This window comes from Oncorhynchus mykiss, chromosome 16 (genome assembly GCF_057628025.1).
Source record: "Oncorhynchus mykiss isolate SJ-2025 chromosome 16, ASM5762802v1, whole genome shotgun sequence".
Classification (NCBI taxonomy): domain Eukaryota; kingdom Metazoa; phylum Chordata; class Actinopteri; order Salmoniformes; family Salmonidae; genus Oncorhynchus; species Oncorhynchus mykiss.
In genome coordinates, this window is record NC_143037.1 from 61,644,922 (window position 1) to 61,912,884 (window position 267,963).

A 267,963-nucleotide genomic window follows, 5' to 3' on the forward strand; every position below is an offset into this window, starting at 1 on the left:
ATTTTACCTGAAATGCACAAGGTCCTCTACTCCGACAATTAATCCACACACAAAACGGTCAACAGAATAATTTCTAGTCATCTCTCTAGTCATCTCTCCTCCTTTTTTCATCTTTGAACTTATATGGTGATTGGCATGTAAACTTTCTTAGTATTACTACGACAACCGGCAACACAATTCGTCTTCCAATCACCCATGTGGGTATAACCAATGAAGAGATGGCAAGTCCTGGGAGAAGCAGGACTTGCAGCGCGATCTGCGTCAGAAAAAGGAATGACTTTTATTTGAGCCCTTGGCAACGAAGACGCTCGTTGACGCATGCGAGCAGTGTGGGTGCAATAATTGAATAACATAGATTCCTAAATTTATGTTGCAATGTTTGCGCCCACGATGCGAGCGGTGTGGTGGGTAGAATGTATTGATAATCTTAAAGAAGATCTCCTTTACTTTATTGGTCACCATAAATTTGTGTGGAGTGAGCCAAGCATGGCGTCAGTTTAAATCAAACGATTGAAATCCAACAAAAAAAATATATCCCCTATTAAACTATTGTTGAATTTCTTATCTAGTAAACCTATGCCATTCACCTGGATATTGCTTAGATTAGATGTTCCAAAATAGGCATTATTCTGAAGATTTAATCCCACTAGGTATAGCTTTTATAACAGTGTCATATTCCATATTCCATATTCCTTGTATCTTTCCATAAATCTCTGCTTAAATAGATTCCCACGACTACTAACTAATTGGCTGACAAGGACAATGTTTTTCGAGAACCAATTACGGTAAAATAACATTTTGTTTCTATGTAATATCTACCCATTATTCCATATAAAACATTTATGAGGTGAAAAGTTATGTTTATACAGCAAAGGCCAGCACATTATAGCCTGTTTGTGAAAAGCCACCAATTTCACAGGAAGTTTACCCTCGTGAGTGATTTGTCTGTGGTACTACATTTCCCATCAACCACCATTCTTATCTTGTACTCTCAGCTGAGTGATCTGACAGCGACCGACCGCTTCTTCCCCAATCGCTCAGCAGCCGGGGAGAGGCGAAGGGCAAAGGAACAGCAATCATGGAGCAGTTGTAGGGGATAATGGACAAGCCTCTCCTTCCGGAAGAAAGCAAAGAAACTAAAGCTACTTGACCGAAAACGTAATTCCCAAAGCGGCAACGAGAAACACAAGAGTATCAATCATGCAGTTCAAATACAGAATAATCGAATAATCTATTCCAACGAAAGGGTTCTCTGTGATCCTTCAAGGTTGGAACCGCTTCAAGCCGTCCCGTCCCCACATTGTACGTCGCTGGCGCATCGGCCGCGGTTGATCGATCACCATCGTCCATAGTATGTCCGTGGAGGACCAGCGCTATTCCGACGCGATGCGGGTGCTAGAGGCCGGACCGGAGTGGCTACGAGCCGAGATCGAGCGCCTTTCCCGGGAGCTGAGTGAGACTACCCATGAGAAGATCCAGGCGGCAGAGTACGGGCTGGCGGTGCTGGAGGAGAAGCAGCAGCTGAAACAGCAGTATGACGACCTGGAGATCGAATACGAGACCGTGCGCCAGGAACTGGACATGCTCAAAGAGGTAGGCATATACCTAGTAGTCTTTTACTGGTGTCCATTTACTGCATTAAATGTACAGTGCTATAAAATAACATATCATTCATGCAAACATAAAATCTATAGGCCCTGTGCTTATTTATTATTGGCAGCTGTAGGCCTAGCCTATGATATGTCCTGAAATGCCATTATTGTTTTTTACATTCTATTCTGACAAGTGCTCCCCACCCCACAAGGTCAACTGTAAGGGGGTGAGGAGATGATGTATTTGTAACCTTGCCTCATGCTCTATCAGTGATTCCCCTGGCGTCTGTGGGTGCATTGATATTCTTGCCGTACTGCCTCTTCTCTCTAGCTCCATGCTTAGTAATATTTGCATGCCCATACAGTGTTTGCTGTGTATAGTCATTTTCTGTGGGATTTGAAATGTGAACTCTAATACATTGCAACACTGAAATAGTACTCTGATGAAGATGAAGGTGAAGATGAGTTATCTGACCAATGCTGAAAGTTCTATCATCACAAATGTATTTGAGTAATGGTTATCCACTGACACCCTGCTTATTAAAGCGTTTTGATAGTTTATGAAAAGCGCTGTAGAAATGTAATAAATTATTATTATTCATGTGTAACTAATTAAAAAGTGGACATTCACTCCATTGCTTTTGATTGATATGGTTTCATTTCTAATTTACACACACATGAAAGCTTTCAAATGCTCATTAAGACAGTACTCTTACTAAAGCGGTCTCTCAAACCAGAGGACCTGAATGATCTGGTATTTCCAGTACGGTTTGAAAGGGGCGGGCATGTGGTTTTTGAATTTTGAAAGTTCCCGCCTGAAAAAGAGGAAGGATGAGTAACTTATTAATGGAGGAAACTAAAGGAGTTCTGACCATTCAGGAATGGGAGGAATGCTGACTGTTAGTCAGGGCAGGGAGACAGGATAAAGGACTGTCCTGTGTTTCCAAACTGTGAAAACCTCTTTCCCACTTAAATTTCACATGCCAGTCCTAGATCTCTCTTCCCTTTCCTGGCAGAGGTTTCAGCAGCCTTGTGATTTTGATTAGGAGAGAGAGAGAGCAGGGTAAGAACTGGGTTAGGGAGTAAGCGAGTCAGAGTGAACTGCTGCAGCAGCTGAACAGCTCACGTGTCCCAGGGCAGTTTGGTAGAAAAAGGGGATGCCCTCTTTAGCAGTGAGGAGATTTCTGCCCAGAGCGTCACTTCATGGCCTGGATGAGTTGCTTCCTGCCATGTGGAACCCATTTCTGAGGGGTTCCACTAGTTAGCACAGCCACAAAGTCAGATTCCACAGCCACAAAGTCCAAATTGGCTACAAACATGATATTTTTGGTTTAAGGTTAGGGTTACATTTGATTTACGTTTTAGTAATTTATCACGACTTACAGTAATGATTACATACATTTTGATACTTATTTTAAGGTTTAGAAATACAGTTGTAAGAAGATAAATTCTGGAAATGGTTGGGGTTTATGACTTTGTGGGTATAGAAGCTAGTGACGACTCTGAGATCTTTACATCCCTCTTTCTTCCCACATGACTAGAATAGACCAATCATTAGTGCACAGTGGGCCGGGTACCCCATGATGCTTCACTCCTCCTTGTCTTGCTTAACATGTGCACAGCTCCCTTGGGTGTGTGAATATGTGAGCGGGTTGAGGAATGAGACCGAAAGAGAGATGCAGGAGGGAGGCAGAGGGAGAGAGGTACCCTTGGCCGAACAGATATGACGCAGTAAAATCTGAAGGAAATTAGCTCATTGTTTCTCTCTAACCCCCCTCTCCTCGGTCTTCTCTCCCTTTTTCTTCCCTTCCCTATTGCATGTCTCGCTTTCTTTCCCCCTCTCCCCTTCTTCCTCTGTGCATAGTGGCTGGGTTTCAGAGAGGTTTTCTTGGGGCTGTCTCAGCAGCCTCTCTTCTGCGTTCCCATGCATTCCCCTGGCCAGAATCTCAGAATAACAACATGGAACCTCTGAATAGAGGAAACAGACTGGAAGCAAGCAAGAATGGTAACCATGGCAGTAAAAGAGAGAGAATAGGATAAACTGGTTGCTCCTAGATACAGATGGAGTGCTTTTGTTTTTCTTCTGCTTTTTTGATTATTTTCCAGGCCAACAATTGTTTCAAAAAGCAGTCTGAATCATTGCATTTTTGTCTGATTTATGAAGTTAATGACTCGTTGACTTCTGGTTTGATGATCAGTCAAACGTTGTCTATTTGGAAATCAGTTCATTGTTTGTCTGGCTGCCATTTGTGGGCCTATTGTAGATATTGCTATATTTTTTAACCTTTTATTTAAGTAGTCAAGTCAGTTAAGAACAAATTCTTATTTACAATGGCGTCCTAGGAAAAGTGGGTTAACTGCCTTGTTCAGGGGCAGAACAACAGATTTTTACCTAGTCACCTCGGGGATTTGATCAACCTTTCGGTTACTGGCCCAACGCTCTAACCACTAGGCTACCTGCCGCCCCATTTGCATTGAGTCATGCCTGGATCCGAATGGTGTCGAAATCGAATTTATATTTTGCCATTTTAGTGACTACCCTCGATGTAGCCTAGCTGAGGAGATGACATCATTGCCATGATAAATGTGTTTCTTCCTCTCCGCTTGATAGATGAAACAATGGTTTCATTACTGCCAGTGTTAGATGTATGGTCAAGTCCTGGCTGATACTAGCCTTCTGTCCAACACTACTTTTTAGTATTAGAAATCCCAGAGTGCAAAGATCCTTGGTGTGACCTTGGACAACACCCTGTCATTCTCTGCGAACATCAAAGCAGTGACTCGCTCCTGCAGGTTCATGCTCTACAACGTCTGTAGATTACGACCTTTCCTCACAGGAAGCAGCGCAGATCCTGATCCAGGCACTTGTCAACTCCCGTCTAGAGTAACACAACTCTCTGTTGGCTGGGCTCCCCGCTTGTGCCATCAAACCCCTGCACCTTATCTAGAAAGCCGCAGCCCACCGGATGTTCAACCTTCCTAAATTCTCCCATGTCACCCTGCTCCTCTGCCCACTCCACTGTCTTCCAGTCGAAGCTCGCATCATCTTCCAGACCATGGTGCTTACCTACGGAGCAGCAAGAGGAACTGCACCTCCTTACCTTCAGGCTGTACTCAAACCCTACATCCCAATCCGAGCACTCTGTTCCACCACCTCCGGTCTCTTGGCCCTCCCACCCATACGAGAGGTCAGCTCCCACTCAGCCCAGTCAAAGCTCCTCTCAGTCCTGATGGAACAAGCTTCCCCCTAAAGTCAGGACAGCAGAGTCTCTACCATCTTTGGAAAACGTCTGAAACCCTACCTCTTTGAAGAGCCCAGCTCGACGCCCCCCTCCTTACTTCTCTTTTTCCACTAGCACTGACTTTGCTGATAAATACTTTGCTGAGGGAAACTGGACATGATACAATTGCAATTTGTTGTTGTCTCACCTAGCTATCTTAAGATAAATCCATGAATTGTAAGCCACTCTGGATAAGTGTAAAAATGTTTAATGTAAGAAATATCCCATCTGTGTAGCCATTAACCACAATAATAACCAGAGGGCAGTGATATCCGGGGATTGTTGTGCTGTCTGGTATTGTGCCTTTAGAGTTAAACGTTGGCCGTAGGTCATTGGTCAAGGTTCATTGTAAAATGTGACTCTAAAAGGAAAAACATTCCCCTCCTCCTCTTCCATCTTCCCCCTCCCCCGTCCGCCCTACGCTTTCTCTCCCAGCCCTCCTCTCTCTCTGCGGTGGTGTGTGGAGGCAGGAAGCTCTGTTATCAGGAAAGAGGACGGGGGAAAAACAGATCCCTTTCAACTCTGACTTCCTCTAGTTCACTGTGGGATAGCAGCTGGGTACCTGGTTAACATGGTCAGAGACAAGAGAGGCCTGTCTAAAAATACACCTTATCTATATCTGTGGGAAATATAATAATCATTCAAAATGTCTTCATATTTCCTGTTATACAGGATGCCTGAATATAATTATCTGTTACAGAAGAGACGAGTTGTTCTGTTATATCAAACTCTTAGCTCAGATGGCCTCTTGAAGTACAGTGCACTCATGCCATTATAGGTCTTCAGTCACAATGGGTTGTCTGAATTCAAATAACTCATTTAATTTTGCCTGCCACTGTGTGTTGAGTTAGGGCAGTGCTATTAGGAGCAATTCTGGTTTACTGCTATTCGTTTTCTTTAGCAACTGCAAACAGTCTAGTTGACCTCTACAAACAGAATGTTGGCTGTCCTTTGTCTCTAGGGGTATTTAAGACTGTTGGACTACTGTCTAGTCAGGTAAATGTCATGTTGAATGACCATTGTCTCTGGAGATGGTTGTACCTGGTTACTATTTACCCTGCTGAATACCATGTTTGGTTTTCCTTTCTCTTTGGCGGTCCTCTTTGAGGACTTAGACAGGTCGGAATAAAAGACCTGGAAGATTTACACCGTACTGTCTGTCCAACACTGAACCCTGTCCAGATGATACACACACTCAGCCTGTGTGTATGTAATTAAAATTTGTTGCGTGTTTAAAATGACTGTTTTTTTTTACTCTTTTGTTCCAATCTGGGTGGAACAAGCAGGTCAGAAGTCATCTTTGGCAGTGAGCAAAGTCCAGCTGCAATGGTATACAGTAGGTCTAACCCCGGGGGCAGTCAACGACAGACCTGAAGAAGAGGACACACACACTAGTCAACACCACTTGGGAGGCAGTGTGCCTGTGAATAAGTGTGACTGAGTCTGCTGTTCTGCAGACTATGGCTTTACAGCAGCTACCTGCTGCTGCAGAATGGCATATAATGGAACATGAGAGACCATCCATGAGGCTATAACTATGGATGGATTTGATATAGTATATTTTGAGGATATTTTCTGTTTTTCTATAGGTACATCCACTTAATACTCACATGTTTTCCCCCACATGTTGTTTTCACGTTGTCTAGTAGAAAGTGTTCAAGGAATCATACTGCCCTCCTAATTGCTAGTCGCCTTGAATTACTGCTCCCATATTGCTCAGGCTTTAGATTCATACTACTGGTATATTGTCATTCAATCTCTTTATATTCCATAGGACTCATAGCTGTAACGTAAGGTTGCGATCTCTCTGTTTGGCTTTGCTTTTGACTCTTGTTTGTGAGTGAGTGGACTGGTGGCAAGCTAACGTTCCCTCCCTAATCTTACACCCACCTCACAGGGGTAGAGGGTGCTTACTGCTTGGTGACTGTTGCTAGCTACCCATTGATAGCCCATAGCGAGGGGAAGTGGGTGGCAGTCTGAGCTAGCTGCTACGGCTACGCTGGATTAGTGTCCATCTGTTGTCCAGTGAGACCTACATCTTGGGTCACTTGGCTCCCAGCCCCTGTGAGGTGTTTTGGGGTGTTTCTCAATAGTTTAAAGTGGATTCCTCTCCTCGTCTCCTTTCCGTCATCTCCTTCATCTTCAATGATCAGATCGTATCTAAGTGTAGGTTTATAAGAGGAGGTTTAGTACGTCCTTTAGTTCTATAAAGTAATAAAGGTACTCACCACCCTGTGATGTGAAGACTGTGGACTTTCACCTCTTACATGAACCATTTACGCTCGTGGGAATTGGCCTATATGGATAGAAATGTTTCTAAGAAATATGAAAAGCATATGCACAACAATGGTAGCCATTGAAAGGGAACAGTTTGGATATTATGGGAAAATGATTAGACCAAAGGTGAGGACACAACAGTTCACTGGACACAAGACTGAATCCACACATTACACTATTGATTTTATGTGCATTGTACATTTCATTTTTTGATATCGAAATCTGAAAATACTCTGGAGATATTCAGTAACATGATAAGACTATTCTGCGGGGTAGGTGCAACATAGGACAAAAACACTACAAGGCTTTGAGTGAGAGGACTAGCTGGTGTCTCCAAGTGGACACAAACCTCCAAAGTGTGCACAACTCCTAAGCAATTTCAATTTACTTTTATGACGTAAAGAAGAGTCAACTATAAGGTACTTTTTTGAGCTCCTAGCTGTGCCGTTGAGGAACTAGAGCAAGCACTCTTGTAGTTGTTTAATTTGGAACACAACCCTGCATCCCCGCCATGACACAATTATTGTTGTTGTTTATGGAATCCAAGAACGGTCCATTAGAAATCGCAATCTGGGTCAGGTGGGAAAGATTTAAAAGCTTCTTCTGTTGCCAACATGATTAGCTAAGTTATAAAATACGATCTTACAGTGTTAGACTTTCACAAGGCAATTCAGAGAAACAGATCGTCGTTTTGGTGCACATAGAAAATAGTAATGAGTGCATTCAGGTGCGTGTGCCTCGATAAATTTTCTGCACAATGAACAAACAGGCTCATTCTGTTCAGACCAATCCAGGGTATGACGCCATGTCATTTTGTAGCTGTACATCAAACATAGTGATCATAAGCGTTGACATTGGATATGACATGAGTTTTATGGTTTGAAAATGTAAAGTACACATTTGGACTCGCAGGTGTTTGACTTGGTTGTGTGACGTCAAAGCACTATTTAATATAATCTTCAATGTCTTACTTTCAAAATACATCAAGTCATCTTAATTTACAGCATATCCCTCTCAGACAACAAACAATTTGCAAATGTTACCCAATTAGCCCAAAACTGAAATGGAGAGTTCCTCAACCCCAATCTTAATCATGACTCTTACAGGGATGAGTGGTCAGGGGAAACTTCACTGATTGTGGCATATTTGTCTTGTGGTGAAGTTGAGGCATGATGTGACATTATCTCAAGCAACTGTTGCTGTTACATGTGACATTCTGGGTGCTTTAGAGTTGCTACAAGGTTGACCAAGTGGCCATAAAGATGTCAGCATTCTCTAATTATTAGGGGACCAGACAGCAGACCCATAGAACATATAGCCAGATGGCCCATAGAAAGAGAAGGCTATCTTTTTCCTTCTCTTTCTGGCTGTTTCTCTCCAATGCCAGACCTCTCTGTAAGTCAACACACAGTTGTCATAACAAAGGCCAGTGTTCTCTGGGTTCTTGTGGCGTTGTGGGGGGTGTCATTCAGCCATTCACTCACTCACTCACTCACTCACTCACTCACTCACTCACTCACTCACTCACTCACTCACTCACAGCTGTGGGAGTCCAAGACACTGTTCAGTTTAATAAAAACTGCCAGCTCTGTCCTTGACTCGCTGGTCTTTGTGTGCCTGAGCCCGATGGGGTTAACAGGTCTTGGGTGTCACAGACGAAGGGAGAGTTAAATGCTCACAGAGGAGAACAAAAGACAGATTGAGAGAGGTGTCCCATTGTGGCCATATTTGAAACGACAGGTCACTTTTAAATGCAAATTCACTAACGTACATATGTCCTTCAACAAATATGTTTGGTGTGACTTTAAACTCTTCCACTGTGTAGGAAGGAGGAAGGAGGATAGGAGGAGGATAACACAGTCCCATCTGCTGCCTTATAAGGGAAGAAATGTCGGAAAGTTTGATTGTAGTCCAACAGTTGGATTGGACTCTGGTAGTAGGGAGTGTTTGTCTGGTGGGTTTGCCCCAGTATGGAGCCCTGATGGTGGGGTTGGTCAGAGATGGACAGGGCCTCCCTCCCTGGAGCCATCAAACCGTGTGTGTTTGATGGGGACTCTTCTCTAAACTATGTCCCTCCTGCCCTCTCCCCGTATTGTAGAGGGTATTTTAACAAGTCCTTTCATCTGTGGCGGCCCTGCGCCGGACATCCACTCCGCAATTAAGGGGTAATCTTTTCTAAACGGCACTAAATAAAGTCCCAAATCCCCTCCCTTCTGGGCCTAAGAGGATGAATCCCAGCCACTGTGCTCAGGGCTTACGGAGGTCTGGGAGCCAGGCCAGAGCCCAGCAACACTCCACGCTCAGCCCAGGGAAGGGAGGGCCTGTCTGGGTGCTGCTGCCTGACCCTCCCCTTCCTGGTGCTCTGTCGTGCTTCTCTGGTGTCCTATAGATTAGGCCAAACTGAAATGAAGTCAGATAGAGAGATGGAGGATGTGCGGGTCCAGTGGGCAGTAGAGCAGAAAGCAATGTCAGCAATGACTCAAAAACACAACCTTCAGAAAAGAGTTCCACTCTAGATTTGTCAAGTGAAGCCAACAATCTGAATCTGGTGTAACTACAATCACTTGGACCGAGCTACCATATATGGTGCCTTGGACTGTACAAAGACTCGACTGCTGTTAGCCTGGATGAATAAAGGGCTTTTGTTTCTACCATCAGTGATGGATAAAGGACCAGCAGGCTGTATTAATCGCAGATCAAATGTATGTTGGTTGCTGGGTGTTTAAGTCTGAGGTACTGTACAGTGAAGCACTGAGTTGTTTGGTGGCTCTACTGAAACAGGAGCTGAGTGAAGCAGAGCACAGGGCCAGGGTGGCTCTACTGAAACAGGAGCTGAGTGAAGCAGAGCACAGGGCCAGGGTGGCTCTACTGAAACAGGAGCTGAGTGAAGCAGAGCACAGGGCCAGGGTGGCTCTACTGAAACAGGAGCTGAGTGAAGCAGAGCACAGGGCCAGGGTGGCTCTACTGAAACAGGAGCTGAGTGAAGCAGAACACAGGGCCAGGGTGGCTGTATTGAAACAGGAACTGAGTGAAGCAGAGCACAGGGCCAGGATGGCTCTACTGAAACAGGAGCTGAGTGAAGCAGAGCACAGGGCCAGGGTGGCTCTACTGAAACAGGAGCTGAGTGAAGCAGAGCACAGGGCCAGGATGGCTGTATTGAAACAGGAGCTGAGTGAAGCAGTATTGAAACATTCAATCATTCATTCAATCAATCAAATGTATTCAGAAAGCCCTTTTTACATCAGCAGTTGTCACCAAGTGCTATACAGAAACCCAACCTAAAATCCCAAACAGCAAGCAATGCAGATGTAGAAGCACGGTGGCTAGGAAAAACTCCATAGAGAGACAGGAATTTAACAAGAAACCTAGAGAGGAACCAGGCTCTGAGGGGTGGCCAGTCCTCTTCAGGCTGTGCCGGGTGGAGATTATGAGAATACATGGCCATTAAGGCCAGATTAAGGTCAGGAGCTGAGTGTTTGTGAAGCAGGGTAGTGGCTGGGTGGTGTGGCAGGGGGAGGAGCTGTGTTTGTTTCTTCTTCAGTTATGAGGTTTGGTGTAGGTGCGTCTCTGGTGGGAGGGTTAGTCAGGTGAACTGTTGCTGTTTGCTTTGGGAGACAGCAGCCATGACATCAGCAAGAGTAAAGGTTTAGAATTTCAGGTGCCTGCTATTATGTTTCAGGTGCCTGGTATTTCCAGGGTAGAACTGTCTGTTATATAACTTCTCTGGGTTTTACTGTAGTGCAACACATATGATGGACAGCATGTGGAGACTGACTGCTCCCTTGCCTAGTTAAGTATATAGTATGCAGGATGGTGTTATTACTGACTGCTCCCTTGCCTAGTTAAGTATATAGTACGCAGGATGGTGTTATTACTGACTGCTCCCTTGCCTAGTTAAGTATATAGTATGCAGGATGGTGTTATTACTGACTGCTCCCTTGCCTAGTTAAGTATATAGTATGCAGGATGGTGTTATTACTGACTGCTCCCTTGCCTAGTTAAGTATATAGTATGCAGGATGGTGTTATTACTGACTGCTCCCTTGCCTAGTTAAGTATATAGTACGCAGGATGGTGTCATTACTGACTGCCCCCTTGCCTAGTTAAGTATATAGTATGCAGGATGGTGTTATTACTGACTGCTCCCTTGCCTAGTTAAGTATATAGTATGCAGGATGGTGTTATTACTGACTGCTCCCTTGCCTAGTTAAGTATATAGTACGCAGGATGGTGTCATTACTGACTGCCCCCTTGCCTAGTTAAGTATATAGTATGCAGGATGGTATCATTACTGACTGCCCCCTTGCCTAGTTAAGTATATAGTATGCAGGATGGTGTTATTACTGACTGCTCCCTTGCCTAGTTAAGTATATAGTACGCAGGATGGTGTCATTACTGACTGCTCCCTTGCCTAGTTAAGTATATAGTACGCAGGATGGTGTCATTACTGACTGCTCCCTTGCCTAGTTAAGTATATAGTACGCAGGATGGTGTCATTACTGACTGCTCCCTTGCCTAGTTAAGTATATAGTACGCAGGATGGTGTCATTACTGACTGCTCCCTTGCCTAGTTAAGTATATAGTACGCAGGATGGTGTCATTACTGACTGCCCCCTTGCCTAGTTAAGTATATAGTACGCAGGATGGTGTCATTACTGACTGCCTCCTTGCCTGGTTAAGTATATAGTACGCAGGATGGTGTCATTACTGACTGCAGTGGAAGCTCTCTCGCCACGATCTGATATCAAGCAGCTTACCTGTGTCTCGTCAAAATCCCTCTCACTGGCCAACTCTCATTGACCGTGTTTCTCAGTCTTATCAGACTTGGTGTGGTAGAAGTTCATGTTCATGGGGATTTTGACTCACTTCAGCCACCGTTTCTAAACACATGCCCTGTTGAGTCCGCCACCTCTCTGTTATGGTGGGGCCATGCCCCCCGCCCCCAGGATGCCAACCTAGAGCGGGTTAAATCCCAGACCCCAATCTGCCCTCTCTAGTGCAGTATGGACCCCAGATTACAGCACCGGGCCATATTAGCTGTATTTAGCAGTATTAGACTGAGGATAACGGCAATTTGGGGTTTTCCTCAATCACCCGGAGTACCCCTGGAATTCAGAAGGGCATAAAGAGACAAAGTGTGTGTGTGTGTGGAATAGTGATTGTTTCTTTGGACATTAGATCGAGGCAGCTCTGAATTTATGAATCCAGTCACAGTGCATTGAGAGTAGCAATACAGTGGCCCAGCAGGGTCATTCTTCCACTAGTGTAATCCTGTTAGTGGAGCACTATGGCCAGATCAGGCTATAAGTAGAGGGTGAGGTCATCATGGCGGGCCTGAGATCCTCTGTCACGATGTTAGGGTTTAAACAGAAGAGCTCTGGTCTCTGTGTACGGCTGACATTCTCCTGCCTCCTCCACTCATCGCCTTCATAAATCCCTCAACACAAAGAATCCAATGTGTTTGAATGGGCCATCTGAGACCATGTGTGCATGCCTGTGTGCGTGTATGTTACAGAGTTGGTGCTGTGAACTGACGGAGGGGAGCTTCTCCTTCCCCACTTCTCCCCCTCTTTCTGTTGTTTTTTATCTCTCCGTCATCACATTCTGTCCGTTCCTCAACTAGCTGATTAGGCTAGACGTTTTGTCTTCACCACAGAATGTACTCTTCAGCACATTTTTTATCTAACTTGTGTCTCTTAATTGTCTCTCTCAAATATGTCCTATATCAATGACTGTGCTGATGATTATTATTACACATATTCTGAGAGTGAAAGGCTTGTTAGTCCCATGATTTTCACTGGTGTTCGGCTAGACACTGGGTACTGTCACTGGTGTTCAGCTAGACACTGGGTACTGTCACTGGTGTTCGGCTAGACACTGGGTACTGTCACTGGTGTTCAGCTAGACACTGGGTACTGTCACTGGTGTTCAGCTAGACACTGGGTACTGTCACTGGTGTTCAGCTAGACACTGGGTACTGTCACTGGTGTTCAGCTAGACACTGGGTACTGTCACTGGTGTTCAGCTAGACACTGGGTACTGTCACTGGTGTTCAGCTAGACACTGGGTACTGTCACTGGTGTTCAGCTAGACACTGGGTACTGTCACTGGTGTTCAGCTAGACACTGGGTACTGTCACTGGTGTTCAGCTAGACACTGGGTACTGTCACTGGTGTTCAGCTAGACCCTGGGTACTGTCACTGGTGTTCAGCTAGACACTGGGTACTGTCACTGGTGTTCAGCTAGACCCTGGGTACTGTCACTGGTGTTCAGCTAGACACTGGGTACTGTCACTGGTGTTCAGCTAGACACTGGGTACTGTCACTGGTGTTCAGCTAGACACTGGGTACTGTCACTGGTGTTCAGCTAGACCCTGGGTACTGTCACTGGTGTTCAGCTAGACACTGGGTACTGTCACTGGTGTTCAGCTAGACACTGGGTACTGTCACTGGTGTTCAGCTAGACACTGGGTACTGTCACTGGTGTTCAGCTAGACACTGGGTACTGTCACTGGTGTTCGGCTAGACACTGGGTACCATCACTGGTGTTCAGCTAGACACTGGGTACTGTCACTGGTGTTCAGCTAGACACTGGGTACTGTCACTGGTGTTCAGCTAGACACTGGGTACTGTCACTGGTGTTCAGCTAGACCCTGGGTACTGTCACTGGTGTTCAGCTAGTCACTGGGTACTGTCACTGGTGTTCAGCTAGACACTGGGTACTGTCACTGGTGTTCAGCTAGACCCTGGGTACTGTCACTGGTGTTCAGCTAGACACTGGGTACTGTCACTGGTGTTCGGCTAGACACTGGGTACTGTCACTGGTGTTCGGCTAGACACTGGGTACTGTCACTGGTGTTCGGCTAGACACTGGGTACTGTCACTGGTGTTCGGCTAGACCCTGGGTACTGTCACTGGTGTTCGGCTAGACACTGGGTACTGTCACTGGTGTTCGGCTAGACACTGGGTACTGTCACTGGTGTTTGGCTAGACCCTGGGTACTGTCACTGGTGTTCAGCTAGACACTGGGTACTGTCACTGGTGTTCGGCTAGACACTGGGTACTGTCACTGGTGTTCAGCTAGACACTGGGTACTGTCACTGGTGTTCAGCTAGCCACTTAGATTCACTTACCCATACATACTATTTGTACTTGCACTGACCCTCACCTGGTTATGTAGTGTTTCTGGAGATAGGCTCTCTATTCTCTGCCTGGTCAAGAGTAAATGCCTGTCAGTGTCAGGGTGGTTATGTGATGCTGTTTCTGCAAGTAAACTGTATGTTATATAAATGGATCAGATGTGTGTGTGTGTGTGTGTGTGTTTACTTGACTCCCGCCTGCATAGTTCCTTTTATGAAAGTGTGTGGACTCTATTATCGGATCGCCATCAAACCCTGTTAATGCTCTCTGCCTTGCCAAGCGCTCCAGGCGACCTGAGATACAGTAGTTTAGTTTACACCCACACACCCCTAACGGATCCAGGGAAACAGATAGCCTTACCACCCTACCCTGCTCCTCTCTGCTTGTTGTGAGCAACACTACCTTCCCTCTCCCCATTTTGTGATTTAAGACCTACAGTGCATTCAGAAAGTATTCAGACTCCTTGACTTTTTCATTACGTTACAGCCTTATTCTAAAATTGATTAAATACAAAAGAATCCTCATCAATCTAAACACAATAACCCATAACGACAAAGTGAAAACAGGTTTTTAGGAATGTTTGTAAATGTATTAAAAATAAAAAACAGAAATACCTTATTCAGACCCTTTGCTATGATACATGAAATTGAGCTCAGCTGCATCCTGTTTCCATTGATCATCTTTGATATGTTACTACAACTTGATTGGAGTCCACCTGTGGTAAATTCAATTGATTTGACATGATTTGGTAGGCCCAGACCTGTCTATATAAGGTCCCACAGTTGACAGTGCACGTCAGAGCAAAAAACGAGCCATGAGGTCGAATGAATTGTCCGTAGGGCTCCAAGACAGGATTGTGTCAAGGCACAAATCTGGGGAAGGGTACCAAAAGATTTCTGCAGCATTGAAGGTCCCCAAGAACACAGTGGCCTCCATCATCCTTAAATGGAAGAAGTTTGGAACCACCAAGACCCTTCCTAGAGCTGGCCGCTCGGCCAAACATTGAACTCGTTGGCCTAAATGTCAAGCGTCAAGTCTGGAGGAAACCTGGCACAATCCCTACGGTGAAGCATGGTGGTGGCAGCATCATGCTGTGGGGATGTTTTTCAGCGGCAGGGACTGAGAGACTAGTCAGGTTCAAGGGAAAGATGAACGGAGAAAAGTACAGAGAGATCCTTGATGAAAACCTGCTCCAGAGCGCTCAGGACCTCAGACTGGGGCGAAGGTTCACCTTCCAACAGAACAATGACCCTAAGCACACAGCCAAGATAATGCAGGAGTGGCTTCAGGACGAGTGGCTCAGCCAGAGCCCAGACTTGAAACCGATCGAACATCTCTGGAGAGACCTGAAAATAGCTGTGTAGCGACGCTCTCCATCCAACCTGACAGCGCTTCAGAGGATCTGCAGAGAACAATGGAAGAAATTCCCCAAATACAGGTTTTCCAAGCTTGTAGCATCATACCCAAGAAGACTTGACGTTGTAATCGCTGCCAAAGGTGCTTCAACAAAGTGCTGAGTAAAGGGTCTGAATACTTATGTAAATGTGATATTTCTGTTTTTCATATGTAATAAATGTGCAAACATTTATAAAAAAACTATTTTAGCTTTCTCATTATGGGGTATTGTGTGTAGATTGATGAGGGAAAAAACTACTTAATCCATTTTAGAATAAGGCTGTAATGTAACAAAATGTGGAAAAAGTCTTTAACAAATGTCATGTCTCTGCTTCACAAGCCCGACAACAAGACATCTTTCTTGCCCCCGGCCCTCCTCAGAGGTTAAGAGAAGAGAGATAAGGCCATACTTCAAGGGCATCTCTGGAGGCGTCAAGTCTCAAACCCTGCTTGGCCTCCTCACTCCTAACCCATGGCATCTTGACTCCCTCCGTTTGCTCTCCCTCAGCTACCTCCCTGTTGCTCCTCACAGCTCCTTCCCTCTATTGAATTACAGTCCAGCCATGCATCCTGTTTACCTCAATACAGCCCTAGCTGGTTAATTATAGGAGCACGGCAGCAGATGAAATATGGCTCTATGGACCAGACCGGACATCTTTGAGAGAATAGGAGGTACAGAGCAGAGGCATAGAGTTCATTATAATCCCTGTCCACCCCCCTTTATGTTTTGAATACTGAAGATGGTAGCCTGGCTACCCATTCACATTGCTCCGTCCAAACGCCACACCCACAAACGTTTCATCCCCAAGATGAATGTATTGTGATAGACAGAGCAGGGGAATTCAATACTGTATGAGTTGTCAGGCAATGAAGATGGGTGTTTGTGGAAGCAATGTGTTGGTTTCCTCTCAGTGGGGTGTTTAAATGCACTGTTTCCTGTTCTGACTATCGCCAAGGAAACGGAGGACACCTACCCCTCTGAGCTGATGCTGGGATGTGGTCCTTAACCAGCATCTACTAATGTGTTCTAATCTAACACACACATACTCACGCTCTAGTATGTGGGTGAATGTGCTAATGACCTGGCCATTACACACGTGCTCAGTGCTGTATGGGAGATTGGATCCACCTCCCCTCCTGAGCCTCTCCCACAGGAGAACACCCTCAGGGCATATAGGGGGAGAATTGTCCCTGATGGTGTATAAGAGGTCCCCTTGGGGTACGGGAGCATGCCCAAAAACAAAAGAGGGGCAGGGGGAGGGGGTATTATTAGCATAATACAGAGCACAGGAATAATGATGTTTATGGCATTAGTTGACACACACACACACACACACAGGTGTGACCAGCCCCACCCCTATCTTAATTCGAGGGGCTTAGACATGGAAAGTAGAGCTATTATTGTGATGAGGTGTCAGACTCGGTGATGAAATACCTCCGTTAATTTATGCATCCATCCATCCATCTTACACTGCAGTCTGCGGCTCACTGTTTGAATGACCATGTTGAAGAGCTTGGGGGCACTGTGTGTATAGTGTATCTGGGTGTGTCCATGGTTTGCCTCCTGAGTCCCACCACACTACCAGACCCAGCTCCACCGGGCCACCTTCTCATTCCAGGCTATGGCCCCAGGCCTTCTGTTAACCCCCCCCCCCCCCCCCCCCCCCCCCCCCCCCCCCCCTCCATCCCTCTCCCCTGTCTTCCACCAGGCCCTCAGTGCAAGTAGGCCAGTCAATTTGCGTCCCTTCTCACTTCCCGAATATCTCCCCCAGTATCCCCATTTCTCTCCCCCTTTCTCTCCAAGTATCCCCCAATATCCCCTTTTCTTCCCCAGTATTCCCCTTTCTCCCCCAGTATCCCCTTTCTTTTCTCCCCCAGTATTCCTCCTTTCTCCCGCAGTATCCTCTTTTCTCACCCAATATTTCAATTTCTCCCCCAGTATTCCCCTTTCTCCCCCGCATCCTCCTTTTTCTTCGCCTTTCTCCCCCAGTATCCTCATTTCTCCCCCAGTATCCTCATTTCTCCCCCAGTATCCTCATTTCTCCCCCAGTATCCTCCTTTCTCCGCCTAGGGTGGGTGTGGAGCCTGGGTGGGTGTGGAGCCTGGGTGGGTGTGGAGCCTGGGTGGTGTGGAGCCTGGGTGGGTGTGAAGCCTGGGTGGGTGTGGAGCCTGGGTGGGTGTGGAGCCTGGGTGGGTGTGGAGCCTGGGTGGGTGTGGAGCCTAGGTGGGTGTGGAGCCTAGGTGGGTGTGGAGCCTGGGTGGATGTGGAGCCTGGGTGGATGTGGAGCCTGGGTGGGTGTGGAGCCTAGGTGGGTGTGGAGCCTGGGTGGGTGTGGAGTCTGGGTGGGTGTGGAGGAAAGTGGACCATAGTCAGGGAAACGTAACTGGAACACTGCTGTATGTGCTATTGTATGTCAGACATGTAGGAGGGGAGGCAGGGAGGGATGGCGATAGAAAATGGGTGAAGCAGGAGGGGTGGATCAAGACTGATCACAAGGGACTTGTAGGCCTAGGAAGGGGTAGGGGGATTGTGTGTGTTTTGGAAAGGAGGGTAGGTATGGGGAGATTGTAATTGGATGTGTGCCAGTCTCTCAGGGGTCCTTGAGAACTGGGACTAAGAGATGGAGAGTGGGAGAGGGGGTGGGGTGGCAAGGCCCAGTGCCAGGCTTTCCTGTGGGAACCAGCCTGCTCTCTTTTAGGTGTGAATAGAGGAGAGCAAAACCCTGCTCGGTTACACCAGAAGTCTTCCTAATGAGTTTAAAGAGCCACGACTCAAAGGGAAGTGCTTAACCATTGTTCGGCTGTGTTAGGAGGAATATGTGGCCTGCATTTGCACTATTTCTCTCCCAAGTATTTTACTGCATTGTGTATGTTAGAGTTAAAGTATATTAAGGTAGACTAATGATGATGAGATATCCATCATTTGACAGAAAGTCAATGCAGTTCTTGGAAGTGAACATCCATACATTTCGCTTGGACTAATTTCTCACTTAAAGGATAGTGTGCATATGAAACCCAGCAAATTGTCATTGTAATGCAGAATGGTTAATGCATGTGACATTGTGTGTCTCTCTGTATGATTGAGTGGGTCTCATATGGCAGGGCTGTACCTACCTGACCTGAGAATTAACCCCACTGGGAGAGAGGGCAGGAGTGACTAGCCCCCCACACCCAGAGACCAATTACTGCTAGTAGGAAAGGGGTCATTATTCTCTGTCTGTGTTGTGTTGTGTTGGGAGGGGGGGGGCTAGCCAAGAGACTGGGTTGGTTGGGTGGGTGGGTTAGCAGATAGGAATTGGGGTTGATCGGTGTGGAATAGAGGTTGAGGGGTTGATGGGTGTGGAATCGAGGGTGAGGGGTTGGTGGGTGTGGAATAGAGGGTGAGGGGTTGATGGGTGTGGAATAGAGGGTGAGGGGTTGATGGGTGTGGAATCGAGGATGAGGGGTGGATGGGTGTGGAATAGAGGGTGAGGGGTTGATGGGTGTGGAATCGAGGATGAGGGGTGGATGGGTGTGGAAAAGATGATGAGGGGTTTATGGGTGTGGAATATAGGATGAGGGGTGGATGGGTGTGGGATAGATGGTGAGGGGTTGATGGGTGTGGAATAGAGGATGAGGGGTTGATGGGTGTGGAATAGAGGGTGAGGGGTTTATGGATGTGGAATAGAGGATGAGGGGTGGATGGGTGTGGAATGGATGATGAGGGGTTTATGGGTGTGAAATAGATGATGAGGGGTTTATGGGTGTGGAATAGAGGGTGAGGGGTTGATGGGTGTGGAATAGAGGATGAGGGGTTGATGGGTGTGGAATAGATGATGAGGGGTTTATGGGTGTGGAATAGAGGGTGAGGGGTTGATGGGTGTGGAATAGATGATGAGGGGTTTATGGGTGTGGAATAGAGGATGAGGGGTGGATGAGTGTGGAATGGAGGGTGAGGGGTGGATGGGTGTGGAATAGAGGGTGAGGTGTGGAATAGAGGGTGAGGGGTGGATGGGTGTGAAATAGATGATGAGGGGTTTATGGGTGTGGAATAGAGGGTGAGGGGTTTATGGGTGTGAAATAGATGATGAGGGGTTTATGGGTGTGGAATAGAGGATGAGGGGTGGATGAGTGTGGAATGGAGGGTGAGGGGTGGATGGGTGTGGAATAGAGGGTGAGGTGTGGAATAGAGGGTGAGGGGTGGATGGGTGTGGAATAGATGATGAGGGGTTTATGGGTGTGAAATAGATGATGAGGGGTTTATGGGTGTGGAATAGAGGATGAGGGGTGGATGGGTGTGGAATGGAGGATGAGGGGTGGATGGGTGTGGAATGGAGGGTGAGGGGTGGATGAGTGTGGAATAGAGGGTGAGGGTTTTGGGCCGTAAGGGGGCAGAGAGAGGGAAGGAAGGGATTTGGAATGAGGGATACATTAGGTGAGTGAATAAATGAGTTAGGAGGTGGGGATGCACAGGAAGGAGGCAAATCTGGTATATTGTTTACCCCCCCCCCCCCTCCCTTCCTTCCTTCCTCCCTAACCCTCACCATACTCCCTTCCTCACCTCCTAATTGATTAGACATGTCTGAGTAGTGATATATGGGGCTGTGATGATGGAGAGGTCTCGTATACAGTATTCATCTAATGTAAGATAATGAAGATTAAATGACAGCTGGCTTTATGAACTCTGGATTGATTTTAAAATGCGATCTGTTAAGTACCAGCTCAGCCCCCCCCCTTCCCCTCCCCTTCCTGAGTCTGTCCCCAGTGACATTACGAAGAATGAGTCTGAGGGGAATGGAGAGGTTATACACAGTTAATTCGCTTCATTGGTGTAGAACTGTAAATCATGTCAGAATATGGGTTCAGCCTGTCAGAGAAACATATCTCACTCTGTTTAGTGGCAGGGGACCAACTGACACACAGCCTGGCACCAGATAGGGCTGTCTTTGTATTGCAAATCATAGAGAGACTAAATCATGAATGAGCCTGTGCTGCACTGATACTGTCTCTAATATGAGTAATGATATCAACACCAGAGACAGGCTCTGGATATGAGTAATGATATCAACACCAGAGACAGGCTCTGATATGAGTAATGATATCAACACCAGAGACAGGCTCTGGATATGAGTAATGATATCAACACCAGAGACAGGCTCTGATATGAGTAATGATATCAACACCAGAGAGGCTCTGATATGAGTAATGATATCAACACCAGAGACAGGCTCTGATATGAGTAATGATATCAACACCAGAGACAGGCTCTGATATGAGTAATGATATCAACACCAGAGACAGGCTCTGGATATGAGTAATGATATCAACACCAGAGACAGGCTCTGATATGAGTAATGATATCAACACCAGAGACAGGCTCTGATATGAGTAATGATATCAACACCAGAGACAGGCTCTGATATGAGTAATGATATCAACACCAGAGACAGGCTCTGATATGAGTAATGATATCAACACCAGAGACAGGCTCTGATATGAGTAATGATATCAACACCAGAGACAGGCTCTGATATGAGTAATGATATCAACACCAGAGACAGGCTCTGATATGAGTAATGATATCAACACCAGAGACAGGCTCTGGATATGAGTAATGATATCAACACCAGAGACAGGCTCTGATATGAGTAATGATATCAACACCAGAGACAGGCTCTGATATGAGTAATGATATCAACACCAGAGACAGGCTCTGATATGAGTAATGATATCAACACCAGAGACAGGCTCTGATATGAGTAATGATATCAACACCAGAGACAGGCTCTGATATGAGTAATGATATCAACACCAGAGACAGGCTCTGATATGAGTAATGATATCAACACCAGAGACAGGCTCTGATATGAGTAATGATATCAACACCAGAGACAGGCTCTGGATATGAGTAATGATATCAACACCAGAGACAGGCTCTGATATGAGTAATGATATCAACACCAGAGACAGGCTCTGATATGAGTAATGATATCAACACCAGAGACAGGCTCTGGATATGAGTAATGATATCAACACCAGAGACAGGCTCTGATAGGCGCGCCTGATGTATGGAGCTTTAGAATCAGTGCCCTCCCGTGAGAGAGTTTCCTTTCCTCATGGTCAATTGTAGATTTAGCAGCCAGACAATAGACTGCATAAATAACCTCTAGAGGACAGGCTTGCCTAACCCCTACAGCTCCTTGCCTTATTTTCTATAGACTGCTACATATAAATATCCTCTCATATATTATACAGATGGTTCCTTACTATTCAATTGACTGGATTAAAACCAGTACCAGAAAAAACCATGCCCCTCCCTTACTATTCAGTAGACTGAATGTATTACTAGTTTATTACTAGTTTATTACTAGTTTATTACTAGTTTATTACTAGTTTATTACTAGTTTAACCCGTCCGTTACACACATTTTCTGTTGAGACCGGAGGCAAATAAGCAGAAAATTGCTTGGAGTTATTTGGCTTCCCTCCTTTGCATTGCGAAACAGCACCCTGGCAGAATAACTACTTTTTCTCTGGTATGGAGAAATAACACAGACTTTTAACTTCCAGTGTTTTTTCTATGTAAATAAACCACTAACTCAATTCAGGTCGAACCCGCTCAGAAAACGACCCTACCCTACCCTACCTCCTCACCTCATGTACAGTGCATCAATCTATACACAATACTCCATAATGACAAAGCAAAAACTGTTAGAATAAAAAGATTCACTGAAATATCACATTTACATAAGTATTCAGACCCTTTACTCAGTACTTTGTAGAAGCACCTTTGACTGCGATTACAGCCTTGAGTCTTCTTGGGTATGACTCGACAAGCTTGGCACACCTGTATTGGGAGTTTGGGAGTTTCTCCCATTCTTCTCTGCAGATCCTCTCAAGCTCTGTCAGGTTGGATGGGGAGCGTCCCTGCACAGCTATTTTCAGGTCTCTCCAGAGATGTTGGAGAGAGGCTGGGCCACTCAAGGACATACAGAGACTTGTCCCGAAGCCACTCCTGCATTGTCTTGTCTGTGTGCTATGGGTCGTTGAACCTACGCCCCATTCTGAGGTCCTGAGTGCTCTGGAGCAATTTTTAAAATCAAGGATCTCTCTGTACTTTGCTCCGTTCATCTTTCCCTTGATTCTGACTCGTCTCCCAGTCTGTGTCGCTGAAAAACATACCCACATCATGATGCTGCCACCATCATGCTTCACCGTAGGGATGGTGCCAGGTTTCCTGCCGTTTGGCAGGAGGGCTGTTATGTGCCTTTTACTGAGTAGTGGCTTCCATCTGGCCACACTACCATAAAGGCAAGAAGTTGTTTGTGCTGATGTTAAAGTGAGGGCCGTTGTACAAAACATGTCATCAGCAATTGGATCATCTGTAATGAATCCGAGTATCAAAGCCAATTAGTATTTCCTAAAAGCTGCTTTGCACACGTGTTCAGGTTCTGGCCCAGCCCATCAGTTTCTGGTACCAATCAGAAATCTTTGATTGGGTTTGCATTCGAGAAGTCATCGGGAATGAGATTAAATCCAGACTCATCGTGGAGAAGAAACGTTAGTGGGCGTGACATTTGGCTGGAGCAGTGTAAATGGGTAGACAGGCAGGGTTAATAGGCCTGAACTGCTAAGATCCACCCACAGATAATGTATTAAAAAAATAAAAATGTGTTTTAATGCTGAGCTCTGTTGGTTAGTGCCACGGCAAAGTCCATAATGAGTGCTTTTACCCTGTAATAACACAGTAATACTGACCCACTGAGGCCCGGACCGATACACATGCAGACACTGTCTCTCTCTCTCTCTATCATCTAGTCCAATAACAGTGCAAGGTTCTAGGTCCTTCCATTGCAGGTGTTTCACTAAACTTCCAATTGACACATTTAACCTTTCTCCTCTTCCCTTCGTTGTTGCTGTAAAATAGAATGTGTTCTCAGGTTCCTATCCTGGCAATATAAGGGTTAAACATGAAGATAGCACACTGACAGAATCGCTAACACAGCTACTAGGAGTACTTTCATTGAATAAGAAATTAGGCCTAGGTGATTCTCTCCAATGACATCTGATTATAGCACTAATCAGACTTAAGTGGATAGCTTGAGAGCCACAGTAGTCTATTCCGTTTGTTGAGAGGAGACACATAGATATACACTGTAGGCTTAATTGATTGTACTGATATTGTTTTGTAGCGGAGCAGAAGTATTCTGTCAGCCGTGTAAAGGGCCTCCTGAGTCTGATTCTAGTACAGAGACACTGCAGTGTGTGTGTAGTGTGTGTGAGTGAGGGGGTTTCATTCCTCCAGCCTCTCTCTCTGTGTCTGGCATTCTCCATCTAACGTGACCCTCCAGCCCTTCTATTATAGAGAAATTATGGTGGGGGGGGGGGGTATTACGTATCGCAATGTTATATTGATATTTGACTCCAAGTATCGATTTGTAAAAATAAAAACATTTAAAAAATATATATATACATGTTCTACTGGAGGTAGTGCTAGTTGGCTGTACCTGCGCCAATACTCCTGTATTTTTCATCCTATAGCTTGTTCTTCATCTTCTTTTTAAATAGTGAGCCAACATGTTTTCAGCACTTCTATTTCCCTGTCTGATCAAAACTTCTCTCATGGCTCTCTCTTTTCTTTCCGTGAGCAATATGTTTGGAACATCAAATCGCAATACAATTGCAGTATCGTATCTATAAGAATCGCACCTTACTATCGTGATAATATTGTATCCTGAGGTCCGTGGCAATTCCCAGCACTACTCTGGAGGTGTGCACACTCCCGGGCCTGCAGTAGTAGGTTTTAAGGGATGAAGTTCAGATGTCTCAGCCCCCTCATCTTCTGTCAGTTTAATCTCATGATGAGGAGAGGAAAACACAAAAACACTTTGATCCCTATCCAGATAAAACCCAATTCTGCTATTTGTCTGTGCGTTTCAATGCTTTAGTGTGCGTTTGCCTGTTGTGTCTAACCTCTCACACACTGCTCCATAGGCTCTTTGGTATGGTTTTCCTTCCCATCCCTGTGTGTTTCGAAACCCCAGCAGTACTGAGATCTCTGAACACTGTCTGGAGGAAGAGCGAGCCCCGACATGGAGCACCAGGTGCTGGAGTACACCTCACTGCAGGGCAAATAGGACAAATGAAAATACGCAATAGCAAGTGTGTAAAATATGTGTGCGCGTGTGTGCGCGCATGTGCATGAATAATAGCCCAATGGCTCTTTTCAGTGCAGAGAATCAATGGGGCTTTCTGCCAGACAATAGCTAATGTCTTTGCCTCCGTTTATCTCGTTTTCTCTCTCTCCCTTCCCCCTCTCTCCTTTTCTCTCTCTCTCTATTTTCTCTCTCTCTCCCTTCACTCTCTCTACTTTTCCTGTCTCTCCTCTCTCCTCTCTCGCTCCCTTCCCTCTCTACTTTTCCTGTCTCTCCCTTACCTCTCTCCTTCTCTCCTCTCTCTCTCCCTTCCCTCTCTCTCTCCTTTTCCTGTCTCTCCCTTCCCTCTCTCTCCTTCTCTCTCACTCTTGGAAATTATGATTCTCTCATTCTGAAACAGGTCCGTACAATGAAGAAGCTCGTCGTTAATCATATCATCATCGTTTTATCTCCTGATAGGTGACTCATGTCTGGATCTGCTGAGAGTTGGAGGGAAAATATGTTACTTGATTTCTATCTGTCGAATTGTATGTACTGTAGAACAGGCCCAGTTGTCACGGTAACATAGCCCAGATCACATGTTTTCCATGTGACATGATGAAAGCCTACTGAAGGTGTTCCATGATGAAGGAGATGAGGTTTGAACTATAGGGAATGAACAGCGTTAACCATGTTGTGATGTGAGGAATATACTTTCCTCATCTCTCTCTCTCTCTCTCTCTCTCTCTCTCTCTCTCTCTCTCTCTCTCTCTCTCTCTCTCTCTCTCTCTCTCTCTCTCTCTCTCTCTCTCTCTCTGTCTCTGTCTCTGTCTCTCTCTCTCTGTCTCTCTCTCTCTGTCTCTCTCTCTCTGTCTCTCTCTCTCTGTCTGTCTCTCTCTCTCTGTCTCTCTCTCTCTGTCTGTCTCTCTCTCTCTGTCTCTCTCTCTCTCTGTCTCTCTGTCTCTCTGTCTCTCTCTCTCTCTGTCTCTCTCTCTCTCTCTCTCTGTCTCTCTCTCTCTCTGTCTCTCTCTCTCTCTCTCTCTCTCTGTCTCTCTGTCTCTCTCTCTCTGTCTCTATCTCTCTCTCTCTCTCTCTCTCTCTCTGTCTATCTGTCTCTCTGTCTCTCTGTCTCTCTGTCTCTCTGTCTCTCTCTCTCTCTCTCTCTCTCTCTCGCTCTCTCTCTCTCGAGCTGGTGAGGAGGCTCGTTCAGACAGTAGTGATAATTAGCTCTCTGTCACTCATTAACACGTTGCCATTGGCTTTGAGATCACTGTAGCACATCAACCACCAGTGCCACTGCTCTCTGGGTAAATGAGTAGCAGAACCACACATATCCATGTGAAAGGCTTAACATTCCTCACCAAGGCTTTATAGGAGTAGCATGCAGATGAGGGAAAAACAGGGTCAGCTCTTTTGTTGTTTAGCAATAGAAATGACCTCAGATGCTGTCAGAGTGAGTGAGGGAATGTGAGAGAACCTCAAGTGCCAGGGTCAGTGTTTGTATGTCCATTATGAAGAACACACTTGTAGAAATCCATAATTGTAAGCATTTGGCGAAGGGCACTAAATATAGAAACTGCGGACACACCTCGAAGCTGTGAAAGGTAGAGAAAAAACTCTGTGCAGTGCTCTGGGAATGACAGAGAGAGACAGCGGGGCAGAGAGGGAGGAAGAGGAAGAGAGAGAGAGGGAGGATGTTTCTGTTTGTGAGGTGTGATTCACGAAGCAGGAAGAACGACTGAGTTGGACTGTTTTTCTCTCTAACCGGCTTTAACCTAGTCTCGTATGAATCGTCCTGAACCATCCGCTAGTGAAACGGAATGTAAGCTTGCGACATCAGGATGGTTTGTACGAGGCTAGCTATAACCTCCCCTCTCCACTGCTCTGTTCTGAAGACACTCATAACCCTGAAAAAATTTTGCCTTTAACCAATGTGTGATTTGGTTTTGTCTATTGGAGGGCCCACTATATATTGGCCACGCATGCGTATCAGGGGCCCCTTCTGTGAATAAGCAGATTACTGCTAACATACGCTAATTGAGTGACTGTCAGTGACTGACATAACAAGTGGAAAACTGCTGATGCGCTACCAAATGCTGAGGGCCCTAGTGGGTGTGGGGCCCTACGCACAACGCATAGTCTGCGTATAGGTGCACTGAAACACTGAGCAGTCTTCAGGGAGCTGAGACACTGCAGAGGCATGCAGGGTCAAGTCACTGATTATTATCAACTGCTATGTGACTGACTGCCTGTCTGAGTAACCAGTACAGGCCCTCTCTCTCTCTCTCTCTCATTATATAACACTACCACCTGTGTGTGTGTGTGTGTGTTACTGTATAAACTGGTTTGTGTGTGTGTGTGTGTGTGTGTTAAATACAGTATTTAACTGGTTTAAACCTGGTTGTCAGTATTTGTTTCCACAATCAATCTAGACCTAGTTGAAGCTATGTTTATCTTCAAATCTCTCTGTCTCACTCTGTTGCTGGTCCAAAGGTCTTGGTGCCTACTGTACCTTCTCTCTCACGTTTCTGGGCTGTACTGCGGGTGGTGGTGGCCTTTTAGGTGTGATATGCCCTGCCAGCGTGGTATTGCCCTGTGAGCGTACCCAAAGGTGTCTTATCGGATACAGCCAGGGTGTGTACCATTCGTTTAGCTATCAGAATCTGGCTTAGAGATGCTGTCATAGTGAACAGTCCTGGGTTTGTTGTTAAAATCATTTGGCAATTTCTGTGTTATTTTTCTGCAGTACAGCAGTGTGTTTGTGTTGTGTGCTGACTGACCAGTCTCTAGGTCTGTGTGCTACTCACATCCATCCAGCCCCTGTGGAGACTGCAATGTAGAGGCCAGAAAACACTTAGATCGTCCTTCCTTCTCTCTCTCTTTCTCTGTCTCTCTATCATAACATTTTAATCTATTTCCCCTTGCTAGCTTCCTTTGATATCAATATTATATTTTATTTGATTAATTAACTTTTTCCAGATCTGTCTGTCTGTCCGTCCGTCCGTCCGTCCGTCCGCCCGCTCTCTTCTTTTCTTTTCTTTCTTCAGGGTCAGTACAATCACCATGGGTCAGTGATTTCCAAAGGCTTACAGCATAGCCAAGGTTAGCGGTCTGACCTTTCAGGCACCATGAGAGTTATTTAAGATACTCCTCAAATGGGCAGGGTTTAAGACGTTTTCGGAAGATGGGCAGGGAATCTACTGTCCTAACTTTAGGGGGAAGATGGGCAGGGAATCTACTGTCCTTACTTTAGGGGGAAGATGGGCAGGGAATCTACTGTCCTGACTTAATCGGGAAGATGGGCAGGGAATCTACTGTCCTGACTTAAGGGGGAAGATGGGCAGGGAATCTACTGTCCCGACTTTAGGGGGAAGATGGTTCCATCATTGGGGTGCCAGGACTGAGGGGAGCTTTGACTGGGCTGAGTGGGAGCTGACCTCTCGTATGGGTGGGAGGGCCAAGAGACCGGAGGTGGTGGAACAGAGTGCTCGGATTGGGATGTAGGGTTTGAGTACAGCCTGAAGGTAAGGAGGTGCAGTTCCTCTTGCTGCTCCGTAGGTAAGCACCATGGTCTGGAAGATGATGCAAGCTTCGACTGGAAGACAGTGGAGTGGGCAGAGGAGCAGGGTGACATGGGAGAATTTAGGAAGGTTGAACATCCGGTGGGCTGCGGCTTTCTAGATAAGGTGCAGGGGTTTGATGGCACAAGCGGGGAGCCCAGCCAACAGAGAGTTGCGGTATTCTAGACGAGAGATGACAAGTGCCTGGATCAGGATCTGCGCTGCTTCCTGTGTGAGGAAAGGTCGTACTATACAGACGTTGTAGAGCAGTGTTTCTCAAACTTGGTCCTCAAATAATCCAATCAGCTGTGTAGTGCTAGGGCAAAAAACTGAATGTGAACCCCTTGGGATCCAGAGGACCGAGTTTGAGAAACAGTTTTAGAGCGCGAACCTGCAGGAGCAAGTCACTGCCTTGGTGTTTACAGAGAACGACAGGGGTTGTCATTCAGGGCCATTTTGTTGTTGTATGTTTGTTTGTGATGGAATATGGAGGGGATAGCAGTGTGGGGTTAAACAGGAGTTTAAGGATCATCACAAGGTCAGAGATTGGAGAAGCTGATCCAAACCTGAATAGCATTTATCCGGATAGTGTGGGCTCCAACAGGGTTTGGCCCTGAGGCAATGTTTGTTTAAAAAAACTGGAATCGATTAGTTCACCACAGGCCTTTCTCAGTGGACTGCAGCATACACATGTAGATAGAGAACAGATAAGAGGCTTAACTTAGACTTCTGCTAGTTTGATCTTCTGCTTCTGAAGGTCTTGCTGTATCTCTGGAGGATCTCTCCCTTCTTCCACCCGCAGTGTTGGCCCTGATCAACCCCCTCTAACAAGAAGCCTGCTTCTCTCCCATTGGAACATGAGGGAAAAAATAGAATATCTCAGACAGCTGGAGTTTAGTTTGACACCACAGGCTCTGCTTCTTAAAGGTTTAAAACATTGATTTGTTTAAACCTGTTAGAGAGCATGAATAGAAACCCATTCCCTTTCTCCTCTGCTGTATAGTTACAGGTTTAGAGGAAGGTGGTGTGTTTGTGAGTGGGAGGGATGAGGGATGAGGGATGAGGGATGAGGGGATGATGGTTGTTGGAGTAGAAGAACAAGGTTGAACTATTTGACCCTACCCTCTCTTGTAACCTACTTTAACCTGCCCTCCCTAGTTCCCTACTCTAATCAACCCTCCCTAGTAACCTACTCTAACCTGCCCTCCCTAGTACCCTACTCTAACCTGCCCTCCCTAGTTCCCTACTCTAATCAACCCTCCCTAGTAACCTACTCTAACCTGCCCTCCCTAGTACCCTACTCTAACCTGCCCTCCCTAGTACCCTACTCTAATCAACCCTCCCTAGTAACCTACTCTAACCTGCCCTCCCTAGTACCCTACTCTAACCTGCCCTCCCTAGTACCCTACTCTAACCTGCCCTCCCTAGTACCCTACTCTAACCTGCCCTCCCTAGTACCCTACTCTAACCTGCCCTCCCTTGTAACCTACTCTAACCTGCCCCCCCTAGTACCCTAGTCTAACCTGCCCTCCCTAGTACCCTACTCTAACCTACCCTCCCTAGTACCCTACTCTAACCTGCCCTCCCTTGTAACCTACTCTAACCTGCCCTCCCTTGTAACCTACTCTAACCTGCCCCCCCTAGTACCCTGGTCTAACCTGCCCTCCCTAGTACCCTACTCTAACCTACCCTCCCTAGTACCCTGCTCTAACCTACCCTCTCTTGTAACCTACTCTAACCTGCCCCCCCTAGTACCCTGGTCTAACCTGCCCTCCCTAGTACCCTACTCTAACCTACCCTCCCTAGTACCCTACTCTAACCTGCCCTCCCTAGTACCCTACTCTAACCTGCCCTCCCTAGTACCCTACTCTAACCTGCCCTCCCTAGTAACCTACTCTAACCTGTCCTCCCTAGTACCCTACTCTAACCTGCCCTCCCTAGTACCCTACTCTAACCTACCCTCCCTAGTACCCTACTCTAACCTGCCCTCCCTAGTACCCTACTCTAACTTGCCCTCCCTAGTAACCTACTCTAACCTGCCCTCCCTAGTACCCTGGTCTAACCTGCCCTCCCTAGTAACCTACTCTAACCTGCCCCCCAGTACCCTGCTCTAACCTCGCCCTCCCTAGTACCCTGCTCTAACCTACCCTCTCTAGTACCCTGCTCTAACCTGCCCTCCCTAGTACCCTACTCTAACCTGCCCTCCCTAGTACCCTACTCTAACCTGCCCCCCCAGTACCCTGCTCTAACCTGCCCTCCCTAGTACCCTGCTCTAACCTGCCCTCCCTAGTACCCTGGTCTAACCTGCCCTCCCTAGTAACCTACTCTAACCTGCCCCCCCAGTACCCTGTCTCTAACCTGCCCTCAATAGTACCCTACTCTAACCTGCCCTCCCTAGTACCCTACTCTAACCTGCCCTCCCTAGTACCCTACTCTAACCTGCCCTCCCTAGTACCCTGGTCTAACCTGCCCTCCCTAGTAACCTACTCTAACCTGCCCCCCCAGTACCCTGCTCTAACCTGCCCTCCCTAGTAACCTACTCTAACCTGCCCTCCCTAGTACCCTACTCTAACCTGCCCCCCCAGTACCCTGCTCTAACCTGCCCTCCCTAGTACCCTACTCTAACCTGCCCTCTCTAGTACCCTACTCTAACCTGCCCTCCCTAGTACCCTGGTCTAACCTGCCTTCTCTAGTACCCTACTCTAACCTGCCCTCCCTAGTAACCTACTCTAACCTGACCTCTCTAGTACCCTACTCTAACCTGCCCTCCCTAGTACCCTACTCTAACCTGCCCTCCCTAGTACCCTACTTTAACCTGCCCTCCCTAGTACCCTACTCTAACCTGCCCTCCCTAGTACCCGGTCTAACCTGCCCTCCCTAGTACCCTGGTATAACCTGCCCTCCCTAGTAACCTACTCTAACCTGCCCTCCCTAGTAACCTACTCTAACCTGCCCTCCCTAGTACCCGGTCTAACCTGCCCTCCCTAGTACCCTGGTCTAATCTGCCCTCCCTAGTAACCTACTCTAACCTGCCCTCCCTAGTACCCTACTCTAACCTGCCCTCCCTAGTACCCGGTCTAACCTGCCCTCCCTAGTAACCTACTCTAACCTGCCCCCCCAGTACCCTGCTCTAACCTGCCCTCCCTAGTACCCTGCTCTAACCGACCCTCTCTAGTTCCCTGCTCTAACCTGCCCTCCCTAGTACCCTACTCTAACCTGCCCTCTCTAGTACCCTACTCTAACCTGCCCCCCCAGTACCCTGCTCTAACCTGCCCTCCCTAGTAACCTACTCTAACCTGCCCTCCCTAGTACCCTGGTCTAACCTGCCCTCCCTAGTAACCTACTCTAACCTGCCCTCCCTAGTATCCTGCTCTAACCTGCCCTCCCTAGTACCCTGCTCTAACCTGCCCTCCCTAGTACCTTGCTGTAACCTGCCCTCCCTAGTACCCTGCTCTAACCTGCTCTCCCTAGTACCCTGCTCTAACCTTCCCTCCCTAGTACCCTACTCTAACCTGCCCTCCCTAGTACCCTACTCTAACCTGCCCTCCCTAGTACCCTGCTCTAACCTGCCCTCCCTAGTACCCTGCTGTAACCTGCCCTCCCTAGTACCCTGCTCTAACCTGCTCTCCCTAGTACCCTGCTCTAACCTTCCCTCCCTAGTACCCTACTCTAACCTGCCCTCCCTAGTACCCTACTCTAACCTGCCCTCCCTAGTACCCTGCTCTAACCTGCCCTCCCTAGTACCCTAATCTATCCTGCCCTCCCTAGTAACCTACTCTAACCTTCCCTCCCTAGTACCCTACTCTAACCTGCCCTCCCTAGTACCCTACTCTAACCTGCCCTCCCTAGTACCCTACTCTAACCTGCCCCCCCAGTACCCTGCTCTAACCTGCCCTCCCTAGTACCCTGCTCTAACCTGCCCTCCCTAGTACCCTGGTCTAACCTTCCCTCCCTAGTAACCTACTCTAACCTGCCCCCCCAGTACCCTGCTCTAACCTGCCCTCCCTAGTACCCTACTCTAACCTGCCCTCCCTAGTACCCTACTCTAACCTGCTCTCCCTAGTACCCTGCTCTAACCTTCCCTCCCTAGTACCCTACTCTAACCTGCCCTCCCTAGTACCCTACTCTAACCTGCCCTCCCTAGTACCCTGCTCTAACCTGCCCTCCCTAGTACCCTACTCTATCCTGCCCTCCCTAGTACCCTGGTCTAACCTGCCCTCCCTAGTACCCTACTCTAACCTGCCCTTCCTAGTACCCTGCTCTAACCTGCCCCCACTAGTACCCTACCTCTAACCTGATGTATAGCTTTAAATCAAGTGGTCTTTGGGCTTAAATAGTTAGTCAGTCATCCTGACCAGGAACTGTGTCTTGGATCATACATGATCTGACTAACAAAATAGTCCGTCTTAACTATTTGTTTGCTGATCTGTTGGCCAATCATATTCTCCAATTTCCTGGTTGTCATACGCAGTCCACATTTTTAGGAACCTGGTAGTTGATACCAAACACAACTCTGCCCTCACCAGATCTTTATTTCCAGTAACTAGAGTTTCAAGTTTGTGTGATTAATTAATTAGAAATCTTACTCATGAGAGTCCAAACAGAAATCATTAGCCGTACGAATCTCCTACCCTTTGAAGATTAGTCACAAGTTTCTCTCTCATATGACTAGTAATCACATCCCCTGTGATTCTGTCTGTTATAGAAAGGGATGGAACGAAAGAGGGAACAAGAGATGGTGAGAAAGAGAAGCAGACAGATGGAGAGGAAGGTTAGAGATGACGCCACATCATCTGCCTCCTCAGAACATCACATGATGATGAAGCTAACTGTGATGATGTGCCTTGCGGCCTCCCTTTGTTCCTATAGGGATCAGAACCCAGCAAGAAGTCTGGTTAGATCCATCCCATAATATATGGGTTAATGTGAAGTCAGACCCTGTACACTGCAGAGGGCCAAACCTCCTGAGGCTTCTGTCTTCTCCCATTCAACATGCTGGAGCTTGTATCTTGTTTTCACATGGTACCACATCAATTTGACTGATTCTTTCTCTTAAGTGTCAGTTGTCACCTACCAAACAGATCTTTGTGTGGTATCATGTATGCCCATTTTATTGGCCATATCACAATGTGCTAATTCCCACTCACATCCTCTCACAGTTAACTAAAACATATGGTGCTGTATTGATGCATTTTTAGGCTGGGTGTCTGGGATTCCGCATTAAGATTGCCTGCCTGCCTGCCTGCCTGCCTGCCTGCCTGCCTGCCCCCCCCCCACCCCACCCCACCCACCCCAAAGTAACCAAACACGTAGGGGTTGAGATTAAGGGGCTTGGGTCAGTAGAATTTGGCTGGGTGCCCCCTGTTTGAAGCCTGCCTGCCTGCCTGCCTGCCCCCCAGTCAGTGTCCCCCCCAATCAGTGTCCCCCCCAATCCCCACCACAAACACCCAGATTATAGTGATAGGATTCCCCTACTTTCTGATTTGGTTAATCCCTACTTTTAATGACAATCTAATCAAAGAGGGTTGATGAGGTTTGGGTGGAGAGGGGGACTAGATTTGGGGGTGTGTGTGGTAGAACTCATAACGTGTGGATACAGTATATATTTATCATCTATTAAGGTATCCCAAGTTCTATGAGCTCAGTGTTTACTCTGTGTGGACACCTAACGCAGTGCTGTCCTTCAGAGGGGCATGTAGGGACATGTTCAGAAGAGACCTCCAGTTCCATGAGTCCTGTGTTTACATTCTCCTAAACCATAAGCCTCTCCAGGCCTGTGGGTATGTGTTCTAGCTAAGGTGTAGGTGGCCTGAGGTCCTTGACTTCTTGTTCCATGCTACAGCCAGAACCATTCCACCATTCTAGAGCCATTCCAGGCTTCCACTGAAAGCATACCGTTGATCTCAACCAAAATGTTTATCTGATCAACGATGCCATCTACTTTCCTGCACCCTCTATCTCTCCCCAACACAGAAATGTCAACACGTGAGATGTCCATCATGCACTAGACATGATGTCATTGTCATGTCTGGCTGTAACCGCTGAACTAGTTCTACACAGGGGTTCTTCGGCTGTAACTAGGTCAATTTCATAATTGTAATTTTAAAGTGCAGATTTCCTTTTTTCTCTATATGAAGGAATTACTGGGATTATTATAGAACGCAGTAAAACTAGGAAATCCATCCACAGTCACGTGCCCGTGTGTACTGTAGAGTGAATGTGTACTGTAGAGTGAATGTGTACTGTAGAGTGAATGTGTACTGTAGAGTGAATGTGTACTGTAGAGTGAATGTGTAGTGTAGAGTGTGTGTAGTGTAGAGTGTGTGTAGTGTAGAGTGTGTGTAGTGTGTAGTGTAGAGTGTGTGTAGTGTAGTGTAGAGGGAATGTGTAGAGTGGGTGTACCGTAGAGTGACTGTGTAGAGTGTGTGTGTAGTGTAGAGTGTGTGTAGTGTAGAGTGAATGTGTACTGTAGAGTGAATGTGTAGAGTGTGTGTACCGTAGAGTGTGTGTACCGTAGAGTGAATGTGCAGTGTGTAGAGTGTGTGTACTGTAGAGTGAATGTGTAGTGTGCGTAGTGTAGAGTGTGCGTAGTGTAGAGTGTGCGTAGTGTAGAGTGTGCGTAGTGTGCATAGTGTAGAGTATGTGTAGTGTAGTGTGAATGTGTAGAGTGTGTGTAGTGTAGAGTGAATGTGTAGAGTGTGTGTACCGTAGAGTGAATGTGTAGTGTAGAGTGAATGTGTAGTGTAGAGTGAATGTGTAGTGTAGAGTGAATGTGTAGAGTGTGTGTACTGTAGAGTGAATGTGTAGAGTGTGTGTACTGTAGAGTGAATGTGTAGAGTGTGTGTACTGTAGAGTGAATGTGTAGAGTGTGTGTAGTGTAGAGTGAATGTGTAGAGTGTGTGTAGTGTAGAGTGTGTGTAGTGTAGAGTAGTGTGTGTAGTGTGTACTGTAGAGTGAATGTGTAGAGTGTGTGTAGTGTAGAGTGAATGTGTAGAGTGTGTGTACTGTAGAGTGAATGTGTAGAGTGTGTGTAGCGTAGAGTGAATGTGTAGTGTAGAGTGTGTGCAGTGTAGTGTGTGTGTAGAGTGTGTGTAGTGTAGAGTGTGTGTAGTGTAGAGTGTGTGTACTGTAGTGTGAATGTGTAGAGTGAATATGTACTGTAGAGTGAATGTGTAGAGTGAATGTGTAGAGTGTGTGTAGTGTAGAGTGAATGTGTAGAGTGTGTGTAGTGTAGAGTGAATGTATAGAGTGTGTGTACCGTAGAGTGAATGTGTAGAGTGTGTGTACCGTAGAGTGTGTGTAGTGTAGAGTGTGTGTACCGTAGAGTGAATGTGTAGAGTGAATGTGTAGTGTAGAGTGAATGTGTAGAGTGTGTGTAGTGTAGAGTGAATGTGTAGAGTGTGTGTACTGTAGAGTGAATGTGTAGAGTGTGTGTACTGTAGAGTGAATGTGTAGAGTGTGTGTACTGTAGAGTGAATGTGTAGAGTGTGTGTAGTGTAGAGTGAATGTGTAGAGTGTGTGTACTGTAGAGTGAATGTGTAGAGTGTGTGTAGTGTAGAGTGTGTGTAGTGTAGTATAGTGTGTGTGTGTAGAGTGTGTGTAGTGTAGAGTGTGTGTACTGTAGAGTGAATGTGTAGAGTGTGTGTAGTGTAGAGTGTGTGTAGTGTAGAGAATAGTGTGTGTACTGTAGAGTGTGTGTAGTATAGAGTGAATGTGTAGAGTGTGTGTAGTGTAGAGTGAATGTGTAGAGTGTGTGTACTGTAGAGTGAATGTGTAGCGTGTGTGTAGTGTAGAGTGAATGTGTAGCGTGTGTGTAGTGTAGAGTGAATGTGTAGAGTGTGTGTAGTGTAGAGTGTGTGTATTGTAGAGTGAATGTGTAGAGTGTGTGTACTGTAGAGTGAATGTGTAGAGTGTGTGTATTGTAGAGTGAATGTGTAGAGTGAATGTGTAGAGTGTGTGTACTGTAGAGTGAATGTGTAGAGTGAATGTGTAGAGTGAATGTGTAGAGTGAATGTGTAGAGTGAATGTGTAGAGTGTGTGTACTGTAGAGTGAATGTGTAGAGTGTGTGTACTGTAGAGTGAATGTGTAGAGTGTGTGTAGTGTAGAGTGAATGTGTAGAGTGAATGTGTAGAGTGTGTGTACTGTAGAGTGAATGTGTAGAGTGAATGTGTAGAGTGTGTGTACTGTAGAGTGAATGTGTAGAGTGTGTGTACTGTAGAGTGAATGTGTAGAGTGTGGGTCGGGGGCAGAGAGAGAGTAAAGGGAAAGGGGGATACCTAGGCAGTTGTACAACTGAATGCCTTCAACTGAAATGTGGGAGGCTGCCATAATCGACATCCACATCTTTGGCGCCCGGGGAACAGGCTTAAAGCAATGTCAAATGTCTGATTGACTCCGGTGAATCCAGACATGGGGATTGTAGTCCAGCTGAGAAATGTTAATCTCTGTCGGATAAATCACTGCAGTTGTGCATTGGAAATTAAATATGTAATGGAAGGATGAGTATTATTTTTAGAGCGAGAGACACAGGGAGCGAGAGAGAGAGAGACACAGGGAGCGAGAGAGAGAGAGACACAGGGAGCGAGAGAGAGAGAGACACAGGGAGCGAGAGAGAGAGAGACACAGGGAGCGAGAGAGAGAGAGACACAGGGAGCGAGAGAGAGAGAGACACAGGGAGCGAGAGAGAGAGAGACACAGGGAGCGAGAGAGAGAGAGCGAGACACAGGGAGCGAGAGAGAGAGAGCGAGACACAGGGAGCGAGAGAGAGAGCGAGAGACACAGGGAGCGAGAGAGAGAGCGAGAGACACAGGGAGCGCGAGAGAGACAGGGAGCGCGAGAGAGACACAGGGAGCGAGAGAGAGAGAGAGACACAGGGAGAGAGAGAGAGAGAGAGACGCAGGGAGCGAGAGAGAGAGAGAGAGAGACGCAGGGAGCGAGAGAGAGAGAGACGCAGGGAGCGAGAGAGAGAGAGACGCAGGGAGCGAGAGAGAGAGAGAGACGCAGGGAGCGAGAGAGAGAGAGACGCAGGGAGCGAGAGAGAGAGAGACACAGAGAGTGAGAGAGAGAGAGAGACGCAGGGAGCGAGAGAGAGAGAGACGCAGGGAGCGAGAGAGAGAGAGAGACACAGGAAGTGAGAGAGAGAGAGACACAGGGAGCGGGAGGGAGAGACTCCTAACCTAGAGTCTCTCTGTGTGGCTGGACATTTCTGAACAGAAATGGTCTGGTCCATTAAGAAATTAAGGCCAAAGTCCAGAGAGCGGCAACCATTAATAGTGAATAAACACTCCGTCACCCACCCCAAGCCACTAAAAACCAATAAATACAAGCCGTCTCACACTGTCACACTCTACACTCCGCAGGTTGACGTTTATTGAGATTAATCTTGTCCTGGAGGCAGAGCTGAAGGAGTTCCACTAGATGGCCCATGTACAAAGTCAAAATTATATATCGTAAAAAATCATGAAAACAAAAATGTAAGGTTAGCAGTGTGGTTAGGGTTAAGGTTAGTTTTAGGTTTAAAATCAGATTTTTGGACTTTGTGGCTATGCCAGCTAGTGACTACCCTGAAGAGCTACCTCCAGTACATGAGTCATCCCAATAATGGCCAACCTGCTAACACTCCAGCCTTGTGCCCCTGAGGTAGTAGTCATCTTCCCTTTCTAAACTCCATCTGCTACTTTCAATCTGGGGAATTTGGATGATTTCCTCATTTGATCTGCCTGTACTCCTAAATGACCTTAAGAGCATTAGACTAAATTTTATAATCAGAGAGGGATGGTGATATTTGTCCAGGAGGTTTCCTACAGCCTAAGTCTTCTGTTTTATTAGAACTTCCTTCTTCTAAGTCTCTGGTGAGCATGTGCAGTGGGGAGGAAGGGGGAGGGAGAGCAGTGAGGTCGGTAGGGGCAGGAGGGGTGAATGATGGAGGGATAGAGGCGGGGGCAGGGGGATGACAGCATCCAGATGGAAACTGCTGTGACTGAGTGGTTCTCTATCCAGGGTAGACTATTTTAGGAGGCAGGGTTATTGGTGCAACACTTCTCTGTTCTGTCCCCAGCTGAACCTCAGCTGTAAAAGTAGGCTCATTTCAAAATGGCAGAAATTCCAAATGGGAAAAATAGCTCATTCACCAAACCCTAACCTCTCTCTCTCTCTTTCTCTCCAGGCGTTTGGACAAGTCTACTCCAACCATAAGAAGGTGGCTGCAGACGGGGAGAGCAGGGAGGAGTCTCTGATCCAGGAGGCGGTGTGTAAGGAGGCCTATTACGAGCAGCGGGTCCTGGAGCTGCAGACGGAGCTCCGCCAGGCCCGTAATGTCCTCACCAACACCCAGTCAGAGAACGAACGCCTGGCCTCCATCACCCAGGAGATGAGAGAGGTGAGACGAGAAGAAGAGGGAGAAAGAATAGATTCAGTTGCCACATTCTACTGTAGATACAAGTTTGCATACAGACTAATATACCCCATCTGCACCTGGTATTAAAATGCGTCCTGATATCTGGACGGGTGTAGCCTAGATGCACAAAAGACACATTGGCTGCGTTCACACTGGCAGCCCAATTCTTATCTTTTTCCACTTATTGGTCTTTTGACCAATCACGTGCCAGCTGGGGCATAATCCCAACTCATACTACTACCAATACAAACATTGTCATAGCTGTAGTATGAGGACTGTCAACACATACTGAACCGCTCATGTTATAGACAGAAGCGTGCTACATGGCAGACCAATCCAAACTCATCTCCCGGCATTTCTGCCGATCCATCTCAGCCAATCATGGCTAGTGGGAAGGTTCCTGTCTTTTTACATGGATAAACCAACAAGGCTTGTAATTGAACAATGGTATACAAGTTCATTATTAAGGCACATGAAATTTCACATGTTCCAGAAGGTATTTCTGCCAAAAACTAAATGTTTACGTTGAAATGCCTGTCCTGTGAAGTGGCGACGTATGACATACGCCTAGTTTCCTGAAACGAGTCACATGTATAGTAAATTAAATACTGCTGTAGCTGTTTTCAAAGTATTTTCATAGCTGGTGAAATAATCGCACAAAGTTCAAGGGAATCCTATATAGCCTATCCCACCTTGCGCTGCAACACTGCCTGGTTGGGGGCTGTACGCACCTGAAGAGCTGAGTGAAAGATTTATTCTTAGAAACGCTGTGCACAAGCATAAAAGTTGGTTTAATTTACATACATTGTTAGTAGGTTACATTGTTAGTAGGTTGATTTTAGAAAACACTGTGCACAGGCATAAAAGTTGGTCTAATTTACTTATTGTTAGTAGGTTACATTGTTTTGTTCACAAGCTAGGTTATTTGTCAATGTTTGAGATTCAACTGCTACGGAAGAGAAGACAACGCTTCTACTAGTCAGACTCAATCTCACAGGCACAAACATGAGTGGAGCCGCGTTACCACAGGAAAATAGATTTTGGCTGGTACATTTTTAAATCTACCTGCCACAGTGGCTGGAGTACCAAAAATGTCATTTGAGGCCCTGATCATTATCAGTAGTGATAAATTAGAGGGAGACTGGTGGCAGTTATGTAATCAGGGTTAGTGAGTGAGCAGCAGGATAAGTATAAAACATTGTAGCAGCAGATACACATACCCATACTAGCATTGAAGTGTTCCCGATTAATCAAACCTGCCCTCACTTGCACAATGTACACACCCATATATATTTGCTATACATTCAGATACTGTTTACTGTGGCTACTACACCACAGTTTCAGACTTGCGTGACTGCATTGCTACCGATAGAACTCCGCTTGGCGTGTCCAGGCAGGACTAATCACACCCTGATGGTTTCAGCCCCTGTGGTGAACTGGCACAGATCAGGCTGATTTAACTAGCGCCATCATGGCTGTCGTATTGATGTGGTCCTGAGACTGCAACCCTAGGGATCTGGGCAGGCCTGAAATGACACAGGGAGAGAGCAGGGAGTGTCTGCTGGCGAGTGCTCTGCTGGCGAGTGCTCTGCTGGCGAGTGCTCTGCTGTGGTGTGATGGAGGGAAAGGTTAACAACTGCTGCTGGTGAAAGGAGATCATACTTGAGTATAACTTTATATATCAGACATTGGCTATAGTACATCTACTGTGGTTACAGGTTACTTGTTGCTTTAGTAATGGGTGAAACTTAAGGCATTTATGCTGCTGCACTGGGACTCATTACGCAGGGTACAGGCACTAGGTCCTGAGACTGGCAGCACGTACCCATCATCCAGCCCTGGCGTCAGTGACGTCACTCTCCTCTCACATCAGATCTGGCATTCCTCCCTTGCTTGAGAGCGCCAGCCGTGCCATCCGCCTGCCCTCTTGTCTGCGGAGGGACAGATAAGAGCCAATTATCGAGGAATGTGTATACAGTGAGTGTGTGTGCGCACATGCGTGGATTTGCCTGCGTGTCATGTGGGTGTGTCAAGGTTGAGCCAGCGGCGAAGAGATTGATGTCAACTGTGTATAGGAATTTTTCAAAGTTTGATTTGTTTTCGAATTCTGTGTGGGTCTGTGTAATCTGAGGAAAATATGTTTCTCTATTATGGTCATACATTTGGCAGAGGTTCAGGAAGTGCAGCTCAGTTTTCACCTAATTTTGTGGGCATTGTGCACATAGCCTGTTGACTCTTGAGAGCTAGGTCTGCCTTTCTCAATAGCAAGGCTAACCTCACGGAGTCTGTACACAGTCAAAGCTTTTCTTCATTTTGGGTCAGTCACAGTGGTCAGGTATTCTGCCACTGTTTACTCTCTGTTTAGGGCCAAATAGCATTCTAGTTTGCTCAGTTTTTTGGTTAATTCTTTCCATGTTTTCTCATGATTTGGTTGGGTCTAATTGTGTTGCTGTCCTGGGGCTATATGGGGTCTGTTTGTGTTTGTGAACAGAGTCCCAGGGCCACTTGCTTAGGGGAGTCTTCTCCAGGTTCATCTCTCTATAGTTGATGGCTTTGTTATGGAAGGTTTGGAAGTCGCTTTCTTTTAGGTGGTTGTAGAATTTAATGTCTTTCTGGATTTTGATAATTAGCGGGTATTGTCCTAATTCTGCTCTGCATAAATTACTTGGTGTTTTACGTTGTACATGGAGGATGTTTTTGCAGAATTCTGCATGCAGTCTCTCAATTTGGTGTCCCATTTTGTCGCTCTCTCTTTCATTCTTTCTCTCTCCCTTTGTCTCCCCCTCTCTCTCTCTCACCCTTCCTTGTTTAACCCCTCTCCTCAAATCCCTCCATGTTGGGATTCAGCAGGTTTGGTTAAACTCTACGACAGCGTTTTGCTGCTCAAGTTTAGCGATTACTCCAGTACTCGGAGGGGGGGTCTGAAGACCTCCCTCTCTGAATGAGTTTGACACCCCGTCTGTTTGACCCCCCCGTCTGTTTGGAAAAACGTCTGTTGAGAGCTTAATGAATCCCCACACTTTGCTTTGAGCCAGCTAAAGACTAGTGTTTATTACGGAGATTTGGGCAAAGAAGTTCTTAAGACGACATTTACTTCACATGGACTTACGATTTTCGACAGATCCGGGATTCCTCCGTTATATAGGCCAGTTGCTACTTGGCTCTGGGACTGAAATGAGTCTTAAGATTGGCTTTCTGGAAACCAGATGTCCTTTTCCAAAATGTAGCTCACATGTTTTTATACTTAGGCTGTGTGATTGAGGTCTAAAATAGGAGGCCTTTCTGAGTAAACACATGAAAAGCTGAACACAAGAATCAGCCCCCACTTAATGAACACATGAATCCACGTATTCCTATGTACTTACCCCACTTACATCGCTCTTTCTCTGTGAATACAGAGAAGCTGATTTTAATGCTGGGAGTAAGTATTCAGTAACAGTGCTGTTACTGGTGCTCGACTGGTGTCTTTGTGTGTGGCTCTGTCTGCCTGAAGGAGCCAACTCCATTGTGAATGCACACACACACACACACACACACACACACACACACACACACACACACACACACACACACACACACACACACACACACACGCGGACTGGTGCAGTGGCATGGTGGGTGGCCAGGGCTAATTGGCTAGATGGAGGGGGTTGGAGTGTAAATCTCACTATTTGCAGGAGATAGTGACACCCCTCCACTGGCACTTTATGGGCACCGGGAGGTGAGGTAGCGGGCGGAAGGCGGACAGCGGGTGGATCGAGGGCACTGAGGCTGGCATTGTGATGGGGACTGAGGACACTGAAAGGACCCTTTGTCAGCTAGCTTTAAAATTAGGCAGCTAGGGAAGGAGGGAGAAAGGGAGAGGGTGGCAAGAGGACCTGGAGAGTGTGAAATAGAGGAGAATAGGAGAGAAAAATCAGAGAGGTTTAATGAGAATTAACAGAGCCCCTAATCGTGATGTGTTTCTTTATTTTTCTGGAAAATGCTTGGCAAACCTGCTTTAGTCAGGGGGATGATTTTATCCAAACCTCTGTCACTTGATCTGTCATGAGACTGGTCACTGTTTGCTTTGCCCCGTGACTGTTGACCTTCTTTATCTATGAGAGGTTTAAAATAGAAAAATAGGCAGTCTCTAGACAGCCTAAACAACCCTTGATACAGTACCTGTCAGCTATATTGGATGCAGACATTTTTATGATACTTAAATTGTGTCAGAAAGGTTCAGGCACCATGTGAGAGATCATTTTCATGATGTCCCATAGACATTAATGACCAGTGCTGTCAAAAATCTGTTTTTCCTGTGTTTTATATAATATTGTTACAGATGATGAAACTAACATTGTAAAAGTGTGACAAGATGTTATCCATGTTATTTCCTGATAGTTCCTGGTTGAAAATACAATCTACACAGGCCCTTCTAATCAACAGGTTTGCATGGGCAGGAGTAACTGCTTTCCATGGGGACGTCACCATGCGGTAAATTGGTTATTCTACAAAGGGTTGGTCAAAACAAACATTGGGATTGGTTGAGACGCATTCTAAGCCATACTAAAAAACCTGTTTAGCACGGGTCAGCGTATGACTTAAAATGTGAATCTTGTTTTCTGTTACTTCTGAGAAATCCCTGCACATCCACTGTCCCATCAGCCCAGCCAGCCAATTCATTAACTTGATCTCCACTGTAAAAAGCATCTAGACATTATTCCCCAAATGCTTCTAGCCTAACATTTGCTCTCTGTATCTGCACATTTGCAACATTGTTTCAATATTGAAATTTGATCTCCACTGTCCTATTGGGAATGAACCTGCCAGTCAAAATTATGAATAAGTATCATTTTTATGGATATAAACAAATAAATGAAATACAGCTACTTTGCTGTTATTCTTGCTGCACAGTTTGACGTGACTGTGTTAGCCGTAGTTGGCTAGCTAGCAAGCAAGGGAGGAGAGCGTTGCCAGCCAGCATGGCAACGGAACATTTAGAACAAACGACTGGGTCACGTTCATAGATACGGAACAAAAAGACTTAACATCCGGGTCGGGTCTCTGGCAACCTAACCAATAGAATGAACGGCCAGCTGGCTTGGCTAGCAACCGTAGATGTGTCGGGACTAGGCCTATATTTTTGTTGAGGGATGAAATAGTAGCCTATGAATACATTGATCAAAATAACGTTTTTTATTTAATTGGTAACCTGAAGGTTAGCAACAAACCGCACAGCAGCACGTAGTGTCAAGATACTTTGCTTATAACAGGGTTTGTACCATAATATTTTATGTCACCGCCCTGGGATCTAAAGGTCCTGAGTTCACCTCTCGGAGGATACGTTTTGACCATTCTCTGTCGTGTATAGTTTGGACTCCCCCGCCCATACCAGTCACAACACACACACATGCCCGGTGTGTACTTATTATCAATTATTAGATAGCTCTTAAAAGTGCATCATTGAGTGGCAATGAACAGGGTGTGTGATGTGTGTACTACTTTGCACGTCTTGCTTCTACGGAGGAGAGAACGATGGAGACTGGAGAGACCAACTCCCAACTCTCAAGGAATACATCATTGCCCTCATCCGTCAGATGCACTCCACCCCGCTCCACTCCACTGCTTAATGGCAGGGTGACGGATTGTGTTCCCTGAAACACGTACACCAGGAGATTGACAGAGCCCCGGGCCCTCTCTATGCGCTGGTCTCACTGGAACATCTAGCTCCTCTGCTGGGCGATATCAGAGAAGACCACCATTGTCCCGGGAAACATTCGTATGACCACCTCGAAATCAGCACGTCTGTGTACCCTTGGTGTATCCTAGGTTGTTTCCACCAAGGTGGATGACAAGGATGTCAGGGGGAGAAGTATGTAGCATAGCCCTCTGTTGTTGCAGAATACAGAGCACCTAATATAACAGTCAGTAATGTATGTAAATAGTTCATGGATAGGCTGCATGTTGATTATTTGTGTATTTTCCAGGAGCTTGCGTGATTGTCTTGTTAAAAGAGATCAGGGAAAGGTTTTGCAGCTTACTCCATATTGGCTTAAATACGCTTCTGGTTTTTCTCTTCCCTCTGGAAAATCAGCTGTTAATATAAATGAAATACGAATAACTACATTATTTCTGTTGACATTTGTCATTGTGTATTTTTACTTTACAGTATTGCTGTGTTATGCTGAATCATGTTGTATAATAATGTTACATAATCACCTTCCGGTGTAAAAAATAAACACGTTATAAGTGAGACGCAGGCATTGGTCTGAATCCGAAAAATAATTGAAATTCACATGAGCATCACAATGCATACTTCACCCATGCTCTACCAAGGTTTTCTAGCACACAGCTTTGACCTACTACAGTATCTATGTTGGTCTATTGTACTTCCAACAATAGATTGCTTAGGATTCAAACCTTCTCAAACAGTCAAATCCATACTCCTCAGCGGGATAATGGACTTTACATCGTCCTGCTATTTAAATCATGTGTATATCATTAGACTATTGTGAGTTTGTGTTATTGTAGCATCATCATCTTTATTGCAAAAAGAAATATAAATACACACAAATTTAAGCTACATAGTAGTTTGACTGCGGTAATGAACTGTCCATTGTTCAGCACAGCAATTGATAAAACAGGACCATGTTTGAAAAACAAGCTTATGAGCTCAAGTCAGTATTACACAGCTTACAGGTACAGGAATCAGGAATGCAGACAGGCTCTGTAGACCTCTATATCTAGATGAGTGACTGTGTCCAACACACCACCGCTTGCTGTTATGTAGAGTACCTACTGACCTGATGGTGTTGTCAGTATAAAAGCAAAGGTTGCTTTCAGATAATAAAAAAAGCTTGAAAAGGTCATGGAATGGGGTAATGTCTTCGTGTGGGGTGGGAAGAACACAATACGTTACCTTGTATGCAGTACAAATCCCATTATTGTGAGCCAGACAGTGCTGTCATATCAGTAATCCCTCTTCGTGCCATCTGGGAATCTTGTACCTTCTTTCCAGGGAAGGGAAATGGGAAAAGGTAGTAAATGTGGGATTTTCAGGGAAAAACACACTAGATATCCCATCCTATTAAGACCAAGCCAGAGTCTAACCACAGTTTCAAAACCCACCTAATCTACAGCGGTATTGAGCTGTAACCTCTAACATAGTGATTTACCGAGTTATAGAGCTATTTTCAATAGCGGTGATTGTGAAAAGCTCAAACACTTTAGGCACTAACTCTAAGCTTTGCTGAGACATGAGCTGGTTAAGACTCAGTATGCTGTCGAAGGCGGTTTTAGTTGTGAAATTGGAGCTATAGGTTTGAAAGTGTTCAGTAGAGTTCCAGTATGACTGAATGAGCTCAGAGGAGGGAGCTCTGACCTCTAGAATCTACTGAGCCAGTGCTTTCATATCCTTTACAGCAGCACCCACTGCATCCCATATAGAGAGAGGATTCGACCACAGTCAAGGACTTATCAGAGGACACAGAGATATGCACACATACTGTATACTGCACATTAGGCTTAATTTATCACTACAGCTATGCTTGTGTACTTGTGCACAATTTGCACACATTAACATTAATACTCTTAAGTATTATCCAAACACACACACTCCCCAGTCAGGTGGGTTTGAGTGTGTGTGTCTGAGTGAGGCAGTTGGTGTGTGCCTGTAGTGACAGCAGGCAGGGAGTCTTCATAAACCACACATCTCTTTATGTTAATCAGACACCTCACATTGACAGGGTCCTTAATGTCAAATGTCAACAAAACCAGAAACCCCAGGGGAGGGCTCTGTCATTCGCCTGAGTAAATGTTATTCACGTTTTATGACAGCCACACACTCAGCCACCATAACCCCCGCTGTGTAACTACGACCCACCTTTTCTGTCCGGCAGAATTGCAGACACCCCTTCACGCAGTCCCCGAGGACCTCTGCATGGTCAGTGATGGCGGGAGCAGAGTGGGCTCTTACAGACAGCAGGGTGTAAGGTCAAAACCCTCGTTTGCATCCTAATCGGTTTGAGGAGCCTCTTAATCAGTTTGTGCGGTGGTCTGAATTCATTAAGGCCAGACAGCACTGACCCTCCAGCTGAGGCAACTGACCCTGGACTGGAAGAGACCGTTCCATATTACTTAGACTGGACCACCTGGCTATCTTTGTCAATCCTGCACATGACAAATCACTGTAGAGAAAAGGGAAACAGACTTGCACTGTAGATTGCGCTAACATAGAATTAGCCTGCTCCTGGACTTAAGTAGTTCACTATTTTACAACATGATGTTAGATGGTTCCTCACCTTGATAGTAGTCTATGGGCCAGGAGAAATTGTAATCCAAAAATGTGGGTTCACTACAATGTTCAGCTAACCTTAGCCACCGCTAGCTAAAAATATATGGAAGTGATGGGGGCATGACCAAAAGCACCTGAAATCTACTCAAATAAACTCCATATTTGGTTTGAGGTTACTTCAAGGTGATATGGACATTAAAAAAAAGTTATGTTCACGTGCCCCTATCATTACCATTGATTTTTAGCTAGCGGTGTCTAAAGTTAGCTGAAGTTTGTAGTGGCTGTTTAAAGAAAACCGAACCATGGATTACAATTTCTCCTGGCCCATAGACTACTATCAGGTTGAGGAACCATCTAACATCATATTGTAAAATAGTTAACTGCTCCTTTAAGTCTCTACTCTGGAACTCTCTCCATTGATCATGCTCTTAAGTCCAGAAGTAGTATCATTGAGATGGCCTTATTTTGACCCTGTGTGCAGAAACTCTGTCCTGCAGCTGTGCTCTGTTCATTTTAGCTTTCTGAGAAATGTCAGTGGTGTCACTGCTAAATGTAGTCTATAGGTGAAGGAATTACACTGCTGAGTGTTGTTGATAGGGGCCAACCAAATGAGTCAGAATGTCTCGTATGGGGCTTTAGGTCTTTACTTCAGCACAGCCGTCATGCCATTTACATTTTACAGATAAGCAGGCAAGAGCCCCTTCTACATTCCAACTTTTCTCATTATAGTCAGTGTATTTCAGTTAGCCTAACCCTTCACTTACTGTGCAGCCTTAACCTGGCTATTTAAGCATAGCCTACCATTCAAGTGTGTTTTTAAGTACTAAAAGACTGTTAGCGGAATGTACACCTGAGCCGTGAAATACACAGACATTTAAGTATACTGTAAAGTCCCAAGACTGTAGGTAATGATTTAGCCACTGTAGTTGTATGGCGATTGTATCGATTCCTTCCTGCCTTCCCAGCTGGAGATTCCGAAGTGTAATTACAGTGTAGTATTATCGTGATTGGTGTGATCTGTATGGTAGATCATGCATTATTCATCAATGCACCAATACCAGGATTTTCACACAGGCAGGATAGACTATGCCCACGCTCATTATACATGCACGCGACCTCATGAATATTCATGAGTCTTCATCCAACCATCAACATCAATCGGGTGATGCTCTTAATGATGAATTATTACAGAGAGATAATGAGGAGCATGTACTTCCTCCAACGGGGATTTAGCATCGCTCTGAAAACATGCTAACGGTGGAAACACATTCTACAGATATAATGGTATCTGCAAGCTAAGATAGTAATTGCATATTAAGTCCTATTAGATGGGTAATGGACAGTAATAAAGACAAATGGGTGGATTCAATTGGTTAAATTGATTAAATTGATTAAACTGATGAGTCAAATTACTGAGATGTTTTTGTAGAATGCATTTCAAACTTTCCACATACTCAATCAGCACCTGTTCTTAAAGATAGTGACCCCTCTGATTTGTGACTGGAGTGACGTGTGTGTTGAGGGACACTCCTTTTTCACCTTAACTCGGTCACATGAAAGGATTAGAGGTTGTGTGTCACGCTACACACATGCACGCATAATCAAAGAGACCCCACTGCATGGCTGAACTCACTCTCAAAATTAATGGATTCATACACTGATAACTGCAGAAAACAGGTTGCATATGCTCGCTCTCAAAGTCACACACACATACATTCAGAGCAAGCACCACACACGCCTTTACTGAGTATCTCCTTACTGCAGAGCTTTTATGTAGTCTAACCTTCAGACTTAGGCATTTGTAAGCGAAGGGGCGACTGGCTGGGATGGGTAGGGATGGGGGATGACAGGGGAAGGTTTAAGGGGTGGTAGGGGAGGTATTCGAGGCCAACGGAGGGGAAGGAAGGGGTATGAAGGAGGACAGACAGGGGGACAGAGCGAGACGGTGAGGACACAGGCTGGCTGCTCTGCAGGGCTTACAGTATCTGATCCTATTGGCTTTGAGCCTGTCAGTCTGTCATCGTAGGAGGGGAACAGGGAGTTATCTCTGAGTTCTCTCTCTCCTCTCTTCCCTCGCTACATTCTTACATTCAAGTGATTCATGGAGACGAGGCCAAGCTCACTGCAAGGTGGGAGATGCTGCATTCAGCTGTATCTGTATTACAGTAAGCATGTTAATCTGTCAGGTATTGATAACACATGCTAGCGTCTGTACTACATCGAGCTGCTCCGACATCTTTATGCATCAATATGTAGGCTACTGTACTCAAGTCTAACATACAGTGCCTTCGGAAACTATTCAGACCCCTTGACTTTTTCCACATTTTGTTACGTTACAGCCTTATTCTAATTTATTGCGATCCCTTTCTCTCCATCCCTCCCTCCTCTTCTCCCTCTGTCCCTGTCGTTCACCCCTACAGAACATCCAAGTGGTGGAGCTGCAGCGGACCCGTCTGCGTGATGACATCAAAGAGTATAAGTTCCGGGAGGCACGTCTGCTGCAGGACTACACAGAGCTGGAGGAGGAGAACATCTCCTTTCAGAAACAGGTTTCCGGGCTCAAACAGACCCAGGTGAAGAGCAACACCACTACACCGGGGATAGGAGGGGGGGGGGGGGGGGGGGGTCGCTAGGTTGGCAAATGGGGACGTGGGATAGTAAGGAGAATAGGTAAGGGAACATCATCCTGAAGAAACGGGTCTCTTTGCTCAACAGAGGGTTGGGGTGTGGCTAGATGGGATGGGGGAAGGGAAATGAGATGAGATCAACCCATCAAGCATTTCACTTTTGTATTCGTCGCATGTGACAAATAAAATTGTATGTGATCTTTACATCACAGGAGGTTGGTGGCACCGTAATTGGGGAGGATGGGCTTGTGGTAATGGCTGGCGCGGAATAGGTGGAATGTTATCAAATACATTAAACATGGTTTCCTTGTGTTTTGATGCCATTCCATTCGCTCCGTTCCAGCCATTATTATGTGCCGTTCTCCCCTCAGCAGCCTCCACAACTTTACATGCACTCTCTTGCTTCTGTAGGCTTCTCCTCCACTCACACTTCATTATGAACCCCTCACTGCGTATAGCTGAATCTGCTCGAGGCCCAGTTAACCCAGGCTCTCTGAACCTAGGCTTTGCACTACTGTCTACCAGACACCCCAGTCTATGCGACTCACAGTTGTCCATGTATTCACACCATAGACCTCTGTCTGTCTGCACTCTCCAGTGTCTGCTGCTCACATCGACCTGGAATACACTGATTTAATTCAGATTATAGAAACCTCGCTCAGATTTAATAAAGCGATACGCCTTTATGTGGAGGCCTATTTGCACCTAGAGAGAGAAGAAGCGTGTCTGAATGTGACACAATTGAATGTAGTGTTTCTGGTAATCCCCACTTCTAGCCAGTTTTCCCTCTCCGTATGCCACAGAGACGGAGAGAGATGCGGTGTTGCAAAGCAAATACTCTGAGTTTAATTCACACCAATGGCAAAAAAAATGGGGGATTTCCTTTCAAAATTATTTTTTAAATGTGGGAACTGCTAACACTTCACATGCCGCATATCCAGGGATTATGTTTGTTAAATTTAAAGGCATGATTTTAAAACAGAAGGCTGTAGGCTAGAGTATTAATTGGCAAATGTAAGATTACAGTACCAAATCCTATTTAAATGAAAAGGCAATTTTGCACTTTTAAAAGCCCCCTTTTTATGGTGACAAAACGAGTTGATTAAACCAGTATGGGGTCCTATTTCCATTTCCCCTATATAAGCCCACCTTTATGCTTTTATTAACACCTACCTGTCTGTCCCGCCCCTACAGGTGGAGTTTGAGGGTCTGAAGCACGAGATTCGTCGTCTGGAGGAAGACACCCAGTTCCTGAACAGCCAATTGGAGGACGCCATCCGCCTGAAGGAGATTGCCGAGCGACAGCTAGGGGAAGCCCTGGAGACCATCAAGACTGAGTGCGAGCAGAAGGCCGCCCTAAGGAAAGAGCTCTCCCACTACATGAGCATAGGCGACTCTATGTACCACAGGTACATACACAATCAAAGGCACCCATTTCATCTGTAACACCTCATCCATCAAAACCCTGTACAATATAATAAAAAGCATTATGAGAATAACTGTCAAATTCATGTTATCATGTTCTGGTCCTCTCCCTCTTCCCAGCCCCCTCAGCATCTCTCTGGATGGGCTCAAGTTCAGTGATGACGCAGGCACGGAACCCAACAACGACGAGGCTCTCCAGGGTTACGAGAATGGCTTCAGCAAGCTTGCCAACGCCATCACTGAGGACAACCGTGCGTCCACGCCCAAGAAGGGTGACCTGTTCCGCCCCGTCCCCAGCCTGGTAGACGACCTGCTGAGTGAACTCAACATCTCTGAGATCCAGAAACTCAAACAGCAGCTTCTGCAGGTACATAGACAGTTCATTTGAGTATGTCTGTGTATGGACTGTGCATGCGAGGGATAACAGTCAGGAATATCCAGCTGCTGCAGCTATAACCATAATGTTGCATTCAGTGAATCTGTTGCACTGTGTATGGACTGTGCATGAGAGGGATAACAGTCAGGAATATCCAGCTGCTGCAGCTATAACCATAATGTTGCATTCAGTGAATCTGTTACACTGTGTATGACTGTGCATGAGAGGGATAACAGTCAGGAATATCCAGCTGCTGCAGCTATAACCATAATGTTGCATTCAGTGAATCTGTTGCACTGTGTATGGACTGTGCATGCGAGGGATAACAGTCAGGAATATCCAGCTGCTGCAGCTATAACCATAATGTTGCATTCAGTGAATCTGTTGCACAGTGTATGATATGAATGACGTCAAGGTTTGAATTACTCATTGATATTAAAATGTCCAAAACAAACTTTGATATCTTCAAAGCCTATGGGAACGTTGTCGTGCCCAGGATCCTCAGTCACCCTCGTAATTCAAACGTTTGTTGGGAGTGGGGAATAGAAGAATGGACTATTGACTGCACACTGTGTGTAGACTCACTTAATATACACTTTCACAGTGTATTTGAAGGCCCAGTCTACACACACTAACATACATGTAAATTAGTTATGGCGATCCTGTCAATATTTTCTTCTGAGATCCAATAACGATGTACATCAGAGGGACCTGACCAATGCACTTAGCTCCTATTTCTAGCCTAGTGGTCAAATAATAAGTGCAATGGTCCGGTCACTCTGAGGAAGACGTTAGTCACCTGTTCTCATTCTCTTCTCATCCACGACAATGGTCACTCTGAGGAAGACGTTGGTCACCTGTTCTCATTCTGTTCTCATCCACGACAATGGTCACTCTGAGGAAGACGTTAGTCACCTGTTCTCATTCTGTTCTCATCCACGACAATGGTCACTCTGAGGAAGACGTTAGTCACCTGTTCTCATTCTGTTCTCATCCACGACAATGGTCACTCTGAGGAAGACGTTAGTCACCTGTTCTCATTCTGTTCTCATCCACGACAATGGTCACTCTGAGGAAGACGTTAGTCACCTGTTCTCATTCTGTTCTCATCCACGACAATGGTCACTCTGAGGAAGACGTTAGTCACCTGTTCTCATTCTGTTCTCATCCACGACAATGGTCACTCTGAGGAAGACGTTAGTCACCTGTTCTCATTCTGTTCTCATCCACGACAATGGTCACTCTGAGGAAGACGTTAGTCACCTGTTCTCATTCTGTTCTCATCCACGACAATGGTCACTCTGAGGAAGACGTTAGTCACCTGTTCTCATTCTGTTCTCATCCACGACAATGCATTAGTGTGAGCTAAAAACAATGATCTGCCTTTTATGTTGAGTGCTCCAACTGCTTTCTGCCATGAATGAGTCCTTTTAGAAGTGTTTAGAAGCTCTTCTCATGATTTTTGTCATTGTTGTTAACCCCCTTTCCTTTCCTGTTTGCTGAAGCGTAGGCCCACCCGAACGCTGTACATCAATCTTCCCCCGCAAGGGTCCAGAAGGATATTTATTCAATAGTAGAGCTCTTGAGAAGGCTCAATCTATCACTTGTTGATTTATTAAGTGTCATTGGTCCAGAGAAGCCAAAGGGAGATCAAAGTCAATTACAGCATAGAGTCAAAAGCAATAAAACACCATAGAACTCCAATACTTTAAGTGTACACATAGCGAATACTGATGAGGGCTTTTTTACCTCAGGCTGTCATGTACTGTAGATCTCTGTATAGCCTCATCAGCTCTTAGAGCCTACATACAGTACCATTCATTGGAATCAGAATGATTTCCTTGACTACCCTAGAAGCCAACCCTCTTGTTGGAATGTGAAGTCGGCCGGTCGACTCGGTCAGACAAGTGTGTCCAGTGGCTGCCCCCCCACCACACCCCCGGAGGCCACACACATGAGGCGCCACCACCGGTCGATCTGCCATCTGTCAGAACATCAGAACACCACAGCTGTCTCCATGGTTACCAGTGTACCTGTGGGTGAAAAGACTCAATTCCCCCCCCAACACATCACAATGAGGTTGTTACCAGGTTTCCTCTAGGTTACCATAGCATTTCCTTGGTATGAGTACCATGACATTTAACCCGATCCGGTCCTTTGATACTGAATTTCTGAGGCAGCAGCAGGCCTTAGTGTTCAGCATTAAGCCAACATAGTGTCAACCAGCCCTGTGGGTCCCCTCCTCTGGCCGGAATTGCAACATGGAAACCCAAACCTCTACTCAATAATTCAACTGCTCTGATGCCATTCTCTCTCTCCTCGCCCTATCAATCACAGACCGATTAATCAATCCCAGACATCCGCTCGCAGCAGGTCACCCAACTCTTCAGTTACAGCAGAATCAATACTCCCACTGTGCAATCAGATCCAAAATGGCTACCGTGGGAGTATGATTCTCACTCATGCGAACCAGTTGCCCTTTTACACAGTAGGCCCAGTGGCCCATATGCCTTTTACATATTTAGGTCACGTCCATCTGCATTAGAGGATGGAAGATGAGTCCTAGCTGTAAGCAGCAGGCATCTTTAATATGCCAAACGTCTACTCTGAGGAAATCATTTGATTAAGACACTCCTCAAGCTTGGCATTACCAAGATGCTTGTCAAGGTCATCAACAAGAATTAGGGAGGGGGACAGATTGAGGGCGGGGTATGGTAAGGGGGGCGGGGTATGGAAAGCTGTATCCTTAGTCTAAGTATCATCACATAATTAAGTTTGTATATACTTTACTTAAAAATACAGAATGCTGAGAGCTAAAAGTTCCTTTCCTTTCTGACTGTTCATGTCTAAATATTCTAGATAGATATTTATTAAACCATTTCCTCCTTTTGAGTCCTCTCATCAAGACATATTCATCCCAGCTGAATAACAGAGTAAGATTTAACAGTGATACTCATCTATTATTGACACACCATCAGCCCCTGAAAATAGCTGGGTGCCTCTGAGGCCTGCACTACTCTGTGTGAGTGCTAGTGTGTGTAAATGGACCCAGCTCTGGTCCCTCTGCCAACACAGAGTTGAACCCATTCCAGACTTCTCCAAGGTCATACAGGCTCTGAATTGGCACAGAGACACACTGTCTTTGGTTACATACTGTAGTCCTTCAAACCACCAGAGAGATGTTATCTGTTATATTGAAAAACCGCCACCATCATCCTTCAGGACATTCATTTGCATTAGGTAGTCTGAGACAGAGAGGGATAGAGCAACACAGGGAAATGGGAAGATTATGTCTGCATAATTATGTCTGAATTCTAATGTTTATCAATTGTCTCAGTCACTTTTCTGTCCAGACACTTACCTTACCAACTTAATAAATCTGTCTTATGTTCTGTCTCCTCCGTCTCTAGATGGAGCGTGAGAAGGTGTCTCTGGTGTCCACGCTGCAGGACTCCCAGAAGCAGTTGGAGCAGGCCCACGGGGCCCTGGAGGAGCACCAGGACAAGGTCAGCCGTCTCACCGAGAACCTCAACGCCATCCGGAGGCTACAGGCCAGCAAGGAGCGCCAGTCAGCACTGGACAATGAGAAGGAGCGCGACAGCAACGAGGACGGGGACTACTACGAGGTGGACATCAACGGACCCGAGATCCTGGAATGCAAGTACAAGGTAATTGAACATGTATACAAACACATATACTGTAAGCACACACAAACGTTTGTTTAACTATCCTTGTGGGGACCAAACAATTGATTCCCATTCAAAATCCTATTTTCCTTAAATCCTATTTTCCCTAAACCTAACCCCAATTCTAACCCTAAACCTACCCCCTAAGCCTAAAATAACACACACACACACACACACACACACACACACACACACACACACACACACACACACACACACACACACACACACACACACACACACACACACAGAGATGTTGAAGCTATTCCTGAAACTCTGCCTCTGATGGGCTCAGGTTGCGGTGTCGGAGGCAGGTGAGCTAAAGGAGGAGCTGAAAACACTGAAGGCAGAGTACCACTCCTGTCAGTCACACTATGAGGAGGAGCGAGGCCGTCTGGAGACTCATGTCACAGCCCTTGGAGAGAAGCTGGCCTCTCTGGAGAAGACCAGCCACGTGGAGAGAGAGGAGAAGGCCAGGCTGGAGAAGGCGCTGCGCAAGGTGAGAAACATATTTTTCTGTTTGTGTTATATGGTGATATCTGTAGTTGATTTTTTAAACTTTTCTCTGTGTATGAATTGTGTATATATTTTTTTTCATACTTGCAAACCAGATTTCTCACAAACGACTGGTTTATTAATTGATAAAGTATCTCTCTTTCTATCTGTATAGGTGAGTGACGTGGCAGGCGAGTCCCAGGGCAGCCTGAGCGTAGCGCAGGACGAGCTGGTCACCTTCAGCGAGGAGCTGGCCACACTCTACAACCACGTGTGCATGTGCAACAACCAGACTCCCAACCGCGTCATGCTCGACTTCTACAAGCAGGGCAAGGGCGGGCGCACCAGCCCTGAGGGTCGCGGCCACCGCTCCCCCATACTGCTCACTAAGGGCCTGTTCCCCGTCCCCGAAGCTGCCGACAGCACCCCGTCCCCTGTCTCCTCTCCCCCCTCGCCCCGGGAACCAATGAACGTGTACAACCTGGTGGCCATCATCCGGGACCAGATCAAGCACCTCCAGCTGGCGGTGGACCGCACCACAGAGCTGTCCCGTCAGAGGATGGCCTCTCTGGAGCTAGGCACAGTGGCTGATAAGGACAAGGAGGCCTGCATGGGGGAAATTCTCAAACTCAAGTCCCTCCTCAGCACCAAGAGGGAGCAGATCGCCACCCTGAGGACCGTGCTCAAAGCCAACAAACAGGTCAGATACTGAATCTCTCTGTTTGTATCTCCCTCCCCTCCCCTAATAATCAAAGTCAGGAGACTGAGGCAGGGAGGTAGCTGTCTGAAGCGTGTTCAGCTGTCACAGCAAATGCACTGCAGCTAAAAGTCATAACAAAACACCATGAGGGTGTGGGTTTGTGTCCATGTGAAAAGATGAATGATCTCTAAAGCAGACACACCCTGCCAGCCCAGAGCCCCAGTCTGTGTGTGTCCAGTTGCTGGTATTTGGTATTTTATTAGGATCCCCCATTATCTGTTGCAAAAGCATCAGCTTCTCTTCATGGGGTCCTCACAAAACATGAAACATAATACAGAATGACATAATACAGAACATCATTAGAAAAGAACAGCTCAAGGACAGAACGACATACATTTTTAAAAAGGCACACGTAGCCTTCATATCAGTGTACACACAAACTATCTAGGTCAAATAGGGGAGAGGCGAGGTGTTGCTTTACCTGTTTTTTGAAACCAGGTTTGCTGTTTATTTCAGCAATATGAGATGGAAGGAAGTTCCATACAATAAGAGCTCTATATAATACTGTGCTTTTCTTGAATTTGTTCTGGGGAAAAAAGACCCCCGGTGGCATTTCTGGTGGGATAAGTGTGTGTGTCAGAGCTGTGTGTAAGTTGACTATGCAAATCATTTGGGATTTTCAACACATTGATGTTTCTTCTAAAAAGAAGAAGTCTGGAGTTGGTGTCAACTCTTTGAAGACGGTGTGTGTTCCTCAGCTCCTGAATCCGTGAAAAGACTCTCAGATGAAAGCCTTTCTTAAAAAGACACACCTGTAGTCTTTAAATCCAGCCAGCTCCCCAATGAACTGCTGTGCAAGTCAACCTGCAGAGGTCACAGCACTAAAACAGACTATAATGACATAAATCTGCAGGAACAAAACTCAAAATTACCGATTGCAGTTGGTCTGACCCGTTGTTGTGTCGTGTCCCCCCTGCAGACTGCTGAGGTGGCGCTGGCCAACCTGAAGAGTAAGTATGAGAATGAGAAGGCCATGGTGACGGAAACCATGATGAAGCTGAGGAACGAACTCAAGGCCCTGAAGGAGGACGCCGCCACCTTCTCCTCACTCAGGGCCATGTTTGCCACACGGTAAGAGGAATACGCTATCACACTTCCTGTTTAAAACACATTAGGAACACACTATCACACTCCTAGTTTAAAACACATTAGGAACACACTATCACACTCCTAGTTTAAAACACATTAGGAACACACTATCACACTCCTAGTTTAAAACACATTAGGAACACACTATCACACTCCTAGTTTAAAATGTACGTTAAAAACAAGTTATCTCTCTCCTTGGCCACACAGTAAGAGAGTAGTCAACGATGCTCCAAGAACAGATATTTACATATGCTCTCTCTATATACAACGGTAACAGATTCATCTGTGCACATCAGATCAGACTTTGTATTCTTTATGTTTGCCACACGACAAGACTCAAAATGTCCAGAAACAAAGAACATTCTTCTGAAACTCCTCCGTCTATTCTTGTTCTGAGAAATATTCCATGCAAGAAATTACCAAGAAACTGAACAGCTCGCACAACGCTGTGTACTACAGCGCAAACTGGCTCTAACAAGAATTGACTGACGAGTTTCAGAAGAAAGTCATTTGTTTCTGGCCATTTTGAGCCTGTAATCGAACCCACAAATGCTGATGCTCCAGATACTCAACTTGTCTAAAGAAGGCCAGTTTTATTGCTTATTTAATCAGAACAAAAGTTTTCAGCTGTGCTAGCATAATTGCAAAAAGTTGTTCTAATAATCAATTAGCCTTTTAAACTGCTAAACTTGGATTAGCTAACACAACGTGCCATTGGAACACAGGAGTGATGGTTGCTGATAATGGGCCTCTGTATGCCTATGTAGATATTCCATAAAAAATGTGTCGTTTCCAGCTACAGTAGTCATTTACAACATTAACAATGTCTATACTGTATTTCTGATCATTTTGATGTTATTTCAATGGGCAAAAAAATTGCTTTTCTTTCAAAAACAAGGACATTTCTAAGTGACCCCAAACTTTTGAACGATAGTGTACATGTCGTGTATTTAGCATGTCCATGTTTTAAAAAGCTGTTGCCATGAGATTAAATGGAAAGATTGATTGTCCAAAACACCTATAAGTCCCGATCTGGCCATCTGGCCACTTTTAATATGATAACCTACCAGTAACACCACAGAGACACCATCCTAACACCACACTCACAACAAGGTCAATCTCTGTTTAACAGCACACGCCATATTTACCATATGGTAACGACGTGTCCATAACTTGCTTTTAATATCACACAGGTTTAATAGGAGTGTTGTTTTTCTCTGTGAATCTGGGCCAGTCGAGGATGGCCATAAAATGGACACATCTCTAATCTGTATGATAATAATGCTATGATGGAGAAGCAGTGTTTTTGACCAAGTGTATCAGATGAAGGGGCTACGTTAAAACCCCTTGCTGGCTAAGTCTGTTGATTCCCATAAGAAGCAGGCCTAAGAGTTTCCCTTATAATCCCTACCTCAGTCTAGACTGGATTACTACCTCAGATACACTGTACTGCACTACAGTCTCAACATAGACTCAACGTAGTCTCACCATACATCTTCCTCCTGAAGAGGTGTGTGTGTGTGTGTGTGTGTGTGTGTGTGGGGGGGGGGTTGTTTTTGGGGTGGGGGTTCTATGTTTTTGGGTGGATGGGTGTGACAATGACTATGAGTATCGCTACACATGTGTACAGTATATTCATGTACTGCACATTCTTTTGGTACTTTTTTTGCTCTGATCTCCTCTCTTCTCCTGCAAACCTCCCTGGACCAGATGGCGACTCTGGGGCAGTCTCTCTCTGTCTTTAAGACTTGCCCAGCTTACAGCAAAGCTCATGTCACGCTGTGCTGAAAGTAGAGGAGAGGAGAGAGGAGAGGAGGGCTGCGCCATCCACAGAGAGTGTGTAGTCAGCACCCCTCATCTTTAAAGTAGGGTTATGCTATAACTTCCCTTCCAGTCCATTAGCTGGTGTTACTGAGAAACTCTATATAACTGCAGTAGCTAATCGATTAGCATGGTGGAGAAAACTGTCTTCCTCTGTAAATATTAGTTTCTGTTGACATAATGATTTGGTGCAATGCAGGGCCAGATGGTCTGATACAGGTGTTAAACCACCCCTCTGAAGAAATGAGAGCAATTCAGTTCTCACTGAGCACCTCAGAGGCAGCCATTTAGAAAATAACTGACATTGTGCTTAGAATAGCTAGGACCAGAGATACTGTATGTAATGACGAGATGGTCTTGTCTCCATCCTAACAATGGGAGTCGTTGGCCCAACAGCAGGAAGGCAGGCGGTCTACTTATCGGTCTGCTTATCACTGTATTTTGACGTGGACCCTCTCACTTCATTTCTACCTCTCTGCTGGCACTGAACAATCAGGGGTTTTGAACCTAGTGGCCGTTAAGAGGTAGTGGCTATTAGTAGCAGAACGAGGGTGTTAGATACTGTATGATACAGAGGAAAAGGGCAGCACTAGAGAGGGGCATGTTAAATGTTTATTTCCCTGGTCTCCATCCTTGTCCTCCTATGCTATTGTAAGAGACTGAAGATGCTGATAACACAACATAACTAAACCAAACATAACATATCTCAGCTCTGCTCTGGGGGACTCATGCTATTGGCCCTTAGCCTCCCCCTCAGTCTTAACCTTGTATGGTGATTGCTATTAGCCTGCGACGTGGCTGCTGCCAACATACTGACTCAACTCCAGACACTTTAATAATGGAAATGGATGGAAATTGATGTAAAAATGTATCACTAGCCAATTTAAACAATGCTACTTAATATAATGTTTACATACCCTATATTACTCATCTCATATGTATATGTATATACTGTACTCTATATCATCTACTGCATCTTGCCATCTTTATGTAATACATGTATCACTAGCCACTTTAAACAATGCCACTTTTATGTTTACATACCCTACATTACTCATCTCATATGTATATACTGTACTCTATACCATCTACTGCATCTTGCCTATGCCATTCTGTACCATCACTCATTCATATATCTTTATGTACATATTCTTTATCCCTTTACACTTGTGTGTATAAGGTAGTAGTTGTGGAATTGTTAGGTTAGATTACTCGTTGGTTATTACTGCATTGTCGGAACTAGAAGCACAAGCATTTCGCTACACTCGCATTAACATCTGCTAACCATGTGTATGTGACAAATAACATTTTATTTGATTTAGATAGAATTATTGTAAAGTTTTTTGTTATTCCCTATATAGTGCACTATAGGCAATATGGAGCCATTTCGGATGCGGCCTCAGTATGTTCAGGGCTGTGTTCAGCCTGGGTATTGGTGGTGGTGGTGTTCAGGGCTGTGTACATCCTGGGTATTGGTGGTGGTGTTCAGGGCTGTGTACAGCCTGGGTATTGGTGGTGGTGTTCAGGGCTGTGTACAGCCTGGGTATTGGTGGTGGTGGTGTTCAGGGCTGTGTACAGCCTTGGTATTGGTGGTGGTGGGGTTCAGGGCGGTGTACAGCCTGGGTATTGGTGGTGGTGGTGTTCAGGGCTGTGTTCAGCCTGGGTATTGGTGGTGGTGGTGTTCAGGACTGTGTACAGCCTGGGTATTGGTGGTGGTGGTGTTCAGGGCTGTGTTCAGCCTGGGTATTGGTGGTGGTGGGGTTCAGGACTGTGTTCAGCCTGGATATTGGTGGTGGTGTTCAGGGCTGTGTACATCCTGGGTATTGGTGGTGGTGTTCAGGGCTGTGTACAGCCTGGGTATTGGTGGTGGTGGTGTTCAGGGCTGTGTACAGCCTTGGTATTGGTGGTGGTGGGGTTCAGGGCGGTGTACAGCCTGGGTATTGGTGGTGGTGGTGTTCAGGGCTGTGTTCAGCCTGGGTATTGGTGGTGGTGGTGTTCAGGACTGTGTACAGCCTGGGTATTGGTGGTGGTGGTGTTCAGGGCTGTGTTCAGCCTGGGTATTGGTGGTGGTGGTGTTCAGGACTGTGTACAGCCTGGGTATTGGTGGTGGTGGTGTTCAGGGCTGTGTTCAGCCTGGGTATTGGTGGTGGTGGTGTTCAGGACTGTGTTCAGCCTGGGTATTGGTGGTGGTGTTCAGGACTGTGTTCAGCCTGGATATTGGTGGTGGTGTTCAGGGCTGTGTTCAGCCTGGATATTGGTAGTGGCATTCAGGGCTGTGTTCAGCCTGGATATTGGTGGTGGTGTTCAGGGCTGTGTACAGCTTGGATATTGGTGGTGGTGTTTAGGACTGTGTTCAGCCTGGATATTGGTGGTGGTGTCCAGGGCTGTGTACAGCCTGGATATTGGTGGTGGTGTTCAGGACTGTGTTCAGCCTGGATATTGGTGGTGATGTTCAGGGCTGTGTACAGCCTGGATATTGGTGGTGGCGTTCAGGGCTGTGTCAAGCCTGGGTATTGGTGCTGGTGGGGTTCAGGGCTGGGTTCAGCCTGGGTATTGGTGGTGGTGGGGTTCAGGGCTGGGTTCAGCCTGGGTATTGGTGGTGGTGTTCAGGGCTGTGTACATCCTGGGTATTGGTGGTGGTGTTCAGGGCTGTGTACAGCCTGGGTATTGGTGGTGGTGGGGTTCAGGGCTGTGTACAGCCTGGGTATTGGTGGTGGTGTTCAGGGCTGTGTTCAGCCTGGATATTGGTGGTGGTGTTCAGGGCCTTGTTTAGCCTGGATATTGGTGGTGGTGTTCAGTCACTATACTGTCTGGAGCCTGCTAATTTGGCCCTATATAATAATGGTGGGGCAGGAGGAGAAGGGGTGGAGGCCTCTTTGAGAAACTTTAAGGGGCAGATGGCCATGACTGACCCACCTCCCCCCCCCCCCCCCTCCGTTCCTTCCCTCCATCCCCTCATCTGTCCTCCATCTTCACAGCAACACATCCTAGAGGGAGAGAGGGATGGAGGGGTCTTTCATTTTAGATTCTCTACAGGGACTTAATTTGATTCTTTCTCATGGAAATTGCATTTTTGACATACTCTGTCGAGTTTAGGTAGATTTTTGGATTTCTGAGACTTTCAGTGGATTGCCTCAGTTTGGTGTGTGTGGCCGCAGAGTGAGGGAGTTAGAGTGAGGGAGTTAGAGTGAGGGAGTTAGAGTGAGGGAGTTAGAGTGAGGGAGTTAGAGTGAGGGAGTTAGAGTGAACAGAGTGAGGGGGTTAGAGTGAACAGAGTGAGGGGGTTAGAGTGAACAGAGTGAGGGGGTTAGAGTGAACAGAGTGGGGGGGTTAGAGTGAACAGAGTGGGGGGGTTAGAGTGAACAGAGTGGGGGGGTTAGAGTGAACAGAGTGGGGGGGTTAGAGTGAACAGAGTGGGGGGGTTAGAGTGAACAGAGTGGGGGGGTTAGAGTGAACAGAGTGAGGGGGTTAGAGTGAACAGAGTGAGGGGGTTAGAGTGAACAGAGTGGGGGGGTTAGAGTGAACAGAGTGAGGGGGTTAGAGTGAACAGAGTGAGGGGGTTAGAGTGAACAGAGTGAGGGGGTTAGAGTGAACAGAGTGAGGGGGTTAGAGTGAACAGAGTGAGGGGGTTAGAGTGAACAGAGTGAGGGGGTTAGAGTGAACAGAGTGAGGGGGTTAGAGTGAACAGAGTGGGGGGGTTAGAGTGAACAGAGTGAGGGGGTTAGAGTGAACAGAGTGAGGGGGTTAGAGTGAACAAAGTGGGGGGGTTAGAGTGAACAGAGTGGGGGGGTTAGAGTGAACAGAGTGAGGGGGTTAGAGTGAACAGAGTGAGGGGGTTAGAGTGAACAGAGTGGGGGGGTTAGAGTGAACAGAGTGAGGGGGTTAGAGTGAACAGAGTGAGGGGGTTAGAGTGAACAGAGTGAGGGGGTTAGAGTGAACAGAGTGGGGGGGTTAGAGTGAACAGAGTGGGGGGGTTAGAGTGAACAGAGTGAGGGGGTTAGAGTGAACAGAGTGAGGGGGTTAGAGTGAACAGAGTGAGGGGGTTAGAGTGAACAAAGTTAGGGAGTGAGACTGAATAAATGTGCAAGTCTTTGTCAGACCCTTTTATATAATGCAAGCTCCCAATGTGTTTGTGCGTGTGTGCGTGTACGCTCTACTCCAGCTGTGGTATCAGTTTACAGTAAGACCCTGGCTCTTACATTCCTAAGACATGTCTGGACATGCCTGCTCTCAGCAGCCCTCAGCGCTACACACACAAGGCAAGACTAATGATCAGACCAGCACCTGCAGTTAAATCATACAAGCACACACTCTCATTCTATACTTAACAAAAAATATAAACGCTACATGTAAAGTGTAGACAAAAGGAAGAAGGGAAGCGGTGCTAAGATACTGTACACAATAGTAGGTTTTAGTGGACAGAAGGTACTAAGGTACACAATAGTAGGTTTTAGTGGACAGAAGGTACTAAGGTACACAGTAGTAGGTTTTAGTAGACAGAAGATACTAAGGTACACAATAGTAGGTTTTAGTGGACAGAAGGTACTAAGGTACACAATAGTAGGTTTTAGTGGACAGAAGGTACTAAGGTACACAGTAGTAGGTTTTAGTAGACAGAAGGTACTAAGGTACACAGTAGTAGGTTTTAGTAGACAGAAGGTACTAAGGTACACAGTAGTAGGTTTTAGTGGACAGAAGGTACTAAGGTACACAGTAGTAGGTTTTAGTAGACAGAAGATACTAAGGTACACAGTAGTAGGTTTTAGTAGACAGAAGGTACTAAGGTACACAGTAGTAGGTTTTGGTAGAGAGAAGGTACTAAGGTACACAGTAGTAGGTTTTAGTAGACAGAAGATACTAAGGTACACAGTAGTAGGTTTTAGTAGACAGAAGGTACTAAGGTACACAGTAGTAGGTTTTGGTAGAGAGAAGGTACTAAGGTACACAGTAGTAGGTTTTAGTAGACAGAAGGTACTAAGGTACACAGTAGTAGGTTTTAGTAGACAGAAGGTACTAAGGTACACAGTAGTAGGTTTTGGTAGAGAGAAGGTACTAAGGTACACAGTAGTAGGTTTTAGTAGACAGAAGGTACTAAGGTACACAGTAGTAGGTTTTAGTAGACAGAAGGTACTAAGGTACACAGTAGTAGGTTTTGGTAGAGAGAAGGTACTAAGGTACACAGTAGTAGGTTTTAGTAGACAGAAGGTACTAAGGTACACAGTAGTAGGTTTTAGTAGACAGAAGGTACTAAGGTACACAGTAGTAGGTTTTAGTAGACAGAAGGTACTAAGGTACACAGTAGTAGGTTTTAGTAGACAGAAGGTACTAAGGTACACAGTAGTAGGTTTTAGTAGACAGAAGGTACTAAGGTACACAGTAGTAGGTTTTAGTAGACAGAAGGTACTAAGGTACACAGTAGTAGGTTTTAGTAGACAGAAGGTACTAAGGTACACAGTAGTAGGTTTTAGTAGACAGAAGGTACTAAGGGACACAGTAGTAGGTTTTAGTAGACAGAAGGTACTAAGGGACACAGTAGTAGGTTTTAGTAGACAGAAGGTACTAAGGTACACAGTAGTAGGTTTTAGTAGACAGAAGGTACTAAGGGACACAGTAGTAGGTTTTAGTAGACAGAAGGTACTAAGGTACACAGTAGTAGGTTTTAGTAGACAGAAGGTACTAAGGTACACAGTAGTAGGTTTTAGTAGACAGAAGGTACTAAGGGACACAGTAGTAGGTTTTAGTAGACAGAAGGTACTAAGGTACACAGTAGTAGGTTTTAGTAGACAGAAGGTACTAAGGTACACAGTAGTAGGTTTTAGTAGACAGAAGGTACTAAGGGACACAGTAGTAGGTTTTAGTAGACAGAAGATACTAAGGTACACAGTAGTAGGTTTTAGTAGACAGAAGGTACTAAGGTACACAGTAGTAGGTTTTAGTAGACAGAAGGTACTAAGGTACACAGTAGTAGGTTTTAGTAGACAGAATGTACTAAGGTACACAGTAGTAGGTTTTAGTAGACAGAAGGTACTAAGGGACACAGTAGTAGGTTTTAGTAGACAGAAGGTACTAAGGGACACAGTAGTAGGTTTTAGTAGACAGAAGATACTAAGGTACACAGTAGTAGGTTTTAGTAGACAGAAGGTACTAAGGTACACAGTAGTAGGTTTTAGTAGACAGAAGGTACTAAGGGACACAGTAGTAGGTTTTAGTAGACAGAAGGTACTAAGGTACACAGTAGTAGGTTTTAGTAGACAGAAGGTACTAAGGTACACAGTAGTAGGTTTTAGTAGACAGAAGGTACTAAGGGACACAGTAGTAGGTTTTAGTAGACAGAAGATACTAAGGTACACAGTAGTAGGTTTTAGTAGACAGAAGGTACTAAGGTACACAGTAGTAGGTTTTAGTAGACAGAAGGTACTAAGGTACACAGTAGTAGGTTTTAGTAGACAGAAGGTACTAAGGTACACAGTAGTAGGTTTTAGTAGACAGAAGGTACTAAGGGACACAGTAGTAGGTTTTAGTAGACAGAAGGTACTAAGGTACACAGTAGTAGGTTTTAGTAGACAGAAGGTACTAAGGTACACAGTAGTAGGTTTTAGTAGACAGAAGGTACTAAGGGACACAGTAGTAGGTTTTAGTAGACAGAAGGTACTAAGGTACACAGTAGTAGGTTTTAGTAGACAGAAGGTACTAAGGTACACAGTAGTAGGTTTTAGTAGACAGAAGGTACTAAGGTACACAGTAGTAGGTTTTAGTAGACAGAAGGTACTAAGGGACACAGTAGTAGGTTTTAGTAGACAGAAGGTACTAAGGTACACAGTAGTAGGTTTTAGTAGACAGAAGGTACTAAGGTACACAGTAGTAGGTTTTAGTAGACAGAAGGTACTAAGGTACACAGTAGTAGGTTTTAGTAGACAGAAGGTACTAAGGTACACAGTAGTAGGTTTTGGTAGATAGAAGGTACTAAGGTACACAGTAGTAGGTTTTAGTAGACAGAAGGTACTAAGGTACACAGTAGTAGGTTTTAGTAGACAGAAGGTACTAAGGTACACAGTAGTAGGTTTTAGTAGACAGAAGGTACTAAGGTACACAGTAGTAGGTTTTAGTAGACAGAAGGTACTAAGGTACACAGTAGTAGGTTTTGGTAGATAGAAGGTACTAAGGTACACAGTAGTAGGTTTTGGTAGACAGAAGGTACTAAGGTACACAGTAGTAGGTTTTGGTAGATAGAAGGTACTAAGGTACACAGTAGTAGGTTTTGGTAGACAGAAGGTACTAAGGTACACAGTAGTAGGTTTTGGTAGATAGAAGGTACTAAGGTACACAGTAGTAGGTTTTGGTAGACAGAAGGTACTAAGGTACACAGTAGTAGGTTTTGGTAGATAGAAGGTACTAAGGTACACAGTAGTAGGTTTTGGTAGATAGAAGGTACTAAGGTACACAGTAGTAGGTTTTAGTAGACAGAAGGTACTAAGGTACACAGTAGTAGGTTTTAGTAGACAGAAGGTACTAAGGTACACAGTAGTAGGTTTTAGTAGACAGAAGGTACTAAGGTACACAGTAGTAGGTTTTAGTAGATAGAAGGTACTAAGGTACACAGTAGTAGGTTTTAGTAGACAGAAGGTACTAAGGGACACAGTAGTAGGTTTTAGTAGATAGAAGGTACTAAGGTACACAGTAGTAGGTTTTAGTAGACAGAAGGTACTAAGGTACACAGTAGTAGGTTTTAGTAGACAGAAGGTACTAAGGTACACAGTAGTAGGTTTTAGTAGACAGAAGGTACTAAGGTACACAGTAGTAGGTTTTAGTAGACAGAAGGTACTAAGGTACACAGTAGTAGGTTTTAGTAGATAGAAGGTGCTCTTTGGTAAAAGGGACAAATTGATCATCAAAAAAAAGGAGGACCAAGGCACTCTTCATATAATGAAATAAAATGCCTTTATTTGTATGGCATGTTCTGCTGCATGGCCTTCATAAGGGGGTACTCCCTGACAAAGGCCATGCAGCCGAAACGCATCAGCATTTTTTATCTTTGTTTCCACTGAACATGCCATACAAATAAAGGCATTTTAATTAGCTACATGTAAAGTGTTGGTCCCATGTTTCATGACCTGAAATGAAAGATCCCCAACATTTTCCTTGCACACAAAAAGCAAATTTCTCTGAAATGTTGGGCACAAATTTGTTTACATCCCTGTTAGTGAGCCTTTCTCCTTTGCCAAGATAATCCATGCACCTGACAGGTGTGTCATATCAAGAAGCTGATTAAACAGCATGATCATTACACAGCTGCACCTTGTACTGGGGACAATAAAAGGCCACTCTAAAATGTGCAGTTTTACAATGCCATAGATGTATCAAGTTTTGAGGGAGTGTGCAATTGGCATGCTGACTGCAGGAATGTCCACCAGAGCTGTTGCCAGAGGATGTAATGTTAATTTCTCTACTCCAATGTCATTTTCGAGAATTTGGGAGTACGACCAACCGGACTCACAACCGCAGACCATGTGTAACTATGCCAGCCCAGGTCCTCCATATCCAGCTTCTTCACCTGCAGGATCGTCTGAGACCAGACAGCTGATGAAACTCAGGAATATTTCTGTCTGTAATAAAGCCCTTTTGTGGAGAAAAACTCATTCTGATTGGCTGGGCCTGGCTCCCAAGTGGGTGGACCTATGCCCACCCACGACTGCGCCCCTGGCCCCCCAAAAATCCATAGATTAGGGCCTAATTTATTTATTTCAATTGACTGATTTCCTTATATGATCTGTGAGTCAGTAAAATATTTCAAATTGTTGCACGTTGCGTTTATATTTTTTGTTCAGTATATCTTTGTCTTCCTCTGATTTCCATTTTGTTCTTCATTTCATTGTTGGTTATGTTATTCATCCTTTCTCTCCCCCCTCCTCCCTCCTGTGTCCTCTCTCTCATCTTCCTCCACCATGACCAGTGCTGTTCCCACATAGCCAGAGAACAGCTGAGGGGAGTGTGTGGGTCTGAGTACATGGTCCATTTGTGATAAACAAATGGGCTGTAGTGCTGTGTGCCTGCACCGCATTTTTCAGTATGGGCATGTTTAGGGCATGTCTGTGTAGTCCATACCCTCCCTATGAACGCCTCGTCATATTTCATTCAGCGCATGTGTGTGGGTGTGGATATGAGTGAATTCCGTGCACATGTGTATACTCTGTGCGCATGTGTGTGTGTGCAGTGAGCCTGTGTGTGTGTTTCGTAACCCCTGCCTTCTATAGATCATCTGAGATGTGGAGTCTCTGTTCCTGACTACTCAGAATGTGGAGACTGTTGCTCTACAAAGGGCCAGCCGCCCCCAGACACCCAGGGCCATTGTAGCCCACCACCCCTCTCTATCAGGCCAAGAAGGGCCCCATTGTAACTCCTCATCCCCAGAATGGAACCCTGTATTTTTTCCCGGGAAAACCCACGCCCTCTTACACCCTCCCCCCAGCATGGCTAGTCCATCTTAAAGGGCACTGCGTCTCCTGGGAGCCCCTCCGCCCCCATTCACCATCTCACACTGGGTCAAATTAAACTGCACTGATCCCTATTGTCTGGGTGTGTGTCCCACTGGGAATCAGACTGCAAGCCCGCAAGGGAGGGGGGGGGGGGGGGGGGGGGGGCGTGTTTGTGTATATGGGGGAAGAGAGGAGTGCCCATGTGCAATAACACAACACCTCAACGGGCCAATAGTGAGATGAGAGACTCAATAACAAATGAGGTCTTATGTGAATTATAAGAAGAGGCAATGGTAAGAACCACAACAGACCTCAGCAACATGGTTGTCGTGTTGTCGTTTTATAGATTATTATTGACACTTGGAATTGTAGAGGAAAACATTTCAATCCAGCAGATCGAACTTGCAGTGTTTTTTGTCGCACGGTTTAGATTCAGACTAACCTGGAATTCCTTTGATTGAATCCAGTGCCAGGGAGTGTTCTAATTGCAGGATGTGTGAGGACCTGCGGGCAGGATTGAGGGAGTGCTTTGAGATGCCATTTCATTGGTGCCAATGTGAGTGAGGCTAAAGGACAGCTGGGGTGGAAGGTAGGATGCAGATATCTCTGCAGTGGTGTGGCTAACATCATTACTGGGGAATGTCAATGTCATCGCAGATAGCCATGACAGCAGCATTGAAATGGGACTGAGAGCGAGAGAAAAGGGAGAGAAAAAAGTGACTGCAGGTAGCGAGCATAGAGGAGTTCGATAGAAGGCTAGAGAAAGGCAGGGGGAGGGAGAGAAGAGGAAATAAGAGAAAGGATGAAGGAAGGATGATACATGAAGGAGGGGATGACAGAGAGATGATGGAGAGATTTAATATGAGGATGCAGGGAAAGGAGAGAGAGGGTCAAAAATAAAATGGCATAATGAGTAATAATGAGAGAGGAGGGGTTGAGCAGATTAGAGACTATATGATTACATGAACCCCTGCCTCTACATTCCGGGCAGCATGACCTAGTTTTTCACACCTGCCTGGCTCTAACACACTCACATTCACACACACCAGATCAAAACGGTATAGAAAGGGTAGAATTAGCATCACAGCACAGTGAGACTAAAGAAGAGATAAAATGAACGAGGGAGAGAAAGGCAAAATAAGAGTAGTTTATATCTTGGGCTATTTCCCACTAATGTGAGAGATTGCATGTTATATTACATTGATGCTAGAGAAAAGGTGAGGCCGGATGAATATAAAGGAAGCATCAGAGATAGCGAGAGGACAGTAAATCTAGGTCTGTGAGCTCAGAAGTACAGTTGATGTCGGAAGTTTACATACACCTTAGCCAAATACATTTAAACTCAGTTTTTCACAATTCCTGACATTTAATCCTAGTAAAAATTCCCTTGCCTTAGGTCAGTTAGGATCACCACTTTATTTTAAGAATGTGAAATGACAGAATAATAGTAGAGAGAATGATTTATTTCAGCTTTTATTTCTTTCATCACATTCCCAGTGGGTTAGAAGTTTACATACTCAATTAGTATTTGGCAGCATTACCTTTAAATTGTTTAACTTGGGTAAAAAGTTTTGGGTAGCCTTCCACAAACTTCCCATAATAGGTTGGGTGAATTTTGGCCCATTCCTCCTGACAGAGCTGGTGTAAGTGATTCAGGTTTGTAGGCCTCCTTGCTCGCACATGCTTTTTCAGTTCTGCCCACAAATTTTCTATGGGATTGAGGTCAGGGCTTTGTGATGGCCACTCCAATACCTTGACTTTGTTGTCCTTAAGCTATTTTGCCACAACTTTGGAAGTATGCTTGGGGTCATTGTCCATTTGGAAGACCCATTTGCGACCAAGCTTTAACTTCCTGACTGATGTCTTGAGATGTTGCTTCAATATATCCATATAATTTTCTTTTCTCATGATGCCATCTATTTTGTGAAGTGCACCAGTCCCTCCTGCAGCAAAGCACCTACACAACATGGTGCTGCAACCCTTGTGCTTTATTGTTGAGATGGTGTTCTTCGGCTTGCAAGCCTCCCCCTTTTTCCTCCAAACATGCAGAGCGGTCTTTCAGGTTATGTCGATATAGGACTCGTTTTACTGTGGCTATAGATACTTTTGTACCTGATTCCTCCAGCATTTTCACAAGGTCCTTTGCTGTTGTTCTGGGATTGATTTGCACTTTTCTCATCTCTAGGAGACAGGATGCGTCTCCTTCCTGAGCGGTATGACGGCTGCGTGGTCATACTATTGTTTGTACAGATGAATGTGGTACCTTCAGACGTTTGGAAATTGCTCCCAAGGATGAACCAGACTTGTGGAGGTCTACTATTGTTTTTCTGAGGTCTTGGCTGATTTCTTTTGATTTTCCAATGATGTCAAGCAAAGAGGCACTGGTTTTAAGGTAGTCCTTGAAATACATCCACAGGTACACCTCCAAATGACTCAAATGATGTAAATCAGAAGCTTCTAAAGACATTACATCATTTTTTGGAATTTTCCAGGCTGTTTAAAGGCACAGTCAACTTAGTGTATGTAAACTTCTGACACACTGGAATTGTTATACAGTGAATTGTAAGTGAAATAATCTGTCCGTAAACAATTGTTGGAAAAATTACTTGTGTCATGCACAAAGTAGATGTCCTAACCAACTTAACAAAGCTATAGTTTGTGGAGTGGTTGAAAAACGAGTTTTAATGACTCCAACCTAAGTGTATGTAAACTTCCAACTTCAACTGTATCTCTTCCAATCTTGCACCTCTCCATCCCTTGCACCTCTCTCGTTTTCCCCCTCTTCTTCTTCTCTCTCTCCCTTAGCCCATTCCTTAGGTGATGCAGGAGGGACATTTCCTCCTTTGTGCGTGATCTATTATTAACTCGCTCTGTGCTCAGACTCCTCATATTGTCATGCAGACAGACAAACTGAGGCACACGGTAGAGCTGCATTCAGAATGAATGTTAATCACAACCATAGAGTTTTTAGTCCTCATCAGCATAGACCACATGAAAACCGGGGACACATTCAAATGGGCTGTATGTTAGGCTAATAAACTCTGCATATATTACCATACTGTGTTTGGATATTAGCAGCACAAAGTGAGTCATGTGTGGCTGGGCCTTGAGATGAACAGTTTGATGAAGGGGGGGGGCTGTGAATAGTAAATACATCTCTACATTCTCTATTGTCTCAGTGCAACACTTAGATGAGGTCTTGTGGGGGTGAAATGAGATCCTGTTGTTCTTACAAGATGACAAAAGTTTAGGTGCTTGGGGAGATGGAGAGATAGTCTGGTGAAATGACAGTGCCGTAGACTTGGTAGACACCTTAAGGGCTCTATCTGGTGGTGAAGATAGGCCCTAGGGAGGTAGGTCAAGGCGAATATAGGTCAAAACGTGTTTCTTGCATTGGTATTCAGAGGGCTCAAAGGGAAGTGAAATCTTTCAGATATGGCCACAGACAATATGAATAGTCTGAATGGACTATATGACTATTTGACTGTATGGTTTACTACCCACGGTAGTGAACCCTACAGACCAAAGTCACTGCGACACTGTACCTTTGGCTGTTTACAGTGCAGGTTGCTACTGCCACCTACTGGATGGCCAATGAAAATGTCTCAATTATCTTCTCTGGTGTTCAAGTTCAAAGACTGGAATATCACTTACTTTGGAGACAAATGCCTGATTCTAATGTGATCTTGCTCTCTCTCTATCCCTCCCCCTCCCTCTCTCGCTCTCCTCCCATCCTTCTCTCTCCTTATCCCTCTCTCTCACTCTCTATCTCTCCTCCCACCCCCCTCTCTCCCTATCTCTCTCCCTATCCCTCTCTCCCCCTTTCCTCCTTTCTCTCTTTCTCTCTCTATCCCTCTCTATCTCTCCTCCCATCCCTCTCTCTCCCTATCCCTCTCTCTCACTCTCTATCTCTCCTCCCATCCCCCTCTCTCCCTATCCCTCTCTCTCTCACTCTCCATCTCTCCTCCCATCCCTCTCTCTCTTCCTATCCCTCTCTCTCCCTCTCTATCTCTCCCCCCATCCCTCTCTCTCTATCCCTCTCTCTCCCTCTCTATCTCTCCCCCATCCCTCTCTCTCTCTCCCTCTCACTCTCTCTCCCTATCACTCTCTCTCTCCTCCCATCCCTCTCTATCTGTCCCTCTCTCTCCTCCCATCCCTCTCTCTCCTCGACTTCCCTCTCTCTCTATCCCTCTCTCTCTCTCCCTATCACTCTCTCCTCCCATCCCTCTCTCCCTCCCTCTCACTCTCTCTCCCTATCACTCTCTCTCTCCTCCCATCCCTCTCTCTCCTCCCATCCCTCTCTCTCCTCGACGTCCCCCTCTCTCTATCTCTCTCTCTCTCTCTCTCCCTATCGCTCTCTCCTCCCATCCCTCTCTCTCTATCCCCCTCTCTCTCTCCCTATCACTCTCTCTCCTCCCATCCCTCTCTCTCTATCCCTCTCTCTCTCTCCCTATCACTCTCTCCTCCCATCCCTCTCTCTCTATCCCCCTCTCTCTCTCCCTATCACTCTCTCTCTTCCCATCCCTCTCTCTATATCCCCCTATCTCTCTCCCTATCACTCTCTCTCCTCCCATCCCTCTCTCTCTATCCCCCTCTCTCTCTCCCTATCACTCTCTCTCCTCCCATCCCTCTCTATCTATCCCTCTCTCTCTCCCTCTCCGTCTCTCTATCTCTCCTCCCATCCCTCTCTCTCTCTCTCTCTCTCTCTCTCTCTCTCTCTCTATCCCTCTCCCTCTCTTATTCTCTCCCTATCACTCTCTCTCTCATCCCATCCCTCTCTATATCCCTCTCTGTCTCCCATCTTGCTCTCTCTCTCTCCCTATCCCGCTCTCTCTCTCCCCCATTTCCCTCTCTCCCTCTTTCTTTCTCTCTCTCTTGCAGTGCATGCTGAGAGTTTTGGGGAGTTTGAGTGTTTGGTGTGGAGGACTCTGTCCTAACTAACTTTCTTGTTTCTTTTCTTGGTCTTTTCTTTCAATTTTATTTTCTATGGTGGAGGGTTAATGCAATATTTGTTTTAGCGGTATCCACAGTTTTTTCAAAGTTAGGTTGGAAGAGGACAGAGTAAGTTCCCTGGGGTTTGGAAGGTGTGGTGTGTGCGATGGCTTCTCAGCCTAGTGCGGAGGAGACGCTGTCAATACAGCATGGATTCAGGTGTGTTCCTGAGAATGGAGTTAAGGTGGAGGAGGTTCTGCTTGCAGTCGGTGAACAGGTAGGAGCTGAACTTATACATTCTGCTTCTAGAATGAACAAAGCTGTGGTTGTGTTCATGAAAAGAGCAGACTTGGTTGGTAGGCTAATTGAAAGTGGAATATTTGTAAGTGGTGTGTTGGTGCCAACTTCACCTCTCTCTACCCCTTCGACAAGAGTGGTAGTTGAAAACGTGCCTCCATTTATTACGGAGGATCAAATCAGGAAAGAGCTGAGTCGTTTAGGTAAGTTTGCTAGTGGTCATCGTGTACTGTCAGCAGGTTTTCAGGCAGATGCCGTTAAGCACGTTGTTTCCTTCCGGAGGCAAGTGTTTATGTTTCTGAATAACAATGAGCAACAGCTAAAAATGCATTTTTAAAGTGAGGCATGGGGAGGGGCTCTATGCAGGGTTTGCCAGCACAGATAGTCTACGGTGTTTTGAGTGTGGGGATTTGGGGCATAAGAGCTTTGCGTGCCCACATAAAGGCCATAGACAAGGTGAGGGCACAAGCACCAGTGGGAGAAATCGAAGTCAACGTGCAGGGGGTAATGAGATGCAGACAGCAGAGGCTGGGCATAGTCATGCCAGGGATGGTGGTGTAGATGAATCTGGGCCTAGTCAGGCTAGAGATGGTGGGGTAGCGGAGGCTGGGTCTAGTCAGGCTAGAGATTGTGGGGTAGCTGAAGCTGGGTCTAGTCATGCTATGGAGGGGGGTGTAGATGAGACTGGGTCTAGTCATGCTATGGAGGGTGGTGTAGATGCGACTGGGTCTACTCATGCTATGGATGGTGGTGTAGATGAGGCTGGATCTAGTCAGGTTATGGAGGGTGGTGTAGATGAGGCTGGGTCTAGTCATGCTATGGAGGGTGGTGTAGATGAGACTGGGTCTAGTCATGCTATGGAGGGTGGTGTAGCTGAGGCTGGGTCTAGTCATGCTATGGAGGGTGGTGTAGATGAGGGATAAAATGGACATTCCTCTGTTGTCCCATGAACTGGCAGAGGCCGTAACCCAGATGTCCCCCGGTCGTGCACCGGGGTTCGATGGACTCCCAGTGGAGTTTTCTAAAAGATTCTGGGGAATAATTGGACAGGACTTATTTTGCATGTTGTGTGAATGCGTCGGGGTAAGAGAGTTGCCGATGAGCTGCCTTCGGGCGGCTCTGACTCTGCCCAAAAAGGGGACTTGTGTGAACTTAAGAACTGGAGGCCTGTGGCATTACTCTGTACGGACTACAAGATATTTGCCAAGGTCATCTCTAACAGACTGAAGTCCCATTTGGACTCGATAGTACAGAAGGACCAAACATATTGTGTACCGGGACACTCAATCACGGACAAATTGTTCTTAATTAGGGACATGTTGGACTTGTCGAGAGGTTCTAAAGTGAACTTTGGACTGGTCTCTTTAGATCAAGAGTGGACCATGTCTTTTGATAGAGTGGACCATGAGTATCAGGTTTAATGTGATGTTTGGGTTTGGGAAGAGTTTTTTTGACCTGTGTGAAGCTGTTGTATGCTTGGGCGTCATGTATGGTTAAGGTGGGAGGGGGGCTCAGTAGGCCAGTCTGGGTGAGACGGGGCATTAGACAAGGATGCCCTCTATCTGGGCAGTTATACACACTAGCCATTGAGCCTTTTTGGGACTGCTACGCAGGAGACTGCAGAGAGTGTACTGGACAGGCATGGATGTGGTGGCAGGCATAGCAGTGTCAGCATATGCAGATGATGTTTCTGTGATGGTCAGGGATGGTCGGGATATGCAGGCACTAGAGACCAGTCTGAAGGTGTACGAGGGAGCTTCTTCAGCTAAGTGGGGCAAGAGCAAAGCTCTGTAATGTGGAGCATGGGGGATAGGGCTCCTCTGCTTCCAGGGGGTTTGCAGTGGGGTTGTGAAGGGTTTGAAGTGTCGGGGGTGTACCTGGGCTCGGAGAAGTTGGTCAGGAAGAGCTGGGAGGGGCTGTCACAGGTAGTGGTGTCAAGACTGGCCAGGTGGAGGTGGCTCCTGTCCAAAGTGTCATATAGAGGGAGGGTGCTGATAATCAACAACCTGGTGGCATCTTCCCTGTGGTATAAACTGGCTGTCCTCAATCCCCCTGCTCGCAGACCAGCAACGCAAGCTGGTGGACTTCTTCTGATCGGACCATCACTGGCTGAGGGCGGCAGTGTTGTCCATGACCGTCCACGAAGGAGGACAGGGCCTGGTGGAACTGGAGAGCAGGATGGCTGCTTTCCGGTCAAAGGGCGGTGCAGAGACTGCTGTACCATACCGATGTCGGCTGGAGGGAACCAGCATGCACGCTGCTGAGGAGAGCTGGCGGATTAGGGTTGGACCGGCAGCTGTTCCTCATGAAGTTGGAGAGGCTGAGTACAGCAGGTCTCTCAGATTTGTACTATGCAGTGCTGAGGGCCTGGCAGCTGCTAAGGCCCATACGAGAAGGGGGTGTGAAGCCTGGGCTGTGGGTGTGGGAGGGAGGAGCCTATCTTCAACAACCCAGCCATCCCTTTGAAATCGGTTCAGTCGGCCACCCTGCAGAGGCAACTGATGGCAGGGGGTTTACAGAGGCTGGGTGACCTGAGTCTGCTGGGAGAGGAGGGGTGGAAAACCCCGGAAGTCTTGGCACAACAAACAGGAATAATGTCTCTTAGGCTGCTGGAGAGATTCCTGGAGGAGGTCCAGGAGGCACTGTCTGAGCCGGTAAGGGGGGGTGTTTGAGCGGCCGAAGGGGGAGCGGCCACCAATGTTTTCGCAACTGCAGGTGATGGCAGAGACTGGAGACTGGCAAGGGGGTCTGGAGGACTTGTTAGATTTTACACTCTGAGCCTGGGGGAGTTTGAGGATGTGGGAGTTAAAGCCCTCTACAACCTCGGGATTAAGGTGAGAAACATTAGGAGCCTGGGGGAGTTTGAGGATGTGGGAGGTAAAGCCCTCTACAACCTCTGCATTAAGGTGAGGAACATTAGGAGCCTGGGGGAGTTTGAGGATGTGGGAGGTAAAGCCCTCTACAACCTCTGCATTAAGGTGAGGAACATTAGGAGCCTGGGGGAGTTTGAGGATGTGGGGGGTAAAGCCCTCTACAACCTCTGCATTAAGGTGAGGAACATTAGGAGCCTGAGGGAGTTTGAGGATGTGGGAGTTAAAGCCCTCTACAACCTCTGCGTTAAGGTTAGGAACATTAGAAGCCTAACAGGAGTGAAGGCACATCAGTGGCAGGGGATATGTGGGGCGGAGAGTATGGTGGGTTTTAGGTGGAGGGGGCTCTACAAACCCCCAGTACCAAAGAGGTCAGGGGGCCTCCAGTGGAGGGTTCTTCATGGAGCCCTGGCCACTAACAGCTGGTTGGTACGGGCTGAACTGGGAGTCGGACAGTGGTGTCCTTTCTGTGTAATGAAAGAAACTGTGTTTGTCTGTATAGCTGGGGAAGATGTTTTGGATATACGGTTGTAGAAGTGGGTATTGTTTTGGGTATTGTGATGTCGGTTTGTATCATGTGGTAAATGGAAAGGTGAGTATGGTACATGTATGCAGTACAGGATATATTTAGATGTTTTATTTTTAAGGGGGTGTGAGTTTTTTAAAAATGAAATGAGTTTCAGTAAAGAAAGACAAAAAGTCAAGTCTCTCTCTCTCCTTATTTCTGTATCTCTCTCTCTCCCTCCTTCTCTGCTGTAGCTGTGATGAGTATGTGACTCAGCTGGATGAGATGCAGAGACAGCTGTCTGCGGCGGAGGATGAGAAGAAGACCCTGAACTCCCTGCTCCGTATGGCCATCCAGCAGAAGCTGGCCCTGACCCAGCGCCTGGAGGACCTGGAGTTTGACACCGAGCAGACCCGCCGCGGAGGCAAACCAAAAGCCAAAACCACTAACGGCAGAACCACTAACGGGCAGACCAACGCCGCCAACAACCCACGCATTAGTCACGGCCTCACCTGTGCCGGGATCGGCCGCCCCAACGAGCTCAACGCCATGCCCAACTGCATCCGTGGAGGCCCTGTGGTCTTCTGCAGCGAGAAGTACAAGATCTACTGCGACTGAAGCGGCTGCGTTGTCAGCACGGGACTGCTGTGTACAGAGGGGAGGAGCCCGAGGCTCTCCCCTGCATTAATGTTAAAGAGCCCCACTATGCTCGCTTAGCTCCCTGCCTGCCCAGCCTGTAGCCACATAGGGCCTGGTGTGTGTCTAACCTACAGTACATAAGTATGCCCATGGCCACGTATAGCCACTCACGTCTGCTAGTGTAAATGTTTAGGGGAATGCAGATGTGCATGTACAGTACAGTGTGCACTAGAAGTTTGGGACTGTTGTAGACATAATGTATAGCATGTGGATAGGGTCTCAACCGGCTGCCGGTAGGCTTCTGTGGATATTATGGGGTGCTGCACTTACGATGATGTTAAAGGTGGCAGCATTTGTGCTTAGTGTGTTCTGAACCCCCTGAGTGTGTTGCCTGGTAACTGTAATGCACTTAGGGGGTGGGGACTTGGGAAGAGGGTGTCACTAAGGGGTCATGTGACTGAAGCTGACATCCTCTCCTTGTGTTGCTCGTCTGTTGGCGTTGGTGCTCCTTCGATAAAGCCTCCCATCCTCCTCTCTCCTGGCCCCCCAGGACTGAGCCAGCCCAGCAACCCGCTGACCAATCAGGTCACTCTTTAATGTTTACATAAACAAATGAAACAAAACAATATGCAAACTCCCCATGCTGTTGCTTAGGGGAGTCCAGTGTGATTTGCTGGGTTTTCTAACTGAATTTCAAAACTCTCAAAGCGGGTTGGCTGATGATTAGTGATGTCGGAGGTGGGTGGTAAAGGAGCACCTAAGACCACAGGTGTTTAATTTCAGGATTCATTCAGATCAATCGCATGGCATTGCAGCTGAGAATGCTACTGAGCTTTTAACTGTTTTTTCTATGTAAAAAGGTGTGTGGCACAGCACAAGCTATGTACTACAGGGCTGTACATTTTAACCAGAGCAGTTATTTAGCGTCTGCTGAAAGAAATGGAGGGCTATTCCATGTGACCCAGTATATGTCATATTGGTGTTCTTTCAGAGCCATATTACTAGAGAACGAAAGCAAGACGAAACGATCTCTACACCTAAATTAAGTGCACTTCAGAATAGGTGCCTCAGGTTCTAACTTCTATTAGAAAAGGATAAAATAACTGTGAACAGATACAATATAGTTTTGATTGATGGTGATTTTTGTAACATCAGTAAAGATCCTAAAAAAAGCACAAAAATCAATGGCACCCAGATCCGGATCATAATTCTGCAAACAAAACTGACAACCTTCAGCAAAGTGCCTGTCGACCCAAGCACTTGATATCAACTATATCTATCTATCGATGTAAAGCCCCGTCTTTGTGTCTATCACCCTGATGCTCATCTCTCCCTCTATCTCCTTTCCCTCTCTTTTTGGAGGCCCTTTTGAGCTCTCAAATGAACTATGTGTGGTTATGTGGCTGAAAACCCTGTCCTCCTCCTCATGACTCTAACCTGTGTCTCGTCACTTGGTTGTCATGACAACCCCTCTCTCTCTCTTTTAGATTGTCAGCAGCTTGCTCGCCCTGAAACGCCACTCCCCCTTTAAGTCGAGAGGGGGATTTGTGTGTGTGGGGGGGGGGGGGGGGGGGACTCTGAATATCATCAGGTAACGTCCTCACGCGTATGCGTGTTCTGAACCCTGCGTGTGTCTGTGTGTCTGTCTGTGTGTGTGTCTGTGTGAGTGAGAGTGATCTCAGTGATCTGTATGTGTATGTTGTTGTCTGAAAATATTATAAATGGAGGGTCGTTCATTTCTGAGATGCTGTTTGTATGCAAGAGGACAAACCAATATACTGTCTTCATTACCCCCCAAAAAAGCTTTAAACCTTGCAAGCTTGTGCCAGGCAGATAAAAATAAATGTGGGGCTTGTGTTAGATAAATCCACGTTTTACATAACCACACATTGTTAGCTTTATGATGCTAAAAGCAGGGTTGATACCAGGAAATCCTTGAAGATTCATCAAATTATGCTTTTTCTACCAGTAACATATAAAAAACGATATATTCTTAATGATATGATTGTAATCAGGTTAGAATCTTCTAGGATCCTCCTAGGCCCCCTCTCTCTGGAATAGAGAGGGAGAGCTGTCATTCCTCAGAACGAGGGACATCCCCAACCCTGCTTGAGTTGAGTATGTGCTGTGCTGCCCTACGAGGCCTTTAGACACACAACACAGTATGGAGACTGTGTTCACATCATTCATACACCTCCACTGAGTGAAAATCACTCTTCGGTTATTGTTCCACTTAAGTGACAGCGATAGATTCACTCTTTGTTTATATCAGTTTGCGCTGAGTGTAGAGACTAGGAGAGAACAGAGGACTAATAATAGTGTTTAAACGATGCTGATCATGAATTTGATTCTGTGTTTGGAGACATGGGTTCCAGGGTTATTTGAGGTGCTCTAAACCCTTGGTGATTCAAAAAAATGATACATTTTGTTTAACTACTTTGTCTCTAACTGTGGAATCTTACCAGTGGACATTGATTCAAATTAGTTGACCCTCTATCCCCCTTTCCTTGTTTCGGCTCTAAGGATTCACTGAGCAATAGATAGATTTAATAATCCAGGATGTGATTGTGACTAGAGAGACCCCCCCCCCCCCCCCCCCCAGTTCTCTTGGTCTAGTTTGAGATCAATGTCCGTTTATCTGGTGTCATCAATAGAATGCCACCAGAATAAACTCCTCCTACCTCTGTCTGCAGGCTCTGCCCACATCAATGTTGAGTTCTCTCACACGCTCTTAATTAGATTTTTGATTGGTTGAGAGCCTGCATGCAACAAATAAAAAACATGCCCGTTCTCATTAACCTGCATGCCATTGGGGGGGGGTCTGTGTTTTGGAGGTGTCAAAGGTCATAGTACTTGTGAGGTCATCGGCTTCTCGCACTTGCTGGTCTTCCTCAGGCAATAGTGCTTTTACATCAGCTCCTCTAGAACATATTGACATGATGTTGATAACTAACCCAGTTTGCACCTACCTGTAGTTAGTAGCAACTATAACTAACCCAGTTTGCACCTACCTGTAGTTAGTAGCAACTATAACTAACCCAGTTTGCACCTACCTGTAGTTAGTAGCAACTATAACTAACCCAGTTTGCACCTACCTGTAGTTAGTAGCAACTATAACTAACCCAGTTTGCACCTACCTGTAGTTAGTAGCAACTATAACTAACTGGGGCTTCGGCGTTCATCTTTTTACTCTTTCTTATTTCGTGTTTTTGATTGGACTGGCATCATTACTGACCAAGTCTAAATTGACCAATAATGCAAATTTTTCTGATTTCTATGTTTCTTCATTTTGTATTAATTTAATTCTGCCCGGATGAGGATCCTCAAACTCAGGATCCTCTAACACTGCCGACGTCACATTCAGTGTTCCTGAAATCAGCTAGCCCTAGAGGCCAAAATTGTAAAACCCGACCAAACAAAATCTCTTATATGAATATGAAATATTCCTCCAAGTTGCCCTTTAACTCACTATATAGCATGATCTATATGTCCTCTATGGCCTCTATAACCTATATGACCTCTAACCTCTATGTCCTATGTGTGGGAATGAAAAGGTATTTCACATTTCCCAGTGCTGCTGCCGGAAGACGATGCTCACAAGTACAGTGAACTCTGCCCTCCTAGTAAAATGATGATCAGAGTTTGTGATTATTTGAGGTATCCCTCCCATGAGAAGCCAGGGGAGTCGGGGTCTTTCCTCAATGTAAATCAACAAACCGTTTTGATCTTTTTATTTTTTTATATATCTTTTTTTCTTTAACCTGTGCACTTTTATTATAGTATTATAACTTTATATTATTAACCTAGGAAAGGTTTAGTGCTATGGTTTGAGTTATTTAGTCAAGTATACACATATAGGAATATATTTCCTCCTATATGTTGTCTCTTTGTATCATCCATAGAGACCATTTACTCTCCTAAAGCCACACCGCAAACCACAGTCCTACTGTTAAGATTCTGAGAATTTGTCCAACTGAATAAGCATCCTTTTATTGTTATGTCTCATATTATTATTATGCTGATGGTTTGATTTTATGTTTGTTCTGCTGCCATGTTCTAAACGAAATCCAGGGTGAGCTAATTCTGGGGTTTTCATGTATTTATTATTCCTAGGAATAGTTCAAAGATAACGCAGAGAAACTTGACGACACTCTGATTCCAAAAATGGTAAGAAGTTATTGGGGGAAGAAATGGAGTGACAAAATTATTTTGGTTTTTCCAGCTTCTTACCAGGGTGTCACACTGATAAGGGATCACTGGCTCACAGAATTCTCTGCAAGTGCAACGATTAAATTCCAAATTGGAATTGTTTCATTCTCTCTTTGTTTATCGTGCCAAATCTTGGTACATCATTTAGGTTTGAAAAGAATGAAGAATCAGAAAGAAAGACAAGCCGTACATCAGTGGGAAAGGTATAGTTTGGGGCCGTGGCTTTCTGTCCTAAAGCTGCCCAGGATTTGTTTTGGGTCTGTTTTGTTCTTCGTTCTGACCAGTCGTGCCTTTCATTGTTTCAAGGGAGAATCGTAGACTAGTGTTTTTTGTTCGTTTTTTAGGTGTGGAGGTTTGGGTTTAAACCGACTTTGTGAGCAGCAATAAATGCAAAGATGAGCCCTTTTTGCAGGGGTGAGATGATAGTTTTCAAATTAGCTCAATTCAATTGATATTGTGTTGAATTCTGCAGGTCAGTGATCCTAACAGAAAATTCAGGGGTATTGAGAATTTTTTTTTTTTTTTATCAAACTGGGAACCAAAATAAATCCCTTTGGCCTCCTATTGAACAAAATGTTACAAACACCACTACTGTATTCTGGGTAGATCAGTGTTCTATTGAAACATCTAGGTGATCTCGAACTTTGTTTGGTTAAGGTAATGTGCTATCAATAGTATTGTTGGCAAATGTGCAGGGAGCGCATTTTGTCGTTTGTTTGTCCATTTTGAGTTTTTAAATCTTATTTTTTATTCTTGAATCTTTTTTTTACATCTTATTCAAGCGTTGTGATTTCAGGAAACAGAAAACAGATTTTGCATCAACAAGCTTGAATTGTGCCATTATTGCCAATGCTTGTTTGTTGAGGCGTAAAAAGTTATCAATACGGTTGGGAAGCAAAAACAAAAGAAGAAAATAAAGTGCCATTTTAATGCTGTTTTACAAGGAAAATAAACGTTTTCTGTTTGCTGGAAGCAATAGCACTGTGATAATACACTAGCTGTGTAAACTTTATATTGTCATATTGTGTTTCAGTATTGATCCATATTGAGTTTGATACCTTTATATGAAATAACAACTTCATCTGTATGTTGGTATGTATTTGAATTGTTATGCAGTATGGTATTCTTCTCAATAATGTGCATTATGATTAGTGGCATATTCATTACAATTTAATGTCATATGCATGTTCATCAGTCATGGGAACCTTTACACAGAATCGAAAACAAACCTATAACTTTGAAGATGTTGAAAAAGTGAAAAAATGAAATGATGAAATAACTGAGTTTAGTCTAATGTAATACTGCTGAACTAATCCTATGAAGTTTTGTTTTCCTATAGAGAAGTGGTATGTCTGTGTAAAGGTAGTCATACTGGATAAAGACAATAAATGTGACTAAAAAGACACAGTGTCCTGTGTGTATTTTCATTACTGTGTTAAGTCAGCAATGTTGTGCTGCTATTTTTATTGACTTGGCCAAAGCTTGTGATACGGTAGATCATTCCATTCTTGTCGATCGGCTAAGAATTATTGATGTCTCTGAGGGGTCTTTTTGGCCTGGTTCGCTAACTACCTCTCTCAATGAGTGCAGTGTATAAAGTCAGAACATCTGCTGTCTCAGCCACTGCCTGTCACCAAGTTTGTACACCAAGGCTCGATCCTAGGCCCCACGCTCTTCTCAATTTACATCAACAATATAGCTCAGGCAATAGGAAGCTCTCTCATCCATTTATATACAGATTATACATCTGGGGAGGCAGGTAGCCTAGTGTTTAGAGTGTTGGGCCAGTAACCGAAAGGTTGCTAGATCGAATTCTGAGCTGACTAGGTAAAAATCGGTCGTTCTGCCCCTGAACAAGGCAGTTAATCCACTGTTCCCTGGTATTTTAAATAAGAATTGTAAATAAGAATTTGTTCTTAACTGACTTGCCTAGTTAAATAAAGGTCAAATTTAAAAAATACAGTCTTATACCCAGCTGGCCCCTCCCTGGATTTTGTGTTAAACACCCTACAACAAGCTTTCTCTGCTCTTAACCTTGTTCTGAACACTTCCAAAACAAAGAATGCCCCTCTCCCCACAGGTGTGATTGCTACCTCTGAGGGTTCAGAGCTTGAGGTAGTCACCTCATACAAGTACTTGGGAGTATGGCTAGACGGTACACTGTCCTTCTCTCAGCACATATCAAAGCTGCAGGCTGAAGTTAAATCTAGACTTGGTTTCCTCTATCGTAATCACTCCTCTTTCACCGCAGCTGCAAAACTAACTCTGACTCAGATGACAATCCTACCCATGCTAGATTACGGAGACGTAATTCATAGATCGGCAGGTAAGGGCGAACGGCTAGATATTTTTTACTGTTCGGCCATCATATTTGCCACCAATGCACCTTATAGGATACATCACTGCACTCTATACTCTGTAAACTGGTCATCTCTGTAAACCCGTCGCAAGACCCACTGGTTGATGCTTATTTATAAAACCCTCTTAGGCCTCACGCCCCCCTCACTCATACAACATCCATTCTGTCAGTCACATTCTGTTAAAGGTCCCCAAAGCACACACATTCCTGGGTCGCTCGTCTTTTCAGTTCGCTGCAGCTAGAGACTAGAACGAGCTGCAACAAACATTCAAAGACTCAATCACGGACACTGTTACTGACAGTTGTGGTTGCTTTGGATGATGTATTGTCTCTACCTTATTGCCCTTTGTGCTGTTGTCTGTGCCCAATAATGTTTGTACCCCGTTTTGTGCTGCTACCATGTGGTGCTGCTGCAATGTTGCTGTCTTAGGTCTCTCTTTATGTAGTGTTGTCTCTCTTGTCGTGATGTATGTTTTTATTTAATTAATTTTTATTCTCAGATCCCCGTCCCCGCAGGAGGCCTTTTGCCTTGTGGTAGGCCGTCATTGTAAATAAAAATTTGTTCTTAACTGACTTACCTAGTTAAATACATTATTTTTTTTTTAAATAAAGACAAACTCTTCCACTCTAAGTAAATTAACAGTTAACTGTGGAGCCAGTCTGATGCTGCAGCCTTCTTTTTCTCCTGAAGATTCCTAGCTGGGAAGCAAGGGGCGAGGGAGAACTGAGGGGGGACTTCCCAGCTGTCTGTAAAGTCTCCTTGACATGATCAAATTTCACACTATGCACAAAACTCTTCCACCCCCACCTTCCGTCTGGCTCCCTCTCTTTTCCCACTCTCCCTGCACTCATCGTATGTCTTCCCTCTTCCACCTCACATTTTCCATATTTTTTCCTCTACCTCTCCCCCCTCTTTTTTTCTATTTTACTCTCTAGATAAATCCATCCCTCTTTCATTGTTTCCTTTCTTTTTCTGTCCTTCCCCTATTTCTTGTCCGTTATTTTTCTTCTGTGTATTAAGGACATACAAACAAACCCTGTGACTCTTGACCTCTCAACACCCAGTCACTTCCTGTCCACGTTCCATTAGGACCAGTTTCCATGAGCCATAAAGACTTGCCATGTCTGTCCAATCATGCAACAGTTTTATATCACATATGGTAGGTTTTATATGGCAAGAATATGTAGAGCTCTAATACATACACAGATACACTATCTGGCCACGACTCCAACTCCATCAAGTTTGCTGATGACACAACGCTGGTAAGCCTGATACCACCGGCAACGAGACAGCCTACAGGGAGGAGATCAGAGAACTGTCAGTGTGGTGCCAGGACAACAACCTCTCCTTCAACGTCAGCAAGACCAAGGAGCACACCCCCATCCACATCGACGGGGCTGCAGTGGAGAGGGTCAAGAGCTTAAAGTTCATCATTGTCCACATCACTGAGGACTTAACATGGTCTTCTCACACCAGAACTGTCGTGAAGAAGGCACAGCTGCGCCTCTTCTCCCTCAGGGGGCTGAAATTATTTGGCATGTCCCCTCAGATTTACAGCTTCACCATTGAGAGCATTCGGACTGGTTGTATCCCTGTCTGGTATGGCAACTGCCCAGTTCGGAAGACCCTATATAGGGTGGTGCGGACAGCAGGCGGATCACTGGAGGCGAGCCTCCAGTCATCGTGGACGTATATGCCAAGCGGTGTCTGAGAAATGACCGAAGAATTGCCAAAGACTCCAGCCGACGGACTGTTCTTCCTGCTCCCGTCCCGCAGGCGATACTGATGCATCAAGGCTCAGACAAACAGACTCCATAACAGCTTCTATCCCCTCGCCATAGGACTGTTAAATGGAGCTCTTTAAGACACACATTCATAGCAAAAATAAATAGTAAAATAAAAATATATGTATTTTGTTGAGGTGGCTTGCCTGTTTTGCATGTTATTTTGGCATTAATACGAGTTACATATCAGTTTGCAAACAATGTAAAATACATATTTATCATTGAGTTAATAAAGCTGCATGCATCTTTTCTGTTTTCTTGAGTAAGGCAGCTCCAAAATGCAGGTGTTTCAGCCTAGCTCAGTGCTTTCTGTGGTGGTGGGGCAGAAAATAGGAGTGGCGTGCCATGAATGGCTCAGTGTTTTGTCACTCATGGGGAAACTACGTCACCAGTCCTTAGTAAGGGTAGACATCGAAAATTCTAGTCCTCCTCGTCCTGCCATATAGTTACATTAGTATTGCCCTTCCAAGAAGGCTCACGTTCATTGGCCACAGATAAAATGACATCATGCTATATGTACAGTAGCTTTGATTGGACTGATCATGTCAACATCTTACTTTCAAAATCTTAGCTAGCAGTCATCATCATGAATCAAGTCGACAATCTACTGGCAAATCCTTTTTAATCCTTGTCATATGAAAATAAATAATAAAGATAAATGATAGATCAAATGAATTGGTGCTCATTGGCCATTGTGTAACGGTTTTCTTGGTGAGAAGGAGAGTCGGACCAAAATGCGGCGTGTCTATTGCAATCCATGTTTAATGAAGTAACACACTAAACACAAACACTACCAAAACAATAAACTTAATGAAAACCGAAACAGCCTATACTTGTGTAACCTAACACAGAACAATGACACTAAGGACAATCACCCACGACAAACTCAAAGAATATGGCTGCCTAAATATGGTTCCCAATCAGAGACAACGATAAACACCTGCCTCTGATTGAGAACCACTTCAGACAGCCATAGACTTAGCTAGAACACCCCACTAGCTACAATCCCCATACATACACACCACATACAAAAACCCATGCCACACCCTGGCCTGACCAAATAAATAAAGATAAACACAAAATACTTTGACCAGGGTGTGACACATTGGACATAAACATTACATAACAAGTTGGAAATCTCAAATTCAACAATGAGTGGTTTGAAAGAAATCGGTGACAGTGGTTAACAGCAAGCATTTCAACTGGGAAGTCGGGAATAAACGAGCTCAGACTGGGAAAATATGTTTTGAAAGGTCATCCAACTCGGAATTGTAAATCTTTCTCTTTCTCTTTCCTTGATTACAACATTTTACCATGAAGTACTGCCGCGCCACCTTCCTGTTCAAGTGAGCACATCACAACAAGGTGAGTCCAAAAATGTCTTATATGCTGCTGAATAAATGATGTAGTATGCCAGTGAGATAGTATTACATCTTAGTTACAGTATACATAAGTGTATGTTAAGTAGTAAGCTGTTAGTAGCCCATGTGCCTCACCCTAATAATTTGGTATATTTTCACCTCTTAATTTCGCCTAATGTTACTGTTCTGACTCGGTGGTGCACATGTAGCCTATAACCTGTTTTTAAGAAATTTCATAAACTAATATTGTAGGAGCTTTCATTGTCTGCTTATATGTCCCCTTTATTTATCCTACGGTTTTGACTTGGTTTACAGGGTAAATACTGTAAGAGCAGCCCATGTTCTGCATTCTGTTGCTGCATTTCAAAACTGCTAAACACATAGTTATATTTACAACGTCTATCTTAGCTCGCTCATTAATGTCTTAATCAAAATTACGGATTGCCTCTTATCCGCTCATCGTTCCCTTATGCCATAGTTTGTACATCTCAATTGTCAGTAGAAACCACATTTGTTTAAGCAAGTCAGCCATATCAGCTATGTGTTTAAAAAAGGCAGTAAATGAGGCTGAATGAACTGTTTAGCTGCCAGACAAGGCTCCGCTGATAGCAAGTTGTAGTGATGGTAAGGATTCACTCCATGGCGCTGAAAAGAAAGATCTGCTGTTGGGACAGCTTTATGTAGGCCCTAACAGTTTGTGGGCACCGCTTGTCGCCATTATAGTGACATTATTAATGTATTGTTTAGTCTTGTGTTGTGCAGGGGCTTGCTGGCATGCATCTAACACTTTTTGGGGGAGTTTGCCCCTTCAATATTTACTTGCTAAAATCGCCACTGACTTTAAGTATTTATATATTTCTGCTACCATCCACTTTTAAGCCCTGTTTACATGTAAACTGAGTATCCAAAACATGTATTTCCATGACATAGATTGAGCAGGTGAATCCAGGTGAAGGCTATGAACCCTTATTGATGTCACCTGTTAAATGCACTTCAATCAGTGTAGATGAAGGCGAGGAGACAGGTTAAAGAAGGATTTTTAATCCTTGTGACAATTGAGACATGGATTGTGTATTTGTGCCATTCACCGGCTGAATGGGCAAGACAAAAGATGTAACTGCCTTTGAACGGGGTATGGTAGTAGGTGCCAGGCACACCGGCTTCAAGAACTGCAACGCTGCTGGGTTATTCACGCTCAACAGTTTCCGTGTGTATCAAGAATGACATCCAGCAAACTTGACACAACTGTGTGAAGTATTGTGTGAGTCAACATGGGCCAGCATCTCTGTAGAACACGTTCAACACCTTGTAGAGTCCATGTCTCGACGAATTGAGGCTGCTCTGAGGGCAAAGGGGGATGCAACTCAATATTAGGATGGCGTTCCTAATGTTTTGTACACTTAGTGTATATCCCATTACCAGTCACTTTATATGTATAAACCCACCTCAATGACTGCAGTACCCCTGTACATGGAATGAGGTACTGGCACTGAACTGTATATACCTGCATTCTATTTTATTTCACTCTCATCATAGTTATTGTGTGTTTTTTATTTGTACTTAAAAATGTTTTTCTGTTCTATTGTTATCTATAGTATTATTATTATTATTATTATTGTTATCTTTAGTATTATTATTATTATCTATAGTATTATTATTATCTATAGTATTATCGTTATTATCTATAGTATTATTATTATCTATAGTAGTATTATTATTAGTATCTATAGCATTATTAATAGTTTCTATAGCATTATTATTATCTATAGTATTATTGTTATTATCCATATTATTATTATCTATAGTATTATTATTATTATTATTATCAATTGTATTATTATTATCTATAGTAGTATTATTATTATTATCTATAGTATTTTTATTATTATTATCTATAGTATTATTATTATTATTATCTATAGTATTATTATTATCTATAGTATTATTATTATTATCTATAGTATTATTATTATTATTATCCATAGTATTATTATTATCTATAGTATTAGTATTATTATTATCTATGGTATTAGTATTAATATCTATAGTATTAGTATTATTATTATCTATAGTAGTAGTATTATTATCTATAGTATTGTTATCTATAGTATTTTTTTTTATTATTATCGATAGTATTATTATTATCTATAGTATTTTTATTATTATTATCTATTGTCACGCCCTGGTCTTAGTCTTTTGTGTTTTCTTTATTATTTTGGTCAGGCCAGGGTGTGACATGGGTTTATTTTGTGGTGTGTTTTGTCTTGTTTTTTTTTGTAGGTATTGGGATTGTGGTATAGTGGGGTTCTCTAGGTAAGTCTATGGTTGCCTGAAGTGGTTCTCAATCAGAGGCAGGTGTTTATCGTTGTCTCTGATTGGGAACCATATTTAGGCAGCCATATTCTTTGAGTGTTTCGTGGGTGATTGTTCCTGTCTCTATGTTTGTTTTGCACCAGTATAGGCTGTTAGGTTTTCGTGTTACGTTTCTTGTTTTTGTATTGTTCGTTTTTCATCTTTATTAAAGATGTATAAAAATTACCACGCTGCATTTTGGTCCGCCTCTCCTTCATCGGAAGAAAACCCTAACATCTATAGTATTATTATTATCTATAGTATTATTATTATCTATCGTATTATTATTATTATCTATAGTATTAGTATTATTATCTATAGTATTAGTATTAGTATCTATAGTATTATTATCTATAGTATTATTATTATCTATCGTATTATTAGTATCTATAGTATTAGTATTATTATCTATAGTATTATTATCTATAGTATTATTATTATCTATCGTATTATTATTATCTGTAGTATTATTATTATCTATCGTATTATTATTATCTTTAGTATTATTATCTATAGTATTATCTATAGTATTACTATTATTAGTATCTGTAGTATTATTATCTATAGTATTATTATTATTATTATCTATAGTATTAGTATTATCTATAGTATTATTATCTATAGTATTATTATTATCTATAGTATTAGTATTATAATTATCTATAGTTTTAGTATGATAATTATCTATAGTATTAGTATTATTATTATCTATAGTATTTTTATCTATAGTATTAGTATTATTATTATCTATAGTATTATTATCTATATTATTGGTATTATCTATAGTAGTATTATCTATAGTATTAGTATTATTATTATTATCTATAGTATTAGTATTATCTATAGTATTATTATTATTATCTATAGTATTATTATTCTTATCACTGCATTGTTGGAAAGACCTCTCAAGGTAAGAATTCCACTGTACTGTTTTACACCTGAGCACGTGGCAAATAAACGTACAAATTATAAACGAAACGGCCCCATTCAGACGCTGGCATTCTACAAAAAGGAGGATTTATTTTCAGTGTATTATGTGCCTAATCTGATTATAATGTCCGTGACAAATGTATAAATTGCATTTTTAGAGTTGCACTGCAACCAACCACCGTTCAATTCTCATGAATAACCATTTGACAGAAGCAGAATGGAAACAAAAGGGCCATTGATTACGTTTTTAAATAATCTCTCCCTTTTTGTCTTCATCTCCGCTGTGTGCGTGTGCTTGCGTGCGAGACAGCGAGAGATGGTGGGAGGGAGGAGAAACTGCTGCAACGCCTAATTATCTCCTCTAGTTCTCTCTGAAATGGGGCACTGATGAGGATGACTGGCTTTGTGTCTCTGTGGTGGTGGCCAAGGAACCCAACAGGTACTGAACACATTCGGTCACATGAAAAGCAATGTGTGAAGCTAACAGTTAGTGTGATGTCTGAGTGATGGAAGAAGTGCTCTAATCAAGACAATCAATGGGTTTGCATGCAGGGCTCAAACATAAAACTATTATACACACTATTCGTACCCTCACGTATTGATCTTTTGACCAATCACATCAGATCTTTTCTCATCGGGACTTTTTCAGAGCTGAACTGATTGGTCAAAAGATCAAATAGTGAAACAAATATAATTATTGGACTGCCTGTGTTAATGCAGCCTATGAGAGGTCACTCCATTGTCATGAAATCTCCCCCATTTCCTGTTAATACCATGTGAAGGAATATGGGTCAGTGGAGTATGTTCTACCCCACTGCTCAGGTGGTATGATTGTACCTGAAACAGAATGCAGGTGAGAACATCTTTTCACAGTGGTTTTTGCAACTGTTGCAGTATTTTCTCTGACCACTTGGTGTCAAGATAACACTGACAAATACAGAGGTAACCAGTGACCGTTTGAATCCGATGATATTCTTCATTCTTGTATGATTTCTATTTTCCAAGTGTGTATGTGTTGGTGACTGTGTATATGTTGGTGAGTGTGTGCTGCTACACAAAGCTCTCTCTCTCTCTCTCTCTCTCTCTCTCTCTCTCTCTCTCTCTCTCATATCATATCATATCATGTGATGTGATGAGATGGACACACGAGGACCCTGAAGGAGCAGTATCGTGTGATGAGATGAACACACGAGGATCCGGAAGGAGCAGAGAACACATCAGGTGGTCCACAGAACCCTGATTAACAACAGAACACACATTCACACACATACACCACACAGCTGAATAGACAGCAGCACCATGTCTGCCTCCTGTGGCTCTGACTGCTGCACACACACACCTAAATGGCTGCCTGCTTTGTATACTTTAGTGCTGGACTGTATCTTCCAGTCTGCACAGAGGACGTTCCACACGCAGCAGCTCTGACAAACTGTATGAACTTATCCTCATCAGACACCAAATATCCCATACAGTCTGGCGGGACAGGGGTGTGTATTCTCACCTAGGCTCATGAGAGAAATGGATACCCCAAAAGTGAGCTCTCTCTCTGAAGTCTGTAGGTGTGAACCCAAAATATTTGGTTATGTGCATTGAAACCATGCCTACAAACTGATCAGCAGGAGACTTTACTTTCAGTTCACACTCTATGTTGAGTGACATGGTTCCATAACAGAGCAGGTGTGATTTCCAATTGGTGTGAAAGAAGTTGATGGCCCAACTCACACCGTCCCTCCTTTCAAATCAATTCAATGAGCTTTATTGGCATGGGAAACATTGCCAAAGAAAGTGAGGTAGATAATACACAAAAGCGAACTAAATATGGGTTGTATTTACAATGGTGTTTGTTCTTCACTGGTTGCCCTTTTCTCGTGGCAACAGGTCACAAATCTCCCTGCTGTGATTGCACACTGTGGAATTTCACCCAGTAGATATGGGAGTTTCTCAAAATTGGGTTTGTTTTCGAATTCTTTGTGGATCTGTGTAATCTGAGGGAAATATGTGTCTCTAATATGGTCATACATTGGGCAGGAGGTTAGCCTGTCTTCTCTTGAGAGCCATGTCTGCCTACGGCGACCTTTCTCAATAGCAAGGCTATGCTCACTGAGTCTGTACATAGTCAACGCTTTCCTTAAGTTTGGGTCAGTCACAGTGGTCAGGTATTCTGCCACTGTGTACTCTCTGTTTAGGGCCAAATAGCATTCTAGTTTGCTCTTTTTTTTTGTTAATTCTTTCCAATATGTTGAGTAATTATCTTTTTGTTTTCTTATGATTTGCTAGGGTCTAATTGTGCTGCTGTCCTGGGGCTCTGTGGGGTGTGTTTGTGTTTATGAACAGAGACCTAGGACCAGCTTGCTTAGGGGACTCTTCTCCAGGTTCATCTCTCTGTAGGTGATGGCTTTGTTATGGAAGGTTTGGGAATCGGTTCTTTTCAGGTGGTTGTAGAATTTAACGGCTCTTTTCTGGATTTTGATAATTAGTGGGTATCGGCCTAATTCTGCCTCTCTCTTCTCTCGCTGCCTTCCTTTCTTATTCATCCAATTATCTTCACTTCTCTGACTCCCTCCCCCCATTTTCACTCTCTTTATTTCTGTCCTCCCTTTCCTTCTTTCCATCTCCCTCCCTCATACTTTCTATTTCCCCCTCTCCCTCTTGCTCTGTGGGGTTATTTAGCTCTGGTCTGTGGTTGTGACTGTCGGAGCCCCCAGGGGACCGGAGGATGTTGTTGAATGGGACTGTAGTTCTGCATTCTTTGGGCCAGCATGGGTGGTACTGACTGGCTGGCTGACACCTCTCTACATAGACTTGTAGAGGCACAAGCAGAAGCCCCAAGCTCCAACTAATGGTGCTTATCTCCACTCCAGTGGGTCAGCAGTGTTTTACGTTGATGAATGTTCTGGTGTTATTGTGTTTCCCTCAGCAGTGTGACACTAAAGACTTGTAGCAAGCAGAATCAACAACCTCTGCCTCCTTCTAGACTGTTGCCATTGTTATGTAAGTGACAGAAGGTTCAAGCCATCCACAGAAATACTTGGCCTTTTAGATTCAGTAGCAGCATTCTCAAAATGATCCTCCTAAAATTTTGTTTTTTTTACTGTATGTTACCCTGCTATTTATACTATTAAGACTTGTATCGAGAGAGAGAGAGAGAGAGAGAGAGAGACAGAGAGAGAGAGAGACAGAGAGAGACAGAGAGACAGAGACAGAGAGACACAGAGAGAGAGAGAGAGAGAGAGAGAGAGAGAGAGAGAGAGAGAGAGAGAGAGAGAGAGAGAGAGAGAGCCTAAGCAACGACATAGAAATGTCAGTTAATATTTGTGTGTGTGTATTTTCCCCTTTGCCATTGTTGGAGTTGGGAGAGCTTCTCTTCAGTCGCCTGACTGGATGATACAGTCAGGCGACTGAAGAGAAGCTCTCCCAACTCCAACAATAACCATTAATGCAGTGATGGAACAAAACCCAGCGACCCTTAGACAAATGGCCAAATGGAGCACGGATGTAGGTCTACAGTGATGCTCATTTTAGAATGTGTACCAATATAATAACCTTGCCTAACAGTCAAAACAGACTCATGTTTTATGATAAGGAGAATTAAAGGCACAACAATCTGTGTTTCAACAGCCTGACCCTGCCACTTTGTTTGGTAGAGGCCGGAAGGGGCTGGGTGGGGACTGACAGTCCATGAGATTGACATAATAGTTTGTTTAAACATATTGAAACACTGTTTACAAAAACTGAAAAACAAAACCAATGGTAAAACAACCTTAGATTTGGGTTTATAAAACAGTAATACCGTTGTAGGGTACTAAGAAATATAGTTTACAAGTATATTTCTACAAAACTCAATGGGTAGACAATTGAACGGCAAAATAAACACTATTTTGTAGGTTATTGTGTAAAATATACGTTTTTGTTTTTCTCTTAAAGGACAGAGCAAAGGCAATAAACACAAATTTATGAAAACTCATAGTCCGTTTTTTTTCCCTGCTGTACTCAATGAACAACCAGGGTAGTTTTGAGCGCGCCTTACACCAGCCAGCGTGAACGCGCAGCTCCTTCACAGCGGCGGAGTGGAGCTCAGAGGAAGGAATAGTTTTGCTGCAAGGAGGGCAGATCCCTGAGGAGTGAATGGATCAGTGCACTAATGCAGGAAAAACTCTTCGTGGAAACACTTCTTCTATCTTCGTGAGAGAAGCACTACATGCCCGTTATGTTCTACTGTGGAGGCTAGAGCATTTTGCCAAGAGAAGGGAAAAAGCAGCGGACTTCGAGTCGGGACACTCCTTCGTTTGAGTTGCCTGTAACGTTAGCTCGTCCGGGCACTGTTTCCAATCTGCTTTGAGCATCGGAGAAGGGTTCAGCCAAGCAGGACAACTGTCGGCAAGATGCAGGAGGTTTCGGCAACAGCTGGTAAGCCAGTTGGTTGGTTTGGCTACTTTATATGTTTGCCGCTCTGAATAGAAACGGTGTCTTGCTTTGGGGGGGTTGTCTTGAAGTATCCATTTCGAGTGGCGGTACGGTGCTACAAAGTTACGCGGGGGGGATGGGGGGTGCTGCTGCTACTACTACATGTGGCAAAAACTAGCTCCTTATGGCGCAAACTTCTCCTTTGTATTGTGAGGAGTTGTTGCATTATCTTATTACAACTTTAAAACTATGCAGTTTGTCTGTGAGAGAAATACGACCTCCAACAGCAAAGGATTGTTCTTATTAGTAGGCTGCATAGCAGCACATTTACCTTTCAATGACATGTCACACACACACACACACACACACACACACACACACACACACACCTTCAAGGTCGTTGGGCAGCTGACGAGACAAGAAGAGGGGTAAATCGGTACCAAACCCCAAGTGGCAGCAGCTCTGACGTTATCATTGCCCCCATACCACTCATCCAGAGGCATATGCTTCTCTCAGCCCTTCTCTCAGCTCTACAGACACACACACACACACACACACACACACACACACACACACACACACACACACACACACACACACACACACACACACAGACATGAATGTATTCTTTGTTGTAAAGTTCCCTCCTCATTTTATTCTGTGTGTTTTGTCTGATTATAGTTATTAGGCTACAGGGAAACCATTGTATTGAATGGAGAGAGAGGAGGAGGATGGGAGGATGTTTGAGATGATGATGAGATTATGACATGTATCTGGTGGACAGGATGTTGAGGGGAGTTATAGACTGAGATATGATGAGCATGACGAAGATGGTGGTGATGGTGATTATGATAGATCCATAGCTGTAGAGGTGAGTTGGTTTCTGATGTGTGCTGCTGAAGATTATGAATGGTGATGATGGTGCAGGCGATGATGATAAGGGTTACAACGATGAAGACGATGATTACAATGACTTACAATTATGATGATTATGATGAAGTTCAATGATATGCAGGCTGCTATCTGGTGTGCAGGATACAGTCCGAGGGCAGTCAGAGGGCAGTCCGAGGCTGAAGTGGATACATGGTGTGTGTATAAAGACTAGTGTTCTAACTCTCCTCCATGTGAATCCCTCATGGTGAGGAATGTGACGAGGCTGCAGGAGAGTGTCTGGATGAGAGCAGTGTCGCCTGGCCTCAGGAATGACATTACAACGGAGAGAGAGAGAGAGGTGTTTGTGTGTGCGTGCACATGTTGACGTACGTGTGAGAGATGTATGTTCTCTGTCTCTTAATATAGAGTTGGGTTGTTTGTTTAGAGGCGACAACAGATGTGTTATCACACAGTTGGTTGTGAGAGATGTATGTTCTCTGTCTCTTAATATAGAGTTGGGTTGTTTGTTTAGAGGCGACAACAGATGTGTTATCACACAGTTGGTACAGGCTGTTTAGAGGTGACTACAGATGTGTTATCACACAGTTGTAACAGGCTGTTTAGAGGTGACTACAGATGTGTTATCACACAGTTGTAACAGGCTGTTTAGAGGTGACTACAGATGTGTTATCACACAGTTGGTACAGGCTGTTTAGAGGTGACTACAGATATGTTATCACACAGTTGGTACAGGCTGTTTAGAGGTGACTACAGATGTGTTATCACACAGTTGGTACAGGCTGTTTAGAGGTGACTACAGATGTGTTATCACACAGTTGGTACAGGCTGTTTAGAGGTGACTACAGATGTGTTATCACACAGTTGGTACAGGCTGTTTAGAGGTGACTACAGATGTGTTATCACACAGTTGTAACAGGCTGTTTAGAGGTGGCTACAGATGTGTTATCACACAGTTGTAACAGGCTGTTTAGAGGCGACAGCAGATGTGTTATCACACAGTTGTACCAGGCTGTTTAGAGGCGACAGCAGATGTGTTATCACACAGTTGGTACAGGCTGTTTAGAGGTGACAACAGATGTGTTATCACACAGTTGGTACAGGCTGTTTAGAGGTGACTACAGATGTGTTATCAAACAGTTGGTACAGGCTGTTAGAGGTGACTACAGATGTGTTATCACACAGTTGGTACAGGCTGTTTAGAGGTGACTACAGATGTGTTATCACACAGTTGTAACAGGCTGTTTAGAGGTGACTACAGATATGTTATCACACAGTTGGTACAGGCTGTTTAGAGGTGACTACAGATGTGTTATCACACAGTTGGTACAGGCTGTTTAGAGGTGACTACAGATGTGTTATCACACAGTTGGTACAGGCTGTTTAGAGGTGACTACAGATGTGTTATCACACAGTTGGTACAGGCTGTTTAGAGGTGACTACAGATGTGTTATCACACAGTTGTAACAGGCTGTTTAGAGGTGGCTACAGATGTGTTATCACACAGTTGTAACAGGCTGTTTAGAGGCGACAGCAGATGTGTTATCACACAGTTGTACCAGGCTGTTTAGAGGCGACAGCAGATGTGTTATCACACAGTTGGTACAGGCTGTTTAGAGGTGACAACAGATGTGTTATCACACAGTTGGTACAGGCTGTTTAGAGGTGACTACAGATGTGTTATCAAACAGTTGGTACAGGCTGTTAGAGGTGACTACAGATGTGTTATCACACAGTTGGTACAGGCTGTTTAGAGGTGACTACAGATGTGTTATCACACAGTTGTAACAGGCTGTTTAGAGGTGACTACAGATGTGTTATCACACAGTTGGTACAGGCTGTTTAGAGGTGACTACAGATATGTTATCACACAGTTGGTACAGGCTGTTTAGAGGTGACTACAGATGTGTTATCACACAGTTGGTACAGGCTGTTTAGAGGTGACTACAGATGTGTTATCAAACAGTTGGTACAGGCTGTTAGAGGTGACTACAGATGTGTTATCACACAGTTGGTACAGGCTGTTTAGAGGTGACTACAGATGTGTTATCACACAGTTGTAACAGGCTGTTTAGAGGTGACTACAGATGTGTTATCACACAGTTGTAACAGGCTGTTTAGAGGTGACTACAGATGTGTTATCACACAGTTGTAACAGGCTGTTTAGAGGTGAATAGAGATGTGTTATCACACAGTTGTAACAGGCTGTTTAGAGGTGAATAGAGATGTGTTATCACACAGTTGTAACAGGCTGTTTAGAGGTGAATAGAGATGTGTTATCACACAGTTGTAACAGGCTGTTTAGAGGTGACTACAGATGTGTTATCACACAGTTGGTACAGGCTGTTTAGAGGTGACTACAGATGTGTTATCACACAGTTGTAACAGGCTGTTTAGAGGCGACAGCAGATGTGTTATCACACAGTTGTAACAGGCTGTTTAGAGGTGAATAGAGATGTGTTATCACACAGTTGTAACAGGCTGTTTAGAGGTGACTACAGATGTGTTATCACACAGTTGTAACAGGCTGTTTAGAGGTGAATAGAGATGTGTTATCACACAGTTGTAACAGGCTGTTTAGAGGTGAATAGAGATGTCTACAGAGGCCTTTCACGTGGGTTTATTTCAAAGTGCACACTAAATGACATAGTTATTTTGCGAACCATAACATACAGATAGATCTATCTTAATTTGATCACCCTGTTGTTGCAGATAATTTTCCTGTGATTCAAATCAGCCTGGTGATTTACATAAATTCACTGAAAACCTGTAGTTCTCTTTCTCGCTCTCTCTTGCTCAAATGTTAAAGCACCGGACAGAATAACTGGCCTAGGTCATACTACTGCGACATTCAAATGTACAAAAATGTATCTGAAATGCAGCCATACTCATCAACAACTGTCGTTTTATATAGCTTAATAACACAAAATAAATATTAACCTCCACTACGACATAAGTGTATCGAACTATAGCCCACTGCAGCCTGTTAAAACAAATTTCCTGTTAGAAATTATAACTTATTTTTTAGGATAATTAATTCCTCCTCCTGAAGGATTGTTTTACTCCTGCAACGAAACTGGTTAAATTTAAGGGGCCACATAATCATGAGTGGAGTTCCTCTTTAAGATCAGACATCTGTAATATTAGACAAGGGACATTTTAGCATAGAGATGAAATGATATAGCTCTTACAAAGAGGAAGTGTAGCCTACAGACAGAGATGGTTGGAAAGAGTGGTAGAGGACTATAACAGAGGTAGTTGTGGAGGTGAACTGTAGAGAGTATGTTTGTTGAGGGTCTCTGGGGAGGGATCGATTGGCTCTTATTCAATTAATGTTCCTTTTGTTTGATAACGTCTCTTTATATCCGAAAACCGCCACTTTGTTCTGGCATTTTCTATCTACACTATCAAACGCAGTCACAACTCATACAAACATGTCAAACGATGATTGTGTTTAGCCTAAATAATCAATAATATTTCAACCGGACAATAACGTAGTCAATATAAAAGTTAAACAACAAAGGCACTCTCTCAGTCGCGTACATGAAAAATCCTACTTCCTGAATTGATTTTTCTCAGGTTTTCACCTGCCAAATAAGTTCTGTTATACTCACAGACATTATTTTAACAGTTTTGGAAACTTTAGAGTGTTTGCTATCCAAACCTACTAATTATATGCATATCCTATCTTCTGGGCCTGAGTAGAAGGCAGTTTAATTTGGGCATGCTTTTCATCCAAAATTCCAAATGCTGCCCCCTACCCTAGAGAAGTTAACATCTCTCTCTTTCCTCTCTCAGACCTCCCCCTGTACTCCTTACTGTTCACATGGGAAGACCAGCTCAGGGCCCTCTTAGAAAAGTGTGTGTGGGTGTGTGTTCGCACAGAGGATCTTCATGAAGAATTACCAAAAATAAACCACAACACAACATAGCTTTGGGTGACCTATCTAACCCTAGCCATCCTACAATCTAAGCTAGATGCCCTCAATCTCACACAAATTATCAAGCAGCCTACCAGGTACAACCATAAATCCGTAACCATGGGCACCCACTGAGATCTCATCCTGACCAGCTTGACCTCTAAATACACCTCTGCTGTCTTCAACCAGGATCTCAGTGATCACTGCCTCATTGCCTGCGTGGGTAATGGGTCCGCAGTCAAACGACCACCCCTCATCACTGTCAAACGCTCCCTAAAACACTTCAGTGAGCAGGCCTTTCTAAACGACCTGGCCCGGGTATCTTGGAAGGATATTGACCTCAACCCGTCAGTAGAATGCCTGATTGCTCTTCAAAAGTTGATTGCTCTTCAAAAGTGCTTTCCTCACCATCTTAAGTAAGCATGCCCCATTAAAAAATGTAGAACTAAGAACAGATATAGCCCTTGGTTCACCCCAGACTTGACTGCCCTTGACCAGCACAAAAACATCCTGTGGCGTTCTGCATTAGCATCGAATAGCCCCCGCAATATGCAACCTTTCAGGGAAGTCAGGAGCCAATATCATAACCGCCATTGATAAAAGTGTGCAGCCGTCTTCATCGACCTTCCCAAGGCTTTCGACTCTGTCAATCACTGCATTCTTATCGGCAGACTCAATAGCCTTGGCTTCTCAAATGACTGCCTCGCCTGGTTCACCAAACACTTCTCAGATAGAGTTCAGTGTGTCAAATCGGAGGGCCTGTTGTCCAGACCTCTGGCAGTCTCTATGGGGGTGCCACAGGGATCAATACTCAGGCCGACTATTTTCTCTGTATATATCAATGATGTCGCTCTTGCTGCTGGTGATTCTCTGATCCACCTCTATGCAAATGACACCATTCTGTTTACATCTGACCCTTCTTTAAACACTGTGCTAACAAACCTCCAAACGAGCTTCAATGCCTTACAACATCCCTTCCGTGGCAACCAACTGCTTTTAAATGCTAGTAAAACTAAGTGCATGCTCTTCAACCGATTTCTGCCTGCACACTCCCACCCGACTAGCATCACTACTCTATTCTGAATTAGAATATGTGGACCACTATAAATACTTAGGTGTCTGGTTAGATTGTAAACTCTTCCAGACTCACATTAATCATCTCTAGTCTAAAATTAAATCTAGAATCAGCTTCCTATTTTGCAACAAAGCCTCTTTCACTCATGCTGCCAAACATACCCTCGTAAAACTGACTATCCTACCTATCCTTGACTTTGGCGATGTCATTTACAAAATAGCCCCCAACACTCTACTCAGCAAACTGGATGTAGTCTATCACAGTTCCATCCGTTTTGTCACCAAAGCCCCATATACAACTCACCACTGCGACCTGTATGCTCTTGTTGGCTGGGCCTCGCTTCATATTCGTCACCAAACCCACCAAACCCAAACCCACTCATCTATAAGCCTTTGCTAGGTAACACCCCGCCTTATCTCAGCTCACTGGTCACCATAGCAACACCCACCCGTAGCACACGCTCCAGCAGGTATATTTCACTGGTCATCCCCAAAGCCAATACTTATTTTGGCTGCCTTTCCTTCTAGTTCTCTGCTGCCAATGACTGGAACAAATTGCAAAAATCACTGAAGCTGGAGACTTATATCTCCATCTCTAACTTTAAGCATCAGCTGTCAGAGCAGCTTACCGATCACTGTACCTGTACACAGCCAATCTGTAAATAGCACACCCAAGTACCTCATCCCCACATTGTTACTTATCCTCTTTTGCACCCCAGTATCTCTACTTGCACATCATCATCTGCACATCTATCACTCCAGTGTTAATGCTCAATTGTAATTATTTCACCTCTATGGCCTGTATATTGCCTTACCTCCATACTCTTCTACATTTTCAAACACTACATAGATGTATCTATTGTGTTATTGACTGTACGTTTGTTTATGTGTAACTCTGTGTTGTTGTTTTTGTCACAATGCTTTGCTTTATCTTGGCCAGGTCGCAATTGTAAATGAGAACTTGTTCTCAACTGGCCTACCTGGTTCAATAAAGGTACATTTTTATTTATTTAAATAACTTAGGTTTTTGCCTGAAGCAGCCGAGTTCCTTCCTCCTTTTCTGTTTTGTTTTAAGTCTGCTTTAGGGTTCTTCTCCTCTGACTGAGATGACAGAGTCCTTGTCACATTCACTCTACTGTACAGATGACTCTGTCCCTGTTTGACCCTGTTTTCTCTTATCTTCTGCATGACCACACAAACTCTTCAGTTCTCTCGCTCTCTTTCTCTCAACTCGCTCTCTCTCTCTCTCACTGTCTCTCAACTCGCACTCCCTCTCTCTTCCAGGGAGGTGGATGAATGTGAACATGGGTGATGTCTGTCTGTCTGTTAGTGGGTCAGATCAGATACTGGACAATGGCCCTGGCACGCCAGCCATCCCAGCATGCTTTGCAGCGTCTGGCTGTTTACATGATTTATTATTAACTGAAGTGATTAGCTCCGCCTGTGTTTAACCTAGACTGTGTAAACATCACCCCTCCGTGTTAAATAAACACTGAACACAGGTGGTAGAGATAAGAAGAGGAGGAGGAGGAAGAGGAGGGGAAAACATTTAGAAATTCTCCCATCCAACACTGTCTTTTTTTGTCCCCAACTCACAGTTTCTGTTTCTGTGCTTTAGCTCTTTCACACTCTGTCTCAAACTCACCATGCTTCTTTCAGAGCTTTCACACTCTGTCTCAAACTCACCATGCTTCTTTCAGAGCTTTCACACTCTGTCTCAAACTCACCATGCTTCTTTCAGAGCTTTCACACTCTGTCTCAAACTCACCATGTTTCTTTCAGGGCTTTCACACTCTGTCTCAAACTCACCATGCTTCTTTCAGAGCTTTCACACTCTGTCTCAAACTCACCATGCTTCTTTCAGAGCTTTCACACTGTCTCAAACTCACTATGCTTCTTTCAGAGCTTTCACACTGTCTCAAACTCACCATGCTTCTTTCAGAGCTTTCACAGTGTTCATTATTTATTTCTTTCTTTCTTTCTTTCTTTCTTTCAATTCATTTTAAGGGTTTTATTGGCATGGAAAACATATCTTTACTTTGCCAAAGCAAGTGAAATAGATAGTACATTTTTTTTTACAGTAAACATTACGCTCACAAAAGTTCCGAAAGAAGAACATAAATATGGGTTGTATTTAGGATTTCCCAAGGTTGCTGTTTACACATATCCAACAGAAGTCATTGGGGTCAAATGTGTCTCCACTTTTTGTGGATTAGGTTATCAGTCCTTGGTTCAAATATTGGGGAAGATGCCAGAGCTGAGGATGAATACTTTAAGTATAGTATAGTTAAATACTTTAAGTATAGGCAATTGGAATTTGTAATCTGTATATTTAATTATTTAATTTAGTATACCATTAACACCACAGGCCTTTTTGGGTTTGTATTTTGTCCTATAGTTCATTCAATTTAGTTGGAGAATCCAGTGGGTTCTGGTAGTCTTTAATAGTTGATTCTAAGATTTGTATTTGATCATGTATATGTTTTTGCTGTTTGTTCTTTGTTATAGGGCCAAAAATATTGGAGAAGTGGTTTATACATGGTTTATACATCTCCGTTTTGGATAGATAACTCTTTGTGTTGTCTGTTTAGTGTTTTACGATTTTCCCAGAAGTGGTTAGAGTCTATGGATTCTTCAATTACATTGAGCTGATTTCTGACGTGCTGTTCCTTCTTTTTCCGTAGTGTATTTATATATTGTTTTAGTGATTCACCATAGTAAAGGCGTAGACTCTTTGTTTTTGGTTGGACAGGTTTCTCAATTTCTTTCTTTGGTTTTTGCATTCTTCATCAAACCATTTATCATTGTTGTTCATTTTCTTAGGTTTTCTGCTTATATATTTTTAAAAATATGATAGGGAAGCTGAGAGGTCAAAAATACTGTTTAGGGATTCTACTGCAGAGTTTACACCTTCACTATTACAGTGAAACGTTTTGTCAAGGAAGTTGTCTAAACGGGATTTAATTTGTTGTTGCCTAATAGTTTTTTGTTAGGTTTCCACACTGCTTTCCTTCCATCTATAGCATTTGTTAATATTATGCTCTTCCTTTGGCTTTGATGTCTCATGATTGAGTATTGCTCTGTTCAAGTAGACCGATTTTGCTGTGATCTGATAGGGGTGTCAGTGGGCTGACTGTGAACGCTCTGAGAAACTCTGGGTTAAGGTCAGTGAAAATGTAATCTACAGTACTACTGCCAAGAGATGAGCTGTAGGTGTACCTACCATAGGAGTCCCCTCGAAGTCTACCATTGACTATGTACATACCCAGCGTGCGACAGAGCTGCAGGAGATGTGACCTGTTTTTTTTTGGTGATGTTGTCATAGTTGTGCCTAGGGGGGCATATGGGGGAGGGAATGCTGTCACCTCCAGGCAGGTGTTTGTCCCCCTGTGTGCTGAGGGTGTCAGGTTCTTTACTGGGGGGATATAGGTAGCACACAGGAGGATATTTTTCTCTGTTAAGATAATTTCATTTTGAATTTCTAGCCAAATGTAAAATGTTCCTGTTTTGATCATTTTTATAGAGTGAGTTAGGTCTGCTCTATACCAAATTAGCATTCCACATGAAGTCCCCTCCCTGTTTCACACCTGGTAGTTTGGTGGTTGGGACTATCAGCTCCCTGTAACCTAGAGAGCAAACAGTTGTTCCATTTCCTCTATATCAGTGGTTCCCAACCCTTTACGGTTACTGTACCTTCAACTGAATTTTTCTCTGCCCGGAGTACCCCTGAAGTACCCCCTCATGTGAATTTGACCAGTAAGCCTATGGTCTCATGAGTCTTCTCAAGTACCCCTGTGGATAGGCCAAGTAGTAGGCCTAGTACCCCTGGTTGGGAACCACTGCTGTATACCATGTTTCTTGTAGGATGACAATGCCTGTATTTTTGATTTATTTAGTGAAGTACAGGTTCCTGCTCTTTAGGCCAAAGGTAGATGACCTGGGGCTGTGATTGAGGGCGATGACCTTTAGGGTCCTGGCGAAGGTGGTCACTGCTGCCTTGTGAAGATTGACCTTGTCATAAAGGCTGTTCAAGTCCAGGGTGGAGTGGTGGGCCAGGGGGTTGTTAGGAGGGCTATCAGGGTGGCTCAGAGGGGGTGGGATTCCCTGGGGTCCTTCAGTTTTCTGTCCTGCTGTGATGTCGAGGCTATGGTCAGGGTCTGGGGTGGACTGTTCTGCTGGCTACTCTGCGGGGGTGGACAGCTCTCTAATGGGTTGTTCTCTGTCACACGCCATCCCCCTCACCCTCTCCTCCGCACTTTCACCTTCTCTAGTGCTCTGTTCTTCTCCTGCTCCTGCTCTTTCTCCTGTTGATGTTGTCTCACCACAGTCCAGAGTGCAGACATGTCTCTCTCCACCTCCAGTTCTCCGGGTCTGGTTGAGGGGGTGTTGTTGTTCTCTCTCCCTCTCTTTGTCTCTCTTTCCCATCACTCTCCCACTCTCTATCACTCAGTCTCTTTCCTGTGTTACATTGATTTCTCTAATCTCAGATCAGTGCTATGTAAGAGGAGACCGAGGCTATTTTTAGACAAGTGATATTTCTATTGGATGTCCGGAAGGAACGGAAGCCCATTCCTGGACTCACTGTTTGAATGGACTATAGGATTGTGTGTATGTGTGTGGTGCATGTGTGTTTGCTTGCGTTTGTGTGTCATGCAGTGTGTGTGTGTGTGTTACCCTCAGGTGATTCTGCTTGACTGGTGACATGTCATTCATTTGTGACATTCAGAGTAGGGAACATTCAAAACACTACATCTTACCATTCTATTCAATATAGCACATTTTCAGTCCTAAAGTACTATCTATTGTTTGGATCATTGCTCCAGTTCCAACTGGTCTGATTATATTCACTGAGTGTACAAAACATTAAGAACACCTGCTTTTTCCATAACATAGAATGACCAAGTGAATCCAGGTGAAAGCTATGATCCCTTATTGATGTCACTTGTTAAATCCACTTCTATCAGTGTAGATGAAAGGGAGGACACAGGACACACACCATTATCACCAGTAGTACATTTACAGTTAATTACCATCATTTCTCATCTACATTGTTTGTTTGGTTATGGTAATTTCTGTTAATGCATTCAATACATTATTATTCCAGTCTTATCGTTGTCATTGTAGGAGTGGACACGTTGTTTGCAGAGTGCACAAACTAGGCTACACAAGTTTTATTTTATTCTATTTATTAATTGTAGTTTGTAGCGCTCCTGTCAATGTTGAGTAAGGACGTGCACCTGATAATACATAGAAGTAGGCCTAGGCTACCTGGCCTGCATGCAAATGTAGGCCTATTAATTTGCCCATTTGGGGATCTGATATTATTCCTGATTGTCTTAACTCACCAACACTGTGGAACTTCTCAAAATATACTGAACAAAAATATAAATGCAACATGTAAAGTGTTGGTTCCATGTTTCATAAGCTGAAATAAAAATCACAGAAATGTTCCATATGCACAAGAAGCTTATTTCTCTCAAATTTTGTGCACAAATTTGTTTACATCGCTGTTAGGGAGCATCTCTCCTTTGCCAAGATATTAAATATACCCGAGAGGTGTAGCTTATCATTACACAGGTGCATCTTGTGCTTGGGACAATAAAAGGCCAATCTAAAATGTGCAGTTTTTTCACACAACACAATGCCACAGATGTCTCAAGTTTTGAGGGAGGATGCAATTGGCATGCTGACTTCAGGAATGTCCATCAGAGCTGTTGCCAGAGAAATCAATGTTCATTTCTCTACCTTGCGTTTGTATTTTTGTTCAATATCATTTTTCTCCTCTCAAACAGCAAGTAAACAAAGTCTGTTTTTACATCCACTGAGACTGACGATAGTTCCTCAAAGTAGCCTATTTTGAAAAATCTTTCCAGCGCTCTCCCCTTTGTGAACCAATCAGCTGAAGGGGGGGGGGGGGTAATGCTCTGTTGGAAAGTTCATAAGCAAGGCCTACCTGATTACTTCTTATCCCTTGTGCTAATAGCATACAGCTGTGTCTGTCTGTCCAGAGCTCACTGGCGTGGGAAACAGAATATTTTATATTTTATACAATGTTGCAAGTTTGCTAGTGTGAGCTTCAGGCCTGACCCCAGTTAATAGTTGATAACAATGTTTCAAGTTCCTTCCAGACCGGCCATGTGTATTTATTTTGATCTTGATATTTTCTACTTTTGGGCTGCAATGTTTTTATTTGTTGGCTTTATGTAGGTTATTTGTACCTATTGGCAAAGGCAATAGATGTTACTTTTAGATTTGTATCCTTTTCATTGAGATAGAATTTTGATGAACCACATGACATTGATTTTGAGATATGAATACTTTATTATAAATGAAATGAAACTGTTCCATGAAAATGTGCAGATGAAAATCATAACTGGCACGCAGATCAGTAGAAATGCTACGATAACTTTTCCAAATGGAAAAGGTTGCCGACCGCTGGTGTAGCTTATCACCGGCAACTTCAGGAGTGTAATGACAGAATCTGCAAATAGCAGCGGGAGGAGGGGGGTCTGGTTGGGAACAGGTTTTTTCCTTCTAGTTAGCCTATCTCTGGCTCTCTCTTTAGTAGTGTGTGTCTTCAGTTTAATCACACTGCTTAATCACTGGAAGCATCAGACAAGCTCAGTAGCCCACATATAGTTTATTTTATTCAAACTTACGGTGTGTCTATACTGTATATGGAAAAATACACGTTTAAAAATGTCTACCAATCGATTGGTCAACCGAAATGTTCTTTAGTCGGGGTCAGCCCTAGTATTTAGTATTGTTTTATCTAAAAAGGATAACTTTCCTTTTTTTTAAATTCACTGAGTAGGATGGTCCTCTCCTTCCTCCTCTGAGAAGCCTCCTCTGTTGTTTACAGACATGAAGATGTTGCAATTTCTTCTAGAGAAATGCCTTAATACCAAGTGCAAACTTGATTTTCTTCTTTAAGCGGCTATGGGCTTGGCACCTCCAACAAAGCAGTCTATTCTGTTGAAAGAGATAGTGGTCGCTGCCCGTTAACCAGTAATAATAATAAGACTGAGGTTGAAAGATGGATGGATAGGTAGAGAGAAAAGAGAGAGGAGTGGATAGGGAGAGAGAAGAGAGAGAGGGGTGGATAGGGAGAGAGAAGAGAGAGAGGGGTGGATAGGGAGAGAGAAGAGAGAGAGGCGTGTTTCTGTCCAGAGTACCATGTGTTTATACTGGAGGTCTCTGAGTAGGGTCTGGCTGAGACACATCCTGCTATACACACACACACACACACACACACACACACACACACACACACACACACACACACACACACACACACACACACACACACACACATAAACTTTCACAGAAGGTGAATGTGACCTAGATTTGCTAAATGGTACCAACTGCTGGAACCTTCCAGAAATTGACTAAATTGTAATCTACTCAATGCCACCCCATAGAGAGTTGACGTGCTCTGTGAATGGGGAATGTATAGCTTTGACTCCTATTGGCTATCACTAGTAGCTTATCTTGGTGTAAACCCTCTATGCACACCCAAACAACGATTTGGGCTAATGGTAGAGGAGAAGGATAGAGGCTCCCCATGCTCCTTTCTTTGTCTGTCCTCTCCAGGCCCAGTGCTGTCTGTCTGGGTTGGACCGACCCTGATGAGGGGGATTTTCCTGAGAAAGTCTTATGGAATTAAAAAAAACTCATAGTAAAAGCATGTTCCATTGGATTTCTCTTTGCGTGTGTGTGTTTATGCGGTTATGTGTGTTTTACGAATGGTGCTATATCTAGCACACTGTAGGCATTGTGTCTTTCCTCTATGATCCTCAGAGAAGCTCGGTCTCTGGAATGGAAGTTTCCTGCACACAGGGGTGAGGCTGGGAGATCAGGAGAGAGGAGAGGTATAGAGGAGGAGAGAAGGAAGAGAGATAGAAAGAGGAAGGAGAGAAGAGAGGGTCAGAGGAGGGAGAGAGGTAGGAGGGAGGACTGAGAGAAGAGAATCATCCAATTCTATTTGTCACATGCTTCGTAAAGAACTGGTGTAGACTAACAGCGAAATGCTTACTTACAGGCCCTTCTCAACAATGCAGAGATAAATAATATAGATAAATAATAGAAAAGTAAAACAATACCAAAACATAATAATAAATACGCAATGAGTAACGATAACTTAGGGTACCAGTACCGAGTGGATGTGCAGGGCTATAAGGTAATTACGGTAGATATGTACATAGAACTAGAAATACAGTTAGAGATAATAAACAGTAGCAGCAGAGTGTGTGATGAGACAAAAGAGACGTGTTAAAAGGGTCCATGCTGATAGTAGCTACTTGGTTAACTATTTAACTAACTATGTACTATCTTATGGCTTGGGGGTCGAAGCTGTTCAGGGTCCTGTTGGTTCCAGACTTGCCATGCAGTAGCAGAGAGAACAGTCAATGACTTAGATGGCTGGAGTCATTGATCATTTTTAGGGGCTTCCTCTGACACCGCCTGGTATAGAGGTCCTGGATGACAGGGAGCTCATTCCCAGTGATGTACTGGCCTGTACACACTTCTCTCTGTAGCGCCTTGTGGTCGGATGCCAAGCAGTTGCCATACCAAGCGGTGATGCAGCCAGTCAAGATGCTCTCCAAAGTGCAGCTGTAGAACTTTGTGAGAATCTGAGCGCCCATGCCACATCTTTTCAGCCTCCTGAGGAAGAAGAGGTGTTTTCGTGCCCTCTTCACCGCTGCGTTGGTGTGTGTGGACCATGATAGATCCTTAGTGAGGTGGACACAGAGGAAGTCGAAGCTCTCAACCTGCTGCACTACAGCCCCATTGGCGTGCTGGCCCTCTGTTTCCTGTAGTCCACCATCATCTCCTTTGTCTTGCTTCCATTGAGGGAGAGGTTGATGTTCTGGCACCACCCGGCCAGGTCTCTGACCTCCTCCAAACGGATGAGAGAGCTATGGTGGATGTAGGGACGTACGGACGAGAGGGCTATGGTGGATGTAGGGACGTACGGACGAGAGAGCTATGGTGGATGTAGGGACGTACGGATAAGAGAGCTATGGTGGATGAGGGACATACGGCTGAGAGAGCTATGGTGGATGTAGGGGCATATGGATGAGAGAGCTATGGTGGATGTAGGGACGTAATGGCTGAGAGAGCTATGGTGGATGTAGGGACGTACGGATGAGAGAGCTATGGTGGATGTAGGGGCATATGGATGAGAGAGCTATGGTGGATGTAGGGACGTACGGCTGAGAGAGCTATGGTGGATGTAGGGACGTACGGACGAGAGAGCTATGGTGGATGTAGGGGCATATGGATGAGAGAGCTATGGTGGATGTAGGGGCATACGGACGAGAGAGCTATGGTGGATGTAGGGACATACGGATGAGAGAGCTATGGTGGATGTAGGGACGTGCGGCTGAGAGAGCTATGGTGGATGTAAGGGCATATGGATGAGAGAGCTATGGTGGATGTAGGGGCATACGGACGAGAGAGCTATGGTGGATGTAGGGGCATATGGATGAGAGAGCTATGGTGGATGTAGGGACATACGGATGAGAGAGCTATGGTGGATGTAGGGGCATACGGACGAGAGAGCTATGGTGGATGTAGGGGCATATGGATGAGAGAGCTATGGTGGATGTAGGGACATACGGATGAGAGAGCTATGGTGGATGTAGGGGCATACGGACGAGAGAGCTATGGTGGATGTAGGGGCATACGGACGAGAGAGCTATGGTGGATGTAGGGGCATACGGATGAGAGAGCTATGGTGGATGTAGGGGCATATGGATGAGAGAGCTATGGTGGATGTAGGGGCATACGGATGAGAGAGCTATGGTGGATGTAGGGATGACATTTAAATTATCATTAAAACCGTGTTTGATTACCGCGGATTGAGAAACACGGTAAATTCTGTCCAGCATCAACCAAAGTTAGCAACAGTCTGATGCAGGTGCAGCCAGCAACATAGGTTTGGTTTTGTGTGGAAACATGGCGGAAGGCATTGACAGCACTCAGGAGATATTTCCGCCTTCTAAGAGGACCAAATCTGAAGTGTGGTTGTATTTTGGGTTTTACAAGAGTGCTGAGGGAAACTTAATTGAAGATGGTCACCCTGTCTGCAGAACATGCAACAACAAAAAATCACTGCGAAAGGTGGCAACATTTCAAATCCCGAGTCATCTTCGTGACCACCAACCACTACTTTATAGCGAATGCAAGGTAAGTTAACTTTTACCTCAATGCATGATGTGGGGACTTCGGAATGGGGGAAAATGTCATGGTTTGTCTGTCTAACTTGCTAATAGCTTGTCAATAATGTAAACTGAAGCTTTCAGAGTTACCTACTCTTGTAAAGACACAGAACGTTGTTCTGCTGTGTGTGTGTCGTGTGTCTGCAGACTCTATTCTCCCATTGCACACGATAACATGTTATGTAGTTTAGTCACCCAAACAACATATTCTGTTCATTTAAAATCCGCCAGACGTCAACTTGGTTGTAAAAGTGTTCCAACAGGAGAAACACCAGACTCCTCTACTAGACTCCTATGCAAGACTCCTCTACCAGACTCCTCTACCTGACTCATCTACCAGACTCCTCTACCAGACTCCTCTAACAGACTCCTATACTAGACTCCTATACTAGACTCCTATGCAAGACTCCTCTACCAGACTCCTCTACCTGACTCATCTACCAGACTCCTCTACCAAACTCCTCTACCTGACTCATCTACCAGACTCCTCTACCAGACTCCTATACCAGACTCCTATACAAGACTCCTCTACCAGACTCCTCTACCTGACTCATCTACCAGACTCCTCTACCAGACTCCTCTACCAAACTCCTCTACCTGACTCATCTACCAGACTCCTCTACCAGACTCCTATACCAGACTCCTATACAAGACTCCTCTACCAGACTCCTCTACCTGACTCATCTACCAGACTCCTCTACCAGACTCCTATACCAGACTCCTATACAAGACTCCTTCAATCTAATCTAAATACAATACTTTTTGGGGGGCTCATTGCAATTACTATCACTGTCTTCTTAAGACTGATTTGTATTTATGTAAATTGTGCATGGGGTCATTGCATATACTCAAATGCAACACATAAAATAGACTGTGTGTGTGTGTGCGTGCGTGCGTGTGTGTGTGTATGTGTGTGTGTGTATGTGTGTGTGTCTGCTTATGCACCCACATCTAAAAATGCTCAAGATCTCACTGCAGCCCTTTCATATTACATTGCAAAGGACATGATGTCATTTCAAATTGTTGAGAGGCCTGGCTTTCTGAGGCTGATGAAGGTTGCCGTGCCTCATTCCAACGTGAGTGCTGCTAATTTCGTTTGTTGTTTGTTGTTTGTTTATCTGATTTGCTTACTTGAAAATTGTACCATTCATGGCCACATGGTGCCATCTTTAATGTTAATGTTATTATTTTAATGTTTATGCACACAAATAGTGCATAGTGCTGCTAATTTTAGTTGTTGTTTTGTGGTTTTCATATAAAACTTGGTCAAATGATTTCAGTGTGTGTGTCAGTACTTTTTGAACATTCCTAGCATTTCCAGTTTTAACAATACCGCGATCATACTGATAACTATGATCATTTTGGTCACTATAATCGTGATATGACATGTTCATACCGTTTCATCTCTAGGTCACTATAATCGTGATATGACATGTTCATACCGTTTCATCTCTAGGTCACTATAATCGTGATATGACATGTTCATACCGTTTCATCTCTAGGTCACTATAATCGTGATATGACATGTTCATACCGTTTCATCTCTAGGTCACTATAATCGTGATATGAAATGTTCATACCGTTTCATCTCTAGGTCACTATAATCGTGATATGACATGTTCATACCGTTTCATCTCTAGGTCACTATAATCGTGATATGACATGTTCATACCGTTTCATCTCTAGGTCACTATAATCGTGATATGACATGTTCATACCGTTTCATCTCTAGGTCACTATAATTGTGATATGACATGTTCATACCGTTTCATCTCTAGGTCACTATAATCGTGATATGACATGTTCATACCGTTTCATCTCTAGGTCACTATAATCGTGATATGAAATGTTCATACCGTTTCATCTCTAGGTCACTATAATCGTGATATGACATGTTCATACCGTTTCATCTCTAGGTCACTATAATCGTGATATGACATGTTCATACCGTTTCATCTCTAGGTCACTATAATCGTGAAATGACATGTTCATACCGTTTCATCTCTAGGTCACTATAATTGTGATATGACATGTTCATACCGTTTCATCTCTAGGTCACTATAATCGTGATATGACATGTTCATACCGTTTCATCTCTAGGTCACTATAATCGTGATATGAAATGTTCATACTGTTTCATCTCTAGGTCACTATAATCGTGATATGAAATGTTCATACCGTTTCATCTCTAGGTCACTATAATCGTGATATAAAATGTTCATACCGTTTCATCTCTAGGTCACTATAATCGTGATATGAAATGTTCATACCGTTTCATCTCTAGTGGAGTGTTTCAAGAGAGTTCTTATGGGTCCAAATTGCTGCAGAAGACCCTAGATCTGTCACCGCCAGCTGTCCTACCAGGTACCACAACGTCAAGTCCTCATGTTTTCCTGGGAGATGCAGCCCCTACATGAGAACCTCATGTTTTCCTGGGAGATGCAGCCCCTACATGAGAACCTCATGTTTCCCTGGGAGATGCAGCCCCTACACGAGAACCTCATGTTTTCCTGGGAGATGCAGCTTTCCCCCTACATGAGAACCTCATATTTCCCTGGGAGATGCAGCCCCTACACGAGAACCTCATGTTTTCCTGGGAGATGCAGCTTTCCCCCTACATGAGAACCTCATGTTTTCCTGGGATATGCAGCCCCTACATGAGAACCTCATGTTTTCCTGGGAGATGCAGCCCCTACATGAGAACCTCATGTTTTCCTGGGAGATGCAGCCCCTACATGAGAACCTCATGTTTTCCTGGGATATGCAGCCCCTACATGAGAACCTCATGTTTTCCTGGGAGATGCAGCCCCTACATGAGAACCTCATGTTTTCCTGGGAGATGCAGCCCCTACATGAGAACCTCATGTTTTCCTGGGAGATGCAGCCCCTACATGAGAACCTCATGTTTTCCTGGGAGATGCAGCCCCTACATGAGAACCTCATGCTTCCTTATCCAGGTATGTTGATAATAGAATGTTGGAATCAGTTTAAATGATTTCCCTTGTTACAGCAAGCATGTATGTACCTCTATATGAGGAGTGCCATTTTATTAAGGCTTTTGGAATATGGTTCCTGTAAAATGGTATGGTGTATTTTGTTTACCATATATATTTGAGACATATGTTCTTGTTACCTCTCATTCACAGCTGTCCATCTCCATAAACATGGGCTTACCTGGAACTACCACCACTCTCATTGTCGGCCAGTCAGAGAATGCGTTAGGCATCTTGGCTGAAAGGATGAGGAGGATTCTTGGACTCACAGACTCTGCTTCACAGTGCACACAAAGGACCAAGTATTTTGTACTAAAATGTAGACTTTTAATCTTGTTAATAAAATGAAACCTGATTCTGGGATGTCTCAGTGTGCAGTAATTTAGATTAGATTGAATTACACAAGTAGAAGAAAGCCTGTAAAGTCTGTGGCACACAGCTCTTCTGTACGTTGTCAGCACTTGATGTTAAAATAGAATACATTGAAACACCTTGAAGAAATGCCAACAGAGCTTTTTCAGCACACAAATAATCCTTTATTCTTGCTTCTGAAAGTAAACCACAATACAAGTGTCTGCTGAGAACAGACATGTAAACAAGTGTCTACGGATTGACTCGTGAGATGTCTGAACAACAGTTGTTCATTTCACTGTGGTCCCAGTCGTACAGTCCATTTCCTCTTCTTGAAGTCACACAGCTGGTGATCGAATTCCTCCCGCAGTTTTGGTGAGAGTTCATCCATGAAATCAGCTATTGGTGCCAGGGCCCTGTGGAGAGGATGAGAAGAAGGGGGAAATTAGGAGTGTCTGGAGAGCAGTGTGCATGATAAGGAGAGGAGGAAAGAGGACAACAGAAGAGAGGAAAGGGGATCAGAGTAAAGTCTGAAATTATTTGTATTTATTTACCTCTGGGACAAGCTGGTGACTTGGTGCATGATGTTCTCCAGATCTTGAGATATGTCTTCAATCATTTGCAATGCCTTTGCGAGTGATGTGTCAAGGAATGAGTCTTCAGCTCTTTTCTCTCTTCTCACACCCCTGCTACTACTGCTGCTGCTCTGTGGCATCGGTAAGAAGCAAGCTAGTGGAGTGGGTCTTGGAGGTGGGCCCAGGATAGAGCTTCCCAGGTCCTGCATGGAGATTGTTTCTAATTTTACACTGCAACTCAGTGCGGGAGATGGGCTGGTGGATGATCAACAGCCAGTACTGGGGGCAGAGGTAGTGCTTGAGGCTGGTGAACAGCCAGTACTGGGGGCAGAGGTAGTGCTTGAGGCTGGTGAACAGCCAGTACTGGGGGCAGAGGTAGTGCTTGAGGCTGGTGAACAGCCAGCACTGGGGGCAGAGGTAGTGCTTGAGGCTGGTGAACAGCCAGTACTGGGGGCAGAGGTAGTGCTTGAGGCTGGTGAACAGCCAGTACTGGGGGCAGAGGTAGTGCTTGAGGCTGGTGAACAGCCAGCACTGGGGGCAGAGGTAGTGCTTGAGGCTGGTGAACAGCCAATACTGGGGGCAGAGGTCGTGCTTGGGTGCAGAGAACAAAACCAGGAGCTGTCTCCATTCACTGGTATTTGTACCTTGAAAATAAAAAAGTAGAGGGCTATTTAGTACACATATCTAAAACATTAATGAACATCAAATATCATTAACTGAGACTATATTGGACTATATAAATATTCAAACATTTGAGATGATTTGAGTAGGCCTGGCCTGGCTACTCAACTCTGCTCAAACGTTTGCAACATTTTGACTAGCTGGGCCTTGCTACCAAATGTTGACTTTGGTGTTACCAATGTGGAAAGTTTATGATTTTCTTTCTATGACAAAATTATGTTTGATCAAAAGTTGTTGGTTGGCTTGCTTTCCCTGCAGGAATATGCTGCTAGGAACTTGTCCACGTAGGCCAATTACGGTTTCCTGGGTAGGTGGAGAGAGTCTGGAAGGGCATCGATGAATCTTTGGATTGCCTGAGAATTTCTAGTGCGTCTTTTGATAATCCTAAATTGGGGTCTGAGCAGATTATTTGTTGCGATTGCAAACGTCATAAAATGGCATTCCGATATTCCAGGATTATGAGGAAAAACATTTAGATCCACAATGTTGATTCAGTTAATTCATCAGGCTTGAGCCATGTTTCAGTCAGGCCAATCACATCAAGGTTCTGATCAGTGATTAGTTCTTTGACTATGACTGCCCTGGAAGTGAGTTTTTGTGTGTGTTGGAGGTGATGTCGGGTCCGGGTGTCAGAACCGGAGCTACCTGGGAGGCCTCAGCCGGTTTGTCGGATTCCTTTGCCTCAGCGGGTTCGACGGGTTACCGTGCCTTAGCTGGCTCGACGGGTTTCCATACCTCAGCAGGATCAATAGGCTCCCATGCCTCAGCTGGCTTGATAGGCTCCCATGCCTCAGCTGGCTCGATATGCTCCCATGCCTCAGCTGGCTTGATAGGCTTCCATGCCTCAGCTGGCTCGATAGGCACCCATGCCTCAGCTGGCTTGATAGGCTCCCATGCCTCGACCGAGGCAACCGGGGAGGTTTCAGCCGGCTCATCAGGCTCTCACACCTCAGCCGGTTCGTCAGGTTTCTGTGCCTCAGCTTAGGCGGCCGGTCCGCTCCTGATCCCTGGGATCGTCCCTGTGGTTGGTGTCCTGCGGCTGGAGCCGCAAACTGGGGAGGGGGTACTGTCATGTATGTTCTCTCTCCGGTGCTCTAGGTCGTCATGCTCCCGCGCCTCAGCCAGATTGACAGGTTCCCGCACCTTAGCAGAGGTGACCGGTCCTCTCCTTATCCCCGGGATCATCATGTTGGTCGGCAGCTGGAGCCGCACGTCGGGGAGGGGGTACTGTCACAATGTGCTCCCTCTCCGGCCTCTAGATCACCAGGCTGCTCATTATGGCGCACATCTGTCACCATCGCTACGCGCACCAGCGCCTCATGACACTCACCTGGACTCCATCACCTCCTTGAATACCTGCCCTATTATTGTCACTCCCTTTGGTTCCTTCCCCAGGTGTTATTGTTTCTGTTTCAGTTTCATGTCTGTGCGTTGTTCGTGTTTCTTGTTTTGTATTATGTTGTGTTTATTTATTAAAACACTCACTCCCTGAACATGCTTCCCGACTCTCAGCGCACATCGTTACACTCTCGTTACACTCTGACTGTTTCATCCTAACATTGTTGGTGCCGACGTGGATAACAACGTCCCTATACCATCTAGACTCTGACTGTTTCATCCTAACATTGTTGGTGCCGACGTGGATAACAACGTCCCTATACCATCTAGACTCTGACTGTTTCATCCTAACATTGTCGGTGCCGACGTGGATAACAACGTCCCTATACCATCTACACTCAGCAGTTTTAGCCTCAGCCAGCAGCCTCTTCAGATTAGCCTTAACGTTGGTAGCCCTGCCCCCCGGTAAACAATGTATGATCGCTGGATGATTCTTTTTAAGTCTAATATTGCGGGTAATGGAGTCGCCAATGACTAGGGTTTTCAATTTCTCAGAGCTAATGGTGGTAGGCTTCGGCGGCTCAGACCCCGTAACAGGTAGAGAGACATCTCAGGAAAGTTCGGGCTCTGACTCCGACTCGTTGCTTAAACTGGTTAAAAGTTTATACCGGCTGAATGAGCAACATCAATTGAGCATGCTGAAAGCATTTCTTTCCAGAAGCATTGAGAAAATTGTCCAGCTGCGTGGACTGTGCAGGGGGATTAACCTTACTACCAGTATTTACTGGTGGCACAGACGCTGTATCATCCGTTCCTACACTTCTATTGCCTTTGTCTAATGAAGCCGAGCTTGCAAGTCGGCTATCCTGACCCTAAGGCGATAGTTCTCCTGTATATTAAGAGTACATAGTTCTCCTGTATGTTAAAAGTACATAGTTCTCCTGTATATTAAGAGTACATAGTTCTCCTGTATGTTAAGAGTCCATAGTTCTCCTGTATATTAAGAGTACATAGTTCTCCTGTATATTAAGAGTACATAGTTATCCTGTATGTTAAGAGTACATAGTTATCCTGTATGTTAAGAGTACATAGTTCTCCTGTATGTTAAGAGTACATAGTTCTCCTGTATATTAAGAGTACATAGTTATCCTGTATATTAAGAGTGCATAGTTCTCCTGTATATTAAGAGTACATAGTTATCCTGTATATTAAGAGTACATAGTTATCCTGTATGTTAAGAGTACATAGTTATCCTGTATGTTAAGAGTACATAGTTCTCCTGTATGTTAAGAGTACATAGTTCTCCTGTATATTAAGAGTACATAGTTATCCTGTATATTAAGAGTGCATAGTTCTCCTGTATATTAAGAGTACATAGTTCTCCTGTATGTTAAGAGTACATAGTTCTCCTGTATATTAAGAGTACATAGTTCTGCTGTATATTAAGAGTACATAGTTCCCCTGTATATTAAGAGTACATAGTTCTGCTGTATATTAAGAGTACATAGTTCTGCTGTATATTAAGAGTACATCGTTCTCCTGTATATTAAGAGTACATAGTTCTCCTGTATATTAAGAGTACATAGTTCCCCTGTATATTAAGAGTACATAGTTCTCCTGTATATTAAGAGTACATAGTTCCCCTGTATATTAAGAGTACATAGTTCTCCTGTATATTAAGAGTACATAGTTCTCCTGTATATTAAGAGTACATAGTTCTCCTGTATATTAAGAGTACATCGTTCTCCTGTATATTAAGAGTACATAGTTCCCCTGTATATTAAGAGTACATAGTTCTCCTGTATATTAAGAGTAAATAGTTATCCTGTATATTAAGAGTGCATAGTTCTCCTGTATATTAAGAGTACATAGTTCTCCTGTATGTTAAGAGTACATAGTTATCCTGTATATTAAGAGTACATAGTTCTGCTGTATATTAAGCGTGCAGCGACTGCAATGACATGGCATAATGTTACTGAGATTATTTTTTCCGGCCGGAGGAGGTCCTGCAGATCTACAGTTGAAGTCGGAAGTTTACATACACTTAGGTTGGAGTCATTTAAACTAGTTTTTTAACCACTCCACAAATTTCTTCTTAACAAACTACAGTTTTGGCAAGTCGGTTAGGACATCTACTTTGTGCATGACACAAGTCATTTTTCCAACAATTGTTTACAGACAGAATATTTCCCTTATAATTCACTGTATCACAATTCCAGTGGGTCAGAAGTTTACATACACTAAGTTGACTGTGCCTTTAAACAGCTTGGAAAATTCCAGAAAATGATGTCATGGCTTTAGAAGCTTCTGATTTACATCATTTGAGTCAATTGAAAGTGCATACACCTTAGCCAAAGGTGATGTCAAGCTAAGAGACCCTGAGTTTGAAGGTAGACCTTGAAATACACCCACAGGTACACCTCCACTTAACTCCAATTATGTCAATTAGCCTATCAGAAGTTTCTAAAGCCATGACATCAATTTCTGGAATTGTCCAAGCTGTTTAACGGCACAGTCAACTTAGTGTATGTAAACTTCTGACCCACTGGAATTGTGATAAAGTGAATTATAAGTGAAATATTCTGTCTGTAAACAATTGTTGGAAAAATGTATTGTGTCATGCACAAAGTAGATGTCCTAACCGACTTGCCAAAACTGTAGTTTGTTAACAAGTAATTTGTGGAGTGGTTGAAAAACGAGTATTAATGACTCCAACCTAAGTGTATGTAAACTTCTGACTTCAACTGTAAGTGTAAACCGGGTAGGTTGGAGAGAAGAGGATGAGAGGAGAGTAGGGAATGAGATGTTAAGGGAGGAAGAGCGGGAGTGAGACAGAGATGGAGGAGGGGTCGAGGGAGGAGGCAGTTGGTCGTTCAGGGGTGGAAGAGAGAATGAGGAAGCACCTGTGTTAGTCTGCTGTGGAGGTCAAGAACAATGTGTTTTAACAATATACACATGCTCTCTCACACCCGCTTAATCATATGCACAAGGCTACACACACACACACACTCACACTCACCTGATGTAGGCCATAAAACAAGTAATAAATGAAGTCTCAGTGCTGCTGATTGTAGCCAACAAAGAGTCTGTGTTGAATCCTTCATGCTCTCCTCTCTGTGTATTCAGCTCTGTCCCTGGGTTCTGTTGTCTCTCCACCATTTATACTGCTCTGCCTCACTCTGCACACAACACACTTCTTCTACAGGAATAGATAGCCTAGCCAATGAAACCTAACACTTTTAACACATTCTTTACATTCTTGTACATAATGAACTATGCTCGCCCCTCCACACGTACTGATGGCTACGCTAAGCTAATACCATGGCCTCAGCCCTCGGGTCATTTCAGTCGGCTGGAAACCAAAGACATTCATTCATCTTCTCTGTCGCACCAGTCACCATTTCTCTCCACACTAAATAGCTAACTGTTTGCACACTCTCAGGGAATTATACAAACTCACTGTGACAGGAGAGAGGGGGGTAGTTGGAGAATGTATCTGTATCTGACTGTCTGTGTGTTTGACTGTCTTTGTGTCTGACTGTATGTCTGATTGTCTATGTATCTGACTGTCTGTGTGTCAGACTGTCTTTGTGAATCTGACATTCTATGTATCTGACTGTCTATGCATCTGACTGTCTGAATGTCTGACTGTCTATTTATCTGACTGTCTTTGTGTCTGACTGTCTTTGTGTCTGACTGTCTTTGTGTATGACTGTCTGTGTGTCTGACTGTCTTTGTGTATGACTGTCTGTGTATCTGACTATCTATGCATCTGACTGTCTGAATGTCTGACTGTCTATGTATCTGACTGTCTTTGTGTCTGACTGTATGTCTGACTGTCTATGTATCTGACTGTCTTTGTCTGACTGTCTGTATCTGACGTTCTATGTATCTGACTGTCTATGTATCTGACTGTCTGTATGTCTGACTGTCTATGTATCTGACTGTTTGTATGTCTGACTGTCTATGTATCTGACTGTCTGTATGTCTGACTGTCTATGTATCTGACTGTCTGTATGTCTGACTGTCTGTGTATCTGACATTCTATGTATCTGACATTCTATGTATCTGACTGTCTGTGTGTCTGACTGTATGTATCTGACTGTCTGTGTGTCTGACTGTCTATGTATCTGACTGTCTGTATGTCTGACTGTCTGTGTATCTGACATTCTATGTATCTGACATTCTATGTATCTGACTGTCTGTGTGTCTGACTGTCTGTGTGTCTGACTGTCTGTGTATCTGACATTCTATGTATCTGACATTCTATGTATCTGACTGTCTGTGTGTCTGACTGTATGTATCTGACTGTCTGTGTGTCTGACTGTCTTTGTGTCTGACATTCTATGTATCTGACATGCTATGTATCTGACTGTCTGTATGGCTGACTGTCTATGTATCTGACTGTCTGTATGTCTGACTGTCTATGTATCTGACTGTCTGTGTGTGTGTCTGACTGTCTATGTATCTGACTGTCTGTGTGTCTGACTGTCTGTGTGTCTGACTGTCTGTGTGTCTGACTGTCTGTGTGTCTGACTTCAAGGGAAGGATAAAGCTGTGTTTTCTTCCTTTTCTTTCCAGTTTCAACTTCTCACCTTTCTTTTCTTTCACCTTTTACCCAGTTCTCTCCTTCACATTCTCACTTGCTCATTAACCTTCATTTACATTTGAGTCATTTAGCAGATTCTCTTATACAACTTATCATTTCCGTGATTGGGAGTCCCATAGGGCGGCGCACACTTGGCCCAGCGTCGTCCAGGTTTGGCCGGTGTAGGCCGTCATTGTAAATAAGAATTTGTTCTTAACTGTTAGTTAAATAAAGGTTAAATATAATAAATAAAAGCACTTACAGGTACTGTTCTACTGTGCCGTCTCTGCCTGTACTGCTCCAGTTTGACCACTAGATGACACTACAACACAGCCTGAATGGTGCCTTTTTTTCAATTATCACAAACCCTGCCTTGAAAGGAGAAGACACAGTCTACAGACCATGACCACTCAGTGCTGAACCACTGATGAATACACCATGGCATTTCATTACAGGAAGGATGTCTATCAATTTACATGAGTTTTTATGAAATCATTAATTGGCTGCATGGCAAAACCTTTATTGTAGATTCCAATGGTCTCTTTGGACTCCATTCACTAACTCTTGCCTACTACAAATGTTGCTCTTCCTACCTGAACACAACACTAATGAGAAAAGCTCTAAATCTATGTGTTATTCCTTTGGGATTGAGGACTGATTCACCTTGACGGTTAAGGTATGAGAAGTTACAACCTGCCATTTTACTCTGTGATTGTGTAGTCTGGCCTTGCTGAGCCTGTTAGAATGCTCTGTGCTCCTGGCCTCATCCTGAGTTGGGGGTCCTCTGGCGTTTGAGAGTGTCCAGATTGAGCTCAGCAGTGCTCTGCTGGTTCTGGCTGTCGTCAAGGTGTTTCACTCTGAAGGTCACTATGACAACAGCATACCAATTCTCCCCATCCTATTATAGCCAGCACATATTAGGAGTCATATATCATCATGTCCCTGTCTTCTCCTCAGACACTAATGATTATGTGATACTGGATATATTCCCCTTTTAGGGTTCAGACAGACACCCTCTCTAGTTCTCAAAGATGTTATACTGTACATTACCAAAGATGGAGCTGTGAAGCAATCCACCATGTGTCTCCACCTTCCTGTGAGGTACAGCCACAGTGTCTCAGTGGGATTTGAACCAGGAGCCCTTTGGTCTGGTGTCCTCTTCCCTCACCATTACACCACCACACCTTGACAGGTCCAGCTGTCATCACAGGAACACTACAACTCCCTGGCCTTAATGAGGGGATGAGGGCTACATCCCATACAGATGGATCCTGTCATCCTGCCCTTTGTCCATTCATTTTCTCCTCCAGCTATTGTACTTCAGCTTTTATTTTCTCATTGAGCCACTAACTAGTACTTCATTAGATTAACAACAACACTGTCCTGTCAAAATGTGATAGTAACCAACAACATGTGTCAGGCACACTGGTGTCTGTCTGTCTGTCTGTCTGTCTGTCTGACTGACTGAGAGAGATACGAGATGCTGAGAGCCTGCAGTGCTTCTATCCTATCTCCACTGTTAAATATGTCTGCAGGTAAATGCTTGTAATGAATTACCTCAGTAAAGTATGTCTATAGTGTGAAAGGCATGTACCCTCTTCAGCTGCTGTCTGTCAATGTGGAGCACAATGCAGCTGAATGACTGGGCTCATTATAGAGAACACAATCCAATCTGCCCTCCAGTTAACATGGCTCCCCAGCGTTATTATATGTCTGGTCTGTGTCGTTACTGTTTCTAGTGATAATAATAACAGCACAACAACACGCTATCGTCTTACAACTATTTTGACAGCCAGGATGTACCAAGGACGTGCCAGCATCGCACTCAGAGGTGAACTCTTCACATTGACAACAAACCTACTTACTGTAATTAGCCAGTGGACCTAGATTTCCAAATGACAGTTTCACCGCGAGTTTGCGTCACTGTCATACCTTATGCAAAGACAGAAATAGCAGCCAAGCTGTACTCTTGGTTTCAGTGCGTGACTGTCTGAGAGCCAGGTAGTAGTACCTGCATGGTTTGCATTCTTCCCCAGCCTTTTCATTGTCCTCTACTTATTTTTTAGAGCCGGATGCTGTTGAGTGATATTAACAAGTAAACATTAAACAATAACATGTCTCTCATGCCTCCTGTGCATCAATGTGTGTTTGTATAGTGCTATATTATGTGAAACCTCTCTAGTTATATACACGGTATATTTCTGTTTTCAGAACGTGTAAATCTCTTCTATCGTGGCTTTGTATTAAACCACATCATACATTTGTCTCTATAAACTGAGTCTACAGAGACTTTCACTTGGAATGTCCCTTCATATTTAAAGGGGCAGTGCAGTCTAAAACATGATTTTTCCTGTGTTTTATATATATTTCCACACGAGGAGGTTGGGATGATACTGTGAAATGTCAATATTATGATAATGAACTGTTAGCTTGTTTAGCTGTTAGACCAATAACAAAGAGAGTTAGCCCTCCTCTCTGCCAATAACAAAGAGAGTTAGGCCCTCCTCTCTGCCAATAACAAAGAGAGTTAGCCCTCCTCTCTGCCAATAACAAAGAGAGTTTGCCCTCCTCTCTGCCAATAACAAAGAGAGTTAGCCCTCCTCTCTGCCAATAACAAAGATAGTTAGCCCTCCTCTCTGCCAATAACAAAGAGAGTTTGCCTTCCTCTCTGCGAATAACAAAGAGAGTTAGCCCTCCTCTCTGCCAATAACAAAGAGAGTTAGCCCTCCTCTCTGCCAATAACAAAGAGTTAGCCCTCCTCTCTGCCAATAACAGCTAGTTTTCAGTTTACACATCCCTCCCATTAGGCTCCTCCAATTAGGCCCCTCTCTCAGACCACTCCCAGACAGTCTTGCTTGAGAAATGACATTTTACTAAGAAGCTATTTTTGTGTCTTTTTTCTATTTTAATTGAAAACAATCACAGTAAGGTACTTAATTGTTACCCAGAAATGATTTGATATTGAGATAAAAACAGCTGAATTGGACCTTTAACATGAACTTTTCAAAGCCCCTTCAGAATCAGCCTTCAGCCCCCAGCTCCTAATGTAAACTGTATAAGTTAAAAGGTATTTGTAAAAGTGAGGCACTGATCATTTGTCAGTGTGCTATATTGGTGTGCTTTAGGAGCTATGGTGTGATCCATCATGTCACCCTGCTGTTTAGTGACCAATGTCCCTGTGTGGAACTCTGAGCAGACACAGTCCCATCTGAGTCACACTGGAACAGGCCCCATTCATCACCTGCTGCTGTGTTTTTTTGCTGCGTGTGTGTGTGTGTGTGTGTTACCTCACAGAATGTGGAAAGGAGCTCTATTCCATCATCACGATGACATCCTTCACATCTGTGTGTGAGTGAAAGATTGAGGTGACATTTCAGTTAGAGAATGTTGTTTGAATGTTGAGGGATGATTTAGGGATATTGTGTTAGAATAAGGTTGTGGGAGTTAGTTAGGGAAAAGGATGAGGGAATGAAGGAGTCTCTGTGTGTCAGCTTCCGTTGAAGCACAGTTGGTCAGTTTTGATACCTGCTCTATCCCAGGTGTCCAATCCTGCAGCATCCTACTGCAACAACCTCACTCCCTCTCTCTCACTCCCTCTCACTTCCTCCCCCTCCCTGTCACTTCCTCCCACTCCCTCTCGCTTCTTCTCCTCTCGCTCTCCCTCTGTTAATCTCTGCTGAGCCATGTGTAATCACAGGCCATCTGGGCTTGGTGGGGAGATGAGGCTGCAGCTCGTCAGAGGACCAAACCCCACGAGGACCCGGCTCATTACACACACACACAGTCACACTTTTAACAATGCACACGCAACCTCACCCCTTTATTCACATCACACAGGAACATGTCTTTACACAACTCACAAAGACAAATACAATCACACACAGTGAATTGGGTACAGAAACACAGCCAAACCGATTCTAACAAGCTCGGTAATACACAAAATATCACACCTTTACTAGAGGCAGAAAATAGACAGTCTGCACAGACACACTTGATATAATATCACACTTTCTCTAGTGGATCAGGACAACGCTATGTGCTTTTAAACACAACATCCCACAGTTTTCCACACCTACTCTGGCACAAAGGGAGCAGCTAAAAGGAAACAGGACATCACACATTTTACTCTCTGTCCAAATGAAAAGAGACTGATATGCCCATATGAAGGATATTGACGAGGCACCCTTCCGTTCTGCTCTCTTTACACTACTGTAAAAACTCTGAAATACGAGCTGTGCATTATTTGATTTGGTGTCGCAGTCTCCTCACTGCACAGAGGACACATCTCTGGTCTCTCTAGCCTTATCTGATCCCAATAACAATCATGTATCTTTTGCCTGCTATCTCTCAGTCTAGTACAGTAGGATGATTGAACAAAGTGCCTGATGAAGCTAATATAAATCTAGTTAGATATATCGTATATCTCCCTTGCCGTGTCTCTATCCATCCTAGCCTGGGAGCTGCTTGGTGTTGAGCTTCCTGTCATGAAGCAGTCATACTGATTTCACTTATCTACAGCACTTCTAAGTCTGCTCTCTCAAGTTCAAGTTAATCGACACCCACATAGCAGTCAAGTCATTACAAACTGTACTCTTTTGGGACAAACATACGTAATAACACTATCAAATTGTAGTAGTCTTATTTTAGAAGGATAAAAAACTCTCATATAACTGAGTCCATGTTCTGTGAACAGTGTGTTCCATGCCCCAGGGTACAGAGGTCACGGGACGGGTTCAGGGGTGTGATGAGGGGGACTCTGAGGGCACTGTAGCTCAAAAGGGGGTTTCTATGCGTCCAGGACATCCAGCTGTCTCTCCCTGGAGCAATGTTATCTATTAAACAATCTAACTAATAACCTCTGTGACTCCTCTATCTCTCTTTCCCTTTCTCCACCTCTCCATCTTTCTGTCCCTCCAACTCCATCTCCATCTCAATCCCTCCATCTCAATCTCTCTATCTCAATATCTCTATCTCAATCCCTCCATCTTCATCTCCAGCTCAATCTCTCCATCTCAATCTCTCCATCTCAATCCCTCCATCTTCATCTCCAGCTCAATCTCTCCATCTCAATCTCTCCATCTCAATCCCTCTATCTCAATCCCTCTATCTCAATCTCTCCATCTCAATCCCTCTATCTCAATCCCTCTATCTCAATCTCTCCATCTCAATCTCTCCATCTCAATCTCTCCATCTCAATCCCTCTATCTCAATCCCTCCATCTCAATCTCTCCATCTCAATCTCTCCATCTCAATCCCTCTATCTCAATCTCTCTATCTCAATCTCTCTATCTCAATCCCTCCATCTCAATCCCTCCATCTCAATCCCTCCATCTCAATCTCTCTATCTCAATCCCTCCATCTCAATCTCTCCATCTCAATCCCTCTATCTCAATCCCTCCATCTCAATCTCTCCATCTCAATCCCTCTATCTCAATCTCTCTATCTCAATCTCTCTATCTCAATCCCTCCATCTCAATCCCTCCATCTCAATCTCTCTATCTCAATCCCTCCATCTCAATCTCTCTATCTCAATATCTCTATCTCAATATCTCTATCTCAATACCTCCATCTCAATCTCTCCATCTCAATCCCTCTATCTCAATCTCTCCATCTCAATCTCTCTATCTTCATCTCCATCTCAATCTCTCCATCTCAATCTCTCCATCTCAATCCCTCCATCTCTATCTATCTATCCATCTCTCTCTCTCTCTCTCTCTCTCTCTCTCATACATACATTTGAAGTCTGAAGTTTACATACACTTAGGTTGGAGTCATTAAAACTTGTTTTTCAACCACTCCACAAATTTCTTGTTAACAAACTAGCGTTTTTTGCAAGTTTGTTAGGACATCTACAGATAGATTATTTAACTTATAATTCACTGTATCACAATTCCAGTGGGTCAGAAGTTTACATACACTAAGTTACTGCGCCTTTAAACAGTTTGGACAATTCCAGAAGATTAAAACGAGTCCTATATCGACATAACCTGAAAGGCTGCTTAGCAAGGAAGAAGCCACTGCTCCAAGACCGCCATAAAAATGAAATGCCAGACTACGGTTTGCAACTGCACATGGGGACAAAGATCGTACTTTTTGGAGAAATGTCCTCTGGTCTGATGAAACAAAAATAGAACTGTTTGCCTATACTAACCACCGTTATGTCAGGAATTGTGAAAAACTGAGTTTAAATGTATTTGGCTAAGGTGTATGTAAACTTCCCACTTCAACTGTATATGTTGACCAGATTCCAGGCTAGTTCACTCTGACATGCCTGACCTCTGCCCTCAGTGGGATAGCAGGTCTAGTAGCTCTCTATGTCTGACAGACAACACAGCAGGAGGACAGAGATTCTACAGCACGTTGCCCTCTTTCTTATTCAGATAGGGCCTCTTCTTCGCTCCACCATGTCTGTTTTAATATGAATAATTAATGAAAGGCTCCTCCAGCTGGGGAAATGGCTTTGGTCCTTTAAAGGTATGCAGTGGCTCATAATAAGGAGAGAAGGAGATTGACAGATCACAGGGTTTTAAACCCCGTTGTGATTTGAGCTACTGAATATTTGAGGAGCCAAGTAAAGGTGGTTGTGGGTGTCAGTATGTGGATATTCTGATTGTTTGATCGTCTGGAGACTCTTTTTAATTTGATATACAAACTTGGACAAAGCCTGGAATGTTCCACCTATTTGTTGTCTATTTGTAATCTCCAAACACTCAGTTAATACAGAACGGCATAGGCAAGATGCAGTAGATGGTATAGAGTACAGTATATACATATGAGATGAGTAATGTAGGGTATGTAAACATTATAAAAAGTGGCATTGTTTTAAGTGGCTAGTGATACATTTATTACATCAAGATAAATGTATCACTAGCCACTTTAAACAATGCCACTTTATATAATGTTTACATACCCTACATTACTCATCTCATATGTATACAGTGGGGCAAAAAAGTATTTAGTCAGCCACCAATTGTGCAAGTTCTCCCACTTAAAAAGATGAGAGAGGCCTGTAATTTTCATCATAGGTACACTTCAACTATGACAGACAAAATGAGGAAAAATATCCAGAAAATCACATTGTAGGATTTTTAATGAATTTATTTGCAAATTTATGGTGGAAAATAAGTATTTGGTCAATAACAAAAGTTTATCTCAATACTTTGTTATATACCCTTTGTTGGCAATGACAGAGGTCAAACGTTTTCTGTAAGTCAAGGTTTTCACACACTGTTGCTGGTATTTTGGCCCATTCCTCCATGCAGATCTCCTCTAGAGCAATGATGTTTTGGGGCTGTTGCTGGGCAACACGGACTTTCAACTCCCTCCAAATATTTCTATGGGGTTGAGATCTGGAGACTGGCTTGGCCACTCCAGGACCTTGAAATGCTTCTTACGAAGCCACTCCTTCGTAGCCCGGGCGGTGTATTTGGGATCATTGTCATGCTGAAAGACCCAGCCACGTTTCATCTTCAATACCCTTGCTGATGGAAGGAGGTTTTCACTCAAAATCTCACAATACATGGCCCCATTCATTCTTTCCTTTACACGGATCAGTCGTCCTGGTCCCTTTGCAGAAAAACAGCCCCAAAGCATGATGTTTCCACCCCCATGCTTCACAGTAGGTATGGTGTTCTTTGGATGCAACTCAGCATTCTTTGTCCTCCAAACACGACGAGTTGAGTTTTTACCAAAAAGTTATATTTTGGTTTCATCTGACCATATGACATTCTCCCAATCTTCTTCTGGATCATCCAAATGCTCTCTAGCAAACTTCAGACAGGCCTGGACATGTACTGGCTTAAGCAGGGGGACACGTCTGGCACTACAGGATTTGAGTCCCTGGCGGCGTAGTGTATTACTTTGGTCCCAGCTCTCTGCAGGTCATTCACTAGGTCCCCCCGTGTGGTTATGGGATATGCTCACCGTTCTTGTGATCATTTTGACCCCACGGGGTGAGATCTTGCGTGGAGCCCCAGATCGAGGGAGATTATCAGTGGTCTTGTATGTCTTCCATTTCCTAATAATTGCTCCCACAGTTGATTTCTTCAAACCAAGCTGCTTACCTATTGCAGATTCAGTCTTCCCATCCTGGTGCAGGTCTACAATTTTGTTTCTGGTGTCCTTTGACAGCTCTTTGGTCTTGGCCATAGTGGAGTTTGGAGTGTGACTGTTTGAGGTTGTGGACAGGTGTCTTTTATACGGATAACAAGTTCAAACAGGTGCCATTAATACAGGTAACGAGTGGAGGACAGAGGAGCCTCTTAAAGAAGAAGTTCCAGGTCTGTGAGAGCCATAAATCTTGCTTGTTTGTAGGTGACCAAATACTTATTTTCCACCATAATTTGCAAATAAATTCATATAAAATCCTACAATTTGATTTTCTGGATTTTTTTTGTCATAGTTGAAGTATACCTATGATTAAAATTACAGGCCTCTCTCATCTTTTTAAGTGGGAGAACTTGCACAATTGGTGGCTGACTAAACACTTTTTTGCCCCACTGTATGTATATACTGTACTCTATACCATCTACTACATCTTGCCTATGCCGTTCGGCCATCGCTCATTCATATATATTTATGTACATATTCTTATTCATTCCTTTACACTTATGTGTACAAGGTAGTTGTTGTGAAATTGTTAGGTTAGATCACTTGTTAGATATTACTGCACGGTCGGAACTAGAAGCACAAGCATTTCGCTACACTCGCATTAACATCTGCTAACCATGTGTATGTGACCAATACAGTTTGATTTGATAGCATTCTAATGAGCTGTAGAAGTACACCTGAATCTCTCTGACGGTTAGGGTATATGAAGAGTGTGTGTCTCAGTAGCTGGGTGTAGAGGGGCTCCTGCTCCTGTTGGGATGCCAGTGTCCTTCCTCAACCTCTCCCTCCTACAGAACAGAAGCCAGGCAGCATGTTGTGTCTCTGACATTGACGACATTCACACACACAGGCCTTCAGAGATAAGCCTGTGTTCACTGAAACTCTGAGTAGGGTTACATGCACACAGTAATACACTTATAGTCAGATGAATATAATAGTTTGATTTAAACGTTTGCATGCTTTGCAAAAATAACGATTTCCCTAATAATCTGTTTATATAAAAACATCTGACATCAGCCTCCTGAAGGGATTTTGATAAATGCAGGAAATCGCCAACCAAAATGAACCTTCTACCAGAGCAACCATGTTATTTTGGGGAAGCCTATTTGATTTTGAGTTCTGACATATACAGTTTGTATGTGATAACTATTTATAAGATGCATACTTTCAGTTTTTCCGAACTCACTTCACTCGCTCATAAGAGGGAGGCTTGTGCTGCTGGTGCTGCCTCTTAAATATAACAACTCCGACTAAGCTGTTTACATTTTGAAAGATTGCTCAGAAAACCAGGTGTGTTAATCGGCAAATGCTTACTTCAATTATGACCTTACGCAGATTGAGATAAACAGAGGAAGGTGTTTACATGACTAATGCCATCCTCGGCCTACTGCCATAATCACTTCAATATCCTATTATTAGTGTGTATGTAACCTAACGTAGCAGGCAATGAAAGATGCCTGAGCGGAGTCCACACTTCTGTTTTTCAGGGGACGCATTTGCGTTCTGCATTCGCTTTTGTGTATTTGTACTTGCATAAGGTGAGTGTGCATGTGGACATTTGCTAAGGGGGGGTTTGTAAAAATTCTGGAGTTTTGTCCATCTGCTGTGGAATGTGAGCGTGGTCTCCATGACCACGGCGCCGTGTCCTCCTTCCGGCTCACATCCGCAGGGTGCACTGAGCTCGCCCAGACACAGGCAGCCCAACCAAGTGTGCCATCATAGCGACAGATCATTGATTTATATGAGCTATTTAAAAATCCATTAAGTTATTTATCTATCTTCAGTATTCAGTATCAGGTCCCCTGTCTCTGGAACTAGGTTATGTCCTGAGTGGGTACGGAAAGGCAGTAAGTAGTGTGTGTGTGTGTGTGTGTGTGTGTGTGTGGGCGGGCGGGGCGGGGGGGGGGGGGGGGGGGGGCATATAGACAGACAGTCTTTGAAGGTTTTGGCAGGCTCTTGAAGGAAGTGTTGTTTAAATGTTTTTGTCTGCATGTGAGTGGGTGAGGGGGGATTTGTGTGAATACAGTGGAAAGTGTGTGTGAGTGTGTTGGGGGGTGGGGGAAGGGGGGTAGAAGTTAGTCATGTTGTAATGGGGGATGGTTTGCTGCAGGAATTCTGGTTCACTCTTTCAGGACATCAGTTTCTTCTTCAGCTCACACACACACACACACACACACACACACACACACACACACACAAATACAGTCACCTTAGCCGACCTTGACTGTTTCCACTGTGTTAGACCTGGACTTTTTCCACTGTGTTAGACCGTGACTTTTTCCACTGTGTTAGACCTGGACTTTTTCTACTGTGTTAGACCTGGACTTTTTCCACTGTGTTAGACCTGGACTTTTTCTACTGTGTTAGACCTGGACTTTTTCCACTGTGTTAGACCTGGACTGTTTCCACTGTGTTAGACCTTGACTTTTTCCACTGTGTTAGACCTGGACTTTTTCCACTGTGTTAGACCTGGACTTTTTCCACTGTGTTAGACCTGGACTTTTTCCACTGTGTTAGACCTTGACTTTTTCCACTGTGTTAGACCTTGACTTTTCCCACTGTGTTAGACCTGGACTTTTCCCACTGTGTTAGACCTGGACTTTTTCCACTGTGTTAGACCTGGACTTTTTCCACTGTGTTAGACCTGGACTTTTTCCACTGTGTTAGACCTGGACTTTTTCCACTGTGTTAGACCTGGACTGTTTCCACTGTGTTAGACCTTGACTGTTTCGACTGTGTTAGACCTGGACTTTTTCCACTGTGTTAGACCTGGACTTTTTCCACTGTGTTAGACCTGGACTTTTTCCACTGTGTTAGACCTGGACTGTTTCCACTGTGTTAGACCTGGACTGTTTCCACTGTGTTAGACCTGGACTTTTTCCACTCTGTTATACCTGGACTTTTTCCACTGTGTTAGACCTGGACTTTTTCCACTGTGTTAGACCTGGACTTTTTCCACTGTGTTAGACCTGGACTTTTTCTACTGTGTTAGACCTGGACTTTTTCCACTGTGTTAGACCTGGACTGTTTCCACTGTGTTAGACCTGGACTTTTTCTACTGTGTTAGACCTGGACTTTTTCCACTGTGTTAGACCTGGACTAAACTATCTGAACCTTCATGGCCCTATGTGAAAAAGTAATTGCCCCCTAAACCTAATAACTGGTTGTGTCTGCAGGCAAGTGAGGCCTGCAGTTCTTTAGATGTTGGTATGGGTGCCTTTGTGACCTCTTGGATGAGTTTCACCACTGTTCCAAATGTTCTCCATTTGTGGATAATGTCTCTCACCGTGGTTCGCTGGAGTCCCAAAGCTTTAGAAATGGCTTTGCAACCCTTTCCAGACTGATAGATGTCAATTACTTTGTTTCTCATCTGTTCCTGAATTTCTTTTGGCCTACTTCACTTTGTCAGACAGGTTTTATTTAAGTGATTTCTTGATTCAACAGGTCTGGCAGTAATCCGACTTGGGTGTGGCTAGTGAAATTTAACTCAGCTTTCCAAAAAATTTGATTAACCACAGTAAATTCATGATTTAACAAGGGGAGGTAATTACTTTGGGGCCATGAAGGTTCAGATAGCTTTTATCCCTTAATAAATTAAATGATCACTTAAAAACTGCATTTTGTGTTTACTTTGGTTATCTTTGTGTAATATTAAAATTAGTTTGATGATCTGAAACATTTGTGTGACAAATGTGCAAAAAAATCAGAAATCTAAAAAGGGGCAAATACTTTTTCACAGCACTGTTTAATGAATCTGACTACATTTACAGATGGGCTGAGACTAGAGCACAGTAGATTGCAGTTAAGTTGACCTTGTGAGGTAGGACATAAGGAAAGAGGACACACTGATAGGCCAGGGAGAGTTGATTTAGCTCAGCCCTACTTTCCCAAGACACACACACACCCACACACACCCACCCACACACACACACACACACACACACACACACACACACACACACACACACACACACACACACACACACACACACACACACACACACACACACTGCCCCTGTTCTCCAGTGTTGCATAAGCTAACGGGAGGTAGCAGAATGATGGGAAGTTTTTGAATTCCTTTCTGTTTCAGTGTTCCAAATTCTTCCCTTCTGTGTGAAGAGGAAGAGTGTCTCTTAACCAATCCTTTCCTTGTTGCTCTCCTGCTTTCTTCTCGTAAATAGAACTCTGTCTGAAGTGTATTTCCTAGGTCTGCTGCCCTCTTTGTGTTTCTCCTCAGGTTTTACCTGACTAGTTGTGTTGGGTTCAGCACCCTGCTTTATCACTATGGAGAAGAGCAGCTGACCCACAGCTCTAGTAGGGGCCATAATATCAATCACCATGTTTCAGACAGCAGCAATACAGTAGGTGGTGAGGTATGTGAATTAATACAGGTGAGCTCCTTATACCACAGTTATTTTACAGCCATGAAAGTCAAGGGCAGGATCAACACAAAATCAACAAGCTCTCACACTTTCTAACAAGCTTTTGACTCTCTTCCCTAAATGTGCTCAATTTCACATCACGTGCATCTCTTGACTACATGTCACCCATCCCCCTCTCTTCCTCTCCTCTCCTCTAATTCCACGTAATGATTTAGGAACAGTGATTATTTCGACACAGTTTCCATGGAAATCACAACTATTCATGGCGGGTTCTGTGTGGAAGTTGGGCGATGTCACCCGCTTCTTTCAGACGAGCGCCTCACCCTTCACCCTGACAGAGACTTGGTGGGATGGAGGGATGGAGGGAGGGGAGAAAAAGAGGTACAATAGTATGTGCATCTGAAGCAGCTTGGACGCATCATCCTGCCAGCTTTCTCCTTCTGGTTGAAGTCGCTCGGGGTATGCTACACCCTAAACTCTGGAAATCCGCTGCGGAGTAGCTAGGTCACTCGGGGTATGGAATTCACGCAGTTATAATTTAGGATTTAGGATATAATTTAGAATACTATGAAGAGAATAAAGACTACCATCAAGTTACTATCTGTACTGTATATCATCACCACCTAAACCTATCACTCCCAAACCTTCCCCCGAACGCTCAGTCACTCACATACATACGCTCACACACTTCCCCCATCTTTCGTTCAACCACTCCTTTCCTCTTATTCTCTCTCTCTCCTAAATACTCTCTCTCTCGCCCTCCCTCTACCCCTCCTTTCACAACCCCCCCCCACCCCCCCACCCCCCCCACCCCCCCCCCACCCCCCCACCCCCCCCCCCCCACCCCCCACCCGGCCAGGCCTTCATTAGTTTCCATGGTGATAGTGGGTAGGCATTAATGCCGGCTGAGAACGGCTTCTCCCCTCCTTTGAGAGTAGCGGCAGTGGGGGCATTGTTCACCAGCGGTCTGCTGAATGGGAGAGAGGGATCAGGACAAGGGGAAAGAGAGGGGAGGAGGACAGGAGCACATTTTTGGGTATAGGGCAGTGCATTTGCAGAGTGGGGGAAGCAGAAGGAGGAGAGAGAGTAGAGCGGAGAGAGAGAGAGAGAGAGAGAGAGAGAGAGAGAGAGAGGGGCAGCGTGGTAGAAGCTTGGGCAGAGTGAGTCAGAGAGAGTGAGAGCCTGGAGAAGGAAAGTCATGCAGCCTGACTGACTGAAGAACCACACCACTACTGTATACATCCATCCAGGCTTCGCTCACAACAACCTTGTGGCTCTAAGGATATGCTGCTGGACTACAGTGGAGCCCTGTGATTAGTGTTAGTGTGTGTATGACTGGAGGAGAGTGAGCCTATAGAGGTTTCAGGGAGAGAGAGAAAACAGATGGCAGCCTGGACTTAGCTGGTGAGTTCCTAGTTCCTACTGTGTGTGGTTTGGTTTTACTATCCATGTGGGGACCAGAAGTCCTCACAAGGATAGTAAAATAAGGGACATTCTGACAAGTGGGGACATTTTTCCAGTCCCCACAAGGAAAAGGGCTATTTTAGTCTTAGGGGTTAGGTTTAGGGTTAGGGTTAGAATTAGGGTTAGGAGTTAGGGTAAGGTTAAGTTTTAGTGTTTTGTGGTTAGGGTTATAGTTAGGGTTAGGTAAAGGGGTAGGGTTAGGGAAAATAGGATTCTGAATGGGAAAATATTTTTCGGTCCCCACATGGATGTGTGTGTGTGAATGTGTGTGTGAATGTGTGTGTGGAAATGTTTGAAGACTGTAATGTATGATAAATATTTGTATGTGCTTGTATCACTGTTTACACATTCTCTGTTCTCGCTCTGAGCCTAACTCAGCCTAACTTACAGCAACTGACTGTGGCTGTACACATGCATAATGTAAGTATGTTTGTGTGAATACTGTATGTTATCTCTGAACCTCTGCCTGGGTCGAGGGGGTGTGTGGAGGGTGTATGGGATAAGAGCTGCCGGCGGAATGTGGGCTACTTCTCATAGCCTGTTGAAATATACATGTTAGTGTACATATTTTATTGAGAGACTAACATCGGGGACAGTTTATGCCGCCTTCAGCCTCCCCCACAGGTGTTATTTCAGTGAATTCTACAGTGGAGGGCTGTGTTTTGGTTTGTTACTCTCTCTTCGTTTGTTTTTAACATTCATCTATCATACTTCTGGATCATTTAGCTACAGAATCGAACCCTCGCGTTGAAAGGGTGATGTTAGCCGAGCAGTGTGGGATTGAGCGTGTGAACTACGTTAACCGTTCACATTCCTGCATGGTGTGTGTATAGTCCTGGTGCTTTGACTGATGAGGTGAGGAAGAGAGAGCCTTCCCCCTCCTCAAGTTTAGATCATTTTTGGTGCTTTTCAAGTGTAATGGCAGCAGTTTAAAATGTCCTCCTGATGACTTGACAACGCCCGGTCTATTCCATCTCAGTTAACTAGCAGATTACCCAGCCATAACAGCAAGGTAATGGACTATTACATTTACCACTATTTTTCTGGTAATACCAGCATTTGTCTATTCCCACCATCCTTCAGCCGACTTGGGGGGTGGTTGTCTTTAGTCATATGGAGTCAGAGTGTTTCCATGACGACCGGCACCAGCTGTGCGAGGCAGGGGACTGTTGTGTTCCTGTAATCAACAACCTTTTGACCTGGGATCAATCTTTGTGAATCAGGAGTAAAGCCCTCCAGGCTGTAGGACATAGAGTGGAGTCCATAATTATTGGCACCCTTGATAAAGATGTGCAAATCAGTATGTATCAAATAAATACTACTGTATACTGTATGCAATTTTTGGGGGCAAATTACATAATTTTATACTAATGCAACTGTTTATAGAAAGAGATTTTGGTTAATAAGTCATCTTTTTTAGTAAAAAAATAATTGGATTATTATAAATAAAGTCAAACAAAATGACATCTGGATTAACAAGCTACTTTTTTAAAGGAGAGGTTCACACATTTTTTACATTTATTTTCACTCTTCCTGTGATTGTAGTTGATCCCCCCCCCCCCCAAAAAAATTGTTTTTGATAGTTTGTTTAATTACAGAGAAAATTGGTAGACACATTTTTCTGTCATTACTTGCCATTGACAACAATGCATTATGAAAACGTGTCTTAAGTATGTCAGAGAAACAACACATTTCACATCAAAATCCCATTTTGAACAATGTCTCTGCACTCACGTCTTTTTCTATGTCCACTGTCTCATAAATCCATATTTTCATCTTTTTACTGTTGTTGTTGTAAACAGCATCGTTCAAACATGGATTTAGAACCACGGTTACAGATTATAACCATGATGAATATGATGATTTGAATTAACCTGTCCTTGATTGTCAGATAGTGGTTGACTGATTTCCTCTCCTTGGTACTTCCGGAAAGACGGGAGGAATAGATCGGTGGGAACAACCTTGGAGACAAGACTGCGGTGGCGCTGCCTGGCTGGCTACACCATACCACACACCCAAATACCAGGTTGAACACTCAGCATGATCAGGCTGCTGTATAACAGCTGTAATTTCCCAGGGATGGTTTATATACGGGGCACCTGGGGTCCTCCACTGGAAGGCTGGCCCTGGCATTTCCTCTCTGTCTGCAGCGTGTCATTTTAGGATTTGGCATCTGAGGGTTTAAATATTGATGGATGTCCAAAGAGGTGTTTTTGGCCCACGTCAATCTCAGGTGCCACATTTGGGAGTGTGTGTCGCAGTGTCTGTCGCAGTGTCTGTCTGAGCTTAAGAGTGTTGTTGTCATAGTAACAATAGTCCCTGGTTTCTCCCAGTCCTTGGTGAACTTTCACTCAGATTCGTTGGTGTGTTGGATTCTAAGAAGCACAAGGACAGTATGTTTACAATACAATACAATACTATATATATATATATATATATATATATATATATATATATAGTCCGTGACATTTTCTTCCATCAGAGCTTTAAAGTCAGATAGAGATACCCTCTCCTCCAGTTTGAAAGTATTTTGTAGTTTGCTCTAGGACCAAGGAGCATTATAGGAGAATGATTGTCTCCCTGTTTAAATCCTTTCCCTAGGAACTGAGAATGAGAGCACTGACTGAGAGGATTGTAGGCTGTAGGATTGTGCGGTTGTTGTTAGTTGGGAGCAAAGATATGTAAGGAGGAGTCCAAGCACTGCTTTGTACACAAATATGTAACAGTGCTTAAGCCTTCTGGTGGGAAGGGAGTGCCACTTCACCATGTTGTATAGTTCAGCATGATGGGTGAGTGGTCTTGCATTAGTGATGAACCTACTCACTCAGTGATACACTGCGTCCAGGGTACTGGTGGAGGCTCGTTTGTTTGTGTATGTGTCCATGTGTATCTGCGTGTACACTACTGGTCAAAAGTTTTAGAACACCTACTCATTCAAGGGTTTTTCTTTATTTTTACTATTTTCTACATTGTAGAATAATAGTGAAGACTTCAAAACTATAAAATAACACATATGGAATCATGTAGTAACCAAAAAAGTGTTCAACAAATCAAAATATATTTTGTATTTGAGATTTTTCAAATAGCCACCCTTTGCCTTGATGATAGCTTTGCACACTCTTGGCATTTTCTCAACCAGCTTCACCTGGAATCCTTTTCCAACAGTCTTGAAGGAGTTCCCACATATGCTGAGCACTTGTTGGTCTTGAAGGAGTTCCCACATATGCTGAGCACTTGTTGGCTGCTTTTCCTTCACTCATTGGTTCAACTCATCCCAAACCATCTCAATTTGTTTGAGGTCGGGGGATTGTGGAGGCCAGGTCATCTGATGCGGCACTCCATCACTCTCCTTCTTGGTAAAATAGCCCTTACACAGCCTGGAGGTGTGTTGGGTCATTGTCCTGTTGAAAAACAACTGATAGTCCCACTAAGCCCAAACCAGATGGGATGACGTATTGCTGCAGAATGCGGTGGTAGCCATGCTGGTTAAGTGTGTCTTGAATTCTAAATAAATCCCAGACAGTGTCACCAGCACCCCCACACCATAATACCTCCTCCTCCATGCTTTACAGTGGGAAACACACATGCGGAGATCATTCGTTCACCCACACCACGTCTCACAAAGACACGGCGGTTGGAACCAAAAATCTCAAATTTGGACATATTTCCACCGGTCTAATGTCCATTGCTTGTGTTTCTTGGCCCAAGCAAGTCTCTTCTTCTTATTGGTGTCCTTTAGTAGTGGTTTCTTTTCAGCAATTCGAAAATGAAGGCATGATTCATACAGTCTCCTCTGAACAGTTGATGTTGAGATGTGTCTGTTACTTGTACACTGACCTTCATGTCTTAAAGTAATGATGTACTGTCGTTTCTCTTTGGTTATTTGAGCTGTTCTTGCCATAATATGGACTTGCCATAATATAAACTTTTTAGAAGGCACACCTGTTAATTTAAATGCATTCCAGGTGACTACCTCATGAAGCTGGTTGAGAGAATGCCAAGAGTGTGCAAAGCTGTCATCAAGGCAAAGGATGGCTATTTGAAGAATCTCAAATATAAAATATATTTTGATTTGTTTAGTACTTTGTTGGTTACTACATGATTCCATATGTGTTATTTCATAGTTTTGTTTGTGTTCACTATTATTCTACAATGAAAAAAATAGTAAAAAATATAGTAAAACCCTTGAATGAGTAGGTGTTCTAAAACTTTTGATCAGTAGTGTATGTCCGTGTTCATTATAGTATGTGTGTGGGTTTGTTCATTATAGTATGTCTGTGGGTTTGTTCATTATAGTATGTCTGTGAGTTTGTTCATTATAGTATGTGTGGGTTTGTTCATTATAGTATGTGTGTGGGTTTGTTCATTATAGTATGTCTGTGGGTTTGTTCATTATAGTATGTCTGTGAGTTTGTTCATTATAGTATGTGTGGGTTTGTTCATTATAGTATGTCTGTGGGTTTGTTCATTATAGTATGTGTGTGTGTTCCAGCAGGATTGATTAGCCAGTCTGTAAGTGTTAGGGGCACTCTCTAGTGAAGCATGCGTGTTGTGTCTAGGAGAATCTTTAGCATCAGAGAGGGGGAACAATCACACACACACACACACACACACACACACACACACACACACACACACACACACACACACACACACACACACACACACACACACCACACACTGCCTTCATCTAAATAAAAGAGCAGAGCAGTGTACATGTGTGTTTGTTTGAGAGCCAAGTCAATGTAGTTCTAGCAACCAGGAGGATCTTTAACATCTCCTACCTTTAGGGCTGACCCCATTTAGTCCACTGGTCGATTGTTTGGTCCATAGGCTGTTGGTCGACCAATATTTTTTTAGTTGAGCAGTCTAAAATATATATTTCTTTTTTATAGCACATGAGACACCTGTCTGATTCACACACGTCTCAGTGGACTAATCCATTGTGGAGGCCGCAGGGATGGCACACCAGTATCACCAGTAGTACATTTACCCTTATTTACCATCATTTATCATCTACAATGATGGTTTGGTTACGGTCATTTCTGTTAATGCATTCAATACATTATTATTCCAGTCTTTTACACTTCTCGTTGTTGGATTGGACACATTGTTGGCAGAATGCACAACTTAGGCTACACTTGTGAGGAACAAGGTTTAGTTTATTTAATTCCATGTAGGAGTTGTCCATTTATTAATTGTCGTTTGTAGCGCTCCTTTCAATGTTGAGTAAGGACGTGCACCTGATAATACATAGAAGTAGGCCTAGGCTACCTGGCCTGCATGCAAATGTAGGCCTATAAATACTCCCATTTGGGGATCTGATATTATTTCTGATTGTCTTAACTCACCAACACTGTGGAACTTCTCAAAGTAATTTTTTCTGTCTGTTTTCACATCCATTAAGAAAAAGAACAATTCCTCACTGTAGTCTATTTGATAACCACTCAGTGTGAAAGGAGAAAAAAATGTTAGGTCATAAAATAGGCCTACCTGATTACTTCTTATCCCTACAGCTGTGTTTGTCTGGAGCTCACTGGAGCAGGAAACTCTGAGGGCCCAGAATATTTTATATAATGATGCAAGTGTGAGCTTCAGGCCTGACCCCAGTTAATAGTTGATACAATGTTTCAAGTTCCTTCCAGACAGGCCATGTGTAGCCAATGTGATTTATAGGATATTTATTTTTATCAGGATATTTTCTACCTGCAGGCTGCAATGTTTTTATTTGTTGGCTTTATGTAAGCTATTTTTACATAGTTGGCAATGGCAGTAGAAGTTTGTTTGATAATTTTGATTAACCACATGATAATGATTTTGAGAAAACTTTATTAATAAATTAAATGGAACTGTTCCACAAAAATGTGCAAATAACAATCATAACTGGCATGCAGATGGGTAGAAATGGTAAGATAAATTGACACTTCAAATGGAAACGTTTGCCAACCCCTGATGTAGCCTATTAGGAGCAGCGTAACAGCAGGAGAATCTGCGAAGAAGAAGAGGGTCAGGTACAGGTATTTTCTTCTGGTTAGGCTATCTTGATCTCTGGCTCCCTCTTGAGTCATTTGTGTGTCTTAGTTGTTTAATCACAATGTGCTTAAAGCGTCAGACAAGCTCAGTAGCCTACATATAGTTGATTTTATTAACATTTTGACTGATCGATTGGTCGAAAGAACAGACCAATCTAGGTCGACCAAGATTTTACTTACCTCGCACCTCCTCTAGGAGGGGAGACCATTTCCCTCTCATTCTGTCTCTTGTTTTAAAGAGCTTCTTTACTTCGAAAGGAAGCAGGAGCCGCGAGGTATCACTGCTCATGCTGGAGCTGTGCCTTTGTAGTGCCCTACTCTAGTCTCCTACCAGTCTGGGGAAGAAGAAGGATGAGTTCCAGGGGCGAGTAACAGGATATTTAACGAACCCAAAGATCCCCTCTCTGCGCCGTAGGCCACGGTGTGTGTGTAAGTGTGTGTGTGTGCCTGTGCGGATGGGCGTGTGTCTGTGAGGATGTAAGACTTCAGTCCAGGCCCTCTTCACTAACAGGAGGAATTTATAAATGTTGCTTTAAAGCTGGAAACTCAGTGCTTATACTCACATATGTGTCTGTGACAGGAATAAATTCAGCTGTGATATGCTGCTTTATAGATCCACATAAATACATCACAAAGAAAGCTCCTTTTATTTCTCTCATTGACCACAAATTGTAGTTGGTGCATATGATGCTGCTGCTGGGCTCTGTTATTAGATATGCTAGTGGTTGCTACTGTTGCAAGAATAGAAATAGGGATGTGGTTATGTTTTTACCACAGCATAGGATCATTAAATGTTGTTATGGGCACCGCGTTTGTTTTGTGATGCAGTTTTCTGAAAAACTATTTTGGTTGCCTACATGAGTTTGTTTTCAGGAATTCTCTCCACTCAGACTAAAGCTCTACATACGTACATCCTCTACACTCCAAGCTTTGACCAATGCACTCTTAGTAAAAAAAGGTGCTATCTAGAACCTAAAAGGGTTCTTCAGCTTCAGAACCCTTTCTACAGGGTGTTCCACATGGAACCCAAAAGGGTTCTTCCTGGAACCAAAAAGGGTTCTCTTTTGGGGACAGACAAAGAACCCTTTTGGAACCCCTTTTTCTAAAGAATGTAGGATTCTTGTATCCCACTAATATGGTCATTTAACTTGGCAGACATTTGATATCCACACTGGTTGTACAATATGTGGTCCGTATGGAAATCAAAGCCTCTGGTGTTGTATTGCCGTATATTTACCCCCCCCCCCCCCCCCCCCACTGTAACCGTCCGCTGCCCCCCTACTGTAACTGTCCTCTGCCCCCCTACTGTAACTGCCCTCTGCCCCCCTACTGTAACTGTCCACTGCCCCCCTACTGTAATTGCCCTCTGCCCCCCCACTGTAACTGTCCTCTGCCCCCCTACTGTAACTGTCCTCTGCCCCCCTACTGTAACTGTCCTCTGCCCCCCTACTGTAACTGCCCTTTGCCCCCCCACTGTAACTGTCCTCTGCCCCCCTACTGTAACTGTCCTCTGCCCCCCCACTGTAACTGTCCTCTGCGTCCCTACTGTAACTGCCCTTTGCCCCCCCACTGTAACTGTCCTCTGCCCCCCTACTGTAACTGTCCTCTGCCTCCCTACTATAACTGTCCTCTTCCCCCCTACTGTAACTGTCCTCTGCCCCCCCACTGTAACTGTCCTCTGCCCCCCTACTGTAACTGTCCTCTGCCCCCTACTGTAACTGTCCTCTGCCCCCCTACTGTAACTGCCCTTTGCCCCCCCACTGTAACTGTCCTCTGCCCCCCTACTGTAACTGTCCTCTGCCCCCCCACTGTAACTGTCCTCTGCGTCCCTACTGTAACTGCCCTTTGCCCCCCCACTGTAACTGTCCTCTGCCCCCCTACTGTAACTGTCCTCTGCCTCCCTACTATAACTGTCCTCTTCCCCCCTACTGTAACTGTCCTCTGCCCCCTACTGTAACTGTCCTCTGTCCCCCTACTGTAACTGCCCCCCACAGGCTGTGGCAGTTGCAGGTGCCAGACAGGTGACAGGTGGTCAGGTGTGCTGTAGCCACAGGTCTGTGAAAGTGAAACACAGCCCAGGAGATCATCAATGACAATGTCACCATGATCCACTGTGGTTCCCTCTTTAGAAATCTAAAGTGGGGGCTGATTTTGCCAACGGACATATGGAATAGGATATGACTGTCATTACAGTCACCTGACCTGGCGGTTAGTTGAACAACCCCAGCCACTTTGCTGCAATATATTTACTCCACTTATGTAGTGATTTCTGTCTTTCAATAGATTCATGAATATTGCAAATACTGTACATGTGTTCAGTCACTGTAAGTTGCTGTGGATAACATCTTCTGCTAAATGAACATACTATCATACTAAATTATCTTTGATATCTGTAGCCTAGTGTGACAGACCTCTCATTAAGAGCCCACTGGCCAGGCCAGTTTCCATGATTTGACTGAGTGAACAGGAAACGGGCCCTGGCAGCTCCAGTCCCAGTTTCCTGTGGGCTTTCTAACATGCCTTAGAGTGGTGCTCTGCTATACACTGGAGTCATTAGAGAGGAAATAGGGTCCTTTATTACCCTGTCTACTCTACACCTGTGTTCTATAACCAAGGCCGTGTGTGTGTGTGTGTGTGTGTTTATTGGGAGGTTCTACTGTAACGTGTAGACTGTTGTTTGAGGTGTTAGGGGAGAAAAGGACAGTACTTCAGGGATATCACAAGACCATTATGTTTTTGTTATCATTTCAAGTACATGAGTCACCTCAAATGTTGAAACTTCCTCTCCGAGTCACACGTTATTCAGCGCGGAGTTTTGGAAACAGGAGCGGTAGTTGGCGAGAGGACTCATGCTGACGATGCAATTTAGAGGCCCAAAAGGCTGAGTGACATTTTGAAACTGGTAATGTCGTCAAATGAAAATGGCGAGTTAATGTGCAGTGACCTCTGTCTGTCTGTCTGTCTGTCTGTCTGTCTGTCTGTCTGTCTGTCTGTCTGTCTCTTCTCCACCAAACCCACCTGGTGTGGTCTGGACAGACCTAGTTGTCCTGTCCTGGGCCTCAACCCAACACCAGGCCAAGGCAGTACAGTATCTATCTTCCCCCACAGGACCGTTCTGACTGTCAACAAACAGGGTGACACTCCCCTCTACAGGATGACACCCGTCTGGTCCTATGGAGGAACCCACCACACGTGTGAAGGAAAAGAGAGGGAGGAGGGGTATGAAGCCAATCTGGAGAGAGGTTAAGGGTGAGGATGAGGGGGGAAGCTGGTCTCATCCCTCCCTGTCAGTGATAGCAGCACACTAACATAAACACACACACCAAACACACACATAATGATCTGTGTAGAGACAACATGTAAGCAGTTAGCTACTAGCTCTCTCTCTCTCTCTCTCTCTCTCTCTCTCTCTCTCCCTCCCTCCCTCCCTCCCTCCCTCTCTCTCTCTCTCTGTCTGTCTCTCGCTTCCTCTAAATTTCTCACTGCTTCCTTGTACATGTATACTGGGGCGGCATGTAGTCTAGTGGTTAGAGCGTTGGCCCAGTAAGGTTGCTAGATCAACAACAGCTGACAAGGTAAAAATCTGTCGTTCTGCCCCTGAACAGGCAGTTAACCCAATGTTCCTAGGCCGTCATTGTAAATAAGAATGTGTTCTTAACTGACTTGCCTAGTTAAATAAAGGTAAAATATCAATTTTTACAAAATACTGTAATCATAGAACAGAACACCCCTATACCTAGCAGGCTCACTCATTTGTGTAGGTGCAGTGTCAACACACACAGACACACACACACACACGCACGCACGCACGCACGCACACACACACACACACACACTTGCACACACACACACACACACACACACACACACACACACACACACTCTCTCTAGGATTGCCTCTTTAAATGCCATTTCCTGCTGCTGGTCTCTTGATAAACTGTTTCAGATTGATGATTCAGGCTGTACTAGACACAGGCCATTTGTCTAACTGTCAGTTCTGTTACATAGCTGGTAAATAGAAGTTGGGGTTTCAGTGAGATGTTATTTTGTGGCAGTGAGAGATGTCTTTAGGTTGTCTGTGACATTTTCTAAGGGGGGGTGTGTGTTTTTTCGGGCTCTTTGTGAAAGACAGTGGCTTTGTAGGGCTTTGTTTTTGGTCTCAGTAAAATATTATTGTGTAGTAAGCAGTGGGACCTTTAGCAATAACTGTAAAATGTTATGGGAGTGTAATGTTAACAATGTTAACATAAGTTATGTGTCACGGGGATATTGTGGTCTCACTCTCAGTTTAGTGTTTGGTGGCTTTGAGGACCGGGCTTAGCTGTGGAATAGTAGTAATGAACTTTTCTGAACTAAGTGTGTGTGTTTGTATGGGCATCTGTGGGTGTGTGACCAGTGGCGTTGGGTGCAGGAAGTTGGGGGGTGACCATAAATTCATTATTAACATTCCATCATCAATCAAGGAATCAGTCATGCTGTCACCTGGTTTGTTAGTCTGTCAGCTGGTCCTGCACATCATAGTGATTGGTTAAATCAGACCAGTCAAAATATGTTAAGATAATCAATCTTTTCACACTTCAGAAGCCCTTAGTCAGTAACCGATAGCATACAGAATATTGACCAATGTAATCCAGAGGGAATCAAGTCTCAGAATCTACAGAATCCTATGGAATTTCATGGATAACAAAATTAAATGATAGGCCATTTTCTCTTGGCTAGTAGTTGGTAGGGACATGACTCATGTTTACCTTAGTAGAGCCAACCTCCCTTAGTGACAGTGGACAAGGTGGGACTGCTGTCTTCCACCAGCTGTGTGTGTGTGTGTGTGTGTGTGTGTGTGTGTGTGTGTGTGTGTGTGTGTGTGTGTGTGTGTGTGTGTGTGTGTGTGTGTGTGTGTGTGTGTGTGTTCCAACGAGATGCTGTGTCTCTGTTTGGGGCTGGTAGTTCGACATTGGAGTTGTAACATTTTCACAGTGAAAGGCTCCATTGAAGGCAGGCAGGGTGCTTGGCAGGCACCAGTAGTTTCTAGAACAGTTGGTTGGTGAGGTTTGAAAAACCCCCTGCCTGTCTTCCTGTCCATCCATCCAGACTCTGTCCTAATTACCGAGTGGAGGCAGGGGAGAGGAGTCTGTCACTACTACAGTACATCCCAAGGCTACACTACTGTAATCTACCACATCCACACAGGAACACACTTTACTGTGAGAACCCATAAAACATCCTCATAAACATATATACAAGTCTTCATAAGCCATATAAACATCTTCATAGCCCATCTAAAAGTCCTCATAACCCATATATACAAGTCTTCATAACTTATATAAACGTTGTCATAACCATTTAAAGATCCTCAGAACCAATGTTGCCTCTAAACGGCGCGCTTGTCTTAAAGGGACAGGGTTGTATTTAGAGACAGGCTTGAATAAGCTAAGTAGCCAATAGGCAGAGGATAGCATAATCTCTCTGATTCGCTGTAATAATGGTATATGAATAATGATGAATTTTATTTTCTAAAATGGTTCCTTGCATCAAACAACACGACAACATTTCAGTCAACTCCTGAGTGGATAAACAGGTAAACAGACAAACAGGTGGATAAACAGATAAACAGACCAGCTTGTTTTTTTTTTCAGAAGAGTTGTGGAATGTAGGCCTACATTGAACACTACACATTGACTGCTACTGTAGGCTGAATGATATAACAGCTATTTCCAAGTTAAAATGTTATGTTATGCATTTTCTCCATAGTTTTTGATGGTAGGCCACTCTGGTAGGCCTGCATTATTATCAAATAGCCACAGTAGTCCACTTGACCACTGTTAAAACGGTAACTTAGAGCAGGTACAGCCTCAGTCTTCACAGTAAATGCGTGTCAGAAGTTGCACAGAATTTTCACAACGTTCAAGTTTGCACTCAGCAGACCTAAAAAATCTGCTCAGTGACGAAAACAATTACAGGGAGCATTGCTCATAACCCATATAAAAGTTATCATAACCCATATCAATACCTAATAACCCATATCAATATCTCATAATATAACCCATATCAATACCTCGTAACCCATATCAAAGTCCTCTTATTCCTTATAAAAGTCCCCATACCCCATATAGAAGTCATCATAACCCATATCAAAGTTATCATAACCCATATCAATACCCAATTACCCATATCAATATCTCATAATATAACCCATATCAATACCTCGTAACCCATATAAAAGTCCTCATACCCCATAAAAAAAGTCCTCTTACCCAATATAAAAGTCACCATAACCCTTATGAAAGTCCTCATAAACACAGACTTTGTCACAGATGACTCCTTATTCCCCAGAATACTTTTAAACTTCTAAAAGTAGCACACTAACAGGGTCATTTGACATATATCCTTAGTCATGCAGTATGTGACTGGTCAAAAGTAGTGCACCATATGCAGCACTGGGTGTCTTCCTGGTGTAGCCTACAGTACACCAGTCAGCTGTTGGAGAAGCAGACCCAGATAAAGGGCTAGTATCCAGTCCCAGTGATATCCATCCAGTCACATGGTTGGTGAGCAACATGCATGATGATGATTTATCTCTGTTTTCAACCACACACTGTTTTCCTCTTAACATCATCAGCTAGTGCAAGCAACAGGGGCCTCACTGAACGGTCTCAGTGCTCTGATATTACAACAGGTATGGTAGGGGTGAGTGTGTTAGGCTGCAGTGATGGCCTTTAGTCACTGTTGAAGAGGATGAGATTGCCACAGTGGATGTGTAACCCCTCCTACGCTTGACCTCCGCACCACACCACACGAACAGTACACTGACTCAGCTCTATTTTTACACTCTATCCCCCTGAGATGGAGCCTTTCAGTGTGTGTACATGTATTTATTATGGATCCCCATTTGCTGCTGCAGCTACTCTACCTGGCAGTTTATACAATTTTAAAGCATTACAATACATTCACAGATTTCACAACAAACTGTCTGCCCTCAGGCCCCACATACAGTGCCTTGCGAAAGTATTCGGCCCCCTTGAACTTTGCGACCTTTTGCCACATTTCAGGCTTCAAACATAAAGATATAAAACTGTATTTTTTTGTAAAGAATCAACAACAAGTGGGACACAATCATGAAGTGGAACGACATTTATTTGATATTTCAAACTTTTTTAACAAATCAAAAACTGAAAAATTGGGCGTGCAAAATTATTCAGCCCCCTTAAGTTAATACTTTGTAGCGCCACCTTTTGCTGCGATTACAGCTGTAAGTCGCTTGGGGTATGTCTCTATCAGTTTTGCACATCGAGAGACTGACATTTTTTCCCATTCCTCCTTGCAAAACAGCTCGAGCTCAGTGAGGTTGGATGGAGAGCATTTGTGAACAGCAGTTTTCAGTTCTTTCCACAGATTCTCGATTGGATTCAGGTCTGGACTTTGACTTGGCCATTCTAACACCTGGATATGTTTATTTTTGAACCATTCCATTGTAGATTTTGCTTTATGTTTTGGATTATTGTCTTGTTGGAAGACAAATCTCCGTCCCAGTCTCAGGTCTTTTGCAGACTCCATCAGGTTTTCTTCCAGAATGGTCCTGTATTTGGCGCCATCCATCTTCCCATCAATTTTAACCATCTTCCCTGTCCCTGCTGAAGAAAAGCAGGCCCAAACTATGATGCTGCCACCACCATGTTTGACAGTGGGGATGGTGTGTTCAGATGTGTTGCTTTTACGCCAAACATAACGTTTTGCATTGTTGCCAAAAAGTTCAATTTTGGTTTCATCTGACCAGAGCACCTTCTTCCACATGTTTGGTGTGTCTCCCAGGTGGCTTGTGGCAAACTTTAAACGACACTTTTTATGGATATCTTTAAGAAATGGCTTTCTTCTTGCCACTCTTCCATAAAGGCCAGATTTGTGCAATATACGACTGATTGTTGTCCTATGGACAGAGTCTCCCACCTCAGCTGTAGATCTCTGCAGTTCATCCAGAGTGATCATGGGCCTCTTGGCTGCATCTCTGATCAGTCTTCTCCTTGTATGAGCTGAAAGTTTAGAGGGACGGCTAGGTCTTGGTAGATTTGCAGTGGTCTGATACTCCCTCCATTTCAATATTATCGCTTGCACAGTGCTCCTTGGGATGTTTAAAGCTTGGGAAATCTTTTTGTATCCAAATCCGGCTTTAAACTTCTTCACAACAGTATCTCGGACCTGCCTGGTGTGTTCCTTGTTCTTCATGATGCTCTCTGCGCTTTTAACGGACCTCTGAGACTATCACAGTGCAGGTGCATTTATACGGAGACTTGATTACACACAGGTGGATTGTATTTATCATCATTAGTCATTTAGGTCAACATTGGATCATTCAGAGATCCTCACTGAACTTCTGGAGAGAGTTTGCTGCACTGAAAGTAAAGGGGCTGAATCATTTTGCACGCCCAATTTTTCAGTTTTTGAAAATATCCAATAAATGTCGTTCCACTTCATGATTGTGTCCCACTTGTTGTTGATTCTTCACAAAAAAATACAGTTTTATATCTTTATGTTTGAAGCCTGAAATGTGGCAAAAGGTCGCAAAGTTCAAGGGGGCCGAATACTTTCGCAAGGCACTGTATCTATAGTACAAAATCCATGTGTATGTGTGTGTATAGTGCGTATGTTTTCGTGTGCGTGTATGCATGTGTCTGTGTCTATGTTTGTGTTGCTTCACAGTCCTCACTGTTCCATTAGGTGTATTTTCATCTGTTTTTTAAATAAAATTTTACTGCTTGCATCAGTTACTTGATGTGGAATAGAGTTCCAAGTAGTCATGGCTATGTGTGCACCTCCCATAGTCTGTTCTGGACTTGGGGACTGTGAAGAGACCTCTTGAGGCATGTCTTGTGGGGTATGCATGGGTGTCCGAGCTGTGCGCCAGAAGTTCATGAAGTCAAGTAGTGATAAGTAGTCAAGTCATAATTTAGTTATGAAAGACAAGCATTGTAATTTAGATTTCCGTAAAGTGAGTGTCAGATATACTTGGATGTGTAGTGTCAGGGTTTGTTGCCGGCATGCCATGCCTAGGTCTGCTACACTTGCCTATGAAAAAATCAATGGCAATACAATGGTTTTGTGATGAATGAGCCGTCTGATTCAATGAATGATGGAGCTGAGTTTGCATTTTTCCCCCAAAAATGTCATTTAAGGTGGTCCAACGATTTTTACTATCATTCTTTATGTCATTTATCTTTGTTTCAAAGTGTAGTTTCTTCTTCTTTTTATTCAGTTTAGTCACATGATATCTCAATTTGCAATACGTTTGCCAGTCGTTTGTGCAGCCAGACTTATTTGCCATTCCTTTTTGCCTCATCCCTCTCAACTAGAGATGCACCGATATGCCACTTTTGACCAATACCGATATCCGATATTTTCCTTGACAAAAGAAATTGATACCAATAACTGATATTTAACATTTTTGTGGCCTTTTAAGCGTTCTAGTACAGTTAAATAGTTAACACACACACGTGGACACAGCGGTCTAAGGCACTGCATCTCAGTGCAAGAGGCGTCACTACAGTCCCTGGTTCGAATCCAGACTGTATCACATCTGGCAGTGACTGGGAGTCCCATAGGGCGGCACACAAATGGCCCAGCATCGTCCGGGTTTGGCCGGGGTAGGCCGTCATTGTAAATAAGAATTTGTTCTTAACTGACATGCCTAGTTAAATTAAGGTTACACACACACCACACTGACCCAAAGTTATTTTGTCGGTATTTACGTATGTCCCCATTACCAGTAAAGCATAATCAAAACCTATTACTTTCACTTACTGCTGTGCTGTTTCGTTGTTCATTTGTTCAGTCGTTTCATTCTCAACCAGGATTTCTATGGAACGCCGTTTGGGTCTTTGCATGTCAAGAAAGATACACGTCAAATAACACTATTTGACGTGTCAGATAAGCTTGTTGACCAATCAGGACCTGAATATGACTGCACATAATAATTGAACGCGTTCATACATTTTTTACATAGTTATTACACATTGATTACACTATCACTCGTATTTCATATGTCACAACGATTCATCGATACGTATGCTACTGTATGATGCTAGTAAAGTTGTCTCGAAATAAAGCTAGCTAGTTCATGGATGCAAACAATATTCTTCCCCAAAAACATTACAAAACAACATAATATTTTTCAGTAGCTATAATTAGCTAGCTGTCATCATCTAAAATAACTCTAATTTATAAGACATTTGATTAATGGTGGTCGGACCCATCTATGTGAAGCTAGCCACAATAAGGATTAGCCACAATGCGTTTAGCCTTCAAAATAAAAGTATGTCATTGACAGTGATGCAAATGAATACAAACAGTAGAATTATGACATAATTGAATAGATCATGCTAAACGAGGTTGGAATGTTGTTATATAAAATCAACAAAAGACAATTATCTGTTCACAATCACACTGGATGTATTATACATTGGGGGCATACTTCCGAGCTGGTCACGGTTGCACCTCTGCCACGCTCAAGGTCCTAAATGATATCATAACCGCCATCGATAAAAGACATTACTGTGCAGCCGTATTCATCGACCTGGCCAAGGCTTTCGACTCTGTCAATCACCACATTCTTATTGGCTCAACAGCCTTGGTTTCTCAAATGATTGCCTCGCCTGGTTCCCCAACTACTTCTCAGATAGAGTTCAGTGTGTCAAATCGGAGGGCCTGTTGTCCGGACCTCTGGCAGTCTCTATGGGTGTGCCACACGGTTCAATTCTCGGGCCGACTCTCTTCTCTGTATATATCAATGATGTCGCTCTTGCTGCGGGTGATTCTCTGATCCACCTCTACGCAGACGACACCATTCTGTATACTTCTGGCCCTTCTTTGGGCACTGTGTTAACAAACCTCCAAACGAGCTTCAACACCATAAAAAACTCCTTCTGTGGCCTCCAACTGCTCTTAAATGCTAGTAAAATTAAATGCATGCTCTTCAACCGATTTCTGTCCACACCTGCCCTCCCAACTAGCATCACTACTCTGGACGGTTATGACTTAGAATATGTGGACAACTACAAATACCTAGGTGTCTGGCTAGACTGTAAACTCTCCTTCCAGAGTCACATTAAGCATCTCCAATCCAAAATTAAATCTAGAATCGGCTTCCTATTTCGCAACAAAGGCTCCTTCACTCATGCTGCCAAACATACCCTCGTAAAACTGACTATCCTACCGATCCTTGACTTCGGTGATGTAATTTACAAAATAGCCTCCAACACTCTACTCAGCAAATTGGATGCAGTCTATCACAGTGCCATCCGTTTTGTCACCAAAGCCCCATATACTACCCACCAATGCGACCTGTTTGCTCTTGTTGGCTGGTCCTCGCTACATATTCATCGCCAAACCCACTGACTCCAGGTCATCAATAATTCTTTGCCTGGTAAAGCTTCGCCTTATCTCAGCTCACTGGTCACCATAGCAATACCCACCCGTAGCACGCGCTCCAGCAGGTATATTTCACTGGTCATCCCCAAAGCCAACACCTCCTTTGGCCGCCTTTCCTTCCAGTTCTCTGCTGCCAATGACTGGAACGAATTGCAAAAATCACTGAAGTTGGAGACTTATATCTCCTTCACTAACTTTATTAGCATCAGCTGTCAAAGCAGCTTACCGATCGCTGCAGCTGTACACAGCCCATCTGTAAATAGCCCATCCAACCAACTACCTACCTCATCCCCATATTTGTTTTTGTTTTTCTGCTCTTTTGCACACCAGTATTTCTGCTTGCACATCCTCATCTGCACATCTATCACTCCAGTGTAAATTGCTAAATTGTAATTACTTCACCACTATTGGCCTATATATTGCCTTACCTCCTTAATTTGCACACACTGTATATAGATTTTTCTACTGTGTTATTGACTGTCTGTTTGTTTATCCCATGTGTAACTCTGTGTTGTTTTTGTCGCACTTCTTTGCTTTATCTTGGCCAGATTGCAGTTGTAAATGAGAACTTGTTCTCAACCTGGTTAAATAAAGGTAAAAATATATATTTTTTAAAATAAAATACTTATTGCGTTGGGGGCATACTTATGTCACTGTACAGCCTTACCTATAAATTGTGGATCAATGACATGGGGTATCAGTCTACTCAGTGACACCCAGAGAACATTAGTGTCGTAGCTCTTATAGCAGGACTCGGAAATAACTGTGATTTGAGCCACATTTATTGTAAACCTTATTGTAAAATAGTGTATTCAACACTATTCCCGAGGAAAAACAATACTGTGTGGGTGATTTGGAGTCTGATAACTCTGAGGAGGTTGTTGGGAAAAAACATCTTCGGTATTGAGTAGACTGATACCCCATTTGATTGATCCCCAATCCTTAGGAAAAGCTGTACAGTGCAATATGAATGTCAATACACACAATAGGCTGACTGGGGAGGTGATTTCACACAGTCACAATCCTGCGATAGAGCTACAACGCTAATATTTGCGTAAACTCTTCACAGTTGTGTTCTGTGGGTGTCACCGAGTAGACTGATACCCCGTTTCATTGCTTCACATTCCAACCTTGTTTAACATTATCTAGTCTAAATATGGCATGATTCCATTGTGACCTTCTGCATCACTTTCAAAGAGGTAATTTATTTTGAAGGCAAACCTCAAATTCCAGTATTGTCCCTAATCCTTATTGTGGCTAGCTTCACAACACATAACCCAGTCCGGTCGAGCCTCACTAGCCAGATGAAGCTAGTTGGCTGCTTATAACGTTAGCTTTAGGCATCAGGGTTAAGTAGCTGGCTAGCTATTTATTTTCATGAACTGAAGTTCAATTTCAATAGGCGAACAACAAGTGGCTACCTAGCTAATACTTACTCAAATCATTCCTAAATCATTGCTAAGAATAATGAAAATGACTGCAGTTTCTACTGGTCATTGTTTTCAGGCTGGTTGTATTGTTGCTAGCTAGGTACTTTCGTGTCTTTGGCTATGCCGGATTAAGTGATATGACATGTTATTCTATAAAATCCTTTCTCTGTAATTAATATTACCTGATTAAACTAATCACGTAACTGTAATTAACTAGAAAGTCAGGGCACCACAAAATCATTTTTATAGAGCTGTTATCTTCCGAATAAACTCTTAAAGACCTAGTAATATTTTACATCAATAGCAGTCAATATTAATCGTCACCTTATTTCAGTCTCATCTGAAAGTTGTAAATTCTTGATTATCTTCACGAACCCTGGTTAACAAGTTGAATCAGCAATACAAACCTAGGTTTAATTATTTATTTACTAAATACCTAAATAATCACACAGAATTACATATACACAGAATGCAAATTGTGTCATTCAGAAAATTTCCCTGGTGGACGGAGCCGACATGACGGCTGGTTACACAAAGGAAAGGGGGTTGGGTTTGAGTGAAAGAGCGGGAAGACTGAGGAACAAAGGGAAAAGCTATGCTATTGTAAATACAGTATCTTATGCATTCTAAATTACCGCCCATTTGGAAAAGGAAAATGCAATAAATATTTTCTCTGAGCTGCGCTTCGGTAGGTTGGTCGTAGATGCTGTCCGTGTTGCCCAACAGAGATCTTCCTGTCCTCTGAAGAATGTCTCTGGTGGTAAACTGGATACGTTGTAGTTTTGTCGTTGTGTATTAGACTGGATCCGTCGTCCGTCCTTTCCTAGCCCACGTTTACAGCGGCCGCTGCTAACTCAACGGCTAGGAGGTATCACTTCTGTAGTGAATAAGAGTTCAAAGTGCATACCATTCGCAACCAAAGCTCACGCTGAGGTTGGCGTAATCTTGTAGTTGACATGTTAGTCCTTTTAATGTCGGACCGTCATCCTCACGTCCTCGGAACAGGAGGTTACATTTTTGTCAAGGGCTTTATATAGTGGTAGGAGAGAGGGCATCTTTCATAGTTTACAACCAATGTCTCTTCACATGGGCGGGCCACTGAGTGAGCAGAGCTTTATCCTTATGAAAACCCAATTCTCTCATTTGGAAGCTAAAATTCCATTTAATCTTTTCACAAATAGTTTCATATTTAAACATTTAAATTGCGCAACAATTCCATGTGAATCTGGTAACTATAATGTGTAGACTTTCCAGGATACAGTTTATGTAATCTTATCATTAAAAGAATGTCTCAGATGACAACCGAACTGACATCTTATTCATTAAGTACCAACGCATATTTTCAACTGGTTGGATTACCGAAATATGGTCCCTTTCCCCCCACCTTTCGATGTTCCCTGACTCTCTATGTTGAACAAAGGCTTTTCAAGAGTCCTTCAGTAGAGTCAAGAGAGGAAAGGGATAAAGGTATTTATGGGGGTTCATAAACCTTACCCACAAGCCAACGTCATGACAGTACCAAGCTAAAGCTAACTAGCTACCCCAGAGGTTGCGGTCAAACAAATGCTTTATTACCAACGCAGTATTGTAAACACATCGTTCGTTGCCGGTGTTTGTGTTAAGGGAATTTTTATCAATAATGACTAATTATGTATACATTTCAATCAGGACTGACTAATCAGAATATTATTATGTTACTGTATATGTACTAATCAGAATACTATTATGTTACTGTGTATGTATGAATTTTCTTTTTAATCCTAGTACTGAATATAATGTGTGTAAATATAATCAAGAATTAGAACAATGACTGTCTGTACCTTGGTAGAAATGAATGAACTTATAGCCAGACTGGCTAGAATGCTTATCTACACTGGCTGGTCTTGGCTCGATCATAAATTATCTTAATAGGGAGAGACAATGTGAGAACCATACAGCCATTGTACTGGAGCGGAGATGAGACGGGCTAATACTAAAAACTAATGACGTCATTTTCAGTTTATAACATGTGGTAAAATGTGTAATGGGCAGTACTCTCGTGAATAAACGCTGCTGATTGACTTTAAGACTGGGCTCTGTCCATTTTATACAGAGTCATACAAATTCTTATGAATTGACAGAGTGTTTAATTTTAATTGGGTATTAAAACAGAGGAATTTAATTCCTGTAACAGTTTGCTTGTTTGCAGACTTTTTAGTACAGCTTTGGCAGTGCTACTGATAGTAGTGAAGGCTCTTGGCTTGCACAAACAAATTCAGAACACATAACATTCTATAATAGAACTGTGTTATTTGACTTGCCAAATGAAAGCTTATTTATCGTGTCAAATAGTGTTATTTGACGTGTATCTTTTTGACACGCAAAGACCCAAACGATGTTCCATAGTATGTTGTGAAGCTAATAGCAGTGACGCTATTACTGTGTAACTCCGGTAGGGAAACATCTGAAAAATAGCGCACTTGGTAGTGTGTACCGGTGCTCGACCAGTTGGCGAAAGCCAACATCACCCACGACAAAGAACAGTTGATTGTCAAGGGCAATGAATTCCATTATCTTGTCATTAATGACTGCTCGAATTGTTGACTGCTCGATCCACACAGCAGACCTTGTGGGCTAGGTTAGGAATGCTGTGTTGCACATGTAGCACAACATTTTACGTGGCGTCATTACGTCATATACGTCATATAGGTATGCACATCAGCTTTGACATCGGTTTTGCACATCGGGTGCTAAACTAGACATCGGGCTGATAACGGTGTTGGAATTTTTAGCTAATATCGCCCGATTTCGATATGTTCACCGATATATCATGCATCCCGACTCTCAAACATACAAGTTTTCAATTCCTCATCAATCCACAGGAATTGAACAGTTTTTACAGTCCTTTTCTTAATGGGTGCATGCTTATTAGTAACTGGAATACGCAATTTCATAAATGTGTCAAGTGCAGCGTCTGTTTGCTTATACACTATATTATGCCCAGCTTTTGGGACTTTGGTTTTCCTAGATATGGCTACTACATTGTGAACACTACATCCAATGGATCTGGATACTGCTTTCAAGCTCATTTCTGCAGCATTAGTAAAGATGTGGTCAATTTAAAAAATCGAATCAAATACATTTTATTGTCACATGCGCCTGTTATACAACAGGTATATACAACCTTACAGTTAAATGCTTACTTACAAGTCCTTAACCAACAATGTTAAGTAAAAATAAGGAAATAGAAAATTAAAGTTACAAATAATTAAACAGCAGCAGTAAAATAACAAGCGAGGCTATATACAGGGGGTAGCGGTACAGAGTCAATGTGTGGGGGCACTGGTTAGTCGAGGAAATTGAGGTAATATATACATGTAGGTAGAGTTAAAGTGATTATGCATAGATAATAAACAGAGAATAGCAGCAGTGTAAAAGAGAAGTCTGGGTAGCCCTTTTATTAGCTGTTCAGGAGTCTTATGGCTTGAAAGTAGAAGCTGTTAAGAAGCCTTTTGGACCTCAACTTGGCGCTCCGGTACCGCTTGCCGTGCGGTAGCAGAAAGAACAGTCTATGACTAGGGTGGCTGGAGTCTTTGACAATTTTTAGGGCTTTCCTCTGACACCGCCTGATATAGAGGTCCTGGATGGCAGGAAGCTTGGCCCCAGTGATGTACTGTACTGTACCTGAGGGGCAATAGGCTTTGTCGTGTCCTCTTCACGACTTTCTTAGTGTGTTTGGACCGTGATAGTTTGTTTGTGATGTGGACACCAAGGAACTTGAAGCTCTCAACCTGTTCCACTACAGCCCTGACGATGATAATGGGGGCGTACTCGGTCCTCCTTTTCCTGTAGTCCACAATCATCTCCTTTGTCTTGATCACTTTGAGGGAGAGGTTGTTGCCCTGACACCACATGGCCAGGTCTCTGACCTCCTCCCTATAGGCTGTCTCATCGTCGCCGCTGATCAGGCCTTCCACTGTTGTGTCATCGGCAAACTTGATGATGGTGTTGGAGTCGTGTTTGGCCATTCAATCATGAGTAAGCAGTGAGTACAGGAGGGGACTGAGCACGGACCACTGGGGGGCCCCCGTGTTTAGGATCAGCGTGGCGGATGTGTTGTTCCCTACCCTTACCATCTCATGGTCGGCCCGTCAGGAAGTCCAGGATCCAGTTGCAGAGGGAGGTGTCTAGTCCCAGGGTCCTTAGCTTAGTGATGAGCTTTGACGGCACTATGGTGTTGAACGCTGAGCTGTAGTCAATGAACATAGGTGTTCCTATTATCCAGGCGGGAAAGGGCAGTGTTTATTGCAATAGACATTGCATCATCTGTGGATCTGTTGGGGCGGTATGCAAATTGGAGTGGGTCTATGGTTTCTGGGATAATGGTGTTTATGTGAGCCATGACCAGCCTTTCAGAGCACTTCATGATATGAGTGCTACGGATCGGTAGTCATTTAGGCAGGTTACCTTAGTGTTCATGGGCACAGGGACTATGGTGGTCTACTTGAAACATGTTGGTATTACAGACTCAGTCAGGGACAGGTTGAAAATGTCAGTGAAGACACTTGCCAGTTGGTCAGAGCATGCTCACAGTACACATCCAGGTAATCCATCTGGCCCTGCGATCTTGTGAATGTTGACCTGTTTAAAGGTCTTACTCACATCAGCTACGGAGAGCGTGATCACACAGTCGTCCGGAACGGCTGGTGCTCTCATGCATGTTTCAGAGTTACTTGCCTCGAAGCGAGCATAGAAGTAGTTTAGCTTGTCTGGTAGGTTTGTGTTACTGGGCAGCTAGTGGTTTGGTCTCCCTTTGCAGTCTGTGATAGTTTGCAAGCCCTGCAACATCCGACGAGCGTTGGAGTCGGTGTAGTACGATTCAATCTTAGTCCTGTGTTGACACTTGTTTGATGGTTTGTCAGAGGGCATTGCGGGATTTCTTATAGGCTTCTGGGTTAGAGTCCCGCTCCTCAAAAGCCACAGCTTTACCCTTTAGCTCAGTGTGGATGTTGCCTGTAATCCATGGCTTATGGTTGGGGTATGTACTTACAGTCACTGTGGGGACGACATCATCGATGCACTTATTGATGAAGCCAGTGACTGATGTGGTGTACTCCTCAATATCATCAGAAGAATCCTGGAACATATTCCAGTCTGTGCTAGCAAAACAGTCCTGTAGCCTGCTTTAGTTTTTGCTTGTAAGCAGAAATCATGAGGATACAATTATGGTCAGATTTGCCAAAAGGAGGGCGAGGGAGAGCTTTGTACACGTCTCTGTGTGTGGAGTAAAGGTGGTCTAGAGTTTTTCTACAGCTTATCATGAGAGACTCTACCTCAGGTGAGCAAAACCTAGAGATTTCGTGCACCAGCTGTTGTTTACAAATATGCATAGGCTGCCTCCCCTTGTCTTACCAGAGGCCGCTGTTCTATACTGCCGAAAAAGCTTAAAACCTGCCAGCTGTATGTTAATCATGTCTTTATTCAGCCATGACTCAGTGAAACATAATATATTACAGTTTTTAATGTCCCGTTGGTAAGATTTACGTGCTCGTAGTTTGTCTATTTTATAATCGATTGATTGTAAGTTGGCTAATAGGACCTATGGTAAAGATAGATTACCCTCTCAGCGACGGATCCTTACAAGGCACCCGTACCGTCGTCCACATTACCTCCGTCTTTTCCTCTTGCGAATGACGGTTATGAGGGCCTTGTAAGGTGTCTGGAGTAAATCCTTCCTGTCCGACTCGTTGAAGAAGAAGAATTCCTCCAGTACGGGGTGAGTAATCGCTGTCCTGATATCAAGAAGCTCTTTTCGGTCATAAGACACAGTGGCAGAAACGTTATTTACAAAACAAGTTACAAAAAACGTGGAAAAACATACAATTGGTTACGGAATCGTAAAACAGCAGCCATCTCCTTCTGCGACATTGAATGTTGATGATTTCATTCCTGTGCTGTTTGTAACTACCCTGGTACAGTAGGTTGACTGATAAGCTGAACCAGTTTGCAGGCACTGGTTACAGTTTGAAGCTTTTTCTTGAGTGGGCACCAGTCAATATTTAAATCACACAGAAAATATACATCTATGTTGATATCACATACACATACATTAACAATAATTTGACACATGTTATCCAGATACTGACTGTTAGCACTCTCTAACAGCTTCCCACCAGAATGGGCTTTAGGTGAGGCAGATGAACCTGCAGCCATACTACTTCAACAGTATTTAACATGAGATCCTCTCTAAGCTTTATAGGAATGTGGTTCTGGTTATAAATAGCAACACCTCCACCATTGGCATTTCTATCTTTTCTGTAAATATTATAACCTTGTATTGCTACCACTGTATCATCAAAGGTATTATGTAAGTAAGTACTAGCAAGTTATTGATTTCAGGAACCTTGTTTCTTTATTTAACTAGGCAAGTCAGTTAAGAACAAATTCTTATTTACAATGACAGCCTAGGAACATTGGGTTAACTGCCTTGTTCAGGGGCAGAACAACAGATTTTTACCTTGTCAGCTCAGGGATTCGATCTAGCAACCTTTCGGTTACTGGCCCAACACGCTATCCACTAGGCTACTTGCCACCCCTCAAAGTTACACATTCTTACGCTACATATGTTAACATGGGCTATTTTGAGCAGATATTTTGGGCCTGATATGATGGGTATTTTATTAGTGTCTAGCAGAGTCAATTAGGCACCCCCAGGAACGAAGGTGCAGGAAGATCAGGCACAAGGACGGCAAATCTATTAGTTGTTTCTATCCTCTCTGGGCCTCTTATTGGGAGTGTAGACTATAGACTACTTTCCGGGAGGCCGCTGTCTTCGGCTTCCATGGTTTGTTATATGCGACCATCGTTGATTGCCTTGCTCCTCTTGCTGTGCTCCTTCGACGCCGCTACCAGATGGGGGAGCTCTGGGCAACACTGGCCAGTCGGATAACGACAAACGACAAGGCGGAGATGTATCCAACAAGCATGACTGCCGTTCAGCTACATGTAAACATTTCACTCTGCGTTTTCCCCTGTTTCTTCCGTAGGCTGGCGACCTGCATGATCAAGGAAGCCACCTCAAAGCCTATAATCCTCGGCAAGCAAACAATTGCCCATTGGAACTCTTAGTGATCCGGTTTGTCCCGAAACAAAGTGTAGTAGATACAGCTCCTAAAGCGCTAGAACCGTTCATTTATTTCTCCAGACAAAGAGGGCTCCATTGCAAAACTAATTTGATACATACTTTGTTAAGCGGGATTCCGGGACAAGAAATTGCGGTCCTAGCTGTTCAAAGCTTACCACATAGTATGTAAGACTTCAGTCCATGCCCTCTACACTAACATACATGAAGCATTTTTAAAGGCTGTGAGGTTGTTACATTGTGTCTTACTGGTTGTGACAGAGTGTTGTGTTGTAGTGCCTGGTGTCTGCACACCCCATTGCTTTCCTGTATTGGTGTGAAGAAGAGGACTGCTCATTAAAGGGCAAACAGATCAAGCTTTATTTCTGTGAATAGAAGTGTTGGCTTCGGGTCAGCTCAGATGGTTAAGGCTTGGTGTTTACAGTATCTAGTCCTTCTGAAAAAGTACCTGCTGAAAAACAGCAGCATATATAGGCTGTGTGAAACTGGGCAGCTGTGATCGTATTCCCTATTCCCAGTCTCCTTGACCCACCTGCTATTTTACCAATATGGATACTCTGCCCTGTTGCCATGACGATACCCTGTTCCACTGGTTTCCCCTAGGGCAGAGGAATCCAGAGCTCACTCACTCTGGCATTGCTGAATTTAGCCTGTGACTCCAGAAGGAGGATGTCACTCTTGCATTCACTTGTCAGGCCTTGTTTGTGCTAGCTCCTCTGTGGAAGGTGAAAATTTATCATTATGGGAAGGGAAGCCCTATTTTTAACTAGCTGCCTGCTCCTTACATACTGCTTAATGTTACAGTGTGTGTGTGTGTCTGTGGGTCTGTGTGCCTTTGTCTATGTGTGCACTCTTAGAAAAAAGGGTTCCAAAAGGGTTCTTCGGCTGTCCCCATAGGAGAACACTTTTTGGTTCCAGGTAGAACCCTTTTGGTTCCATGGGTTCCAAGAGTTCTACATGGAACCAAAAGGGTTCAACCTGCAACCAAAAAGGGTTCTTCAATGTGTTCTCCAATGGGGGCAGCTGAAGAACCCGTTAAGGTTCTGGATAGCACCTTTTTCTCTAGTGTGCGTAAGTGTCTGTCTGTCTGTCTGTCTGTCTGTCTGTCTGTCTGTCTGTCTGTCTGTCTGTCTGTCAACACTCTCTTCTCACATTATTGTCTTCATGTCATGTAGAGCTCTATAATAACTACAGCTTGTCTTGAGAAGGATTCTTCCTCTCCATTTCGTTTTATCTTCCTCTGTTACTTCTCTCGTTCTCCCTTCTAAACATGCAGTGCATTTGTAAAGTAATCAGACCCCTCAACTTTTTCCACATTTTGTTACGTTACAGCCTTATTCTAAAATTAATTTAATAAAATAAAATCTGCAGCACTGAAGTTCCCCAAGAACACAGTGGCCTCCATCATTCTTAAATGGAAGAAGTTTGGAACCACCAAGACTCTTCCTAGAGCTGGCTGCTCAGCCAAACTGAGCAATCGGGGGAGAAGGGCCTTGGTCAGGGAGGTGACCAAGAACGCAATGGTCACTCTGACAGAGCTCCAGAGTTCCTCTGTGGAAATGAGAGAACCTTCCAGAAGGACAACCTTCTCTGCAGCACTCCACCAATCAGGCCATTATGGTAGAGTGGCCAGACGGAAGCCACTCCTCAGTAAAAGGCACATGACAGCCCACTTGGAGTTTGCCAAAAGCCACCTAAAGACTCTCAGACCATGAGAAACAAGATTCTCTAGTCTGATGAACTCTTTGGCCTGAATGCCAAGCGTCACGTCTGGAGGAAACCTGGCACCAGCCCTACGGTGAAGCATGGTGGCGGCAGCATCATGATGTGGGAATCTTTTTCAGCGGCAGGGACCGGGAGACTAGTCTGGATCAAGGGAAAGATGAGCAGTGCAAAGTACACAAAGATCCTTGATGAAAACCTGCTCCAGAGCACTCAGGACCTCAGACTGGGGTGAAGGTTCAACTTCCAACAGGACAACAAATGTCCTTGAGTGGCTCAGCCAGAGCCCAGACTTGAACCCGATCGAACATCTCTGGATAGACCTGAAAGTAGCTGTGCAGCGACGCTCCCCATCCAACCTGACAGAGCTTGAGAGGATCTGCAGAGAAGAATTGGAGAAACTCCCCAAATACAGGTGTGCCAAGATTGTAGCGTCATACCCAAGAAGACGTGAGGTTGTAATCGCTGCCAAATATGCTTCAACAAAGTATTGATAAGGTCTGAATATTTATGTAAATGTGTATTTCAGTTTTTAATTTTTTATACATTTGCCAAAATAAAAATAAAAACGTTTTTGCTTGGTCATTCTGGGTTATTGTGTGTAGATTGATAATGAAAAATAAATAATTTAATCAATTTTAGAATAAGGCTGTAACGTAACAAAATGGGGAAAAAGTCAAGGGGTCTGAACACTTTCCGAATGCACTGTACACTCTCTCTTTCGTTGTCCCTCTCCTTCTGTCTCACACTCTGTCCTCTCCTCTTTGTCATCCCACGAAAATCCCCCTGTCTTCATCTGTGGGAGCTAGTGAAATACTTCTACTTCATGTGTGAGCTGGGTTGATTTACCCTACTGCTGTTTCCACTGACCTGATTTAGGACTGACAGGGGCAGGATGACTTATCCCTGACCCTCTTCTTACCCCCTTCCCTATCCTCTGTAGCCCAGCTTGGGAATCCATGATACCATAGAGGAGGCTTAGAGGCATGGCTCATTCCTGGAGAACACAATCTGGGGGAGGTGCTGTTGTGTTGTTGAATCAAAGAGCAAGGAAATAAATGAATGGATGTGTAGTACTCTGGTGGTAATCTGAGGGAGGCCAGCTGCTACTGTATATGTGATTGGATCATTATCCCTCTGTATATGTATAGATAAGCCAGTGAACTTGGCACGCTGCATTATCACTCTACTGTACTCTACTGTACTGTACTCTACTGTACTGTACTCTACTGCGCTCTACCCTACTGCACTCTACTGTACTGTACTGCACTGTACTCTACTCTACTGTACTGCACTGTACTGTACTGTACTTTACTGCACTGTACTGTACTGTACTGTACTGTACTCTACTGCACTTTACTGTACTGTACTCTACTGCACTTTACTGTACTGTACTGTACTGCACTGCACTTTTCTTTACTGTAGTTTACTGCACACTACTCTACTGTACTCTACTGTACTGCACTCTAATCTACTGTACTCTACTGTACTGTACTGCACTCTACTCTACTGCACTGTACTGCACTCTACTCTACTGTGCTCTACTGTACTCTACTGCACTCTACTCTACTGTGCTGTACTGTACTATACTGTACTGCACTCTACTGTACTATACTGTACTGCACTCTACTCTACTCTGCTCTGCTCTACTGTACTGTACTCTACTGCACTCTACTCTACTACTCTACTGTGCAGTACTGTACTATACTGTACTGCATTCTACTGTACTATACTGTACTGCACTCTACTGTGCTGTACTCTACTCTACTCTACTCTACTCGATGGAGAAATCTGCTGCTGAATTATCATAGATCGGGAAGAGCTCTAGCCTATATTCTACATCCCTTGTGTCCATAGAACATCTGTCCCTTTTTATGGTCTGTGAGAAGCAGCATCTGCTTTTTAGAGATTTGTTCTAGTTAGGTAACATGAATCCTAACCAACAGCAAACTATCCCAGATCTTACGCTGTGGACCTAGTCTAGGTTAACCTGCTTTTGTACACTACACTAAAGTTCCAGTCTGGGTTTTTTCCATCTCTATGTATGTGTTTTCCAGTGCGTCTCTGTGTGTGTCCCTATTTCCATGTGTTTTCCATTGTCTGTTTGTGTCTCTGTGTGTGTCTCTTTGTGCGTATTTCCATGTGTTCGACAGTCTCTCTCTCTCTCTCTCTCTCTCTCTCTCTCTCTCTCTCTCTCTCTCTCTCTCTCTCTCTCTCTCTCGCTCTCTTTCTGTAAATATAGGGGTTTGGCCGTGGGTGATAAATGAGAGAGACACATCAAGGTCAGAGCACTAGTTATTGTCTCAGAGTCGCAGGAAGGAGAGAGGGAGAGATGGAGAGAGAAGGATGGAGAGGGAGGGAGAGCCATGGGAGGTCTCTGGCTATATAAACGGGTACATATGGTTTTCTCCCTTCTTCCATATTCACTATGTCTCCATATTTTGATACTTATTTCAGACAATGCACTCTTCTAATAAAAAAACTCTACGAAGCCTGTTTCAGACAGTGTGTGGGGATGCATACGCGCGCGTGTGTGTGTGGGCGTGTGTGTGTGTGTAACACTGCTCTGATCGATGGCCATTATTAATCATAGTGCCATTAGATGAGAGTCTATATCAGTTTGTATCAGTCTGTCTCAGTCTGTATCAGTCTTTATCAGTCTGTCTCAGTCTATCTCAGTCTGTCTCAGTCTGTCTCAGTCTATCTCAGTCTGTCTCTGTCTTTATCAGTCTATCTCAGTCAGTCTCAGTCTGTATCAGTCTTTATCATTCTGTGTCAGTCTGTATCAGTCAGTCTCAGTCTGTCTCAGTCTGTCTCAGTCTGTCTCAGTCTGTATCAGTCAGTCTCAGTCAGTCTCAGTCTCAGTCTTTCTCATTCTGTCTCAGTCTGTATCAGTCAGTCTCAGTCAGTCTCAGGCTTTATCAGTCTATCTCAGTCTGTCTCAGTCTGTATCAGTCTTTATCATTCTGTCTCAGTCTGTCTCAGTCTATCTCAGTCTTTATCATTCTGTCTCATTCTGTATCAGTCAGTCTCAGTCTTTATCATTCTGTTTCAGTCTTTATCATTCTGTCTGTCTTTATCATTCTGTCTCAGTCTGTATCAGTCTGTCTCAGTCTGTCTCAGTCTGTCTCATTCTGTTTCAGTCTGTATCATTCTGTCTCAGTCTGTATCAGTCAGTCTCAGTCAGTCTCAGTCTTTATCATTCTGTATGTCTTTATCATTCTGTCTCATTCTGTCTGTCTTTATCATTCTGTCTCAGTCTGTATCAGTCTGTCTCAGTCTTTATCAGTCTGTCTCATTCTGTTTCAGTCGTCTGTATCATTCTGTCTCAGTCTTTATCATTCTGTCTCAGTCTTTATCAGTCTGTCTCATTCTGTTTCAGTCTGTATCATTCTGTCTCAGTCTTTATCATTCTGTCTCAGTCTTTATCAGTCTGTCTCAGTCTGTCTCAGTCTGTCTCATTCTGTTTCAGTCTGTATCATTCTGTCTCAGTCTGTATCAGTCAGTCTCAGTCTTTATCATTCTGTTTCAGTCTTTATCATTCTGTCTGTCTTTATCATTCTGTCTCATTCTGTCTGTCTTTATCATTCTGTCTCAGTCTGTATCAGTCTGTCTCAGTCTTTATCAGTCTGTCTCAGTCTGTCTCATTCTGTTTCAGTCTGTATCATTCTGTCTCAGTCTTTATCATTCTGTCTCAGTCTTTATCAGTCTGTCTCAGTCTGTCTCATTCTGTTTCAGTCTGTATCATTCTGTCTCAGTCTATCTCAGTCTTTATCATTCTGTCTCAGTCTTTATCAGTCTGTCTCATTCTGTTTCAGTCTGTATCATTCTGTCTCAGTCTTTATCATTCTGTCTCAGTCTTTATCAGTCTGTCTCAGTCTGTCTCATTCTGTTTCAGTCTGTATCATTCTGTCTCAGTCTGTATCAGTCAGTCTCAGTCTTTATCATTCTGTTTCAGTCTTTATCATTCTGTCTGTCTTTATCATTCTGTCTCAGTCTTTATCATTCTGTCTCAGTCTTTATCAGTCTGTCTCAGTCTGTCTCATTCTGTTTCAGTCTGTATCATTCTGTCTCAGTCTTTATCATCCTGTCTCAGTCTGTCTCAGTCTTTATCATTCTGTCTCAGTCTGTCTCAGTCTTTATCATCCTGTCTCAGTCTGTCTCAGTCTTTATCATCCTGTCTCAGTCTTTATCATTCTGTCTCAGTCTGTCTCAGTCTTTATCCGTCTTTATCATTCTGCCTCAGTCTGTCTCAGTCTTTATCATTCTGTCTCAGTCTGTCTCAGTCTTTATCCATCTTTATCATTCTGCCTCAGTCTGTCTCAGTCTTTATCATTCTGCCTCAGTCTTTATCAGTCTGTCTCAGTCTGTCTCAGTCTTTATCATTCTGCCTCAGTCTGTCTCAGTCTTTATCCGTCTGTCTCAATCTGTCTCAGTCTTTATCATTCTGCCTCAGTCTGTCTCAGTCTTTATCATTCTGCCTCAGTCTTTATCAGTCTGTCTCAGTCTCTCTCAGTCTTTATCATTCTGCCTCAGTCTGTCTCAGTCTTTATCCGTCTGTCTCAATCTGTCTCAGTCTTTATCATTCTGCCTCAGTCTGTCTCAGTCTGTATCCGTCTTTATCATTCTGCCTCAGTCTGTCTCAGTCTTTATCATTCTGTCTCAGTCTGTCTCAGTCTGTCTCAGTGTTTATCTGTCTTTATCATTCTGCCTCAGTCTTTATCAGTCTGTCTCAGTCTTTATCATTCTGTCTCAGTCTGTTTCAGTCTGTCTTAGTCAGTTAGTACAACAGGAGAGAGAGAGAGAGAGAGTCCGATAAAAGGACTGTCTACGTGGCAGGAAGGGAGCGGAAGAGATGGAGATGAAGAGAGGTGCAGAGGGAATGACGTGCTGACTGAGGGAAGGACAGCGAAAGTGTTGGTAGATGTGGGGGTAGCTGTGTGTTTGGGGGATGGGGGTTGGAGTGTCAGGGGGGGTCACAGAAGTGGTGACTGACTGATGAGACGCTCCCACGCCTGGAGTGATCCATCTCCCAGACAGCACTGGGGCAGAAAGACTTTACTCTAGGGATGATGGGTAATAAACGACTCCAACAGGGTTGCCTCAGGGCTGACATTGATTGACAGCGGTGTGTTTATATGTGTGTTTGTGTGTGGGTGTGAGTGGGTGCTTTTGCTTGTGCATGTGTGTTCATCATTCAGCGAGAGAAAGGGGGAGGGGGAGAATTAATATTGTGTATGTGTCTATTTTTCTAGGTGTGAGTGTCTGTGGGTACGTGTGCGTGCAGGACATTGGGTACATACACACTGTTGGTTGTCCTCACCACTCTCTCTACTCTCTGCAGTTGTAGAAATGTTGAGCCCCAGTCTGTGACAGTACGCTGTCATTTCATAGCTGTTTGTCTGATGGAATCTGAATATGTCACACATAGAGATAGATTATATTAGCGTGTGACCTGTGGCACAGGGTCATGTGCTTTCTGGGCTTGACTTACCCTTCATCAGACACACACACACACGCACACAAATGTACATACAGAGACACACAAATGTACATACACAGACACACACACACACGAATGTACATACACAGACACACACACACAAATGTACATACACAGATACACACACACGAATGTACATACACAGATACACAGACACACACACAAATGTACATACACAGACACACACACACACACAAATGTACATACACAGATGCACACACACGAATGTACAAACACAGACACACACACACTAATGTACATACACAGACACACACACACACAAATGTACATACACAGATACACACACACAAATGTACAAACACAGATACACACACACACGAATGTACATACACAGATACACAGACACACACACACACACAAATGTACATACACAGATGCACACACACAAATGTACAAACACAGACACACACACACTAATGTACATACACAGACACACACACACGAATGTACATACACAGATACACACACACAAATGTACAGACACACACACACACACGAATGTTCATACACAGACACACACACACAAATGTACATACACAGACACACACACACACACAAATGTACATACACAGACACACACACACACACACACACACTACCATTATGCTTCCATATCCCCTTTCTCAGTGTCAGAATATTTCAGTGTATAAGAACACAGTTCTTATAACAGTAACACTGTCCTCTCTAGTGCTGTTCTGTGAGTCCTTCTCATTCTGTCCTGTTTTCTTCTGACTGGAGAGTGACCATGACATCACCATCTCCACTCTCAAGCAACGGGCAGGTGAGTCGACGGGTCGCCTAGGAGACACAATTATTGGCGTGTCCATAAGGATGGGGTATGGTCGTTGATGAGGTGGTCTTCTGAGTCACGTCACCCTGGCAACCCCCAGCTCCTCAGAGCACCATGGTGATGGTTGTGCTGGGAAGCAAACTGTTCCAATGATCTGTCCCTCATCGTGATTGGAGCTCAGAAGAGGAAATGAATGAATCCACTTGTCTATTCTCTTGTGTGTGTTTATTAAAATGCTCATAGATTGATTCTCATAATTACAGAATGTTAATCTCATCTCTCCATCTGTAAGCAAATTCATTTGATGACTCCGTTTGTGTCGGACATTGTTTAGCTCCTGTTTGTCCTGTAGTTGTTTACTCTGTTCTGTTTTGTCATTTTCCTGCGTGCGTGCGTGCATGTACGCACATAACTTTACCACTCTGCCACTGAAAAGGACCTGACGGAGTGTGTAAGGTGTCAGAGACTTAGCCTATAGTGTCCATGCAATCTGTGGCGTTTCATCTTGGTTCCTGCCCTGTACTTTTTCACAGACAGAGATAATCAGGGAATCTGTTGACCTCCTGTTGCCATAACAATACATACACACGCACACACACACACACACACGTCAGCTGGGCCTGGGGGCAGGCGTGTAGAGCAGGTTTGGCAGGTGCAGTTAGACTAGGGAACACAGTACACCTGACAACAGGTGTGTGTGTTATGCAGGACTGAACTTTACTGAGCTCCAGGGTGTGTGTGTGTGTGTGCAAGGAGATGGAATAGTATTTACTTGTTGACCAAGGAAGGTGTGTTGGATTTTCCCATTGAAACGGTTCACTGGATTTTTGGCGTCTGAGGAAAGAGGGAACATTGAATGACAAGGTAGCTTTTCCTTCTTGTTCTGGTCTTTTCTTGTATGTTAAATTCTGCAAATAAGCCCAGTCTGTCTGTTTATCTGGTTTAGGTCGTTGTTTTGCTATCCTTCTTTTCTTTACTTTGGCAAATGTTCAAATGAACACACTTACTTTTTGGTCTCGAAGGACTTTGGAATCATTTGAGCTTTCAGTATTGTAACAGACATGTAGAAGAGTTGTGAGTGTTGTGTAGAGTTGGGAGGAGTGTTGAGTAGAGTTGGGAGGAGTGTTGTGTAGAGTTGTGAGTGTTGTGTAGAGTTGGAAGTGTTGTGTAGAGTTATAAGTGTTGTGTAGAGTTATGTCTTGTGTAAAGTTGTGAGTGTTGTGTAGAGTTATAAGTGTTGTGTAAAGTTGTGAGTGTTGTGTAGAGTTGTGAGTGTTGTGTAGAATTATAAGTGTTGTGTAGTGTTGTGTAGAGAGTGTTCAGTGGAAGTGATTCCTCTGTGTCGTCAAGTTCCTGTTTACTGTTAGGACGTTTGATCTGCGGGCCAGGTTTCACTCTCTCTCAGATAACCATGACTACAGAGTTTCAATAGACCCAGACCCTTATGACACCGTAGGTCTCGTTACTGATACAGACTGTTTGTTTTTCCCAAGACTTGACCTTTGTCTATGGTCAGAGTGTTTCTCATTGGTCAGTGGTTTGGCTGAAGGACTTCAGAGTAGATAGATGCTGCTCCAAAGCACTGATGCAGGGTCAGAACTGATTTTATCACCTTAAGATTGGGGGCAGGAAAAGTTGAGATTAGATTAAGTTTTACAAAGTCATCAGTTGTCTTTGGTGAATGGCTTTCCTCTATATGATAATGTGGGATGCTGTGTGTCAGTATAGTCAATACTATACAGTCTGCTGTTTACAAATGGATTTCTGTTGCAGCGGTAGTGAAAGTGAGAGCGGGAACTGGGCACTATTTTATGATTTGCTACTGTACAACTATTGACCCAGTAGCTGTGTGTATTACAGTTACTGTTTATAGCTTAAGTGAAAAGCTTTGTCTTCCATGGTTGTATGCAAACTGTAGCACACTCTTTATCTTGCTCTCTCTCTCCCCTTCTCCTTCTCTCTCTCTCCCTCTCTCACTCTCTCTTCCCTCCCTCCCTACTTGGTTTGGTAAAAGCCTTGTAGATATCATATGTTGGGAAAGCCAGCCTGCAGCAGGACCTCATGAGGGCAGACAGCGAAGCAGGACTCATTACAGACTGACATAGCTCTGCCTGCCTTCACTGCCTGAAGCTGCAGGCTGAAGCTGAGCTGGACAACACCAAATCAGACGTGGAGAAGCTCCTCAGTGGTCTCACTACCATCTCTAAACTAATCCTTTGGCGATGCGTGTGGAGTGAATAGATACCGTCCGTAAGCCTGCAGGAAAGAGAGCAGAGAGGAGCAGTGTGGATGATAGTTGATATAGATTATCATTGATAACACACAGCAAGGCTAAACACAGGCTGTGATGAGGGCACTAGGAACAAAGACAGCGGTACTTAGACACAAACACAGAGGCACACACACACACACACACACACACACACACACAGGCCCAGTCGTACATAAGTACACGCACACGCACAGGCATAGGGATGCACAAGCACACGTATATACACAGTAAACACATACTTCCCCCACTCTCAACACAAACAATACATTATGTGAACATACCAACATATTGCACAAAACAGCACTCATTAAAAAGGCCACACTTCAATTCAGTTGACTGGATTTCAAAAAGCCCTTACAGGCATCTCCCTGATGAAACTAGCTAGCTGCTAAAGGCCTAATTGTCCCACAGTGCATCTGTTTGTAGTTCTGTTGAGTGGGTTTCTTAAACACACAGCCTGATATCACAGACATGCAGAGAGAAAGTGGGACACACACACACAGGCCATTATCACTCCCAGCCAGTCAAAAGGATGGAGGATCAGGATGTAGACATGTATTATTTATAGGCAGGCCTATCAGAGAGCTAGCTGTAGACTCATTGAGGCGGAAGCCTCTTCTCTCTCTCCTCTGGCCTGGTGTCAGGATCGATGCTGGGCCTGTCTGTTCCCTCTATGCTTCCTCTATGCTTCCTCTCTAGTTCTTCTTGCTCCCTGCAGCATGGTCGTTTGTTCACCTCCTACAGTTACACACCACACTGCACCACTCACGTGTAATGCAGCTAGGCCTGTATGGATCTTCATCGTTCAGGTGTCCTTGGACTGAAACTGGGCCTGTATGGATCTTCATCGTTCAGGTGTCCTTGGACTGAAACTGGGCCTGTATGGATCTTCATCGTTCAGGTGTCCTTGGACTGAAACTGGGCCTGTATGGATCTGCATCGTTCAGGTGTCCTTGGACTGAAACTGGGCCTGTATGGATCTGCATCGTTCAGGTGTCCTTGGACTGAAACTGGGCCTGTATGGATCTGCATCGTTCAGGTGTCCTTGGACTGAAACTGGGCCTGTATGGATCTGCATCGTTCAGATGTCCTTGGACTGAAACTGGGCCTGTATGGATCTGCATTGTTCAGGTGTCCTTGGACTGAAACTGGGACTGTATAGGGCTGCATCGTTCATGTGTCCTTGGACTGAAACTGGGGCTATATAGGGCTGCAATAGGGCTGCTTCGTTCTGGTGTCCTTGGACTGAAACTGGACCTGTGTAGGGCGGCTTCGTTCAGGTGTCTTCGGACTGAAACTGGGGCTGTGTAGGGCGGCTTCGTTCAGATGTCCTCGGACTGAAACTGGGGCTGTGTAGGGCGGCTTCGTTCAGGTGTCCTCGGACTGAAACTGGGGCTGTGTAGGGCGGCTTCGTTCAGGTGTCCTCGGACTGAAACTGGGGCTGTGTAGGGCGGCTTCGTTCAGGTGTCCTCGGACTGAAACTGGGGCTGTGTAGGGCGGCTTCGTTCAGGTGTCCTCGGACTGAAACTGGGGCTGTGTAGGGCGGCTTCGTTCAGGTGTCCTCGGACTGAAACTGGGGCTGTGTAGGGCGGCTTCGTTCAGGTGTCCTCGGACTGAAACTGGGGCTGTATGGAGCTGAAACTGCTGGGTTTTTTGGCTCACCTATGTCACTTTCTTGGTGTTCTCAAATTAATACTGTGTTCCTTCAGAACAGGCTGCATTCCTGCGTGTTCTGTGAACAGAAGTTATGTACTCACCATTCAACCTAATATATCATCTCCCTCTCCCTCCCTCAGACCTCTCTCCCTCCTCTCTACAGTACCAGTGTGGATCGGTGGACTTCCTGTGTTCCCCACGGCTGGGAAAGAAAGCCCCGCCCCCTCCCAAACCATGTCACGGCCGGCCTGCAGTCAAGCCCCACCCCCAGCCTACCGCCACACCCACCTCTCAGAAACCTCAAGGTACAGTGTTGGTTTATTTGTCCTTTAGCATTATAACTAGTTGTTTATTACAATAATGTCATTATCATGTTGGTACAATATCCAGCATTGTGTTATTAGCCTGCGTTTCTTAGGGAATGACTACTACCCAGGCCCCAGATGTTTATTTGGTCAGGTCAGCGTTCACCCATATATTTATCCCACAAACACATCAGTCAGAAAAAGAGATTAATGGTTCAGATCAAAGACTGTTGTTAGTCCAACTATAGGTTCATGCTATCTGCCTGTTGAGGCATTACTTTAGGCCAGCGTTTCTTAAAGTATGGGGGTCACGGACCTGTTAATGTATAATTATTTAATTAATTACTGGAATTGATTTGGCCAAGTGCAACTGCGCTCTCGGTTCAGTGCGCTCTGTGCATAGCAGCATTTTTTCCTGCAGTTTTCTTGAAGATCACTCCGCGACCTACACGCTGCAGCGCTGTGGTTCAAGCCACTGACTTGTTATCAGTGTTGCCAACTTAGCGACTTTGTCGCTATATTTAGCGAGTATTCAGACCCCTCTGGCGACACATTTTCAAAAAAGTGACTAGCGACAAATCTAGCGACTTTTTCTGGTGTTATTGGAGACTTTTGGAGACTGACATGAAAGCACGTATCGTTCTTACTCTTCTCAACGAGCAGCGGGTGCTGCCGTGGGCCACACCCCAATCCCAAAGCACTCATAGGCGGCCCAGTCCTCGCACAGCAGTCCCTCCCAGCTGCAGTCAGAGCAGGAGATGTTCACCCCTCCCCGTCCAGACTGCAAATGAATCGCGCATGCGGGAAGCCACCACTGGATGATCACGCCCTGGCTTTCATTCAGGGCAGGATGTAAAATGTTCTTTGTCTAAAATAAATCACTGCAAAAAAATAAATCACTGCATTTGACTCACACAGCCTCAGTCACTTACTCACCTTGTCCACTGTGCGTGTGCCTCTCTGTGACATAAGCTAAACATCTAGCTGGCTAGCTCATCATGTCTCATTCTAAACTGTACACTCAAAAATACGGAAAGGAGTGGGAATCAAACCCTGCCTGAATTCAAAAGCTGGTTGAAGATGTTTGTTGCAGATGATACATGGGTATACTGCCTGTATTGTAAGGCTGATTTCTACGCCAAACTTAGTGATGTAAAAAAAAACACATGACAACTCAAAAACATACTCAAAAGGCAAAGCCTTATAACAGTTCCACCCAGAACAAACTGCCATTTATGGTTCAAAAAATTGGCATGTGATCACATTGGAGAAGCATGTAGAGCTGCTTTCTCAGACTCCACTGCTGCTACCCACTTCAACATGCACAGGACAAAGTGCACAGTAATGATTAATGGTGTTCTAGCACCATACTTTCTGAAGAAGTTGGTTGCAGATGTGGGTGACCAGCGTTTCAGCCGCCTCCTCGATGAGTCCACGGATGTAAGTGTACCTGGGGGTTGTGATAAGGTACTTTAGTGACACCAAGCAGACAATTGTATCAACATTTCCGGGGCTTGTTGAGTTGGAGGGAGGAGATGCCAAATCTATAGCCCGTGCTGTTTTGGCTTTGAAGTGTTGTCTTAAAAAAGAGAAACTCCTGGGGATAGGGACTGACAATGCCTCTGTTATGGGGATTAACAATGGTGTCCATAAAGTGCTGAAGGAGGAGTATGGCCTCAAATATCTGGTTCTTATTCGCTGTGTGTGCCACTCTCTGCAGCTTGCTCATTTGTAGTTCTAAACATATTTAGGGTGTTTTTTTACTCACTTTTTGTCCCTCCCACGACGTTATTCCTCTCTCCTACAGCGCCATCACAATTACATGCACATGGCCAATTATGCAAAGTAGGTGATGACGTCATTTAGCGACTTTTAGGACAGCCAATAGTTACTTTCCTTACTGAGGAGTTGGCAACACTGATTGTTATTCCTCACCGCTGTCATGAAATGGACTCATGCTAGTCACAAGTTCTGACTGAGCTCAATGGTCATGACACGCAAATACAGTGATGACGTTTTGTCTCTTTCACACAAACTTTGAGAAATAATGAGGAGCGCCCACAATGTGTTTTGTGTGGGGAAGTGCTTAGTAATGAGTCTCTCAAAACGAACATATTAATAAAATGACACGCCCTGACCAAACATCCAGGCACAACTGTACATGACAGTAAACCCAGGGAGTTATTTCAGAACAGGGCAGTATGCCTCAGGAAACAGTGCTTCGAAAGTGTAAAAGTAAGTCAACTAACAAAGCATTGTTGTCATTTTATAACAAGTGATAATAAGCAGAAATAAGGGAGTACTATCTCTCATAGTAATAGATGTGAATTTCTCTTTCAAACAATCCCCTGGCCGTTTAACGTTTAACAGCTAATAGCTGACATTAGCCAAAGCAAGTTAGCTAGCTACTGATAGTGTAAACCTAAGAAACAGTACAGATGAAGATGAAAAGTGACCAGGCCTACTGTACATTTTACTGTAGAAATGATTGTTGAAAACAAGTCTAGGTTGGAACTGTTGCTGTTACAAGTAATAATTTTATTCTGATCTGGAATAAACTGATTGAAGCAAGATGCTTTTTGAGACAAACACTCACAGTTCTGGGTTGATCATCTGCATCAGGAAGCAGTCTCCTGCCTGAATGAGAAAGCAGTAGATGTTCTGATCCAGTTTGGCACCACATACTCACGCAAGTCAGGGTTCTGAAGTACAGACACAGTGTCAATGCTGGGCCTGACCTCAGTGTTACACTGTTAAAAACTGAGTCCATAATAGACCTGCTTGTTGAAAACTTCAACCAGCCACACACCTCTCATTAGGACTGAAAATGTCTCATTAGGACCTCTCATCTGGTCTACATCTGTGTGATGTGATCAATCAGTTTATTCCAGTTCAGAATAAAACATGTGTATTTTAACAGCAACAGTTCCAACCTAGACTTTCTATCAACAATCATTTCTACAGTAAGATGTACAGTAAGATGTACAGTAATATGTACAGTAGGCCTGATCATTTTTTATCTGTACTGTTACTTAGGGTTTCACGATCAACAAGCCTGTGTGTGTTCTGTTCTACATCTGTGTGATGTGATCAATCCGTTTAGTCCAGTTCAGAATGAAATGATTTATTGTATTTTAACAGCAACAGTTCCAACATAGACAGGTATGTTAGAGTGTTTTTAACGGGGGAAAATAAACTAAAGTTATTTATGGGTATTTCATTGTTATTTGTTTTTGTCTATATTGCATTTTTTAGGCATATGGGCAATGAAATGTACCGATATTTACGAAAAGTTGCATATTTTCCTGAAGCTTGGGTCCCAGGAAAACACAGAATATCTCATTTGGGTCCCAGGCTGAAAAAGAACCCCTGCTTTAGGCTGTGCTGTAGCCACACACACACACTCAGAGAGAGACCTGTTCCTCATTCAGCCCTAGTACAATACCAAGCACACAGCAAAGACTGGCCTGCATAAAATATATAGAAAAAACCTAGTGTCCTCTAAATGCATTCTGCAGTAACCATGTTTTAAGAGCATGTAGCTAGCTATACAGTAGCGTGTTATCCTCTGATAGTGTGGGTGGCCATTTGTGCAGAGTCTGTTTTTGGACTGCTCTCGGCCTGTCATTTTTTTTGTCTGTGTGCTTGTGTTTTTTTTTATCTGACTTTGAAACCACAGTGGCTTACAAGCAGTCATCACTGCATCCTGTTCTGAAACCAGGAAGCTGTCTTAGCTCTGTGAAGCAGCATCAGAACTTCTCCTGTGCTGTGTTCCTGGACCTACTCTTGGAGTTGAGCATTTATATGTTGTGTTTTGTGGTGGCATTTGGACTGTGGTTTTGTGAGTGGGTAGCTGCAGCAGCCAAGGGCGTCTGGAATACAGAAATGGAGGCTTTCTCACACCGGGGCACTTGAAACAGGACTGTTTCTGCCGTCACACCAGTGACCTGACCTAGTATCTGTTTTTTTCACTCTTTCCTTCTTCCTCATTCCATTTCCCCTCTTCCTGGACCTGGACCTACAGTGCCGCCTAAGCCCCTTCACCTGCTGGCCCTCGGACAGGACAAGAAGCCCAAGAGGATCCCCCCAGCCCCCTCCAGGCCGCTGCCTGCTCCCCCAACTTCGCCCAAGCCGCGGCCCAGCCAGACCCCCCCTGGCCTGGCCACACTGCCTCAAAGAGAAGCCCAGAACGTGGGGCTACTCATCGAGAGGTTTGAGAAGTCCAGGTACTTTACTGCACTGCAGGGTGTAGGAGATTCCACAAGGTGTTCTCACCCTGTATCATTATATTTAGTTGGATTATTTATGATGTGGGTATTGCTATACGAGTATGAATGTTTTGCACGGAATACACACTCAATGTCTGTCTTACCCTCTGTCACAGAATACACACTCAATGTCTGTCTTAACCTCTGTCACAGAATACACACTCAATGTCTGTCTTACCCTCTGTCACAGAATACACACTCAATGTCTGTCTTAACCTCTGTCACAGAATACACACTCAATGTCTGTTTTACCCTCTGTTACAGAATACACACTCAATGTCTGTCTTAACCTCTGTCACAGAATACACACTCAATGTCTGTCTTAACCTCTGTCACAGAATACACACTCAATGTCTGTCTTACCCTCTGTCACAGAATACACACTCAATGTCTGTCTTAACCTCTGTCACAGAATACACACTCAATGTCTGTCTTAACCTCTATCACAGAATACACACTCAATGTCTGTTTTACCCTCTGTTACAGAATACACACTCAATGTCTGTCTTAACCTCTGTCACATAATACACACTCAATGTCTGTTTTACCCTCTGTTACAGAATACACACTCAATGTCTGTCTTAACCTCTGTCACAGAATACACACTCAATGTCTGTTTTACCCTCTGTTACAGAATACACACTCAATGTCTGTCTTAACCTCTGTCACAGAATACACACTCAATGTCTGTTTTACCCTCTGTTACAGAATACACACTCAATGTCTGTCTTACCCTCTGTCACAGAATACACACTCAATGTCTGTCTTACCCTCTGTCACAGAATACACACTCAATGTCTGTCTTACCCTCTGTCACAGAATACACACTCAATGCCTCGTTTTTTAGTCACGTTTCTTCTTTATTTCCCAGGATTCCGATTCTTGGCGTCCCCCCGAAGAATCAGCTCCACCTGTGCCTGAGTATGGACGCCATGTCTGAGACCACACCCCCCTCTGCCCCTGACCCCACAGCACACTCCCCTTCAGGGTCAGCAGGAGCAAAGGACTCTGGGAAACACTCCCCCGCCGACAAACTTGCACATATCGTCTCGGAGCGGATTGATGAGGTCACAGAGCTGATAGAACTCTCACGCCTGGCCTCACTCCACATCGACGGCCACGAGGACATTCCTCTGGACTCAATGGAGGACCACCTCGACATCGCCCATGGCGATGGAGTTGGTTCCCTTGACGATGTGGAGCGGGAGGAGAGAGGCTCTTCCCATGAGCTCCAGGACAATCCGGACTCTCTCTCCTCGGAGCAGAACTTAAATGGGAAGATTCCCAACAGGGACAGCGGGATTGACAGCCCATCGTGTGCGGTGGAGGGGGAGGTGTTCCCCAACGAGGACGCCATCGACGAGGAAGAGCGCTATGACAGCGTCACGGAGACGGAGACCAGTGTGTCCTGCTGCATAACCCTGGACAACAAGCGTGACTCCACGCAGGACGAGGACAGTGACCTGGATGAGGTCAGCAGTGGGGAGATGGAGGGAGGAGAGAAGACAGACACACACAGGGTGAGTCAGACACACACACATTCTTATCAGTCCTCTCAGTTCGTAGGGCAGTAACTGTAACCTGACCATCTATTATTGTCTGGATGAACTATCTGAAAGTCTGCATCAGTTTCAGATGTTGTTTTTGTTTATGAAACTGTGGGCCTACACACAGCACAACACACACACACACCCAAACAAACAAACAGACACACTATTTCAAGTGTATGTGTGGTGGTCACAAGAGTCTGTGCAGTATTTAAAAGTGGATGTGCTGTGGGTTGTAGGGAGATGAGTACCTGCCCAGGGCTGTAAAAGGATCTTGTGACTACTGCTAGAGGACAAACTAAACCAGACAGAAACCTGCACACAGCCCAGCTGCTGTTTCCTCTGACATCCCACCGTTGATCTGTGTGAGAGTGATACTGACACTTCCAACAGAGAACTTCACATTTTACCGGTCCGGTATACATGAACCCCCCTGCCAGAAAAATACTGTCTATTTATTGGAATTAAAGGATAAGAGGAAGGTCAAGAAACATCAGACAGAAATAGAAAGAGAGAAAAGGAGGTATAGAAAAAAGAGAGACAGAATGCAAGTCAGCAAGAGAATGAGAGAGTGTGCTGAAAGTTAGCTAACGAGGACAAGTGTGAGAAAGAGATGGGTGGGCGGAGGTGATGAGTGGTAGCTGAAACTAGAGTACAGGACCGTCGTCATGGGTGTCATCAGTACAGGACAGTCATCATGGGTGTCATCAGTACAGGACAGTCATCAGTACAGGACAGCTATCATGGGTGTTAGCAGCACTGTGATGTTATCCCCTCAGCATTGTTATGATGGGGCACAGCCCAACACACCCAAACACACACCCATGTGAGCACACGCACTTACACAGACACACAAACACACACACACACACACCGTAGTGACAGCCCATACCCTTTACCTCATGAGCAAGGGAACTCCATGTTTCTTGATATCAGCATTACTGTCAAGAGGAAATGTGTGTGGGGAGGGGCAGGAGGTGTGTGGGGAGGGGTGTGAAGGGACAGTGTCACTCTCTGACACTAACAGCTGGTATGTTGATAGCGTTTTAATGACACTGCTGTCGCAGAGGATGTGGGTTGTGGGGATGCACATTGAGACAGGAAAATAAAGAAATGTACTTTCTTTCAGTCTTTAGCTCTGCTACAGAAATAGATGAGATATTTTACCTGCAGGGTATTATTATGCCTATGTGAGAGTGTGCTTGTTTGTGAACATACACTGCATGACCAAAAGAAAGAAAGAATGTGGACATCTCATTCCAAAATCCTGGGCATTAATATGGTGTTGTTCCCCTCTTTGCTGCTACAACAGCCTCCACTCTTCTGGGAAGGCTTTCCACTAGATGTTGGAACATTGCTGCTATAACAGCCTCCACTCTTCTGGAAAGGCTTTGCACTAGATGTTGGAACATTGCTGCTATAACAGCCTCCATTCTTCTGGGAAGGCTTTCCACTAGATGTTGGAACATTGCTGCTATAACAGCCTCCACTCTTCTGGGAAGGCTTTCCACTAGATGTTGGAACATTGCTGCTATAACAGCCTCCATTCTTCTGGGAAGGCTTTGCACTAGATGTTGGAACATTGCTGCTATAACAGCCTCCATTCTTCTGGGAAGGCTTTCCACTAGATGTTGGAACATTGCTGCTATAACAGCCTCCACTCTTATGGGAAGGCTTTGCCCTAGATGTTGGAACATTGCTGCGGGGACTTGCTTCCATTCAGCCACAAGAGCATTAGTGAGGTTGGGCACTGATATTGGGCGATTAGGCCTGGCTCGCTGCCGGCATTCCAATTCATCCCAAAGTTGCTTGATGGGGTTGAGGTCAGTGCTCTGTGCAGGGCAGTCAAGTTCTTCCACACCAACCTCGACAAAACATTTCTGTATGGACCTCGCTTTGTGCACGGGACATTGTAATTTTGAAACAGTAAAGGGCCTTCCTCAAACTGTTGCCACAAAGTTGGAAGCACAGAATTGTCTAGAATGTCATTGTATGCAATAGCTTTAAGATTTCCCTTCACTGGAACTAAGGGGCCTAGCCCGAACCATGAAAAACATTATTCCTAATCGGCCAAACCCAGATTAGTCCGTGGTGAAGTGTGATTCATCACTCCAGAGAATGTGTTTCCACTGCTTCAGAGTCCAATGGCGACAAGCTTTACACCACTCCTGCTGATGCTTGGCATTGCCCATGCCGATCTTAGGCTTGTGTGTGGCTGTTCGGCCATGAAAACCAATTTTATAAAGCTTCCGATGAACAATTATTGTGCTGACGTTGCTTCCAGAGACCGTTTGGAACTTGGTAGTGAGTGTTGCAACCGAGGACAGATAATTTTTTACACGTTATGCGCTTCAGCACTCGGCGGTCCCGTTCTGTGAGCTTGTGTGGCCTACCACTTTGTGGCTGAGCCATTGTTGCTTCTAGACATTTCCACTTCACAATAAAGACTCTTGCATTTGATCGGGGCAGCTCTAGCAGGGCAGAAATTTTACGTACTAACTTGATGGAAAGGTGGCATCCTATGATGGTACCATGTTGAAAGTCACTGAGCTCTTCAGTAAGGCCATTCTACTGACAATGTTTGTCTATGGAGATGGCATGGCTGTGTGTGTAACGTGTGCCCTGGGAGTCGGGAAGCAAGTTCAGAGAGTGAATCATTTAATAAACAAAACACGAACAACTGGAACAGAAACAATAACACCTGGGGAAGGAACCAAAGGAAGTGACATATATAGGGCAGGTAATCAAGGAGGTGATGGAGTCCAGGTGAGTGTCATTAGGTGCTGATGCTCGTGACAAGTGTGCACAATAATCAGCAGTCTGGTGACCTAGAGGTCGGAGAGGGAGCACACGTGACAATGTGTTTGATTTTATACACCTCTCAGCCAAGGGTGTGGCTGAAATAGCCAAATCCACTGATTTGAAGGGGTGTCCACATACTTTTGTTTGTATAGTGTGTCTGTACAGTATGTTTTACAGTTTTCTCCTTTCCTGGTTGTGTGTGTGATAATGTGTGTGTACCAGACAGCTGTTACAAAACACAATGTCACAATATAGTACATCCTCACTCTGTGAGGTCTGGTCCCTGTCACTGTCAGTCCAGGAATGTCATTTCACCCATTATGTTAATCCCTGTTCTAGAACCTGTGAAGTGGTGAAACTGAATACACATCCGCAGCAGTTTACATGTCATCTCAGCTCCACTAGTAAACACAGTATTGGTGACTAAATCAGCTCTCAGTAAACCAGAACTGATGACTGATTACTGCAACATGCCAGTGTTCATTTCATTAACAAAAAAGTGACAAAAATATTGGTCAAACACCAATTTTCCAGTGGCTATTGATGAGACTTTAACTGACTAAATAGACCCAGAAAGGTCTATAACTAAAGACATTTTTCATTTCATTTCAATTGACTAAAATATGATTATCTCTGTCACTAAAATCTGACTACTAAATGGACTGGACAAGAGCTTTTGGAGAGATTGAGAGCTTTTCAGTGATAAGCACAATTGATATTAGCAGCACAGATGCGCAGCACAGTTCTGTTCAGCAGTGGGAAGGATGGGCCACACTCGGCACACACAGCCTACATCAGCTGGTGAGCTGCGGGGGAGCAAGCGATCCGTGTGAGCAGACAGGCTCTGCTTCGTCTCCTCAGATTATACACATTGTGCAGGCAACCCTCTTGCTTCCCCATAGCTAACCAGTCACCACCAGCCTTCTAGTTAGCTACCTTTTCGCTGGTTAAGAACCACAATCAGCTTTACAAAATTAAAAACAATAGCATAGTGTTTAATAGTAAAACAACAGTCTAGCTATATTTTTCTTTCCCTTGAGTCTAGAAAGACTATTTGAAATTGTAGTCTTGCTCAACCCTCCCAGTTAACCCATTGGATTTCATAGCCAGGTTCTGTAGCCAACATAGCCAAGTCTCACTGTTTTCCTCAAGGTAATTTGAGCCCTTACCGTTCAAAAGATATGACCCAAAATACCGGCGCTACGTTTTTTAAATTTCTATTGTGCATTGGCGGGCCGCATTTTACATCCATAAAGCATATTGCGGGCCATTCTAAAACTAGGCTACTTGCGGACCGGACAGTTTGTTTAGGCTATACCTTGTTCAGTCATATTAGCTCATTAGCTAGCTACAGTATAGCTAACAACCTGGTGCGCGTTCAGCTGGACACAACATTTTGGAAGGTTCAGATAGAAAAATGCTATGTAGAACAAACATGACTCTCTGACAAGTTGAATAAGGAATAACGTCGGCTCTATTCATAGAATTTCTATCTGCAATGTTCGGTAACGTTTTGCAACAATGTGGCTGCGGTGTCTGTGGAATGTTGATAACAATGGCAATGACACAACCAGAGGTGCAACCCATACTACTTTGCCAAAATGTTGCTGCTCTCTCTCTCTATTTCTCTCGTTCTATCTTTCTCTCTCTCACTCTCTATTTCTCTCATTCTATCTTTCTCTCACACTCTCTTTTTTTCTCTCTCTCTCTCTCTCTCTCTCTCTCTCTCTCTCTCTCTATTTCTCTCGTTCTATCTTTCTCTCTCTCACTCTCTATTTCTCTCATTCTATCTTTCTCTCACACTCTCTTTTTTTCTCTCTCTCTCTCTCTCTCTCTCTCTCTCTTTCTCTCTCTCTCTCTCTCTATTTCTCTCGTTCTATCTTTCTCTCTCTCACTCTCTATTTCTCTCATTCTATCTTTCTCTCTCATTCTATCTTTTTCTCTCTCTCTCTCTCTCTTTTTCTCTCTCTCTCTCTCTCTCTATTTCTCTCGTTCTATCTTTCTCTCTCTCACTCTCTATTTCTCTCGTTCTATCTTTCTCTCTCTCCCTCTCTATTTCTCTCTCTCTCTCTCTCTCTCTCTCTCTCTATTTCTCTCTTTCTATCTTTCTCTTTCTCACTCTCTATTTCTCTCATTCTATCTTTCTCTCTCTCTCTTTTTCTCTCTTTTTCTCTCTCTTTTTCTCTCTCTTTTTCTCTCTCTCTCTCTCTCTCTCGACAGATAATTCTCAGATATTCTTATATACCGTATGTTTGTCATCTTTCTGCTGTTGGGAAGAGAGTAGGATGTTATGCAGAAAAATATGTTGGTAGGACAATGTATGTTTGTGCATATGGAAGAGAGCGATTTATTCGGCCTCACGGCCTTCGTAAGGGCTTTTCAAAGCTCTGATACGTAAAGCTTATTAAAGATCAGTGATACTATCCAGAGCAGTGTGCAGGTTCCTTCCTTTTTCTCACTAAAATATGACTAAAATGAAAGGGCATTTAGTTGACTGAAGTGGACCACTGTTTTCGTCATTTTGACAATAACTAGACTAAATCATTATTCAAAAGACATAAATGTGAGCAAGATTTAATGATATTTTAGACTAGACTAAATCTAAAAACTTTACAAATTTAAGACTACAACACACAGTACAAGGTTGGCCAAGTTTTAATCAATAACTGAGATGAAAAGAGTGCCAGCGAACATCCCCATTTCAGATCACTCTTTTCTTTGTATGTTTTTACTAGTTAGAGTTCTGTTGCTTTCACCAACAGGCCTAAACGCAAATGTGTTTGTGTTAATATTTCTGATATTCTCTCTCAAAGGTCTTAGGCTCAGAGGCATATGTGTAGTGTATGATAGAGGTCTAGTGTAGGTTTGTGTAGCTGAGTGGATTCTATAGGTTTAATATGGTTTGGTGTGTCTGACTGTGTGTGTCCTCTTCTGTCTCTCAGTGCTCAGAGACCCAGAGGTTACTGAACATCGCCAGAGAGCTCCTTCACACTGAGGAGGCCTACGTCAAGAGACTGAACCTTCTGGACCAGGTATACACACACATATGGCTTGTGAGATACACCGCTGGTCTTCCTATCATAGTAGAGACCTTTTCATTTGTTGTTGTTGAGGGTGACAGTCACGTATAGTTGAAGTCAGAAGTTTACATACACCTTAGCCAAATACATTTAAACTCAGTTTTTCACAAATTCTGACATTTAATCCTATTAAAAGGTCCCTGTCTTAGGTCAGTTAAGATCACCACTTTATTTTAAGAATGTGAAATGTCAGAATAAAAGTAGGGAGAATAAATTTATTTCAGCTTTTATTTATTTCATCACATTCCCAGTGGGTCAGAAGTTTGCATACACTCAATTAGTATTTGGTAGCTTTGCCTTTAAATTGTTTAACTTGGATCAAACGTTTTGGGTAGCCTTCTACAATAAGTTGGGTGAATTTTGGCCCATTCCTCCTGACAGAGCTGGTCTAACTGAGTCAGGTTTGTAGGCCTCCTTGCTCGCACATGCTTTTTCAGTTCTTCCCACAACTTTTCTATGGGATTGAGGTCAGGGCTTTGTGATGGCCACTCCAATACCTTGACTTTGTTGTCCTTAAGCCATTTTGCCACATCTTTGGAAGTATGCTTGGGGTCATTGTCCATTTGGAAGACCCATTTGCGACCAAGCTTTAACTTCCTGACTGATGTCTTGAGATGTTGCTTCAATATATCCACATAATTTTCATTCCTCATGTAGCCATCTATTTTGTGAAGTACACCAGTCCCTCCTGCAGCAAAGTACCCCCACAACATGATGCTGCCACCTCCGTGCTTCACGGTTGGGATGGTGTTCTTCGGCTTGCAAGCATCCCCCTTTTTCCTCCAAACATAACGATGGTCATTATGGCCAAACAGTTCTATTTTTGTTTCATCAGATCAGAGGACATTACTCCAAAGTATGTTCATCTCTAGGAGACAGAACGCGTCTCCTTCCTGAGCGGTATGACGGCTGCGTGGGTCCATGGTGTTTATACTTGCGTACTATCGTTTGTACATATGAACGTGGTACCTTCAGGCGTTTGGAAATTTCTCCCAAGGCTAAACCAGACTTGTGGAGGTCTACAATTTTTTTCTGAGGTCTTGGCTGATTTCTTTTGATTTTCCCATGATGTCAAGCAAAGAGGCACTGAGTTTGAAGGTAGGCCTTGAAATACATCCACAGATACACCTCCAACTGACTCAAATGTTGTCAATTAGCCTATCAGAAGCTTCTAAAGCCATGACATCATTTTCTGGAATTTTCCAAGCTGTTTAAAGGCACAGTCAACTTAGTGTATGTAAACTTCTGACCCACTGGAATTGTGATACCGTGAATTATAAGTGAAATAAACTGTCTGTAAACAATTGTTGGAAAAAATACTTGTGTCATGCAAAAAGTAGATGTCCTAACCGACTTGCCAAAACTGTAGTTTGTTAACAAGAAATTTGTGGAGTGGTTGAATAACAAGTTTTACTGACTCCAACCTAAGTGTATGTAAACTTCCGACTTCAACTCTACATGACTACAGACAAAAGGCATTAGGCTAACCTCGGAGCTGCTTCCTGTTTTTGTCAAGCTTCTGCTTCTTCATAGTGGTACCGGTTGCCATGGAAACACAGGTTCAAACAGGCCAGTGGTTGGTTGACTGACAGGAAGGTGAAAGGTTTTGGACCTGGTGTTGTCGAGAGATCTAACCATCATACACATCCCTCTGTAAAATAATATTAGGTCGAAGAGCCCATGGTTTGTTTTATTATTTATAGTAATGTAGTAAGTAAAGTTTCTGTGTGTTTAATTTGTTAATCATTTCTACCATTACTTTCCTGTTGTCTGTAGGTATTTTGCACTAAGCTGACAGAAGCTGGAATCCCTCAGGAGGTGATAACAGGGATCTTCTCCAACATCTCCTCCATATACTGCTTCCACCACAAGTTTCTTCTCCCTGAGCTCAAGACACGCATCACTGGAGAATGGTGAGGAGACCAGGACCAATGTTGCAATAGGGTTTCAATAACATTCTATTAGCATGTGCAGTAGTAAGACTCCCTGCGCAATAGGATGCTTAGTTTCCCACAAACAACAGTAATGTGATGTTAGGTTTCAGGTCTGTCTGTCTGTCTGTCTGTCTCTCTCTCTCTCTCTCTCTCTCTCTCTCTCTCTCTCTCTCTCTCTCTCTCTCTCTCTGTTTCTCTCTCTGTTTCAAATCAAATCAAATATATTTATATAGCCCTTCTTAGATCAGCTGATATCTCAAAGTGCTGTACAGAAACCCAGCCTAAAACCCCAAACAGCAAGCAATGCAGGTGTAGAAGCACAGTGTCTAGGAAAAACTCCCTAGAAAGGCCAAAACCTAGGAAGAAACCTAGAGAGGAACCAGACTATGAGGGGTGGCCAGTTCTTTTCTGGCTGTGCCGGGTGGAGATTATAACAGAACATGGCCAAGATGTTCAAATGTTCATAATTGACCAGCATGGTCAAATAATAATAATCACAGTAGTTGTCGAGGGTGTAACAGGTCAGCATCTCAGGAGTAAATTTCAGTTGGCTTTTCATAGCCGTTCATTGAGAGTATCTCTACCGCTCCTGCTGTCTCTAGAGAGTTGAAAACAGCAGGTCTAGGACAGGTAGCACGTCCGGTGAACAGGCCAGGGTTCCATAGCCTGACCATTATTTCTCTGTGTATCTCTCTCTCTCCCCCTCTCTCTCTCTTTGTATTGCTCTCTCTCTCTCTCTCTCTCTCTCTCTCTCTCTCTCTCTCTCTCTCTCTCTCTCTCTCGCTCTCTCTCTCTCTCTCTCTCTCTCTCTCTCTCATTACTGGATAGTGATAATGTGTGCAGTGAGTGTGTGTGCAGTCAGTGTGTGTGTTGGAACTCTGACAGCTGGGTTTCAGTGGGGGGTTGTGTGAGTGCGTGCCGGGCTGGTAGAATGGGGGCTTTATCCGCTTGTCTTCATCTGCAGAGTGTGTGTGTGCCAACGCCAGTCTCTCTCTGTCTGGAGATTATTGAGTCCTTCAGAAATGATGTAGAGGGATTCCACCTGTTGCATTCTGCACACATTATATACGGTGTTCACCCATAAAATTATTCATTCATTCAAGGTTTATACAAATTCCGCTAGAAAAACAATAGTCCAAACCCCATATCTCTAACATATATGCTTCAAAGGTTATGGACAATTTACAGTTATAGTGAATGGAATATCATTACAGGCATGATCAACAAGTGGTCACTGTTGTATAGAACTAACTTCACAACTCAACTGACAAGCTAACTAATGGCTGCAGGTTGTGAAAATAAAGGCCTTTTCTAAATGAAATCCACTGAATACAAAACTATACTCAACAAAAATATAAACGCCACATGTAAAGTGTTGGTCCCGTGTTTCATGAGCTGAAATAAAAGATCCCAGAAATGTTCCTTACGCTCTGAAAGCGTATTTCTTTCAGATTTTTGCGCACACATTTGTTTACATCCCTGTTAGTGAGCATTTCTCCTATGCCAAGATAATCGGTCCACCTGACAGATGTGGCATATCAGTATGTGGACACCTGCTCATCAAACATCTCATTCCAAAATCATGGAGTTGTTCCCCCTTTGCTCCTATAACAGCCTCCACATTTTTGGTAAGGCTTTCCATGAGATGTTGTGGGGACTTGCTTCCATTCAGCCACAAGAGCGTTAGTGAGGTCGGGCACTGATGTTGGGTGATTAGGCCTGGATCGCTGTCGGTGTTCTAATTCATCCCAAAGATGTTTGATGGGGTTGAGGTCAGGGCTCTGTGCAGGCCAGTCAAGTTGTTCCACACCGATCTCAACAAACCGTTTCTGTATGGACCTTGCTTTGTGCACGTGGGCATTGTCATGCTGAAACAGCCAAACTATTGCCACAAACTTAGAAGCACAGAATTGTCTAGAATGTCATTGTATGCTGTAGCATTAAGATTTCCTTTCACTGGAACTAAGGGGCCTAGCCCAACCATGAAAAACAGCCCCAGACTATTATTCCTCCTCCACCAAACTTTAGAGTTGGCACTATGCATTGGGGCAGGTAGCATTCTCCTGGCATCCACCAAATCCAGAGTTGTCCATCATACTGCCAGATGGTGAAGCGTGATTCATCACTCCAGAGAACATGTTTCTACTGCTCCAGAGTCCACTGGCGGTGAGCTTCACACCACTCCAGCCAACACTTGGCATTGTGCATAGCGATCTTAGGCTTGTGTGTGGCTGCTGGGCCATGGAAACCCATTTTGAGAAGCTCCCAACGAACAGTTATTGTGCTGACGTTGCTTCCAGAGGCAGTTTGGAGCTCGGTAGTGAGTGTTGCAACCCGAGGACAGACGTTTTTTACACACTACACGCTTCAGCACATACAATCTACTTGCAGTGAAGCGGCTCAACATTTACATCACATTTACACCTCAAGGCCAAAAACGATGACCCAAACCAGTTACCTATCAGCCACCGGCCTAAGCTCCCAACCTCCAGGCCACCAGCCCTTCAAGATCCCCCCCACAGTTTCCAGAGAGCTGCCCCTCAACCATCCGAGAACCCCCCCCCATAGTCCGTCCCACCGAGATTAAAAATCTAAATAAAATAATTCCCCAAGCCCCCATCCCCCAAATCACCAACAACCAACAAAATGAACAGAAGACAGAAAAGACAAAGACAAAGGAAAACATAAAACAACAATGCAAAAAACTCAAGACAACAACAATCCTAACAGAAGGCCAACTGAATACATTTCAGTGCATGTATGGCACTATTTACATGTGTGTGTCCCTGTATGTGCACGTGTGTGCGTTTTGAATGAGAGTGTGTGTATATGCATGTGTACACCTGTACAAACACCTGCATGGCATCAGGCAAACAAGCATTAGATGTAACAATGTTGCCCCTCAGTGTCATTCAAACGTACTTTTTGTTTTAGAAAAAAGGAAGGGAAGCGCTGCTTACGAAGGCCATGCAGCTGAAATTCGTCAAAGTTTTAAATCTCTGTTTCCATTGAAAATGCCATACAAATAAAGGTATTTTAATGAATAATATGAAAAGTGCCTTGGTTCTCCTTTTTGATTACTTGTTTTGTTTTACTTGTATCTTTCCCGTCATTCTATCCCCCGCCCAGCAACTCCACTCCCACTTCCCAACCCTCAGCCCATCCCACCTATCTCTGCTGGTCACCCTCAGCCCATCCCACCTATCTCTGCTGGTCACCCTCAGCCCATCCCACCTATCTCTGCTGGTCACCCTCAGCCCATCCCACCTATCTCTGCTGGTCACCCTCAGCCCATCCCACCTATCTCTGCTGGTCACCCTCAGCCCATCCCACCTATCTCTGCTGGTCACCCTCAGCCCATCCCACCTATCTCTGCTGGTCACCCTCAGCCCATCCCACCTATCTCTGCTGGTCACCCTCAGCCCATCCCACCTATCTCTGCTGGTCACCCTCAGCCCATCCCACCTATCTCTGCTGGTCACCCTCAGCCCATCCCACCTATCTCTGCTGGTCACCCTCAGCCCATCCCACCTATCTCTGCTGGTCACCCTCAGCCCATCCCACCTATCTCTGCTGGTCACCCTCAGCCCATCCCACCTATCTCTGCTGGTCACCCTCAGCCCATCCCACCTATCTCTGCTGGTCACCCTCAGCCCATCCTACCTATCTCTGCTGGTCACCCTCAGCCCATCCCACCTATCTCTGCTGGTCACCCTCAGCCCATCCCACCTATCTCTGCTGGTCACCCTCAGCCCATCCCACCTATCTCTGCTGGTCACCCTCAGCCCATCCCACCTATCTCTGCTGGTCACCCTCAGCCCATCCCACCTATCTCTGCTTGCCACCCTCTTCTACACCATTTACAGTATCTTTCAACTATGCTGTGATGTTTAAAATAGATTTAAATCTATCTAATCGAATGGAATCCACAGATTGCGAGTTGAAGATACATACTAATAGTGTTAGTAATTGACTGACCAGGTCTCTCCAGATCTCCCAGCAATGCTATTTCTAGTGTCAATTTTAGATTAATGTTAGGCTTTTTCAGCCTTTCCTGAACCTGAGACCAGAAACAGGCTACCTGAGGGCAATACCAAAACAATTGATTCTGTATCCTCACAACAAAATCTGCAGAGCTGCGATGACTGTATGCCCCAAATATTCAACATTGTGTTGGTGCCAAGACTTCTGGACAATAATTTTAGCCGAAAAGCACGCAGTCATAAACCTTGCGTCATTTTATATGTAAACTCATCCACCTATCAAGGCACAAGGCGAGACCCAAATGCAGACACGGGAGGCAGATGGTTGGAGTCTTACAATGTTTATTCATCCAAAGGGGTAGGCAGGAGAATGGTCGTGGACAGGCAAAAAGGTCAAAACCAGATCAGAGTCCAAACGGTACTGAAGGGCAGGCAGAATCAAGGTCAGGACAGGCAGGAAGATCAGGCAGGCAGGAAAGTAGTCCAGAGCCAGGCAGGGGTCAGGACAGGACAGAAAATAAAAGGCGTACGGGAAAAACACGCTGGTTGACTTGACTAAACATACTAGATGAACTGGCACAGAGAGACAGGAAATACAGGGATAAATACACTGGGGAAAATAAGCGACACCTGGAGTGGGTGGAGACAATCCCAGGAACAGGTGAAACAGATCAGGGCGTGACAAACACCCTGTACCATGGTTTCGGTTCCCTACCTCCTAAAGATTTTGTTGCTCCTAGATGTTTCCACTTCATGATAACAACACTTATAGTTGACCGAGGCAGCTCTAGCAGGGCAGAAATTGGAGGAACTGACTTGTTGGAAATCCTATGACAGTACCATCCTATGACAGTGCCACTTTGAAAGTCACTGAGCTCTTCAGTAAGATCAATGCTACTGCCAATGTTTGTCTATGGAGATTGCATGGCTTTGTGCTCGATGTTATACAACTGTCAGCAATGGGTGTGGCTGAAATAGCTGAATCCACTAATTTGAAGTGTCCACATACTTTTGTATATATAGTGTTATTACATTGTAGAGAACAATCTAATGATTCATTATATGTTATTTATAATGACATAGAGCAAAGAAAACAAGGTGTTTACATTCATTTCATTGCACTATCTTGAATTGGCCTGTTTTTCTCTACATTGTTCAGCAGTGAGTGGATGCCCTACTTTATACAGTACATGTACTGTAGTTACTATTTCCTGAATTCCATATTCTACATTTTACATTGAATGAAATGTGTACTTTACGTATTCTGTAAGTGCGTTGCAACATATGTGTTCAGAGTACATAAACACATGAAAATCTACCATGAGAGTTTTGAGCGTTGGCTTAGTTTTAAGCCGTGTGTGTGTGTGTTTTCTGTGTGTTAGGGACTCAAACCCGCGTATAGGAGACATCCTCCAGAAGCTGGCTCCTTTTATGAAGATGTACGGAGAGTACGTGAAGAACTTTGACCGTGCTATGGACCTGGTCAACACCTGGAGCCAACGGTCATCACAGTTCAAGAGTGTGGTCCAGAATATACAAGTAAGTGTTTGTGTGTGTGTGTGTGTGTGTGTGGGTGCACATGTGCGTGTGTATTTCAGTGGAGGCTGCTGAGGTGAGGACGGCTCATAATAATGACTGGAACGGAGCCGAATGCAATGGCATTAGACACATGGAAACCATGTTTGATGTATTTGATACCATTCCACTGATTCCGCTCCAGCCATCACCACCAGCCCATCCTCCCGTCCTGTGTATGTATGGTAAAGTATGTCTTTGTTATCGCTGCACTGTGGGTTGTGTACCTACAGTACAGTAGGCCTATTAACAGTACTGTGTGTGTACTATCTGCACAGAAGCAGGATGTGTGTGGGAATCTGACTCTCCAGCACCACATGTTGGAGCCTGTTCAGAGGATCCCTCGCTATGAACTCCTGCTCAAGGACTATCTGAAGAAACTGCCTGACGATGCACTGGACAGGAAAGACACAGAGAGTACGTCTGTGTGTCTGTCTGCCTGTCTGTCTGTGTCCGTCTGTCCTTCTGTTCGTCTGTTTGTCTAGGTTTAAGTTTATCTGGTTGAGGTTTATCTGTTTGTCCCTCACTAACCTTCCTAAACTAGGGCCCATTACAAGCTCTATGTCTTGTGACCTTACTATAACCTTGTACTGTACATTGTCCTTGTTTGAAGTAGTGTCTAGGTAAAGCCTACAAAGCCCAATGTTGTGGGTCAGTAGTCTGTCTCTGTGAGGCCCTGCACTCCTAGGCCTGGTCATGTAGAGGGGAAAGTCAGCTCTGTTTATGTAGTTTGTGATTAAGATGGCTGCTGCAGGTGCACTCCCACATTAGTGCTCTGCTCCTCTGGCTTACAGTCACTTTAATGCAGTGTGTGTGTGTGCGCGTGTGTGCGTGCATTTAATGGAGAATGTGTGTGTCTTTGGGTAATGTTGGGTAATGTACATGAATGGTATGTGTGGCCGAACACTTTATCTCCCTGTCTGTGTAACACAAACACACACTGTTTGAGGTGTTCATTGTGTGTGTTTGATGTATGGTAATTTACAATAGGCCCATAGTCTGATGATGCACAGGCTGGCTGCAGTGAAAGGTTGGACACTAGCTGATTTCTAACAGAGTATTCAGTTGAGTGTTTTGCCAAATGTAGGCCTGATGCATAGTTATGTAGAGGTTCTGTAGACAGGTCTAACAGTCTGTCTGTGTGTGTTTTACAGAGGCATTGGAGCTCATATCCACAGCAGCCAACCACTCCAATGCTGCCATCAGGAAAATGGTACAATTCTACTTACTTCTGTTTGGAGTCCTCTCTGTTCCCTCCCTCTCCATCACTTTGAAACACCTTGTCTCTCCATCTCTCTCTGACATGCGTCTTACTTTTTATGGTTTTTAAGGTGATGTAGCTCACAACAGTGTATGAGGGAAGGAAGGAAGGAAGGAGAGAGAGAGAGGTAGCAAGGGAGGGAGAGAATTAGGGAGATATGGAGGGAAGAAGGGAGGTTGTGAGGGCCCTGGTTGGTTTAGTACAGACAGGAAGTTGCTGTTTCCTGCCACTAGTTTTACAGTCTGCAGAAGAGTAACAGCTGTCTCTGAGACACACACACACACAGTCCCACTACAAATCAAATCAAATCAAATTGTATTTGTCACAAACACATGGTTAGCAGATGTTAATGCGAGTGTAGTGAAATGCTTGCGCTTCTAGTTACGACAATGCAGTAATAACCAACGAATAATCTAACCTAACAATTCTAAAACTACTACCTTATACACACAAGTGTAAAGGGATGAAGAATATGTACATAAAGATATATGAATGAGTGATGGTACAGAATGGCATAGGCAAGATGCAGTAGATGGTATTGAGTACAGAATATACATATGAGATGAGTAATGTAGGGTATGTAAACATAAAGTGGCATAGTTAAAGTGGCTAGTGATACATGTATTACATAAAGATGGCAAGATGCAGTAGATGATATAGAGTACAGTATATACATATACATATGAGATGAGTAATATAGGGTATGTAAACATTATATTAAGTAGCACTGTTTAAAGTGGCTAGTGATATATTTTTACACCAATTTCCCTTATTAAAGTGGCTGGAGTTGAGTCAGTGTGTTGGCAGCAGCCACTCAATGTTAGTCTGATGGCCTTGAGATAGAAGCTGTTTTTCAGTCTCTCGGTCCCTGCTTTGATGCACTTCTGCCCCCTGGTGTGGCTTGTCCTCTAGCGCGTCTAATACGGCCTCAACCATTTTAGTTCAATAGCTTTTTTAAGGCTCCACTGACTTATATTCATGCATCGTTTTATCTGCTCTCTGTGCGTTTCTCATCTATGGTGTTCCTCAGGAGAAGATGAACAAACTGCTGGAGGTCTATGAGAGACTGGGGGGAGAGGAGGACATTGTGAACCCAGCCAACGAACTCATCAAGGAGGGACACATCAAGAAGATGTCTGCCAAGAATGGGACGGCCCAGGACCGATACCTCTACCTGGTGAGTGGCAGGAGGAGCTGGAATGAAGAACATGTGTAGGAATGGGATTACTATATGTGACCGACCTCCTCGATTCGGTCTTATGTAGCAACATTTGAAATTGTGTTTTTTACATTGGACGAAAGTAGAGACTCATAACTAGAAAATTGTATATCATATACTGCAGTTGAGGAACAATGGAAAGTAATTCTGCTTTGAAAGTAGATAAACTTGTAACACCACTTTTGAGAAAATGACACTTGAATGTTTTGGTACACCTACTGGAGAGCTCTTCTTTGTCTACACCCATTCAGCATCGTTCACCACCCTCTTAAGCCTTAGCCCCACCCATCTCTTTAAGGATTCACATGTGAAGCCATGTGGTAAACACACTCTATATCAAATACAACTTTATTCGTCACATGCACAGGATACAGAAGGTGTAAATGGTACAGTGAAGTGGTTACTTCCATAGTAGCAATATCAAAAACAGGAAGTGTCCCGATAAAAATCTGTTATAAATAATTGATAGAAATGCTATAACCACCCCCCAGCCACATCGAGCTAAGTGGATGGGTCACTATTGTCTAGACATGTCCACATGTTCATGAAATACAATACATGGCCGTAATCACCCCCAGACACACCTGGCTAATTTGATGGGTCATATAATAATCCGGCCGAAGTGGAGTCTTTTGTTTAGACATGTAGCTAGCTAGGTAGCTAGCTAGCTAAACAACGAACTGGCATAACTGGCATAATCCCAACTCACAGTACTACCAATACAAACATTGTCATAATAGCTGTAGTATCAATCTGCAGGTAGCTAAAGCTAACAAACTAGGTTAAATGTTAGCTAGCTAACATTAGGCTATAACTAGCAATGCAAATGGTTTCTGATTCGAATAATATACTACAGAAAAGCTAATGTTTGCTAGCTAACTAACTGTATGCTTGAACTAAAAATGACTTTATGACTAAATTAGAAACTTATATCTGAAAATATATTTAGACTCTTACCCGCCGTATACATGAATTAACACTTCACGGCACGGGAAACATTTAACTCCGTTTTGTTTGTAGCTACATCTTGTTTGGGCAGCGTTGTGTCAAGTCACTCTGACTGGTTCACACTGACCGTGGCATCATTTTTTCTAACTGATCTGTCGATAGTACCTGCTAAATTCAGGGCATCAATGTTGTTGAGAAAAGTAGCAAAACTTTAGTAGTTCTTGAAGGCTAACATTATATCTATCAAAAACGATGTGGTAGAAAGGACTGTCAACACATATGGAACAGATCACGTTATCGACAGATGCATGCTACATGGCAGACCAATCCAAACTCATCTCCCGGCATGTCCAGCCCATCGATTATCTCAGCCAATCATGGCTAGCGGGAAAGTTCCTGTCTTTTTCTGTGGCAAAACTAACTAAGCTCGTATTTTCACAATTTTATTTGTATTTATGGATGGGGTACAGTTTTGTTATTAAGGCACATGAAAGTTCACATGTTCCAGAAGGCATTCCCACCAAAAAAAACGCATTTTGATTAAAAAAATTATGTTTACGTTAAAATTCCACTCCTGTGAATTAGTGACGTTAGTTTAGTTTCCTGAAGCTATTCACATATCAAAGTGTGTGTGTATTCATCTGTTTATTATACTTATCTGTTTCCCCCGCTCTCTCGCTCCCTGTGTCTCTGTGCTGCAGTTTAATAACATGGTGCTGTACTGCGTTCCCAAGCTGAGGTTGATGGGTCAGAAGTTCAGTGTGAGAGAGAGGATCGACATCGCAGGGATGGAGATCAGGAAGGAGGTAATGGAAGCAAGGATACAACAAATTCAACCTAGCTTCCTTCTCTGCTGAAAACCGGATGTGGAAACTCCGCTCGGGCGTATTTTTACGCCTGCTACGTTAGGATAGAGGTAAAGTGACACTGTTCTCCTCTGTGTCTTTAGGTTCAGGAGAATGTGAAGCAGAATCTCCCTCTCACGTTCGCCATCATCGGCAAGCAGCGCTCACTAGAGCTGCAGGCCAGGTAAGAACTAAGGAGTGGTTACATGGGAGAACTGTAGAACTGTGCCTTTTGTAATGGGACACAACATTTCAGGCACAGCTAGAATACATAGTAGTATTTATAGCTAGAGAGCCTTAATATTGGTGTTAAGTGTTGCAGTTAATACTGTTGTTGAAACCTTCCCTCTGCTTTTCAGCACGGCAGAGGAAAAGGAAGACTGGATACAGGTAAGGAATACCATCTTGACAGAAACACACTAACATGGAATGAGAGGGTTTGCAGAAGGATTTGTGCCCCCACAGTTTCAGTGTATTATGGACAGTATTAGTATTAGGGAGGCTTTCCTCCACACTGCCATTCTGTGAGTTGGGGAATTGTTTCCCTCTCATTATAGCTCATTTAGCCCATTAAAGCTGACTAAAGCTGATTAAAAAGGCTAATAGACTGGAGGGGAGGAGTGTGTGTCAGGCAGGGGGGCTGGGTATGTGGAAAGGACTGGAAGGACCATTCAGCAATCTGAAGACACAGGGAATGTGTGGTGTCACAAGAGACTTTGAAGAGGGGGGAACAAAGATTGCACACACGTACATACACTGTCTATTTTTTTCGCATATGAATACAGAGCTCATTATTTGCACATGTGCACACACACACACACACACTCTCTCTGTTTAGTGCAGTAGATAGTGCGGTCTCTGACGCAGACCACTGGGCTGGATCAGAGGTTTGTGATGCATTTGGCCCTCTGATGTCATGGATGATGTCATCAGTGTATAGCAGGGTCAGTCCAGTCTACAGCCAGGCACAGTCTCTCTCTTTGTTCTCCTCTCTCCTACTTAGACAGGCAGAGGCCCCCTTTCTCTCTCTCTCTCTCTCTCTCTCTCTCTCTCTCTCTCAATTTAAGGGCTTTATTGGCATGGGAAACATATGTTAACATTGCCAAAGCAAGTGAAGTAGATAATAAACAGTAGTGAAATAAACAATAAAAATTAACAGTAAAGGTGGTTGTAGAATTTAACAGCTTTTTTCTGGATTTTGATAATTAGTGGGTATCGGCCTAATTCTGCTCTGCATGCATTATTTGGTGTTTTACGTTGTACACAAAGGATCTTTTTGCATAATTCTGCATGCAGAGTCTCAATTTGGTGTTTGTCCCATTTTTGTGAATTCTTGGTTGGTAAGCGGACCCCAGACCTCACAACCATAAAGGGTTCTTTAACTGATTCAAGGATTTTTAGCCAGATCCTAATTGTTACGTCAAATTCTATGTTCCTTTTGATGGCACAGAAGGCCCTTCTTGCCTTGTCTCTCAGCTCGTTCACAGCTTTGTGGAAGTTACCTGTGGCGCTGATGTTTAGGTCTCTCTCTCTTTCTCTCTGTGCCCTTGAGGCTGTAGATTGCCGTAGGAATGTTACTGTTGTAAAATCTGTTGCTTTACTTTCTCTCTGTCACTGCCTCTTGACTTTTATTATAAACTGGTGAAGAATATGATGGCCGTATGTAACTACAGGCCTTTATAAAGCATTCAATCCCTCTCTGCTCTCCCTCTCCCCCGTCCCTTCCACTCCCAGGTGATCCTGGCCACCATAGAGAGACACAAGCAGAACAGTGAGACCTTTAACAAAGCCTTCAACAGCTCCTTCTCCAGGGAGGAAGACCACACGCCAGACTCACCGGTCAGTCTGCCTGCCTGTCTGTCTGACTGCCTGTCAGTCTGTCTGTCTAGCCATGAGTCACCCTGCAGATTGAGTGTATATATATTCATATGAGAGCACTGCAGCTTGGTCAGAGAGTGTATTAGTGTATTATAGTGTATTATATTAATGTATATAGAGTGTGTACAGTACCAGTCAAACGTTTGGACACACCTTCTCATTCAAGGGTTAGTCTTAATTTTTACTATTTTATATATTGTAGAATAATAGTGAAGACATCAAACGATGAAATAACACATTTGGAATCATGTAGAAACCAAAAACAATAGTTAAACAAATCAAAATATATTTTAGATTTTAGATTCTTCAAAGTAGCCACCCTTTGTCTTGATGACTGCTTTGCACACTCTTGGCATTCTCTCAACCTGCTTCATGAGGAATGCTTTTCCAACAATCTTGAAATAGTTACGACATATGCTGAGCACTTGTTGGCTGCTTTTCCTTCACTCTGCGGTCCAACTCATCCCAAACCATCTCAATTGGTTTGAGGTCAGGGGATTGTGGAGGCCAGGTCATCTGATGCATTACTCCATCACTCTTTTTCTTGGTCAAATAGCCCTTACCCAGCCTGGAGGTGTGTTGGGTCATTGTCCTGTTGAAAAACAAATGATAGTCACACTAAGCACAAACCAGATGGAATGGCATATCGCTGCAGAATGCTGGGGTAGCCATGCTGGTTAAGTGTGCATTGAATTATAAATAATTCACTGACAGTGTCACCAGCAAAGCACCATCACACCTCTTCCTCCATGCTTCACGGTGGGAACCACACATGCGGAGATCATCCGTTCACCTATTCTGTGTCTCACAAAGACATCCAAAAATCTCAAATTTGGACAAATCAGACCAAGGGACAGATTTCCACCAATGTAATGTCCATTGCTCGTGTTTCTTGGCCCAAGCAAGTCTCTTCTTATTGGTGTAGTGGTTTCTGTATAGCAATTCAATCATGAAGGCCTGATTCACACAGTCTCCTCTGAACAGTTGATGTTGAGATGTCTCTGTTACTTGAACTCTGTGAAGCATTTATTTGGGCTGCAATTTCTGAGGCTGGTAACTAATTAACTTATCCTCTGGGTCTTCCTTTCCTGTGGCGGTCCTCATAAGAGCCAGTTTCATCATAGTGCTTGATGGTTTTTGTGACTGCACTTGAAGAAACTTTCAAAGTTCTTGACATTTTCCATATTGACTGACCTTCCTGCCTTAAAGTAATGATGGTCTGTCATTTCTCTTTGCTTATTTGAGCAGTTCTTGCCATAATATGGAATTTGTCTTTTAACAAATAGGGCTATCTTCTGTATACCACCCCTACCATGTCAAAACTGATTGGCTCAAATGCATTAGGAAGGAAAGAAATTCCACAAATTAACTTTTAAACAAGGCACACCTTTTAATTGAAATGCATTCCAGATGACTACCTCATGAATCTGGTTGAGAGAATGCCAAGAGTGTGCGATGCTGTCATCAAGGCAAAGGGTGGCTACTTTGAAGAATCTCAACTATAAAATATAATTTAATTTGTTTAACACTTTTTTGGTTACTACATGATTCCATATGTGTTATTTAATAGTTTTGATGTCTTCACTATTATTCTACAATGTAGAAGATAGTAAAAATAAAGAAAAACCTTGGAATGTAGGTGTGTCCAAACTTTTGACTGGAACTGTATATATTAAACTTTTTTGAGTTGGCAAACAAACTGAAAGGGTGCACACTGTCAGTGTGTTGTTTGAACAGCTGTAAAGCCAAAGTAGGCGATTTACTGCCAACTGCAATTGTGGAATATTTCCTCGTGAGTATAATGAATTGGCTAATCTCTCCTGGTGACGTCGATGGAATGATGTGATTCTTAAACTATAGGAAGTCCCACTAGTTAACTATTTCAAATTGTGAAAGTCCTCAATGGCGCTGCCCATACTAAGATGGGAGATTCCTCTATCTATCTGTATGACTGACCCACTATGAACCTGGACACAGGCCAAACTAGAAACACATGACAGACTACTACTGTCTTTCTCTCAGGCGTGGCTGCCATCTAGTGGGAGTAAACACACACTGCAGCTTTAGGGGATATTCAGTGGGTTGTTCTCATTCTCTGGCAATGTGGGAGAATGCTTTGTTAGTGGTTTGTTGTCACCTGACATGAAGTGCTATCCGTGTAATAAAAAGGGGTGTACTTTCAATATAACTCATACATCTCTCCCAGGGTTAAATATGTCACTCTGATCCTGTATTCATGTTCTGCTCTCCTCAGGGCCCCTGGAGCACCACATCCATAGACTCAGACAGTGAAAGACTGCATGAAAGGGTAGGTGTCAAAAGTCATATTACAATACATTTCCTCCGGCTCTATTACCTTTTGTGTGATGTTATGGACTCAGCTTTGTATTTCAAGACCATTGATCTCTCTTTGCTACAGCGCCAATGGCATCGCCCAACATAATACTAGAAGCCATACAATGGGCAATAGAATGTGAATACATTGTACCATGAATGTCTGTCTGAGTTCATAACAAGAATTACATTGATCTCTCCTATTCTAAAGCCTGAATGTCTGTCAGCCTGGTATTACAATGGCAGTGGCTCTATAATCCACACAGTAGTCTGCAGTCTGTAAAATAGTAGGCAGTCTTCTAAATAGCATCACTATCTCACGCTCTAGTAGCAGTGAGAGGTGTCTGTGGAAAGATGAGACATGATCAGGGGGTACATTTCACATTCCATCCCACAATGCATCTGTGCTAAAGGGCTGGCAGCTGAAAGAGAAACGGGAGCGACTTTAATTTCCATTTTTCTGTTATGGAGGAGGGAAAGAATAGGGAAGATAACAGAGCGAGAAAACTGAGTGAGGAAATGGCAAGATAGAAAGGAAATATTCCTCTTCACCCAACTATTTCAGGATTACTTAGGCACTACGTAGATGCATTGAGATAAGATGACCTTGTGATTGGACAGATTTTGATACGTTGTTTGTTTCTCTGTTTTCCAGAGAAGTTCCAAGAAGAAGGAGAAGGAGAAGCAGACATGTAAAGGCTGCAACGAAAGCTTCAACTTCACCAAGCGCAAACACCACTGCAAAGCCTGTGGAGCGGTGAGCACAGAGAGGGAGAGGAGGGCGGGGGCGGGGGCAGTTAGTATGAGGCATTTTCGCCAGTGGATGTCTTGTATGATTGATTTTCAGTTGTCTAAATATCTTTCTCTCCCTCCACTTCTCATTCTCTCTTTCCCTCCCTCTGCAGGCCATCTGTGGTAAATGCTCTAAGATGTTGGAGAACAAGACGTGTCGACTGTGTCCTGAATGCTTTGAGACGAGCCAAGTCCCTGAAGGGCCTGCAGGGGCCCCAGGAGAGCTGAAGAGGAAAGCTACAGCCGAGGTGAGGACCGTCTGACTCTCAGCTTATAGAATACAATAGAAAATAGTAGAATATAACTTCATTTAAATGAAGCTTCCCCTCACAAGTATCATAAGACAATCACACATAATACTTATTGTATATGGCACAGTGTTGCTGAGCAGCTAACATGGACAGGAGGGAGATGTGGTTTGTAAGACTCACCAGAGTTGGTCTGAGGGAGGGGGGGGGGAGTATAGAGGTTGGCAGTGGGCATATTGTTTCAGTGCCAGCCTCTGGAGAGAGCAGAACAATCCTGTTAGTCACCCCAGCATGGCAGAGAAGACAGAGCCCTGCCTAGACAGCCCCAAAGAGCGCGGTCACACACACACGCACTATAGAGACAAAAAGTGGTACACACAGTCCATAGTCTGCAGGACTCAATAGGATTAAACTCTCAGTGTTTACCAGGAGTCAATGTGAATTAGTGTTCAATAGAGGTCCAGTGCTGTGGGGCAGTAACAGTGTGGCTCCAGCACCACATCAGTAACAGTGGGGCTCCAGCATCACATCAGTAACAGTGGGGCTCCAGCACCACATCAGTAACAGTGGGTCTCCAGCACCACATCAGTAACAGTGGGGTTCCAGCACCACATCAGTAACAGTGGGGCTCCAGCACCACATCAGTAACAGTGGGTCTCCAGCACCACATCAGTAACAGTGGGGCTCCAGCACCACATCAGTAACAGTGGGGCCTCAGCACCACATCAGTAACAGTGGGGCTCCAGCACCACATCAGTAACAGTGGGGCTCCAGCACCACATCAGTAACAGTGGGGCTCCAGCACCACATCAGTAACAGTGGGTTTCCAGCAACACATAATTAAAAGTTGATCTCCAGCATCACATCATTAACAGTGGGGCTCCAGCAACACATCAGTAACAGTGGGGCTCCAGCAACACATCAGTAACAGTGGGGCTCCAGCACCACATCAGTAACAGTGGGGCTCCAGCACCACATCAGTAACAGTGGGGCTCCAACACCACATCAGTAACAGTGGGGCTCCAGCACCACATCAGTAACAGTGGGGCTCCAGCACCACATCAGTAACAGTGGGGCTCCAGCACCACATCAGTAACAGTGGGGCTCCAGCACCACATCAGTAACAGTGGGGCTCCAGCACCACATCAGTAACAGTGGGGCTCCAGCACCACATCAGTAACAGTGGGGCTCCAGCAACACATCAGTAACAGTGGGGCTCCAGCACCACGTCAGTAACAGTGGGGCTCCAGCACCACATCAGGTAACAGTGGGGCTACAGCACCACATCAGTAACAGTGGGGCTCCAGCATCATATCAGTAACAGTGGGGCTCCAGCATCACATAATTAAAAGTTGATCTCCAGCATCACATCATTAACAGTGGGGCTCCAGCAACACATCAGTAACAGTGGGGCTCCAGCATCACATCAGTAACAGTGGGGCTCCAGCAACACATCAGTAACAGCGGGGCTCCAGCACAACATCAGTAACAGTGGGGCTCCAGCAACACATCAGTAACAGTGGGGCTCCAGCAACACATCAGTAACAGTGGGGCTCCAGCATCACATCATTAACAGTGGGGCTCCAGCAACACATCAGTAACAGTGGGGCTCCAGCACCACATCAGTAACAGTGGGGCTCCAGCACCACGTCAGTAACAGTGGGGCTCCAGCAACACGTCAGTAACAGTGGGGCTCCAGCACCACATCAGTAACAGTGGGGCTCCAGCACCACATCAGTAACAGTGGGGCTCCAGCTCCACATCAGTAACAGTGGGGCTCCAGCACCACTGATCATCACTTTGAATTAGGAGTAGAGCAAATAATGAAAGTGAGCTCCCGTTCCAAACATTGTTTTTTTAATGGGTTAAAAATATAGTGTATTTCTCTGAATATTATGTGAGTACTGGCTCCCACTGCAGTGGATCAACATTGGGATTGTGCCTTTAACTCTGCCTCCTGTGTGTGTTTCTGTCCCTCCAGAAGCAGGTGTCTCCGTCTCTATTGGGGAACAACTGTCTGCAGTGTGGCCAGCTGCAGGTGCAGGAGAAGGGCAAGAGCTGGACAAAGACCTGGGTGGCCATCACCAAGACTGAACCTCTAGTGCTGTACCTGCAGACCAGCGGACAGGTAAGGGTTAACCTCACACACACCTGAGGGTCTCTCTCCTGAGGGTCTCTGTCCTGAGGGTCTCTGTCCTGAGGGTCTCTCCTGAGGGTCTCTCTCCTGAGGGTCTCTCTTGAGGGCCTGTCTTTTGACGGTCTTTCTCTTGAGGGTCTCTCTCCTGAGGGTCACACCTGAGGGCCTCTCCTGAGGCACACCTGAGGGTCTCTCTCCTGAGGGTATTTTTCATGTGTCTGTCTATATCAGTGTCTTTGTGTACCTGCCTGTCTGTCTGTCTGTCTGTCTGTCTGTCTGTCTGTCTGTCTGTCTGTCTGTCTCTCTCTCTCTCTGTCTCTGTCTCTGTCTCTGTCTCTGTCTCTGTGTGTGTGTGTGTGTGTGTCTATGTACCGCTGTCTTGTCTACATCCCTTCTCCATGCCCAGGTCACATGTATAGACCTGTCTGTATGTGTGCTTTACCTTACATTAACATTTGAGTCATTTAGCAGACGCTCTTATCCAGAGCGACTTTCTTAGTGCATTCATCTTATGATAGCTAGGTGGGACAACCACGTCATAGTAAGTTCATTTTTCCTCAGTAAAGTAGCTATCAGCAATCTTTTCACGCACTGTAATGTACAGCATGTTCCTACTGTCTGTACGCAAGATGGAATTTGAACCAAAGAACTGACCTTGTGTCTGTTGCTTGGGGAAACCTTTACCTACTTCTCCCCACTCCTGAGGGTGCTTCACCAGGGTCCTTTATAGGATAGGTCCAGTGTGCAGGCATCTCCAGGGCTAAAAAACAGTCACTGTAGCCAGCTCTCCCCATTCCATTTTAGTGACCAAAATCCCATCTCTGCAACAATCCCAGGCAGGCAGAAAGCTGACATCCCCTGGCAGAAGATTAGGATTAATGATTGTTAGCATTTAATGATTAGATAGAAACTGTGATGAGGAGAGCGATTATGCACGTGCCCTATGAAATACAATCTAGCCCCCTGCATTAAATGAGAGAAACACTGGACTGTTATGCTTCCTCTTGATCCTGATTGGCCTGTTTGTTGTGTCTCTTCAGGACTCCCGTGGGGTACGGGCCATACCCCTCCCGGGGTTTGAGGTGAACATGGCAGCGCCATCGGCAACAGAGAAGTCAGAGCTCAAACACGCGTTCCGGCTGAGTAATTCCCAGCAGGCTCTGCTGTTCAGCACCCAGGATGCAGAGGTCCAGGAGCAGTGGGTGGAGCTTCTCTCTAGAGCCGCCCGCGGGGAAACAACCACAATCACGCCCGTCAGCCTGACGGAGCACAGGAAGAGCCAATAGGGAGGCTCCGTTGAGGCCACAGGACCCTCCCCCTCCTTCCCACCTCTCGCCCCCTCTCCTGTGGACAGAGCACACATTACTTGAATTCACTTTACCTTGGCACTTTTTATTTGTTTTGTTTTCTTTGTCTGCCTCCACCAGACACACACACACACACACACACACACACATTCACACACAGACTCGCTCTTTCCCTGGCTCTCTCGATCTCTCTCGCTTACACACACACACATACACATGCACACACACATACACATGCACACACACATACACATGCACACACACACACACTTGTGCCACCAGTCCGACCCCATTGTATGCATGGTTACGTTGTATTTCTCTCAGTGTTCTCTGCAGTTCAAGAAGAACAGAAGACTCTTTGATTTAATATGTTTTGTATTATAGCCCAAAGGCATTTATAAGATGAATCCTGTATGATTTTATAAAACAATGAAGTTTGTTGTACATTGTGTGACTGTGTTGTGAAGCATTAACCCCTGTTGGTCTGTCTGTCTGTCTACCTGTCTGTGTGTTCCTCCTGTGTTTTATTTCACTATTAAATGTTAGCGTATTGAACCCCAGACACAGACGCCACCTTTCCCCACCCCTGTGGTCCCAGTGCCAGCTCAGTGGTGGTTGTACAGTATGTATACCAAATTGTGTCATTAGTATAAAGAGATCCATTTAACTTAAGAGACGTGAACGAATGCTTGTGGCTGGCCACCTGATGCTCCCACTATCAGCCCCCCAACTCCTCACAGCCATCCCCCAAGCACTCCCACCCTCACCCCACTATCAGCCCCCCAACTCCTCACAGCCATCCCCCAAGCGCTCCCACCCTCAACTTACTATTATCCCCCAACTCCTCCCCCTGTCTCCTGGATGGGCTCTTTCCCTCCCTCCTCTCACTATAAACTGTGCCCGCCAGGAGAATATACTACCACTTCCTGTTTCTCCCTCTTACCTGCTTCGCCCCCATCTGGGCATGTGATAGAAACCTTAGCAACGATACAAGTACTGTACGATTGTGCGTTCTGCCTTGCCCCCCTCTACCCCCAACCCCCTGGCACCAGCTTGTAACGAACCAGAAGATTGTTTAGTCATCTCTATGTGCATGTATAAACTTACTGATATTTATATACCGTGCTCTGAAAACCCCAGCCCCTCTCTCCTCTCCTCTTTGTCGTACTGTAAAGTGAGCAGACTCAGTATTGCGTGTTTTAACCCTGGGTTGTGCACAATGGATAAGTAGTCAACACATCATCAATAAAGAGACATATGGCTCACTCAATGTCATACTGTCCAACATGATCCTTTGAGTGTCATTTTGTGTTCACAATTCTCTCTCAATTCTCCCTAAATTCTCCCTCAATTCTCCCTCAATTCTCTCTCATCTCTGTCTATATTTATTTCATTCTCCTGTCTCCCACACAGACATACTTTGAGTTGTTGAAGACCATGGCTCTGTAAATGGGTTTCTTTCTTCTGCTATTTCTTTTCCTCAACTTAATGACAGTGTTTAATCCGGTATGAATATTGGATCTCATGCAAAGTTTGCCAAGTAGGTATATTGTTGTGGAAATTCTTACACAGGGACACTCAAAGTCAATCTTAAATGAATCATTGTTTATTGTCAGCTCGCTGGAGAGGTTCCAACAAACTTAATGCACCATAGTGAATGTCTGTCAGGAGCTCTGCTGGGGCAGTCCCAGCAGTTGTCTTAACCTTTCTGATCTCCCCATCCCGGATCCGGGATCGTGAATACAGACTCAAGCTCATTACCATAACGCAACGTTAACTATTCATGAAAATCGCAAATGAAATGAAATAAATATGCTAGCTCTCAAGCTTAGCCTTTTGTTAACAACACTGTCATCTCAGATTTTCAAAATATGCTTCTCAACCATTGCAAAACAAGCATTTGTGTAACAGTATTGATGGCTAATGTAGCATTTAGCATTAGCATTCAGCTGGCAACATTTACACAAAAAAACAGAAAAGCATTCAAATAAAATCATTTACCTTTGAAGAACTTCAGATGTTTTCAATGAGGAGACTCTCAGATAGCAAATGTTCAGTTTTTCCTGAAAGATTATTTGTTTAGGACAAATCGCTCCGTTTTCTGCGTCACGTTTAGCTATGAAAAAACCCCTGTATCCAGGATTGTGTAAATCTATCAGCAAGCTCATTAGCATAACACAACGTTAACTATTTATGAAAATCGCAAATGAAATGAAATAAATATGCCATCTCTCAAGCTTAGCCTTTTGTAAACAACACTGTCATCTCAGATTTTCAAAATATGCTTCTCAACCATAGGAAAACAATCATTTGTGTAAAAGTAGCTAGCTAGCGTTAGCATTTAGCGTTAGCATTTAGCGTTAGCATTAGCGTTAGCATCCAGCACGCAACATTAACAAAAACATAAAAGCCTTCAAATAAAATCATTTACCTTTGAAGAACTTCTGATGTTTTCAATGAGGATACTCTCAGTTAGATAGCAGATGCTCAGTTTTTCCAAAAAGATTCCTTGTGTATTAGAAATAGCTCCGTTTTATACATCACATTTGGCTACCAAAAAAAATCCGAAAATTCAGTCCTCAAAACGCAAACTTTTTTCCAAATTAACTCCATAATATCGACTGAAAACATGGCAAACGTTGTTTAGAATCAATCATCAAGGTGTTTTTCACATATCTCTTCATTGATACATCGTTCTTGGACACATGCTTTCTCCCCTGAATCAAATGGTAAAGTAGAAGCAGCTGGCAATTGCGCACCGAATTCGACGCAGGACACCAGGCGGACACTTGGAAAATGTAGTCTCTTATGGTCAATCTTCCAATGATATGCCTACAAATACGTCACAATGCTGCTAAGACCTTGGGCGAACGACAGAAAGTGTAGGCTCATTCCTTGCGCAATCACAGCCATATAAGGAGACAATGGAAAACAGAGCTTCAGAAATTCTGCTAATTCCTGGTTGATGCATCATCTTGGTTTCGCCTGTAGAATGAGTTCTGGGGCACTTACAGACAAAATCTTTGCAGATTCTGAAACTTCAGAGTGTTTTCTTTCCAAAACATATGCATAGTCGAGCATCTTTTCGTGACAAAATATCGCGCTTAAAACGGGAACGTTTTTTATCCAAAAATGAAATAGCGCCCCTAGAGCTCTAACAGGTTAAATACTGCTATACACAGACAAGTTATATTTGCATGATTTAGCATAATTCATTCATCATTACTGTTTTGTTTCATTCATGTGACCGGCCAGTACTGGTTTATAACATGTGACAGACCAATACCTCACGAGGCTTCTCCTCTCTAAGTTGAGACCTTGAAACTGAGATATCTATCCTTCTCAAAACGCTACTGCCAAATTGCATATACTCATAAGTGAAGATTCGTTCAGTCAGTCACTTGCATGAACACAGAAATTGGTTATTAGAACAGCACATGAATAGAAAACAGAAATTTGTTTTAAAAAAGCACATGTATAACGTTTTCATCACACACTAATAGATGAAGAGAAGTACTGAATACTTACAAGCAAACAATGCATCCTTGATGTAAGTGACTTCTAATGTCTCTGGATTTAAGATGTTTATCGTGAGCGTAAAGTGATGGCCCAATCCTCTTGGGCTGTCCAAGGCCTGGGATGATAACTGAAGAAAGATCCTGCATTGACTGGATTAACAGTCTGTCCTATCAGTGATATCATACATCAAACATTCATCAGATATAAAATGCCAGCAGATATTTGACCTTATTGTTGGCTAGGATGCCGAAGGATGAACAACTTTGTTCTGAAACCACAAAGATAGAATGATAGAGAGATAGTAATTTCTCTGAGTTTATCTCTGCTTCAGTGTGTGTCCCTGAGAGTGTAATAGAGAGAAGAATGTCATGAATGACATCACTGAGCAGAATGTTATGAATGACATCACTGAGCAGAATGATATGAACAACATCACTGAGCAGAATGATATAAATGGCATCCCTGATATTGTGAGTTTTGTCCATGTGCTTTCTGCATGGTCTTTATTCATTCTAGTACAATACTGTACTGTACGTGACTGTTTGTATAGTGTGACTGTTAGTCTCCAGGACTCATCTTGTGTACGTGCTTCTGCTTTCATACCAGAAGACAAGTGAAGGTGTCTGGAACTACCACACAGACTGAGATGAGGGGAATGTGGTTTCAGTCAGAAAGCAGAGGGTGTGTGCGTACGTGTGTGTGGTGATAGCGAGGGACAGCTATAGATAGATTGTGTGAACCAATGTTTAGTTTGGCAATTTAAAAAAAATGTAGTCTAGTCTTAGTATTTTTGACTCAAATTGAATTAAGTCACATTTTTGTCAATTGAATAATGATTTAGTCTAGTTATTGTCAAAATGACAATAACAGTGGAACATTTTAGTCAACCTAAATTCCCTAAAATGTGGAAGTCGCATCACATTTGTATTGCCTCGTTAACCTATATTAAACATAAATCACTGTCTTCCATATGCACAAACAAACATCAATCAATCAATCAAATGTATGTAGAAAGCCCTTTTTACATCAGCCGATGTCACAAAGGGCTATACAGAAACCCAGCCTAAAACCCCAAACAGCAAGCAATGCCAAGTCAGACCAAAATATTTGATTATCTTTCCAACAGCCAAATTGGCAGAAGAACACATTACTCAGCAGCCCCTTGACAGGGCTCCAGGCTAACGTTTTCAGTTGGTGACACCAGACCATGAATTGGTGGCACAAACATTTTTACTGGAAAAAAGTAGTAATCACCTTAAAAAGTCATTCTGTATAATAGACTACTAATAGACTACTGAGATGTAAATAAATAAGGTGTTGCATCGAACATGTCCAAGCAGGAATGCATGATTCAAGATATTTTGATGTGCAACCTAATCCAGTGATATGCCATTAATTGTGGGTCGACAATAGGGTATTGTTGATATATTTTACTGTTAAAATATGGCTCCACTTTTTACATTTTGTTGTTCAATTGAGATGAATTTGCACTAATATTATAGGTACATTCTTTTTGGGGCTAATTCACCACGAGGGAAAAAAAACTCAAAACATATTAGCTAGATTGCTAACAATAATACCCCCTGCTAGTAGTCATATATTAATCTAACAGTATTTTTTTTATTTTTTTAACTTGCAGTTTAACTTGAGTGCATGCTACCCTATGCACTCACAGTGTGATTTACGTCCACCCACCCCCTATAAATACCTCAGCGCGTAGCATCATTTCCTCAAGACTACAAGGGAAACGACATCTTTACTAGCATAGTCCCGAGCTCATAGAAATCAAATCAAATGTTATTGGTCACATACACATGGTTAGCAGGTGTTATTGCGAGTGTAGTGAAATGCTTGTGCGTCTAGTTCCGACAGTGCAGCAATATCTAACATGTAATCTAACTCCACAACAGCTACCTAATACACACAAATCTAAGTAAAGGAATGGAATAAGTATATACATATAAATATATGGCTGAGCAATGACAGAGCGGCATAGGCAAGATGCATACTACTGCATTTATCGCAGTAGTATGGCATTGACAATCTTCTCCCTGTCTAGACAGAAGCAGAAATACAGATATGTCTTAAAGAACAGATAATTTGTTTAACACCCAATTAATACAATACTTTAATACCAGGTGTAAGTATAAAGTAGTTCTGTTCTCAGGGCAATATGTGAATTAAGTAATAAAATATTCTATGGATATCAGAATATACTCAGGAAATTCCACTCCCAATCCCCAAAAGGTATGGATGTGAGGATCCAGACTCAACTGACATAGTAACAAACTAGGTGTGAGGAGAGGTCCTGAAAACAGACTGGCCAACTCTTGTGAGATTAGTGAGGCATGTGTGTGTTGATTCTCTCTCCGGCAAAAGCTGCAGCTCGAGCCAGTAAGAGAGTACGCTAGCTAGGATTCGAAGTCTGGACTTAAAAATAAGTTATTTTTCATCTCTCTGTGTTTCATAGTTTTCCTTAAATTCGCAAGAGGCTGAATGTTTCTCAACGGAAATAGCATCCGGGTGAGCGAAACAACGCCCCTTTGTCTCTGTATGTGTGACCCATCTATCTGATGCTGTCTGATCAAAAAGAGTATGATTTTTTAGCCACCTGTAGCATTGAATGCAGAGAGCATTTGCCCTACCTTGATATAACATGTATTAAATAATAGACAATCACAGTTGAGCTAAACTGAGCAAGCTTCACTTTGAATGGTACTGGCGCACCAAAAAAAAAACAATGTCAAGAGAAGCCAGTTTGGATTTGGCTTCACACCAATCACATCATATCAAGCTAAAATTCAGTGACAGAAAAAACTTGAATTGTCTCGTTGTGTTGTTGTCCTCCGGTGTCTAGCTAGCTAACTAAAATTGTCCCTTTCCTAAATTATCAATGGATTGGAAATGTATGTCCCTAAAGCTGACCCAATAATAGTACTTTTACAGTGATGTGCTCACTCGTGGGCAACAACATCATAACTGGATAATAACTCAAAACAAATTGTGAAGGCTAGAGAATTTTATAGACAAACATTACCAACGCAGTGAAAACAAAAACACAGTGGAAGGTAATGTTAGGCGTGCATGTGGGAGGTGAAGTCAAGTGCAGGAGAGCAAAGTATAATAAAAAGGCGCACTTGAATACCGGTCAACAACGACAGCACATAAAACATACTAGTGCCACAAACACGGTCTAATAACAAAAGTGCAGCGCCTGACAAATATCCCACGTAACAATAAATAATTATACAAAATACATGATGGGGAACAGAGGACTAAATACATGTAGATTGATTGGGGAATGAAAACCAGGTGTGTATGGAACAAGACAAAACAAATGGACATATGAGAAATGGAGCGGTGATGGCTAGAAAGCCAGTGACATCGATCGCCGAAAGCCGCCCAAACAAGTCGTGACAGGTAAACACGGAAAAAATGGAGAACCAACCACTAAATAATGTTTAATAAGAGACTCTTTGACTGACACGGATGACCTATTTTCACCACCCTGTACAGTAAGCGTGGAAACCGAACTGGTAAAATCTATAAATGATCAATTAGGCGTACTTGAGTTAGTCCGTAAATATGTACATGAGATGAAGGCGAGCCATGATTAAATCACTGCAGATCTCAGGCGACACTGTCGACCAAATGAAACTCGAACATGTACAGTGGGGGAAAAAAGTATTTAGTCAGCCTCCAATTGTGCAAGTTCTCCCACTTAAAAAGATGAGAGAGGCCTGTAATTTTCATCATAGGTACACTTCAACTATGACAGACAAAATGAGAGCCATGGGTCACAACAATGGAACAACATGTGTGGGTGTTGGGTGTTGGGGGTTTCCAAACTAGGTTTCCATCAGCTAGGACTAGACATTGGTTAATATAATCTTCCCATTCCTTCTTAATTTGGCATGCCTTCTTAAACAACCAAACTGTATACGCATTCACACATCGTCTTCTCTTGAGTTGGGCTCGGGGAGGGAACATTTGAGCTTGTGGTTGTGTGTGTGTACATGAGTGTGTGGGTGTGTAGGTCGATCTAAGTGTGGAAGGGGAGAGAAAGACAGAGGTGTTTGTTTGGGACGGGTGGGGTGAGTGAGTGTATGGGTGTGTAGGTCGATCTATGAGTGGAAGGGGAGAGAAAGACAGAGGTGTTTGTTTGGGACGGGTGGGGTGAGTGAATGTATGGGTGTGTAGGTCGATCTATGAGTGGAAGGGGAGAGAAAGACAGAGGTGTTTGTTTGGGACGGGTGGGGTGAGTGAGTGTATGCATCCCACACCTGTTGACAAAAATGTAGACTTCCTACTACAGGCTGTTGTTATGGGTAGCATATTATTCGTCAATTGTGGAAATAAATTACGATATGCAAGATTTGTTTTATATATATATAATTTGTTATCCAAATGCAGTACAACTGAGACAACGGCTTTCAAAATGATGTTGGCTGCAGATCTGGTTCTGTACTGTAGGTGGCACCATGTGCTTTTTTAAAGGATGGGCCCCTATCTCTTAAAGGCCCTAGGATCTATGTGTACAGGGATAGTCAGCCAATCACTGGGACGACAACACAATTTGGGATGAGGGGAGGTTTTAGTGGGTGGAATATTGGAGGACAATTAAGGGTTATTTAGTCGCAGCTACAACATGATTAACATTGCAAAATCATGGGTCAGCTGCATATATTGACACTAAATGATCATGGTACTTCTTAATTGTAAGCTTACAAACATATATTATGGTAAGTATAATTTAAAAAAGAGAAGGAATATAATATATATTGTTTACAGGAAACTCAGTCTACACCTTTAGAAGAAGTTGAATGGAAAAAGGACTGGTGGGTGGGGGGGGGCTAAATGTATTTCTCCCATGGGCAAAGACAACTCAAAAGGAGTAATGAAATGAATCAACAATCATTTCGATCCAAATGTGCAAACTGTTCAAACAGATCTGCAAGGAAGGTGAATCATTTTAAATATGCTACTGGACCATAAACAGATCTGCAAGGAAGGTAGATCATTTTAAATATGCTACTGGACCATAAACAGATCTGCAAGGAAGGTAGATCCTTTTAAATATGCTACTGGACCATAAACAGATCTGCAAGGAAGGTAGATCATTTTAAATATGCTACTGGACCATAAACAGATCTGCAAGGAAGGTGAATCATTTTAAATATGCTACTGGACCATAAACAGATCTGCAAGGAAGGTGAATCATTTTAAATATGCTACTGGACCATAAACAGATCTGCAAGGAAGGTGAATCATTTTAAATATGCTACTGGACCATAAACAGATCTGCAAGGAAGGTAGATCCTTTTAAATATGCTACTGGACCATAAACATATTTGGGTCATTAATCTATATGGTCCAAATAATGATGATTCACGCTTCCTTGAAAATATATATAATAATTTATCGAGCTTACAGGCAATACATGATTGAATTATTATGGTGGAAGATTATAATACCATTTAAAGTACCTCCATAGGCCGTAAAGGAAATAACACTACAAACTATCACCCTTACTTATGGAAATTATGAATATTATGGATCTATTGGAACTAGTAGATATATGGAGGCTTAAATGTCCTTACCTAGTGAGATATACATGGCAGAGGCTCAATCAAGCTAGTAGTCTTGACTACTTTCTTATGTCATTCTCGCTGGTACCAAAAGTTAAAAGATTGTTGATAGGGGACAGAATGCGGTCGGACCATCAAATAATTGGTATACACATTACTCTTACAGAATTTCTGCAAAGGCGAGGATATTGGAAATTTTATCAAAGCCTACTGGATGACAACTTGCTTAACCAAGACAGAAGAATTTATAGCTGACTTTTTCCTAAATAACATCCTAGTCAGACAGGTTTTTTACATGGATGATACATTGGAGATAATATCAGACAAGTACTGGAAACAATAGAAAAATCTGGGAAACCAGGCCTGGAATTCATAGCTGACTTTGAAAAGGTATTTGATAAAGTACAACTGAAATTTATATTAAAATGTCTGGACTATTTTAATTGTGGAAAATCTCTTATACAATGGGTTAAAGTTATGTATAGTAACCCTAGGTGTAAAATAGTAAATAATGTCTACTTCTCAGAAAGTATTAAACTGTCAAGAGGAGTAAAACAAGGTTGTCCACAATCAGCATATCTATTTATTATGACCATCAAAATGTTAGCTGTTAAAATCAGATCCAACAGTAATATCAAGGGGACTAGAAATACAGGGCTTAAAAACAAAGGTGTCATTGTACGCTGACGATTCATGTTTTCTTTTAAATCCACAATTTGTATCCCTGCACAGCCTCATAGCGGATCTAGATCATTTTTCTAACCTCTCTGAATTAAAACCGAATGATGATAAATGCACCATAATACAACTTTTACATTACCATGTAGTTTACCAATAAAATGGTCCGACGATGAAGTGGACATACTCAGTATTCATATCCCAAAATAAATAAATGATCTCACTACAATACGTTTTAATAGAAAGTTGGAAAAATTTGATAAGATTTGCGACCATGGAAAGGACAACACCTGTCTATTTCTGGACAAATCACCCTGATTAATTCATTAGTCATATCCTAGTTAATCTATAGACCTATGGCTTGGCCTACACCTAATAATGACTTTTTCAAAATTATTATGTGTGCAAAAAATATTCCACTCTATTTGGAAGAGCCAGGAAAAATTAATTAATTTTATTTTAAACATTTTGAAGAAAAAAAATCTAAACGGTGTAAGTTTTGTAAATTCTATCATAAATAGGACTGTTGCAGTTATGACACACATGCAGTTAACAAAAAAATATGGAAATGTCTGCTCTATCCAAAATTACAACCAACTGATTGCAGCATTACTGAAAAAATGGAGGAGGCAAGTGGAAAGGGGAGAAAGTATGGAACTTGTCTGTCACAAGTGTAGAGAGGAGTAGGCAGGACGCAGTCACAGGTTTAGAACTACTGAATTTATTGAAACACTGTGTAAAAGCATGACGAAACCCAAAGGGCAAAATAATAAAGTACTCAGGAAATAGTAGGAGCGATTCCTCTCAGTAAAACAAGCAACATGTACAATGACCAACAAAGACAAATGACATAGGGAGTATATATACAGTGATGGAGTAGGGATTGGAACCAGGTGCGTGTAATGATGACGAGACAAGTCCGGGGTTGATGAGTAAACAGCGTTTGCCAGCAGCAGGTTCGGCAGCAGCTAGAAGGCCGGCGACGTCGAACGACTGAGCCTGACAGGAGGGGGAGCCAAAGCGAAGGCTGGTGTGACAGTAACCCACCCCGAGGTTGCTGCTCCGGCAGCGGGTGCCGCCGACCTTGGGGACAACCCCGGAGACGCAGTGGGGATCGGTCGGGACGACGCCTGTGGAAGTCCCGAATGAGAGAATGGTCCAGGAACACAGCACCGATCTTCGGGACCGTGGGGGCCATAACTAGCCAATGGACCAACTGCCACCGTCCTGAGGAGAGATACACGAAATGAGGGTGAGATACGGTAATTGACGGGGAGCTGTAATCTGTACGTCACCTCATTGACTCTCCTCAGGACTTTGATCTGCCGCACAAACATCTTCCGGCAGGGCAGGCGTAGGGGCAGGTGAGGGCTCCTGTCGCAGGGCTCGACGGATGTCCGCATCCACACACACGACAGGAGCCACAATGCGGGACAGGGGAATAATGGGTGTCACTTTCTCCCCCCGATCCTCTGTGTCAAGTACCCGGAACAACACATGGGCCTTGACGTTCTTAGATCCCGGCCGGTAGGAGAGGGTAGAGTTAAACCTGACGAAGAATAGGGCTCACCTGGCCTGATGCGGGTTCAGCCTCTTTGCTGCTCAAATACACTCTAGGTTCCGGTGATCCGTTCAAACAAGGAATGGGTGTTGAGCATCCTCCAGCCAGAACCGCCATGTTTTCAGCGCCTTCTTAACGGCTAGCAACTCACGATCCCCCACATCGTAATTCCACTCCGCGAGAGACAGCTTCCGTGAGTAGAAGGCGCATGGATGGAGTTTAGGTGTTGATCCAGTGCGTTGGGAGAGAACAGCCCCTACTCCAACCTCGGAGGCATCCACCTCCACGATGAAGAGCAGAGACGGGTCAGGATGAGCCCGAACAGGTGCGTTCCTAAAATGTTCCTTGAGTGCATGGAAGGCTTCTCAGCCTCCCGAGTTCACTTTGGGGGAGCAAAAGCGAAGGCTGGGGTGACACCTGCATTAAAGACCAAAATTGGCCAAAGAAAATTGTGATAAATAAAAAGTATACCAGTTTAATTTAAGGTCCAAAAAATGTACAGCTGTGCCATGCAGGTTGCAAAATAGTTGGGAGGAGATTTTCAATGTACTGATTCCATGGCACATGGTCATTGAGCTGAAATATAAAACTATGCCGGATTCAAAACTTGGAGAGAACCAATAGAATGTTATATAGTGTAGGTTGTAATATGGCTGGTTCTTTGCTGGCTTGGCTTCCTCAGATAATTTACCCACGCACCTCATCTGTCACATGGTGGTGAATATGCACAGTGATGAGCTGATGCTCTTTTCCAATAAATATTATTTTGGTGACATGATGATCAATGCTTGGCTGCCATTTGACAAATGCAAATAATATTGCTCTTATCGCTAATAATCTCATGATGTAGGCATAGCCGCACAAAGTAGTGGTACTGAAGGTCCTGCAGCACCCCCTGATAAATCTGAAAAAGATTCATAAAAAATAAAATATATACTGTATATATTTTTATTTGATTTGTTTCTTCACAACAGTAGTACACTATGCCTTTATCAGTCCTGTACTAGTGGATCGATACTAGAGAGCATGTGCCAAAGTCACTTTGATGAAAACATATCTGGTGGGAAAATGCACATATTGTTTTAGGCAGGTTTGAGAATATTCGCATGAAAATCTGTCGCAAATTGGATAGAAACCTAGCTATAGATGTGTTGCCGCCAGATTGGAGAACGTTATAATCTCCCTGAAAACTCTTGTCCAGTCCATTTACTAGTCAGTTTTTAGTCACAGAGATAACGAAATGAACACTGTTGTGAACCCTGTCTTTTTAAAGCACTTTGGGCTGCCAAAGTGATGTATTACGGGTACTCTCCCAAGCTGTGAGCTGTGGTGCAGCGAGATAGTTCCTAGAAATGCTGATGGTTACCTTCTGATTCATAGTTTAGAGTAAGAACAGAGAATTGGGTGCATTGTGCCTTCTCTGCTGCTGGAGAGAGACCATGTTGAGATACATTTTTGTCATCTCTCCCTTCAAAAGACATCTCACATCTTTTCACTTATGAGTTGGTAGTTTTTGTAAAGCCAGATTTCGAGCTGTCTATCTCCCCAGGCAAAAGAGGCCATTTCAATGATCTGGAGGCTGGGGCTTTGGAAGTAGGCCAGCAAAGCTGTTTCCATAATTATTCATAATTGCATAATTGTTTTGGAGTATTAGGGATGCTACTGTTTCATATAGATGTAGGGTCTAATTTGATCACCTTGTTGCAGGATAACTTTCCTGCAATGCAGGACATATAGTGTATTTGAGGTTTAAAAAAGTCTTCTGAAGTCTGTAATTTTCACTTTTAAATTTCAGACTAGATTTTCCCCAACAAAAAATGTATCAACTCATACAAAAATGTCATAATAATTAACATTTCCTGTTGCTGCAGGATTTAATGCATGCTGTAGGACACTGGCTCAAATTAAGATCCTACATCTATACTGATCCTTTCCCTCCTGCTCCCTGTAGGAACCAGCTGACTGGCTTATAAAATGAGTGCGTGCACACATGCTTGTGTGTGTACATTAGAAAATAGTACCGGAAGTGGGACAGAGTCCCTAACCCAGTTTCACTGTGTACAGTCCACCAAGGGGGCAGTGGAACCGTACCATACATTGTGTTAGTTTGGCCTCCACCAGGATCCCCAAGGCTGGTCCTAATGGCTTCATTCATCAAGGCCACAAACCTGCTCTCATCAACACAAAAGACTATGTCCAACATAGCTGCTGTCATTGCCAGCAACTCAATATAGAACTGCTTTAAGTAGGGTCAAAGAACACACATTTTCACACAGCCTTAATCCTGCTGTGAAATATCTCCCCATCCCATGCCAAGCAGTATTATTACACACTGAGCAGTGTACTGGGCTGCAGAGTTGCAGTGTGGACTGGATGTTTCTCATTCTCCGAACACAGCTGATGAAAATGGCAGATGCTATGAAAGGCCATTGGAGCGTAACCCTCTTACCAGCTGTGTGTGTGCCATGTCAGAGTCCATACCAGAAAACAAAACCAGTTATTTCCTGTTATTTGTGTGGCAACGTATGCTGAGATGTAAATGTCCTCAAATGTGTTTCAGAAGCAGTCTAGGTTCCAATCATGATTTCCTGTATGGTGTAAAAAAAAAATGTATTCTCTGTTCTAATGTGTCACTAGGGACTCTCCCTACGACAAAGTTTCACAGGCGATTTGCCTTTACACAAAAACAGTTGTACCATGTACAGTATAAACCCTAATCATAGATCTGGACTGGTTCATCACTTATTTATCAGACATAAAGACATAGGATCTTAATTTGATCACTCTTTTGTTGCTGAGAGTTTTTGTGCACTGCAGGAAATGCAGATGAGCTTTGTGATTGACATAAATTCACTGAAAACCCTCATCAACACACGGTTATATTAACAGTATTCCACTTTTCATGTAGCCTCATTTTGACCAGCTAATAACCTAACCCCGGATCAAGCAACATTATGGACTAAACGTTCAAATCCTGTTGCTGCAGGATTATTTTGCTGTGACAATATAGGTCAAATTAAGATCCTACTGTACATCTGCACTGATTTAGTCTTCTCCCTGATGCCAGTTTTAATCTAAGCAGACTTTCAACAGCTAAAGCCTAGCTCACCGCTTTCAGATCTGGGAATCACAAGCTTTGACCTCGAGGCCTGAAAAATGGGTCCTGTGTTTGAATATACATGGGACATTTACTAGATGGTAACATAATGACACAATACAACACCATCCCACGGCTCATGTACTCCCATCTGCAGACTCACAGCCTGAAGCAGGAGGCTTAACATTGCATCAGTTTGTGCTAATTAAAATCTGTTAAGCTGAATGTAATAATGATGTGTGAGGTCCATTTAATTTAACAGTGTGAGTCAGAGGAGGCTGGTGGGAGGAGCTATAGGAGGACAGGCTCATTGTAATGGCTGGAATGGTATAAATGGAACGGAGTGAAACATGGTTTCCATGTGTTTGATGTGTTCCATACCGTTCCATTTATATCGTTCCAGACATTACAATGAGGCCATCCTCCTATAGCTCCTCCCACCAGCCTCCTCTGGTGGGAGTGTGTTTCAGAGAGTAACCAGTGTTTTTTCTGCCCATTGAACTAGAACAGATTCAATTTCTCCAACTAAAGAAAGATAAATTGGCCGTATGTGTCTTTCTACACCCTAAGACTTAAAAAGCTACCCCGGTAAAGGGGAGACATTTATCAGGACAGAACCAGAGCAATTTCATGGGACATTAAGGCATCTGTCAACCGATTTCAGCCTCCCCCTAAGGGTTTTTCACCTGAAAACAACCTGCTTACTGCACAGTGCACAGACAAAAAATGCATGCGTGCACACACACACACACACACAACTCCCCGCTGTAAAAATGTACCTGTGAATAACTTTGCTTGAAGATACAGAATGTAGACAGAACACATCTGGTGAGCGAGAATATAACACAAGACAAGCAGAGAGTGAAACTTTCCCGGCTATCATCACCCAGTTGATACATTTATACATTTGACAATTTTGTCTTTCAGCAGACGCTGTTATCCAGAACAATTTACAGTAGTGAATGTATACATTTCTCATACTGATATGTAAGAAATAAAGGAACCGTGCTAATTATCTGACATACAGTGCATTCTGAAAGTATTCAGGGTGGCTACTTTGAAGAATCTCAAATATAAAATATAGTTTGATTTGTTTAACACTTTTTTTGGTTACGACATGATTTCATATGTGTTATTTCATAGTTCATAGTTTCGTAGGTTGACCGCAGCAGCTTTCCAATCAGTTGCACAACTGAGCAGGAGGACAAGTACATTAGAGTGTCTAGTTTGAGAAACAGACGCCTCACAAGTCCTCAACTGGCAGATTCATTACATAGTACCCACAAAACACCAGTCTCAACATCAACAGTGAAGAGGTGATTCCGGGATGCTGGCCTTCTAGGCAGAGTTGCAAAGAAAAAGCCATATCTCAGACTGGCCAATAAAGATAAAAGATTAAGATGGGCAAAAGAACACAGACACTAAACAGAGGAAGATTGGAAAAAAGTGTTGTGGACAGACGAATTTAAGTTTGAGGTGTTCGGATCACAAAGAAGAACATTCGTGAGCCGCAGAACAAATGAAAAGATGCTGGAGGAGTGCTTGACGCCATCTGTCAAGCATGGTGGAGGCAATGTGATGGTCTGGGGGTGCTTTGGTGGTGGTAAAGTGGGAGATTTGTACAGGGTAAAGGGGATCTTGAAGAAGGAAGGCTATCACTCCATTTTGCAACACCATGCTATACCCTGTGGATGGCGTTTAATTGGAGCCAATTTCCTCCTACAACAGGACAGTGACCAAAAGCACAGCTCCAAACTATGCAAGAACTATTTAGGGAAAAAGCAGTCAGCTGGTATTCTGTCTATAATGGAGTGGCCAGCACAGTCACCGGATCTCAACCATATTGAGCTGTTACGGGAGCAGCGTAAGTAAGAAGTGCCCATCAAGCCAATCCAATTTGTGGGGGGTGCTTCAGGAAGCATGGGGTGAAATCTCTTCAGATTACCTCAACAAATTGACAACTAGAATGCCAAAGGTCTGCAAGGCTGTAATTGCTGCAAATGGAGGATTCTTTGACGAAAGCAAAGTTTGAAGGACACAATTGTTATTTAAATTAAAAATAATTATTTATAACCTTGTCAATGTCTTGACTATATTTCCTATTCATTCATTTCATGTATGTTTTCATGGAAAACAAGGACATTTCTACGTGACCCCAAACTTTTGAACGATAGTGTGCATATATATATTTTTCTGATGAATGGATCGAAGAGGGAGAGAAGTTGGATAAAATAAGTAACAATGAGTTATTGAACAGTCCCTCTTGCTCAAACAACGTTAATATGTCTCACCTTCATGTCTAAGAGCTATTCAACAGAAGCAGTCGTATCACCATGGCAACTCAAGACACTGGTCAGGGAGTTCTTCACAGACACACAGCAGCTGGCAAACTGCCAGAGAAGAAGAGAGAGAAGTTCCCAGCAGAAGCATCTACTATTGTTCCCCAAAACAATCAGAGAGCAGGTACAAACGCTCTTAGTGAAAGAGGAATTTATCCTGGTAAGTGCACTTGTTAGTGACGTATCAGAATCTGCTCTCTCTCTTGCGCGCGCTCTCTCTCTCTGTCTGTCTCTCTCTTTCTCCCTATCTCTCTCTGTCTGTCTCTCTCTTTCTCCCTATCTCTCTCTGTATCTCACTTTCCATCCATCTTCATGACTTCTCTCACTTACAAAATGCCTCTGAAGTGAATAAGGGAGCCTGGTAGCTAATGTAGCTGTTAGTCTGTGATACTGAAGTATTTACTGTAGTAACAGTTTCACTGTTTCTCCTCCACAATCCATCCCTATCTTCAAATGGGTCATTCTGGAAACTAAGTCCCAGCCCTGTCTTTGCCATTGGCCTGTATTGTATCGTATGACCCCTGTTTCCAGTAACCTCGTGTTAAATGTTATCATAACAGTCCTGCTGAGACAAAACCAGGCACACAACATGCTCTGCCTCACAACATTAGCGTATATCAATAGCATGAGACTGATTAATAATAAGCGCGTGTGTGTTCTCCCAGGCATGTACAATCGTGGCCAAAAGTTTTGAGAATGAGACAAATATTAATTTTCACAAAGTCTGCTGCCTCAGTTTGCATGATGGCAATTTGCATATACTCCAGAATGTTATGAAGAGTGATCAGATTAATTGCAATTAATTGCAAAGTCCCTATTTTCCATGCAAATGAACTGAATCCCCAAAAAACATTTCCACTGCATTTCAGCCCTGCCACAAAAGGACCAGCTGACATCATGTCAGTGATTCTCTTGTTAACACAGGTGTGAGCGTTGATGAGGACAAGGCGGTAGATCACTCTGTCATGCTGATGGAGTTTGAATAACAGACTGGAAGCTTCAAAATGAGGGTAGTGCTTGGAATCATTGCTCTTCCTCTGTTAACCATGGTTAACTGCAAGGAAACACGTGCCGTCACCATTGCTTTGCACTAAAAGCAGCAAAGAAGCCACTTCTCTCCAGGAAAAACATCAGGGACAGACTGATATTCTGCAAAAGGTACAGGGATTGGACTGCTGAGGACTGGGGTAAAGTCCTTTTCTCTGATGAATCCCCTTTCCAATTGTTTGGGGCATCCGGAAAAAAGCTTGCCCGGAGAAGACAAAGTGAGCGCTACCATCAGTCCTGTGTCATGCCAACAGTAAAGCATCCTGAGACCATTCATGTATGGGGGTTGCTTCTCAGCCAAGGGAGTGGGCTCACTCACAATTTTGCCTAAGAACACAGCCATGAATAAAGAATGGTACCAACACATCCTCCGAGAGCAACTTCTCCCAACCATCCAGGAACAGTTTGGTATCCTTTTCCAGTATGATGGAGCACCTTGCCATAAGGCAAAAGTGATAACTAACTCCCCAGACCTAAAACTCCCCAGACCTTACTCCCCAGACCTTAATCCCATTGAGAATCCTGGACCAGGATTGGGTGGACAAACAAAAACCCACAAATTCAGACAAACTCCAAGCATTGATTATGCAGAATGGGCTGTCATCAGTCAGGATGTGGCCCAGAAGTTAATTGACAGCATGCCAGGGTGGATTGCAGAGGTCTTGAAAAAGAAGGGTCAACACTGCAAATATTGACTCTTTGCATCAACTTCATGTAATTGTCAATAAAAGCCTTTGACACTTATGAAATGCTTGTAATTATACTTCATTATTCCATAGTAACATCTGACAAAAATATCTAAAGACACTGAAGTAGCAAACTTTGTGGAAATTAATATTTGTGTCATTCTCAAAACATTTGGCCACGACTGTATGTGTACAGACTCAAGATTTCCCTCATAGGGCTGTTTGATGAACACCTTCATAATGCATATCAATCATCTCCACAACTATTGTATGCATCAGCTCAGCGGTTTTTACCATGTCCTTGTGAATGTGAAGCTAATCTACAAACACTGTTCTCCATGCCTTTTCATTTACAACACTAGAAATTATTATTTCCTATGCCCCTAAAATGCTTAATACACAGTTTTCTACCTTTCCGCCTGCCTCTGTGTATCCATCAACTCAGTGGTATAAAACAAGATCATCTTGCCTGCTGCACTGACTAATGCACTGACACTATTCCTCCCAGCCTGGACTGTACTGAGATTGAGGATAGATTCGTTGCACAAAAATGCTTGATAGACTCGATTCCTTTTTGAAGCCTTATATTTCTCTCTACCCCAACACTCCTCCCACTCTCTCTCTTTCTATCCCTCTATACTTGTGTATTTGTTTCTCTTCCTCTCTCTCTCTCTCTCTCTTTCTCCATTTCCTAATGTGTACTGATCTGCCTGTGATATGATGGTGTAGTACCGTACAGTAGATTATTGATGTAGCAGTACATACTAGAGGTCTTCACAGGTCTTTTTGGACCCGTTCTGAAATGGACCTGGGGCTTTCCCACCCGGACCCGATAGGCATAAATAAAACATTTAAATATAGAGACCCATTCTGAAATGGACCTGGGGCTTTCCCACCCGGACCCGATAGGCATAAATAAAACATTTAAATATAGAGACCCATTCTGAAATGGACCTGGGGCTTTCCCACCCGGACCCGATAGGCATAAATAAAACATTTAAATATAGAGACCTGTTCTGAAATGGACCTGTGGCTTTCCCACCCGGACCCGATAGGCATAAATAAAACATTTAAATATAGAGACCCGTTCCGAATGGACCCGAGGTCAACTAGACCCATTCCGTATAGACTAGGTCGATCCAGATCTGATCCGATCTGAGTGAGGAAAGCAGCAGAAAAGTCATTATTTAAGCTCCTTTATTAACCGGCGAAGATACAGTGGGAGAGGAGGGAGAGGAGGGAGAGAGAGGTGCAGCTCTAGCAGGCGGGGGAGGGGCCGTACTGTGAGTGAGTGACATGGGGAGCAGGAAGGGAGAGACCACTCGAGCTACAGTAGAATAATAGCTGCCATAGCTAGGTTATTTATAATAGAATATGATTACATAGTACCTGTCTTGACTGCATCAAACCGGTCGAAGCTAGTTAAGCTAGCTAACGTTAGCTAGCTAGGCTAGTTGAGGCTGCAGTGCATGCACTCTCTCATCCTACAGTTACAAATAACAACAACTTCATTCAGAATATACAGTAGCAGTCTACCTGTTGACTCTTGGTTGTTGTAGCCTATCCCTCTCCTTTAACTTTTAATTCCTTCATTTTAATTACATCTTCCTTTGATTAGATATCTCCTAACTTTTGCCCCACACGGAGGCTCTATGACTGTAGCCTACTGACGCTTTGATGTAAGTAAGTTAGGATTACACATACCCGAGACCCGTGACAATAATATCAGATCCGACAGCAGACACTTAGAATTATGGATCCGGGCCCGCACGGGGAAGATTGGGTCTCAGGTATTCGGGTACAGGTGGATCCGTGAAGACCTCTAATACAGACGCCGGTCCTAGAATCAGAGACACAGAGTGGGGATCACAGCATTAATGATGCTGCGTTAGCTGCACCTGGGTTGAAGGTGTGTGTGTGCATAGTGTGTGTAGCACAGAAAGGCAGTTACACTCTCGAATGACTATGTCAGGTTTTTAAATCTGATCCGTCAGTTCCCAGATTTTCCTTTCTCCCTGGTAGCTGATTGGGTGAGTTATATCCAATTCATCCATTGCATGTCCCAGAATTTAATCAGGCCCTGATTTGGGTGAAAACTAAATGTTATGACTATAACTGAATTAGGGAAACAAGGGACAACATACTATGGGGAGTCGCACTTGTGACTTCGGTTGAAAGATCTACAATCTGACAAGGCCAATGAAATCTGCACCTCGCTGGAAGTCCCGCCTTTCATAGACGATAAGCGTGAGGCTCGGATTCATTGCTTCAATTTAATACCCAGGAACAGGCGGCACGGGGCCAAACAGGTGTTATAGCTTGTTTCCCTCCTTCAGGGAACAGTAGTTATAGTCACGTTACGTTCCCTTTGAGTCAGTCAACTTCAGTACAACATACCTTGGGGAAATATAATCATGCCCCAAGCCGACCCCAACGGACACTAGACCTGACCCCGCCAGATGCGGCAGTCTGAGTATTGCGCACACGGTGCGCTACCTTGTGACTTTCCCCTGTGCCAGCCGTAAGCAACCTGTGGGCTACATTGAGAGCAGTGACATCAAAGCGATGAAACCTCATAAAAGTGTGTGGTGATGCCCAATTCAATTCACTACAAATATCCCCTATAGTGAGCCCTTTAAACAATGCCCAAGATGCTTCCAGTCATAACGTTACGTTCCCGTTTAGTCAGTTGGTGTCGGCAAGGATACACCGCTAGGTAACCCTTACCCCATGCTACTATATGACAGGGAGCTAGCCTCCACACTCCAGTGGGAAACGGGCTGTTTAAGGAGCACCCTACTGTGAGCTGGATTAGCAAAACAGACAAAAAGCTAGTCACAAAATCAGATATCCCAGGTCTATTCAATGTATGTGCATAAAGCTCACACCGGACACAGGGCACGTAACCTCTGTTGCTCTTCAGAAGCAAAAGGAGGAGGCGAAAACAGAAATACACTATATATACAAAAATCTGTGGACACCCCTTCAAATTAGTGGATTCGGCAATTCCAGCCACACCCATTGCTGACAGGTGTACACAGCCATACAATCTCCATAGACAAACATTGGCAGTAGAATGAAGAGCTCAGTGACTTTCAACATGGCATCGTCATAGGATGCCACCTTTCCAACAAGTCAATTCGTCAAATTTTTGCCATGCTAGAGTTACCCCGGTCAACTGTAAGTGCTGTTATTATGAAGTAGAAAAGTCTAGGAGCAACAACGGCTCAGCCAAGAAGTGGTAGGCCACATAAGTTCACAGAACGTGATTGCCAAGTGCTGAAGTGCGTAACCCGTAAAAATTGTCCTAAGATCACCATGTGCAATGCCAAGCGTCGGCTAGAGTGGTGTAAAGCTCGCCGCCATTGGACTCTGGAGCAGTGGAAACGCGTGCATATTGCAACTGTACATTTTGGTGGTGGAGGAATAATAATGGTCTGGGGCTGTTTGTCATGGTTCAGGCTAGGTCCCTTAGTTCCAGTGAAGATACATTTCATCACTACAGCATACAATGACATTCTAGATTATTCTGTGCTTCCAACTTTGTGGCAACAATTTGGGGAAGGCCCTTTCCTGTTTCTAAATTTAAAAAATCTAATTTTATTTGTCACATACACATGGTTAGCAGATGATAATGCAAGTGTTTGTGAAATGCTTGTGCTTTTAGTTCCGACAGTGCAGTAATATTTAACAAGTAATCTAACAATTCCCCAACAACTACCTAATACACACAAATCTAAAGGGGTGAACGAGAATATGTACTTGTAAGTCAATGGAAGAGTGATGGCCAAGCGGCATAGGCAAGGTGCAATCGATGGTATAAAATACAGTATACACTGTACATGTGATATGAGTAATGTAAGATATGTAAACATTATTAAAGTGGCATTATTTTGAGTTGCATTAAAGTGGCCAGTGATTGGGTCTCAATGTAGGCAGCAGCCTCTCTGAGTTAGTGATTGCTGTTTAGCAGTCTGGTGGCCTTAAGATAGAAGCTGTTTTTCAGTCTCTCGGTCCCAGCTTTGATGCACCCGTACCTGAAGTCCACGATCATCTCCTTAGTTTTGTTGACGTTGAGTGAGAGGTTGTTTTCCTGACACCACACTCAGAGTGCTCTCACCTCCTCCCTGTAGGCTGTCTCGTCGTTGTTGGTAATCAAGCCCACCACTGTTGTGTTGTCTGCAAACTTGATGATTGAGTTGGAGGCGTGTATGGCCACACAGTCGGAGTACATGACAATGCCCCCGTGCACGAAGCAAGGTCCATACAGAATGGTTTGTCGAGATCATTGTGAAAAAACTTGACTGGCCTGCACAGAGCCCCAACCTCAACCCCATCGAACACCTTTGGGATGAATTGGAACGCCGACTGTGAGCCAGGCCTAATCACCCAACATCAGTGCCCAACCTCACTAATGCTCTTGTGGCTGAATGGAAGTCCTCGCAGCAATGTTCCAACATCTAGTGGAAAGCCTTCCCAGAAGAGTGGAGGCTGTTATAGCATCAAAGGGGGGACCAACTCCATATTAATGCCCATGATTTTGGAATGGGATGTTCCTGAGAGAGAGAGAGAGATAGAGAGAGAGAGAGGTCACGAGCAGATGAGCATTTTTCAGCATGTTCTTAAAAAATATGGATTTAAACTTTGATTTTTTTTGTCAGGGACATATACAGGATGCTACCCTCTACAACATAACCTTCACTCCAAATCAAAACTCAAATCCTACAACCTGGACGGAATTACGGAATCATCTGGAAGGAGTACAACTACCAAAGATTATTTTTCCAAAGCTATACAGCAAATGCTCTGGAAAACAACAGAACCTGAAAACACCATCCAACCTGGAACTGAGTGAGTAATGTTTAGTCTGAAGCTATATTTTATTTCCAAAAGCCAAGAAGAAAAATATATTACTTTACTTTATAAGGACTGAACGCTAAATTAAGGCTGCCAAGCTTGATACCACTTCAATTATCAGTGACGTGTCAAGTGAGAGCTGTCAAAGCCCTTTAGCCCAACAATGGCAGGAGACTCGTACTGTCTACTCCAACCAAATGGAGAGGCCTTAGAAGCTGCCTCCCGCTGTTCAGAGGTAATTAAAATACAGTACCCTGTGTATGTAAAGAATGATAAGAAACGAAAAGAGCACAAAATGAAGCTCCTTATAGAAAATCATGAGACACTTTTTGCTGACTATTATAAAAATAGGAACATCAGCAAACTCATCTTCCACAAAGACCATCCCCTGGCATGGCACAGTGCTATATTAGCACACTACCTCTCTGTTAAGAGAGGGTACCGAGGGGTGGAAACTCAGGATTCTAGACAACGAGGACTTTGAATCAGCTAATATAAAAGTCTGGAACAGTATTGGTATAGGGTAACCCCAAACAGTTTCAGCTGGACTTTCACCTAATCAAAGAATTAGCTCAGCAGGAGAAGCTCTCCCTTGGGAAAGATACCCCCACCCCGAGCGGGTCAGACCAGACCTATTAATTATATAACCCCACAGACGAGCAACCCCAAGCGGAAAGTCAACATCCCAGCACAGAGTCCTACTCCCTCATTGAAATAAAGGATCTATTTACCCACCTGGAGGTAAGGCAGGTGGAGCTGGAACAGCAGGTGATTACACTCCAGTCAGCACAGACCAAGACAACAGACTACCATAACAACACCCCCTTAACCAGATCCGGAGAACTGGAGGCGGAGAGAGACATATCTGCACTGTGGTGAGACAACTTCAACAGGAGAAAAAGCAGGAGCACTAGAGGAGAGGATCACAATGCTGGAGGAGAGGGTGAAGGGGATGGCGTGTGACAGAGAACAACCCACTAGAGAGTAGGCCATCCCTGCAGAGAAGCCAGCAGAACAGCCCACCTCAGCTCCCGACAAAAGTCTCGACACCACAACAGAACAGTCCACCCCAGACCCTGACCATGTCGACATCACAGCGGGACAGACAAATGAAGAACCCCAATCCCAGGGGATCTCACCCCCTCTGAGAACCGCCCCCCTGTCAGCCACCCTGATAGCCCTCCTGACAACCCCCCCACACCCACTGAAGAAATACACTCCTTATATATACAAGAAAAAAAACTTTTTCCCAAACACACTGTGTCTAAACTCTGGTGCCCAAACACCCAGCGCACCCTAGACCTTCTGTCTGAGGACCAACTAGGTTCACCTTGCCACATAATAATACACACAGGCAGAGAGCACAGCAGGAAAGAGTGGCCACAGCACTGAAGGGAGTGATTGAAAAAGCTTATTCTACTTTCCCCAACGCACAAGTGGTTATATCCACCCTGTTACCACGAAAATAATTCCACCCTGCTATCATACAGCAGGTAAACGCAAGTATTTCCTGTGACTGTGCCTCAAAACCAAGTGTTTACCTGGCCCACCAGTCCATCCTGGACTTGAACAGCCTTTATGACCAGGTCCACCTATACAAGGCAGCAGTGCCCACCTTCGCCTGGACCAGCAGGAAGAAAGACATCGATCTCAAACACAGCCCCAAAACTTCACACATGAGCAACAGATTAATAGACTCCCCTCCCAGGTTGAACCTACACATAGAGGACCCATGCCAACAGGACCTACATCCAGACCACAACACCACCAGCCACATCCACACCCCCACCCCAACCATGCCCACACCCCATTTAGGCCCCCTCAGATCAGACCTATGCCCTTCCTGCCCACCCCATGCACCACACCCCCGCAAAGAGGGCCTCAACATGGAAGTCACACATACACCCAGGCCGTGAGTAGGCAAACAGGCCCAACTCCCACTCTTACACTAGCCCAAGCCAATGGCATGTACCAGATGCTCAGGTGGCTCTGCTCACACTTACTGGCCTGAGGCCAAACAACATGACCAACAACATTGGACACTTTATGGAACACAAAGCCTTCATTATCTCATCCTGGAATATCCAAGACCTGAGGTCATCTGCCTTTGGCCTAAAGAGCAGGAACCTGTACTTCATCAAAGAAATCGGAAATACAGACATTGTCATCCTACAAGAAACATGGTATAGAGGAGACGGACCCACTGGTTGCCCTCTAGGTTACAGGGAGCTGATAGTCCCATCCACCAAACTACCAGGTGTGAAACAGGTAAGGGACTCAGGGGGTTTGCTAATTTGGTATAGAGCAGACCTAACTAACTCCATTAAATTAATCAAAACAGGAACATTCTACATTTGGCTAGATATTCAAAAGTAAAATGTCCTCCTGTGTGCTACCTATATCCCCCCACTAGAATCCCCATACTTTAATGAAGACAGCTTCTCCATCCCGGAGGGGGAAATCAATCATTTCCAGGACCAGGGACATGTACTAGTCTGTGGCGACTTACACGCAAGAACCAGACAATAACCTGACACCCTCAGATACACACAGGGGGACAAACACCTACCTGGAGGTGACAGCATTCCTTCCCCCATATGCCCCCCTAGGCACAACTATGACAACATAACCAAAAAAAACGGTCACATCTCCTGCAGCTCTGTCGCACGCTGGGTATGTACATAGTCAATGGTAGGCTTCAAGGGAACTCCTATGGTAGGTACACCTATAGCTCATCTCTTGGCAGTAGTACTGTAGACTACTTTATCACTGACCTCAACCCAGAGTCTCTCAGAGCGTTCACAGTCAGCCCACTGACACCCCTATCAGACCACAGCAAAATCACAGCCTACTTGAACAGAGCAATTGTTAATAATGAGGCAACAAAGCCAAAGGAATTGATTGTGTTTAAGAAATGCTATAGATGTTCCACTGTAATAGTGAAGGTGTAAACTTGGCAGTAGAAAATCTTAACAGTATATTTGATCTTACAGCTTCCCTAAAAAAAAAATTGTAAAAAATTGTAAAATGTCAAACAGAAAACCGAAGAAAAGGAACAACATTGACAAATGGTTTGATGAAGAATGCAAAAACCTAAGAAAGAAATTGAGAAACCTGTCCAACCAAAAACATAGAGACCCAGAGAATCTGAGTCTACATCTTCACTATTGTGAATCACTAAAATAATACAGGCATAAACTAGGGAAAAAGAAGGAACAGCATGTCAGAAATCAGCTCAATGTAATTGAAGAATCCATAGACTCTAACTACTTCTGGGAAAATTGGAAAACACTAAACAAACAACAACACAAATAATTATCTATCCAAAATGGAGATGTATGGGTAAAGCACTTCTCCAATCTTTTTGGTTCTAAAACAAAGAACGAACAGCAGAAACATATACATGATCAAATACAAATCTTAGAATCAACTATTAAAGACTACCAGAACCAACTGGATTCTCCAATTACCTTGAATAAACTACAGGACAAAATAAAAACCCTCCAACCCCAAAAAAGCCTGTGGTGTTGATGGTATCCTCAATGAAATTATAAAATATACAGACAACAAATTCCAAATGACTATACTAACCTCTTAGAGCTCTAGGGGCGCTATTTCATTTTTGGATAAAAAACGTTCCCGTTTTAAGCGCGATATTTTGTCACGAAAAGATGCTCGACTATGCATATTCTTGACAGTTTTGGAAAGAAAACACTCTGAAGTTTCAGAATCTGCAAAGATTTTGTCTGTAAGTGCCCCAGAACTCATTCTACAGGCGAAACCAAGATGATGCATCACCCAGGAATTAGCAGAATTTCTGAAGCTCTGTTTTCCATTCTCTCCTTATATGGCTGTGATTGCGCAAGGAATGAGCCTACACTTTCTGTCGTTCGCCCAAGGTCTTAGCAGCATTGTGACGTATTTGTAGGCATATCATTGGAAGATTGGCCATAAGAGACTACATTTTCCAGAGGTCCGCCCGGTGTCCTTTGTCTAAATTTGTGCGTAATCTTCAGGTGCAGGCATTTTCTCCTGGGATTCAGGAGAGAAAGCATGTTTCCAAGAACGATGTATCAATGAAGAGATATGTGAAAAACACCTTGAGGATTGATTCTAAACAACGTTTGCCATGTTTTCAGTCGATATTATGGAGTTAATTTGGAAAAAAGTTTGCGTTTTGAGGACTGAATTTATGGATTTTTTTTGGTAGCCAAATGTGATGTATAAAACGGAGCTATTTCTAATACACAAGGAATCTTTTTGGAAAAACTGAGCATCTGCTATCTAACTGAGAGTATCCTCATTGAAAACATCAGAAGTTCTTCAAAGGTAAATGATTTTATTTGAAGGCTTTTATGTTTTTGTTAATGTTGCGTGCTGGATGCTAACGCTAATGCTAACGCTAAATGCTAACGCGAAATGCTAACTCTAGCTAGCTACTTTTACACAAATGATTGTTTTCCTATGGTTGAGAAGCATATTTTGAAAATCTGAGATGACAGTGTTGTTTACAAAAGGCTAAGCTTGAGAGATGGCATATTTATTTCATTTCATTTGCGATTTTCATAAATAGTTAACGTTGTGTTATGCTAATGAGCTTGCTGATAGATTTACACAATCCTGGATACAGGGTTTTTTTCATAGCTAAACGTGACGCAGAAAACGGAGCGATTTGTCCTAAACAAATAATCTTTCAGGAAAAACTGAACATTTGCTATCTGAGAGTCTCCTCATTGAAAACATCTGAAGTTCTTCAAAGGTAAATGATTTTTTTGAATGCTTTTCTGTTTTTTTGTGTAAATGTTGCCAGCTGAATGCTAATGCTAAATGCTACGTTAGCCATCAATACTGTTACACAAATGCTTGTTTTGCAATGGTTGAGAAGCATATTTTGAAAATCTGAGATGACAGTGTTGTTAACAAAAGGCTAAGCTTGAGAGCTAGCATATTTATTTCATTTCATTTGCGATTTTCATGAATAGTTAACGTTGCGTTATGGTAATGAGCTTGAGTCTGTATTCACGAACCCGGATCCGGGATGGGGAGATCAGAAAGGTTAACATCATCCTTAGCTCTGGCATCTTCTCCAATATTTGGAACCAAGGACTGATCACTCAAATACACAAGTGGAGACAAATTTTGACCCCAATAACTACAGTGGGATATGCGTCAATAGCAACCTTGGGAAAAATCCTCTGCATTATCATTAACATCAGACTCATTCATGTCCTCATTGAAAACAATGTACTGAGCAAATGTCAAATTGTCCTTTTACCAAATTATCATACGACAGACCACGTATTCACCCTGCACACCCCAATTTTATTCCAAACAAACCAAAACAAAGGCAAAGTTGTCTCATGCTTTGTTGATATCAAAAAAGCTTTGGACTCAATTTGGCATGAGGGTCTGCTATACAAATGGATGGAAAGTGGTGTTTGGGGAAAAATATACAACATTATAAAATCCATGGACACAAACAACAAGTGTGCGGTTAAAATAGGAAAAAAAACACACATTTCTTCCCACAGGGCAGTGGGGTGAGACAGGGATGCATCTTAAGCCCCACCCTCTTCAACAAAAATATCAACAAATTGGCGAAGGCACTAGAAAAGTCTGCAGCACCCAGCCTCACCCTTCTAGAATCTGAAGTCAAATATCTACTGTTTGCTGATGATCTGGTGATTCTGTCACCAACCAAGGTGGGCCTACAGCAGCATTTAGATCTTCTGCAGATATTCTGCCAGACCTGGGCCCTGACAGTAAATCTCAGTAAGGGGGGGAGTAAAATCTCACCAAGCCTCACATTTATCACCAGTGGAAAGCGTGATTGTATTTCCTTCAACCGAGAGTGTTGTCCATAGTATGTTGTACCAAAGTTGACTGACTGAAAGCAAACCATCAGTGCTGCTTCAGGACCTTGAGTCGACATCCAAATTTGAAAACCCATTCAGTAGTGCATTCTCATCTATTAGCCTATATGGAACAGAGAAACAGAGACACACCCCTGACAGGGAGAGAAACGTACAGAAGGACACGTTGGAAAGGGCACCTTCACTCCCCCTCCACCCAGGCCCCTCCTATTCCCTGTGTGCCGCCTAGTTGTTTTTAACTTATTTTGTACATAATGTTGCTGCTACCGTCTCTTATGACCGAAAAGTCAGTGATTACTCACCATGAACTGGCAGAAGCTTTTTTTCCTTTCATGAGTCCGATGAGCCCGACGTGAATGACATACTGCTTTCCCGGGAACAGGCCCAAATCCCTGTTATTTGCGTGAAAAGACGACAGAGAAAAAGAGGTCAGAGGTCAGGCTGGCTTCTGAGAATTTGTAGGTGATCGAATAACCCCCCCCCCCCCTGCCCTCCGTTCTACTAACTAACGTGCAATCATTGGAAAATAAAATCAACGACCTACGAGGAAGATTAAACTACCAACGGGACATTAAAAGCTGTAAAATCTTATGCTTCACAGAGTCGTGGCTGAACGACAACATTATCAGCAGACAGGCGGCTAGTTATACGCTGTATCAGCAGGATAGAACAGGTAAGACAAGGGATGGTGGACTATGCATATATGTAAACAACAGTTGGTGCACAATATCTAAGGAAGTCTCAAGGTTTTGCTCACCTGAGGTAGAGTATCTCATGATAAGCTGTAGACCTCATCTGTATTTTTCGTAGGTGTTTACATACCACCGTAAACTGATGCTGGCACTAAGACCGCACTCAATGAGCTGTATTCCGCCATAAGCAAACAGGAAAACGCTCATCCAGAGGTGGCGCTTCTAGTGGCCATGGACTTTAATGCAGGGAAACTTAAATCTGTTTTACCAGATTTCTATCAGCATGTTAAATGTGCAACCAGAGGGAAAAAAAACTCTAGACCACCTTTACTCCACACACAGAGACGCATACAAAGCCCTCCCTCGCCCTCCATTTGCCAAATCTGACCATAATTCTATCCTCCTGATTCCTGTTTACAAGCAAAAATTAAAGCAGGAAGCACCAATGACTCGGTCAATAAAAAAGTGGTCAGATGAAGCAGATGCTAAGCTACAGGACTGTTTTGTTAGCACAGACTGGAATATGTTCCAGGATTCTTCTGGTGGCATTGAGGACACCACCACATCAGTCACTGACTTCATCAATAAGTGTATCGATGACATCATCCCCACAGTGACTGTACGTACATACCCCAACCAGAAGCCATGGATTACATGCAACATCCGCACTGAACCGCCGCTTTCAAGGAGCAGGACTCTAACCCGGAAGCTTATAAGAAATCTCGCTATGCCTTCCGACGAACCATCAAACAAGCAAAGTGTCAATACAGGACTAAGATCGAATCGCACTACACTGGCTCCAATGCTCGTCGGATGTGGCAGGGCTTGCAAACTGTTACAGACTACCAAGGGAAGCACAGCCGAGAGCTGTTACCAAAATATAAGAATAAGTCATCACAACTATGTCCAGCTAGGGAGCTGGTCCCTTTTTAGGGGCTAACATGTTGATACCGTAGAACTAACTGTATTGATTTCATTTGAAGTTATTGGTTCCTCCTCTGCTGCTCTGTTCCTCTGCTGTGCTGTATTGAGCCCTCGTGGTTCAGAGCAGGATATAAGGATGGATAGATCAGAGGAGGATATGACTGGATGGATGATGCTGGGAGCCCAAACTGTGAGGACAGAAACCACGCCAGAACAAATCCACTGTTGCTGTGGCAACCTTCTCCAACACTGGAGAGGATAACTCCAGAGCTGTACCGAGGGTCACCAGTGTGTGTGTGTGTGTACATGTGTGTGTGAGTGTGTTTGTGTGTGCATGTGTGTGTGTGTCTGTTTGTGCTCCCTCAAGCTCTGCACACTAACAAACACACATACACCTTGTCACGTGTCAATTATTTCCAGCTGGGTGAGGAAAAGTAAACCAAGCTAAAGGACTTCAATTAACAATAAACAGCAGATGTATTGATTAGCTGCATTTCTGTATTGTTAATGTTTCTTTTAGGGGATTCACTTTGAGCGTCAGCACAGTATAACATTCAGCTCCCATTTTCTTTTCGATCCCATTTCACCAATCCTCTGGGAAATATCCCACCATTTACTACCAACAGCATATGAGTCAGGTGTCTTTCTTGAGTTACACTATCTCTAGGACTGTATCTATGTGTAAAAATGAGGAAGTTAGATTGCCCCGGTTTTGTGATTAGAATGTCTGAGATCATCTCTTCAAAATCCTTTCTACTACTTATCTTCTTCCTTTCAACAGAGTTGTCCTCATTCGATCCAAAAGCAATAAAAACACTCTCCTCAGAGACATATGATCCATCTCACTGTTCAACCTGGACTCAGGGGTAGACAGGGGTAACATAATAAATATAAATCCGATATACTCCAATTAGTATGATATGTTACGTTTCATATGGTATGTATTGATTTGTGGATGTCCATCATCCATTTCGTATATGTTACAAATTGCAATTCGTACAATATGTAACGAATTCCAATTTGTACAACATGTTTTGAATTTGCAAAACGTACAGTATGATATGTTACGAATTCCAATTTTCTGTGGCTAATGTTAGCTAGGTGGCTAGGTGTCTAATGCTAATGTCAGCTAGGTGGCTAATGTTAGCTAAGCTAGGGGTTAGGGTTAAGGTTAGTAGTTAAGTTAAAGAGTTAAGGCTAGGGGAAGGGTTAGCTAACATGTTAAGTAGTTCCAAAGTACCTAATTAGCTAAAGTGGTCTGTGATGAGATTTGAACATGCAACCTTTAGGTTGCCAGAGTTTTGAGTTTTTCATTATACGCCCACCCATCCACCCTAACCAATAACCCTACTTTCATTTTTGCCTTAAGTAACCTTCTGTCTTATTTAACCATACCAAACTTAACATATCATACTATTTTGAGTGTCCCAGAATTACGTTTGCTATGTTACATCTAGTCTATAAGAACAGGCTGCTCTGTTGACTCACACAATTACTTTATTTTACTGCCCACCTCTTCAATAGTTGGAGAAAGAAAGTAAAGACACAGTCTCCTCTCATCTAGTAGGTCTATATAGCCCAGGGCTGGGGTTGCCTCTCGCCCACAGAGAGACGCATTGTGCTGCTGGGCAGGATACTTTAACTCTACTCAATCCATGGGTGACCATAACCACTGAGATCTGCCATCAAAACTCACTGACAAGTGACTCTTTAAAATTCTTGAGTTGTTATTTCAATGAATCAGAGTGTGTGTGTGTGTGTGGTGGCTGGTGTAGCTCAGGTGAAAGGGGCTGTGCAAGTCTGAGGACTTATCAAGCAGAGCAGAGCAGCCCCATACCCACCCTGCATTCACAATGACCAGGAGTCAATAGAGAAAAGGGGTAAGGTGTGCCTTATCACTGTGGTTTCTGCATAATAAACACTTAGAAGTAATAAAAGGCTGTGTGACTGTTTGGGTCTGTCTGTACAAATAGATGATTGCATGTTTGTGGGGAAGTTCTTTATGTGAGCTACATGTTGTTGTGTCTGATTCTCAAATCTGAGGATCCAAACTTTCTCCACCCTTTGGAGTTTATTTCCAAGGAAAACTTGACTGTCTGTTGACCTACAGTATAACTTTGTTCTCAAAATGTATTATTTTCAGTTGGCAACCCTGGCTTCTCATTTTGTAATGAAGTCCTTGTTTCTGTATGATATGTTAGATAAAGGAATAAAGACAGACCAATGTTAAGTTCAATAGCCTTGTTAAGCATTGTACAAATCCATACACGTTGTGACGGCCCTGAATTATTCTGAACCGTCTCAGTGCAGCTCCTTCCAATAGGGCGCTTTCCCTTTAATTCCCAATTAAATAGCCAGCATCAGCTGCGCAAAAGTGGGGTTGTGATGGAGACGTGACTGAGGATGTGTTCAACCCTCAGTTCCCGAAGCTTCTCTATTCCGTTGTTTTGTTGCGGTTAAACGTGTGTTTTGTAGCCTAATAGAGTTTACCCAGGATCGGATCCACTCTTTGCGTTCGTGGCCTTTCTCCGCTGGAGATCTATTGGCGGATTGGATTGTCTGACTGACCGACTGACTACCACCTTTTTGTATACGGTATTTCATTTGTTTTGATGTGATGTATACTGTGATGATTTATGTAGTTAGATGTAGTTGAGGACTTAGTAAGAGCTGATACGCTTTAAAGTTCTGTGGTAAAATTATTGTTATATTTATTGTATGATTAATACTGGGTTTACGCTACACGGAATGAACGGACAAACATTGCGTGACAAAAGTCACTTGAGTTCACTGAACTCCTTTACCGGGCTGGACTCTTTTTAGGCCCGAGGTACAGGACATTTCTGGAGGAACCAGAACTCATTGTGTTATATTATTATGTGTGTAATCATTGATGTTGCTAATACAACCCACGCAAAAGAATATAGTTGTTTTTGAAGTTATTTTCAATGTTTTAAGGGTTTATGAAAAGTTTATTTCCATCCTGACTTTTACATAAGTCATTTTGTATTGGTGTAGACTTGACGGACCAGATGGGACTCATTCCCTCCCAAACTAAAAGGAGAAACCAATGTTTTCTCTGGTAGGCACAACCTACCTGGCACCCCTATAAATAATAACCTCAAGTCAAAACCGTTACAACGTGGAGTCCGGGGAACAGTCTGGCTAGTCGAATACCTATCAACTAGACTTGACTTCACAGTCAAGTCATAACAATTGAAAAAGCATTACATCTTCTTTTTACTTCAGTTGTCATCTTCCTTTTTAATTATTTTTTTTTAACAGAGGACAAGTTGGGCCTCCCGGGTGGCGCAGTGGTTAAGGGCGCTGTACTGCAGCCAGAGACTCTGGGTTTGCGCCCAGGCTCTGTCGTAACCGGCTGTGGCCGGGAGGTCAGTGGGGCGACGCACAATTGGCCTAGCGTCTTCCGGGTTAGGGAGGGTTTGGCCGGTAGGGATATCCTTGTCTCATCCTTGTCCCACCGACTCCTGTGGTAGGCCGGGCGCAGTGCACGCTAACCAAGGTTGCCAGGGGCACGGTGTTTCCTCCGACACATTGGTGCGGCTGGCTTCCGGGTTGGATGCGCGCTGTGTTAAGAAGCAGTGCGGCTTGGTAGGGTTTCGACCTTCGTCTCTCCCGAGCCCGTACGGGAGTTGTAGCGATGAGACAAGATAGTAGCTACTAACAATTGGATACCATGAAAAAAGGGGCCAAATTAAAAAATAAAAAACAGAGGACAAGTTAAGTCTCTTGCTTACAGATTAAGCCTTGCACAGCCGACCCACCCATAAGTAAGTATTGGCTCTGACAGGGCCATTAGGGCCATGAGCTGGAGAGCTTGGTGGGGTAGAAGCCTCACCTTCAGTTGGCTCATGTCTCAATTCTGCACCCTTAGGCCTGGACTGTGATCCAGCTCATCTAGGTGAGTGTATGGCGTGTTCTGGTTTGTCTGCTCTGCTACGCACAGATCCACCTGATTGTGACAATAGACCAACATCCATCAGGTAAGAACGTGGTGCAACTCTGTAGGCATGTGCCCAGCCTCCAAAGTCCTGTGTGGTCTCCCGGCAGCAGCTTCATCCTTATCGTTTCACCCACCTCCAGCTCTGGTAGGTCTCGAGCAGTCCGGTCATAGAAGCACTTAGCGAGCGGCTTTCTGTGACGCAGTTTGTCCGTGATGCCAACCATGACGCAGGTTGTTAGCTACGGGGATAGTAGTCTTCAGACGTCTGGACAGAAGGCGTTGTGCTGGGCTGCTATCCATGTTTTCGGTGAGTGTGTTCCTCCACTGTAAGATCGCTCTCCATGGGTCGTTGCTGTCGCGCAAGGCCCTGCTTAACAGGTTTTTTGCAATCTTGACAGCTGCCTTGCCATTTGCTTTTGGGTGTCTTGAAGAGGTCACGTGGTCAAACTCCCATTCTGAAGCGAAACGCTTGAACTGTGCAATGAATTGTGGGCCATTGTCCGTGATTACCTTGTCAAGCTGACCTTGCCTTGCAAACTGCGCCTTGCAGAGCTTTATGACCGTCTCTGCAGACAAGTCAGGCAGCAGTTCAATTTCCCAAAAGTCAGAGTAGTGATCAACGATGAGAAGATAGTCCTTTTGTCTGTGGCTGAATAAGTCCATGCTGACGATTTGCCAGGCCCTTGTGGGCAGTTTGTGACATCATGGTTTCCTTTTGCTGTTCATGAGCGTACTCGTTGCATGTGGTACAGTTGCTGACAGTCTTTAATTTCTGCTTGCATGTTTGGCCAGTATAATGTTTCGCGAGCCTTGCGGTAGCATGCGTCACCTCCAACGTGACTGGAGTGTAAGGGGGTAAGCATCTCTGGACGTAGTGATTTGGGGATAATGACCTTCTGACCTCTGAACAAGACTCCATTTTGCATGCTGATCTCATCTCGAAAGGTCCAGTATTAGTAGTCATTGACAGTAGGTGTTCGTCCTTGTCAGTGTGTTGCCTGATCTGATCTGCTAGGCGGTGATCTGTGACGTTTAAGTAGTCTGCCTGATTGATCTGTTGAACATCTTGTTGTTCCTGCTGTAGCGAACAGATGGCCTGCTGATAGACAGTGCCTCTGCCTGTACATTGTGCTGTTGCCCTGCTCAGTGTGTGCTGTTGCCCTGCTCAATGACCTTCAGGCTGTAGTTTTGCAGAGTCAGGCGCATGCTTTGAAGCCTCTTGGGTGCGTTGAGGAGAGGTTTACTGAATATGGCAATGAATGGTTTGTGGTCAGTTTCAGCGGTGACCAGCTCTAGACCATATAAGTAGTGATGGAATCAGGAGAAGGAGAGGACAATGCTGAGACACTCTTTCTCAATTTGTACATAGTTTTGTTCGGTGGGGGTGAGTGCTCACGAGGCAAACGCAACGGGCTGGCCTTCCTGCATAAGGCAGCATCCAAGTCCCCTTTGGCTGGATTGTGACAGGCTTCGTGACGTCGTAGTAGCACAACACTGGCATGGATGATGCCAGAGATTTCATCTCCTGCACTGCGGCCTCGCGCTTGGGTAGCCAGTGCCATGGTGTATCTTTGTCCAGCAACCGGCGCAGAGGCTCACAGACTGCTGATAGGTTTGGCATGAAAGATAGTTTGCAAAACCGATGAGACGCTGTACTCCTTTTGCATCAGACGGGTTTGGCATGTCGAGGATCGCTCGGACCTTGTCTGGGTCCGGCTTAAGGCCTTTTGCCCGAGAGAATGTGGCCATGGAAGTGGATGTCTTTCACCTTAAACTGCAGCTTCTTCAAGCCAAGACAAAGCTTAACTGATTGGCAGCACTCCATCAGTGCCAGGAGCTTCACATTGTGGTCGCGTTCTGCTTCTTCGTCTGTGTCACCACAGCCTACGATCAGGACATCATCGGCGATGGGTTCAATGCCCTTGAGCCCAACTAGTAACTTGTGCTGCTTGCGTTGGTATACCTCAGGCGCCACTGAGACACCAAACGGGAGCTTGAGTCAGTGTTTCCTACCCCAGGGGGTCCAGAAGGTAGTCATGAAGCTGCTTTCTTCGTCCAGCTTGCATTGAAGGAATGCATCTCGGGCATCCACCAAGGTGAAGATCCTGGCCTTGGGAAGCTTATAGAGGACATCCTCTAGTGTCGGCATGATGTAGTGGGATCGTTTCAGTGCTTGGTTCAGATGCTTTGGGTCAATGCAGACCCTCAACCTCAGGAGGCTAAAGAAATTTGTCTTAACGCCTAAAACCCTCATGATCTTTTACAGATGCACAATTGAGAACATCCTGTCGGGCTGTATCAGCGCCTGGTACGGCAACTGCACCGCCCACAACCGCAAAGCTCTCCAGAGGGTGGTACATTCCGCCCAACGCATAACCAGGGGCAAACTTCCAACCCTCCTGAACACCTACAGCACCCGATGCCATAGGAAGGCCAAAAATATAATCAAGGACATCAACCACTGCCTGTTCACCCCGCTACCATCCAGAAGGCGAGGTCAGTACAGGTGCATCAAAGCTGGGACCGAGAGACTGAAAAACAGCTTCTATCTCAAGGTCATCATATTGCTAAACAGCCATCCCTAGCACATTAGGGATAACTGGCCACTTTAAGGAAATGAAATACTAGTCACTTTAATGATGTCTCCTCCATTATCTTGCATTACTCATCTCATATGTATAAACTGAACTCTATACTATTCTACGGTATCTTAGTCACTTTAATTGTTTGTAAATATTGCATCACCCATCTCATATGGATATACTGTACTCTATACTATGCCACTGTATCTTAGTCCAATGCTGCTATATATATGTGTATGTATGTATATATATGTATATGTATGTATGTATGTATATATATATATGTATGTATGTGTGTGTGTGTGTGTGTATATATATATATTCATTCTTAATCCATTCCTCACTTAGATGTACGTGTATTTTGGGTATATGTTGTGAAACTGTTAGATATTAATTGTTAAATATTACTGCACTGTTGGAGCTAGAAGCACAAGCATTTCGCTACACCTGCAATAACATCTGCTAAACGCATGTATGTGGCCAATAAAATTGGATTTGATCTTAACCTTATTATCTTAACTTGCTATTTAAATAGCCTAACCTGCTGTGTAGATTATCCTAATCTGCTTTGAAAAAATCACTTCCAGTCATAGCTGTATCGAAGTGGCCTGCTTTTAGGGAATCTCAGATTTCACTGACCTTGATTATAAACTCAGATTAATCTGCCCCCACCCCCAACCCCCACTCTCTCTTTCTCAAAACCTGCGAAATGCATTTTTTTAAATCCTGAATGTCGCACTAATGCAAATCGACAGAATCCACAACATGCACAGCAGTAGATTATCCGAATGTAAATCGCACACTATCCAAACAGGTTGCTGCATGGAAGCGGTATTTACTTCACACAAAGTCGCCATAAATTCAAAACACACGCACAATTCACATTAACGGACTGCACACGAGACACGAATGCTGTTAATAAACCAAAAAAAAAGATTACGCGCGTTGCTATGTGTGTGTGTGTGTTTGACAGGCCTATACACAATTCAATACATAGGCATCTCTGTCACAGATATGAAGTCTGTTAACAATTCAGAAATAATGTATGTAAACGTGTTTAAACTCAGTTCTCTGTATGTCTCAAATGTCTTTCACTAGCAACACCATACCACCAAGTAAAACTCTGAGCATGTGTAAATGTACTTGGGGAATACATCTTCTCAGTCTAGGCTATTTTCCTATCCAGTCTCAATCCCGTGAAACCAAAAACCCTGACTCCTGTCTCCCTCTCGCATAAAAAATCCTAATTTTATTCTGTAAAATATATGTTACATTATCAAAGCACGTCTCTCGCCGATGCATGTCCAAATACCGCTTCTCTGCGCCGTCTCATACTTGCTGCCCACGAGAGCTTCCGTAGATAATGTGTAATCAACAAACTGTATGAGAGACATTGATATTTCAAATATTTCCACTCTTCACCTCCCCGTTATTCATGAGCTGATCTGCAATCTGTATAATGCTGAGGCCACAAACACATATCGGACTTCAGACTGATTTGAGAACTGAAACTTTCCCGGACAACACGCCTATAACCGTGACATCGAGTGAACCAAGTGAAGGTAGTGACATTCTGACAAACACACCGAATAGTTTTGCAGAATTTCTCACAGAAAGAAGGTCGGATTTTAGCTCGGGACAGTCGGTGCATTGTCAGAGCGCAGCGAGACAAGCCCAACACCACACAGCGAGATAGACCAAACAACACACACTGCTGGGTTGGTGGCCAGAGAACTACAGTATGCGCCCTGAAAAGAGAGAAGCTAACGCTTGAGCACAGCCGGTGAGACGGAGCGCGAACACAATCCATCACAGTCACCGCAATTCTCCAGCTCTGGGCTACGGAGCATCATCCTGTGGGCCTCCTTTTCGTTTTTACGCGCGTCCTGCAGGGGTTGTCGAGGGTTGGGTAGATCTACATCCGACATGTCAACGGTTACAGCTTCGGTGGTTGATGTTTCCAGAAATATTTATTCAACCGAAAACGGAAACCGTGGCGGCCGTAATTATACAGGTAAGCGAGATTCTATCCAAGATGGGCATAGGTGTCATGTCATTCGTGCAGTGGCTGAAATTAGAGCTTGATTGGAGGCATTATGAATTTGTTAAATGCATTTGCTATGAACCATTTATAGCTGCAAACTGTGTGTGTACACCATCACAGAGTGGACCTGCCAACATGTCATTTTTTAGGAGAAAATGCATTCCATGACACACACACATATATATAAACTAATTTATATGATGTACTGTGTCTGTAATGCTCAATTATTTACAAAGCAGCAAAACTACATTACTTTCTAAAAGCTACGCATAATTTGTTTAGGCCTACAAAGTATCATATGACAACAAAGAATGAAAGCCATAGGCTATGGCTTCAAATCAAATCAAAGGTTATTAGTAGCTACACAGATTTACAGATGTTTTCCCAGGTTCAGCGAAATGCTTGTGTTTCTAGCTCGAACAGTGCAGTAATACCTAGCAACAAAAAACACAATACACCAAGAGAATAGTCTATTGTCTATTCCGAGTCTGCGTTGTGTAAAAGGGCGAAACAATCTAAAGAGGAAGTGAGAGTGTGTTCCTATAGATCACATGGTCTGAGAAGCTGCAGGTGGCTTTCAGAATGGCAGGATTCTTAGTTTCACATCAACTAACACTGCGGCTGTACTGAGATATCAGATGTACAGTCTACACTTTTAAACACATACACAATTACACACACATGCACACACACGCTAACACACCCACAGGCATGCGCACACACACGTATACACCCACACACAGCGCTGTCTATCATAAATGATGGTTTGTGAATTTGCCTAACACTCAATACTCAGTCAGCAATATAACTCTTGCTTGCTGACTCTCTCTCTCTCTCTCACACACTAGCATTCATTCAAAGGAATACTCAGACGTTTTAGATTTACTAGCTATTTCAAACTTTATCCAGATTAACTCGGTCCCTCTTTCAGATACCGTTGAAGAGTTCAGACATGATTTCTCCAACATGTAGGACCTCTTGTGGTGGCAGAGACACTACATCAATTTGTCCTCAATCGTAATAGGCCTAAGCTACATGATTTCACAGACAATTTTCCTCAATGACATTTCCATTATACCTAAGGTTATAAGGTGATAATGTAAACAGAATGTACTATCATTCTGTGAATAGTCATATTTCAGTGTGTAGAACAGAGCCTGATAACCAGCTGTTTAACATGGCTCCAGATGGGTCCTGAGTTTCCGCCAAGCTATCAGGCCTTTTGTTTAATCATGTATGATCTTTCCTGCTTTGAGACAATCATCATTAAATAGAGCAAAGCGCAGGGTTGCAGATGGGGTGTTTTTGTTGTCACAATGCTGGGCAGTCCCCTACAGGGCTTCTATGCAGAGTGTTCTGTAGTGCCATGTTCTGCACTGTAGTGTTCTGTAAAGTAGTGTTCTCTTCTGCTTACATATGGCTGGATATACTATAGTGACCATCTCCGTTCTCCCCCTCCAGGCCAGTGTACCCCAATGCCCCTGCCTGCGCTGGGGACCCAGAGGATTATCCAGGGGAATGGCACCAACGTGGGAACGGTGATCACCTTGCAGTGCCCGTCCAGACACCATCTGGTTGGGGGCAGTGAGGTGTCCTGCGTCTGGGGCAGCAACAGCACCCAGTGGTCAGGAGGTTCTCCCTGGTGTAAACGTATGTATTTAAGGCTGAGAGGATACCTACCCACTGGGCACAAACTGACTGGATCAACATCATTTGTTAATGTATTGTGACGTGGAATATACTTTGAAAATACATTGGATTTGAAAAAAGTAATCAACTGTTGTTATTAGGGTGAAACTTCTACCACAGGATTATGTCATCATGGTAACCACATTTCAACGTAGACAGATCTTCTATAAAATATGTTGAATTTGTACCTTTAAAACAACTTCAGATCTTCAGAAGGATATCCACTATCAGAAAAAAAGCCATGATCCCCTTATTGATGTCACTTGTTAAATCCACTTGAATCAGTGTAGATGAAGGAGAGGAGACAGGTTAAAGAAGGATATTAGGAAGGTGTTCTTAATGTTTTGTACACTCAGTGTAGCTTCATTGTTGCTATCGAAGTAATTCCAAAGGGTAGTTTAACGGCGCAAATGAAATGTGGCCATCCTTTATCACTCATAGATCATCAATGATGCCCTTTAGCCTTATATAGCATTTACAATGTCATCAACAGCTATAGTTTCAATTCAACCTAGAAATCAACTAAAAATAGACAATACAATAGGCATAGGGTTTTAAGCTCTGGTTGATTTCAAATGTAAGATCATTTTGTGATATTACATTGTATTTGGTTGTCAATATAGTTTGATTTGATTTAATCAAAATCTTTTAAAAAGACAGCAATCAAAGGAAACAGCATCACTACAGTGCCTGTTAAGTTTGTTCTTGAAATATTCCTAGACATTATTTTCATATTTCTAATCCTCTTATGTAAAGCATATTTGTATTTGATGAGGACCAGAAAGCCAAATGGGAGACTGTCAGGTTTGTCCCTCTCTCCCTGTCTTCCTGACTCTGAGTCAGCTCTGCTGGCCAATCAATGGCTGAGAGCATGTGGAGACAGCCGTCACTTCAGTCATACATTATGGATGAGCCAGGCTCAACTCTACTGTGAAAATGAAAGTTGTCCTCTTAGGACAGTGTGTGTCTCTCTGTGTATGTGGAGTAAATTAAAAGATTCAGAATGCATTGAGTGGAAAAAGTGCAGGGATTGCAAACTCCCCCAGAGCTGTGTCTGCCTGCTTGTCAGTCTCTTCATTATTCTGAAGAAGAGGAATATAGAGGAATATATTGGAGATCCCCAGCAAACCAGAATTGGTTCAGTGAAAGTTCCAAGAACATTTATAACACAAAAACTGTCCAATCGTGTTGATGATTATAGAATGTTTGATTAAAACATTCACATGATGTTGCAAGACCATTCCTAGAACACATTTGTTCTTTGAAGGTTATTTACATTCCCAGAATGTTTCATAAGGTTGTGGGAACAGTCTAGTGGGAACATTGTGGGGACATCATACAATATATGTTCCTAAAACACAAAAACTGTCCAGTTGTGCAGATTATTCTACAATGTTTATTTTAGGATGCAAAAAACATTCATCTGATTTTACAAAAACAATATTTTGTCTGTTCTTTAAAGGTTCCCACAATGTGACATTAGGTTGTGGGAACCGTCTGGTGAGAGATCTTCCCAAAACACAAAAAACATCCAGTTCGTTAGGTTGTCGGAACATTGTGGGGAAATGTCAAGAGGCAGGTTCCCAAAACACTCCAACTGTCCAGATGTGCTGACATTTAGATCATGTTTGTATCGGGGAGCACAAAACACTCCAACTGTCCAGATGTGCTGACATTTAGATCATGTTTGTATCAGGGAGCACAAAACATTCCTTTGATGTTGCAAGAATGTTGGCAGAATAGCCTTTCTGAGTTCTTTAAAGGTTCCCAGAACATTTAATTAGGTTGTGGGAACAGTGTGGGTATGGTATAAGAGAAAAGTTCCCAAAACACAAAATATGCTTAGTTGTGATGACATTCATGCAATGTTTAAATTAGGTTGCACAGGATATTCCCTTAATGTTGTTAGAATGAAATAAGTTCATGTTTACAACGTTCATAGCATATCTGTTTTAGGTTTAACATAATATTCCATTGACGTTCACACAATATACATTTTACCTTGTCTTGTAGGTCCTCAGAACATTTCAAGAATATTTAGAAAATGTTATATTTAGGTTTTACCTAATGTTACCACAACATTAACATTTGTAGCTCCTTCAAGCAGATTGGAATACATCCCAATTATTTTCCTCTCCAGATTTAATGGCAATTCACATTAAGGACTGTGTTGTTGCCGATATAGTGACACACATTTGAACAGCATTTCATCATAAACATATTTTTCAAAATTCATATGTTTACAATCTGCACAATATTTCATTCAGAGGACACTTAAACAGCATGTACTCATACAAACAGAAGCATCTATTTTTTCAATGTGTTTACAGTCAGCCCTTGTGGGGTTTCAATTTATCTTCTGCTACACCAGTGAAGCTCTTTTATTTCTTATTTTTTCAGTATATAGCCGTTTGGCAATCAGGAATTCCATGCTTCCTTTTTAACCTTCTTAGACATAACTGACCCAGGGAAATACTGGCCACTGGGTTATTCACCATCTGTCACGTTCTGACCTTAGTTCCTTTGTTTTGTCTTTGTTTTAGTATGGTCAGGTTGTGAGTTGGGGTGGGCAGTCTATGTTTGTTTTTCTATGTTGGTTTCTGTGTTCGGCCTAGTTTGGTTCTCAATCAGAGGCAGGTGTCGTTAGTTGTCTCTGATTGAGAATCATACTTAGGTAGCCTTTTTCCACCTGTGTTTCGTGGGTGATTATTTTCTGTCTTTGTGTATGTCGCCAGACAGGACTGTTTTCGTTCGTTCACTTTGTTTTTGTAGTTCAGTGTTCAGTTTGATTCATTAAATATTACATCATGAACACTTACCACGTGTTACCACGTTTTGGTCCTCCGATCCTTCTCGCTACTCCTCCTCAAGAGGAGGACGAGATCCGTTACACCATCCCTTCACCCATACTCTTTATATGCCCATATTTACAAGGCTATGAGTGATGAGGATCACTTTTGCTTTTCAGGTGAAAGGAATTTTCAGATTGTCTTTTCAAATCGTCTTAAAGTAGGAATTATATCGCATGCATTATATTGAGTGTCAGCACAACTGGACAGTACATTTTTACAAAATGTTTTATTTTTTACATTTAGTTTAAGTTCTGGATTTCAGACTGGATTTATTCAGTGCTTTGGAAAGTATTCAGACCCCTTTTGTCTTGGGGTGCCATGGTGTTCTTGGGGACTTCAATGCTGCAGACATTTTTTGGTACCCTTCCCCAGATCTGTACCTCGACACAATCCTGTCTCGGAGCTTTACGGAGAACTCCTTCAACATCATTGGCTTGGTTTTTGCTCTGACATGTACTGTCAACTGTGGGACCTTATATAGACAGGTGTGAGCCTTTCCAAATCATGTCCAATCAATAGAATTTACCACAGGTGGACTCCAATCAAGTTGTAGAAACATCTCAAGGATGATCAATGGAAACAGGATGCACCTGAGCTTAATTTCGAGGCTCATAGCAACATTTCTAAAAACCTGTTTTCGGTTTGTCTTTATGGGTTACTGTGTGTAGATTGTTAAGAAAAAAATACTATTTAATCAATTTTAGAACAAGGCTGTAACTTAACGAAATGTGGAAAAAGTCAAGGGGTCTGATGCTTCCCGAAGGCACTGGACAAACAAAAAACATCCTCTCCTTTAGTAGATTGTATTTCACAGCGGTTTTCAAAAGCAACATGATTAAAGAACATTGAACCTACAATCTTTAGCTTTGCAGCCAGATCATTAACCTTCTGCACCACCAGGGGATATCTGTGTTATTGTGGGGGGTTTCAGTCTAATTATGGTCAGTCAGGACATAGAACTATTTCTGAATTATTAAAATGTTCCCATTCTCTTCATATGCCGTGTACTTGTAACACTAATGATTTAGCTGTTTTTTTTAATTAATTTTAATTGAAAACAATCACAGTAAGGTACTTTATTGTTACCCAGAAATTATTTTAAATTGAGATAAAAATGCCTGTATTGGACCTTTAAATCAGTAAAAGATGTTCCCACCAGACTGTTCCCACAACCTAATGACACATTCTGGGAACATTTAAAGAACAGAAAGACCACTTGCCTATTCTAGCTGAATGTAATACAGCATTCAAATATATGATATAGCCATCACTTTCTGTAGGCACAGTTCCTAAATAGATTGATTGATTTTTAAAATGTTTTTTCCCCCCCTCTCCCAGCGTTGTCCATGTCGGATGACTTTGGGTTCAGTGTGGCAGTGGTGTCCTCTATCATTAGCTGTGCCATCATCCTGCTCATGTCCATGGCCTTCATCACCTGCTGTCTGCTCGACTGTGTCAAGGAGGAGGAAAGGAAAAAGGAGGAGAGGTGAGAGGAGAGGAGGAGAAAAGGGAGGAGAGAAGTATAACTTATAGGGGGGGGGGGGATGGGAAGAAGAGTCAGAAGAGGTGAAAGGAGGAATGAAAGGAGAAGAGGTAAGGGAAAGACGCGATGAGAGGAGAGGAAAGGTGAGACAAAACGTGTAAGATGTCAGGAGGTGCGATAAAAGATGTAGAGCCATAAATGATCACATGTGGTTGAGTACTGCACTATAGGGATTCATACGGATATTGAGATGTACAGCTTTTTTGCATTGCCAGGGAGACGGATCTGTGGCACCAGCCAGAGCGAGCGGAGCAGGAGGAGAACAGGGCCTCTCACTATGACCACAAGGGCAGAAACAACAATAACAACACCCAGGAGAAGACACTGCGACAATGGGACCACCAGGACCCTTCAATGTGTGACCAAAGGAGACCCAGCTGGTGTGGACTGTGTGTGTGTGTCTTCTGTATGTTTGTGTCTGTGAGTTTGCCTTGAGAAGCTCAATGTCGCTGTCTCTGTCCTCTCCACAGGTGCCATCAGTACCCCTATGCTCTGACTGGTCCAGCCCCAGCCTCCACCTTCGGCCCAGCCCTCAACTCAGCTCCTCTCCCCTGCAGAGGCTACGACCAGCCCATTCTTCTGCACAACTCAGGCCTGTACCGCAACCCAGGTCAACCAAACAATCCAGGCCTACTTCAAAACCCCATCCCACCCCAGTATCCAGGTTCAACTCGGACCGTGGGGTACCGGAACCCAGAGGTACCCTCTGGCTCAGGCTTGGCCAGACTATATGTAGGACAGGAGGGCAGTGTGTCCGTGGTGAGCACTCCACTTCTGGAGGAGTGGAGTGCCCAGGAGCGCCCCATACGGGTCATATCCGTGTGAGGTCACAACCAGGAAGTGACTGGACATAGACCACATGGGCATGGATAAACTGAACATCAATCAAGAAACTGGATCCAAAAGGGAGAGGACCACCTCAATGGGGACCACGCCTATGTCATTATCAACCAGGCACCAATGACTGAATAATTAGGTGGCGCTCATATAGTCCTGTTTTACTGTATGTACAAGTGGGTAACCTGTACAAGTGTGAGGTGTGAAATGGAAATGTATTTTTTGCATATCCCACTCCCCCTGAGACACCCTTGGAGAGTGGGGTCACAGCCAGGCGATCAGCCATTATTGACAGCAACCCTGGAGCAATTAAGATTAATTGCCTTGCTCAAGGGCAGAATGACATATTTTTACCTTGTCGGCTTGGGGATTCAATCCAGCACGCCAGTAGCGATAGACCATTCAGTGACAAAGCAGCATTTTTAGGTTGCATCAGACATGTGCCTTAAACGCAGACCCTATCCCTCTGGACACTGCCAGAAGCCGAGAGTTGGTGAGGACATTCATTATTCCATAGGAATCACTTATTGTGTTACTGATTGATTTCACTGTGTTCTTCCAGGAAATGTACAGTAGTAAACATGTTCAGTCCGGAACTATCCTGTATCTCTGAGTTATGAAATCTAGTAATTCTGCTTCTGGAAAGAATCCTTAAAACGTTGTACAGTATTCTGCATTTTTAGGTTTGATGCTACTGCTTTGTTGGATCCAGGGATAGCATGTGTAGGGCTACAATTCCCAATCCTGTTGTGTATAGTATGTGATGGTACTTCATGGTACAAATAACTGGTAAATGTTATTCTGTACTATTGGAATGAAAAGGGAATTTTCTGAAGCTTTTTTATATTCCTATACCCAACTGATATTGACATTGATGGTACATTATGCAAGTTGTGCAAGTCCCACTGCAGATGGATTGACAATGAATCATTTAATAAATTCTACATTCTTGAACTTGTGCTGTCATCAGTTAGGAATACGATTGTAAGGGAGTTTTGCCAAAGAAATAGAATCCAACCTAAATAGTAGCCTACATTTGATGTCAGCCACCACCAAGTTAGGATGAGTGGTTTGCCATTAATAAAATAACCAATTATTGAAAAGACTGTATTTTCAACCTGGACTCAGGGGTAGATGTAACATAGTAAACAAAAATCTGATATGTTACGTTTGGTATGGAATGTATTTGTGGATATCCATCATCCATTTTGGATTGAAATTTGTATGATATGTTACAAATTTGCAATACGTAGGATATGTTATGAATTCCAATTTGTTGTGGCTAACGTTACCTATTTTATTTTACCTTTATTTATTACCTTTATTTAACCAGGCAAGTCAGTTAAGAACAAATTCTTATTTTCAATGACGGCCTAGTGGGTTAACTGCCTGTTCAGGGGCAGAATGACAGAATGTCAGCTCGGGGGTTTGAACTTGCAACCTTCCGGTTACTAGTCCAACGCTCTAACCACTAGCCTAGGTGGCAACGTTAGCTAGGCTAGGGGTTAGGATTAAGATTAGGGTTAGGAGTTATATTAAACGTCAGGGGAAGGGTTAGCTAACACATGCTAAGTAGTTGCAAAGTTGATAATTAGCTAAAATGCTAAAGTTGTCCATGATGAGTTTTAAACACACAACCTTTTGGTTGCTAGACATTTTTGTTATATAGACTTTTTCATTATATGCCCACCCATCCACCCTTCACATACCAAACATAACATACTCATTTAAGTGTTCTGGATTTTCGTTTACTATGTTACCTCTAGTCTATGAGACAAGCTTGGTATTTTTGAGGGATTCAAGACTCAATACTATACTAACATGGGTGCCAGTAAAAACAGCATAAAGGAGAATTTCATTGTCACGAACACCATGAAATAATTGGAATACTGCAAAAGCAGCTTGTCATATGACATTTAGATACTAATTCTGCGCTCCGATGGTTAACAATCCCTTCTTTCCTCATCATATACAGACAGTGGTTTTAAGAATTGGTACAAAGCTGGAATTACTACATTGAATGATTTGTTTTATGATGGTTCCCTTAATCTGTCCTGCAATTGCAACAATAATATAGTTTACCAGACAAAATGTTCCTGTTTTCTTCAGCTTCAAAGTTTTATCAATTCAATTTCCTTTTATAAGGAGGAATCTGGCATTAATAAGCTGGAAAAACTCATACGCCATGTTAGCTTCTGAAAAAAGACAATAAGATACATATGAACTCAGCAAAAAAATAAACGTCCTCTCACTGTCAACTGCATTAATTTTCAGCAAACTTAACATGTGTAAATATTTGTATGAACATAACAAGATTCAACAACTGAGACATAATCTGAACAAGTTCCACAGACATGTGACTAACAGAAATGGAATAATGTGTCGCTGAACAAAGGGGGGGTCAAAATCAAAATTAACAGTCAGTATCTGGTGCGGCCACCAGCTGCATTAGGTACTGCCTGCAGTGCATCTCCTCCTCGTGGACTGCAACAGATTTGCTAGTTCTTGCTGTGAGATGTTACCCCACTCTTCCACGAAGGCACCTGCAAGTTCCCGGACATTTCTGGGGGGAATGGCCCTAGCCCTCACCCTCTGCTCCAACAGGTCCCAGACGTGCTCAATGGGATTGAGATCCGGGCTCATTGCTGGCCATGGCAGAACACTGACATTCCTGTCTTGCAGGAAATCACGCACAGAACGAGCAGTATGGCTGGTGGCATTGTCATGCTGGAGGATCATGTCAGGATGAGCCTGCAGGAAGGGTACCACATGAGGGAGGAGGATGTCTTCCTTGTAACGCACAGCGTTGAGATTGCCTGCAATGACAACAAGCTCAGTCCGATGATGCTGTGACACACCGCCCCAGACCATGACGGGCCCTCCACCTCCAAATCGATCCCTCTCTACAGTACAGGCCTCGGTGTAATGCTCATTCCTTCAACAATAAACGCGAATCCAACCATCACCCATGGTGAAACAAAACCGCGACTCGTCAGTGAAGAGCACTTTTTTCCAGTCCTGTCTGGTCCAGCGACGGTGTGTTTGTGCCCATAGGCGATGTTGTTGCCGGTGATATCTGGTGAGGACCTGCCTTACAACAGGCCTACAGGCCCTCAGTCCAGCCTCTTTCAGCCTATTGCGGACAGTCAGCGCTGAAGGAAGGATTGTGCATTCCTGGTGTAACTCGGGCAGTTGTTATTGCCATCCTGTACCTGTCCCGCAGTTGTGATGTTAGGAGGTACCGATCCTGTGCAGGTGTTGTTACACGTGGTCTGCCACTGCGAGGACGATCAGCTGTCCGTCCTGTCTCCCTGTAGCACTGTCTTAGGTGTCTCACAGTACGGACATTGCAATTTATTGCCCTGGCCACATCTGCAGTCCTCATGCCTCCTTGCAGCATGCCTAAGGCATGCTCACGCAGATGAGCAGGGACGCTGGGCATCTTTCTTTTGATGTTTTTCAGAGTCAGTAGAAAGGCCTCTTTAGTGTCCTAAGTTGTCAGAACTGCGACCTTATTTCGTACCGTCTGTAAGCTGTTCGTGTCTTAACGACCGTTCCACAGGTGCATGTTCATTAATTGTTTATGGCTCATTGAACAAGCATGGGACACCGTGTTTAAACCCTTTACAAAGAAGATAAGTGAAGTTATTTGGATTTTTACTAATTATCTTTGAAAGACAGGGTCCTGAAAAAGGGCCGTTTCTTTTTTTGCTGAGTTTACTATAGGCAAGGTCAACACTGATAGTAGCAAACATGCACGGCAGCAAGACTTTAGGGTGACCAGCGTGTTCCAGGTCCCACCAATATCCAGCAACTCCGCACAGCCATTGAAGAGGAGTAGACAACTTTTCACAGGCCACAATCAACAGCCTGATCAACTCTACGCAAGGGGATGTGTCACACTGCATGCGGCAAATGATGGCCACACCAGATACCGATTGGTTTTCTGATCCACGCCCCTACCTTATTTGTTAAGGTATCTGTGATCACCATATGCATATCTGTGTTCCCAGTCATGTGAAATCAATAGATTAGGGACTAATTTATTTATGTCAATTGACTGATTTCCTTATATGAACTGTAACTCAGCAAAATCATTGAAATTGTTGCATGTTGCATTTAGATTTTTGTTCAATTTATATATATTTTATATATATACTCATGTTATAGATATATTCATGTTATTATTTAACATTTTCCATATAGACAAAACCAACAATAACACACACACTATACAGTTTACATACACCTTAGCCAAATACATTTCAACTCAGTTTTTCACAATTCCTGACATTTAATGCTAGTAAAAATGCCCTGTCTTAGGTCAGCTAGGATCACCACTTTATTTTAAGAATGTGAAATGTCAGAATAATAGTAGAGAGAATGATTTATTTCAGTTTTTATTTCTTTCATCACATTCCCAGTGTGTCAGAAGTTTACATACACTCAATTAGTATTTGGTAGCATTGCCTTTAAATTGTTTAACTTGAATCAAACATTTCGGGTAGCCTTCCACAAGCTTCCTACAATAAGTTGAGTGAATTTTGGCCCATTCCTCCTGACAGAGCTGGTGTAACTGAGTCAGGTTTGTAGGCCTCCTTGCTCGCACACGCTTTTTCAGTTATGCCCACACATTTTCTATAGGATTGGGGTCAGTGCTTTGTGATGGCCACTCCACTACCTTGACTTTGTTGGCCATTTTGCCACAACTTTGGAAGTATGCTTTAGGTCATTGTCCATTTGGAAGACCCATTTGCAACCAAGCTTTAACTTCCTGACTGGTGTCTTGAGATGTTGCTTCAATATATCCACATGATTTTCCCACCTCATGATGCCATCAATTTTGTGATGTGCAGCAGTCCCTCGTGCAGCAAAGCACCCCCACAACATGATGCTGCCACCCCCGTGCTTCACGGTTGGGATGGTGTTCTTCGGGCTTGCAAGCCTCCCCCTTTTTCCTCCAAACATAATGTTAGGAAATTATGATTAATATGACTGAACAAATAATTTTAAATGGAACTGTAAGTAAACTTATACTCTGTTATATTATGTTTAATAGACAATATGAGTTCATAAGAAGAAATTGTGTGACAGGAGAAAGGAGTAATAAAATGTTAAAGAACACCATTCCAACTGGGCAGGAACAAATGGGTTGTGGACTGTAAACACATAAGGTCGTTAGCCTATGGTTGACCCAACCTGAAACTTAGCTCTGGGGTTTTTAGATTAGGCAGTGAGTGCATTCCTAGGGTTTCTGTTAATTAAAACTGTCAGTTCAGTGGTGATCGATAATGTTGAGGGGTCAAAAGTTATCTGGGAGTGTGTTAGTAAGTTAGAATTAACTTTTCACCTTTCTTTGTCCTGGTCGACAGGAGGGGGTTCGGTTAAGGCAGTGAAATGACGTCATGATCTGTATTTAAACTGATGCATGTGTTTGAGTGGTAACGCGCTCCGAGAATAAATTCTATTACCTATTATTTAAAGACTGGTCTGCGTCTATTTTATGCAAACAAGAAATCTTACAAATTCTCATAAAATAGATGAAGGGCTTTCAATTGATGAAAGCACATTGGCTTAATTCAATTATACTAACACATAATGATGGTCATTATGGCCAAACAGTTCTATTTTTTTATTTTTGTTTCATCAGACCAGAGGACATTTCTCTAAAAAGTATGATCTTTGTTCCCATGTGCAATTGCAAGCCCGTAGTCTGGCTTTTTTATGGCGGTTTTGGAGCAGTGGCTTCTTCCTTGCTGAGCGGCCTTTCAGGTTATGTCGATATAGGACTCGTTTTACTGTGGATATAGATACTTTTGTGCTTGTTTCCTCCAGCATCTTCACAAGGTCCTTTGCTGTTTTCTGGGATTGATTAGCACTTTTCGCACCAAAGTTCGTTCATCTCTAGGAGACAGAACTCGTCTCCTTCCTGAGCGGTATGACGGCTGCATGGTCCCATGGTGTTTATACTTGTGTACTATTGTTTGTACATATGAATGTGGTACTTTCAGGCTTTTGGAAATTGCTCCCAAGGATGAACCAGACTTGCGGAGGTCTACAATTTTTTTCTGAGGTCTTGGCTGATTTCTTTTGATTTCCCCATGATGTCAAGCAAAGAGGCACTGAGTTTGAAGGTAGGCCTTGAGATACATTCACAAGTACACCTCAAATTGGCACAAATTATGTCAATTGGCCAATCAGAAGCTTCTAAAGCCATGACATCATTTTCTGGAATTTTCCAAGCGGTTTAAAGGCACAATCAACTTAGTGTATGCAAACTTCTGACCCACTGGAATTGTGATACAGTGAATTATAAGTGAAATAATTTGTCTGTAAACAATTGTTGAAAAAATGACTTGTGTCATGCACAAAGTAGATTGCCAAAACTATAGTTAGTTTACAATAAATTTGTGGAGTGGTTGAGAAACTAGTTTTAATGACTCCAACCTAAGTGTATGTAAACTTCTGACTTCAGCTGTACACTACCGTTCAAAAGTTTGGGGTCACTGAGAAATGTCCTTGTTTTTGAAAGAAAGGCAATTTTTTTGTCTGTTAAAATAACATCAAATTGATCACAAATAAAGTGTAAACATTTTTTATGTTGTAAGTAACTATTGTAGCTGGAAAAGGCAGATTTTTATGGAATATCTACATGAGCAGAGAATATCTACAGAGGCCCATTATCAGCAACCATCACTCCTGTGTTCCAATGGCATGTTGTGTTAGCTAATCCAAGGAAAACTGTTGTTCTGATTAAAGAAGCAATAAAACTGGCCTTCTTTACACTAGTTGAGTATCTGGAGCATCAGCATTTGTGGGTTCGATTACAGGCTCAAAATGGCCAGAAACAAAGACTTTCTTCTGACACTCATCAGTCTATTCTTGTTCAGAGAAATGAAGGCTATTCCATGCCAGAAATTGCCAAGAAACTGAAGATCTCGTACAACTCTGTGTACTACTCCCTTCACAGAACAGCGCAAACTGGGTCTAACCAGAATAGAAAGAGGAGTGGGAGGCCCCGGTGCACAACTGAGCAAGAGAACAAGTACACTAGAGTGTCTAGTTTGAGAAACAGACGACTCACAAGTCCTCAACTGGCAGCTTCATTAAATAGTACCCGCAAAACACCAGTCTCAACGTCAACAGTGAAGAGGCGACTCCGGGATACTGGCCTTCTCGGCAGAGTTGCAAAGAAAAAGCCATATCTCAGACTGGCCAATAAAAAGAAAAGATTAAGAAAGAACACAGACACTGGACAGATGAACTCTAGACAAAGGAACTCTGCCTAGAAGGCCAGCATCCTGGAGTCGCCACTTCACTGTTAACATTGAGACAGGCTGCCCGGAAGTTACTCCAGCTTCGGCAGGACACCCTCAGTGTGGCAGACTATGCGGTGGAGTTCCGCACGCTAGCAGCGGAGGGTACCTGGAACCCGGAAGCACTGTTCGACACGTTCCTGCATGGATTATCAGAGGAGGTAAAGGATGAGCTGGCAGCCCAAGAACTACCGATGCATCTCGACTCAGTCATCACTTTAACCATCCAGATCGATGGTCGGCTACGGGAATGTAGGAGGGACAAGAGGTCCGATTGCGGTCCCAGTCACTCACTCGGGGATCCCAACTTGCTGCTGATAAACTCCAGAAGTCCCTGGCGTCTACATCCCCCAAAGCATCTGTGTTTACCCGAGTCCCTAAAAGAACCTCCGGAGACTGCCGATTCACCTCTTCCCGAGCCGATGCAGCTCGGCAGGGCTGTCTCCAGCCGAACGTGTACGCAGACTTGAGACCCAGAGTTGTCTGTATTGCAGTTCTGCCGGTCATTTTGTGTCTACTTGTCCCTTCAAGAGAGCTAGCTCATTCGTTGGAGTGAGTACACTGGTGGGTCTGAAAGATAATTGTTATTGTCTCCTTACTCGCCCCCCTCTCTATGCCACCATGCTGTGGGGCGACCAGTCCAAGTCTCTCCAGGTACCGATCGACTCGGGGGCCGATATGAGTCTCATGGACATTACCCTGGTGTCAGAGCTGGGCATCCCCACTCAACCCCTCTCCATTCACATGGGTGTTAGAGTGCTGGATGGGCGCTCTATAGGCCGGGTCACCCACCAGACCACCCCCATCAGCCTACGAGGGTCGGGGAACAACAGCGAGGCTATCCAATTCCTGCAGGTTGAGTCTCCGCAGGTCAAATCAAAATCAAATCAAAATCAAATGTATTTATATAGCCCTTCGTACATCAGCTGATATCTCAAAGTGCTGTACAGAAACCCAGCCTAAAACCCCAAACAGCAAGCAATGCAGGTGTAGAAGCACGGTGGCTAGGAAAAACTCCCTAGAAAGGCCAAAACCTAGGAAGAAACCTAGAGAGGAACCAGGCTATGTGGGGTGGCCAGTCCTCTTCTGGCTGTGCCGGGTGGAGATTATAACAGAACATGGCCAAGATGTTCAAATGTTCATAAATGACATACATATATGTGAATGAATAATAATAAGGCAGAACAGGCCAGGTGGACTGGGGACAGCAAGGAGTCATCATGTCAGGTAGTCCTGGGGCATGGTCCTAGGGCTCAGGTCCTCCGAGAGAGAGAAAGAAAGAGAGAATTAGAGAGAGCACACTTAAATTCACACAGGACACCGAATAGGACAGGAGAAGTACTCCAGATATAACAAACTGACCCTAGCCCCCCGACACATAAACTACTGAAGCATAAATACTGGAGGCTGAGACAGGAGGGGTCAGGAGACACTGTGGCCCCATCCGAGGACACCCCGGACAGGGCCAAACAGGAAGGATATAACTCCACCCACTTTGCCAAAGCACAGCCCCCACACCACTAGAGGATTATCTTCAACCACCAACTTACCATCCTGAGACAAGGCTGAGTATAGCCCACAAAGATCTCCGCCACGGCACAACCCAAGGGGGGGGGGGGGGGGGGGTGGGGCGCCAACCCAGACAGGATGATCACATAAGTGACTCAACCCACTCAGGTGACGCACCCCTCCCAGGGACGGTATGAGAGAACCCCAGTAAGCCAGTGACTCAGCCCCTGTAATAGGGTTAGAGGCAGAGAATCCCAGTGGAAAGAGGGGAACCGGCCAGGCAGAGACAGCAAGGGCGGTTCGTTGCTCCAGAGCCTTTCCGTTCACCTTCCCACTCCTGGGCCAGACTACACTCAATCATATGACCCACTGAAGAGATGAGTCTTCAGTAAAGACTTAAAGGTTGAGACCGAGTTTGCGTCTCTATTACAGGAATTTGATTCCTCTGTTCTAATACCCAATTAAAATTAAACACTCTGTCAATTCATAAGAATTTGTAAGACCTTTATTTTATAGAAATAGACAGAGCCCGGTCTTAAAGTCAAATAGCAGCCTTTATTCACGAGAGTACTGAATACGATACAGTTTACCACAGGTTATAAACTGAAAATAACGTCCTTAGTTTCAGCCCCAACCCGTGCCATCTCCGTTCCAGTACAAAGGCTGTATCTCAAGCCTTCCCACATCCGTCTCCTTACCAATTTAATATAATTTACGAGTCAAGGTTTTCTCGTGTAGATAAGCATTCTAGCCAGTCTGATTCATTTGTACCAAGGAACAGACAGTCATTGTTCTAACTCTTGACCACATTCACACACATTATATTCAGTACTGGGATCAAGAAAGAAAATTCATACATATACAGTAACATAATAGTATTATGATTAGTACATATACAGTAACATAATAGTATTCTGATTAGTACATCCTGATTGAAATGTATACATAATTAGTCATTATAGATAAAAAATTCCCTTAACAGTCTCTGACATGGGTAGGCAGACCGTTCCATAAAAATGGAGCTCTATAGGAGAAAGCCCTGCATCCAGCTGTTTGCTTAGAAATTCTAGGGACAATTAGGAGGCCTGCGTCTTGTGACCGTAGCGTACGTGTAGGTATGTACGGCAGGACCAAATCAGAGAGATAGGTAGGAGCAAGCCCATGTAATGCTTTGTAGGTTAGCAGTAAAACCTTGAAATCAGCCCTTGCTTTGACAGGAAGCCAGTGTAGGGAGGCTAGCACTGGAGTAATATGATCAAAATGTTTGGTTCTAGTCAGGATTCTAGCAGCCGTATTTAGCACTAACTGAAGTTTATTTAGTGCTTTATCCGGGTAGCCGGAAAGTAGAGCATTGCAGTAGTCTAACCTAGAAGTGACAAAAGCATGGATTAATTTTTCTGCATCATTTTTGGAATCATTTTTGCAATGTTACGTAGATGGAACAAATCTGTCCTTGAAATGGTCTTGATATGTTCTTCAAAAGAGAGATCAGGGTCCAGAGTAACGCCGAGGTCCTTCACAGTTTTATTTGAGACGACTGTACAACCATTAAGATTAATTGTCAAATTCAACAGAAGATCTCTTTGTTTCTTGGGACCTAGAACAAGCATCTCTGTTTTGTCCGAGTTTAAAAGTAGAAAGTTTGCAGCCATCCACTTCCTTATGTCTGAAACACATGCTTCTAGCGAGGGCAATTTTGGGGCTTCACCATGTTTCATTGAAATGTACAGCTGTGTGTCATCTGCATAGCAGTGAAAGTTAACATTATGTTTTCGAATGACATCCCCAAGAGGTAAAATACATAGTGAAAACAATAGTGGTCCTAAAACGGAACCTTGAGGAACACTGAAATTTACAGTTTATTTGTCAGAGGACAAACCATTCACAGAGACAAACTGATATCTTTCCGACAAATAAGATCTAAACCAGGCCAGAACTTGTCCGTGTAGACCAATTTGGGTTTCCAGTCTCTCCAAAAGAATATGGTGATCGATGGTATCAAAAGCAGCACTAAGGTCTAGGAGCACGAGGACAGATGCAGAGCCTCGGTCTGATGCCATTAAAAGGTAATTTACCACCTTCACAAGTGCAGTCTCAGTGCTATGATGGGGTCTAAAACCAGACTGAAGCATTTCGTATACATTGTTTGTCTTCAGGAAGGCAGTGAGTTGCTGCGCAACAGCCTTTTCTAAAATTTTTGAGAGGAATGGAAGATTCGATATAGGCTGATAGTTTTTTATATTTTCTGGGTCAAGGTTTGGCTTTTTCAAGAGAGGCTTTATTACTGCCATTTTTAGTGAGTTTGGTACACATCCGGTGGATAGAGAGACGTTTATTATGTTCAACATAGGAGGGACAAGCACAGGAAGCAGCTCTTTCAGTAGTTTAGTTGGAATAGGGTCCAGTATGCAGCTTGAAGGTTTAGAGGCCATGATTATTTTCATCATTGTGTCAAGAGATATAGTACTAAAACACTTAAGAGTCTCTCTTGATCCTAGGTCCTGGCAGAGTTGTGCAGACTCAGGACAACTGAGCTTTGAAGGACTACGCAGATTTAAAGAGGAGTCCGTAATTTGCTTTCTAATAATCATGATCTTTTCCTCAAAGAAGTTCATGAGTTTATCACTGCTAAAGTGAAAGCCATCCTCTCTTGGGGAATGCTGCTTTAATAATTTTGCACGCCCAATTCTTCACTTTTTGATTTGTTAAAAAAGTTTGAAATATCCAATAAATGTCGTTCCACTTCATGATTGTGTCCCACTTGTTGTTGATTCTTCACAAAAAAATACAGTTTTATATCTTTATGTTTGAAGCCTGAAATGTGGCAAAAGGTCGCAAAGTTCAAGGGGGCCGAATACTTTCGCAAGGCACTGTAGCTTCGGCTGTTGGAGGTCCTGACGAACCATGTCCAGATAAAGCGTCCGGAGTGAAAAAGTTGAGGGAAAAAACAAAAATATAAACGGTAATTTAAAAGTAAAAAACGTAAAGTTGTCATGTAGCAAAATAGGTTGGCAACAAAACGCACGGCAACAAAACGCACGGCAACACGCAAACAAGTCTGCAAGTTGTCCCAGTGGTATTGGGATTCTCTTGGCTCCAGTGACACAATCCCTCCATTGACAGGGCTACAGGTGCCATCGTGGGCTGTAGCCCGTCCTGCCACACTCATTGCCTGAAGTCAGCTCTGCCTGCCCCGGGATGTCTTCCGGGGGGCTTGGAAATTGCCCCGGACCTCTCCGCCAGCTCCACAGAGTACCAGGACCTCCGGGAGGGGTTCAGTAAGGCCCAGGCCACTTCGCTTCTGCAGCACCGACCAGTATCCAAGAAGGTCAAGTCTGAGGTACTGACACGTCGCTATAGGGCTCAGGCACTGGCCCGCCGCTACACCCCCGGAAGCCGAGACCTGTCCCCCCCAGTTCAAGATCATTAGCCCCTCTGCTGTTCATCCTCTGTTGCCCTGTATCCTCCGTATTTTTCCTACCTTTTCTGTGTCTAGAGTCAAAACCATGTCTGACTACCCCATGTCTTCTGTTTCTAGGCCCATCCTTCCCCTCGTGTCATCGAGTGCCAGCCAGCGTACACGGTGAGACGCCTCCTGAGGGTTCGACCATGGGGCAGGGGTTTCCAGTACCTGGTTGACTGGGAAGGTTATGGCCCGGAGTAGAGGTGCTGGGTTCCCGCTAAAGACATCTTGGGGGGGGGGGGGGGGGGGGGGTACTGTCACACCCTGATCTGCTTCACCTGTCCTTGTGCTTGCCTCCACCCCCCTCCAGGTGTCGCCCTTTTTCCCTATTATCCCCTGTGTTTTTATACTTGTGTTCTCTGTCTGTTTGTGGCCAGTTTGTCTTGTTCGCTCAAGCTTACCTTTCCTGTCAGCTCCTATCGTTTCCCAGCCTCTCTTTGCCTGTCCTGACCCTGTACCCGCCCGCCTGACCTCTCTGCCTGACCCTGAGCCTGCCTGTCGTCCTGTACCTTTGCCTTACCCTGGATTACTGAACCCTGCCTGTCCCTGACCCTGAGTCTGCCTGCCGTCCTGCACCTTTGCCTTACCCTGGATTTTCGACCCCTGCCTGCCTTGACCTGTCTTTGCCCACCCCTGTTTGTTACAATAAACAGTGTTACTTCGACAGTCTGCATCTGGGTCTTACCTTGATTCCTGATATATATATATATATATACACACTACCGGTCAAAAGTTTTAGAACACCTACTCATTCAAGGGGGTTTTTCTTGATTTTTACTATTTTCTACATTGTAGAAAAATAGTGTAGACATCAAAACTATGAAATATCACATATGGAATCATGTAGTAACCAAAAAAGTGTTCAACAAATCTGAATGTATTTTATAACTTAGATTCTTCAAAGTAGCCACCCTTTGCCTTGATGACAGCATTGCACACGCTTGGCATTCTCTCAACCAGCTTCACCTGGAATGTTTGTCCAACAGTCTTGCAGGAGTTCCCACATATGCTGAGCACTTGTTGGCTGCTTTTCCTTCACTCTGCGGTCCAACTTATCACAAACCATCTCAGTTGGGTTGAGTTCGGGTGATTGTGAAAGCCAGGTCATCTGATGCAGCACTCCATCACTCTCCTTCTTGGTCAAATAGCCCTTACACAGCCTGGAGGTGTGTTGGGTCATTGTCCTGTTGAAAAACAAATGATATCCCCACTAAGCGCAAACCAGATGGGATGGTGTATCGCTGCAGAATGAAGTGGTAGCCATGCTGGTTAAGTGTGCCAAGAAATCTAAAGAAATCACTGACAGTGTCACCAAAGCACCCTCACACCCCTTCCTCCATGCTTCACGGTGGGAACCACACATGAGGAGATCATATGTTCACATACTCTGCGTCTCACACAAAAAAAGCTGTTGCAACCAAAAATCGCAAATTTGGACTGATCAGATAAAAGGTCAGATTTCCACCGGTCTAATGTCCATTGCTTGTGTTTCCTGGCCCAAGCAAGTCTCTTCTTCTTATTGGTGTCCTTTAGTAGGGGTTGCTTTTCAGCAATTTGACCATGAAGGCCTGATTCATTCAGTCTCCTCTAAACAGTTGATGTTGAGATGTGTCTGTTACTTGAACACTTGAACACACTTGAACACTGTGAAGCATTTACTTGAGCTGCAATTTTTGAGGCTGGTAACTCTAATGCCTTCCTCCTGGCTACTCCTGGCTACTCCAACCTCGGCCAACAGCCCCCCCCCCCCCCGCAGCTACTCGCCCAAGCCTCTCCAGGTTCTCCTTTACCCAAATCCAGATAGCAGATGTTCTGAAAGAGCTGCAAAACCTGGACCCGTACAAATCAGCTGGGCTTGACAATCTGGACCCTCTATTTCTGAAACTATCCGCCGTCATTGTCGCAACCCCTATTACCAGCCTGTTCAACCTCTCTTTCATATCGTCTGAGATCCCCAATTATTGGAAAGCTGCCGCAATCATCCCCCTCTTCAAAGGGGGAGACACCCTGGACCCAAACTGTTACAGACCTATATCCATGCTGCCCTGCCTATCAAAGGTCTTCGAAAGCCAAGTCAACAAACAGGTCACTGACCATCTCAAATCCCACTGTACCTTCTCCGCTGTGCAATCTGGTTTCCGAGCCGGTCACGGGTGCACCTCAGCCACGCTCAAGGTACTAAACGATATCATAACCGCCATCGATAAAAGACAGTACTGTGCAGCCGTCTTCATCGACCTTGCCAAGGCTTTCGACTCTGTCAATCACCATATTCTTATCGGCAAACTGAGTAGCCTCGGTTTTTCTAATGACTGCCTTGCCTGGTTCACCAACTACTTTGCAGACAGAGTTCAGTGTGTCAAATTGGAGGGCATGCTGTCCGGTCCTCTGGCAGTCTCTATGGGGGTGCCACAGGGTTCAATTCTCGGGCCGACTCTTTTCTCTGTATATATCAATGATGTTGCTCTTGCTGCGGGCGATTCTCTGATCCACCTCTACGCAGACGACACCATTCTGTATACTTCCTGCCCGTCCTTGGACACTGTGCTATCTAACCTCCAAACAAACTTCAACGCCATACAACACTCCTTCCGTGGCCTCAAACTGCTCTTAAACGCTAGTAAAACCAAATGCATGCTTTTCAACCGTTTGCTGCCTGCAACCGCACGCCCGACTAGCAACACCACCCTGGATGGTTCCGACCTAGAATGTGTGGACATCTATAAGTACCTAGGTGTCTGGCTAGACGGTAAACTCTCCTTCCAGAATCATATCAAACATCTCCATCATCTTTTGCACACCAATATCTCTACCTGTACATGACCATCTGATCATTTATCACTCCAGTGTTAATCTGCAAAATTGTAA

The 267,963-nt window shown here is 43.8% G+C and overlaps 3 protein-coding genes and 1 long non-coding RNA gene across 10 annotated transcripts; 3 read left to right on the top strand and 1 right to left on the bottom strand.

Moving 5' to 3' along the window:
• The first annotated feature begins 737 nt into the window (after positions 1 to 737).
• Positions 738 to 83,632, top strand: LOC110492421 (protein bicaudal D homolog 2). Its single transcript, XM_021566731.3, has 10 exons — positions 738 to 1,593; positions 38,522 to 38,734; positions 49,448 to 49,600; positions 50,849 to 51,063; positions 51,200 to 51,446; positions 54,866 to 55,123; positions 55,437 to 55,640; positions 55,812 to 56,336; positions 57,316 to 57,467; positions 77,638 to 83,632. The coding sequence occupies exons 1-10, from the start codon at positions 1,354 to 1,356 to the stop codon at positions 77,999 to 78,001; spliced, it is 2,571 nt and encodes an 856-aa protein (XP_021422406.3). The 5' UTR covers positions 738 to 1,353; the 3' UTR covers positions 78,002 to 83,632.
• Positions 83,633 to 95,022: 11,390 nt separating this feature from the next.
• LOC110492422 (FYVE, RhoGEF and PH domain-containing protein 3) lies at positions 95,023 to 207,725 on the top strand. 3 transcript variants are annotated; one of them, XM_036947396.2, is made up of 19 exons: positions 95,023 to 95,425; positions 174,113 to 174,277; positions 178,302 to 178,503; positions 179,417 to 180,065; positions 185,837 to 185,926; positions 187,751 to 187,887; positions 193,274 to 193,430; positions 193,745 to 193,883; positions 194,621 to 194,679; positions 195,758 to 195,904; positions 197,596 to 197,700; positions 197,844 to 197,923; positions 198,099 to 198,129; positions 199,474 to 199,578; positions 201,872 to 201,925; positions 202,607 to 202,708; positions 202,857 to 202,991; positions 204,973 to 205,119; positions 206,169 to 207,725. In XM_036947396.2, the coding sequence occupies exons 1-19, from the start codon at positions 95,401 to 95,403 to the stop codon at positions 206,412 to 206,414; spliced, it is 2,775 nt and encodes a 924-aa protein (XP_036803291.2). In that variant the 5' UTR covers positions 95,023 to 95,400; the 3' UTR covers positions 206,415 to 207,725. The 3 variants fall into 3 exon arrangements, with proteins under 3 accessions (XP_036803291.2, XP_090059727.1, XP_090059728.1); XM_090203601.1 differs by lacking the exon at positions 95,023 to 95,425 and adding an exon at positions 135,431 to 135,951; XM_090203602.1 differs by lacking the exon at positions 95,023 to 95,425 and adding an exon at positions 170,628 to 170,908.
• LOC118939564 (uncharacterized) lies at positions 115,037 to 117,658 on the bottom strand. Its single transcript, XR_016487429.1, has 2 exons — positions 115,429 to 117,658; positions 115,037 to 115,290 (listed from the first exon to the last, which is right to left on the bottom strand). It is a non-coding gene; the product is annotated as an uncharacterized LOC118939564 (long non-coding RNA).
• A 25,969-nt stretch (positions 207,726 to 233,694) lies between the features above and the next one.
• On the top strand, positions 233,695 to 253,761 carry LOC110492423 (uncharacterized). Of its 5 annotated transcripts, none has more exons than XM_090203604.1 (6): positions 233,695 to 234,136; positions 234,505 to 234,566; positions 247,348 to 247,536; positions 251,766 to 251,913; positions 252,186 to 252,350; positions 252,441 to 253,761. In XM_090203604.1, exons 3-6 carry the CDS (start codon positions 247,362 to 247,364, stop codon positions 252,793 to 252,795), a joined length of 843 nt encoding a protein of 280 aa, XP_090059730.1. In that variant the 5' UTR covers positions 233,695 to 234,136; positions 234,505 to 234,566; positions 247,348 to 247,361; the 3' UTR covers positions 252,796 to 253,761. The 5 variants fall into 5 exon arrangements, with proteins under 5 accessions (XP_090059730.1, XP_090059731.1, XP_090059729.1 ...); XM_090203603.1 differs by lacking the exon at positions 234,505 to 234,566 and adding an exon at positions 243,527 to 243,756 and having other exon boundaries at positions 233,698 to 234,136; XM_036947398.2 differs by lacking the exons at positions 233,695 to 234,136; positions 234,505 to 234,566 and adding exons at positions 239,548 to 239,891; positions 243,527 to 243,756.
• The last annotated feature ends 14,202 nt before the right edge of the window (positions 253,762 to 267,963 follow it).

Excerpts from the sequence above, each read along its gene's own strand:
- LOC110492421 (XM_021566731.3), top strand. The coding sequence starts at position 1,354 with ATGTCCGTGGAGGACCAGCGCTATTCCGACGCGATGCGGGTGCTAGAG. Across the intron at positions 38,735-49,447 it reads TCACCCAGGAGATGAGAGAG|AACATCCAAGTGGTGGAGCT; the intron begins GTGAGACGAGAA and ends TCACCCCTACAG. Across the intron at positions 49,601-50,848 it reads CCGGGCTCAAACAGACCCAG|GTGGAGTTTGAGGGTCTGAA; the intron begins GTGAAGAGCAAC and ends CCGCCCCTACAG.
- LOC110492422 (XM_036947396.2), top strand. The coding sequence starts at position 95,401 with ATGCAGGAGGTTTCGGCAACAGCTG. Across the intron at positions 197,924-198,098 it reads TCACTAGAGCTGCAGGCCAG|CACGGCAGAGGAAAAGGAAG; the intron begins GTAAGAACTAAG and ends TCTGCTTTTCAG. Across the intron at positions 202,709-202,856 it reads ACTGCAAAGCCTGTGGAGCG|GCCATCTGTGGTAAATGCTC; the intron begins GTGAGCACAGAG and ends CTCCCTCTGCAG.
- LOC110492423 (XM_021566733.3), top strand. The coding sequence starts at position 245,769 with ATGTCAACGGTTACAGCTTCGGTGGTTGATGTTTCCAGAAATATTTAT. Across the intron at positions 245,857-247,347 it reads TGGCGGCCGTAATTATACAG|GCCAGTGTACCCCAATGCCC; the intron begins GTAAGCGAGATT and ends CTCCCCCTCCAG. Across the intron at positions 252,351-252,440 it reads GACCAAAGGAGACCCAGCTG|GTGCCATCAGTACCCCTATG; the intron begins GTGTGGACTGTG and ends TCCTCTCCACAG.